At 34.4% G+C, this 230,046-nt stretch overlaps 27 protein-coding genes and 1 non-coding gene across 37 annotated transcripts; 13 read left to right on the top strand and 15 right to left on the bottom strand.

Annotated features, from left to right (window-relative positions):
- Positions 1-6,203: 6,203 nt before the first annotated feature.
- Positions 6,204-9,227, bottom strand: LOC145584467 (uncharacterized). The gene is made up of 2 exons (XM_081641305.1): positions 9,100-9,227; positions 6,204-8,712 (listed from the first exon to the last, which is right to left on the bottom strand). Exon 2 carries the CDS (start codon positions 8,703-8,705, stop codon positions 6,204-6,206), a length of 2,502 nt encoding a protein of 833 aa, XP_081497431.1. The 5' UTR covers positions 8,706-8,712; positions 9,100-9,227.
- Positions 9,228-11,376: 2,149 nt separating this feature from the next.
- LOC145585734 (syntaxin-71-like) lies at positions 11,377-17,052 on the top strand. Its single transcript, XM_081642445.1, has 8 exons — positions 11,377-11,910; positions 12,726-12,891; positions 13,140-13,225; positions 13,715-13,783; positions 13,861-13,905; positions 15,064-15,126; positions 15,292-15,368; positions 16,678-17,052. The coding sequence occupies exons 1-8, from the start codon at positions 11,629-11,631 to the stop codon at positions 16,688-16,690; spliced, it is 801 nt and encodes a 266-aa protein (XP_081498571.1). The 5' UTR covers positions 11,377-11,628; the 3' UTR covers positions 16,691-17,052.
- Positions 17,053-18,605: 1,553 nt separating this feature from the next.
- On the top strand, positions 18,606-25,979 carry LOC145586812 (uncharacterized). The gene is made up of 14 exons (XM_081643744.1): positions 18,606-18,887; positions 19,444-19,502; positions 19,946-20,054; positions 20,196-20,305; positions 20,409-20,477; positions 21,305-21,922; positions 22,460-22,992; positions 23,128-23,192; positions 23,675-23,754; positions 23,958-24,062; positions 24,605-24,744; positions 24,828-24,956; positions 25,093-25,245; positions 25,359-25,979. Exons 1-14 carry the CDS (start codon positions 18,728-18,730, stop codon positions 25,504-25,506), a joined length of 2,478 nt encoding a protein of 825 aa, XP_081499870.1. The 5' UTR covers positions 18,606-18,727; the 3' UTR covers positions 25,507-25,979.
- On the bottom strand, positions 25,921-28,543 carry LOC145586813 (calmodulin-binding receptor-like cytoplasmic kinase 2). Its single transcript, XM_081643746.1, has 6 exons — positions 28,125-28,543; positions 27,542-27,765; positions 27,270-27,438; positions 27,096-27,185; positions 26,653-26,954; positions 25,921-26,345 (listed from the first exon to the last, which is right to left on the bottom strand). Exons 1-6 carry the CDS (start codon positions 28,372-28,374, stop codon positions 26,067-26,069), a joined length of 1,314 nt encoding a protein of 437 aa, XP_081499872.1. The 5' UTR covers positions 28,375-28,543; the 3' UTR covers positions 25,921-26,066.
- Positions 28,544-33,052: 4,509 nt separating this feature from the next.
- On the bottom strand, positions 33,053-34,579 carry LOC145584466 (pentatricopeptide repeat-containing protein At2g46050, mitochondrial-like). Its single transcript, XM_081641304.1, has one exon. It carries the CDS (start codon positions 34,577-34,579, stop codon positions 33,053-33,055), a length of 1,527 nt encoding a protein of 508 aa, XP_081497430.1.
- A 2,701-nt stretch (positions 34,580-37,280) lies between these two features.
- LOC145585733 (putative E3 ubiquitin-protein ligase RHB1A) lies at positions 37,281-42,522 on the top strand. The gene is made up of 5 exons (XM_081642444.1): positions 37,281-37,436; positions 38,561-38,670; positions 39,772-40,201; positions 40,285-40,394; positions 41,477-42,522. Exons 2-5 carry the CDS (start codon positions 38,608-38,610, stop codon positions 41,510-41,512), a joined length of 639 nt encoding a protein of 212 aa, XP_081498570.1. The 5' UTR covers positions 37,281-37,436; positions 38,561-38,607; the 3' UTR covers positions 41,513-42,522.
- Positions 42,523-45,851: 3,329 nt separating this feature from the next.
- Positions 45,852-48,598, top strand: LOC145585732 (G-type lectin S-receptor-like serine/threonine-protein kinase SD2-2). Its single transcript, XM_081642443.1, has one exon. The coding sequence runs from the start codon at positions 45,887-45,889 to the stop codon at positions 48,449-48,451; it is 2,565 nt and encodes an 854-aa protein (XP_081498569.1). The 5' UTR covers positions 45,852-45,886; the 3' UTR covers positions 48,452-48,598.
- Positions 48,599-50,105: 1,507 nt separating this feature from the next.
- LOC145585731 (protein DETOXIFICATION 34-like) lies at positions 50,106-53,703 on the top strand. Its single transcript, XM_081642442.1, has 7 exons — positions 50,106-50,534; positions 51,523-52,148; positions 52,407-52,463; positions 52,580-52,818; positions 52,903-53,021; positions 53,194-53,280; positions 53,426-53,703. Exons 1-7 carry the CDS (start codon positions 50,208-50,210, stop codon positions 53,525-53,527), a joined length of 1,557 nt encoding a protein of 518 aa, XP_081498568.1. The 5' UTR covers positions 50,106-50,207; the 3' UTR covers positions 53,528-53,703.
- A 3,008-nt stretch (positions 53,704-56,711) lies between these two features.
- Positions 56,712-58,844, top strand: LOC145585729 (uncharacterized). The gene is made up of 4 exons (XM_081642441.1): positions 56,712-57,417; positions 57,583-57,672; positions 57,820-57,887; positions 58,534-58,844. The coding sequence occupies exons 1-4, from the start codon at positions 56,815-56,817 to the stop codon at positions 58,652-58,654; spliced, it is 882 nt and encodes a 293-aa protein (XP_081498567.1). The 5' UTR covers positions 56,712-56,814; the 3' UTR covers positions 58,655-58,844.
- Positions 58,845-66,647: 7,803 nt separating this feature from the next.
- Positions 66,648-66,754, bottom strand: LOC145587123 (small nucleolar RNA R71). Its single transcript, XR_014101153.1, has one exon. It is a non-coding gene; the product is annotated as a small nucleolar RNA R71 (small nucleolar RNA).
- A 9,905-nt stretch (positions 66,755-76,659) lies between these two features.
- LOC145585728 (AT-rich interactive domain-containing protein 1-like) lies at positions 76,660-81,795 on the top strand. Of its 2 annotated transcripts, none has more exons than XM_081642440.1 (3): positions 76,660-77,091; positions 77,507-78,645; positions 80,597-81,795. In XM_081642440.1, exons 2-3 carry the CDS (start codon positions 77,668-77,670, stop codon positions 81,338-81,340), a joined length of 1,722 nt encoding a protein of 573 aa, XP_081498566.1. In that variant the 5' UTR covers positions 76,660-77,091; positions 77,507-77,667; the 3' UTR covers positions 81,341-81,795. The 2 variants fall into 2 exon arrangements, with proteins under 2 accessions (XP_081498566.1, XP_081498565.1); XM_081642439.1 differs by having other exon boundaries at positions 77,481-78,645.
- Positions 81,796-89,930: 8,135 nt separating this feature from the next.
- LOC145586811 (ubiquitin-conjugating enzyme E2 4-like) lies at positions 89,931-94,251 on the top strand. Its single transcript, XM_081643743.1, has 6 exons — positions 89,931-90,091; positions 90,250-90,329; positions 91,261-91,375; positions 91,488-91,540; positions 91,647-91,775; positions 93,870-94,251. Exons 1-6 carry the CDS (start codon positions 90,048-90,050, stop codon positions 93,998-94,000), a joined length of 552 nt encoding a protein of 183 aa, XP_081499869.1. The 5' UTR covers positions 89,931-90,047; the 3' UTR covers positions 94,001-94,251.
- Positions 94,252-95,055: 804 nt separating this feature from the next.
- Positions 95,056-109,186, bottom strand: LOC145586810 (chromatin remodeling ATPase BRAHMA-like). Its single transcript, XM_081643742.1, has 15 exons — positions 108,727-109,186; positions 108,352-108,558; positions 105,641-106,972; positions 103,653-104,972; positions 103,337-103,449; positions 102,959-103,046; positions 102,791-102,877; positions 101,800-101,892; positions 101,625-101,708; positions 101,336-101,539; positions 100,671-100,913; positions 99,059-100,594; positions 98,376-98,921; positions 97,351-97,599; positions 95,056-96,044 (listed from the first exon to the last, which is right to left on the bottom strand). The coding sequence occupies exons 2-15, from the start codon at positions 108,544-108,546 to the stop codon at positions 95,388-95,390; spliced, it is 6,747 nt and encodes a 2,248-aa protein (XP_081499868.1). The 5' UTR covers positions 108,547-108,558; positions 108,727-109,186; the 3' UTR covers positions 95,056-95,387.
- A 3,061-nt stretch (positions 109,187-112,247) lies between these two features.
- On the bottom strand, positions 112,248-115,786 carry LOC145586808 (bifunctional L-3-cyanoalanine synthase/cysteine synthase, mitochondrial-like). The gene is made up of 10 exons (XM_081643741.1): positions 115,526-115,786; positions 114,087-114,196; positions 113,955-114,012; positions 113,609-113,872; positions 113,386-113,523; positions 113,245-113,296; positions 113,070-113,149; positions 112,934-112,993; positions 112,698-112,778; positions 112,248-112,538 (listed from the first exon to the last, which is right to left on the bottom strand). Exons 1-10 carry the CDS (start codon positions 115,691-115,693, stop codon positions 112,440-112,442), a joined length of 1,110 nt encoding a protein of 369 aa, XP_081499867.1. The 5' UTR covers positions 115,694-115,786; the 3' UTR covers positions 112,248-112,439.
- A 2,602-nt stretch (positions 115,787-118,388) lies between these two features.
- On the top strand, positions 118,389-119,997 carry LOC145585726 (uncharacterized). The gene is made up of 3 exons (XM_081642437.1): positions 118,389-118,914; positions 119,063-119,191; positions 119,588-119,997. Exons 1-3 carry the CDS (start codon positions 118,588-118,590, stop codon positions 119,744-119,746), a joined length of 615 nt encoding a protein of 204 aa, XP_081498563.1. The 5' UTR covers positions 118,389-118,587; the 3' UTR covers positions 119,747-119,997.
- Positions 119,970-121,886, bottom strand: LOC145585727 (uncharacterized). The gene is made up of 7 exons (XM_081642438.1): positions 121,807-121,886; positions 121,344-121,509; positions 121,073-121,142; positions 120,791-120,870; positions 120,610-120,672; positions 120,363-120,439; positions 119,970-120,257 (listed from the first exon to the last, which is right to left on the bottom strand). Exons 2-7 carry the CDS (start codon positions 121,388-121,390, stop codon positions 120,157-120,159), a joined length of 438 nt encoding a protein of 145 aa, XP_081498564.1. The 5' UTR covers positions 121,391-121,509; positions 121,807-121,886; the 3' UTR covers positions 119,970-120,156.
- A 2,477-nt stretch (positions 121,887-124,363) lies between these two features.
- Positions 124,364-128,627, top strand: LOC145586807 (ATG8-interacting protein 2-like). The gene is made up of 3 exons (XM_081643740.1): positions 124,364-124,591; positions 125,490-126,423; positions 128,017-128,627. The coding sequence occupies exons 2-3, from the start codon at positions 125,503-125,505 to the stop codon at positions 128,107-128,109; spliced, it is 1,014 nt and encodes a 337-aa protein (XP_081499866.1). The 5' UTR covers positions 124,364-124,591; positions 125,490-125,502; the 3' UTR covers positions 128,110-128,627.
- Positions 128,628-129,253: 626 nt separating this feature from the next.
- On the top strand, positions 129,254-132,134 carry LOC145585725 (origin of replication complex subunit 5-like). 2 transcript variants are annotated; one of them, XM_081642436.1, is made up of 5 exons: positions 129,254-129,360; positions 129,495-130,404; positions 130,516-130,944; positions 131,330-131,651; positions 131,743-132,134. In XM_081642436.1, exons 2-5 carry the CDS (start codon positions 129,566-129,568, stop codon positions 131,791-131,793), a joined length of 1,641 nt encoding a protein of 546 aa, XP_081498562.1. In that variant the 5' UTR covers positions 129,254-129,360; positions 129,495-129,565; the 3' UTR covers positions 131,794-132,134. The 2 variants fall into 2 exon arrangements, with proteins under 2 accessions (XP_081498562.1, XP_081498561.1); XM_081642435.1 differs by having other exon boundaries at positions 129,256-129,360; positions 129,435-130,404.
- A 3,771-nt stretch (positions 132,135-135,905) lies between these two features.
- LOC145585724 (cytochrome P450 86A8-like) lies at positions 135,906-138,352 on the top strand. Its single transcript, XM_081642434.1, has one exon. It carries the CDS (start codon positions 136,367-136,369, stop codon positions 137,936-137,938), a length of 1,572 nt encoding a protein of 523 aa, XP_081498560.1. The 5' UTR covers positions 135,906-136,366; the 3' UTR covers positions 137,939-138,352.
- A 543-nt stretch (positions 138,353-138,895) lies between these two features.
- LOC145586806 (ascorbate transporter, chloroplastic-like) lies at positions 138,896-146,917 on the bottom strand. The gene is made up of 11 exons (XM_081643739.1): positions 146,682-146,917; positions 144,891-145,498; positions 144,659-144,766; positions 143,653-143,808; positions 142,629-142,844; positions 141,545-141,754; positions 141,018-141,155; positions 140,050-140,151; positions 139,842-139,907; positions 139,521-139,605; positions 138,896-139,434 (listed from the first exon to the last, which is right to left on the bottom strand). Exons 1-11 carry the CDS (start codon positions 146,734-146,736, stop codon positions 139,337-139,339), a joined length of 1,842 nt encoding a protein of 613 aa, XP_081499865.1. The 5' UTR covers positions 146,737-146,917; the 3' UTR covers positions 138,896-139,336.
- Positions 146,918-148,731: 1,814 nt separating this feature from the next.
- Positions 148,732-153,479, bottom strand: LOC145586805 (glycerol-3-phosphate 2-O-acyltransferase 4-like). The gene is made up of 3 exons (XM_081643738.1): positions 152,680-153,479; positions 149,993-150,555; positions 148,732-149,369 (listed from the first exon to the last, which is right to left on the bottom strand). Exons 1-3 carry the CDS (start codon positions 153,298-153,300, stop codon positions 149,048-149,050), a joined length of 1,506 nt encoding a protein of 501 aa, XP_081499864.1. The 5' UTR covers positions 153,301-153,479; the 3' UTR covers positions 148,732-149,047.
- Positions 153,480-159,433: 5,954 nt separating this feature from the next.
- On the bottom strand, positions 159,434-163,710 carry LOC145586804 (putative aquaporin PIP1-4). The gene is made up of 4 exons (XM_081643737.1): positions 163,274-163,710; positions 162,279-162,574; positions 159,901-160,041; positions 159,434-159,679 (listed from the first exon to the last, which is right to left on the bottom strand). Exons 1-4 carry the CDS (start codon positions 163,596-163,598, stop codon positions 159,584-159,586), a joined length of 858 nt encoding a protein of 285 aa, XP_081499863.1. The 5' UTR covers positions 163,599-163,710; the 3' UTR covers positions 159,434-159,583.
- Positions 163,711-168,449: 4,739 nt separating this feature from the next.
- On the top strand, positions 168,450-170,639 carry LOC145586803 (photosystem II 10 kDa polypeptide, chloroplastic). The gene is made up of 5 exons (XM_081643736.1): positions 168,450-168,663; positions 169,516-169,574; positions 169,863-169,918; positions 170,174-170,226; positions 170,404-170,639. The coding sequence occupies exons 1-5, from the start codon at positions 168,504-168,506 to the stop codon at positions 170,496-170,498; spliced, it is 423 nt and encodes a 140-aa protein (XP_081499862.1). The 5' UTR covers positions 168,450-168,503; the 3' UTR covers positions 170,499-170,639.
- A 3,179-nt stretch (positions 170,640-173,818) lies between these two features.
- LOC145586802 (SKP1-like protein 21) lies at positions 173,819-184,565 on the bottom strand. 3 transcript variants are annotated; one of them, XM_081643733.1, is made up of 10 exons: positions 184,432-184,565; positions 182,727-182,821; positions 179,699-179,945; positions 179,258-179,449; positions 179,063-179,173; positions 178,884-178,962; positions 175,734-175,834; positions 175,479-175,633; positions 174,266-174,393; positions 173,819-174,163 (listed from the first exon to the last, which is right to left on the bottom strand). In XM_081643733.1, exons 2-9 carry the CDS (start codon positions 182,759-182,761, stop codon positions 174,291-174,293), a joined length of 1,023 nt encoding a protein of 340 aa, XP_081499859.1. In that variant the 5' UTR covers positions 182,762-182,821; positions 184,432-184,565; the 3' UTR covers positions 173,819-174,163; positions 174,266-174,290. The 3 variants fall into 3 exon arrangements, with proteins under 3 accessions (XP_081499859.1, XP_081499860.1, XP_081499861.1); XM_081643734.1 differs by lacking the exon at positions 184,432-184,565 and having other exon boundaries at positions 182,727-182,875; XM_081643735.1 differs by lacking the exon at positions 184,432-184,565 and having other exon boundaries at positions 179,699-179,920; positions 182,727-182,849.
- Positions 184,566-185,628: 1,063 nt separating this feature from the next.
- LOC145586801 (signal peptide peptidase-like 4) lies at positions 185,629-194,468 on the bottom strand. Its single transcript, XM_081643732.1, has 14 exons — positions 194,088-194,468; positions 193,162-193,320; positions 192,284-192,395; positions 191,072-191,188; positions 190,803-190,954; positions 190,526-190,708; positions 190,306-190,340; positions 189,920-190,082; positions 189,315-189,368; positions 188,105-188,197; positions 187,870-188,012; positions 187,315-187,385; positions 186,811-186,894; positions 185,629-186,287 (listed from the first exon to the last, which is right to left on the bottom strand). Exons 1-14 carry the CDS (start codon positions 194,220-194,222, stop codon positions 186,181-186,183), a joined length of 1,608 nt encoding a protein of 535 aa, XP_081499858.1. The 5' UTR covers positions 194,223-194,468; the 3' UTR covers positions 185,629-186,180.
- A 6,871-nt stretch (positions 194,469-201,339) lies between these two features.
- On the bottom strand, positions 201,340-206,855 carry LOC145586799 (U-box domain-containing protein 33-like). 2 transcript variants are annotated; one of them, XM_081643725.1, is made up of 8 exons: positions 206,462-206,855; positions 205,562-205,683; positions 205,291-205,412; positions 204,884-204,988; positions 203,916-204,216; positions 202,739-203,245; positions 201,932-202,639; positions 201,340-201,800 (listed from the first exon to the last, which is right to left on the bottom strand). In XM_081643725.1, the coding sequence occupies exons 1-8, from the start codon at positions 206,718-206,720 to the stop codon at positions 201,600-201,602; spliced, it is 2,325 nt and encodes a 774-aa protein (XP_081499851.1). In that variant the 5' UTR covers positions 206,721-206,855; the 3' UTR covers positions 201,340-201,599. The 2 variants fall into 2 exon arrangements, with proteins under 2 accessions (XP_081499851.1, XP_081499852.1); XM_081643726.1 differs by having other exon boundaries at positions 201,340-201,782.
- Positions 206,856-207,429: 574 nt separating this feature from the next.
- Positions 207,430-213,376, bottom strand: LOC145586800 (U-box domain-containing protein 33-like). Of its 5 annotated transcripts, none has more exons than XM_081643730.1 (10): positions 213,297-213,376; positions 211,853-211,974; positions 211,311-211,432; positions 211,011-211,115; positions 210,156-210,303; positions 209,710-209,847; positions 209,421-209,496; positions 209,047-209,255; positions 207,960-208,652; positions 207,430-207,879 (listed from the first exon to the last, which is right to left on the bottom strand). In XM_081643730.1, exons 2-10 carry the CDS (start codon positions 211,952-211,954, stop codon positions 207,688-207,690), a joined length of 1,785 nt encoding a protein of 594 aa, XP_081499856.1. In that variant the 5' UTR covers positions 211,955-211,974; positions 213,297-213,376; the 3' UTR covers positions 207,430-207,687. The 5 variants fall into 5 exon arrangements, with proteins under 5 accessions (XP_081499856.1, XP_081499857.1, XP_081499853.1 ...); XM_081643731.1 differs by having other exon boundaries at positions 211,901-211,974; XM_081643727.1 differs by lacking the exon at positions 213,297-213,376 and adding an exon at positions 212,075-212,408.
- Positions 213,377-217,905: 4,529 nt separating this feature from the next.
- Positions 217,906-224,364, bottom strand: LOC145586797 (U-box domain-containing protein 33-like). The gene is made up of 9 exons (XM_081643720.1): positions 223,561-224,364; positions 222,657-222,778; positions 222,414-222,535; positions 222,133-222,237; positions 221,278-221,611; positions 220,972-221,112; positions 220,140-220,670; positions 218,586-219,344; positions 217,906-218,477 (listed from the first exon to the last, which is right to left on the bottom strand). Exons 1-9 carry the CDS (start codon positions 223,751-223,753, stop codon positions 218,286-218,288), a joined length of 2,499 nt encoding a protein of 832 aa, XP_081499846.1. The 5' UTR covers positions 223,754-224,364; the 3' UTR covers positions 217,906-218,285.
- Between the last annotated feature and the right edge of the window lie 5,682 nt (positions 224,365-230,046).

Here is a 230,046-nt window from a genome sequence, read left to right as displayed (position 1 = left end):
AAAAAATTATGAACCCCAATTACAAACCACTGAACACCCTTCAAAAACATTTTAACCACCTTCAAAAACCTCTGAACACCAACCACAAACCACTGAACACCTTACCAAAACCTATGAACCCCCTATAAAAACTTTTGAACCCCAAACACAAACAACTGAACAACCTACAAAAACTTCTGAACCCCAACTACAAACCACTGAACACCCTACAAAAACCACTAAACCCCCTACAAACATTTTTGAGCCCCAACCACAAACCACTGAATACCTACAAAAACTTCTAAACCCCAACCACAAACCACTGAACACCCTATAAAAACTTCTGAACCCCAACCACAAACCACTGAACACCCTATAAAAACTTCTGAACCCCAACCACAAACCACTGAACACCCTATAAAAACTTCTGAACCCCAACCACAAACCACTGAACACCCTATAAAAACTTTTGAACCCCAACCACAAACTATTGAACACCATACAAAACCTCTAAACCCCCAATAAAAACTTTTGAATCCCAATCACAAACCACTGAACACCCTACAAAAACCTCCGAACCCCGTATAAAAACTTCTGAACCCCAACCATAAGCCATTGAATACCCTACAAAAATCTTTGAACCCTCCTACAAAAACTTTTGAACGCCAACCACAAACCACTGAACATCCTTCAAAAACTTCTACACGTGAAAACACTACTCAGAATGCTGCTCGGCCTTTAGACTTTCCTTATAAACAACTTCATATGTCATAACTGCAATAAACAAACACAATTCATAATAACTATTACTGGAGTTCAAAAATTAAACAATAAAGTTCAAATACAGGAAAAAAAATGTTCATAATTACGTTTACAATTATTTTCTAAAAAGCATATATACATACTCAAAGATTTGTGTAAAACGGAAAGGTTCATTAATGTAACCTAAATGTTCATAAAAATAGAAACAATGTTCATAATATGACACTGCTAATAACAATTTTGATAATATATACAATGGAAAGTGAGTTACTCGAATTATATGAACAAAATGTTCAAAAACATGATATGAACAAATTATATTCATAAAATACAAACTAAAACATCAATTCAACAATTAAAAAATAAATGAAACTGAAAATCATCCAAAAAAAAGCAATTAAAATCAACAATCAAATTCAACACACACTTTCAGTAGCTTAAATAACATTAGATCTCAAATTAATCAATAATTAATAAATATCAACTAAAATATATGATTATCTTTCAAATTGATCACATAAATTCTGCAGTAAGTAATCATATGAACCGAATTAATTATAAAATATGCAAAATTAATAAAACATGTATAATATCAATATTAATGGATGAAAAAGCAACAAAAACAGAAAAATTAAACTTATTATTATAAAGTATGAAAAAAAAGAGGAGAGAAAAAATAATACATATAATTCAAAACATATTAACAATTAATCAACATAATAAAATCAAATTTAATTGCAAAATCAACATCAATTAATCAAAACATAATATAATCAATTTCAGTTGCAAAATCAATCACAAGAGAAAATTTAAATATAAGAAGAACGAAATATAATTTAATTTCAAAGCAAAAATAATAAAACAAATCAATAATTTTAATCTGAAATATCAAGTTCATCATTTAATTCAATAATCTCCATTGATGATGACCGAAACAGAGTGAAAAAAATAAAAAACACAGAGAAGAGGAGAGAGAAAAAGAGGAGAGAGAAAATAGATGAAAGAGAAAAGGAGGAGAGAGAAATTAAGGAAATAATTTGATCAAAGAAGAAGGAAAAAAGGAGAGTGGAAATATCTCCTCCAAGAAATAGTATAGTGACGTTAAAAAAGAAATTAAAAACAGATGAAACACCGTCGTTTTGGGAGTGGTGCATGTATCTTCTATGCACAATGGTGCATCTTATAAATTGCGGTATCTTTGTTTTCTTAAATTTTAATCATGTGCCTCTTTATCTACAATAAGGTTTTTGAAAATTTATGATATATGAATTTATTTAGGTGTTTTTTTTTTTTTTTTTTTTTTTTTTTTGGGGGGGGGGGGGGGGGGGGTAGAAAGGTCTTTGATTTGATTAATTTGATTGTGAAGTTTTTATTTTTTTTTATTTTTTAAATAACTTAAACAATACATATCATAACGTGTTTCAAATACTTTTGCACGTATCATTTTATCAACATAGTTCGCAGCTTAGAGCCTGTTCACATTTACTTAATTTCAGTTCAGTTTTATTCAGCTCCAATCCGTTCACTTCAATTCAGCTCCTAATTTCCCTCTCTCATAAAATATTCATTTCAGCTCAGTTCAGTTCAGTTCAGCTCCAATCAGTTCAGTTCAATTCAATTCAGTTCAGTTCAGCTCCAATCAGTTCAGTTCAGTTCAGCTCAGCTCAGTTCAGTAAATGTGGACAGGCCCTAAGTGTAGGAAAAATCAATGCCACCCTAATACAACTCACAATGAAAATGTTTTTTATAAATCCAAAAAGTCTTCTAATAAGTACGTGATAATCAAGTGAATAGAATAAACTCTAAAATGTAGTCAACTATATAGACCTTGTCATAGATAATATTTGATAACATGCTGACGTAATGAGTACAATCTCAAATAATTAAGATATCATCAAATCACTATTAACAAGGAAACAAGTTATATATAAAACTTTTCATTGGAAAGCTTTAATGTGATATCTGCATTATTACATACCGTTTCACAGATAAAATTCAAAATTAGAATTTTGAAAATTTATTGTAATGCATCTCAACACAACTCTTTTTTTCAATTTTAATATATCGCTACAAATTTTTCAAGAAAAATGTAATATCCACAACAACATGTGTACTTGTATGTAACGCTTTATATTGTGTTTTTTTTTTTTCCCCAAAGATAGAGTCAGAAAATCACAATAAGATCTATTGACAAACTTGCAAATTATATTGGCATAGAAAGTTCTTGCCTCACCAAAAAAAAAAAAAAAAAAAAATCAATTTACTAATAAACAATGAATGGCATTATAGTAAATTCAAATACATTGGCAAGGGCATTATTGGATAAAACAAAAAAAGTGGAAGAGATATAAAAGACCATAATAGGTCCAGATTATAATTTCTTTCTATTTCAACATTTTTTATTTATTTATTTTTTTTTGTTATGGATTAATAGGATAAAAAAAATGCTTTTTTTTAAAAAAAAAAATAAATTATTTAATTATTTTTATAAAAACTGACTATAAAGCAGCGATCTATTTCTCTGATTTGGATGGAGTAATTGAAGACATTTTGTTTTTGAGTTGTAACTTTAACTCCTTTTCTTGGTCACATGTTAAAAGGGGAGGGAATTGGGTTGCTCACCACCTTGCTAGGGTGAGACCCTTTGGGGTAGAACAAGTATGGGTTAATCATTGTCCGTTGGAAATTACTCCCTATGTACTCTCGGACGCTTTGTCCCTTGATTAATTAATTTTGCTTGGTGCGTTTTCCCTCAAAAAAAAAATGTTACAATATCTAAAAGGAGAGTAATTTCTGCAAAAACAAAACAATAATGCAGAGCACAAGAAAACTCTAACACCAAATTTCTTCATTTCTTTCTTCATTTTCAATCAAATGCGACCTGTAAAAATAAACACAAAACCAATGAGAATCAGAAAAAACCAAGGAGGGTGGTTCCTGAAGGAACTCCATTAAGAACTTCATTTTTACTTTGTAAGCTTAATCAATCTCGTTGGGATGATGATGCCTTCGTTTCCAGGTAATTTCATTTCAACTGATATCTATTTATTCCATTTTTTGTTTATTTATTTATCATGAAATCTCACGTTTTCTCTAAGTTTTGCCATCATTTTTATGATAATTCTTGTGATGATAAATTAGGGTTTTTTTTAATCGCTCATTTTTCTGCTTCATCCAAAATTCCTAGGGTTAAGGTTGTTCAGAGTGTGGTTTAGATCGCACCAAACCACAATTTTATGGTTTGGTGCGGTTTGCGATTTGGAAATTGTGGTATGATTTTCAAAAATAACCAAACCGCACTTTTGCGGTTGTTGTGGTTTCCAAAACATTTTAGACCAAACCGAACCGTAAACCGCACTTTGAAGTGGTTTGCTGTTTAGATCGTCAAATTGCAAACCATAATACCAATTTTATACTATTTCAATTAAAAATATATAAAATAGCTTAAAAATATGATGTATTTTTTTATATTAGATAATTAAAAGTTTTAAAAGAGTTCTTTTTTAAAAAATTTTTTATAATTTTTTAAAAAATGTGGCTACACCGCAAATCGCACCGCACTAAATTGCATTTTTGCTGTGTGGTTTGGTTATAAGTGCGGTTTGGTGTGATTTTGCGGTTTGGTTCGATTTAGGATCAAAACTGCATTGCAAACACCCCTACCTAGGGTTCTTAGTAAATCATCACTCATTTTAACCTTATCATATGTAAAATTTGTAATTAGCTTCATGTTGACTTCATTTTTTGCTCTATATTATTGTTATGTTTCTCGGAGTTTTTTGTTTTCTAAATGTTGGGAGTTGATTTTTTTTTATTTTTAATTTTAATTTACGATCGATATCGATTATAGTTGTTTGAAGATGAGTCCGATGATGATATATTTTCGTTTACTAGAAGCTCGACCAATCCATCTCCTATTTCAGACAGGTATTTTTGTTTCTTAGATCTTAATCTATATATCTCTTGTGTTCAAAACAACCATTTGAAGGGCCATCAGTGGGAGCAAATTCGACACCACCCACCATTTATATCAACTTAACCTCTTCTCCGAGGCAACCTAGCAATGAAAATAATTACATGAAATATCTGCCACCATTACCATCATATGTCCCCTCTTCCTTGAAGAAGCATAGGTATGAGACAGTTATCATAATCGGAGGTGATGTTGTTATACATGAGAATAAAAAGAATGAGAATGCTTCGGTGGTGGTTGATAAACAAGTCATTTACATTAGCGATGATGATGACGATGACAACGACAACGACAACGGAGATGGACTCATTTACATTAGCGATGACGATGACAACGAAAACTGAGATGAACTCATTCGAAATAGTTGGACTATCACAACATACATGAGAGTAGCAGAACCAAGTTTGTAACTTTTGTTTTTTTTTCTTTAGATTGATACGTTGGGGTAACTTCAACAATATTATTTCAGAGTAATTTTTTTTGTTTTTCTTTATAATTAAGAGTTATGTTATTCGAATTAATATTATTTATTGAACTTCACGGTTAAAGTTATATTTGTTAAATGTAACAATTCGTATATATTGATTTCTTGGGGTGAAAGTAACAAGTATTTGGTTTAAATTTGGCTTTTAAAATTTATATTATTTGATCCTTTAAGATATACTTTTATTATTACTCCATATTCTTTACACAATACTACTCGCGTATAATTAAAATTATATTAAAAAAAATGTCCAAAAATGTTGTGATATAAATTTCATAAAATAAGAAATTTTAATTAAGTATATGCACAATAAGTTAAGTTCTGAGAATCGAGGCGGTTAACCGTTATTAATTAGTGACAATAATTAGAAACCTTGAATTTAACCTTTTGAAAGATAATGTGTTGATTGGTAAGACTTTAATTACCCTGTAGTAAAAGCAATGGTCTGTATTTAAACATGTTATGAAAATTGATTTTAAATATAATTGTAAAGAGTGAGCATAATAACTATGAGAATCAAGACTATTTAAATAAATCATAAATAAGTGTCCATAAAATGAAATATAAATCCTTTATGATTCTGATGGATAAAGAGTTGGTCAACAAGCTAAGCACTTGACTGTAAATTGTGATTTGATACTGTTAAAATGTATCAGAATAGATTATGAGAAGAAAAAAAAAATTATGTATATCTGAACCTATTATTAAATGGCCATGGAAGATACTATATATATGAACATTCATAGCTTGTGTCTATACATATTTATATCGTATAAAAAATCTATTACGCTTTATTTGTAATTGTGTATGCTTTTTAACAAAATCTCGTCATATTTATATATAGCAGTGGCGTATCCAGGATTTCCAAATAGTGGGTTCGGAATCAGAAAAAAAAAGGAACGCGAATACATTAATTAAATATTCAGTACATTAGTTCAAATTTCGGATTACAAATGGATTACACTTAGAAAAATGAAAAAAAAAATAATAAATTAAAAAAAAAACCTACAAAAGCATTCTTCGAGTTTTCATACTTTGGAAGCGTATCAATACATCATCATCACTAACTCTAGCAAATAAGTCTCTCTCAAGAAAAGTGACTAAACTATCATTCAATAATTGATCGCCCATACTATTCCGCAACTTATTTTTTACATAAGTCATTGATGAAAACACTCGTTCCACACTTGCAGTCGCCACCGGAAGGATCAATGCTAGTCGTATAAGCAAGCAAACCAATTTGTAAGAATTATGCTTATTTGTTTCAACAAGCACCATAGAAAGCTCATTAATATCCTTCAAGTCTCCAAACCTTGCATCTTTGCGCATATCATCAATAAAAAATCCAAGTTCATGACGAAGTGCAGTCATTGTCATATCATTAGTTGGAAATTCATTGGGATATAGCTCAGCAAGTCTCATCAACTTTTGCTTATCAAATGCCGCAAATGAATTGACCGGATTTAAGCATGATATACAAATAAGCAACTCCATATTTTCCTCATCAAATCTATTATTGAGCTCTTGGAGTTGTAAATCAATGACACTTATAAACATTTCTACCCGAAATCGGTGGAGATTAGAAACTTTGGCAAAGAAGCGTTTCGATCTTCCACGAGGAACATACATATCATCCATAGCAGGTACTTCCACATTATACTTATCACAAAAAGAAATTACAAGATGTAAAAAGTCTTCCCACCCATGGTCCCTCATATTTTGCAATCGCTCCTTAGTTAATGTTACAAATGCCATGGCATTAACAATATCTTGGTCCCCTCTTTGCAAAGCTTGGCACAGTTTATCAGTTTGGCCAAATATTTCAGACATCAAATGTATCATGAAAACAAATTCAAATGATTCAAATGTAGACATAATAGTGATAGCCTTCACACGATCATCCTTATAAATCTTATTTGATCCAACCTTCTCAAGAACTTTAACAATAGTAGAATACAATGAGGTAACATTTGAAACAGTTTTATAATGTGACCCCCACCTAGTATCACCAGGCCTACCTAAACCAAGTTCTTGGTTTAAACCTTGCCCACTTTCAATTTCTCCTAGATCTAATGCTTCCAGAACATGTTGAGATTGAATTTCTCTTATCATTTCCTTTCTCTTACAAGAAACACCAATAATATTCAACAAAATAGCAAGTTGATCAAATAACCAAATGCAATCATCATTATCCTTAGCAACAGCAACAAGGGTTAATTGAAGTTGGTGAGCAAAGCAATGAATATAATAAGCTTGTTTTGTTTCATTCATGATCAAAGTCTTGAGGCCATTTATCTCACCCCTCATATTACTAGCACCGTCATAACCTTGTCTACGAACTCTAGACAAACTCAAAGAATGCTCCATAAGCAAAGACTCAATTGCACTCTTTAGTGACAAAGCAGTGGTATCCTTTACATGTACAATTCCAAGAAACCTCTCAGTTATCTTCCCTTTTTTATTGACATAACGTAAACAAAGGGCCATTTGTTCCTTTTGAGATATATCACTAGATTCATCAGCTAGTATCCCAAAATAATCATCCCCAATATCATCAATGAGAAGTTTAGTGGTTTCTTTGGCACAAGAGTTAATGAGGTCCTTTTGAATTAAAGGAGAAGTCATTTGATTATTTCCAGGAGCATTACTAAGAACAACCTTTGCAACATCACTATTATTTTCTGCAAGCCATGTTAAGAGTGCAAGAAAATTACCCCTATTCCAAGATTCTTCACTTTCATCATGCCCACGACAAGCTAAACCTTGACTTAAAAGAAACTTAATGCATTTCAAAGAATAAGTCAATCGAGATTTGTATTGAAGTTTAGCTTCCGAGGAGTAAGTGCAAAAAGATTCAGCAACAGATGTCTTTGGGTTAGTGAAATTTTTATATTTCTCATTAGCTTCATTATGTAAACTACCAATACCACCTACATGAACATCAAATCTACCAATCTTATTCCATCCTCTAAACCCCCCTTTAACAAAGTTATCATTAACAGCCATATGAGTATCTTTATCCCTGAAGAGATAGCACACAAAACAGAAAGCTGCATCCTTCTCAACACTATATTCAAGCCAATCATATTTATCAAACCAAGCAACATTAAAGCGGCGCATACCTCCTATTTGTCTTCGAGGGAAATTATGTGTTCGTGGAGCACAACGTTTCATTGTAATATAACCTCTCCTCACAGCATCTTGATCATTAAGAGGATACTCCAAAATTGGAATTCTCTTCCCAGGGTCATGTGGAAGAAGATCAACATCATAAATGCGAGTATCATCAGTTTCAACATTAGCATTTGGATTGTTCTCCCTTTGACAAGTTTGAGGTGTGCTCTCAGGAGTCTCAGGGGTTGGAATGGAAGCAGCCACAGGAATTGCATCATCGTTCGGAGACTCAATATCATCTTCTTCTATAAGAGGATCCCTTGAACTAGGTGAAGAACAAGCAGATGATTTTTGTGACTTCCCCACACGTTTCCAAAAAGACTCTAAACTCATTTGCAAACTGAAATCAAACAACAATCATACAATAAATTAACTACATCAAACAATCATCAATTTATCAATTATAAACCCCACAAAGGCACAAATTATATTTATCAAACAATCATCAATTTATCAATTATAAACCCCACAAATTATATTTATCAAACAATCATCAATTTATCAATTATAAACCCCACAAATTATATTTATCAAACAATCATCAATTTATCAATTATAAACCCCAACAATCTAAGTATTCAATATTTCAATCAATAAATCAATTATAATTTATAAACACCACAAATTTACAATCTAATTAAATGAATTAACATTTAAGTATTGAACTATATAGAATTGTACTTGTAGAATACCTAAAAAAAAGTAGAATTGTAGAAATGTAGAATACCTTACTCAGTTGCCTCGCTGCCGTCGCTGGAGTCGCTGCCTCGCTGGGCTGTTGCCGACTTGCCGCCTGTTGGGAAGGTGGTGGAGCCGTGGGTGGAGGAGGAGGAGCCGTAAGTGGTGTCGGCGTGCTGGAGAGGAGTGGTGGAGCCGTGGAGGTGAGGAGACGAGGAGAGCTGGAGAGGCAGAGAGGTGAGTTAGGGTTTTCGAATTTGGGGGAAATAATTTGGGAGTGAATCAGTGAATGACTGAACTGCTGAATAAAAAAAAATTACAGAATAAAAAAAAAAAAGGGTTATGGCAGGGTTTGAACCCGTGCCTTCTTAATAAGAGGGGAAGTAAAGGCGCGCAAGGCAAAACACCACTAGGCTGCACATTGTTTTGTTGATATTTAGTGTAAAGATATTGTATTTAACCTTTTTTCGTTTTTTTTTTTTAAAAAAAAAAAACTTTTAATTTTTTTTCAAAAATTCAGTGGGTTCAATGAACCCACTTGAACCCAACCTGTATCCGCCCCTGATATATAGGTTATGGATGTAGAAATCTCTGCACATGCCCTTTAATTTACCACATAAATCTAGAAGACTCACAAACAAGCATTGAATCTAATATCATCAACAACGTAACTTTTGGCCAATTAGTCAACGTGCTAGAATTATCTAGAAACCCCAAGACCTAAAAAATTGAGTTTATACTCTTTATAGAACTACACTAGACCCAAAACATTTGATTTGATTACCTTGAAAAAAAATTTGAAGGTAGCTCAATCAGGTGTCTGAATTTTTTATTTATACAGATAAGATAACTAACTATGATATATATAGTCGATAATAGTGAATTAATTATATTAGTGTAAATTCAACAAATCGGGTAATTATGAGCTATGACTCTTATATCGAGAATACTGACAACGATTGTCATTCTTTTCATTGTTTTTATTTAATTATTGTTTCTAACATTTTTTATATCGAGCTAATTTAAAGGAAAATTTGACATTTGCTACCAGGAAAAGGACCCTACTTCACATTTACTACCGCTTTAATTTTTTATTTTACTTTGCTACCACCTAAATTAAAAATCACTATCCGATGTCTTACACCGTTACTATTTCCGTTAGTGGCGCCCAACCACTCTCCAGCCACCACTCCTTCCCTAGCCACCTTCAGCCACCACCCCTACCCACCTCAGCAGCAACCCCCTCCCCCATCCCCACCCTCGGCCAGTGCCCCAGACACTCTTAGACGCGCCGGCCGACCCACCTCATCCCATTCCTGCCACCCCTATTCTCTCCCTTCCCCGAAACCAACACCCAATCACCCGCAAATTAGCCACCAACCCTCACACCCACCAATCAGCCACAAATCGGCCACAAATCGACCACAAATCGGCGCGAAGGAGTTCTCCAGCCACCCAAAACCACCAATCAGCCACAAATTAAATCGCAAACCGCCGCGCGAAGGAGTTCCCTAGCCACCCAATCAGCCACCAACCCTCACGAGAAAACCAATCAGCCACAAATCGGCGCGAACGAGTTCTCCAGCCACCCAACACCACCAATTAAATCGCAATCCTGGGAAACCCGATCCCAGCCCCATTCCAACCGGTCTGGGTTTGGCGGTTTTGGTGGGTGGTGGTGGTCTAGGTTCGTGGGTTTCAGTGGGTTTGTGGGTGGTGGTGTTTTGGGTATAGGGCTTTCGGTGGTGGTGGTCTGGGTTTGGGGGTTAGGGTGGTGTCGTGGTGGTGGTATGGGGCGTCGTCGGGTTTGGGGTTTACGATGGTGTCGGTGGTGGTGGTCTAGGGGTTCAACAGCGTCAGGGGAACGTTTGGGCGCCGGCAGGGGGGGGGAAGGTGGCTGTTTGGTGGTTTCGGTGGCTATTTGGGGATTTTTGTTTTTTAATTGTTTTTTTTTAAAATAAACTAAATTATTATTTAATGAAATATTAGACCCCATTTAATGGAACTTTAACGGATTTCGTTAAGTGACAGTGATTTTTAACAAACTCTGATTTAGATGGTAGCAAAGTAAAATAAAAAAATTAAAGCGGTAGTAAATATGAAGTAGAGTCCTTTTATTGATAATAAATGTGAAAATTTCCTTTTATTAATTAATCTATAATGTTTAACATTCTAGGTTTCATTCATTCTAGGTTTCAATACATGTGAAAGTATGAGCAATATTTCAGTGATTAAAATTAGGATTAAATCGAGTACAATAAGCGCTTTATCTCTTATAAGAAACTACGCCGTTAACTAACCACTACCCAACTAACCCAAGTTCGATTGACAACATACAATAGTATGATGGAGTCCACGAGTATGGAGTATCATCATCAACACAACAAAACCGTCCCTTACCCCGACACTTGTTAAACTTTGCACTAATCAAAACAATTTATTACTAGGCTAAATATTCTCCTAATTTTTATTTACATTTTTTTTATTCTTACATAAATTCCATAAACATTTCTTTCTTTCATTCCTTCAAATTCTCTCTCTTCAAAATCCCAATTAAAACTGTAAAAACACGATTAAAATGAGTTTAGTAGACATAATTACAAGAGTAGACGCCATTTGCAACAAGTACGACAAGTACGACGTCGACAAACGCCGCGAATTCGAAGTTTCCGGCGAAGATGCTTTCGCTCGTTTTTACTCCGAATTTCAGTCAAACATCGACACTGCCGTCGGAAAATCCGACGCCGCTTCTTCCGAGAAAAATAGGGCTTCTGCTGTCGCTCTTTTTGCCGAAGTTAGACGAATTAAGGCTCGTTTGCTTGAGGAACTTCCCAAATTACACAAATTAGCTTATAAAAAGGTTAATTTTCTCTCTCCTTTGACCTAATTTTGACTACCCATGAATTCCGCAATCATTTCCTTATTCCTCTGTTTTTTTATTTTTATTTTTTTCATGATTGATTTGTTTTGTTCGTATTATTGTGCGATAGTTGCTTTCTATGATTTGTTTTTGATGTAATTTAAAGATAATTAGTTGTACTAAGAAAGGGCCAAATATTAAATTGAAGGAATTATACAAAGATACAAACTTTCGGGAAATTAAGCCTTTTTTAGAAACTATGTATCGAATTACAGAACAAGTTTAATTTTTTCAGTTAATCAAAGGGATGATCTGTTGTAAATTGATCGAATTATTGCAGTATGAGGTTTGGTTTGAGTTTACTGATTTTACCACAAAAAAAAAAAAAAAAAAAAAAAAAAAAAAAAAAAAAAAAAAAAAAATTACTAAGACTGAAGTTGGTTCAGATTATTTTGGAAGTAGTGGGTAATTGTGATTGGTGAGTGACAACTTGTTTTAAACAATTTAAGGTTGTTGCATTACTTTTCACGATTGAATTATGAGTTTGTTTTTGTTTATTGTTACTTCGAGTCAGGTACCTGTGTCCGACATAATTTGACTATTTTGTGCGATTAACATGGCTTATTATTTTGGTAATGTAAAATGAGTATACTTGTAGAGTTGTAGTAGATCTTAGTATGGAACTTGTGGAAAATACAAAAGTAAAGGCAATAATAGAGAGTATTTTGGAACTGATGAATCAGTGGGGTGGTTGCTATTTTTTTACTTATATTGTGTTAGGTTTTTTTTTCATTAGTTTAGATGATGATTTATAGGTGAAAGGACTTTCGAGGGAGGAGCTTGAAGCTCGTAATGATTTAGTGTCTGCTCTGAAAGAGAGGATTGAGTCAATACCGGATGGCACTCAAGGTGTACCCAAGCAAACTGGTGGATGGACCGCTTCGACTTCAATGACAGCTATTAAAATAGACACTCATTCAGGTAGTCATCTAATCATGTATGTAGCTGAAGCTGTTTTGCTAAAGATTACTACGGGGGTTGTTTCCTTTATGATCAGGAATAATAACTTCCAGGGTGCCCCTATAATAGTTTTATGATTTTTTTAAATTTTAAGTTTGTAAGCTTTAACTTTGAAGATAGAAATGGTGTGATACGACACTTAAATTATAACAGTAGATATTTCCAGTGTTATGATTGTGCTGAAGCTTTCTTTTGCTAAATTGGTGTAGAGGCTTGGACTCGTGCTGGGTATTTTGAACAGAGTGAGGAGTCTTCTAAGTTTCAGCAGGAGTATGAATTGCGGAAAATGAAGCAGGCAAGTCTTGCCTTCTGCTGATCTTTATTAAAGATACCATCGCATTCTCCCCATTCTTGATGATTCAAGTATCCGCTTCCAAACTTGTGCTCTTGTGTGTTAGAATCTATTGTTTGTATAGGGAGCCAGTGATATTATTTGGAACTGATGTGATATGATGTGGTTTCATGGGAAGGAACGAGGTCAGTAAGAAATGTGTGTGTGTGTGTGTCAGTGTGTGTGAGTGTGTGAGGGAGAGGGGGGGGGGGGAAGGGGGACAAATTATGGCTGTCTAGATATGTTTCTGATATATAGCTCAAACATTGTAGAATATAGTGCTGTGCTAATGGTAGGATGAAATATTGAAATATTTCCTGTGGATCACTATTTTTCAATACAGTATTACAGTTTGTAAATCTAATGTGGTTGTAGTTATGACTTTCCTGATGATTTGGCTAATGTACATTTATCCACAGATTCTTTGTTTGATAACTTTTCTAGTTTTTACAGGATGAAGGTTTAGATTATATTGCTGAAGGACTGGACACTCTGAAAGATATGGCCCAAGCTATGAATGAGGTTTGCTGGCGATATAATTCGTTGAGACCTTTAAAATAATCAGAAACTAGAAGTAAATTGAGTTATGTAATGTGCAGGAAATAGATAGACAAGAGCCACTTATGGATGAAATGGATAAGAAGGTAAATGTTTGATGCCTTCAGACTTCATTCTATCCTGCAATTCTTGTGAATCAGAATAGTTTCTTGTATTCTGATGTTCTTTATTAGGTTTACCAGGTTTACCACTGACCTAGTCTCTAGAAAAAAATAGCCAATTAACGTGATAGTTAGTATGCAGTTGATGCAGTGAATGGTGAATTATAACATCATACGTGCCTTGTGTAGTTATGCTATGTGTTCTCTAATAACGGGTAATTCCCAGTTTCTCTTCTTGAGAAACAAATTATGTATCTCATGGGGTTAATTTTGTACTTTCGCCTAGAAAATTAAGGGTAAAAGCGTCATTTTGAAAATTTGTCTAATTTCAACTTAACAGAAATTAACGACAAGTTGACGGAGTATGCTACCCTCCTTCACTCATTTACAGCTGCCCATAGTCTCATTTACTCCTGCCCATTTGAAGGGCATCTTCAATGGAGTTTCAAAAGCTCAAAGGCTACTTCAATGGAGGAAGATGATACCTTACCCTTAGGGGTTGATCTTGCCCCTTTTTTCTCTCCTTTATATTAGGGTTTTCATTTAATTCGGCGGCTTCGCCGCCGATAATGGCGGTGTTGGTGGGGGATGCGTGAGGATGAAAGCTCTAGCTCCATTAATGGAGCTTGGTTGAGAAAAAGAGGAAGAAGAAGAATAGCATGATTGTATTGTTAGGCTGCTGACCGTGGTGTTGTTTGAGCAAATATGCCGCCGACGAGGAAGGTTTGTAGTGTTGATTTGAAGACAGCTACGTTGTAACAGAGAACTTAGATCTGGAAAAAGGCCTTTCATTGTTGTTGAATTCGACACTTAACACCGTGACTAACTGTACACATAAGCTATTTTAGAAATATTACAGTCAGCAAATTTATGCATTAAATATTATTATTTATCAATTTCCAATGCAAAAAAATTTCAGAAATGCCATTAGAGATACAAACTTTGTTTCTCAAGAAGAGAAACTGGGGTGCCCCCTCTAATAACCTAACATCTTAGCCTGTTGCACCGCTTCTTGCTATAATTATGATCTCATTTTCAATTACCGTTGCAGTATATAGATGTTTGGACTTCTATGTTCTTTAGCTTTGCTCATGTTTCTCAATGTTATTATTAATTATGGTCCTGTTTTTGGCTTTATTCTAGGCTGACAGAGCAACATCTGACCTCAAAAATACCAATGTGAGACTCAAGGACACTCTGACCCAGGTATGTTGGGCATGTTGGCTGCCTATTGTGGACATAATTGGTGGGTTCAGTTGTTCTAGAAGTTAAACTATGTCTCGTGTCATCCTTAAATTTGATGAATAACAAGTGTACTTCTCTATAATTATGTATTTATTTATTTATTTATTTATTTATGATCATCATCAGCTGAGGTCCAGTCGCAACTTCTGCCTCGACATCATACTCTTGTGTATAATTTTGGGAATAGCAGCCTACTTGTATAAGTGAGTTCCTCTCTTATCTTGATTAGAACTTTGTTTGCTTATCATGCTGTCGGTTTCATAATTGTTCGAATTGTATTGTTTTTAAATATAGTCTGGTCAAGTTTTACTCCTGTACGAAACAGCCTTGGAAGGCTTAGTGCATAGTGCACATGGGAGAAGAGTGGAGTAGTGGGTAGGGAAAGGGAAGAATGGAATGGAATAGTTTACCTGATCGGTAAGAAGAAAAAATTTCGATATGCAATTAGACACTTTATTACTAGTGAATTTCACATTTTGCTGACAAAAGTTGTCCCTTGTTCTAATTTTGGATCCTTTGGAGTAATGATTCTGAGTATGACCAACTTCTAAATTTCTAATAATCTCTGTGATTAATATGAGTAACCACCTCTTCCTAAATCTTCTTTCAAGTGGTTGCTTTTGCTGTAGGGTGATAAGTCTTTGTTAGAGAATAAGGAGGGAAAACGAATATAGATGGCAGAATATGTTGTTCTAAAGGTGTTGGGGATGGATAAGTTTAGGTGTTGGCCTTTGCTTTGGTGGGGCTTATGATTGTCTTCTCTTTCAAATTTTCAATAAATTCCGTTGAAGTAACATTGTCTTTTTCCATGTCTCATCCCTTGTTTTTCTATGATGGATTTTGACAATTTGACATATATATGCACCAATTTTATAGGGAGGGGGTTTATTTTTTATTTTTTAAAAAGTGCTAATTTATGGGCTCTGATATCTTAATTTGAGGTATCCTTTTCTCTACGTCCGGGTTTGAGTTTTTTTTGGAATGATTTTCCCTTTACATCAATTGGCCCCCATTATGCATCATTGGGGTCTGGGCAATGCTCGGTGGACAGGATTATGCCTTGGTGACATAGAAGTGAAATCTCTTCCTCTTGTCACACGTATATTTTGTTGCAATTGCTAAATTTCCTACCCCACATTATTGGAAGCATAAGAGAATATTTTAAGTATGCGTGTCTGATTGGAGGTGACGTTAATGATATTAAATTCGAAGTATGTATGTAATTTGTATAAAATGTTCATGCCAATGTTCATGATTTTACTTTTCTTACCATAATATCTCCATTTCTTCGTAAATTTTCAATATCAAAAGAAAGATATGTGTTCAAACTTTTGGATGAAACTTGTTTTGTAAAATCAGAGGCAGAGTACCATGTTTATCCTTAGATTGCGACATGCAAACTTTAATGAACATATTCATTGGCTGGACTGGTTGATGAGATTGGTAGTATCTACAGATATTGTATGTTCTTTATATGTAGCTGTAGCTGACGAATCTGACATTTGAATGCAGTGCGCTGAAGTGAGTTTGATGCTATCAGATGTTCGTACTTGACTATTCATACCACCAGCTTTTCTATTATAGACAATGCATGTTGATGCCATGCACACAGTATATATCATCTCCTTTCTATTGTATAAAAATGCGCACACTTGTATATTCAGTATAGGTTTGAGTTTACTGGGAATCTGGGATTAAATACTGAGAATAAGTGAATAACTTCGTCTTAGCTTTAACTCATGTACATACTTCAGGAGTAGAGTATGGTTTACGTGAAAGTTCTTAGAATTAGGGTTTTTCTTAGTGATTTACGGGATGTGGTTGTAAACTTGTTTCGAGGTTGCTTTTTAAAATTTGCTTGCTCTTATGCTATGTTCTGTTTTCAGTTTCAAATTGGTTCGAATCTTGGCATTTCAATATGTTACTGCAGTTATATATAATCCATGAAGTAGTTCCAACCTATACCATGTCACCAGTGTTAGTCCCATACCTGTGAGGTGTGAACGTAGACAAAGATGACGTATTGATATCTCAGTTTCTCACAGTAGAATAATAGAAGTGATAATCCCTTGTCTATATTTTTTGGACCTCTTTACAATTTATTTCACTAAAAAGAATAAAAAATCATATATGGAGTAGAACATAAATTAATGTCAAAATTTTGTTCTTGTCATTATGAGATTATGAGAACCACATATCAAATTATCTTTTTTCCCAACAAGAGTTTGCTCTATTTGACATATTTGGTTAATTGGTTTTAACTTGAGGAGAGTAGACAAATTTTTTTTCCTTTAACTATTGGTTGACTTTTCCTCTATCCTGAATTACAAAAATTTATTTATAAGAAATTACAAAAATTCTTTGTCAAAAAAAGAAAAAAATGTACAAAAATTCATTTATAAGAAATTGCTGAATATGTGATTATGTCAAAACTTAATTTAAACTTTATTTGAATTATACTATCTAAAATTATTATGTATCAAATAAGTCGAATTTATAAGGATGAGTTAGAGCCCTTTCACTTCATCTTAATTTCAGTTCAGTTTAATTCAGTTCAACTCCAATCAGTTCAGTTCAGTTCAGTTCCTAATTTTCTTCTCTCATAAAATATTCATTTCAACTCTATTCAGTTCAATTCAAATATAATCAGTTTAGTTTAGTTCAGTTCAGCTCCAATCAGTTCAATTCAGCTCAGTTTATGTAAACAGGCCCTTAGTTGAGTTTTGTCAATGGTTCTACGACTCTATCCAAATACATTTTGTATCATAATCAAATTTTGTGCATCTTATTAGTGAGTATATCTCTCAAATTAACCTAATTTTTTTAAGGAAAAAGATTAGGGCTGCATATAAGAAGCTAAAAATGGAAAGAATTTACAATAAATAAACATTTATTACACCGATTTACTCGTAAATTGTTGGTAAATTCTCAAATTAATATTAGAAAAGGAAGTATATTAAATGCTTGTATGTAGCCCTAAGAACTGCATATAGCATTACCCATTTTTAACCTATTACTCTGTAATTTAGTTTTTATTTTTTTTTGCAAAAATTGAAGGTTTATTGTCACAATTTTCTAGGGTAAGTATTAAAGGTAAAGTCTAGAATCATTCAAAAAAAATCATAATTTTGGAATTACAGCCATAATACACCACTTTTTTCATCATCTCCAAACTCACATATTGTTACTACAAACTATGTTTAAAAAAAAAAAATTACTACTGACTATTTAAAATAAAAAAAAAAAATGTAAAAAAAAATTAATAAAAATCACAAAATGATGTTACCTTCCCAGGCGAAGCCGTTAACAATAGAAAAACCGGGTCAACCCACCTCATTTCTCTGTCGTCTTATTTTGGTCTCCTTTTTTCCGATAGAAAATTCAACCAACTCACAAAAATTTAAAGTAAAATAATAAGAAAAAGTGCTTTATTATACTCTCAACAAATTAACATCGATCACACTTTATTTATTTCATTAATTGATGAGCAACAAGCTCACTAAATACCCCTTTCTAAATCTCCCCAAAACCCTTTTGATTGTAGAGCAGAATTCAATGAAAAATGGAGAAAATTCATTGTATTCTGAATTTATGCTTTGTATTTTTTCTGGGTTTCTTTGATTATTCATCTGCGGACCAAATTCCGTACAATTCTTTCACTATTTCCAGCTTTAATTACCCACAAACTAAGCTTAAACCCTATGAATGGCGTTATATTAGAGGTTAGTTCTTCTGATTTTTGGATACCCTTTTTAAAGTTTAATCTTTTTCATGCAATTTGGTTGTTTAATTAATTATTGATTGTGTGAATTTAGAGCCATTATAGTTGTCATTTCTTTATTGGGTGCTGTTTGTTATGTTATATTTCATGTTTAATTATTGGTTAAGTTGTTATTTCTGTTGAGTGTTCTGTATTTTGTGAAGTATTCTTTATAGTATTCTTTCAAAAAAAAAAAGTATTCTTTATAGTATTGATTTGGGATTGTTAGGTAGAAATTTATGCTTTTTTAAAGGGAACGATGATTTTTATAATTTAAAGTGTTGGGATTGTAATTTAAATCAGAAACTTTATTGCTAATTGTTGATTCAATCAGCTTTCTGTATTAGAGGATTTTTGCTGAGGTTATTATGGTTCTGGATTATTTTTTATGCTTCTGTAAATGATCTCTCAGTTTGTAGAAGAAATTATTTTCTATTAGTAGAGTTCATTAAGTTGTGGATTATATTGCAGAAGTAAGCATCTAATATTCAGTAATTGAATTGTAATCGTTCTTGCAGTTGATTTGCCGCCATGGTTCTCTTCAGTGTCTATAGGACTAGAGTCAGATGTCAACCTTGTAAGTACAATTAGTAAGTCTGCTCTGACGCAAGCTCGCATTCTCGTCTCTAAGGGGATACCCTTTGGAAATTTTGCTTCAGATTACTGTCATAAGGAATTGATCCTTTTTGCTGTCCAAAAAAAAAAATAAATAAATAAAATAATGAATTGATCCTTTTGTTCATTAAATTTGAAATTGTTAATGCCGCTTCTATAGGTAGGCACATTACCTAGCATAAACTTCTAACTATGAGCAGTATGAGTGAGTAGGTATATGAGGCCATTTGTCTCCTCATATGCTCATCATCAAGAGCTCAAAATGAGCAAACAATTAGCCTTTGGTATACCTATACCAGGGTGTATGATAAATGTATTGGTTGGGTTATTATTTCGTGGAATTCAGTTGATCATTTTGGATTGTGCACTATATTTTACATTTCTTTGACTTAAATTCTGTACCAGGGTCGTGGAAGTGTGGAAAAAATTTCCAAAAGCACACTGCCACTCATTTGCTTCAGATCTGGAAGTCCCCCTCTACCCGATTCCTCAAAAAAGGCTTTGAATCATTTAGGTGATAGTCTTTATAGTCTGCTTGTCTGATTTCTTATTTTATATTTCGGTCATAAATGAGCTATTTATGCTTTTTTTTTTTTTATCTAACATTTATCATTTTCTTCATCCTTTTGAAAAGTGTGGTCTTTTTGTGGTGCAGTTTTAGGATCACTTTCTAATAGATCAGTTGGACTCATTGAAAGTGTACAAAATGTTGAGCTTTGCTACCCTTTGGAGAAGAGGATAGTTTTGAATTGGACAAATGAACAGGTCCCTAATATTTTTAGTGCTGATGTAAATTGGTAGCCGCCTTGTTCTGTGACACTGAAATATATATTTCTTTGATGGTCTGACCTTCAAGTGATTTTTGCAGATAACCCCTGGTGTCTGGTATGTTGGCCTTTTCAATGGTGTTGGAGCTATGAGGACACAATCAAAGATGGTAAACTATACATCAGTTGTGCTCTAAACCTTGTTTAATTTATCCTACGCTATTGCTGGAGCTTTTTTTTCACTGCTTTCTTGTAGGTCTTCTTTTAACTGTTGGACATAACTGGTTTTGGACTAATTGTAGATTTTCATTTTTGCAGGCTGTATCTTTAAAGATCTTTAGGTTAAAAAGTAAAATATCATTATTAAACTTATTGGGGTAACAATATGTATTAGCTTGCTATGTGTGTGGGTGGGGAGAGGGGGATGGATCTGGATCGTCTTTATTTCAGCTGATTTTGGCATGGCGAAACATGCTTGATTTCAGTGGCAGATTGCAATCCGGGATGGATCCGGATCGTCTTTATTTCAGCTGATTTTGGCATGGCAAAACATGCTTGATTTCAGTGGCAGATTGCAATCCTGCCAATTGAAAAAGGACTTTCCTTTGGGAGTAGGATATGAGCACATAACAGAGGCTTATCTTGCATAGTTCTCCTTAACTAATTAGTAAAGACTAGAATCACTGCTGAAATAGTGAAATTAGATTATGTTTAATGGCAATGAAGACTGGATTCTGGAGATGGATAGAAAATGTGGATTTTATTCTTAAACTACATACAATACATGGTTAGCCTGTAAAATGGACTGTGGAGACCTGTGTATTTTAAAATCTCAAATTATGCAACAATTGCTTGAGAATTTTGTCCCAATGGCAGTGTCATAGTTTTCTGTTTCTATCTTCTTATGTGATATTATGCTCATTGCAATTAATAACATAAGAAATAAAAACTCCTGGAAATCTATAGGTAATTCTCTGGTTTGGAATGTGCTGTGCAGATTAGTAGAGGAAGTTCATATTCCTTTTCTGCCAATGTGAGTGTGGAAGGATGTATAGCATCAAACTTGTGGGGCCAGTTCTGCAACCAGAGTATCAAAGCACTTTCATGCTCTCAAGCATATCCTGATTATGCTATGCCAAATGTATCTGCTGCTGACTTAAATGATGGGACTACAAAAGATGTGGTTTCCTGTAGAGATCCTGTTGGAAATTCTTGCCTTGGGGAAAATGAAACCAGAGTCTACTCCTTGGAAATTATTGGAATGGTAGAGAGCCTAACCATTTCAGCCACAGACGTCAAATTAAATAGAACATCATCATTCAACAATGCAGATAAAGCTGGGAAAGTTGCTATTATGTGTTATGCTCGCTATGGCACTATTGCTCTTGCAACCATGCATGATTTCTCTGGTGACATTAGTAAAGGCTCTTTAATTGTCCCATCACCAAAGGTAGGTCGCTGGTTCATTGCTATCGCCCTTGTTAATCTGACTAATGGATTAGATGCGGTTCAAGAGAGTGGCATGAGAGTTTGCTATTCCCTATCATGGGAGGTTTCTGAATGTCCTTTGGGAAAAGCTGGATTCAACTGTACTTCAGATATTTACACGCTTCAGGTTAGATTATGTTTGATCATTTTGTGCAGTATGCTCTATATGCCTTCTTTGTGAGAGTGAGGTGAACAAATGTGCTAGTGTGCAAAAGCTATTTGTGTCAACAGTAGTCCAAGACTCCAAGTTAGAAGACAACAGGCTGAGATGGGAAAAGTTTCCCTCACAACTGTTGTAAACAGTCATATGACTCTTAACTGGTTGTATTCTTGCTATTCCCACTTCATGGCTGGTTTTTAATTACATAGATGGAATTAATATTATTGTAATTCCATGTCCTCTTATAATAAGGTATGCTATTTTAATTTCAATAGCAGTGCTTTGCTTCAAAGGGCACCTTTTTTCTTTATATATAAAAGTTATTATACAGATGATGTGTATATAGTCATTATAGCTGCATATTCTCTTTATTTAGCTACTGTCTCATACTTGTTTCATACTGTGGCTCTGAGCTTTTTCTTGGTTACTTCTCCTGCTGACTTATGTAAGCAAGCTCACATGAAAGAATAACTTATTGATGCATCAAATTTGGGTTTGCTGCAGACAGTTCTGAGGAAGAATCCATCCGTTCCCTTTGAATCTTATTATGTACCCCTGAATGGTATCACGTCTTCTAATTCAGCCAACTTTCCTCTTGCACCCCTTCTCAGCAATTCGACACTGGGAAATATCACTTGGACATACTTTGTTCTTGACATTCCTGTTGGTGCAGCTGGATTAAATTTGCACTTCAGACTAACATCAGAAGAGAAAGCTGGTTATGAAATATATGTGAGATATGGGGGGCTTCCATCTGCTGATATATGGGATTTTTACTACATAAACCATATTAACAGCAGCGATGGTTCTATGTTTTTCCTTCTATATAATTCTAGCAAACAGTTGGTCGATTTCTATGTCTTATATGCTAGGGAAGGAACCTGGACTTTTGGCTTGAAGCGTCTAAATTCCATTAATAGTCCATCCTTAGAGAAGACGATGATTTCTGTTTCTCTTGAAAGATGTCCCAAGAAATGCTCTACCCCTCATGGAGCGTGTCAAAATTTTGTGGATGAAAGTGGCTTGACGGTATACAGGTGTAGTGTTTTAGTTGCCATTTCTGTTGGCTCAGCCACTCAATATCTTTACTTATATCTATGAAAGTTAATTTAGGCTCTCATTATGATGTTATCCATCATTGACTCTATTTATTGTATAATGTCATTCCTCAGCTACTGTGCTTGTGACCGGACCCATGGGGGCATTGATTGCAGTACAGAAATTATTTCTCGTCGAGGTATGTTTATTGATTATAAGTTTATAACATGTTTTACCTGCTGTCATTTTGCCTGCTAAGTATTTTGGTGCAACTACTTGACATGTACATTTTGTTTGCTTGTGTCTTATGAAACATGTAAGCTGAAGGTTTTCTTCATGCTCGTGAATCATGATGTTAAATTAGAAGGGAATCTAGTCTCGATTTATATGCATTGGCCTTCATATCAGCCACATATAGCATGCATAGAACATAGGGTAATTTTGTTGAGACAGTATCTAGTTCCTTTTGACATAATCGATCTAATTTGCTAACTAGCGACTGGATGCCTGCTTTGATTTTTTACTTCGTGTAGGAAAAACTTTATTCTTGCTTGTAATTCTTCTGTGATGAAAGTAACTGACAATGATACTTTATACTCTTCCTCCTTAAAAATTTTAGCTCTCACAGGACCACCTCTCATCGAAGGAAAATTTTAATGTATGCAATTAAAAGTGATGCAGGGCACATGTGGCAGTCAATTTCACTTGTTGCATCTAATGTTGCTGCTGTTCTTCCTGCATATTGGGCTCTTCGGAATAAGGTAAAAAACGAGTTTGATAAACATTTATTTATTTGAAACTGCAAACCTCTAAAGATACATAAACTGCTCCTTTTCAAAAGGTGGTTGCAGACCTTTCCTTTGTACTCTACATCATATTTTCATTGTGTACAAGTGTCATGCTAGATGTCGTCTGGGTCTCTGGGACTCTCTGGTCCTTATCCATTGGGAAATTTTTGGTGCAGGCTTATGCAGAGTGGGTTATTTATACATCGAGTGGAATTTCAAGTGGACTTTATCATGCTTGTGATGTGGGTACCTGGTGTGCACTGACATTTCGTGTGTTACAGGTATTGTTTATTCTCTATTTAGTGTAGCTGGCATCAACTTCTCATGTTGACATGAAGCACATCTGGGACGGCTTTGCAATAACTTATTAACTTGTGATATTGGGGCACTCATTTGATCTTTGTGGATGATCACATGAGATAAATTCTTGGGCCTGATTAAACGGTCTTGTCAGTGTTGGTAGAAATGATCTCTATGTAACTGATCCCATCCTTTCAGAATAAGTCTTTGGTTTTGTTGTCCTATTGGGGTCAATCATTATTTCCAACAATATTGGGCCCATTTGACATTTCTATTATTAAGGTGATTTCTTGCTTTTTCAAGGGGAGGCTTTTAAAGTCTCAATATATTATTCATTATACGGTCGCATTCTAAGACTTACCCTCTGTATAATTTGTCATTATGTACCAATCTTTTGCTATCTGGTCTAGTTGGTTTTAGCGTTAGTGGTGTGTGATCCTGCAGTTATGCACATAGTTGATGCATGTTTTTTAGTTTTATATTCCTAACTGTTTAAACTACTATTTCCTCATGCTATACGCAGTTCATGGATTTTTGGCTGTCTTTTATGGCGGTGGTGAACACATTTGTGTATTTGGCTGATATCACTGAAACTTCGAGAAGGACTATCCACGCTGTTGTCTCAATCCTTACAGCTTTAATGGCCATAACTGGGGCGACCAGGTAAATGTACAGTTTGACGCAAAACTTGAACTTTTGTTAAGTTTTTTTCCCCACTAACTGTGCTCAATTGATGATCCCTGCAGGTCTTCGAACTTGGTTCTGGTAATTGCCATTGGGGCCACTTGTTTGTTTATTGGTTGGCTCATTGAGCTATCCACTAAACTCAGATCAATTTCATTTCCTGCAGGATTTTGTTTGAGTGAATTTTACAGGTGAGAACTATACAACCATTGTTGCAAATTGATCAATTGTTGGACTGGGATATACATACAATGGTTGAACAGCATTTTTGCTGTGTCATGCAATATAGTATTTGACAAGTACAATCTAATGCCTTTTTCTTTTCAGTTGGCACGGCATAAAAACATCACTTCAGAATTTTGTCAAGATGCTCTTGAAGCGTTTTCATTGGGGTTTTTTGCTGGCTGGTTTTGTTGCACTGACAATGGCTGCTGTAAGCTGGAGCCTTGAAAACTATCAGAATTATTGGATTTGGCATAGGTAATCTTTATGATGCTATCAATCTCCATATGAGTCACTAAGAAGGCTAATGTGATTTCAACCCTTTTTGAAGGCAACTGATCTGATTTTTTTTTTTTTTTTTTTTTTTGCAGTTTATGGCATGTGAGCATATATACATCTTCTTTTCTCTTTCTTTGCTCAAAGGTTACACCTAGAGCAACCAATACTGAGAACCAGAGACCACAAATCGAAAACTACCAGTTGACACGACAGGAGTCAGGTTCCCGTGGAGCTGATTAGAGTATAGCTGTTAATTATGGTATCACAAGAAAGACTATCAGAGAGCTGAACAGATTGGGTGATATGCTCCATCTTTTCATGTAGATAGTAGATATCTGGCACATTAAAAGGAATAGAGGTCTCTACCGAGAAAAGGTTTCTACATTATCGTACCTGTTTCTTAGATAGATCTTCAGTATCAATGCGGATAGGCTATTTATGGAGTGCACTTATACATAATGTGGGATTAAATACAATATCATTGCTATAGTATATTGATCACACTGAAGGATGGAAACTCTATATTTATTCAAGGGAAAATCAAAGATCTTTCTCTTTGTAATGGTAGTTGTCTTTCTCAAGTTGCTGCTCATGTACATTTCTAGGTTGAAAAAAGAATGATATTTTATCCTTTGAATCTCATGTAACTAACACTTACATGGTGTAATTATCAATACAGCTCGTTTATGAAATTCATCTTTTCTGTTTATACACTGATGTATACATATCTTTCATAAACAACCAAAAATATCAGCAGGGGCAAAAATATGTGCTTAAAAATCTAAGAATAAAGTAGCTTGTCATGTTGTTGCAAGTATGACTTCTCCTACTGAGTCACTTCTGCGCATGCTGGGAGAGAGAGAGCAGGTGTCTGAAGCTGATAGCTCTCTGAAGTCCTTGCGTACGCTCCAGAGTATCTCTGCACATCTCAGCATAATTGGCCGATTCTTACGTTGTGGAGCTAGACATATTAAGGCCAGTTCAAGAATCTTTTCTACTGCAGTGATATTTGATGTGGTTGCTTCTAGTTTTGGATCAAGCGTTGATCTTGCATCTCCTTCTGTGAACTTCATTATGGCCTACACTCACACATTACCCGTCAAGGCGTCAACAGAGTAAATTACAGTCAAATTTTATAAAAACTGCATATCTTTGCTCCTCATTTAAAACTAAAGCAAGGGAAACCCAATGTGATATAATACTACAAGCATAATTGAAAGTTTCGTAGGTAAGGACTAGTAGAGAAAGCTTAAAAACTGAACAATTGCATTGCAGTTTTGCTCATTCAATCTTCAAAGCACGTAAATGTACTTATTTTTCCTTATTAAATGAAGTATTAAAGTCATGAAATCCAAACTAAAACAAGCAGAGGAGATCAAGGCATACCCATCTTGATGTAATCCGCTCTTTCATCATGCGTTTATTTTCAATAGGACGCCTTCCAGTCACCAGTTCCACCAACAATACACCAAAGGAATATACATCGCTCTTCTCAGTGAGTTGGTAGGTCTGAAGGTATTCTGGGTCTAAGTACCCAGCAGTGCCTTTAACTTGAGTAGACACGTGTGTGCAACCGGAGTCTCTGTCTGCTGCTATCCGGGCAAAGCCAAAGTCGGCCACCTTTGCTCTACAACGTTCTGTCAGAAGAATGTTTGAAGATTTGATATCCCTATGAATAATAGGATTATCTGCAACCAAATTTAAAGTTTTAACCAAGTAAACCAGATATTCACTCAAGAGCTACAAATACTTGCTCGTATAGTCGTATCATACTTTCCTTTTTCCTCTTTTTAGGAATAAAACAATAGGAATATTAGACTTATTAGTACCTGTGTACATGTGAAGATAAGTAATAGCATGAGCAACATCAATTGCAATGTCAAGTCTTGTAGCCATGCTTAAAACCTCACCGCGCATACCTGCATCAATATTGCAATACGCTAATGAATTCTGAATTTTTTTATGCTGAACGAAAAGTGCTCAAGTGGAAAAAGAGGACTCACAGTCCAAGTGTTCTCTGAGAGTTCCATTAGGAACATACTCAACAACAAGGATTCTCTCATTATTCTCCTCCAGATATCCATAACACCTCACCAAGTTCAAATGGTCCACCTGAGCTAGTGTTTGTATCTCAGTTTGGAATTCTGTTCCCAAATGTTTACCATGATCGTTCTGGGCAAACAGAAACATGTCAAGGAAAAAAAATGCAGACTCTAAGAACATGATTTACAACAATATAGATTGAACGAAATGATATTCTGATCTTCCTGCATACCCTTTTGGCACGTTTCACAGCAACGAGGGTGCCATCATCCAGTGTTCCTCTATAGACTGTCCCAAAACCTCCTTGACCAAGCCTAAGGGAAGGGGAGAAGTTCCTTGTTGCCTTGTATATTTGTGACAAGGTAAACTTTCCATTGCCAAGGTCACTCTCCATACTTAGACTGAATGATCGAATTGAACCATGTTTCTTCTCACTGTCACTCGTACCAGATGAAACTGAAAATCAAGCAACTTCATAGATCAGAATCTGACACAATCACTGTCAAATACCAATGCAAGCATTTTTATATTATGAGAATGAGTTCTACCATACCAGTATATTAAGTGTTTAGAGTTCAGAACAGAAAAATTGAATTTTCTACATAATCTTCAACTATAAACAATCAAGAGATACATTGAATCAACTACTAAACTTCAATCTCACTGTAATTTTTCGTATCTTCTCCATTGGTGTACAAAAAATAAAAACTTGACTCATTAATCAAAAGATTGATTCCAAATTCGCTAAATTAATCAAGACCCTCTTACTGTAAGGAAACTAGTGAGTAGCAAAAAAAGAAAAGGTTCAGAATTACCTGAAGATGACTTTAACTGCTGGAAACTACGCTGTTTTCGATAGTTAGAAGGATGTTCATTCTCTGGAGGCGTAAAACAATCAATAATAACTCCGGCAACGGCTTTGGCAGCATACTTAACAGGATTACCTGATTTCTGACGACTCTTGGAACAGACAATGGCGGTGTCGGAAACAGAGGGCCGAGACAGAGCCTCAGGTCTTATTGCCTTTTCAGAGCTCCTCTCCTTACTACTTCCAATTTTCTTCATACCTGAGAATTATTGTTGAATACCAAAGAAAGAAAAAGGGAGAGAAGAAATTGGGTTGGGGTAGATAATGCCGGGCCGTAGACAAGTACACATTGCTTCTTGTGAGGATTGAGTGAGACAGAGAAAAACAGAGAAAGGAAGACTTGGATATTTTAACGGTTTGGGTCCAGTGACTCACTTAATCTAGCATTTTTAAATTAATGAGACATTAACATTACAGTAAAGGATATACACCTATTTTCATGCACAACAAATGTATGGTCTAGAAAATTTTATTGTCAATTCTTAAATTTCAGAATCATAATATGATCCAAAGCTAAGAGTTTTTGTTTTTATTTTATATCAAGTATATATTTTGGTGCCTAGCTCAGAAGACTGGTATAATGCCACTCCGTATAAATTATAAGCCAAGGGAAACCATAATTTCCTATGTTTTTGATATACTAGATCGAATCAGCTGTATATACAAAGTATATATAAGTTTCACTCTAAAATCACTTAGGTGTAAGTCGCTAAGATTGCATATATCTTATCGTGTTAAGAATAAGACCACGTATATTTTACAATTTTATCTTATATTGTATCTTTTCATTTATTCGGATAAAAGCGGCATTACAGCCAATACATGAGGATAAAAAGTTAAGAACATTCAAAATTAAGATCTCAGTGTAAAATAATTTAGTACTTTTCATTTGCCACATTAAGCGAGTATTTCAATGTCAAAAATAATACGGAGTAATTGATGATATAAATGTCTCTATTGCAATTTGCAACCCTACTGGAACACTTCTAACCCTACTACTATTCCTGAAATAATTTTCTCACTTTTTTTTTTTTGGCAACATTACTAACCCTACTACTATTCCTGAAATATTCTTAGGATGTCCAACAGACTTTTTGAGATGCAACAGATTTTTAAAAAGTACTGTAATATATATTTTTGATTTTTCTTTCTAATAATAATAGAGATGAGTAATGATTTGATCTGATTACTAGACTAAAAAGATGACTAAAGAAAAAACATAAATGGACCACCAAGAAAGGGATTGTACTGAAACAATAATATAAGCTCTTTAAAAGAAAAAAACAAGTTTTCTTGCCTGTATACGGTAATTATTTTTAAAGTAATGTTTTAGCATCTCTATCAATATTCCGTACACGTTAAGTATATCATATAATGCACTTCAGATCCTTCTCAAAACTTCAAATTGTGCAGATAATTCATTGGCAAGCTGCTCATTTGTCAAATCCAACCCCCACCACCAACCCCTCATATTGGCCTTGTTTGATAATTGGCTGTTGGCTGCTGGCTGTTTAACTTGGTTTGTTTAACTGGCGATTAGTATTGGTTGTTTGTAGTGGCTGCTTGCCCATTTGTTATATATAAATATGTTTGGTAAATCAGCTGTTATCTATTAGGTATAACTATGCAAAATGACCTTAAAAGACATTATTATATGTTCTTATTAATTTATTATTAGTATTATTATTAATTACTTAATACTAGTTACTACGAGTCTACGAGTAATTTTTAATTATTAATTATAATTACAAAACACTAACTATTAATTATTAATTACTGATTATTAATTTTATATTACTAATTACTAAGTATTAATTATTAAGTACAAATACTAACTATTAATTACTAATTAGTGCTTGTGACTACTAGTTATTAAGTACTAGGCACTAAGTATTATTAAATACTGATTATTAATTATATATTACTAATTACTAATTGTTGATTACTAACTAGTAATTATTATGTAGTAACAATTAATAATTACTACTATAACTATTAATTATTAAGTACTAATAATAACTAATTATTAATTATTAACTACTAATTATTAACTATTAATTATCACCTATTAATTACTAATTATTAAATATTAATTGCTAAATATTAATTATTACGTATTAATTATTAACTCCTAATTATTAATAGAAATTAAATATTAATTAATAACTACTAATTATTAATTATTAACTATTAATTAATAATTATTAACTATTAATTATTAAAAATTAATTGTTAATTGTTACTCCCTCCGTCCCTTTTTTACATTCATGCTTTCCTTTTTGGGTATTTCAAAATTACATTCATATTTTCCTTTTTTAGTAAGTAAATTTTTACCAAATATCCCAAATTATCTCTATTTTTCTGTTTTGTAATTAATGCTTTCTCTATTTTCTCACTCTTATTTTCTAATTCTCACTATTATTTTCTCACTCTTATTTTCAGAATCCATGTGCATCAATTTAGATGAATATGATTGGTCCTTTTTTTCCACCAAAAAATGTTATTGGTCCTTTTTCTTTTCAAATGATTGATGACATGTGCAGCATTAAATATTATTCTATCTTTGTTTTACTCAAAGATATCAATTAATGTCTTGTAATTCCCATTGTACTTTGTTTTATTGTTTTTTGTTTTATTCCAAGTTACTTAATTCTCGTGTAATTTTACAAATAGGAATGTAAAAAAGAGACGGAGGGAGTAATTGTTAATTGTTAATTGTTAATTATTGATTATTGATTATTGATTATTGATTATTGATTATTAATTATTAATATATTTTTTGAGGAAAATTAATTATTAATTATAAATTACTAATCACTAATTATTAATTATTAATCAAGGATAAAAAAAGTAATTTGTTTAATAAAAAACCAAAAACCAAAACCAAAAAACTAGTAAGACTAGCTTTTTGTTTTTGGCGGAAAAGCCGGTTTTTCAGCTAGCTGAAAAGCCATTTACCAAACATATATTTTGACTGTTTGACCAAAAAAAAAAGCCAAAAGCCGATGAAAAAGCCAACCAATAGTCATTTACCAAACAAGGGCATTAATTAAGTACTCCATATGACAAGAACGCGCTAAAAAAGTATACTTAAGCAAGATTATGTCAAATTCCAAGGTTAGCATAGCAAAAATCTGCTACAGTTCCATTTTATAATGGTTTTGTACTGTTCCGTACATAGTTTGGTGCCATGTTCATTCACAGACAGTAGTTTATGAAGAAATAGTGGTCATTAATTTAAATGTGCAACATTATGCTACATAATACTTGTATTATTCGCATCCCAAAATAGGAAATATGTCGTGTACAATTATTTATATGACTATACGAAGGATTATTCGAGTATGTATTTAATATCAAAATCAGTTTTCATAATTTATAGTTACCTATCAGTAATTGGTCACGAACTCATACTAACAATCATGCTCATTATAACAATCAAGAATAAACTATAAAAAAAATTTAGAAGAACAATAACTTGTGTTTTACTAATACTATCACCCGTTTATTTTACTAATTAAACCATAGTAGCATCAACGACAAGTAAAGATACAGTAAAGAAAAGGGAGAGATATATACCATCAAGTTAGTTACCAGTTAAAAATCAGTGTTGGTTATGCAGGGTGACTCACAATCTACTCAAAAAGATAAAAAAAGTTTACATTTGTTGATTCATGGATCTTTCCATGGGTAATGTTTGGGTTGAGATAATTACTTTGATGTGATTACCCAGCAAACCTTGGCATTTAGTTCTGAGGTCCACATCATGTACACATTTATGACTCATGTCCTCTTTCTCATTAAATCATGTACAGAGGCAATCACAGACCGCAATAATAAGAAAAAGGCCAAAATAATATGAATAGGTCAATAGGATAGTATCAGGAAGCGGCTCCATCGACCAAAAAGAAGAGTAGCCCCCTCAAAAGGTAGTAAGAAATCTATTATGACAGAACATAGATCTCAGAAATGATGGTTTTTTAGAGTCCTGCTAAATGGCTAACTGATCATCACTTAGTGCTTCATAATAAAACTATGAAAACATTTTTCTTTCTTCCATGATCCAGCTTCAACTAATATTACACCTGTTCTAAGAATATTTGTAGTCAATTTGATAGTTGCATGCTAGATTGGGTGGCTAACATGTTAATTCATATTGGGTTTTGCATTTCGTAAATATTGTCATGTGAGGGAGGGATTTCAGAGAAGGCAGGCCTAAGTTTTTACCAATATACTGGACCTGCCTAATACCTTAACAGGCTTACTATATATTTGTATTTTTTGGCTTTGTATTTGTATAATAGCAGATGGTAATTCACAATTTTTCCACAAGTGCACAGCTGTTTAAAACCATACTCTATTTCCTTATGTGGTGATGAGAAAAACTAGGATGCTAGCCAATGTAAGAAGTCAAGCAACACTATGTAGAATTTATATTGGTCATGGACTCGTGATTCAGTCAGTAAAACTATCAATGACGTTAAGAGCTTGCATGTTTTAGGTATCTTGTGTATGTGTGTATGTATCATTCATTCCTTAGAAGATGTAAATAATCAAGATCAACATGAAATAAGATATAGAACAAATAAGGTTTTAAATTCTGATGAGTCCATACCTCAAACTACGTTAATGCACTTTGGTCACTTATTTAGAACTTGGAGAAGTTTCAGAGTCCAGACTTACAGCCCAAGCAAGAAATTACGATTGGTTTCTGCTTCCTGAACATTATATACACAGATGACTCCTGTCTCGTAAGTGCTGACCAACAATTGCATCATATTTCATTAGCCTGCTCGGCTGCTCCACATGGCAAGCATATAGACATAGTACACTTCATGTATCAACAGCAGAGATGTGAAAACCTTTCCTGCACTTTTAAATCCAACTACATCCAGGTAATTTAGGATTACATTTCTGCTTCATCATTTTGCGAACGCTGGCTGCATCATGCCACTGGCCAACAGATGCATACATGTTTGACATAAGAGTATAATTTACAGGGTTTCCAGGCTCGAGTTCAAAGAGCTTTCCAGCAGCCCATTCTGCTAATTTGAAATATCCATGAGCTTTAAAGGCTCGAACTAATGCTCCTAGTGCGTTTAACTCAAGGGAAAAAGTTCCAGTGCTCAAAATGCTGGAAGCCTCTTCTATGAGACCAGCACGCCCTAGGAGGTCGACAAGACAAGCATAATGCTCTGAGCTTGGTGTAATATTATAGTCAGTGGCCATTAATTTAAAGTAATCAAGTCCCTCTCTTATAAGACCACCATGGCAGCATGCTGTAAGTATCCCAAGAAAGGATATATTATCTGGCCTTAGACCACTTGATAGCATCATCTCAAAGATCACAACGCTTTGCTCAGCATGGCCGTGAAATGCATGAGCACTGATAATTGATGTCCAAGTAATTAAATCTGGTTCTGATATGGAAGTGAAACATAGAGAGGCACTTGGTAGGTTGCCACAGTTAGAGTATGCGACTATTAAAGAATTAGCAACTGATAAATAGCCATCAAACCCAAGACTCATAGCATAAGCATGAATTTGAGTGGTTTCACTAAAGGCTGCTAGATTGCCACATGAGCTAACGATGCTAGCTAAAGTAAGTTCATCTGGTTTAATATTTCTCCTGAACAGTTTTGCAAAAAGTTTCATAGCCTCCTCACCATAACCTTGCTGTCCATAACCTACAATCATCGTGTTCCAAGAAACAAGATTTCTGAATACCATCCCATCAAACAACTTTCTCGCATCCTTAACACAATCATTCTTCACATACATATCAACAAGAGCAGTAGCCACTTGCAGATCCAAATCAAATGATAATTTGATAACAAGTCCCTGAAGTTGTTTGCATAATTCACAACATCCACCCAAGTTACAAGCACTCAAAAGACTGGTGAAAGTAAACTCATCCCCTCGAATTCCATTTATCTGCATTGATCTAAAAACCCCGATTGCTCCCTCCACCAAACCATTCATTTTGCATGCAGAAACCAACACATTCCACGAAACCAAGTCCCTGACCTCCATCTCATCAAACACAAATCGCGCATCATTAACTAACCCGAATCTTCCATATAGATCAACAATGGCACTACCCACATAACAATCCAAACTCAACCCAACTTTCATAGCAAACCCGTGCAACTGTCTACCAATTGCAAGGTCACCCAATACAACATTTGAACGAATCAAGGCATTCATTGTTGTAGAATCCGGTCTCACCATTTCCAACAACATCCTTTTAAAGTAACAAAACCCCAATCCCACCCTGAAAACAGCCCCAACAATCATCGTATTCCACGACACAGCATTTCTCACAGGCATTTCATCGAACAGTTTGTCAGCATCACAAAACTCCCTACATTTCACATAACCATGTAAAATTTGATTTTGCATATACAACCCTTTATAAAGCCCTAACTTTATTACATGTGAATGAATCTGCTTCACTTCACAAAAATACCCATAAATTGCAGACAATTTAAGCGCCAAAGAACAAAAAGAACGGGTCAAATGAGCAAATTCATACCGAGTTGACTCATATTCAGGCATCAAAACTCCGAGTCTTGAAATCCTAGCATTAGAGAAAGATCGTACAAACGGTAAAATTAACGGAATTTTGAAATGAACGGTGTAGATTGAAGGGGGACGACACTTGGAAATCATAGATTAATCGTGATGAAAATGACAGTTAGAAAAAAAATGGCGGGAAATTAAGAAATTTTAACCGCCACGCCAAAGAATCTGTGGGTTGCTTTCTGAAAATGTAAAGGTATAAATCTTAAAATGGGTTTTGGAGTATCAAATTTGTCTATTTTTGAATTAAAGTATATTAAAAGGCAATCAAAGTATATAAAAATTATAATAGATATTTCTTAAAAAAATAAAAACATAATATGATAATTGTTATTATAAAGTTTAATGCAAGTAGTTCAAAGATTCCAAAGCAGTCAATAAATGTCGTTTTAATGAGCATCTGATGACAATTAAGTTTAGTAAATTAGGAAGGTATTAATGATTAACACGAAATGTATATCCAATTCCAAATGAACAAGCGATAAGGTAATATAATTAAATTATGTAATTTGATGATATATATTGGCAAAATATTGGTTGTTGAATTAGTAACGTGTTTGGGTTTGATAGGTTTCGTGTTTAGGGTTGACTGGTTTTAATTAATTGTTCATGGTAAGTAGCTATCAAGCTTGTGCAATGCACAAATTTGTGTGGATTTATATCATTAGCTTACATTACCTTTTGCGTACGAGGATTGTAAATGATTTATGCAACCCTATATTAATAGATTTGATAAAGCATAACAAGTTAACTGTGCAACGATCAGTGTTAAAAACGTGTAATTTATATTTAATAATTCCAACTCGTCATATGCAAATATGGTTTTAATGTACGTAAGATGAATTTATGAGAGTGTGCTGATTCAAATTATGTATTTGTGTGCTAAACTAACATGAATAGCTAATGACAATTGAATAGATTGTGTGAACTTGTAAATAAGATTGATAATTATATGAGAAAAATAAGGAGTTGGATTTCTTTAGGGCAGGGTTACCTTTAGGTTATTTCATCATTTCCACTTACAATTCTTAAACCATCTTTTATCCTTTCTCTACTCTTTTTATTATCTTTTTGATTTAGTGTTCACATGGTTATTTTTTTTATTTTATTTTATTTTTCTCTTTTGGCAATAATGTATATAAAAAATATCTAAGTGAAGATCTTGTTAAATTCGTGTCACTAATGAATATTAACTATAATTTTTACAAATATTTAACTATAAACATAAATGGTTAAAAAGTGTACATTAGAAACCATGTAGTTACAAATGGAGAGCTTTATATGAAATCATACCAAGGGTTTAACCTTATGACTTGGATGATGCTATGACTAATGAGTTAAATTTTCAATCATCTAGCGCTCCTTAAGAGTGGAGATTCTCCCAACTATCTACTAAGTCCTATTGAATTGGATGTGCGAAGTTGGACTTGTGAGATATGTCAATTTAATAGAGTCTTTTTTCTTAGTAAAATAAATAAATCACTAAATGAAATCATGGATTGAACAAAAAGCACACAAAAATATAGACAACAATTATCTTAGTAAGGTCAAATTTGCTGACTTGAACGCCCATGCATCATGCACTAATCCACTAACTAATTAACACCTATCATGCTATCAATTATCATGTATGATGATGCATAGTAAAGTAAAACTACAAAAATTAATAAAGCAAATTTACTTTACACTTCAATGATCACTTTTGTATAAACTTAACTATGTTGTCAAGAATTGCATTGGTAGCTTGGTACATTAATTGTATTATTTACAACTTACTCCAAATAGTAAACAAATAAACTCCAAAAACGTTTAGACAAACTCCATTGTTCGACTAAAGCTCTGTTCTTTTGAGGTTTTGGACAGAGCAGAGCAGAGCAGAGCAGATTTTAGTATAATAGAGCAGATTTCAGCAGAACATAATAGAACAAGTATTATTAAAGTAGAGCAACTCTAAAGAACAAGATCTAATTGTATTTTATTAAATCCACTCCGCCTTTTTAACCAATTTAGTGTTATGAGCAAATAAACATTCTAATCCGCCTTTTTAAATCTACTCCGCCTTTAGATCTACGGGTTAAATGTACTCCATCTTTTTAACCAGTGTATATTATACAGTAATACATTCTAATATCTATCGAATATAATGATTATGACAACGGAGTAAAGTAACATTATGAAAGGAAAAAAGAAAATATTTTGTTGATGAAAAAGACTAACAAACTTAGGTGTAAAATCACAACAAATCAAAATATAATTAGTGGAAAAAAGTAAACTACGTGTAAAAATTAAGCTCAAGAAAAACAAAAATAAAGGGAGGTTGTTATAGTTTTCGGCAAAAAAAGTGACATAAGATTCAATGACTTTCTGTGTCACTCCTACAACAAAATCGAAAGTTGTGACTAAGCAAAATTAATTTCAAAAAATAAATTTAAAAATAAAATTGGAGAGAAAAAAAAATAATATTAAAAATAAATAAATCAGGAGGAGTCCACATCTCCCCACTCCTTTTGAGAATACTCTTTTTAATTCTTCCCAAAAATATTCTAAATAATCAAAAATAAAAATAAAAATAAATTTCACTCTCAAAATCCTCAAAAATTTCTTAGTTCATCACTCTCATAACTTCTCTCTTTCTCTCTCCTCTTTTTCTCACTCTTTTCGTCTCTTCTCCCCTCAGGTAACTGTTTACACACAACACACCTTTTTTCTGCTTAATTTTTGTTTTACTTTACTTATTTTTGTTTTGATTTTAGGGTTTTGTGATGATTTTTGTTACTGGAAATTGTTACTTGTTTGTAATTTTGATTTTGTTTTTGGTTGATTTTTTCTGTTGTGAGGGGATTTTTCGATGTTTTTGTGCTGAATTGTTGAACTATTTTTTCATTTTATTTCTATTTTCGTACTCTGTAACCTCATAATTAGTGATAATTAAGTATCTAGAATCTGCTGTTTAGAGTAACGTATCTTTGATTTTTTATTTTTATTTTTACTTTTATTTTTACTATATGTTGAGAATTTAGATTTGTAAATGAAGATTGTAGATAATTTTGTGGTGATTTTCATGATTTTTGGTCATAGCTAAATTATGCAGGAAAAATTATGTTTGTTTGACATTTTCGAAGCGGTAGTTTTGTTGCTAGTATGAATTCAAGGGGTAAGGGAGGGGGATTGATGTGTGTGGAATCACTTTAGTTGTTTATGATTTGGTAGTCGACTCTAATACACAATCCCGAAAGAATCTGCTCGATTTTTCGTGTCGAATGTCGATAGGAGCGTATGAGAGGGTTTCCAGTGAATTCATTACCTCTTGGTGATTCTGTAGTTGCTGATTTTGGTGCAGTGAGTTGGATGAGCACAAATTTCATTCTATTTGTTTCAGATTATGGAATTAGGTAGGAGGTGAGGTATTTCTGCTGCTAAATGCTACGGAGTGGCCCAAAAAGGGGTATCTAGTTGATGTATAGTTGAAGCTATAGACATAAAAATCACCTCATGTGTTTTCTCATCGTATTTATGTGAAATGCTCTTGCTGTTTTTAAGCAGCTGGTTTATCGGAATTTTTAATTCTCTTTGCTACAATTTCAGACAGGCTTTCGATATAAATCAATGTTGTTTTGTTATTTTTTCCATCTCTTAGATCGAGTTTCCTTTTTGTGATTTTCTGCTGTTTGACACTAATATCATAGTACGAGTACTTTTGATATGAACACATCATGCCATCATGGAGTTGGAATCCATGTTAGTCTTATTGCTTGTGTAATACTTATGATTTTTCTTGTAATCTCTTATGATGTATGGCAGGGAGGATTTGTCATGAAGACCTAGATTTTGAAGTACAAAAACTGGCTATGGGTGGTTGCTGTTGCTCTTCCAGAAAGACTCAATTGCAAGGGACACCTGTGTATTACTATGTATGTTAACATAAAGTTATTTTTTGGTACATGTACTCAATAATCTAATTCGCCTTTTTTTGCTTCCTCGATGCCTATTATTTTGGGAAAGGAGATTGAGGCACTTTTGAGCTGAGCATAAGCCTATCAGGCTATCACACATACACATAACTTCTTCATATTTTTTTTTCCCTCTCTTTTGTTTTATGGAGTAGCATGTAATCCTCTCTCATTCTCTGATGCTTTTCGGGCAATTCTTAAGATTCTTAGTTCGGTGAAACTGTGAAAGGATGTTCAGCTGCCACGAAATATAAGTGTAGGAGTGACTGCAATGCACTAGGGATGTCATCACTGCTTTGAACTGTGAACCTGTGGTTGCCTTTGCATCTCCTGCAACTTTCTCTTTGGAAATGTTATTAGTGTCACTCCAGTATTTGACTCTCCATGATGCTGATCCAATATTTTTTTTTTATTTTTTTATATTATTGTGCTATACAATTACTTCAACTAGCAACTGAAGTGATAGAGTCAAGAAGGCATGATCTGACATCACTTTCAGCTGGCTTAAGGATCTTGCATTTTTTACTGTTGGTCTGTTCATCCTTTACTATAATGTTTTATACGGAATAGTTGACAAACTTGACATTCTTATGAGTGGATATGGGAGGAGAATCTTCTAGCTGCTTCAGACTCATTTCAACACACTATATAAATTTTTATGTAAAGAGTGGCATCTTATTCATGAAAAATGTGACCATGTGCCACATTATTTGTGTATTTATTTCAAATACGCAGCCTACAGTTGTCGCTCTGGGCCAGTAGCAGAATGATGTTCTTCATTAAATTTCTCATTTGCATGCAACTTTCTTTCAACATAGTATTAGAATTATGTTTTTTCTCTGGGTATCTTTCAAAGATCTCTTCTAAGTAAAAAAAATACTTTGTATTGTCTATGTGTATTAACTTGCTAATAGTTTCAACTAATTTGGTGTAAGATTGTCCTGAGTGTTGATTTCTATGTCCCTGCTACGGCTGCAAGAAGTGGCAACCGTTCATGTTGTGGTTGACACATTCCAATTGTATGGGAGCTTAATTTTTTTTTTTTTTTTTCCCTTCACGCAGTGCCCTCCATCTTTGGAAGAGCAGGATAACTTGAGAGCATACCGTGGGGCAGCCCCCGGGCTGTCAACAGGGCTTTTGGTTGGACTAAATCTGGACACATCGAGCCCTGATACTTTCAGACCCCCTCCAGCACCCATTCCTTTTAATGTGCTTTTTGGGCGTCCCCAGACTCCAATTCGTTCTCTAGGATGTCAAGGACCTAAGTGTGATGCAACGAAACAATCAAAACCCACATCTCTCGGAGAGATTGCTGCCATTGATAGATCTGAAAAATTGACACCTGGTGATCATGTTGGGAAATCAGAAGGAAAAACTCTTGCTGATATTTTGCTTGCCTCACCAACGAAGTCTGATGTTGAAATTACAAAGTCATCTGAGGCTTATGAGTTAGCCACTGAAGAAGAGGACGCCTGTCCTATCTGTCTTGAAGGTGAGGGTTTTTCCACTTTAAAATACTGCGTTGTGTTACTATCTGTTCCTGAATTTTATCTCATCAATGAATTTTATTTGCAGAATATGACACAGACAACCCTAAAATGGTTACGAATTGTGAGCATGATTTTCACCTGTCATGTCTCCTTGAGTGGATGGAAAGAAGTGATTCCTGTCCAGTTTGTGATAAGGTCTGTATCTAGTATCACTACAATTACTAATGAATATATTTAATTCATGCAGATGATGATCATTATGTTTTTCTTTCTTTTTTTGACCTTCCTGCTGGGTGACGGTCAGATTAAATATATCTACTGTATTTGTTGTAGACATTTGAAAACAATGCTTTGTCAGCAGCTCAGCACACTTAATACCTCTCTATGAACCCCATATAAACTTGGTTGCTCCACCCTCTTTCATAGTCCATCCAACCTTTACTCCTTTTTCAACTAGAAAGTTAATATATGGGTTTCTGCTGGAGGGCCAGCCCATTTTAGTGATGATTGGCCAAGCAAATCTTGGGCAGGGTTTTGACTGCAGTTACGGTTGCAATTCTAGCAACAGTCGCAGATTGAGAAGTGTATTATTTTGTGATGTCATGTAAATCATTGTGGTTGATGATGCAGTATGAACTTGCAATCTACATTAGTCATAAAGGCCGTTATTGGCTTCGACGACCGATTTAGACTTTGTATTGGACATCAGTCACATTGGCCAATTATTTTCAACTTGGGATGTCTGAGTGAGTGAGTGAGTTCAGCTAGGTGAATTAAACCTTGATCTGGAGGAGTGAGTGGGTTATATAGGCTGATGTGAGTTTTACAAAGTTACTAAATACCATAAAGTTAGCCTAATTCTCTTGCTTAGAACAGGATTAGCGGGGGATTTAGATGACACAGCCTTACTGGCGGGCACCCTGTTCCTACAGTCACTAATAAGTTGATAGCTGTAGCCTGTAAGTGACTTTTATCTGGTTGCTAACTGAACAAGTGATTTGCTACTACAATTTCGCAGCACATAATTAAACATAAGAGAAAAGTTGATTCTGCATTTAATTTAGTCCTTGAAATCTAAATTTGAAAATGTCCCTTAGAGGTTCTTTAAACTAGATTGGCCACAGGCAGTTGGCGAAGTTACTATCTCGGGTGTAATTTTCTTGTGATCTTTCATTTTATAATTTTTAAAAGATGCTTCAAGCTTTAATTGTTCAGATATGTGTTGCTGTTTCTATCAAGGGGCCAAATATAACATTTGTTTATTGTACATGGAACAGGAAATGATATTTGATCATCCTGATGGTCAGAACTGAAAATTTCCCTTGATGAGCAGATCTAGTTGCTTATTCCAAATGCTTGCTGATCAGTAAACCAAACATTAAGGGAGTTATATGCTTCAGTGAGGTCTCAGATTCTTTTTAGCTGACTCAACTTGTGGCTTATTAAGTTGTTCAACATCGTCATTCCATTTAAAGTCTGGTTTGCTGGAGTATCCTGGACTGATCTTTGATGTATGTATCAGTGACTGGAAAAAGTTGACTGGTTCTTGTCAAAGAATGTGTACAAGCTGCAGGTTAAGGACTGTGATATATTCACAAGCTGTTTGGAAGATTTCGAAAGGGATGCAATGGTTAGCACTCGCCTTTCGGTCTATATAATTGCAGCAAATGCCATTTTATGTACAGATTTTTATTTTGGTCCGTCACCCCTTCTTTTGGTGGTGCTGTTTTGTCTCGTCCTCCATTTATTTTGTCCTCCCTCATCCTCCATTTATTTTGTCCTCCCTCATCCTCCATTTATATTGTCCTCGCTTCCTCATCCTTACCCCATCTTTAGTAGGTTATGTTTTCCTTACCCATATTAGCTACACATTAAATTAGTGTATGTGCCTGTGTACTTTAGCTTGGTTTCACAATTTTTTCTTTTTTTCAGGAAAACATTTTTTTAGTAAAGTCAGTGCTCATTGTCACTGAATTCTGGTCACTATACAAAAATGTCAACAGTGAGTTTGTTCTATCTTCATACTCCTTTCTTGCTGAAGCATTTTTCAGGATTTCCTTTTCCGTCATTTCTGTTTGCATTTTAGAAAAGCTCTCTTCGCATAAAATAATTATTTTGACTACATGCCCTATGATCTTTTGCAATAGTTGATGCATTCATTTCATTATTGGTGATGTACTGATGTGGTCTATATATTCAGTAATCAATAAGCTACTTGATCAGCATGTGATACAGTTGCATGCTATGAGGTGTAGCACTTTGGTGCTATCCTCATCTCTCGTGGCATAGACCCAGGTTTAATACACACACCCCTCCCCTTCCTCCTTCCTCGCCTCCTCCCCCTCCCTGGGATATGGAGTTACGGCCAGCTCACCCAATATATAAATATGTGATGGCCACATTATTTCTGAAACCTCTCTATGACATTCGTTCGACGGTTCTACCTATTTTTCTGTGTAAAGTGTAATGACAATTGTTTATAACGTAATGAAGTTGTTTATGATGGCCGAGGGGGTGATGAAGAGGGAAAGAAGTGGAAGTACAAACCTTGTAGGGTAATAGAATATAATAGAATGGAAAGGAATGAATAAATGAATTTGAATGTTGTTGTAAACATTCTTAAAGAATGATAAATATTTTTGACTAATAAGAGTAGGTTGCTATATTTCCAACAATATTGGGCCCATTTGACATTGCTATCAAAGAATCCTATTTTTACCTTTTAATATTCACTTAAAATTCATGTTGTGTCGGTGATAGAATACAAAGTTTCTTAAAAACTGTAAATTTTCATATGGAGTACTCTATATAATACTTGTATACTATATAGTCACAAATATTAAGTGGATAATCTTTTGCGAATGAGAAAGTATGGATTTAAAAGTTAGAATCTAATCTTAGTTAGAAACATAGAAGGTGGGTAGGTGATACATGGTTATCAAGTGCCTTGACTTTTGCTTCATAATTTTATTTGGCTATTATTGGAAAATTACAAAATTCTGTTCATGGTGGGGGCTTCTGATGTCTTTTCCTCATAGTTGGTTGCGTTGCCTCTTTCTTAAGTTCAAGAGTTAAAAGAAGAAAATAGCATGTAAGAAAATACAAGTATATAAGAATGTAACCCAATCCAAACCCCATTTGTGTGGATGTCACAATCCATGCCAAACTATATATGGACTACATGTCTACATTCATTTTCATATTACTAGTCTTTGTATTTTTATGACTAAAGTTTCCCAGTTAGGAATAGAATAGTTAGCATCTTAGTTTTTAGACAAGAACGAGTTATTTTAGCTTTTAAGGTTTCGTATATGTTATCTCTTTATTATGAACACAACCTAAATGAAAGAATTGGAGGTACATTATAATAGTTAGCATCATTGTATTTCCTCTGGTGACAATATCTTATTACTTGCGCTTTGTCCAAAATTTGATTTTTTGATTGGACATACAAATGCTACATTTCTCGAGTTCTTCGCCTTTGTAGTCCTACAATGTGGAAGAACGTAGGAGAAACTTTTGTTGCACACTTGACTATTCTGAATTCTGATTATAAATTTAATACAGCAAAAATAAAAATAATGTTATATCTCAAATACAAATAGTGAAAATTAAGTAGATACGGAGTACATTTGTGTGATTGATAAATGTCAACTCATTATTACTAGTTACTCCGTACTTTGATAGTAACAATTAATTTCTCGAATATATGTTTGCTTAACCTTTAGGTTGCATATATCAAAACCGTAACAGGCCTCAAAATAATGTTATTGCTTAACTCGTAAAATACAGTAAATAAAAGATTATGATATTATAAGTTTATAACACTAATCCTAATGGAGTGGGAACCTAAAGATGAAGGGAATGACTTTTATGAGTCTGGGATTCTGGATTACATTTTGTTCAAAAGTAGTGCGAGTATCTTTCAGGAAATTAGATGAATATTATATTGCCCTTTTTCTCGTTTCCCTTCACGCGTGTGTCTGCTAGTATCCATATTCCAAACCATGTGATTATGAGTTCATGGCATAAAAATTCCAATTTCGATGTTTTTATAAAACCACTGTACTTTTTTATCATTACCTACTTTCTTTTTTTAGACTCTTTATATGTGATTAATATGAACAATTACATTTGGTTGATAAGTTCTTTCATTGTAAGCCTTTCAAGTTTCAATCTAGTAATCAAAGAGAATCCTCTAGTACATAGCGTAAAGAAAAATCAACCCTAGTGTTCGTAATGAGGTTTGATATCACAAACTCAAAGACCTAGAGTTGGACGAAGGGCAGACCGGGCAGATTGCTACAATGTTGCTTAGCAGGCCAATCTAATGGACAGGATTGATACATTTATTGGGCTGGGTCATGATATAATGGGCCTATAAGGCCCAATATGGACTTTGCTTGGCTTGTTGTGAATGAAATGAGTTAGTGGTGGACTAGTGGTGGGGGACATTAGTAGTGGGGAGGCAACCTATGAGTGTCGAGTAAAGGTGACCAAAAAGTTTAACTAACTGTTAGTGGAATAAAGATGAAAACTGATAAAGATTTATTCAAAAGTTGTAGTCTTATTTTATTTAGTGCGAGTAGATAACTTAGCATAGAGGACTAGAGGAGTGAATAATGACAACAAGAAATTACTATTTCTAGTAATGAATAGCTAGTGAATAGATTCAGACATCACAATAGGTTAAATTGGCCACACATCATCAAATCTACTTGTATTTCTCTTTTGAACTAAGAACCTTAATTAACAAGATTTTAAAATGGTATATTCTCTCTGTTTCCTTTTGTTTGTTACTTTTGTAATACCTTATCTCATCAACTAGTGTCTATCTAATCATTTGGAGCATAGCTTCATCTTAACTTCACATAGTCCAAGATGGATCAAAATTTCATTCAAAGTATAAAAATAAATTGAGTAGATAGTATTCCGTTCTTATCAATTTAATGTAATGTATATGACTTTTGGTTTCGAAATTAATTATTGATAATTATGAGGCTTTGAAAGTTGATTTTTCAAATAAGCATATAATGGTGCATTAACTGACCTTCCAAACTCCCTCAATAGATTCATTGTCACGAAAAAAAAATTACATGAAATCTAACATTTATTACATCTTGATTGTTTATTTGTAGTCTTAAGGGTAATCAAGAAATTAGTGAAGAAAGAAAATTAATGGATATAAATCAAGTGGAGTAATAAAACGATGGGAGTAAATAAAATTTGTAATCGTATCTAAAGCCATTGGCCTTTAACGGAATATGATCCATTGAATCATCCCTATTCACAAGCTCTTGTTCCTTTTGCACCAAACAAACCCAACAATCTCTTTGTTTCTTTCCTTCCCATTTTTAATTTTACAAATCATCTCTATTATTACTCTTTTTTAAATTTTATAAAAATAAATCTCATCAATTACCCGTATTTCCCTATTTTTATTTTTACTCTTATTGTTTTTATTTTTTTGGCTTGGAAAATTTTGGACTCCGACTAGACCCTTCATTACTCTGTCACACTCCACTAATTTCACTTCAGTGATTTCACTCCACTAGTCCACTTAAATATTTGACTTGACTTCTTCCCCAAACGCCGTCGTTTTACCCATCTTCTCCACCACCTTCAAAAATCAAACCCCCCAAATATTTTCATTCTTTAAAATTTCACAATTTTTTCAAAAAAAAAAAATGACTATAATTTTCTTCCTGTTAACTCTCTATTCTCTGAGTTCTCTCCCACAACTTAACTCGTCACCTGACTCAGTCACCATTCTCCGACCCAACTCAACCATTTTCAGCCCAAATCGAACGTTCGAACTCGGTTTCTTCACCCCTAACCCAGAACTCGGCAACCTCTACCTCGGAATCTGGTACTCTTCTCTCCCTACTCGAACCTACGTTTGGGTCGCAAACCGCCATACCCCTTTGAAAGACAATGCCTCTGCTTCACTTTCTCTCTCCTTTGACCAACTCACTCTCTTTGACTCCGTCAACTTCGTCGTTTGGCGCTCGGATAATCCCCTCCCTGGCTCCCACCTTCGTCTCCTTGATTCCGGTAACCTTGTTCTTCTCTCGAATTCGAACGACGTCGTTTGGCAGAGCTTCGACCACCCTTCTGACACTTGGCTACCTGGGATGAACCTTACTGTTACTGGGTCCATTGTTGCGTGGAAGTCGGAGTGGGACCCTTCTCCGGGGAGGTATTCTCTGCGGTTCAGACCACCGCTTTACGGTGAGATCGAGTTGGTGTATAATGATACGGTGTCGTATTGGAGTACTGGAAGATGGACTGGGAGTTCCTTCGCGAATGTTCCCGAGATGACGGTGGCGTACATTTACAGGTTTTACTTCAAGAATGAGTTTACTAAAATGGCGTCGTTTGGGTTCTCGGAGGTTCCGGCGGGGTCGGAGAGTGGGCCCCCTCCGTTGACGAGGTTCCAGGTCAGCCACACCGGGGATCTCCAGCAGTACACGTGGTCACCACAGACGGAGTACTGGAACTCGTTTTGGGCCCGGCCCGAATCGAGGTGTCGGGTTTATGGGCTTTGTGGGCCCAATGGGGTTTGCTACGGGGAGAATTTGAGGACTTGTGGGTGCCCGAATGGGTTCGGGCCGAAAGACGGGCTTGGGTGGGCCCGGGAGGATTACTCGGGTGGGTGTGTGAGGTTGGATGGTGGAGGTGAGGTTGGGGTTTGTGGGATGGATGATGGGTTTGTGGAGATGGGTAGTATGAGTTTCGACGAGGCGAAAACGGTGTCGTTTCGAGGTGTGGAGAGTAAGGGGGAGTGTGAGAAGAGTTGTTTAGGTAATTGTTCGTGTATTGGGATTAATTACAATGAGAAAATTAAGTTGTGCAAGAATTTGTTTGGTGTCCTTGTTAATTTGAGAAATTGGACTGCTGATAGTACAATGGGTGGTGATGATGATGTGTTGTATCTTAGAGAAGGAAAAAATGGGTTGAAAAACAAGGGTTTGAGTCATAGAATTGTTATTTTGATTAGTGTGATTTCTGGGTTAGTTGCAATTTCAGTGATTATGTGTTTGGTTTTGTGGGTTATTAGAAGGGAAGTTAGGAGGAGAAGGAATGAGGAGGAAGAGGCAGCTTTAGCTGCTACCCATTTGAGGGTTTTTTCATATAAGGAGCTCCACATGGCGACTCGTGGGTTCTCGGAGAAGCTTGGGCATGGCGGTTTTGGGACCGTGTTTCGTGGTACATTGTCGGATTCATCACATGTGGCGGTTAAACGCCTTGAACGGCCGGGTAGCGGTGGAGAGAAAGAGTTTCGAGCTGAGGTTTGTACTATTGGGAATGTCCAGCATGTGAATTTGGTTAGATTAAGGGGGTTTTGTTCTGAGAATTCTCATAGGTTGTTAGTTTATGAATACATGCATAATGGTCCTTTGAGTGGTTATTTGAAGAAAGATGGTCAAAATATGAGTTGGGATGTTAGATTTAGAGTATCAATTGGAACAGCCAAAGCCTTGGCTTATTTACATGAAGAATGTAGACAATGTATCATTCATTGTGATATTAAGCCTGAGAATATCCTTCTTGATTCAGATTACACTGCAAAAGTTTCGGATTTTGGGTTAGCAAAGTTAATAGGCCGCGATTTTAGTAGGGTGTTGGCGACGATGAGGGGAACTTGGGGGTATGTTGCCCCGGAGTGGATATCTGGAGTGGCAATTACTAACAAGGCAGATGTTTATAGCTATGGGATGACAATGTTGGAGCTTATTGGGGGTAGAAGGAATGTGGAAGCACCACCACCCTCACCACCTAATACATATGGGTGTGATGGGAATCAAGGAACCCATGGAAGCGGAGATACAGGTAGTGGCGATAAGTGGTTCTTCCCACCATGGGCAGCTCGGAAAATAATCGAGGGGAACATGGAAGAAGTGGTGGATTCAAGGCTTGGTGTGGCATATGATAGATTAGAGGCGGAGAGGCTAGGGATGGTGGCCGTGTGGTGCATACAAGACGAGGAAGGGGCAAGGCCTTCGATGGGATTAGTTGTAAAGATGTTAGAAGGGGTTGTAGAAGTAGGTGTTCCCCCACCTCCTAAACTTCTTCAAGCCTTAGTAGCTGGGGAGTCTTCGGTTGGGATAACTTCCGGAAATGTAGTTTCAAACACTGGCGGTTTTGGCTCTGACGATAATAACACCAGAGTTTCTGTAGATTCGGTATCACCTCATTCTCCCAGTAGTCCTAGTAATGCTCCTTCATTAGCTACAAATGTAAGTGTATGATACTTGTTACAGAATTCTGTTATCTAATGAGTTTACATAAGGCCATCAATTTTGAGTCCTCAAGATTGTGTGTTCCATTGCATTCTATTCTATATTTGCTACACTGTCTCTCCATTCATATGCCGATATGTGTATGGGTATGCCGGTATGTTTAGATGTATGCAGTTTTATCCCTACCTTAACCGACCACACACCCCCCCTCTCCCCGGTCTTTGTTGTTGCCGGATTGAATCCTTATACCCTGTGACGGGGACTTCGTGTGGGAAAGGGGGTTGTTGTGTACCTGGAAAGAAAAAAAGGTATAGTGCATCATTGCAAAAAGAATCAACAAACAGATGGGCAGTTTTAGAAATATTGATTCAGCAAATCCCTTTACACTCTTTTTCTCTTGACAGAACCTTAAGTTTTTAGGCATATAATGCACACTATCTGCATCATTAGTTTCACATTTGATATCAGGAAAACATCATTCTCTTGCTTTCTTTTATCATACTTGCTATAACCTTGTCACTAAATCCTTGATTTCGTAAGTGTCGACCGAAAACATCCTTAATCTTGACTTATATTTAATAATTGTACTGATGTTAGATCTGGACTTTGGCGTAGATTTGAGCATTGTGTTCTGTTTCTTTAATTTAAAAGGTCTCTACTGTCCTCTAGGCAACGACAATTTTGTGAGTCAAACTTGAAATTTTGATGGTTTCTATACTTTTATCTTTGCAATTGTTTACTTCATCATTAGTACGACATAATTTTACTTGTATATGAAATGTCTCATGTGAATGTCTATAATAATGCGTAATAATTTCTATATTATTCTATACTATATGAAATGTTCAAGGGTCAATTTGAAAATTCATCGCGCTCATTTATAATTTTCTGAAAGAGGAAAAAAGCACACACACATAAAAACAGTTTGTGCACATTTGAAGTACAATAAATTCCAAATTCTACACGAATGTTATGAGCCACAATTCAGAACGGTTTTCATAGATCTCTACTCCGTAGTGTTTATTTATACATACTATAAAGAATGAAATAAGTTTCAGCTAACACCTAAATGTCAGACATTTAAATCCCTAATCAATAAACTGTCTTTCCCTTTCCATTAAGCAAGAAAATAGTTTTCAACGTATGAATATGACAGTACGGCTTTTTTTTTTTTTTTTTTTTTTTTTCTTATTTGGTTTATATTTAATGCAAACCCTTCAAAAAAAAAAAAAAAAGAAGCTGAAATTCAGGAATCTAAGAAACTAGGGCATTCCTAAGTTTAAGGGGTCATTGTTAAATATGCTTCATTTCATCCAACTTACTATTGTTGGAATGCATGTATTAGCAATCTATCAACCATTCCTTTTTTCGTGATAAGAGTAGAACAAGGACAACATCATCAACAACAACTGAAAGATCAAGTAAAAAAATAACAAAAACAAAATTTGCAACTTAATTTATTTTTTTTGGGGAAATTGGTATTCATAACATAACATAAACTTATATTGTTGATTTTCTTCTTCTTTTCTGTGATTGATCTTCTTCCAAAATTTGGATAAGTTTTGAGTTTTTATATATTGTTTCCCCCTTTTAAAGAACAATTCTAAAGTTCTTTATTGTTTGAGAAAAAACAATAGAAAATTTCAATACAAAGATAGGCAAGATAGCTAAGGAATTAGAACTAGCGGGACAAAATGTTGGGAAGGTGGGCAATGGTAATGCCTCCCCTTCCCCTTCCGAGGACGAGGTGGAAAATACCGAGAAGATGGATATACCGTTGATTGGTGGGGACCGGTATGACAGCGAGCATGTGGCCGAGCTCCACTCAGCCCCGTCTGGGGTGCTAAAGGCGGAGGATGGGGAGGCTATAGGTGATTATTCTCCTATAAAGAGTTTTGCAGATGCTAAGCATGTATGGTGGATAGAATCGTCGAAGTTATGGGGCATTGCAGGTCCTATTGCTTTCAATATCCTTTGCAATTATGGTATTAATTCATTTACCAATATCTTTGTTGGACATATTGGAAATGTGGAGCTCTCAGCTGTGGCCGTTGCTCTTTCTGTTTTTGGAAGTTTTGTCTTTGGTTTCTTGGTGAGCTTTCTTATACTCCCTACTTTTATTCTTTGGTCATGTTCATATTGCATATTTTCCCACCTTTTTGTTTAATGATTTTGCTTCCTTTTTTCATCTTCTAATTGAGGTAGGGTACTTGGGTGTTGAAATGAGAGTTATGATGATAACTATGGGATAGAGACATGAAACTAATCATATAATCGAAATTATTTGCTCTGGTCCATTTTTCGTTTAAAATAAAGTCTGTTTTAATTATTGATCCTGTAATTATATGAAGAACATTTTTCCATCTCATTTCTTGTTAAAGTTGAGATGTGAATCTATCCTCACTACAATAGATATGTTTTAAAGTTGATCATGAGCCGGCGTGTTACCAACAAAGTAACTTGTGTATATGTTTGTTTGTTTTCTTTCATAATCTAGGGGGGAAAAAAAATCTAACTAGCAACCAACATTTTGCTCTCTAGTTCCTTTTCATAGCCCAGAAAATATGTTTAAACAATGACTGGATTTTGCTCATTGGGAAAATTATTATCTCCCAATTAAAATTCTGTTTGAAATTGAGATTTTTCTAAACTTCAACTAATTTGTAACTTGAGTACATACTGATATTGGGCCAGATCTGGCCGAAAAAAAAAACTCAGCCCATTTTAGCAGAATGCATGAGGCTGAAAACGTGTACCCATGCTTGGTACTTTGGTAGAATTGGGTTGGGCCTTTAATTGGGCCAGAAATATGCTGTCCAAACCCAGAAGGGCCAGAACCATGTTCAATCAGCTCTAAAATGGGTTTTCATTCATTTATGAAAGTATCTTTCAAGAACTAAGAGGAACATAGTTGTAAAGTTCAGGAACTTTTTTTAAAAGGCATAACTGGGAGTATGAGGAACAATTTTTGATCTTGAATTTTGACTGTTTGGCATATTTAATTTCTTATGAAGTACTGCAAAGTATGATATTTTAGCTTGAGATTAATTGATCTAGTTTCTGATGACAACAATCCACAGTTAGGCATGGGAAGTGCCTTAGAGACATTATGTGGGCAAGCATATGGAGCAGGGCAAATACACATGCTTGGAATCTACATGCAAAGATCTTGGCTTATCCTCTTCGGCGCTTGCTTGTTGCTTTTACCACTTTACTTATGTGCTACGCCAATCCTAATGCTCTTGGGTCAAGAACCTGATATAGCGGAGCTTGCAGGGAAGTTTGCCATACAATGTCTCCCACAGATGTTCTCGCTTGCTGTGAATTTTCCGACCCAGAAGTTCTTGCAGGCACAAAGTGATGTCGCAGTCATGGCATATGTTGGTTTTGTGGCCTTGATCGTCCATGTCATGATGCTTTACCTCTTCATCGAGGTGTTTGGGTGGGCTACCATGGGTGCTGCTTTAGCCTATAATATTTCTGGCTGGGGGATTGCGTTGGCTCAAGCATTTTACATCATAGGTTGGTGCAAGGATGCTTGGACTGGCTTCTCTTGGTTGGCTTTTCACGACCTTTGGCCTTTCGTTAAGCTCTCTGTTGCTTCTGCTGTTATGATTTGCTTGGAGATTTGGTACTTTATGAGCATCATTGTTCTCACAGGCCATCTTGAAGATCCTGTTATTGCAGTTGGTTCCCTTTCTATCTGGTATGCTAGCTTCCAACATTTAAAGGCTCAACATGCTAAATGACTCCTTTCGGTCACAATTTTTCAAAATCTATCGTGTACTGGGTGTACGGCGTAGCTAAAGAAAGGTGCACCAGGTTACATACTGGTAGATGTATAACACGGAGCCTGACATATGTACACCCAGATGTACCGTAGAAGTTCTGTTTTTCATGGTACATTCCCTTTGCACATTTATGCAAAAATGAGTTGACCTTACTCCCATGTTTTCTGATGCAGTATGAATTTAAATGGGTGGGAAGGCATGCTGTTTATAGGAATCAACGCAGCTATAGGGTAATGCCCTGTCTTTATATTGCTTTTTACATAAATTCCATTTACCAGTCAGCATGAAATTCCACAACCACTAGCATTCTTCTGCCTGTACTAACCTGTGACCAACAATATCTCAGCGTTCGAGTTTCCAACGAACTTGGATCAGGACACCCAAGGGCAGCCAAGTACTCCGTGATTGTCATCGTTGCTCAGTCAGTCTGCATAGGCATCCTCCTTATGTGCATGGTCATGCTCACTAGGAATCATTTTGCTGTAATCTTTACAGAAAGTAAAGATATGCAAAATGCTGTTGCTCATTTAGCTTATCTTCTGGGCATTACCATGGTGCTTAACAGTGTCCAGCCAGTCATATCAGGTATATTTTGATCAATCTTTAATTGCTCAACATCGAAATTATTGATCATGGTTTAACGAGGTTAATAACAATTTCATTGATCAGGTGTCGCGGTTGGAGGAGGGTGGCAGGCCTTAGTTGCTTACGTAAACCTGTTTTCATATTATGTTATTGGACTGCCTTTGGGATTTCTCCTTGGCTATAAGACTCGCTTAGGCGTGGAGGTAATCGTTAACTACTGTATTTCTCAGTCTAATTACATTTCTGTAATTGTATCATAGAATTTGTTTATGATTATCTAATGAAGCTTATGTTGATTTGATTTATAAAGTGACATAAATTTGTACGAATCCATTTGTATGGGCAATTGACAAGGTTTTGTGCTACACTATGCAGGGTATTTGGATAGGAATGATAATTGGGACAAGTCTTCAGACATTTATCCTAGTCTACATAGTTTACCAAACGAATTGGAATAAAGAGGTGAGTCACTATTTTTTTAAAAAAAAAATAACACCTCTTAAAACCACATGACAAATTGTCAACATGTGGAATTGTGAAGTAACCCTTTAGCCGGCCTTGGCCTTGTCAATTTAACTCTATATTCTTTTAAATGTTGGATTAACAGGTAGAGGATGCTTCAGAGAGACTGCGAATATGGGGTGGACAAGCAGAAGAGTCGCATGATGATGATAAAAAAAGTTCTTACAATGGTGCTTGTCCCAAATGATTCATTAATATAGGTTTTTATTTGTTTTACTCTTTAATCTACATTATATCCAAATTAAACAGATAGGTTTTTTTTTTTATTTTTATTTTTATTTTTATTTTTTTTTTAATTTCTCCTTGAAAATCTTTTGCTAGTTTTGAACCTAGTTAGGGTTAGGAGATTAAATTGATGGTAGGACATAGAATACAGGACTATAGCAAATCATAGTAATAGTTACGGTACTATCCTTCAGAACATTAAAGTTGGAACTGAGATATACGAATTCGTTTTTTACTTTCTATATTAAATACAATATGCCAAACTAATATGAAGTCGGTATAACATTTCTATTACTCGATGAGATAATGTAGATGACAACTCCTTGATTCCCAAATTATCTTGGTTCCCACTTGTAAGTTGTAATAAACACTTTGGTAAATGGTAATGGTGGTCAATATAAATGTCGTCTATAGAGCAATTTATTAATCCTAGTATCATACCTGTATCATTTGTGTTATTTCATCAATGTTGTACTAGCTAGTATTTCTTTTTAACTTATCGAAGTTGTACTGTTGTAATTCATCATATTATTAATAATTTAATACAACCATATATGCGACCTTTATATTTGGATAAAGACATGGCTAGTATAGGACAGTCGAGTAATAGACCACGTAGAGTAGATGGAGGGCACATAAATCTTGAAGTAGATGTATTAAAGAAGGTAGATCTAACCATAGCAGTCAACACTAAAAATATTTGAGCCGAGATGTTACCACCATCCCAGCTATTATTGAGTCAATTTTAATCTACATTGTGCGCCCAAGAGGGACCAAAAGGCCTAACCGTCTAAAGCTTGGCAACATTTATTTGGGGGAGATGTGCTATACTGTCATGTGTGCAATAGCTTTCTAAAATTAGGGCTTGTTTTGATTTACTGAAATGAGCTTAGCTAAACTGAATTGAACTGAAGTGATTGAAGTTGAACTGAACTGAACTGAATATTTTATAAGAGAAGAAATTAGGAAATTGAACTAAACTAAACTAAAATTAAGCTGAAGAGAACATACCCTTAGTCATGGTTTAACTTTAACCAATAACCATATAATGCTCATTACTCATTTCTTGGGTTGTAATCGAAAATTTTGAACTTTTTGTATACTCTAATGTCTTATCCACTTATTTTAGTCGCTAATTTTTGAAGGATATGGTGGATGAGATTTGAACTCACAACATTATTATCAAATTCGCCCAAATACCTTGTTAAATAATCAACTCAGCCAAATAGTTTTAAACTTATAGTTATAAACTCATAATATCAATAAAAATAATATTCATACTTCTGTGAGTCAGATAGTATAACCTTTAATCAACTACGAAAAGTGTAGTTTTTCAAACTTGTAATATAATACGCTCGTTGTAGCTCTATGGAAACCAGGACTAGTGGAGTACATAATGGCTCATCATAGTGCATGTCACACTATAATAATTGTAAAAATATACTTGTAGAAAAAACGAATTTGCAATACCTGAGTACAGGCCTAGGAAAAAAGCACACACATATTAAAGATTTCATTGTTTCACTCAAGATAAAAAAAAAAAAAAGAAAAGAAGAAGGACGTGCATGGGCGCATGGCTGCTGTGAAATTATGTACAATTACAAGTTGGAAGTGCAAATGTGCAATGTGATTGAATTCATCAACCATAAATAAATCATAAATGCACCTGTACAATTCTACAAGGCACCCATCATATATACTGCAACAGCTAGCTATTCAAGCAGTCATCTATCACGATAGTCCTAACATATCTAATTCAACCTTTAAGTCTCAATCTCTTAGATATCGTAATTGTACAGTTTCTCTCCGTCTCTTAATATAAAACCTCATTTCCTTTTTGGGTAAATCAAAATACAATGCTTCTTTCTATTTAAAGGTTGTATTTTTTTGACATTATTGCCCTTTTTAGTGAGTTGTCATCTTTTTTCCTTTACTTTTTTGTACTTTTAACATCAATTCCCAACACTTTCTCTCTCTATCTCTTCAATTATTCCCAACTACTTTTTCTTTCTCTCTATCTCTCTTTAACCTCACATGCATACATGTACTTTTAATCATTAGTTTTAAAGAATACAACTTTCTTAATTCCCGTGCAAAAATCAAAAGAGACTTTGTATTAAAGGACGGAGGGAGTAGTAGTTTTTTACTCTAATTCAGCCATCTATAAATGATTAGTATAACCTTTATATCAGGATAACTTATATATATTAGGTAACTTTCATTCATTATAGAGTAATGTACTTTTGATCATTTTAGGGTAACTTTAATTTGAAGCATCCGATTGTATTTTTTTTTTTTTTTTTTTTTGACTGTTTGTCTAGATGATTAGTGTATATAATATTTACTTCACTTACTTTGTTGTAAATCTAGATTAAGTCCCGTGTCACGCACGGGTTTAACTAAATATTATAATATATTGTAATATTAATTCAAAATCTTCCAAAAAATAATCCTCATATTTTTAAAATGAAATTGAAAAGGTTTGAATCTTAATTTATACTCGGAATTGAGCCTCAAATTCATATTATACCAAAGGTAGAACACCAAAAAACAAAGTAAAAGATGTAGAAAAATATTTGAATATTTGTTTAGGAATTGAATCACAATTATAGAAGTGAATCACAATTATATAAAGAAATGACTATTTTTTTTAGGAAGTGAAAAAAAACAAAGAAAAGAGTTTTAGAGGGATAAAAACAGCATCAAAAAGTGACACATTTTATTTTTAGTGTCTGTTTTAATATTATGTTATTGATTCTACACAACATATCTCTGGTTACTTTATTATGAATAGTGCGTGAAAACTCGGTCATTACAATTTCAGCTTCTGATGACGAGCGGACCTATCTTTTATTTGGCATGATGTGTCAATAATTAATAAAATTACTCTGATCCATAGTAAATATCTTTGGTTCGATCATTTTGGAGTTTTCCTTAAAAAAATAAAATCAAATTGAACTGCAAGTCTTGAACCCTATTTACCTATTTAACTATTTTCTTTGTGTTGTAGTAGTCTACGTAATTATTATCATATAATAATGACATGTCTGTCATTCTACTACTTGTATTTCATAAATTAATTTGGGACCGTCCTCCAGTTACAACTTAATAATATCTTCAAGTATTTTGGGGTCATATACATTGTACTCCTTAGTATATAACATGTAACAACCCTTTAAGCTACTACACACATACTAAGAGCTAATCTTAGAGAAAGAAAGAAAGATTGTGAACATAGTGAGTTGTTACATGTCTATGTTACACAAAATGATGAAGTTATTAGGAATGCAATCCATAGATGTCGAGATTAACCCAGGAACAACTATTCGTTTCTGGGTTAATACCTCGAACAAGAAGAATAATAAGGAAAAAAAACCACCGGTCATGCTTATCCATGGATTTGCTGGTGATGGTTTACTAACATGGCAATTTCAAATTTTAGCCCTAAGAAAAAAATACACCCTTTATGTTCCTGATCTTCTTTTCTTTGGTAGGTCCCACTCAACTAACAAAACTGAGAGATCTGCAAAGTTTCAAGCTGAGTGTCTTGTACTAGGGTTAAAGAAGTTGGGCGTTGAGGAAAAATGTGTTGTGGTTGGGTTTAGTTATGGTGGTTTTGTTGGGTTCCAAATGGCTCAACACTACCCTAACTTGGTGGGTTCATTGGTGGTTAGTGGCTCGGTTCCCGCCTTGACTGAGTCTATAAGTAGTGGTTGCTTGGAGAGAGTAGGGTTTGCTTCTTGGACTGACTTTTTGATGCCTGATAATGCTCAAGGTGCTAAGGTTCTTCTTGATGTTGGTTCTTATGACTTGCCTTGGATGCCTGATTTTTTCTACAAACACTATTGTCAGGTACGTAATCTTATTATATTTTCAAATTTTACATGTTCACGCACGTTAATGTTTGACTATTTATGTTTTTTATACGTGACATGTTCATAATTCATAAATAAAGTATATAATATTAATCTATGTGAGATCCTATTAGATTCACGTTGTTGTACATGGTGATCTCAGGTTATGTTTAGCAATAGAAAAGAGAGAGCTGAACTATTAGAGGCTATTGTGGTCAAAGATGAAGATGCCCATAACTATCAATTTCAACAGGTTTGCAGTAAAAATATTAATTACAAGCAACCTTTTTTTTAAATTAATCCTATCAAAATATTGATCAAATTGAAATCCTAAAATATATAATTAAGCAAAAAAGATGTGCTAATTGATTCTATTTTACATGTTTCTATTTTTTTACAGGGGATACACCTATTATGGGGCAGTGAGGACAAAGTATTCAACATGGAAGTGGTAAACAGCCTCAAAAAGTATGATCCCTCCACCTTTGTTCAATTCTTTAATTTGTACTCGTCTATTCATTATATGTCTGTTTCAAAACACTTATTTTCTCATAAACATTAAAAAAAAAAAAAAAAGCTTTTATCTACTTAATTCTACCCATATATGAGAGGTTGTTATATACACATGGGTGTATCGTACATCCATGAGTATTTGTCCTCCTTTTTTATCATTGTTTTTCATTTTATCATCAAATGAAGAGTAAAAATTAACCTTAAGAGAGTTGGGTGTATGGTACACGTGGGTGTATATAACAAATTCTACCCATGTAATTAATATCCGTACAATAACGTTACGTTATTTTTAGATTTAATAAACCTGAATTGAAAAGATGGATGTTTAATTGTTTATCGGAATATTTAAGGAGTATTATGACAACTTCGTAGGTGACAAAAGATCTACAATAAGTCAATAAGCTCTAATTGGGGGAATTAAGGGTCTACGTCGCTGAACAATTTAATTACGTAAAAGTACTCAACTTATAATACTCCGTACAAACTAATGTGTTTTGGTATGATAAAAAAAATTAGACCAAAATCGAGGTTATTTTACTCATTTTTGCCCTTAAGAAATTGTTTATATCTTTATGTTATAAATATATGATGAATGATGCAGAAAATTGGGATCAAAGACAGAGCTACAAGTTGTAAAGAATGCTGGTCACCTAGTTTTGTTGGAAAGGCCATTCGCCTTCAACAAATGTCTCGTCAAAATTCTAGCCTCCCTCACTAGCTAATTAATAATTAATGCGTTTCTAATTATACTTTCAGAATTATATGTATGATCTTTTTCTATTTCTTATGAGCACAAATATAATGCTTATATGGCTTGTATTTTTATAATTATGCATAAGCTAAGGTCGCAATAGCTACTCTATAAAAGTTATCCAACCTTATGTATCGTTTCCTTTTGAGTTACACACTTAATTTATATCTTACTCCGTATTTCAGTAATTATTTTACGCACTGTATTGATTTGCGTATCAATGCTGTGAGTTGTATTGATTTGCATATCAATGCTGTGAGTATTAATCGAATCAATCAACATTCGAATTAAAGGATTGTGTCAAACTACAAGCCATGTATATTGTATATACAGGATAAAATATCGTGATAGTTGAGAAATTAATTCTAAATGTCACTTGTCATAAAGTATTTTGTTATTGCCTTGGCCTTTGTGAATTGTCTTGTTGACAAAATGACAATATGCAATTAAGGCAAATAGTATGATTTCATCTGATCTCAACCACTTATTTCAGGAGTTGCAGTTGTTATTTTACTTGTTTTAGTTAATTAAATTATGGAAAATTACTTATAATTACCGTCGTAAATTAGATTGTGATTTTTAAAAAATAGGACTAAAACTATAATATCTTGCTGAAATTGAAGAATGCTACCATTCACTTGCATCAATGAGAAAATTTATTGGTGTGGACCATGTAGGTTGTAGGTGTGACAATTTTGGAGGTTTAAAATGAAGAAATTACATATTATAGTTTTTCAACCGTGTAAATTGTACAGGATGATAGATAATTTATAATTACCTGTGCATATGTCAGTTGGTACAAGGTACAACCCATCTTTTTTCAAAAATTAAAAAAATAAAAATAATAAAATTAATTCAACCCTTTTGAAAAGAAAAAATTGTAATTGTAATTTTCGTAATTATATACTAGTAAAATATGGTCAAAGATTGTGAATGTTAATCTTAAAAATATTTAAATTTAATGGAACTTTAAAACAAGGTCGATCTAGGTATAAAATGTTACCGATTACTTGTAATAATGAGTAGCAATGAAAATCTAAAAACAAAATCACTCGTCCACGTTTAGAGGAAAAAATACACATCAATTGCTAATGTTCTTATCACGTGGAAAAAACCAAAAATATATACAAGGGAGAAAAAAAAAAGTAGATCAAATAAAGAGAAATTACGCAATGCATAAAAGAGTATTAGAGTAGATGAAGCACTTGTTTATTGGAGGATGCAATACAAATGTATACATAAAGGAAAATATAGCATTGTTAGCATATCACTACTATAGAATTATGAAAAATAAAATCAATAATAATCAATGCTTATTACCTCCGTTTCTTATTAATTGTAAAATTTGCAATAAAAGAACTTTTTTTATGTCTCATAAAGAAGTAATATATATAATTTGTTAAATTAGGCAAAAAAAAATAAATAAATAAATAAATAAATTGATGCACTCTGCAATAGCTAAACATAAGCAACTATAAACAAATAGTGGGGATCATGTTCCACTGCCCTGTATTTCTATTAAACACGACTAATAACTCTAATTTGACTAAGTAAATATCATGCAACTAGTTTAATTACTTCTAACTTGCAATTAACTTTGTGCTACTACTTATTTGCTAATAAACTATGGAGTATTGAGTATAATACTTTTATACTTTCATAGGTAGTACAGAGTAGCTTTTTGATCGTTAAAATACTTTTAATTAAAAAAAAAATAATAATAAATAAAAAATAAATATGAGAAGAATAATTAGAGACGGAGAAAGTAATTATAAGAAATGTTTTGAATACTTTAAAGCATTATCTCAAGTATCAAAATACATGAGCAATTGTTGAAATTTATTTAGTGATTGTATTAATTCATTGGGTTCCTTTGTCAATTTTTGTTGGGTTTGATAATTACATTAAATCGAGCTAACTGAAAGAAAAAGGTTGGGTCATGGGTTAGGTGTAACAGCAGCCCAGAAGCCCAATTACACACAACCCAATTAAAAAGGGCCCTAAAACTAAAAAAACACGGTAACTACAATATATTCACTCACACCCAATACACCCACCCACACCCAATAAATGTAACGTCACTTTCAAACTCAAAACTCTTCTTCTATATGATTTTCTCTCTCCTCTTTTTCACTTTCTTTCTCCTCTATTTCATTTTCTCTCACTGAAAAACTGCAAAAACATCAATGGACATTAAAAAAGAGATGCAAAATCAAAATGATCTTCCCTAAAAAAGGCAATTTTATGTAAATTTCATTTAATTTTGTTTGAATTATATGATTATCACTTAATTTTGTTTGAAATTGTTCGAAACTCTATTGTTCGAAATTTTTTATTGGAATTGTAAAAAAAAAAAAATAGTGAAATCAAACGGATACTTATGTTCACATTTTGAAGTTCATATGTTCATATTTTGAATCCATTTATAAACTTTCTGAAATGCATACATTCACTTTCTAAATCCATATGTTCATATTTTTTATGTATATGTTCACCTTCTGAAATGCTTAATTATGTTCATACGCATTCAAAAATGAACCAATGCAAATGTTCATATTTTGAATGCATATGTTCATATTTTTTATGTATATGTTCACCTTCTGAAATGCTTATGTTCATGCGCATTCAAAAAATTGAACCAATAATGCATATGTTCATATATTGAATACGTATATTCATTTTCTAAAATGTGTATATTCATATTTTTGATGTATGTTCATATTTTTTTTAATACTTATAATATGTATCTTTCATAATCATTTTATTTTTTATTTCTTCAATTTTCTTGTGTTCATAGTTAAAGGTCGTAAATTCAATTCATATGAATTACATGTTCACAAACCTAATCGAATTGATCAAAATTCATTACAAAATCACCACATAATAAATCGAAATTCATACATAGATCAAATTGATATAAATTTAACAAAATACAATTGCAATTGAATAAAACATTTAAACAAACTAAATGAACACGTACAAAAATGAACATGATAAACAAAGTGATAAACAATTAGTATATTAAAATTGAACATGATTTTCATATTCAAATAGTTCAAATTCATTGTATATAATAAAAATGTTCATTTTTTGTAGTAAAATGTTCATGTTTACTGTACTAATGTTCATTTTGTAATAAATGTTCATTTTAAATTGTTACATGTTCATTTTTCTTACATAAATTATACAAATATTCGATTATAATTATTCCAACTCCAAAATTGATTATATATCTTAAATCTAATCTTGACTCATCATAGATAAAATAATTACTGATCTATGATTGATTAAGAATAAAAACAAAAAATATATATAAAAAAAGAAAAAAGAAAAAAGAAAAGGAGGAGAGAGAAAATAAAATAAAACCCACCTTCTTCTCCAATTCTTGTGTTTCATGTTGTTGCACCTACACTAGGTGCAGGAGGTTACACCTAAGAATATGCCCTGACATACATATCAATGGGCTGAAATTTTATGAGTTTGTTACATTTCTATGATAGACTTTTTTTTAAAAAAAAAAAAAAATAAATAAAGATGTAGACTTAGGACATATTCCAATTTATTGAAAATAATTGAAGTGGATTGAATTAAATTGAAGTGAACTGATTGGGGCTGAGCTGAACTAAATAGAGCTGGAATGAATTGTTTATGAAAAAAGAAAATTAGAAACTGAATTGAACTGAACTGAATTGATCTAAACTAAACTGATTGGAGTTGAATTGAACTAAAATTAAGCTGAACAGCACAATCCCTATATTACTTTATTGCAATGGTAGTACCATAAGCATAGTGGACTAGTTATCCTACTTTATTACAAGTTTAGGTAAAAAGATAAATTTGACTCAATGTATCCTGTCTATTTTTAAAATGTTGATCTTTAACAACAATCTTATAATTGTAACAACTAAAGATATCAATAATTGAAATAATATTTTCTCCGTAACATGTGTAAGAAAGGAGCGTGTCAACTAAAAAACACGAAAAATAAAAAGTAGATATATGTGATGAAGTATAAAGATAGCTTAAATTATTAATTACATTTACTTTAGTACTCATACTATTTAAAATATAATTTTTTTGAATCATTATTGAACATTACAATATATTATCCAATATCTAGTATCCTAAAATTATTAGTTTACTTTCGTTCTTCAATTGTTATAGGAAAAAAAATCTTCAAAAGTTCAATACATGTTTTGGATTACATATTTAAAATAGCAATAGCTATAGATTTTATGTATGATCAAATAAAAGAAAAAAGAGTATTTTTTGTTACTATAGATTGTTGTTAAATATACATGCTTATAAAATTAAACATTAAAATTTTCAAGTTTATAAATATAATTGACTTTTTTTTAACAAGACATTGTAGACATAAGGAAACAAGACATTATTCTGCTAGCTTTTGGCGCAAAAAATATGGTTTTATAGTTGGTGGGATAAATCTTATGCTTTGCCCACAAGTCAAATACCCTACATTGTGCTTGGCTAAACCTACTGTTACTTATTATACTTTGATAACCTTGCTAACGTAACAACAATAAAAAAAAGTTAGACCACGCTAATTGAAGATGTTTAACAAGAAAAGAATTAACTTAAGGAAACGAACAAATGAACACGGATTAAAGATACCAATGTCTTCCATTAAATAAGTGATAAAGTCAAGGCTACAACTTTATTACAATAGGGGAAAATTACCTCCATGGTCATGCAATTGAAAATCATCGAGCACATTCAAAACATTCTAACTACAACTACCTATCATTTAACTACTAAGTCATGAGAGAAACTAAGAAACCGCTAAAGAAAGTTTATAGAAAATAAATGCTTTTGTTGGATGATTTGACGATGCCTTTTGCCTTGTAAATCCTTACTATTATAGACAAATTCCCTTGGAAACATTGCCTCACTAATCCCACTAATGCCCGTTAATCGTTTTGCAGTGCATTGAGCCATTGACCACGTTCCTTAAAATAGTATGGGCCTCCTTATTGGGCTATTTCTCTCATGCCTGTTGGGTTGGTTCCTTTATCGCCAATGGGCTTATGTCGTTGAGCGTATTATGACTATTATCATTTAATTCGAGTCACACTATTCTACTAAGTCAAATTGAACCAATCTCTCTGAGGATGGTCAAAGTCAACAAAAATTTTAATTCCGGTGTAACAATAGCCAAGGAAAAAGCTAACTACTCCATACCAAACATGTATTTTGGTTGTATGATGACTATAATAGCACTAAAACTCTTAAACCACACAGATTAGTCAAGAAAAAAAAAGTCATTCATCAAACATGGCCTATATTTTTAAACATGAAAGTCAAGTTTATGATGTTCAATTCATCTAATTTAAGATTAGGTTTTGTTCAACTTATTTAAACAAGTACTTGTCAATATTGGTAATGATTTGCTTTTACTTTAGCTAAATATCTTTTAAACACCCATAATGGATAGCTTCATCCCATATAGCTTTGGGTTATCAGTTATCACATCATTATTCTCAAACTACATCAATTTAAGTTACAACCTTCACAATGACAAGCTACTACCTTTTGTAAAATAAAAAGGAGAAATAATTCACTAACAATTTATTCAATCAAAGTGGACAACACATGCTTTGGGTGTAGTCAAACTACATAGCTCTACAAAGCAAATTAGCTTTATACTGCCTTTACTCCAATCTAGTTTGGTTTGATCTAATCATCTAATATATGTATAAAATTAGTAAATATTTTCTTAAAAATAGATTCAATTATACACACTAAAGCCTCCTTATGTATGGTAAATGTAGGTAGAATTTAATAAAATTATATAACAAACTAGTTTTGTGCCCCGTGCGATGCTCAGGTTGTTTATGGACGTTTAAGATAAAATTATAATTCAATTTGTATATATGAAATATTGGTATTTTATTGAAATAAAACTCTAAATAACAATAAACCAAATTTGATTGAAAATAGAATTCTAAATTAACTTTTTATGCTACAAAGTCTATCTATATCTACTCAACGTGGTACGACGCTTAGCTTGACAAAAAGTTGAAACACTAAACGTTGTCTTGTGGCCTAATTATTAGTTTATTAGTTGGTATTTTACTGAAAATAAAACTCTAAACTAATCTTATTCTAAAATTCCATCCTAATTTGATTGAAAATGGAATTCTTAACTAACTTTTTTTATCTTATGAAGTTTATCTAAATATGTCCAAGGTGGCGCGACACTTGGCAAAAAATTGAAATGTCAAGTGTCGCTGTCTCATGACCTTGACCGAATCATACAAAAACAATCATCAACAATAAAATATATTCTAAATTGAAAATAAGAAATAATAGAATATTCTCATTTTAATTGTTTACAATTTTATTTTTTTTTTAAATTTTCCAAGATGATCAAGATATGTAGGGCATCACTACAAAAAAATGTCCATATAGAAACGGAATTTTAGCGACGGAATTTTATCCGTTTCTAAATTAGAGACGGAATCAAAAAATCCGTCTCTAAATTAATTTAGAGACGGAATTAAAAAAACCGTTTCTAAATTAGAAACGGAATTAAAAATTCCGTCGCTAACTTAGCAACGGAATTGAAAATCCGTCTCTAAATTAGAAACGGATTTTTTTTCCGTCGCTAAATTAGCAACGGATTTTTTTCCGTTGCTAAATTAGCAACGGATTTTTTTTTTCCGTTGCTGAATCTAGCAACGGATTTATTTTCCGTTGCTAAATTTAGAGACGGATTTTTTTTCTCCGTTGCTAAGTTAGAGACGGATTTTTTTTCCGTTGCTAATATGAGCGACGGATTTTTGATTCCGTCTCTAGATAATTTTTGAAAATAATTATGTAAAATATTACATTAGAGATGAATTATGTAAGTAAAATTCATCTCTTAACTAGAAACGGATTTTCAAATCCGTCTCTAATTTAGAGACGGATTTTCTAAACTAGAGACGGATTTTAAATTCCGTTTCTAAACTAGAGACGGATTTTAAATTCCGTCTCTAAAATTTCTTTCATTTATTATCATTTATGTGCGTAAAAGTAAACAAATAATATTTGGTATAGTTGGTAAGAGTTTCACTATGTGACATTGAGGTCACGGGTTCGACCCTTACCAATTGCAATTCTTGCGATTGGAGATTCAAGGAGCCCTACATGGAAAGCCGAGTCGGGTTGACCCGAGTGAGGTCGACCCAAATAGCAGCTCTTTTTAGATTCAAAATGTTTTTGACAGGGTAAAGTCGTCTCCCCTGTCAAAATTTTGGCGCCGTTGCCGGGAAAACGGTTTTATTTTTATTTCTAATTTTTTTTGTAGTTTAGATTATTTTTCTCTTTTGCCTCAAAGGACATTAGTTCTTTGAGGTAGTTCTAATATCTGTCTTTTTAGTTCTTTGTTTATGCCCAGGTGTTCCAGATCAGGTTACATTCCATTCGATCCTGAGATCGAACGCTCGTTTCATAGACAGAAGAATTTTTACAGGCAGATCCTAGCAGGTTCTGGGAGTAATAATATTCCTAGAAATCCATTACCTACTTCTAGTGATTCGGAGCATTCTTCTGATTCAGAACTAGAGATGGGTACACCACCACCACCTCCACCTCGCAAGCTTAGCGATTATTCGCAACCATCGCTGACGGATTTTCCACATCTTTCTCCTACGCCCGATCTCGAGGGAGTCCAGTTCGAGATCAAGCCCCAGTTCATAACGATGATAGAGAGAAAGCAATTCAGTGGAGCAAAGGGTGAAGATCCTAATCTTCACATTGCAGATTTCTGTCAATACTGCAATACTATTAGGCAGAATGGGGTAACGCAGGATCAAATCAGGGAGATTCTTTTTCCCTTTTCTTTATGTGGAAAAGCTAAATTATGGTTTAATGGTTTGAATAGAGCTGCACTTGGTATTACTAACTGGGAGACTCTTGCGTTGAATTTTTATAATAAATATTACCCTGCAGAGAAAACAGCTTTATTGAGAAGCGCTATCTAGAATTTTGCCCAAGAGACAGATGAAGCATTATATGAAGCTTGGGAAAGATTTAAGGATCTGCAGAGGGAGTGTCCCCACCACAATTTGGCGAAGTGGCAGTTGATTCAAGCTTTTTACAATGGTTTAGGAAATGCATCTAGGACAATTTTAGATTCCGCAGCTAGCGGTAGATTTATGAATTTAAATGTTGATGATGCAGGTCAGGTTATTGAAGATATGGCAATCCATAATTCTCAATATGGGAATGCTAGAGGTTATGCTAACAAGGGCAAGCATCATGTTGATTCAGTCACTTTATTGCAAGCCCAGCTTACTTCTATTTGTCAGAAACTAGATAATCTTACTACTAACAATCCTAATTCTGTTGCTAATGTTTCTACTGTTTCCAATAATGCTAATGATGCTTTCTGTGAAAATTGTGGAAGTGTAGGTCATTATGAACAAGATTGCAGGAGTTCAATGGAGCAAGTTAATGCTTTTCAAACCTATAAGCAAAATAACCTATACTCCAATTCCTATAATCCTGGCTACCGGAACCATCCCTACCTATCTTATCGTAGCACCAATGTTCAAAACCCTCCACCTCCACAACAACCACAACAAGCACCCCCTCCACAGCAGAAATACTACCATCCTCATGCTAACCAGAAACCCCCATCACAGCCCCCTACTACATCTTCTGACCCTGCTTTATCAGAAATTAGGGCAATGCTGACCAATATGCAAAAACATATGGAGAGTAGAGACCAACAGATTGACTCTATTATAGCCCATAATAAAGTCATGGACACCCAAATTGCCCAATTGTCCTCTACCCTTCAATCTCGTCAGCAGGGAGCTTTACCAGCGCAGGGAATTCAACCTACGGATCATGCAAATGCAATCACCCTAAGGAGTGGTTCACACTACGATGGGCCCCAAATGCCCAAAGAGGATGAACCTGATTTAATTAATATTGCTAATCCTGATTCCGTTGTACCAATTTCCCCTGCAGGGTAAAATTCCTGATACTAATATTTCTGATGTTTCATCGCAGGGTACAACCTCAGGGAAGGATGCACCCCAGGAGAAGAGTAGGGAAGCACCACCAGTTATCAAGCTACCTTTTCCCAACCGCCACTTGAAGACTAAGTTGGATAAGCAGTTTGGTAAGTTTTTGGAGGTAGTAAAAAATTTGCAGGTAACAGTTCCTTTCACAGAACTTATTACTCAGGTTCCTGCATATGCTAAATTTATGAAAGACATACTGACTAGGAAAAGGGCCTTTAATGAGGTAGAAACTGTAGCATTCACTGAGGAATGTAGTGCACTTTTACAAAATAAATCCCCTCCTAAATTAAAGGATCCCGGTAGTTTTTCTATCCCTTGTCATATTGGAAATGTTTTCATTGATAAAGCATTATGTGATCTAGGTGCTTCTGTTAGTGTAATGCCATCGTCTGTTTGTGCTAAATTAAATATGGGTGATTTAAAAGTTACTAATATAACATTGCAAATGGCAGACCGTTCTGTTAAATACCCCTTAGAGGTATTTTAGAGGATGTACCTGTTAGAGTTGGTAAATTTTTTATCCCTGTTGATTTTGTTGTTTTAGACATGGCTGAGGACACACAAATTCCCATTATATTAGGTAGACCTTTTCTCCATACTGCAGGAGCCATTATTGATGTAAAAAATGGTAAACTAACCCTTTCTGTTGGCGATGATAATATCACGTTTAATTTAGGGAAAGTTTTGAAAGGTCCAATGCTTGAAGAAAACTGTTATTTAATTGATGTGCTTGATGTAATGGATGATATTTGTGAGGAAAGCTTACCACAGGTTCTTGCAAGGGACCCCTTGGAGGAAATTCTTTGTGGAAATTTGTCTGCAGGTGACATGAGCGTATGGAGCAAGGAGGTGGATGATATAGAAAGAGCTCTTGCCACCGAGGAATTTGATCCTAATGATTGTGTGAAGGTAGTAAATTTGGTTCAGGAATCAAAACCTGTAGAGGTGAAGAAACCTGAACTAAAACCTCTCCCTTCTCATTTAAAATATGTTTTCCTTGATGGGCAGGAATTGTACCCTGTGATCATTAGTACTGCACTGGATGACCCACAAACTTCCCAACTTCTAGAGGTTCTCCGAACCCATAAAAGGGCAATAGGGTACAGTATTGATGATCTCAAGGGTATAAGCCCAGATTTTTGTATGCACAGGATACACCTAGAGGACAATTACAAACCCTGTATTCAACCCCAGAGGAGGTTGAATCCTAATATGCAAGAGGTAGTCAAGAAAGAGGTTATGAAATTACTTGATGCAGGTATTATCTATCCTATTTCTGACTCTAAATGGGTAAGTCCTGTACAGGTGGTTCCTAAGAAGGGTGGGATGACTGTTGTTAAAAATGATAAAAATGAATTAATTCCCACTAGAACTGTTACAGGGTGGCGTATGTGCATTGACTATCGTAGATTAAATATCGCCACTAAAAAGGACCATTTCCCTCTCCCCTTTATTGATCAAATGCTTGAGAGGTTAGCAAATCATAAGTTCTTTTGCTATTTGGATGGGTATTCGGGATTTTTCCAAATCCCGATCCACCCTGACGATCAGGAAAAGACTACATTTACATGTCCTTATGGCACTTTTGCATATCGTAGAATGCCTTTTGGTTTATGTAATGCACCTGCTACATTTCAACGTTGCATGATGAGTATCTTCTCTGAGTTCGTCGAGTCTATCATGGAAGTCTTTATGGATGATTTTAGTGTTTATGGTTCTTCATTTGATGCATGTCTAATTAACCTTGCTAAAATCCTGAAAAGATGTGAAGAATGCAATTTGGTCTTAAATTGGGAGAAATGTCACTTTATGGTGACGGAGGGAGTAGTCCTGGGTCACATTGTATCTGATAAGGGCATACAGGTAGACAAAGCTAAAATTCCAGTGATTGAGCAATTACCTCCCCCAGTTAATGTTAAGGGAGTTAGGAGTTTCTTGGGTCATGCGAGGTTTTATCGCCGTTTTATCAAAGATTTTTCTAAAATTGCTAAACCACTAACTCAGCTTTTGCTTAAGGATGCCCCTTTTGTTTTTACTGACGAGTGTCTTGAGGCTTTTGACAGGATTAAGCAGGCTTTGATATCGGCACCCATCATATGTGCTCCCGATTGGAACCTTCCATTCGAGATTATGTGTGATGCAAGTGACTATGCTCTAGGAGCCGTGCTTGGACAAAGGAAGGATAAAGTTTTGCACGCTATTTACTATGCAAGCAAAACTTTAGATGAGGCCCAAGTCAATTATGCCACCACAGAAAAGGAGTTTCTTGCTGTTATATATGCTTTAGAAAAATTTAGATCATATCTTGTTGGTTCTAAAGTCATTGTTTTTACTGACCATGCAGCTTTGAAATATCTAATAGCTAAGGCGGAATCCAAGCCAAGGCTACTCCGGTGGGTTCTTTTGCTCCAAGATTTCAATATAGAGATAAGAGATAAAAAGGGAGCAGAGAACGTAGTGGCAGATCACTTGTCACGTATCAGGTATGATGAGGGTAAGGATTTTCTTCCTATAGATGATTCGTTCCCCGATGACAACCTGTATGCAGTAGTAGAGAATCACCCTTGGTATGCGGATTTTGCTAATTATTTGGTGGGTGGTACTCTACCTCCTGACTTGTCCTACCAACAGAAAAAGAAATTCCTTTCTGATGTTAAACATTATTTTTGGGATGATCCTTTTTTGTTTCGTGAGTGTGCAGATGGATTATTTCGCAGGTGTGTTCCCGAATGGGAAGTTCACGGCGTCCTTACAAGTTGCCACACTTCACCCTATGGTGGACATCACGGCCCCTCTAAAACGATGGCTAAGATTAACGAGTCAGGCTTCTTTTGGCCTACCATGTTTAAAGACGCTAACACTTTTGTGCAGGCTTGTGACTCTTGCCAGAGGACTGGCAACATTTCGCGGAGGCATGAGATGCCCCAAACTGGGATTCTTGAAGTTGAAATATTTGACGTTTGGGGTATCGACTATATGGGGCCGTTCCCATCTTCCAATGGGAATTGTTACATACTTGTAGCCGTAGACTATGTGTCCAAATGGGTTGAAGCCATAGCATCACCAACAAATGACTCCAAGGTAGTCATCAAGCTATTCAAGAAGATCATATTTCCCAGGTTTGGTGTTCCACGAGCCATTATTAGTGATGGGGGTACCCACTTCCACGAGAGACAACTGGACAACTTACTTAGGAAGTATGGTGTGTATTATAGAACCGGGCTTAGTTACCATCCCCAAACTAGCGGTCAAGTTGAGGTCTCTAATAGGGAAATCAAGGCGATCTTAGAGAAGGTAGTAGCCAAGTCTAGGAAGGATTGGAGTATGAAGCTAGATGACACGCTTTGGGCATACCGAACAGCATTTAAGACACCGATTGGTACTTCACCTTATAGAGTAGTTTATGGTAAGGCATGTCATCTTCCCGTAGAATTGGAGTACAAAGCTTTTTGAGCAATCAAGGAGCTTAACATGGATTCTAAGGCCGCGGGTAAGAATAGACTTCTCCAACTCAATGAGTTGGATGAGTTTAGATTGTCAGCATATGACAGTGCACGCATCTACAAGGAGAAGACCAAGAAGTGGCATGACAAGAGGATCTTACCGAAAGAGTTTGCACCGGGCGATAAGGTTCTTCTCTTTAACTCTAGATTAAAGATTTTTCCAGGAAAGTTGAAATCTAGGTGGTCCGGTCCCTTCACTGTCACAAAGGTGAACAAGTTTGGTTCGGTGGAGTTGGTGAATGACAAGGGTGAAGAGTTCAAGGTGAATGGCTAAAGATTGAAAGTGTATCATGAAGGTGCTACTATTAGGGATGTGGAGGAGACTCTCCTAACTCCACTTCCTAAATGAGCTCAAAGGTGGTAAGAAGGTCATGCGGGACCTAGATAAACCAGCGCTTTGCGGGAGGCAACCCGTATTTCTTGCTTTCTAGGCTAGTTCCTTTTCTTTGTTTTTATTTTTATTATAGAGAGGTGAGAAGAGTGATAATTTTACCATCTACTAGTGTTGTTGTACAGGTATGAATTCGACAGGTAAAGGACTTAGAAAAAAATTTGAAGAAGAAAAGAATTCGGAGTCCAGGGCCAAGTACGGGCCCGATCGGGCGAGGCTCGCCCGATCGGGCGCGCAAAGGAGGCAAAAATCGGAGCAAAATTCGCCCGAACGGGCGAATACACCCGATCGGGCGCGCAAGCACACCTGATTTCGGAGACAATTTCGCCCGATCGGGCGCATTTTTGTGGAAAATCGAGTGAAGGAAAAGAAATGTCTGGCAAAGCTTGCCCGATCGGGCGAAAATTTTGGCGAAAAAAAGCCTCGAGTTCGCGCCCGATCGGGCGGAGTTCGCCCGATCGGGCGCGAAACTAAGGATCCAAAAATCTGGAGGTTTGCCCGATCGGGCGCGCCTCCAGGGCCGTCCCCCTTATTTCCCTTTCCTCTTCTTTCTTTCCTCACTTTTTCCTTATTTCACCTTCTTCATTCTACTTTCTCTCTCTAAAACCTCCATTTTCAAACCTTCAACTCCTACTTCAATCTTAGATCTTCTCAACTTCTTCCATCCAATCTCAAAAATTCTTACATTTTCCAACTCCTCTCATCTTCCTCTACAATCTACACTAAATTTTCAACACTTTCTCTCAATTTTCACTCAAACCCTAAGAGAGAGAAAGCTTCAATTCCCACTATTTATTAAAGATAATGGCATCAAAGAGGTCTAGGATGCAAAGGGGTGAGAGCTCAAGGCAACAAGCTCCAAGCATTGACCCGGAACTTCAAATTCCGGGGTAGGAGAGGGTGGTCATCACCACCCAAGAGCAAAGGGCTAGGATGCTCAACCTCATCGCGAGGCAGGTAATTCCTACCCGTTTTATTCATCACCCTACATTATCTAGACTAGGAATTGATAAATATGTTGAAAAAATTGTTTAAGGGAATAGGCATGAGTGGTTTATTCAAATTACATTATGATACATATGATTATTTGACCTTAGAATTTATTTCTAGTTTTAATGTCATAAAATCAAATGCTTTAATCTCTCATGTTCAATTTCGTTTGTTTAATAATGATATTAGATTGTCTTTGAAAGAATTTGGGAAATTGTTTGATTTGAAATCGGATAGACCGATTGAACCACCCCAAGACAACATCACCTTTGTCTACTATGCTTTAACGGGGAATCCTAATTTGAACCTCCAACATGCCAAGGGCACTTGGATTCAACATCCCGTGCCAAAACTTTGGCAACGGTTTGTTGGCCTCACCATCTTTGGGAGGCATGGACCCGCGAATATGAGGAGGGATGAACTAGAATTACTAGGGTCTTACATGATCCCTAGGAGTGACAAGTTAAACATAGTTCATAGGATGGCCCAACATTTCCAACGGGTGGCCAATGCGGCCGAGTCGGGTAGGTCTAGGGTCCCGATTTACTTTGGAGGGTTAGTAACCCACATAGCGGTTAAACACCTAGGTTGGACCCCTAGCGGTGATGGTAAGGTAGCCGGCCCAACCCTTATGGATGGAGTTTACTTAGGAGGCTCAACTGGATAAATGTGATAGGGGGTGACACTTGGTGGATTATTCATAGGGGAGACGACTTTACCCTGTCAAAATTTAGGCGCCGTTGCCGTTGACAGGGTAAAGTCGTCTCCCCTAATCAAAAGTAATACCTAAGTCCTCTAACTAAAGTAGATAGGGAAGTAGGGTCGAATCCACAGGGAAACTGGTCTTTCTACTCCTAATTAATTAATATAATCTAAATTATTAAAGTGACCAATTTATTGTTTGTAATGTGAAACTATGCTACGGAGATCAAGTTTAGGGAGAAAATCAATAATAAGAAGGCCTAGGGTCACAGGTTCACCAATAATTAATAATCCGGGATAAAACATAACAATCAATAATTAACATTGCACAAATAACATGATTAACAGGCTCTCGCAATTTATTAACCAACATAGATTTAACAGGCTCTCGCAATTTACTAGATCTAAGTTCCTATTGAAAATAGCCTTTAATATTAAATTAACATCTGCTCGATTCATCAATTCAATATTGCTAAACATTCACAATCAAATTACATCTGCTCGATTCATAATCTAATTGCAAAGAATTAAAACAATTCAATAAGAAGTCATCATGCAATATCAATAATCAACAACAGTAAATTATCCCTTCATATTAGTTATGGATCCCCATAAACCCTAGAAATAAACTACTCGGACATAATTAGATCTAAAACAAGCATAATAATAAAGTAAGCCATAAGGGAATTGAAAGGAAGAAATTACTGAAATTAATTGAGATAGAAATCGTACCAAGACGGCGAAATTACAAAGTAGTCGAGATCAAAAGTAAAGTAGAGAGAAAAGTCTAGAGAGAGAAAATATTAAGTAGAGAGAGAAAGTGAAAGGAAAAGTGTAAGTAAAAAATACAATCCTAAACGTACTTAAACGAAAATAATTAACAACTCCTAATTAGAACTAAGTGCCTTCGACAAAACAAAGCCACCCAGAAACACGCGCCCGATCGGGCGCGCCTTTTTGCTCGCATAGTCTTCTCCGCAGCGTCGCCCGATCGTGCTAAGCCTCGCATGATCGGGCGCGCCTTTGGCCACGCACCTCTTGTTGCTGCGCACCTTGCCCGATCGAGCTAAGCTTGCCCGATCGGGCCCTTGTGGCTCCTCGAGGTTTTGGACTTGTGATTGGGCTCGACTCCTCGGCCCAATCCGGATCTCCTCTTCGGGTCTTGAATGTTCGGTCCAAACCTCGGTATTCCAAATACCGAGCCCTTATTCACCGGCTTGATTACTCTAACCGATCTTGGGCTATGAAAGATGGTCGTGCTCCTCCAATGCTCGTAGTTGCTCCATAAAATCCCGGGAAAATGCTCCAAAGGTGCAATTCCCTACAAAACTCAACCAAAACTACGAAAACACTAGAAAACACATATTAGTAATAAAAGTGGCTCTAAGGAGCCAAAAACACTACTAATTATGACCAAGGGACGGGGGTAAAATACTATATAAAATGGACATATCAGTTTTTTTCCGTTGCTGAATCTAGCAACGGATTTTTTTTTTCCGTTGCTGAATCTAGCAACGGATTTATTTTTTCCGTTGCTGAATCTAGCAACGGATTTATTTTTTCCGTTGCTAAATCTAGCGACGGGTTTATTTTTTCCGTTGCTAAATCTAGCGACGGATTTTTTTTTTCCGTCTCTAAATTCATTTAGCGACAAGGTTTTTACCAACGGAGTAATTATGTCGATATATCCGTAGCTAGCTATGTCCAGCAACGGAATTTTAGCAATTAGCAACGGATTTTACCTGTTGCTATAAGGCCAAATTTTTGTAGTGCATTAGTCTAAGCCTAAAGAAAACTCTCTCTCCACCTCTCTTTTAGGGTTTTCTAATTTTTTTTTTTGGGTGTTTAGGCTGGAAATAAACTAATTTTAGCAGAAATTTGACTATTTTAGACTCTTTTTCCTTTATTTTCTTAGTTTTGCAATTTAAATTTCATTAAATTTATACGAGTAGTGTAGATGTTCGCCTGTCACCCTATGGTGGAGTTTGTTCGTTTAATTTAGGGCTTGTTTGACATCGTTTTTTGTTTTTAGTATTCGGTGTTTCCACTTTCCTGTTGTCAGTTTTCAAAATTACCATGAGTTTAATAAAATTGAATAATTTTTTATTCATTATATGACATATATCATATGATTTTGAAAAACAAAAAACCAAAAAACAGAAAACCATAGTGATGCCAAATGAACCCTTAATTGTTTGTTTTTGTTTATTTTTTATTATTATTATTATTATTATTATTATTATTATTATTATTATTATTATTATTATTATTAAAAAGGTAATCATCTTTTATCCTATTATCAGTTTGCTGGTAAAGAGTTGTCCGGAACCACAATGGCTGTCAAATCTTCAAAGACGTTTAAGTGAATCAGATGAAAATCATCTTTACCTACAACAAATTGTTAGACCGTCTCTCCGAAAAGGTTGTATATTTCAGCAATGTGTGCAAGAGAAGTACCACAATGCAAGTTCTATTAAACGATCGTAGCTTTAATGAAAGATCCTTATTTGATTCAATTTTATGTATTTGTTGATTTAGATTTCCATTGGTAGATGCTGTATGACTTTTGATTTATTAATTATTTATTTTAAAAAAAAATTGCTCGAGATATGCAATTCTATTGTTGTTAGCAAAAATTTCTTTCCATTGTTTTTATTATATTTATATCTAATGAGACCTTAATGACTATTTTTTTCTTTAAGGATAGATGATTAAATAGTCAAAATAAAGTATGTGAATTGTGAAAATAACAAATCGTCTCAACTTTAAAAAAGGGGGACAATATTTGATTATGAAATTTCTCTCTTGTATTGATTTCAAAATATATATAAAAAACAACTCGTGTATATTTCTTGCGTGTATGGTAAATATATGCAAAATTTTGAAAAATTCTACCCATAATTGATAGTGTATCCCATATTAAAATATTATTTTGAGATTTATGCATATCATGAATCTTTCCTTAAAAATAAATTGTCATATTATGAATCTGAAAACTCAAGTGATTTATATGCAAATGTGTAAATCGAATTAAAAAAATCATGTCGGATCTGAATCCACCTACCGATCTACCATCCCATGCTACCGTTCAAAAATCATAGTTAAGTCAACCATGGTTAATTACCAAAAATAGCATAAATATCAATCACAAACTTTGCCCATTGCACAGATCTAAATCCCATTTTTTTTTTTTTTAAAAAAAAGATCTAAATCCCATTTAATTCTAAAGTAGATCTCATAACAAAACGAACCTTAATTTGAACCTAACCTAACAAATCGAAAAGTAGATCTCATAAAAAAAAAAAAAGTGAAACTTATATTATACCTTAACTCACATCCTACCTTAAATCAACCAGACACCATAATTAACTTTAACCGTAGTTACCACTTTCCCAATACTTTATTTCTATAAATCAAACACCAAACCTCACAAAAAATCACCAAATTTTTTGCATCCCATAATTTTTTTTTTTTTTTTTTCTCTCTCCCCTCAACCCCCACTCTCACCCTACCTCCACCTCTTTCTCCTCCCATAAAACCCAAATAATATCCCTCTTTCTCTCCTATAAAATCCCTAATTCTTCTACCCCCAAACTTTCAATACACAAACCATATTAAATTTTTTCAATTTTCTCTCTCAAATTCCAATTCACCCAAATTGAAGGCCCTCAAAAAAATTAAAAAAAAATCACCAAAGAGGGCAAAAAGGGCCAAAGAAGAAAGAAGAAAGAAGAAAGGTCAAGGAAGTTTCACTTGAAATTCCAAAATTTCCCCTAATTTTTCTCTGGTACGTCTTTCTCTCTCTAACAATCTCTTTCTGTTTCTCTCTCTAACCCAACTCACATCACACTATTCAATTTTTTCGAGGACTTCTACTGTGGTGGGGTGGGGAAAACTGGGTTTCTATTGTTTCATCAAAATTTTCAAATCACCCGCTTTCTCCCTCCTTTTTCTTCCCCCCATTTTTTTTCATCTTTTCTTCTTCAATTTCGAGGTTAAGCAACAATTTTTGTAGATACCCAGAATTTAGATTGGGTTAAAACCCTAGTTATAATGTGGAAACACCATTTACATTGCTTGAATTTTTGTGATTTTTTGCTTGTTTATTTATGTTTTTTCAGTTGATTTGTTGGTGGGTTTGGATTTGTTTAAATATAATGTCATTTACTGGTTTAGGGTTTGAATTGGAAAGTCCATGGCAGGGTGGTCAAAATTAGGAGGTTGCAAGTCAGTTCAGACGCTTGAATCGTGTATTAAGGGTTTGAAAAGCGACGAAAATGAGCTCAGAATTTCATTTGTTGATTTGATTTCGGTTTTTTTAGAAGAGAGTTGTTCTACTGAATGTTTTCGGCCTTTACCTCCAATGCTTGGAAATGGGCATGCTGTAGATTTGCTTAAACTGTACTTCGTTGTGAAATTGAAGGGTGGATTTGAGGCGATTTCCAAGAAAAGGTTGTGGGATGAGGTGGGTTTACTCTATGGTTTGGGTCCTGGAATTGGGTCTGCTTTGAAGTTGATTTACTTGAAGTATTTGGATTCTTTAGAGAGCTGGTTAGGCAAGTTATCGAGTGTCGACAGCTCGAAGAACGAACGGTTTCGTAGTGGGGTGTGGTCGAAAGGGGTTATGATGGCGCTAGGGTCGGAGTATAGTAGTTTTGTGTCTAATATCATGGATGAGATGAGGAAGAGTGATGATACTTATAGCTTGAAAGAGAAAAGTGAGATTACTTACATTGACTTGACAGAAGATGGGGAGAATGAGAATGAGAATGAGAATGAGACTGAAGATGATAAATCGAATTGGAATAAGTTTGTTAGGAGTTTTGGAGATGATGGTGATTCAACTCCAGAGAATGAGGATACTAGCAAGTTTAAGCAGGATGTTGAGATGGGTTTTTCTGATGGTGTTGGTTTCACGGGAGAGAACAATGACAAGGAGAACTTTAAGGAAACGAAGAGTGAGATGAGTTATGCTGGAGTTTTTTCTTCGGATGGATCGGATGATGGTAGGTCTTCAGTTGACACTTTTGTGGTTGATAATGTGGTTAAGAGTTCTGAAAATTCGTGTGATTCTAAGAAAGGTTCGACTGATGATGAGGAATTGGTTATGGATTCGAGTGTGTTGAAGGAGGTTTCAAGTCTGAAAAGGAAGAGGGATTCTATGTCTGATATGCTCTGTTGGATAGCTAAAGTAGCCAAGCATCCTACTGATCCCGAGATTGGCACAATTCCTGAGAGCTCTAAGTGGGCATCGCATGGAAATGATAACAGTTGGAAGCAAGTTTTGTTGGCTCGTGAAGCTCTGTTCCTTAGAAGAAGTGCTGAGCAATCTGCTTTTCAGGTACTCAGCTATTTCATTTTCTTGATATTTGATAAATTATTGTAAGCCTAATTGAAATCTAATAACAATATTGCATAACATGGAACTACCTATCTCATATGCTTTGGGCAATAATTTTCGCATATGTGCATGAGATCATGTATGATGGATCATGTTTAATCTGGATAGCTTCTTGTTAAACTTGACTGTTAATAACACCACACAAATACCATGTCTCTGTGAATTGATGATGCTGGTAGTGGTTACCCTATCCTTCACTACAAGTGTTCAGTATCTGAAGTTTGTTAAGAGTTTTAGGAGGGGCAGTGTTTGTAAATCACATATCTTTGAGAATTTTTGGTTTACTTATGCAATGTACGTTTCCTTCTTAAGCTATGTATAGCTATCTGAATCTGATGTTGTCATAGGATCCATGATACCAAGTTTTTATATGGAATATGCATAGTATCTTATGTAGTATAATTGCGTGGTGTTACATGTAGCATAGGACTATCTATGAAGTAGTAAGGTATAATTGAAAAAAGCTGGATATCTTTGTGGATTTTGTTATCAAATGGAAGCTTTTCTTGTGCTGTATTGACCTAGAAAGATATAGTTGAACATGTATTAAATGATATGTTGTATCCGGCATTATTGAGATGTGAGGAAAGTCTTAGAAGCATGTGTCAGCCGTGAGGATCCTGGCTATGGCAAATATTATCCATAATCTTTTTATGGATACTAACTAAATAAAACCTGTTAAATAAACTTAAATTGTCTGCAGTTCTTATTTATGGTAGGCCCTTGTATTTTGGATTATGAGTAAATTGGCAACAATATCTCTGTGATCATGACTGATGTCAGTCAGGTTGCATATCTCCAACTCCCACAATCCCCAAGGTGGGAACCTCTTGGGAAGTTGTTGGGTAATGTTGATGATGATTTTTCGTGGATAGGAAATGACATTGACTGAAGCTTGCCTAAGTTACTCTATTAATTTAGGCTGGATCCCCTCGTTCCTGCTCACTGCACAAATCTATTATATAAGTTGCACCATCTAGAAGCTTTCATATACCAAGCAAAGCTTGGTCTAGTGGTAAGGTTTGTCACCTTGTGGGATCAAACCCCACTAGAGGCAATTGGGGGTGGGGATTCCCTTAACCCCCCCCCCCCCCCCCACTCCCAAATTGTCTAGCCCGCTAACCCGGGTCGGGTTGGACCTGTCAGAGGTTCCGGCTCGGTAGGGCCCTTCTCCTTACCTTTAAAAAAAAAAAATCTAGAAGCTTTCATATTTATATAAAAACTTTTAATAATCTGTAATACTTTCATTGATTTGTACATCTTAACTATCTTTCTATTCTTTATAGATTCCCCCCTTGTACTCTAATAGAATACCATGTTTTATTAAATGCCATGTTTTTATCAATGTGTATGCCTTACACCTGACCTTGCAGGAAGTCATATAAGTCCGAGTTATGACTTAAGAACCGCAGTCAAGTTTGCTAGTAGAACTAACAGATAAAATAGCTTGAAGAATAAATATTGTTTTGCCTTAAATTATAACATCTGAGAGTGATCTCTCATTGATCCCTTTTGGTTGTTAAGCACGATTTTTTTTTTAATTAATTCTAGTATGGCTCATTAGGTTTTCTTCTGAGGTGGTCTTGGCTATGCATGTATCTTCTCATGGGTGTTTCACTTTCTTATGTCCATCATTTAGCTGTCACCTTGCTAAATTGCTTTTTTCTATCTCTTGGTGTTGGTTGTTGAACTATAATTCAAATTGAATCAGATAATGAGTGTTGTCACCCATTGCTTCCTTAATTGATTGTTGGCCAATTTCAATGAATTTCTCTTTTTTGTTTCACACACTCTTTTCCGAGATTGTCTTGGTTCTGTTTTTTTTTTTTTTTTTTTTTTTTTCTTAGCTTGGACTTCTATCCATTATTGTACTGTTATTTCTGCTCTGCAGAAAAGGCAGAAAATGCATCCATCCATGTTTGATGATAATGAGGGACCAAGATTCAGTCCTAGACTCCTTCTACCAAACTCACCTCCCATTGCACCATCATCTACTAATCAAGGACGTCCAAGGCAACGGTTGGAGGCTCGTCTGGACATGAAACCAACTGCTTCAATCTACACAAGTCGTCCTCAGCAGAGAATTCCTCTTGGAGAAGAGTTTCAGGTAAAAGTACCAGAATGGACAGGAGTTGTTGGTGAGTGTGACTCTAAGTGGTTAGGTACTCGAGATTGGCCGTTGGAAAATAGAAGTAACAATGTCTCGATTGAAACATATCCTGTTGGGAAAGGAAGGTCAGATAATTGTGGCTGTCTGTTTCCTGGAACTGTTGAGTGTGTGAAGTTTCATGTTGCAAATAGGAGAATGGAAATGAAGTTTGAATTAGGTTCAGCATTCTATACTTGGAAATTTGATAAGATGGGTGAAGAGTGTAGCGTATCCTGGACTGCCGAAGAGGAGAAGAAATTTAAATATGTGGTGAAGGAGAATCCTCTATCGCATCAAAAGTGTTTTTGGAAACAAATGCTTGAGGTTTTACCCAAAAAGAGCTGGGTTGACCAGGTGAACTACTACTTCAATGTTTTTGTGCTTCGACGTAGAGCTTTCCAGAATAGAAGCACCCCCAAGAATATTGACAGCGATGATGATGAGTCAGAATATGTGCTAGCTAGAATGGCTGACACTGCTTCTTGAATATAGATCATACAATTGTGAGAAAGCACCTCATCATGAGATATGGGTGCAAATATATTATTTTTCAGGACATCAGGAATATGGCTGCCTCTCTGAATTTTGTTTGGATATTTTCCCTATTGATCAAGTAATCCTCCATTTCCATTGAGCTGTCTACGTCTGCACATACCACCACAATTTTGATACTGTGAAGACCCTTGTGAATTACTCTAGTTTATGTTGGCAGGTATACATTTTGATGATGCAAATTCATTAAGCCGTTGGTTTTTGGACCTGTTTTTAATTTCTATGAATTATAGAATTTCAGATCCTGAATTTCTTGTTGTACATAAACTCCTTCATGATTTTGTTGCCAAGTCATGATAGCAAATCTTTGGAAGCGAGGTTTCAGACAATCAGATTGCGCTTTTGCTTTCTGTTATTGCAATTGTTGCCTTGTTGGTTCTTGCATCAAATCATTGTTGCAGTTATTATCTGTTTGTAGCAAATGCCTAAATATCTGCATCCCTATTGAAGTTTGAAGTTTTTATTTTTTATTTTATGGTTTCATTTCTACTAGTGTTGTATTTTACATGTTATATGTTGCAATCTGCACTTGCACATCTTCAGGAAAACTTTGGTGCTCTTAACATCTTGATAGAAACTTGGCAAAAACACGAGTCGTGGAGAATCTGGTTTCTGTTCAATTAGGCACAATCCCTGTGAAGTTTTGTAGGTGTCACAAGTTCACAATGTCATCCAAAACCACAAGGATAGGGTAGGCGAGTTCCAAACCCCAGACCTTTAGGTTGGGAGGTGGGAGCTCTGCCAATTGGATTTACCTTGTTAAACTGCTACGGAGTAGTTAATACCTCTGGTTCACAGGTTCCATCCATTTAAAACTTTAAATGGAATGTCATCTCGTTGGCCATATCTTTTCCGTCATCTATTGTTGGCTGGGATGGCATGTGAGGTACATTAGTAAATACGAGTAGGGGCATAGTCAATAACTTTTGTATTATTAGTTTATTACTTGTTCTACATAGTATTAGTAATACACATGAACATAAATCCACACCATAAAGGCATAAACTCAAATTAATTATGCACACATCAACTCATATACTTGTTGCTTGTTATCTTGCGTTTGTACAAGAGTATTTGCAGTGCATCTTTGTTTTGGAATAACACCAGATAACTGGTTTCCAGAAAACTTAGTAAATTTGTAACGGACTTAGATGAGTCAGAAGTGATCCTTGCTTTGTTACCATGGATGTAAAGTTGTAAACCAACTCCAAATTATTAAGTGAAAGTGCCATAAAGGCAGCTGTTACTGAGGTTAAGGCCAATCACATGACTCATCTCCTTGTTGCACTTGACAATTTGACATCTTCTCTCCCAACAGCAATCATATGACTACTAGCGTTTAGGCTGTGCAAAAGCAGGACGAGACACAGTGCATGCAATGAGAAAGCTTTGCTTGAACTCAAGTATAGCTAACTTCTCTTGGTCATGGCACAGTGGTTGCCGCGGCTGCAACCCTGCTAGGAAGTGGGGGAGGAGAGAAAGCACTAAAAAAATTCGATAATAAGAGTAAATAGTGGAATCCAAAAGAGGATGCACTTTGTAGACGACCACTGCACACAAACTGTGATCTCTCATTTATCTGTCTTTATTTTGCTGGCAAGTCTGAACTTGTAATATGCAAGTGAAACATATTGGTTTGGAGTTTGGACAGGTATAAATTTATAGAAGCCAGTAGGTGGGAAGGGATGACAGAACATGATAAATCGATTTTATCGACTGGCTTCTCGATCTAGTCTACATACGTCAGAGGAGCCGCTGAGGAGGCGAGCAGGAGCAATGACTAGCAGAAAGAGACTATACTAAATTCGAGCTCACACACCTTATCAGGTTAGCCATGCAAAGTTTATGAAGAAATGTTGGCAAAAAGGAAACTTATATGGGGAATAATATTGTCATATACACTAATAAAACTTAGGCCTTGTTCACTTCACCTTAAAAAAATAATATTAAGTAAAAATAATTTTAATTCAGTAAAAATAAGTTTAGTTCAGTAAAAATAAGTTCAGTTCAGTAAAAATAATTTCAGTTCAATAAAAATAATTTTAATTCAGTAAAAATCAGTAAACCTAAAGAAAAAATATATAGAAAATCAGTAAAACTAATTTTAGTTCAGCAAAAATAATTTCAGTTTAGTAAAATTAATTTCACTTCAGCAAAAATAATTTTATTTCAGTAAAAATAATTTCAATTTAGCAAAAACAAGGTGAAGTGAATGGGGCCTTACTCATATCAGATTTCCTTATTAGCAATAAGAGAAAATCAAGTTCCCGTGTAGAAAATCCTTCTTTGTAGTTTGTAACTAGCTTAGACCCTGTGCCATGCACGGTAAGTGTAATTTTTCTGTAAAAAAATAATTATATATAACAAATAAAAGTGATGCTTTAAAGTAATTTCTCTAGTATCAATAATATGAATCAATTTTACTATGGAGTATTACTTTTTTAGCAAAATCTAATATTACTCCATTTATCAGATTATAAAAAAGGAGTTCAAATAATATTTTAGATAAATGTATTAAAAAGGAGTTGAATTAATATTTTAGGTAAATGTATGTGGAAGAATTATGAACACCAAATAAAAAGTAATATTTTTGTCATAAAGATAATATAAAAGAATTGTATTAAAAAAAAAAAATTGGTTAAAAAGGAATGGGGGATTTTTGAGGGAAAAAACAGTACCAAGATGTGACACGTGTCACTCCCAGTGTCTGTTTTAATATTAATTTATTCATTGATTGATTGATAGGAAAAAATCAAAATCCAGAGTTTGAGCTTTAGTTACAATATATTAGAAAAAACCAATTAGATGTTGGTGCAGTGGTGATTGGAACTGCATTTGGTAAGGAGGACCGCGTGTTTGATCTCCACAACAACAATTGCGAGGGGACTGGAATCTAACCACCCACAACAAAGCTCTGAATCCGAATTAACCTAAAAGGTGAATCGGGTGGAACACAAAAAAAAAACAATATATAAGAAAAAGGATTTTCTTTTGTTTAATTATTCATCTGAACTCGAAATATTGTTTACGGTGAGTGATGCTAGTATACTTTGAATTAGATGATGCAGAATAATGTTGTTGAACAATCCCAGGGGTTAATTAATTGTTCGGGGATATACTTTGTTTGTAGTATTGATTATTGAACTATTGATTACGCGGTTATGCCTTTAAAAAAAAAGAGTATTGAACTATTGATAGACAAGTTATCTCCTGGATGCACTAGAGGTTACTTGCACGCAAATTACATCAAGTTACGTTGTTCGCAATTTTTTTGCCCATTTAGCTATTTCATACATAAACCAAGTCTATATTTCACCAAGACAGCACTCGGTATTATAAATAAAGGGGGTTCAATTAGAATAGGGTGGTGGTACTACGCTTTCATATTAAGATATACTAGTGTTATTCCAACGCATATCTCAAGTTTTTGTCTCTCTTTTTATAATTATAACCATTAGTTATAATTAATCTTAATTAATTAATGGAAAAAAAGTATCCCTCTGTTTTTATTTAAGTGTCTCATCTTGACTTTTACACTATTTGGTATCCACATACAGTCCTTTGAGGCTTTGATTAATGTTTGTTTGTGTTTTATACCTAAAATTAACTGTAGTCGTCTAAGGTAATTGTTAAAAAAATTTCAAAGTATAGAGGGCAATGATATAGGTGGCCTTTAGGGCTGTATATAAGCATTAATGAATTTAAGTTAGGAATTCATGACAAAATCATGCGTAAATCATTGTAATTAATGTTAATCTATTCTCAATATTTTTTTTTTAGCTTCTTATATATGGCCCTAAGAGCTATGTTTATCAATTTTCTTTTCAAATATTAACTCTCTATAATTTATACTTATTACCGTAATAATTAAAAATACCATTACATTGTCAAATTTATAATTGTCAAATTTATCGGTCAAATAAAGACATTTAAATAAGCGTTATTAGGTCATATCTATTGAAGCATTTATTAATCAATGTAAGTTTGTTAAGCAAAAGTCCTAAAATGGTGCTAGTTGCATCATCATTCTTAGTATTTGGTCTACTATTTGGTCTGGGACCATCATGTAATTCAGAGATCTGGCCCCTTGTTTTCTCATCATTTTCTTCCTTTCAAAATTTTGTTGTCAATTTTTTTTTTCTTCACTAAAATTCATACGTTTTACTGTAATGTGCATTTAGTTAATAAGTTACTGTACGTAATAGTTAATAGACCAATGCGATACATAATTTATACAAGCAATTGTTTGCTATAAATTCTCAATGGCGTTGAAACACTAATATGGTGTCTTGGTCAAAATGTTAACCACTATCTCAGCTATCATCGAACAAGGTTTTATATCGACGGGCTAAAAACTTAGCTCCGGATATTTTTTTCATTTTTAAAAAATTAAATCGCTTTCATTGTGCAATTCTATTGTGAATGTAGACTGATTTTTTTGTTCTATACACTATTCAGGGAGAAGGTGTGATAGGTGTCCTACATAACATGATAACAGTTAATCTATGTAGATCTCTTCATCAGTACAATATTAAAGATGGTACCAAAATTGGAAGTACAAGATAATTTGGATATTGAAATTACATATCTACAATTCTCAGTACTTGGTATTTTCTTCAAATGCTTTTTAAGATCTGACTTATCCATACATATTATCAATAAAAAAAATACTTTAACTTATATGATACAAATTATATAAGAAATATTGTGGAATCGAGTACTCACTAATTTTCTTCAAAAAAAAAAGTACTCACTAATTTTAATAGATTAAAGCTTATATGTTGGACACTATCTATTGCAAACCAATAACATATTAACAATTATTAGCTTTTTAGTTTTTTTGTTCTTGTTAATAAACAATCTTAGAGGTGGTGAAAAGGACCTTAATTAGACCCTAATCACAAGTTTGTCATTAATGGGCGGATATAATGGTGTTATAGGTATCCCTAATACTCTAACAAGCATTAATTAGTTTAGTTGATAAAGTATTTTACGTTTTAGTCGAATTTATTTCCTATATACACCGTATATCCATCTATAATTGCACTAGTAGAGCATAAAATTAATAGGAATTGTAACAGAACATGCCATACTTGTGTAAAAAAGCAACTCCCTCCAATGACTTTAATTGGGGTGATAAAAATGAGTAGAAAAGATAGAAAGATGCATGTGTTCATCATTTTAGGTATCTTTCCACTCAAACAATGAATCCATCTCTCCAAAAATCGATGTAAAAAGAATTCCTAGTGAAGGTTAGGTTGATTGCTACTTTTGCCCTATTCTTTAAGCTATGTGACTTTGCATTTTTAGAGATTCTTTTCTTATCAATTGTTGGGAGCTTGAGACATTCATTACACCACCAAAAGAAAAAGGGACATCCCTTTGAATCTAAACATTGCACTTGACACCAAAATAGAAGAATGTGTATACCATTTTTCTCTTCACAATTACATGATTAGATTAAGAAAATTAATCAAAGACCCCGGGATGGCAAGTTGGTTATTATTGGAACCATATATTTTACTACCAATAATAATGCAACATGATTTCACAATAAAAACATTATTGAATCAAATAAAACTCATTCTTGAGACTTTATAGACATTTTTATAGGTGTCTTATGATTCCAAATCAACTTATATGATCCCAGGAATCTTCCTAGACATTTAGTACATTTTTTGAAAAAAAATTCAGAATTGGCTAAAATTGTGGATTATAGACTTCAATTTTGGAAAAAAATTGGACTTTTTTGGTGCCGACTTGTTTCTCGTAGACCCAATACTCCCACGGGAGTCCATTAAGGTGGGTGAAACCATATAGTTTGCCTTTGAACAACCAATTTACTTGATTACACAACTTACGCCGATTTCATTAAATGAAGGTCACCACAGACATTTATGACAATATATAATGATCATATATGGTTCCAAACGACATTATATGACCCCGGGATATATCCCCTAAAATTTCGAGATATTTCAACACCAAGTCTTGAAACGTCCAAAATTGGTCCGAAATCGTGGATTATAGCCTTAAATTTTGGACGATTTTGGACTTTTTTGGACCTAGGAAAAATTTTAGCCAAGATACTTCCCGTGGACACCAATACACCCCGCGAGTCCATTTGGGTGGGTGAAACCATATAGTTTCCCTTTGAACAGTCAATTTACCCGATTACACAACTTACGCCGATTTCATTAAATGAAGGTCACCACAGACATTTATGACAATATATAATGATCATATATGGTTTCAAAAGACATTATATGACCCCGGGATATATACCCTAAAATTTCGAGATTTTTCAACACAAGTCCTAAAACGTCCGAAATCGTGGATTATAGCCTTCACTTTTGGACGATTTTGGACTTTTTTGGGCCCTGGAAAAAACTTAGTCTAGATGCTTCCCGTGGACCCCAATACACCCCGGGAGTCCATTTGGGTGGGTGAAAGCATATAGTTTGCCTTTTAACAGTCAATTTACTCGATTACACAATAATGACTTACGCCGATTTCATTAAATGAAGGTCACCATAGACGTTTATGACAACATATAATGATCATATATGGTTCCAAATGACATTATATGACCCCGAGATATATTTGCAAAAATTTCAAGGCTTTTCAATACCAAGTTCTAAAACGTCCAAAATTGGTCCGAAATCATGGATTACAGCCTTTAATTTTGGACTTTTTTGGACCCATGAAAAAACTTATCCGAGATGCTTCTTGTGGACCCCTATACGCCCTGGGAGTCCATTTGGGTGGGTGAAACGTAGTTTTCCTTTGAACAATCAATTTACTAGATTACACAACTTACGCCGATTTCATTAAATGAAGGTCACCACAGATATTTATGACAACATATAATGATCATATATGGTTCAAACGACATTATATGACCTCCAGATATATCCCCTAAAATTTCGAGATTTTTCAACACCAAGTCCTGAAACGTCCGAAATTGGTATGAAATCGTGGATTATAGCCTTCAATTTTGGATAAATTATGAGTTTTTTAACTTGAAAAATAAAATTTGCCGAGATGTTTCCCATAGCTCCCAATACACCCCGGTGACCATTTGGGTGGGTGGAACCATCCACTTTGTCTTTAAATTGTCAATATGGATGTTTTCGTACAAGCCTCTTGTATTGACTAAAAACTTTAATAGGGTCGTTATGTAACCGATTACTGACCGTATATGGGCCTACCAACCTTATACGACCCCGAGATTTAATTCATATAATTCTATGAATTTTTTAGATTAGGTCTTAAAACCTTCTAAATTGCTCCGATTTCGTGTATTATAATAAGCCTTCAAATTTGTCTTTGGTAATTCCAAGGGCTCCCAAAGGGCCTTGAGAGTCCTACTTAGTGCTCAGAACCATCTCATTCATGCCTTTTCCAGCTTTCTCCTAACTGAACCCAATCATGCCATATTTGTAATCGTTTTTTCTTTCCTCCTTTTTTACAAAATATGACACTATATAAACGTTTTTTTAATCATGCCAAAGGGCCTTCAGAGTCCTACTTAATGACCGAAAGTATCTCATTTATTTACAAAAATGACACTAAATAAATATTTTTTTTGTTAAATAAACTTGTATTTTTTTGAAAATCATACAAAAGTAAAGGATAAAGGTTGTATAAAGACAATTCGGGTATATGTCAAAGTGATAAATAAAACGTTCTATCTTAAGTGGGCATACATTATTGTCTTATTCATAACATTTGTGCTTCATATTGTTTTGATGAATGAAAATTACTTTGTATTCTTCTCCTTAAAAAAAAAAAAAAAAAAAAAAAAAAAAAGCTAAACAAGCAGAGATAATATTAAGAAGGAAAGCAACATAACACCAAGCCTATAATTGCAACAACGATGATATCACTATGTCCACATGATGCTTAAATGACAAATTAAAAAAATCTTATGCATCCTTAATTCACCAAATTAATTGTTGGAAATTACTTAAACTAGTTGACATCCGCGTATCATAAATCTGTATAATAATTAATTACTAACATGAACTAAAATATTTAAATAAACCTTGCTCTAATTTAGTACTATGTGCTATGTCCATACAAAAGAAAATGTATTCGGTTGAAATAACGTGATTATTAATTCTAGACGGATGCGGTATTACAAAAAGTAGAGTAATCCCCATAAACAAGTGATACAGTAGTGAATAAATCCATTAACTCAATATCTAATTATAGTAATCATACAGATAAGATTCAGGATTAATACTAGTAATACCAATCTTGGAAAATTCTGTAGTTTAGTCAGAGAAAGAAACTCTGACAATAGTGATAGGTGTCGATTAATGAAAAGAGAGAATCTTCAAAATGCAAGCCATCTATTTTTTTTTAAGATTATTTTAACCAAAATATTAATCTAATTAATTAATTAAGTATAGTATGAGTAACAATTATCAATAATACTATTTGCATTAAAAAAAATAGGGCCCTCATTCGGTAATAGTCCTACTTTTCTTCTTTCTTGTATCTTCTTCAACCATTGTTGTTTGTTTGCAGACCTCCCATTCTTTGCTTCTATCTAACACCTCTCTTTCTCTCTCTAACTTCCTCTCTCTAAAACCCAGGAAACCCACAATTTGATTACTGCAAAAAAGGAGCAAACATGTCTTCCCCAAGTAAACGACGAGAGATGGACTTGATGAAACTGTGAATTTTCTAACTTTTTTTTTCCCCCCATTTTTTACCTTATTTTTCTTTATTATTATTAATTGTTTTTTTTGTTTTTATATTTGTTTCACTTTCTAAAGAATTTAGCTTTGATTTATTTGTATTTGGTGATTAATCGAACGATTTTGTGAAGTTAGGATGATGAGTGATTACAAAGTGGAGATGATTAATGATGGTATGCAAGAATTCTATGTGGAATTTCATGGGCCCACTGAAAGTAATTATCTGCACTTTTAATCTCTATTTTGTTTGGTATATTATTGATTTTTCTGTATTGGGTAATAATTTTATTTTATTTTATTTTATTTTATTTTTTTTTTTTTTTTGTTTTGTGTTTTTGGTATGTGAATAAATTGCTTGCTTTTTTGTTTGATTAATTTTTTTTGGGTATTTACTTATTACTTAATACTGATAGTTTTTATCACTTTGACCTTTTGAAGATCATTGGTATTTTGGGGAACTTCTTATAACAATTTAGCTATATTTAGAATGGTTCCTTTTTCTGGGTGGTTTTCTTGTTTATATTCACCTATGAATTTACAATTTTGGATATGATTCATTACATAAGTATATATTCAATTTATTATGTTTCAATGATTTATGTAAAGGATAATCTTGATTGATACTACCTTGGAGAAAATTCCTTTACAATTTATCTTGAAATCCCCTGCATTCATACTAGCTCACTAGCTCTTAGTTTAGGCTTGAATTTGGAGTAGGCCTATTAGTTTGTTGTTTATATGCCTTTATGTATAGGTCATACCGAGCTCAGTTTTCTTAGTTCATTCACTAATCATCATTCACTAATCAAATTTTATATATAATGCAATTTTTAAAAATTGGTTTTGATTATTAAAGATCTTAATTCTTATGGATGTGAGTGACATGTGACAATTGATTTACAATAAATAAGACTTTTGTTTACATCTCCAATGCAACCATTTATTCATTAATTAAGTCTCAGTTGTATTCAGGGGGGAATCTGTTTCAGTGGTTTGTGAATGAGCGTGGTGTATAGATACATGCGATTTAGCTATATAATTTGAGTATTCCTCTTCCTTCATATGAAAATTAAAGCATCATATATGTTGTTGGTATCTTGTAATCTGATTGGATTAGTTATGGTTTTTGAAATTGAATTATGATAGGTCCCTATCATGGAGGTGTGTGGAGGATTAGGGTTGAGCTCCCAGATGCTTACCCATACAAATCTCCATCTATAGGGTTTATAAACAAGATATACCATCCCAATGTTGACGAGATGTAAGTTTGTAGTATATTGTATATTGCTCTATTTTTGTATACTTAGTTACCCGGTGCTTTGTTGATTGAATAATCTATAGCTCACTGTTTTGTGGGTACTTTGTATATTCAGGTCGGGATCAGTCTGTCTTGATGTCATTAATCAGACTTGGAGTCCGATGTTTGGTAATGCAGATAACTCTTTTAGTGAATTTTATAATTGTTCAATGAGTTCATAATTTGTTGCTGGTTTAGGGAGTTGTTCTGACATGCTTATGTTCATGTTTCCCAGATTTGGTAAATGTTTTTGAGGTGTTCCTCCCACAGCTTCTGTTGTACCCAAATCCTTCAGACCCCCTTAATGGAGAGGCTGCTGCTCTGATGATGCGAGATCGAGCTGCATATGATCAAAGAGTTAAAGGTATCAACTGTCATGATGTATTTTTTTTTTTTAAATTTTGGTGGTTGAGATGGGTTCCCTTTGCTGGTTTTCATTTCCTTCTCTAATTCTTTGAAAAATTATGTATGGCTCTAGTCTTCATTCATGTTAAGCACACTATATTCATTTTCTGTCATGCTAAATACATTCCAAAGGTTTAAGAAAACTATATTCATCTGAAGTTATAATTATTTCTTTTTTGATCATGATTACTTGTCCAGTCTAGGATGGTTCAGGGTAAGGTTTTGCAGCTTCACAACATCTGATAACCTATTAGATTTTAGCAATTTTTCAAGTCTGCGTGAGATCTGGCTCTGCCAATAAGAGTGTAGGAGAAAAATGTCTACATTAAGGCCATTAACATTACCCAATACCTCTAAAAAGGCAGGGTAAATATAAAAATCGTAGGATGTACCCAGCTTTACCTTTGCGATTGCAGAGGATTTAGTCAAATTTTTAACCCCTGATCCGATATGCAATGAGTATCCTTGGATTTTAAAAACTAAAAGTGCATAATTACTGTAGAAATGTAAGGGTTAGATTTCAAGCATTCAAGGAATCAAGGAGAGGCTGGTTGGTAAGTTAGTATGCATACAGTGTAGGACATCTAGGTTCTTGGAATTTTCTGTCATGATCCTTCTCAACTTTCATCTATTTAAAGACAAGTGCAAAGCAACTTTGTCACTTGCTAACAAGTAACAACAGACTTGCAGTGCTGTCTTTTAATGCTTCAGCCCTCCTTCATTAAGCTACTTAGCCAGTATCATTCATAATTATTGAGATAAATGTCGATTCCATTGTCTAGGTAGATTTTCTCCCTTGGCAGGGTTTATCATCCATAATATCGTCTCATTTTACCTTGCTCCTTAGGTTACTATCCTAGTAGTTTTAGGAATCTGATTAATGAGGAGGCCTCTAGGAAGCTATATGGATGGAAGAGAGCTAATTATTCTTTGGGGTTGGGAGGTGGGGCTTATGAAGCTTACTCGAACTTGGCATTCTAATATTTTCCTGTACTTCATTAAATGGGTTAGCTAAGAGGTGGAAGAGAGTAGTAAAGTTCACTTGTAAGTCGGGGGAAGAGACCTGTCATAGACTGGATAGAAATGAACAAAACAGGTATTTGGGTGAAGAAAAATAAATGACTGTATTAGCAATGCAATTGAATCATCATCAAGAGGATTACAAGCCCAGTTATTTGAGTGGCTGGACACTTCGAAATGTCAATCTAAAACAAAGCAGAATAACTTCTCAACTCACCGATTATTCCTCACTGGTCTCTATATATTCAGTTATTTGGTTGTGGATTACTTAGGGTGTTGAGGTGAAAGTCCATGAATATGCTTCACTATTTGTATTTTTATCTTTTTCATTATACTGCAATGTAGTTTTCTATGAATTTTTAGTGAGGATATTATTAATATTAGCATGGGAAAACTTGGGAGTTAACTAAATCTATAAAGTGGCCTATAATTTTTAGAAAGTTTGTTATAGAAATTTGGCTTTATATATAGTCAATTTGGATACAAATAAATTATTAATTCTGTTTTTAGTTGAAGAATGTATCGGCTGCATGTATAGTGTAAAAGGTTTTCATGGAAGACTATCACAAGATCAGTATGGATTATACCTTTCATATCTTAAAAATGTTACTTGCTATTATAAGAAAGTTCTCTCCTTTCCCTGTCACTATTATTGCCACTGAAACTTTCAAACAAGCAAGGTTTTTATTTTTTATTTGTACCACTCGAATAATAACATAATATGTGCCATATTTTCTTATCTCCTTGTTTTCAAGCTTGTTACCTGTTTAAACTCATGGGTGACAGTATTCTACAGTCTTTTTGGGAGCTTAGAAAATCTACTAGAAAGATATAATGACATTTTTAATGGTTTTGAAGTGTTTGTACTTATTGTGTGATTGTTGAGACTATCAAATTGAGTATCTTAAGTATTCAGAAAAGAGAAGAATGTCATTCAGAAAGTTAGTAGATCCCTAAACTGCTAAATAATCCCAGTCCTGATTATATTTTTAGATCATGATGGATCTTGCGTGGTATGTATGACATTATACAGAATACTGTGAGAAGTATGCAAAGCCAGAAGATGCAGGAGCTGCTCCTGAAGAAAAGAGTAGCGATGAGGAACTGAGCGAGGATGAATATGCTTCGAGTGATGAAGCAATGGTGGGTGAAGCAGATCCTTAGTTGTGTGCACTCATCATCTCATCAAATTTACTGTATCTGTACATTATCTATCATGTAGGTCTGGTTGAATCAATCCCCAACACTAATGTAAAGACTTTAGTCTGTTGGGAATTATTTGTTGGGGGGAAGTGACTGTCCCCAAGTTCCTTTAATTTGTTCAACCTGTCTTTGTAAATAAATGTATGCTGCCTATTTAATATTCATGCACAATTGTTTAGATTTTTAATTGTACGAGGTCCGATTTGCTGGTAGTGTACTTGTTTAGGGTATCGCTCCCTCATATTTCTATGGTTAAGGTATCAAATCTCATAGAGCTCATTTGAGGGATTTTCTTAATCTCTCCACTTCAAGTGGGTTACCTTTACCTAAAAGGCTAAAATAAATAAATTCTGTGCTTTCATTTTTTTTAAATTACAAACCAGACAGCTAATCATCTTCCATTGTTTTCAAAATTTTCATTTTCCGCATATTTGTTTTGTTTTACTAAATAAACAAACAAGATCAATTTTAAAAATCAACCAAAAAAAAGTCACTTGTCTAAAATTAGTTTGAAATCTAAAAATTATCCGTTGTAGTCCAACTAAAAAATATCACGGTGCCAATTTGTATGTCTAAAATGATTACGACTACGCAATAGTGGATTTCAAGTTAAACTAGTGATAACTCCCGATTATATGGTTTTGTGACAAAATAAATTCTAAGGTGTTATATACTTGTATTACAAAATTTTAGATTTTCTAAGAATTACTTGTAAATATTGTTTGACTACTTGTTAGTAAAATTCTTTTTCTTCCTATATAATTTTTTTAAATTTATTTATCACGAGTAGCATGTCCAACCATGTATCAAATTATGGAGTGAAATTTTCAGATCATTCTAACATCCAAGTGAAAGTTCTTAAAAAATAAAAGCATTAAACAATTTAGCAGTCATGTTCACCCAAAAAAAAAAAAAAAAAAAAAACCAATTTGGCAGTCATGCGGATTGCAGACTCAAAAATAAGGTGTGCTCAATTACTCCGTATATCAAAAGGGATACAGCATTGGCGACTGATAAGTAATGTGCGCCACAACGCAAACTAAATAACATTAACAGAGAGCCAAAGAGGAGACTATAGTGCTATGAGAACAAAACATTCACAGGACAGAGCACCAGATATACAATGGCGGCAGTGATGCTCGAATTATATATGACAACGAAAAGGAAGTATATGCTTGGCAAAAGGAGGAAAAACACTAAAAAAAAAATTAGAGGGAGCGGGGGTAAAGCCTAAAAGCCTAACTGTACTTGTACAGATCTACTAGTTACCCTATACCTGCTTACACATTAAGGGCAAAGGAATTTTCTTTAAACATCATCATACTTCAAATGTAATATAATGTTTCAATCACATAATGCTCGGTCTCCTCTTTCCTGCATCTGTCCTCAATCTCTTTACAGGGTTGGCCCATCCAATCGTTCCACCACTACTACCGCTGCCATTAACCTGTTGGACCGACTGATTGGACCACATCTGCTGCTGCCCCCCTGCTCGACTATCCCTTGGGGTTGACACTGACCCAGGGCTCCTTATACTACTTCGTCCCATGCTTGGAGGAGAGACAGGCCCTGTGGACCCAGATCTTGTATTCACAGCCGCAGGCTTTTCCCTGTCCTTCCTCTTTTTCTTGCAAACCACCAAGTCTCCTGGGTGAGTCAGCAGGGGAGAGTCATCTTGGTCTCGACTGCTATTGCTGCCGAGCCTTGATTCTTTTACAGGCAAATTGGATCTCGTCATCCTTGAGTCTTCGTTAGCCATTATAGGACCTCGCAATGACTGCCTTGGCAATGGGTTCACATCAACTCGTTCAACATCATTCATCAATCTATGCTTTCTATTACTACCTTGTGATGCAGATGTGGATCTCAAACCAACAGAAGCTGCAGTTGATGGTGGACCAGAGAAAGACACAGTATTTTTGGCCTCCTGGAAATCAACATCTGGGAAAGAACCCTTCAATATGTCGAAAAATAGATCATGAACTTTCCTTGCTTCACATCTCACCTGCCCATACAAACAATAGGCAGTGTTAAAATCTGTGGAGTACTAGTTAAAATTAGGACATAGGCAGCTAAATATCTTGTTCTAAATACTATCTACTAGGAAACATGCACTGGCTCAAAAGTTTTCCTTATTTTGAGAGTGGCATGTGGATAAAAGCTTGACCCTTTATCTCCAATACTAGGAAACATGCAGAGCTCAAAATTAGAGGATTAAACCCACACATTTCTTTCGAACAGAATCCTCTGTCTTATCGACGATGAGGACAAGCTCACTCTTCAATTACCACTACAAAATACATAATTTAACTCCGTCCTACCAACTAGCTATCTAAAAAGTCGAACACAACTCTTCAATGAGGAAGATAATTATTTTGATATACTTTGAAACAAACAAACAACAGTCTACATCTCACATAAACAAATGATGTAGCCATTGCTCTGTATTATCTGTATATAAAGGTTAACTTGCTACACATGCTGAAAGCAACTAGAAAACTATAAGATCAGCATGCAAAATGCCATCTTTCCCCCTTTTTTCTTCAGAGAGGGAGTAATAGGAGGGTGAACTATATTTATTTTACAGAGACTAAAAAGTCTCTTGTAATGCAAATTTTTAAAATACAACTGTTCTGCAAATTGAACTTCAGAGTTTTTTAGGAAATTGTTCTTCATACAAGGAGACAAGTTAATGCAACAAGCCCATAGCAAGAAAATTTTTTATGATTAAACAAAGGGACAACAGAGCAATTGTTGACCCAGGTGACAGAATGCTCTACTGCTCTTGAAGCTCGTTCCCTGGGTAAGCTAATGTCATTTGTACCAATTCTTCATAGATGCTAAACATTTGTCAACAATAAAATAAAAATCAACAGATTTAATGAACTGGAACTGCACCAGAGTTCCTTCATGCAATAAGAGATGGAATGATGGATAGAGATTTAGATACATAGATGCATTCATATTAGCTTACTACCATTAGAGCTCAGCCAAAGACAGTTCAGTAGGAGAGGATTACTTACAAACAAGAATTAACCTTACAAACAAGGATTTATCAGACTTTTTACAGCCCTTTATAGTCCAACTTCTATCAACGGGTAATATTCTTTTATATCCACAATGATAATTATTAGTCAAGCGCACAAACAACGCTAGACAGAAAATCCTAGGGGAGCATTAGAGAGCACAGCAATTGTATAGCTAAATCACTTTAGTTATTGTAATTAAACATAAATACAGCTTATTTGTGTCGTAAAGATTAAACTTCTGAAGTGCATGATTAATATTGATAACAAACAAGGAAGACATACCTCATGTGAAAAACCATAATACTGCACTGCACTTTTCAACATCAATTGCACATCATTAACAACTTCCATCACTCCACTATACTGTAGTCTGTCAATTCGATGGTCTATTTTACGTAAATCCAATAGTTTGTTTCCTGGTCCATTTGTATAGCCCGAACTTTCAGTTTTCTTCCACAAATCTATCAGGAGAGGAACAACATGGCCTTCCTTGTCTATCCTCCTCTGGACCCTGCCGATCACATTCTTGCACTACAGATGGACAAAAGATTGAATCATGCTTTTGCACAAACTTCAAAAAATCAATCTTAACCACCAAAAGGGGAAAAAAATTTAAAAAAAAAAAAAAATCACCAAAAACCAACTTCCACGTATCTAAATCAATATATTCTTAGAAGAGGTAATGCAATTGTCAATTACAATACTATGGTCCTCTCCATATTACAAGTTCAGAGCAGATTATGGGCATGATACAGTGTCAAGGATAAACAATTCTGAAATATATGACAAATCCAAGTATAAAGTGAACGATCTACACAACAGCTGTGCTTCAGATGACCGTGTGACATAAACAAAAAATAAAACTTGGAGAAAACGGTTCAGTTTAGGATTGAGACATGGAACAAAAAAAAAAAAACCACAATCTTAAAGCCCCTAGACCTAGAGAGCATACCAACAACTACTGCATGATTAAAAAATTTAAAATTAATAGCCAACTCTGGTTACTTATACGGAGTAATAAAGATAAGTCACCTAAATACACTTGTACTATAGAAAAATATCACACGAAGCCTTCACATGCCTGCTAGGAATTTAACAAGGACAAGCAATTTAAAGTATATAAAATTTAGCATGTTTAAATATATTTTTCGGCTGTCTGCTATATAATTTTGCAATAATATGGGGAGGGAAGAGGGTGGGGGTGGGGGGGGGGGGGGGGGGGGGGGGGGGGGGACTAAGAGTGGAAACAGCCGAATTCGAATTTATGTAAGCACGTTTATCTTTAAAGTGGACCAATTAAAACATACCCTTCTCTGAATGATGTCTGACATCTTAGCACTAAAGCTTAAATTTCCAGATGTGTTCACATCTTTGTTACCATCAAAACTGTCCTTGGAATTCTCGAATGCTTCTTCAGTGGGATTAGACAAGCTATTTAATCTACCAGATTTAGTAGAGGCATGCAGCTTTGATGTACTTCCAGTTCTCCTTGAAGGTAAGCTCCTACGAGTTTTTGAAGACATGTCACACTGATCTTGCTTCAAAGCAGAAGAATCTCCAAATGTTTTGGACTCTGGATCAATCCTCAATTGACTTCCAAACTTTTGATCTGGTAAACATTGAGATTGTGATGGATCTACACGTTGAAGAGACATCTTTTCACTGTACCTCTCTTCTGGTCTATCAATAGTATGCCTTGGCCGAAGTCTTATGCTACGCTTTCTTTTGATTTTGGGCTGAACCACCTGTTCATCTTCTCCTTCTTCACGCTCATGATTCCAGCTGCCTGACTGCTGTATATCTAAATGTGAATCTCCAGAAACAACAATCTCCCCCTCCTCGAGCTCATCAAGCTGAACATTAACAAAAGATGAATTGGTATATATATATATATATATATATATATATATATATATATATATATATATATATATATATATTTTGAAAAAAAAAGAACATAAATGATTGTAGGAACAGGAGGAATATATACCAGTTTTTTGGAGCCAGAACTAGGCCTGGCATCTATAGCTGATAGAGTTGCGAATTTCTGAGAAGATACAGAGGGTGAGACTGCCCGTGTCATCCTACGACTGTCAGATGATGATCCAGGGGATCCAGGTTCATCTACCATATGACCAGCTCTGGTACTTTCACTAGCTCGAGGATAATCAAACCCATCATTAACAGGAACGTCCTCCTCAGACTGGTCTTTATTGTCTGCAGCAGCAGCATCCTCCTCATCTTCATATTCTCCAACTTCACCATCCTCTTCAGGAGCAGAATATTCATTTCTGTCTTCAGAACTAGCGTCAGAGGAGTCTCCAATGTCATCATCCAACTCAGTGTACACAGGAACTTTCTTCCCCTTATATCGCCCCCTTCTTTTCTCAGTTTCACCTGGTTCCACTTCCGCATTGCCGCTAAATATGTCCTTTGACGGCTTCTTGGACAAAGCTGAAATGGCTGAATTAACTTCCTTGGTACTGGCACGAAGCCACTCAGGTACCTGATCATACCTCGTCATCTCCTCAATCCAATCCAGTTCTTCATCCATTTGATCAAAGAGCTCAACTTCTTCTTCACTCCTTGCAATCAATCGATTTACCTCTTGCAGAGAGGGAACGTCATGAACAGTCTCTTGATACCTCTCTTCATCATGCAATAGCGTTTCTAATGTCATTCGTCTCTCCTCGTGAGTTGTTCTTTGATCAAAACGTCCAGCATTGATTACTTCATCAGCCATGTCAATCTTATATTGTTGAATATTATTTCTTATTAGGCTCTCAATCGAACCCACATATCGATCCTTTCCCACAAGATCATCTTCTAAGTCTACCATCCCTCCAGTTCTGAACTCATCCTCCTTTATATGGCTAGGTATTTTATCAACAACTGCTTCCATGTAGATGACTTTGACTTCCCTCTTTTGTCCAATGCGATGAGCTCTGGCAACTGCCTGTTCCTCGTTTTTGGGGTTCGGATCAGGATCATAAATGATGACTGTATCAGCAGTTTGTAAATTTAAACCTCGTCCAGCAGCACGGATACTCAGCAAAAAGATAAAGCACTCAGTCTGCGGGTCATTAAAGTCCACGATTGCAGATTCCCGGTCTTCCAAGCTAGTAGTTCCATCAATTCGCCTATACAATAGTCGCCTCCACTGTAAATATTCCTCCAAGATGTCAAGAAGCTTGGTCATGGTACTAAAGAGAAGCACCCGGTGTCCAGTTCTGTGAAGTTTAATAAGAATTCTGTCCAAGATCCATAATTTCCCACATGACTTCACAAGAAAATCTTTTGAAAAGTCATTAAAAAATGGGTAGCTAAGCAATGGATGATTACAAAGTTTCCGGAGCTCCATACACCTATTATTTAAAGTTCTGTAAGCTCTAGCCTGGTAATACGGACTTTTTTGGACCTTAAGCTTCTCATCCTCAGGATCCACACGAAGAGTCCCAGTAGTTTTAACCCAATCATATATAGAACTCTGGATGGCAGACATCTTACATTTTAAAACAAATGACACCTGCAACCAAGTTGGATGTCAAAAAGACAAGAGAAGGAAATTAGATTTATAATCAAAGAAGTAGATAGATACATACCTTAGCAGGAAGGGAGCCTTCTACATCTTCAACACGGCGTCTGAGCATAAATGGCTCCAAAATCTGGTGAAGTCGATGGATAATGATAACCTTCTTTTCTGTCTCAAGCCAATCATCCTCAGCATTATGGGTAGGACCTTCTTTTTGGAATGGTTGAGAAAACCAGTCATGGAATGCTTTGCGATTATCAAATACTTCAGGTAGAAGTAAATTTAATAGAGACCACAGTTCCTTCAAATCATTCTACAAGATCGAAAAATCCATCATGAGAGAAAACGCACACATACAAAACACCTGTCATTAATATCGTCTCAACCATTTTATGTTCTGCAGCAGGTGCTTTCTATCTCTTATTTTAGATACATCCTAAAAATTCCAATCCAAGATAGTATTGCAAACACACTTCAAATGAGCAGACACCCATATGCAAACTAAAAGAAGCCAGACAACTACTAGCTTGCAGGAGTCTGAAGAGGCCCAGCTCAATCATTGAAAACCCCAACCAATCAATAAAAAGAACATTGAGCATGTGAATATTAGCAAAGTATTATTATGCTGATCTTAGTATCACTAAGACACCAACACAGGACAATAAATATCACAACTCGAGCATTTGAGCAGCACAAATGATAGAATACAAGATCCAGTAATAATTTCTAACAAACCTGCAAAGGAGTCCCTGTCAAAAGAAGACGCCTCTGGCAACGATATCTGTCCAAGTCACGTGCTAGAACTGATTCTCGGTCCTTCATTCGCTGTGCTTCATCTATCACGATATACTTCCAATCAATTTTAGAGAGCTTTGAACGATCATACATAATGAACTCATAGGTTGTGACAAGAACATTAAATTTCATGGCACAAACTTCCTGGGAAATAAAGAAAGAGGACGTTAAGCCATAGAGCGTTTATCACATTGGTACATCCATCGGAACCAAAGATAACAACCCTTACTTGAGAAAATAATTTGGCTCTTTGGTCCTTCGCACCAACATAGTAAATGCAGGATACAGACGGCAGCCAGGTATGCAACTCACTCTGTTAAAAAAAATAAATGCAGTTAGCAAAAACCAAGAAACATGTGGAGTACATGGATTACTTAGCTGACTAGGGAACTGTAGCCACAGACCTTCCAATTCACCAAAACAGCATTTGGAACTATGATTAGATGGGGTCCATAATTCCCTTTGAATTCCATCAAGTAAGCAATCAATGCCATCACCTGAAAAACAGAATACGCATATATATTTCAAAAAGAAAAAAGTGTTTCTCTAAAGTTTCAACACTGTCAAGTATACTATGGGTTGTTTGGTTCATTAAAGAAAATAAATCAGCAAAGGAGATGAATGGAAATGGATCAAGAAACGCATTTTAATTACTTTAGTTAATATAAAAAAAAAATTAAGTAAATAAATAAAAACAGAATATCATAAGTCTACACAAAGTTTGAGTCCCAAAACTAAAACAAAAAACAGCACACTTCTTTGTCTTAGTTTTCCACCATCTCTTCCTTCTCTGGAGGGTGTATACTGTGGTGGTTGCAAAAGGACAAATTGTTGGGAGGGGTTTTTCAGGATAAAAGGGGTGGATATGTCTGCTTGAACGAGCCTCCGTTGCTTCTTTTCAGTTGAGAAATGGGTTAGTTTCAGAAGATTTCATATGCAGTGGGGCAAAGGGCAGCGATTTTAGGTGACTAATGAGGGTATGGATTGTTTTTTTTGGGGGGGGGGGGGGAGCAAAGATGGTGGTGGTGTTGTGGGAGGCTATGAAAGTGGGTGCTGGTGGCTTTGAGCTGCAACTGGTGGTGGAACAGATCAAAATGCTAGAAAGGAAGTTAGGGAGACTGAGATAGAAGTTGGGGGGATAAAAAAGACAGCATTTGGGGTGACCCCATGCATCTGAAGTAGAGGAAAGAAACATATAAAAAGAAAGCACTACCACATGAAAAAAATGGGAGTTTCCTTTCCCTTTTGCTAAAACCACTTCTTATCTTCCATTTTGCTCACTCCAATCAAAAAATGTTTCTCATTCCAATTAAAAAATGTTCAAAAAAAAATTGCAGCAGCCCATACATGGAACAATTTCTATTGGTGAAGGGGATTAGAAAGGGTGCAAGTTACCTGTACAGTTTTTCCAAGACCCATTTCATCTGCCAAAATTCCATTCAACTTGTTGTTATACAAAGAAAGCATCCACTGTAGACCAACCTACCAATTGTGACCAAAGGGTAAGAAGACCATGAATATACACTAAAACTGAATTTCACTAATCAAAGGAATGCAACTTACTAGCTGATAATCTCGCAGAGTCCCAGCTCTCAGCATGGAAGGCTGTCTCACAACCCTCTCATTTATAGCATGAGCAAGACTGTAATACCTGTTGGCAGTTTTATGTTAAATAATTTCTAGAAGGTTATTAAAGATGGTTGCTTATGATAGATACACAATTCATAAACTAAAGTCATCAATATAGAAAGTAAAAGATCCAAATAATTGGACTTTTATCAAACCAGCATAGAGCCACAGATTAGTTTAGAGGAATAACCAGATAGCATGACAGGTTTAGCACAAACTGGCAGCGATATAGGCATCCAATGTAACTAATTTGACCATAAAAAAGTCAACCATAACATATTTACTAATGCGAAAAGAAAACGATTAGCATACTTGTTCACTGATGAACTATCCTTAGGAGCATTCATTTCGGAAAACTGATTTCTGATCATGACTTCCTCACCAGCACAAGCGGCAGCAGCTCTCACTTCTTCTTCTGATAAGCCCTTTATCCCAAGACACCATAAGGCAAAAAAATTGGAAAAAAAAAAAAAACACACACACACACACACACACACACAGTAAATAAAATGAAATAATAAAGGCATAAAAGATACAAAACGAACAAGTGAACAGGATCGAGGAATTTCTAGGCCCATATTGGTTTTTCAAACACTAGACTCTGCCAGCTAGAGTTCGGTCATCATACCTGAGATCGAGCAGCAGCCGCAGCAACAGCAGCAGCCTCTTGAACCTCTTGCTGACTTTTTGTGGCAGTTATTTTGCTCCCCAATTTGTGAAGATATTCTTCAGTTTGGGTCAAAAATGTCGAAAGAACATTATATCTCTCTGCAGCATCACCTGAAATGCTAGTCTGCTGCTCTAGAAGCATTTCCCGATACCTTTCCACATCATTATTCTTCAATGCCTCCATCCTTTTATTTCTATCATCATCCTTTCTCTTTGAGAACTCTCTAAGCATCCTCTCATGATATTTTGCAACACCTCGGTTGCGAGTTGTCCGGGCATCACGGATGGCCCAATGTGCCTCAAGAAGCTTCTTGCGCCATTGAAAAATAGCTTTGAGCTGCTTTTCTCTCATAGCTTTTTGTGATGCCTGAACTTGCCTTGAGAGCTCCAACCGTTGTCGCTCGCAAATACGGACAAACTTCCTATATTCCCTATCAGTCATTGCCATAATCTCCTGCTGCTCATGATCTACTTGGTCCCTTACACGTGCTTGAAGGTTCAAAAGTTTAAGCTTCTTTTCTTCAATCTGCAGTCGCACAACAAGATCTGGCCTGATCCTCTTCCTCTCTAAGTTGACTGCTAGTAACTCACCAATCTTCCTCAAGTTCTCTGCCCTTTTATTATTAATTACTTCCATACCTTCCCCAGAAAGAAGATCTTTGATATTGTACGCCAAAGACAAATTGTTATTACCCATAACTGCAGACCCAAGAGAATCTTGCTTTCTAGTAAAACACGGAAAATCAAATAAAGGACCATGATACTTTCTACTTGAGCTGACATCTTTTGGCTGGGACAATGAAGTTGTTTGCAGGGGTTTCTTAGCCTGTGCACTTTCACCAACAGATACTGGCACAATAGCCTTACCCCTATCCGTAACAACATCATTTCTTATAGGAGTTTTTTGTATATTGCGTTCAACATCTTGTTCAGCTTTAATAACAACAGGAGCAGCTTGCTGATCCTCCTTCTCAGGAGATAATACTGAAGAAGTCTCTCTAGTTACAGATGTTGCACCTGCCATATTAGTTGAGATTGCTGCCTTTTCATCAATCGTAGAAATCTCTTCTTTGAGGGAATTTTTTGCAAGAGCAGGCGGGGGAGCTTGGGGAGCCTTCTCACCAGAGTCCGCATGCTTTGGACTTTCATCAGCATTTCTAACAGTAGACTTATCCTGATTAATAGAACCAGCAGGGACAACAGACTGCAGTGGTTGTGATTCAAGAGGAGGGGGAGAAATAGCTCGGAGCAATTCTTGGGGAAGAGTGCTTTCCCCTTTCTGAACAGAAACCAAGATGAGCAAGAAATGAGTTTCAGAAATGGACACATTTTTTATATAGGGAAAACAATTAATGAAATAGAAATGGACATATCACATCTTTAATTGTATCCTAACACGTTTAAGTGAGCACAACACAATCGTTGACATGCAAAACAAGTATAACACATTAATTTTCAGTCCTTCAAGGAAATTTCAAAGTTTTAAAAGTTCAATGATGAAATCACTAATTTTGTTCATATACGATCGGATAGATATTGGATTTTCAGTCTGCAATTCTGTTCCAACCAACACATTCCCTACAAGTACAGCACTCAAAATTCCATAAAAAAAAAATTATGACAAAATCTAAGGTCTCTCAAGAATTTTTGGCAATTAATTTTGTAGTGGACAAATATTATGGGTTATTTGTAAATCCAAAAACGACAGAAAACTTTAGTGTCATATACCAAGTAACCATGGTTTTAATCCTACACACTTCAACATATTGCAATGATTGCCTTCGGAATGTAAGCAAACAAGGAGAGGGCACAAAGTATGAGAGTGAGAACTAGGAGGTGATAGCAGAGCAACAAAAATCAAGCTTGAAACGGGTCCAACAGAATGTACAACGAATACTGAAAATCAAGCAGATAGTAAAAAAGGAAGTAAATGGAAAGATTTAAGACCTTCAGGCGTCTAAAGGCAAGTATTTGCGCCTTAAGAACATGAAGTTGCTGTTTAGTGAATCCAGATTGCTGCTGAGAGATCTGGGATGGCGGCTGAGCTGCGAGAGGAAGATTATTTCCTGATCCTCCATCATTAGGTGCACTTGTTGGTCGAGGCGATGGCTGGTTCAACTGTCTGGGATACTGCATTTGCAATGCTTCCTGACCATTTCCTGCATTCTTAACATTCATAGAATGTTCTGAACCTTGGTTCAAGTTCATAGAAGGGCGGGATGCCTGGACAGAAGCCATTCCATTTCCCACCATTGCTGATTGCATTGAAGGTGCCTGGTTATCTCTACTGTGTACAGAGAACTGTGCAGGCATATTGTTAGTACTGTTACCTATACCAGCATTTGAAGCTGAACCAAATGGACCAGGTGGAACTGTTTGCCTAGCTCTAGAAGCACCTGACTGCCCAGAAACCTCACTTGAAGAGTTTGCACGGGGCGAACTTTCACTAGTAGCAGGTGGGGAAGTAACCTGCTGCCTTTGCATAGGGACAGGAGAAGGCTGTGAATTACTTTCATTTGTCTTTTGCTGAGAAATCATCCTAGACTGCATTAATGGCATCAGCTGCGCTACCAAATTGGCATTTGCAGGTTGTGACAAATCAATATTGCGTTCCCGTGCCCATGCCTGTAACTGAGCCGCAACAGCCATTTGATTATTTCCCATGTTTTGAATCCCTGCCTGAGCCTGTGGATTTTGTACAGGCCTCATCATATTAGCCGAAGTAGGATGCCCCATAGTAGTCTGCATCATAGGGGGCTTTGGCTCATTCCTCTGATCAGAGCCCCCCTGCTGACCTTGTTCTATCTGCTTCTCGACACGACCAAAAGGCTCAGATGACTTCTTTGATGCAGCTGCCTGGGCCTGGTTAGTTGCCTGCATTGAAGCAAGCTCCTGCATTCTCATATTTGCCATACGCATGTCCTGGTCTTTTGAAGATGAAGGGCTTCCCATTCCCATGTTGGCTTGCCCTTGAGGTTGCATGCCCATAACAGATTTTTGCTTTGCAGCCTGCATAGCATATTGCATATAAGCTTGATGGACTGGATTTAAACCTTGTTGCTCATGAGCAGGATTCTTATTTTGACCTTCTTCACGTAAATGAGGAGATCCATGTTGCTGAGCCATATCAATGTATTTTCTTTGCTGCTGTGCAAATTGCAATGAGCTCGGAGATCCCATGAAATTAGCCCCACCCATAACACCCTGCAAACCAGCAGCTTGGAAAGCTAGGATGGCTTCATTTCCTTCAGGTTTTCGTAGCAGTTGTTGTTGTAGTGACTACAAAAGGTAATTATGCAAGGTTAGAGCTCAGAATATCCTACCAAATTCCAAAAACATCATACAGTGTTGTCCAAATCAAAGAAAAACCAGACACCTCATACCAAATACAAAAGCAGCTCAATTTAAGAGTACACAATTACATCAAAAGCCAATATACCTAACACATCAAAATCTTTATAACAGATTGTGACTAAGTAAACACCAGAGTTATAAGGGCTGGGTATCAAACCAGGAACACAAATACAACAGACATGGGCGAGTTAATGTTCTTTTATTTGAACATGAGCAGTGGCAAGCAGAAACAATATGGGCTCTAACCACATACAGATGAAACCAAACAATTGAACCTTTAGGTGATCCTAAAACTTTTTAGAAGAAAGAAAAACTAGATTCGAGATATACATTTCAGTGCAGCAACTCAAAAACTACAAAAGACAATCTCCCTCTCCAAAGTCATACGGATTCTAAACCAAACTTCAGAGATAAATAATAAATTATAAATCAGACAGGCGCACAAGTCATAATACACATATCAATAACCATGAAAGCTTGAGCAAAAAATTAGCAACATTCACTGATTAAATCTTGCTCATAAAACAGTAAGAAAACAAATAAATTTTCAGCTACAGAAAAAAAAAATAAAGAATAAACACCTAAGAGAATCTGCAGTCAGAAAGAGACAACTTCAAACTACCAGTACCAGTACTTAAGTAGCTCAAACTTCGAAGTAATAACTCTCACCCAACCGCCACTTCTAATTCTTAGTAAAGTAAGATACCCACAATTGACTAAAGAAGAGTGGCCAGGCAAGGAAAAGTATAAAGCAACACAGGAAAGCACCTGGCCAAACCTTTGTTTATTTCATTTAAAACCTCGTACTGCATTAAAATTGACATTTTCAGGTTAATCCACAAACTACAAAATTAATAATTATAATATCCACTTCTACACCACATGTTATAAAACGTCAGCCCAGAACAAACAACCAGCTTAACATTCAAAATACACCAAATCAACATCACTATATTCAAGTGATATTCTTCAAAGTCAAGCAAGAAACATCTCTTAAAAAACCAAAATTAAGCATAACCCATTTTAGAAATCTCTAATATTAACACCATAAATCACAAAATTGAGCAAAACCCATTTGAAATTTGACTAAAATCACTCAAACTATCAAACCCAGAAACCAAAAATCAGCTCAAAAACCAAAATTGAAAACACCCCATTTAAGGCAATTCTAATATTAGGTCGAAAATTGGCAAATCAACCCCATTAATCTCACAAATTGAGTGAAAAAATCAAAAACACCACCAATCTAGAAACAGCGCAAAATCCAGAATTACAACATAACAAGCTAAGCATTAAACCCTAACCTGTCTGTGCTGTTGCTGTTGTTGCTGCTGCTGAATTGAATCAAAATGTTGTTGTTGTTGTTGCTGCTGCTGTTGCTGCTGTTGCTGTTGCTGCGAAGCCGCCGATGACGACGACGATGGCGATGCGGCGGTAGACGCCGGACTCCGTCCATGCCCGCCGGCACCGGCGTGCTGGGACCCACCGCCAGATTGCATAGAATTAAACCCCTAAAACAACCCCAAAAAACAAGAAAAATCAAAAATTGGGAAAATTCCCAGAAATCCTAATCAACAAAATGACAAAACCCTCATTTCAAATTTTGCCCCCACTTGTGAAAATTCAAGTGTCAATTTCTTTAAATAAAAATACCCAATACCCCACTTTTTTTCACTCACTTTTTTCCCCCTTTTTCAGTCTATAAATTTCAACATTAATAGGAAAATTGGAAGGTGTGATGATAATAATCAATGAGGTGAGAAATCAAAAAAAGAAAAGTATATTTTGGCGGCAAATTTGTGGGTCCAAATTCACAGATCGGAAGAAAGAAGAAGATGTGGGTTTTGGCTCAACAGTCCGAACTCGTCGGAATCTGCTGATTTGTGCTTTTTTTAATTTTTCTTTTTTATATTTTTTTTTTCTTTTTCTTGATGCCTCTTTCTCTCTCTTCTTTGGATGAATTTACTTTTTTTTCACGCGATTTTCTGGGTTTTTATCAGTCAAACCCTAACTCTTTCTTTGATTTTGCCTTTTTTTTTTTTAATATTATTATTCTCTCTCTTTTTTTCTAACTGTGGTTAAGGGGATAAATAAAAGAAAAAGAAAAAGGGAAAAAAAAGTGGTTAGAGTTTTGTGTCTCCAAGTAAAGCTATTTGTTCGATTAACTTTGGACCTTTCAAGATTTTTTTATATTACTATACTGGTATACTCCGTATCATGTTAGTAAATACGAAGTAATCAATTTTTAATTATTCACAATTTTAATAATCAAATATTTATCAGCGTGTTTTATGTAAGGCTGATGTTTATGACATAACAAAAAAAATTAGAAATTTATAAAATATACAATTAGGTGAATTCAAGTATGAAATTATATATATACAATATAATATTAGAGTAAAAAATTTGTTAGAGTAAAGATCAGATCAGATCAGAAAAAATAAGGTGAACCAAACAAGATCCCACTTGATATATTAGGCTATTCTTTACAATTTTTTATCGCTAAATATCTTTAATTTCGTAATAAAAAAATTATGAAAATCACATATTAATAAAATGCACATTATTACAAATCTAACAAGATCTCACTTGATATATTTTTCCTTATATATTATTGTACACTTAAGGTTAAAGTTTGGTCAAATCAGACAATCAAATCAGACCAGAAACCATACAAGGCCTTAGTCACACAGCTTACACCAAAAGTTCATGACCTTGTCTAAATAAATTTCATATGAATCTACCTTATTTTGAATGAAAAGAAGAAAGTCTTACTCTCTATATATAATTTTATTTTATTTTTATTTTTTTGTGTGTTTTGGAAAGAAAAATAAAAAATTAACTACTCTATTTCATTAAATAAAACATTAATAACACCGATTCTTATGTGATTTTGTCATTAATGTTGATTTTTATATTACTACAATTGATATGATTTTTTTTAGTCATCTCATTAATTTTCAATTGGATGCATATGACAACACTATCTATAAATATATATAGATATGAATGGGATCTTGCTAACGAGCGCCCCAGGGCGTTAGTTAAGGAATAATTTTATTGGTTGAAAAAGTATTAAGTTAGGAATGCATGACAAAATCACGCGTCGTTCGGTGTAATTAATGTTAGTTTTACTCTAATATTTTCACTTTTAATTCTCTTATCTAACGCCCCGGGGGCGCTTATTAGCTTTTGCCATATGAATTATACATAGCAATATAGCATCTATCTATACAATACCTTATGGACTATAAAGTGGATATCTACAAATTTAAATAGGATTGCAATTATATTGGTAAGATAGTAACTCATCTTCAATAATAAACTCACATCACATGTGATCAATTAAACACATGCATGCATGTAAGATGTAACCTTTCAAAGTAAAAATTACAATGTTTAAAAAAATACATAAATAAAAATAAAAAATAAAAAAAATTGTCACATATAAAACACAAGCTTAAAAAAAAAATTGCCACACTTTATGGTGAAATCAATATCCTTGCTCATAAGCCTTTTTTTTTAAGGAGCTTACACACATAATATATCTTAAGCATAAATTCAAAACATATAAAAACCAGTATAGTCTATTATTTGCTATTATTTTCATCAACAAATTTAAATTATAAAAAAAAAATGTAAGTTTTACGGCTATGGTGCTATGAATATATAATTCATGTAATTTCATTACTCCGTATTATTTATAATTTTGTATCTTTATTTTTCAGCTATGTAAGATATGTAACTTACTATACCATTGCAAATTATACTATTAAAATATCATATATAAAAAAGAAAAAATAACAATAATACGTATTTAAGAAATCTTAAATGAGTCTAAGTTGAATCTTAAGGAGTCTCAACAATTGAGAAGCTAAACGACGCCCTTATTTTACAAGGTAATGCCCACATTTAAATATGAATAGATAGACATATCCTCGCGTGTATTCCATGTTCTAAATCAATCTAACATCCTCTCCTCCCAACAAACCACCACCAACTAAGAGCAAGGTCATCAGACACATCGCCGGAATTATTTTTTTATTTTATTTTTATTTTTTTTGTGGAGGGGGAAAACGCTTAAGTTTTTTCAAAACTCTAGAGGAAAAACGCCTAGAATTTTCAAAATACCCTAAGAGATTTGAAAATTCTAGGCGTTTTACCCCGTAGAATTTTTCAGTTTTTTTTGCATTTTTTATTTTTAACATAACTTTTGATTCCAAATTTGGATTAAGGCAAATAATATATCGTTGGAAAGCTCTGGAAGTCTACTTTCCAATCTATTTGGAAACAAGTTAATATCATTTCTAGATCTTATTATATGATCAAAATAGTGCAAGGGTATTGATTTTGGAACAAACTTAGTATTTTAGTCATATCTTAAGATCTAGAAATGATATTGATCTGATTCCAATTGGGTTAGAAATTAGACTTTTAGAGCTTTCCAACGATATATTATTTGTCTTAATCCAATTTCTAGATTAAAAGTTATGATAAAAACAAAAAACGCAAAAAAATTGGAAAATTCTATGGGTGGAAACGCCTAGAATTTTCGAATCTCCTAGGGACTTTTGAAAATTCTAGGCGTTTCTCCTCTAGAGTTTTGAAAAAAATTAGGCTTTTTCCCCCTCCAAAAAAAAAACGATTATAATTCTTGTGATGTATCGATGGTGGTGGTTTGTTGGGAGGAGTGATTGTTATTAGATTGAGTTAGAGGCCAAAGAAGAGAAACATGGAATACATGCAAGGGTATGTTTGTCCATTCACATTTAAATGCGGGCGTTACCTGGTAAAATAAGGGCACCATTTAACAATCTCTATAAAATAATAAACATTATTAAAATATTATACGGCATGGGAAAAAAAAAATCTTAATACAAGACAAGGCTAATCTTGCTCTAAAGTATTAAGATGAGTCTTAAGTTGGGTCTTGAATTTTCAAGACTTTGTTAAGACTTTGCTTCATAAATTTTGTGAAGTCTTGTTTAAGACAATTTAAAAACTATTTGCTGATGTCATGTATAACTTTAAGACGTAGGGTTAATCTTGCTCTAATACCCTATTATAGTAATTTAAATTCTCATTAAAAAAAAATTGAACAAGTCTATACGCCTTCGGGTATTTGACCCACGTATTTAGCAATGCGATTGCCTATCGTTTTGTAATAAATATCAAATATGACAAATTGACAATTACTTCATCGATGAAATTTTATTCCTAAAGCTTTATTGAACATAAATACACAATAGACTTGCAATGATACAATTTTTTTTTTTATTTTTTTATTTTTTTTTTTGACATATGCTCATTAAACAAATATTAAAGTATTACAACTTATAGTAATGACAAAACATTCATAATTCTTTAATTAGCAAACAGCTATATCCCTGAATTATTCAACTGGGACTGGTTGCATTTTCTCAGCCTCTTCCCTCAGCTCCTTAAACAGGGCAGACGACAGATATCGCTCTCCAAAACTCGGGTGGATGGTCTATGATCAGGAAAGAAAACACAATTTTTTAAGTCAGATAGTCACATAAGTGTAATTTAAACAAGTGATGTGACTACAAACTAAATCTAGATGAAGATAAAGTTTCATACGAAGTAATAAAACTTCATACTTAGATTATATAAAGATAACTTTTCATACCACAATTAGTTTTCCCTTGTTTTCTGGCCTCTTAGCAAGTTCAAGGGCAGCAATTGTGTTAGCTCCAGATGATATTCCAACCTACATATTTACATAAACATTAGCTAAGACAGTAATCGATAATTATTAATCTACTAAATGACATGAACTCGTAATAATCTCCCAAACTAGCAAAGATGATAAGAAGTATCAGAAACCAGCATAATCGATCTGTTCTTAGTTCTTAGACATCTTACCATAAGTCCTTCCTTCAATGCCAACTGCCTGGCCATCTTTACAGCATCATCACTTTTTACCTGTTAAAAAGTGCACAAAATCTGAGCACAGATAGAAATCTTTAACAATACTCGAGCTAAACCACTTGAATTTTACCTCAAGAACCGATTCCATTACATCCATGTCTAAAATCTCTGGTTTAAACCCAACCCCATTTCCGGTTATAAGGTGAGGACCTATTTACATTGCCAAAAAATAAAAATCAAGATGAGTATATTTATTCAACTAGCATAACTAAAGAAGCTGGAAACTTGTCAGAATGAAGCAAAACCTGGTTTGCCTCCATTGAGTATGTTGCTTTCAGCTGGTTCAACTCCATAAATCTATAACATCAGTAAAAAAAAAATGAATCACATTAATCCGTATATGCACAATTCAAAGCAGTCTTACTTAGAACAGACCATGTATATACCTTAACATTAGGATTTTGAGATTTGAGATAGCGTCCAACACCAGACACAGTGCCTCCACTTCCGATTCCCATGACAAAGATGTCCACTTTCCCTTGAGTGTCCTCCCATATTTCAGGACCCGTTGTCTCAAAATGAACCTGTTTTTTCAGCCACTAGTCAGCCAATTTTCTCCAAGAGTGGGACTAATAGTATTGTAACATATAATTAATTAGCTGATCAGACCTGAGTATTAGCAGGATTATTAAATTGTTGAAGCATAAAACCATCAGGGGTGGAGTCCAGAAGCTGGTTAGCCTTTTTGACAGTTCCCCCCATTCCTTTGTCAGGGTCAGTGAGAATAAGCTCAGCACCAAAAGCCCTCATGGTCACCCTTCTCTCCATGCTTGTGTATGATGGCATAGTCAACACCATTTTGTATCCCTTCATCGCCGCCATGAAGGCCATGCTTATTCCCATGTTTCCTGATGTAGGCTCGATCAACACAGTCTGATCATCGACCCAGCATAACAGTTAACAAAAATATTTCTCTGTAACACTAGCTTGACAGTAACTAACTGTTTTAGATTACCTTTCCTGGAGAAATTAATCCTTTTTTCTCTGCATCTTCTAACATTGCCAGTGCAGGTCTACAATAGTTAGTAGATAATATAGTTAGCACATAGTGTCACATATTACTGCCTATAGTTGGTTTATAACATACCTGTCTTTGACACTAGCAGTAGGCTGCATCATCTCCTGCTTAACGGCGATGTATGCTCCAGATCCTTCACTAATTTTACTTAGATAAACTAAGGGAGTTCTCCCAATAAGCTGCAATGTATTGTATATAAATCAATTCAAAACATTTTACAGTAGTTTCATGCAATTCTATCAAGGTATGAAGGAATTCTAGCAAAAAGGCTTTTACTATGGTAATTAACTTGCAAAATCTAAAAAACAATTTTTTTACATCAGCAGTCAGCAATCTCAGCACAAAGCTATCAGTGGAACATCATGGACCCAATCTAACAAGCTTTAATCAATTGTCCTGTCATCCTGTGTGTGATAGTGTCACATCTTTCTGATTTTGACACAGCCAACAATCTAATTTTACTGATGAATAATCATAGATAATGCGGCACAAATCAAGATGATTGGACATAAGATGAGACACAAAATGGGATACATAAAATCTACTGACAATGGAAATATCTCATTCAACCGAGCCATTTTAAACTAAAAAAAAAGAAAAAAACAGGGTACACTTGACCATATGAACCATTAACAAGGCCTGAATTTTAAACATTAAGCTAAGGTATCATTATCAAAGAAAATTTAGACCACTAGACCACTTGAGCTAAGATAAAAATTGCAAATGATCAAGACATTTGGTCCCTAGTAAAGTTGTAACTGAAATCCAAATTCATTCTTAGACGGGCCCACTCGGCCCCAGGATAGAAAGGGCAATAAGGCTCAATGTAGCTACTGGAGTTAAGTGAAAGCTGCCCTTATCTAGAAACAGAAAGTACCCAAATAAGTTGGGACACTAATGAGCAATCTCCACCTCATAATGTAAGATTATAAGCTACCTTGTCTTACTCTTTGCTAAATTTCTCTATCTAAATTAAATTGAACCATCAACAAGAATAATTCAGAATTTAGAAACAATCTCCCTAATTCATCAAGTAATGATATAAACATTCATCAGCAAATTAAATTTAACAACTATCATGAAACCATGATTGGTATATAAACATATGTACCTAATCAGAAGATATATACCTTTGGACAATATTATTATTAAATCTGATAGAGTATAAAACATATTCCTAGGCCTCAATCATCGGTTTAATCTTTTGGTTGAGTTGGTCCACTAACGTGGTATCGGAGTCAGCATGACACAAAGGTTACGGGTTTGAATCTTATCCACCCCCACTTTCAAGTGGAATATTTCGCGCATGGTATGCGAGGGCCCATGTTGCATCCACATTTCAAGCCTAATGGACTCTTATATTTCAAGCCTAAAGGGCTCTCACGTGAGGGGGCGTGATAGGCCTCAACCATCAGTTTAAGCTTTTAGTTGACTTGGTCCACTGACAAAATCAAATCAAGTTCCTCCTAGGCAAGAATATATATAGAAGATTCAATGAATGTACTGACCTGGGAAACATTGGCTTTGATGTTAGTCCCAGCAAAAGGAAAAGGAGAAGAACCAGAATCAGCAACAGGTTCTGCAACAGAAGAAAAAGAACTGCTACTAAAACATCTGATTGTTGTTTTAAGAAAGTTTGAGGTTGATCTTGATCTTCTTATCAAAACAGTTGCCATAGTTTCTTCAGTTTTACAGCTAGAAAGATAAAATTTTTAGAGAGAGAAAAAAGAATGAGTAGAATAGCTACTGCAATAGCAAGAAATCTATTGTTTTTATAAGCATTAGTGCACTGTTATATTTGTTTTTATATGGTTAGTTGGTGAAAAAGAAAGAACTGTTAAATGTGGTACAACATTTTAATGGTATAGTTTATTTTAGAAAGTTGAGGGGTTGGTTAGTTTATTATTGTGTCATTATTTTTGCAGAGCATGTGGATTATTGTGGAGGGGTATGGTCTTGACTATTTGTCGTCATGAATATCGTCAAGTAAATTCAAAAGGAGTTGATTAGATACCTTGCACTTAATCGCGGCTGTTTTGGTGAGTGATGATGTACCTTAAAATGATTAGAGATTGAGTGCTAGGTACAATGGAACTAGCCTTAGTTCCTAAAAGCATAGTTTTGAGCGGAGGCGCACTGGAGTGGACAAACGGGTTTTGGTTTTGGGTGACTTTGTTAGAGTCATATTCGAGTGATGAATCATACTTTCTTAACCCCTTTTTATTTATACTATGGTTTTAATTTTTATGAGAGTTTTCTGAGTCAAATGGTGCAAATAATAAGGGATGGAGGGAGTATTGTATATACTAATACTATGTAATCTAACTTTAGGATGATAGGAATCTATTCAAAAATCGACCACATTTTACATTATTGTTAATTAGTTTGTTGAGATAAAATCAACATAGTAATATAATGAGTTAATGACACTATGCTTTCAACTTGGTTTTGGGACTATGGCTCTATTCAAAGATTGATCATGTATACACAAGAATATTATGAATTAGTTGTTGAAATGAAATCAACGGATTATATATAACGGCACTATACTATGCTTGGGACTTTTATAAGGAAGATTTTTTTCATAATTTTCGTAAGACTTTTATAAGGAAAACTTTGAACATGTTTTCTATAATTAAGCTTCAATCAATCAATAACTATATACTAAAAGGACACACCAGCAATGACTTGGCGGTTCAATCAATCAATAACTAAACCTTGGCGGATCTTGACCTTCTTTAATTTATTCCATGGTCGGTTTCTTTAAAAAAAAAAATACTAAAAGACACACCAGCAATGACACGTGTTATTTTCTGGCGTGTCCCTTATTTTTTTAAAAAAATTGTTCTTAAAAATTCCATATATAAAATTAATTGTATGCATAAATAAAATATTTGATATGCCTTTTATGTATAACCTGCCAACTAAAAAGTAAAGTATAAAATAAATTTCTTATTAACTTAAATAAAAGATTTAATGTATCCTTGTATAATATTATATAGGAAAATTTGTTAGAAACAACCTTTTAAAGTGTTCACTTTATTAAAAACAACCTTTTAAATATTTTTTTACAAATTCAGACCACATTATATTTTTTTTTTATCAAAGACAACCTAATGCTAGTTTTCGGCATTGACTCTATTTTTCCGATGTTGACAACGAGTGTATGAGGCATGTGACCTCATATATTGCTAATTACACCCCTTTCCCTTCAATTCACTCGTACTAAATCCCCTCCTCTCTCAAAGTAATTTGTCACTTTGAAGGGTTTTAATATGAGTTAATTGGAGGGGAAAGGGGTATAATTAGCAATATATGAAGTCACGTGCTTCACACACTCGTGGTCAACATCAGAAAAATAGAGTCAACGCCGAAAACTAGCATTAGGTTGTCTTTGGTAAAAAAAAAAATTTTAATGTGGTCTGAAGTTGCAAAAAAAAATTTTAAATGTTGTTTTTGATAAAATAGACACTTTAAAAGGTTGTTTTTGACAAATTTTCCTATTATATATGAAGTATATAGTAAAATGCGTATTTAAAAATATTCATTTGAAAAATAAGTTTTTATTTTATTTTATTTTATTTATTTATAATAAATTCATTATAATATTAGTAAATTTTCTTATACAGTGTTAATTAAAATATAATTATTAAAAAATTTCGTGTTTGGTACGGGATCTAACTTAGTTATAAAGAGTCTTACCAAACTTTTTACTCAAAATTATTTAATTATATAAGCTTATAAATTTAGTTAATGAAGAAGAGTCTTGCCAAACTTTCCACTCAAATTATGTAAGCTCGTGAAAATCACGTCCACAAAACTTGGAAATAGCTCCCAATTTGGAAAAGTATTAGAAAGGGGTGGAATTTTCATAACATATTCAAATGAAGAAATCGAATCATACCATAATCCAATCAAGTGAGCTGAACACAACCTTAGTAAATAATTATTGTTCAAATTGTAATACAAGTAATTTTTAACTCTTACATCATAATTCAATCAAGTGACCGTAAAAAATCAAATAGGGCAAAAAAAATAAGGACAGCGGAATAGGGCAAAAAAATAGAGACAGCGGGAGTACAAGTTTAATACTTCATATATGTCGAGTTCTTATCCATCAAAATAAAATATTTTAACATATCAAACAATATATGAGCCTTAAACCGATCCGACTAACCTACTGTGTGTGGGCAGTGTGGCAGCTCAACGCGATCTATGAGTTAGCTCAAATTCCAATACACCGCCACAATGAGGAGATGAGCCACTTCATCTTATTGCAGTTAATTGGCACTGCACACGGCACACCCGTGCAACAGCAATCATCCTGCAATCTTCAACATTACAGATTACCTGATATTACAGTACAATTCACAGAAACCAGCAAATAAACAATCAATCAGAATTCAGAAATCAAGTACAGTATAACTATAGACCTGAATGACCTAACCCAGTAACCCCTATACCTATAACACTACTCTACTACTGATATTTTCACAGAAATCAATCAATCAGAAAGTCAAAACCTATAAATACGCCCAAAATTTAACTTTTTCTTCACTTGTAAATAACCATGACTTACCAAATCACACTCTCTCTTTCTACTTTCCTCTTCCTCACCATATTCCTCACTCATCACACCACCACCCTTTTCCCCAGATTGACCAATGCCGGCAAAATCCACATTACCGACGACCTCGACGACGTAATCGATGATGAAGAAGAATATGACTGGAAAAACTGGGGCAAAAAAACACCCACCCCATCACCCCAATTTGACTTAAATCCTTCTGATTTGGATAAAATGGACCCTTCCCAGATCCAAGCTGAGATGATCAAGCATCACACCGGTCCCCTTTTCGGGTTTATCAAGCTCAGATTAGGCGTTCGTCGAACCCCGGTATAATAATTTCTACACTGATTTCCCATTTCTAGGTGAATTGTAGATTTGCATTTTTAGGTGAATTGTGGATTTTACAGGTAATCCTATAAAATCAATTAGTAGAATATGTACTGATCTGTTGATTTTCTGCAATGGGGATTATCAGGATGAGGTTTCAGAGATAGCCATGAAATGGAGCAAAGTTTCGAAAACGGGAGGTTTGGAGGTGAAATTCATGGGGGTGGATCTTAGCACTGTCATGTTTACCATGGAGGCAGGCCAAGACAGGGACGAGGTATGTTCCCGTAAAATAAATTTTGACTTTTGATACTATTTACGAAGATTGTTAAAAGAAACTACATTGGTATGGCGGATATGTAAAAGTTTGAATGGCGAAATATGTAATTGAAATGTTATAATGAAGTACGATTTGTACGAGAAATTTAAATGTTTGTGCCAAAACTCGACTCCTAATCTCCTTTTGGATTTATTTGAATACATTGTTAAGGTGCCCTTGAATTAGATTGTCCCTAACTGCTAAGCAGTAAAAGAAAGCCTGTAGTTTGGGTACTAAACACACGACTGCAAAGGTTTATTGTGTCATTGTTCATTACCTTAGGCGTGGTTACGGATGTCAACTGTAGATATTGTTGACTAGAAGGTTATCATGACTCTACCTTGTTTTTTCCAGCTCAAGGAATTCATATTGGAGCAGCCAGATGCATATGAAGTCAAGATTGGAGACGTTGTTTACCGTAGACCTGGAGATCCTCCACTGGAGGAGGTTATTGAGATGCTACGGAGAGAGACAGGCAACAGTTTCGAGGGGCATGAGAAGGATGAGCTATAGCCGCAAAGGTTCACTACACAATAGTACTGTCTGGTGCGTCTCCTCAGTCCTCAGCTTGGCTCCGCTCCTAACAAAGAATCCTTAACACCTAGCAGTAGATAATGAGCTCCTAGCTTGTAATTTTTCAATTTTTGGGCTTGTAATGCATAGATGACTATTTTAACTATCTATTATGAATAGTTTATTTTGTCAAGAGTAAAACCAGGGTATTTTCTATAAAGAGTGAGAGAACAAAGAAAGTGTCATCAGAACTCCAGATATAATCAATTGTTACAGTGTGTAAAATATCACAGCCAGCTCTGTGATAGGAATTACAGCAAAAGAAGGTAATTGATGAATTGAAATGTAATGTTGTGCAATAATTGCAGTGAGCAGGACAACGGATAATTACATTAAAACAGATTGTGAATCTATTTTAGCTTCGTACTGAATTCGGACAGCTCAAGCATATGAATTCTTGGGATACTCCTTGCTTCTTCCCTTTCTTTTTGGGTGTTATAGCCCCAGTCAACTGATTATAGGTTTATGATACACATATAAAGAAATAATTAGATGTGATTTTGTTCAAGCAAAGGAAGACAAGAAACACATGAGCAGATGAACATGACTGCTTTACCTAGATACAAGTTCCAGCCGTCCAACTCTGGCTCTTTTATGACATTTTTTAGTGTAGCAAGTCGGTCCTCTACAAAGCTGTATATCATTTGGATATAATGTTAGACCAAATTTGTCCATAGATCTGATTGTAGGGTCGTAAAAACCACAATTCATTAACAGAATGTTGACTTGGAGTCATTATAGTGTTTACCAAGCACACATATGACTAATTACGCCAACTAAAGAGCCAAGGATAAAGATCTTACTGAAGAGCAAGTCCCCGATGTTCTGGCTGCTTCTGAAGCATCTTGAGCACTTTCACCTTTGGGCTGAGTTAAGTATAATATGAGAATGATGTATTAGAAATCCTACGGGGTCATATCTAGAAAATTTCATCAGCAAGGTCTGCATTGACAATTGACATAGTTCCAGACAAGACATACTTACCCAGTCCCAAGTCCATATATCCTTTCGGGAGGTATAGTCACACCAGCAAGCTCTCGCAGCAGAGCAACTGCAAATCGGCTCTGATTTGGGACATAAAGCACATAGAAAGAACTTGATTAGTTTATAGGCAGAAAGACACAATATCTTCAATGGGAAATGTGAAGCAGAAGTTATACTAGAATTTCACAACATTTTCTTCACTGTGTTCCATCATTCTCTTTCAATAAATTGCAACTTCAACCTTTTCTTTTATGTTTATTTATTGACAGGGATAGGAAGTACCTGTTTTGTGGTAACTATGTATATCTTTGAGCTTGCAAATCTTAGAGCATCGGCAACACCAGGATACAGTCTGCAGATAGATAGCATACAAATTCAGAAAATTTTAAGGGTTGCACACGAGATCCCTAAGATTCAATTAATGTTACTGTGTATCAATCATTCGCATAACATTCTCAGAGTAGTCTTGGAAATCCCAGCTTGCCTCAAGCAAGTGAGTTTCCACATGTGGGTTCAGTAGCAACAAAAGATTATGATGTCAGAAAATCCTTACAAAGATTCAACTTTTGTCATCACTAAACCTTGCCTAAGCTTCTCCATTTACTCTTTTAAGTGTATATAGTGCTGAATCTGTTGTGCGGATATATGCATTGTGCTTCAGAAATCATTTAATTCAAATCCGCATACCCAGTTGAATTTAGGTAAAACAACAACTCTACCTACAAAAGGTAAAAAAAGCTGAAGCATTTGTGTAAAGTTTTAAATAGATGAACGGTAAGCAGAAAACAATGGAGATATATTAGAAAAGAGGAAAGGTTTCCACAAGACTACATTTCTCTTTTTTACCATCTTATGCAGATCCTATAAAGCAGTCCATTTTACCTCTTGAGCGAGAGTCGGGATTAAATGCTAGAGGGATTGAATTATTGAAACATGTTCCATTATGTGAGTATTATTAGTGATTTTATTATGTACATCACATATATGCATACTGATCATGGTGGAAAAAGAGTAACCTATTTGCACCAATCCAGGTAGCCAGATCCTTCTCCATCCATTCATCTCTTACTTTCCCAAAAAGATCAATTAAGGCCTCCATTAGTTCATTTTTGTATAACAAACATCCATATTATTAGTACATGACTTCATAGTTAGGTACCTACGTTGCTTGCATAATCCTTAGTAAAAAAAACACACACACAAATAACATTAGAACTTTTTTTTTTTTTTTGAAAAAAAAAAAAATCATAGTTATCAGTTACCTAAAGGGTTTAAGTTCAATATCAATTGTTTTTATCAACCAATATATATATATATATATATATATATAGTGACATAGTCAAAAGATTGAAATGAAAAAAAATAATAATAAAAAAATAAAAATAAAAAAAAACCTAAAAATATATGACATCATAAGTACATTTGGCGGGATTTTTTTTTATGAGAGAGCGACACATATACAGTTTGGAAAGAGGATGATGTCAACAATTTTCTGTTTTAGCAATAGTTAATAGAATAGATTTTGTAAATACTTTTTTTTTTAATAACATATTATGTATATATTTGGTTATCCTATTATAAATAAAAGTTTAAAAAAAATATATAAATAAAAGTTATTTAAGGTCTATGATTAAAAAAATATCCTAAATTCAACAAAAGTTATCTCTATGTACAGTAATTTTGTATATCGGATGTATACAAAAGGTTTTCCTTTAGAGGCACGAACCCAACAAAAAATAAAACACAATAATTCATATATATCAAAAATACTCCTACCTCGCGCACCAAAAAAAAAAAAAAAAAAAAAAAAAAAAAAAAAAAAAAAAAAAAAAAAAAACTCCTAGCTCAATAAATCGCCCAAAGTCAATGAAGCTTAAGGAGACGAAGATGAAGGTATGAATTTCCCATTAATTATTTAATTTAATAAGAATGATCATACTCTACTTATTTTGAGTTAATCGAAAGATTGACTTATTTTAAGCTCAGGACCGTTCCTGACATTTTATGGGCCCTAGGCAAAATCATAATCAAGGGCCCTTAGAAAAAAAAAATCATTCTAAAATAATATAACATATACTTTGTATCTAGTACAGAGTACAAAATATACAATATACTGCATACTCCATGTACGTGTACTACAGAGTAAATAAGAACAATGTTTCATTGTAACTTTATAGTATGATCTACCGCTGTACTACGTAGTATATTTTAAGAGTATCAACAACCCAAATATTCTTCAATTACAAAGATTTAAAATAAAGTTGAACACTTGATCATAAAGTTTGTTAATTTAAAAGTTAAAACTAGAGTATCTAAATTTAATCAGTAATCCCAATATTTATCCATGGATAAAAACAGAGAAAGGAGAGAGAAACTTTACCTGAATGTGAAAGAGAATAAACACAATTAGTGGACACAAATACACGCAAAAAAACTCGATGAGATGATTAAATCAATGATTTTGTTATTTTCATTCATAGTAGGATAATTAAAATGTACTCTATACTGTACTACATACGAGACTTACGAATATCAATAGTTTTAAGGATATGTTACATGCTTATAACATTTTCATAATTTCATTTACAGTATCAAAATATTTGGGGAATTATAAGAGTGAAAGGCAAGAACCCATTAATTTACTTGGTGGGAAATGAAGTTTTTTACTTGTATTTAATGCTCAGGGAATTGGAAAACGGGAATTGCAACAATTTTATAGTGAAGCAAAGCATATAAAGAATTAAAGGGTGTTGTCAATTTGTCATGCATTAGAGTTTTCCTTTTTTTTTTTTTTAATTTTAAGAAAACTGGAGTAATATATTTTTTTGGGCCCCTCACTGGCCATGGGCCCTAGGCCACGGCACTCCCCGCCTACCCTCAGGGCCGGGGCTGTTTAAGCTAACCACGCAAAGATTGGCTTATTCTTGACAAATTTTCCTTTTGAAAATTAGGTGCAATATTAGTTTATACTTGGTATGTAAATATATAGGTTGCTATCATTCATATTGTCATTTTTTAAACACTCGGGGCTATTATTACTTGTATTATTATTCCTATTATATCACCCACCCTAACTTGTTTTTTTTTTTTTTTTTTCAACACTCAAATTTCTAAAAGTTTTATTTTTCAGTTTCTTAAAAGTTGTGCATTCCCCGTGTTAATACAATGGTTAGATATAATGTACTTATACTAAGCTTGTTAACTATAATCTCTATGCGTTATTAGTTCAAGTCTAATTTTAAAGTTTGGACGCTTCTTATGACTTCTACTTTGATTATCTTTTTTGATTTACAATTATGATAAACATGACCATGAAGAAACTTTGGATTTTGTTAAAACTGTCTCAATATATATTAGTTGCTATTTTATTAGAAAGTTTTTAATGTCACAAGTACAAATATTAATATATTAGTATATTACCCGAATTGCAGTTAATATGTAACGGAGTTAAGAAGTAGTATTTCGAGTGTAGTTTTGTTATGGTGCATCGTACAGTGTTATCTCTCTTTGCACGCAAACACCATTGTATAACAATCCCTGACTCCCAATACTAGGTCACCTCTCTGATTACGTATTAACGTGACAAACACTCACCGACGAAAGCCGGTACACAAAAACTCCAAACCAACCTGTCACCGGTTCTACCGGTTTTCCTTTATCTCATCTCATCCTTATTACTGTATTTATTATTATTGTTTTTTTAATTTAATTAACTCATTTATAATTTTCGCATTTCCCAAAGTCAGTTTCTATCTCCTACTCATCTTCCCCTTTTCTACGGCGATCACCTTCGATTTCTATGTATGTTTTCATTTTCTCTCTCCTCTCTAATTTCTTCAATCATCTGATTATTACATATTTTACTCACTCAATTGTTGTTTGATTCAATTATTTCTATTATTGGCATCAGTTTTGTTGTTTGGATTATTTGATTTGATTTGATTTGGTTTTCATCTATTAGGGTTTCGTTTTTTCGGATTCATTTGATTTTTCCTTTGCCAATTTTTGATAATTTTAGGACGTTTATTGAATTTGTGAATACCTTATTGAATTGAATGATGTGAAGTATGTTTTAGTGAATTTGTGATTTGTTGAAAGCATGGATGTTGATGTTCGTTTTTGTGAGCTTGAAGTTCGAATTGCTGTTGTCGCTTTCAATTGATATGCAGATTTTTGTTTGGATTTTGCTGATTTATATTAGCTTTGATTGATAGCTTTTATGAACAAAATTGATGGTAATTGATATTTGAAAAGTTTATCATTTGAATGCATATAAATTTGGTAATTGAGTGCATCTGAATTACGGATGAATATTTGAGCATTACTTGATGTTGCACCTTTGATTCTTTTTACATGATTGTAAATTTATAATCATGTTGTGGCCTTTTGATAATCATTGTTGCTTGGTGAATGAGAAATGTTGCACAATATGACACTTTTAGTTTTCTTTGAAGCCGTGTAGTGTTGATCTTGTTCGTCAGTTGGAGCTGTGGTTTGTTGTTTTGATGTCCTAGAATATAGTAAACTCACTGGTTGAAGGGTTTTTTTTTTTTTTTTTTTTTTTTTTTTTTTTTTTTTTTTGGGGCTTTGCGGCTTAATGGCTTAATGACATCTGCAATTGTGTTGTATAAGGTGAAATTATAAAGTGCTATTTTCAATTATCTAACATAACTTTACGGATCCTTGAATGATCTGATAGTTTGATAAATAAGATGGTTAATAATGAGGATGGAGAGGAGACCACCTCTCGAGGAAATGAACGGAATGTTTACAAGGCTGCTGAAAGTGAAGAGGGAGAGGAAGCCATGCCACGTGGAAATGAATGGGAAGTTGTGTCACTAACAGCTTCTGCTTACGCTGCTGCTCCTGGGCCAAGAGGGGATGAATCAATTCACGAGGAGAAGGATCCTACATTAGGTGAAGATTATGAAGCAGAAACTTCTAGAGCTCTTTTTATGTCTGGTCACTTTGTTTTTCCACCAAGTCAGCATGAAAATTTACCCATAGAATCTGAAAGCCTTAAAAATTCCAAAGGAGTTAAAGAGGATGATGCTGGTGACCTGAATGTGGCTAAAGAGAGTAAAGCTGAGCAGAAGGAAGAGGAAAACTGGAGTATAGAAGGATTGAATGTTCCTGAGGAGTTTCTTGGTATTCCATTTCTTGAAGAGAAAAGCAGTAGGCTGCTATCAGTTCATGGTTCAGGATTAGATGATTCGACAACTCTACATCGACTGGCTGTTGATGACAAAGAACAAAATGTGTACGAGGCTGCTACATTTAGCTCATTAAACAGCGGAACAGAGATTGGTGGATCAGCCGCTTATGGTGAAAGTTTAGTTGAGAGTGATTTTGATGAGCCATCTGACCATGGCTTAGATCCTTCATCTTTTATATCGAGGCCACCCAAGTCTGGAGAAGAAGAGTTTGGAGAAATCGATGACTCTGGGCTCCCTTGTGGGGCTTGGTGGAAAAGAAGTGTTGCCTCTTTATGTGCTCAAGTTAAAGATACAAATGCATTTTGGTCTGTTTTCGTTGCTGCTGCTGTGATGGGTCTTGTCATACTTGGGCAACGATGGCAACAAGAGAGGTGGGAGGTTTTGCAACAAAGGTGGCAGCTCAGTGTTGGCAATGAGGTATTGTTTGTTTGTTTTTTTGTTACTTTTAAGTTAAGATATGATTGATGATTATTTAATTCTTAATTCAGCTGTAGAAATGAAATTACAATTGTAGCTGTCCTTAAATAACAGCCTAGATTGCTATTGGAGAACCTGTGTGACCATATGTATTTATTTTATTCTCCCATGTTAGATAAGGAAAACTTTTTCTACTGAAAGGTGAAACAGTTTATAGGTCCTCTGCTGAAAATTAAGTAGATACAAAACAGTAGTTGTAGATAGTAAGTCCAAAAGATAGTTACTTGCCAAGAAACGTTAGAATTTAGAATATATGCTTGCAGATTCATGGTACAGTATTATTCCTTTCCAGCCATATTCTCGTACATTTTCTCTGTTACACTTCCCAAGGGTCGAATTACAAGTTTGCGGGTGCTCCAGTTCTTCAATTACTCTAATCTACTTATGAAATTCCTTATAAAGACTGCAATTGTTGAGGTGATGGGTCCACACTCCACATTAAAGAAGCTAGTTTGTAGAGAAACAAGTGATAGGACATTTGGTGCCAGGAGATTATTCTTAGCTCTTTGTCATATTTGAAGTTGTATTCTGGTTTTTGGCATGGAAGTTGTCTTGTTGGAGTTAGCAATTTAAACAGAAGTGGAACTTATAAGGGGGTAATTAACTAACTATAGGTGTAAATTAAGTGGGGTACTAAAAAAGTAAGAAGAGTTACTAATCTCCTGTCTTATTTATGAGAGCAAAATTCAAGTGCTATTAACTGATTTAAAAACTGCCTAGGGGTTATCTATGAAGCACGAGGTCTTGCTAACTTATTGTAGTTACACCTTGGAAGGCTGCTCCCTGATAGCTGCGAGAGTTAGTCAGGTTTCAGTGAGAATGTGAGATACACACACCGACATTTACCCAAGAGAGAGTTACCATAAACTTGACCTGCGAGTATCTAGCTTATAGGCATGATGCACTGCATAAAGGTAACTTCTCTTCTGCTTCCCATGAGACTTCTTATTCTCTCTTCCAGCTACTACAACTGTGCCATAAATGAAAGTAAGAGGAGAAGACAATGGTGCAGATTCCCATGTAAAACTGAACTCTTCCTCTTCCTCTTCCATCCTTGTTGCAATTCTCTTTGAATCAGGCTCCCAATAAGCACTTCTCTGAGGAGAATTCTGAGACAAGTCAAAGTAAGATGCCGAAAACTGTATTCGTCAAAGGGTGACCACCAAGAAAAATTCTGCTAACGTGCACATTAATGTGTGTGGGTGAACTATATAATCTCTATCCCTGAACCAACCAAAATATCTTAAGAAAAATTTAGGGCAATTTTATTTCGTTCTGAATCAGGTGAATAAATTGATTATTCATTTAGTGTAAAATTACTGTTTTCTCTCAACTGAGAGAGAGAGAGAGAGAGAGAGGATGATTTGATCCTGAACTAATGTCCCTTTTTAATGCCAATATTACTTTTTGCCAGTGACCACAGCTGCTGCTTAGTTGCATGAGTTTAATACACACTTGTATAGGAATGGAAATAATGTAAGTATTAATCTATGTGATGGCTCATGGTTAACATATGTGAATTTATCTTGACAGAAATCAGGAAGGATATTATCACGCCTGAAAGATGTGATTGTCGGAGGAAGTCGCCGAAGTACATATATCACTGCTGCCCCAGCTGACCATTGAGATGATGACGACAATTGATGATTGTGAGAGAAACGTGAGATACAACAGACCATGGGAGATTGATGCTGGAGTGTGATGATTCAGATGATATTCTCACGGAGCTAAAATAGGTTTTAATACTTTTGCTTGATTTACGTTGCTGTATTATATTAATAGCGGGATTATAGCTTATGGTTCCTGAAAAATGGCCTTGCTTAATGGAGATGGGAGTGGTCTGAACTTAGCTTAATTGCAAAAAGGTCTAATTACTTGGTAAAAATTCTGCACATGATGGTTTAAGCTGTACAGTAATTTTGTGTTGGCATTTGTACAATTGTCATTGTGAAATATGCGGGCATTTTCTGCCTAAGATCTCATTTGGGGTTTCAAATTTGCAAATACAAAGTAGACCATTTGAACAAGTTTGTTGGATAATTTTTAAATAAATTGTATGTATTTATAACCTAAGAGCTTTGCACAAATTTTTATTTTGTACGATAAACATGAATTGTGTGTAATTTTTTACTTTTTCTTTGTCGTACCATTAATCCATTATTGCCTAATGAATGTAATTATTGCATGGTTGTTGAGCACTCACTCACAATATATTCCTTCTGTCACCAATTGTTTGGTGTGTGAGACATTTTGGGATGTGTTCAGCAAACGACATTGTCAAACACACTGCATTTCATGTGTTCGACACGAAACTCACGACCTATGCAGCATCAATGTAACCTAAATAAAATAGAGCTACACAGCCTTAGGTCATGTTAGAGGTGATCAAAAATTGGTATGAGTCGGACTTTAACATTAATTTCATGCTCAAAGACTCAAACCCGCTAAAAGTGGCAGGCATGTCGGGACAATTAGTTTTTTAGGCTTTTATATATAAAATAAAATAAAAAATCACAAAATTTCATATGTGGCTGGCCACACCATGTGGACGAGGTTACTTATTCTGGAGTTTACTTGGTCAAGTAATACTTACTCAATCGAGCAGAGATTACCCGCATAATATTTTGAAGTATACCACATAAAAAACACACCGAATAAAACCCGTCTTTTTTTGGGCCGGGCTAGGAAGCCAGACTGCAGTGAGATCATTTATGGCATATACAAAGAAAAAAAAAAGAGGGAAAATATCCCGCTTTCATTTATTTTAATCTTCGAGGCTTTCTAGGGCTCCAATTTGAGGAACAAATAAGCAGGATTCCGGCCAAATTCAAACTCTTCCAACGAGAAATCAACTTCAAAATCCCTGTTTCTCTAAAGGTAGGTTCGTCTTACATTGATTCATTGCTTAATTTCCTCACTCACATACTCACTCTCTTCCTGTGGCGTCGCAGCTTTGAATTAGGGTTTTTTTTGAGTGAATTTGAAACTGAACGATTGATGTTTAAATATAGGATTATCTTTTAATTGAGGATTTGGGTATCGGATCATCGTATGAATTTGTTAATTTAGCAGTGGAATTCAAATGGGTAATGAAGAAACTCCACAATCTAGTAGAAGAACAACAAGATCTTTGGCTTCTGCTGATAATTGTTCAGAAAAACCCAGAAAGAGTATTTCTTATAAACCAACAGTTTATGATTTTATATACAGTTCTAGAAATGGTGATGATAAAAATTTAAGCTTGGATGATCTTATTTCTAGCTTCCCTGGTAGAACTACTCAGATTACTGAGGTTTTAGGTCATTTGGGTCCCTTGAATTCTCCTATGCTTCCTTTATTCATTTACGGTGGTACTTCAACCGGGAAAACTAGCATCATCCTTGAGATTTTTCGATATCTTAAGCGGCCATTCGTGTATTCGAGCTGTATTTCGTGTTATAGTCCTAGGATTTTGTTTGAGTCTATCTTGAATCAGTTGGCATTTCATAAAAGGAGTGAGGAAAATGGTTACTTGAGTGTTAAGAAGTGTGATAAGCCCTCTGATTTTGCCAACTTTGTTAGAGAAGCATTGATTAGTGTTTTGGATATATTGAAGGGGAAATCTGCGAAATTGAGTTCGAAGAAAAGGTCTACAGATGATTTAGGGAATATGATTTACTTAATTTTCGACGATTTTGAGCTTGTTCGAGAGAGGGATAAAAGCTCTACTGTTTTGCCTTTTCTGTTTGGTCTCTATCGTATGCTGGGTTTGCCTGAAGTTGGTATAATCTTCTTAAGTAAAGTGTCTCCTGATGTTTACTACACAAATTCTGGTCATTTTGAGCCTGTCTCTCTATATTTCCCTGGATATACGGAGAAGGATCTTCGTCAAATTTTCATGCTGAAAAGAGAAAAACCGGAGCTTAATTCCTGTTTCCTAGAGTAAGTTTCCCTTATACTACATAAAATTTTGTTAAGTTCTTCTAATTATTGAACTTAATGATTGGTAATGAGGGTATGTTTGTGCTCATGTGATTGTGTTCTTGCTTACAGTATTGTTCTGAAGCCTTTCTCTAGAGTCACAAGGCAAGTTGATGAATTATCTGTCTCTTTCCATCCACTTTATGAGAAATACTGTGAGCCCTTGAATGATCCAGGATCTAACTTTAGCTGGGAAACCAAACAAAAAAGAGAAGATGCAAAGCGAAGACTTTTTAGTCACCTTGTGCCACATATTCGCCCTTCTCTTAATGAAGTTTTTAAAATTTCATCACTTGATGTTGAAGCTAAAACAAATGTAGTGAAGGGAAAGGCAAGTGCAAAGAAATTGGGAGCTCAGGATGAAGAGTTGGATTTCCACATGTCTGTTTCAGCAAAGTATCTTCTTATTTCAGCATTTCTTGCTTCAAGAAATCCTGCTACTCTTGATGCTTCATTTTTTGATTCAACCGGAGGTCAATCTAATGGCAGAAAGAAGAGAAAGTAAGTTTTTTCCAAGCTTTCAATAAGCAGTGCATCATTAGTTTTGTCATTCTCAGTTAGGTCTGTCAATTCAAATGGCTGTCGTTTTTATGATGAGGGTTGGCTAGTGGCTATATCTTAAATATTGAGACATACTTAATATAACAATATTGCCTGCTAGTGTGTATGTCGTTTCATGTATGGGGACGTCTTCCCAAGATGCTAACATTCTAGAGTTTGTCCGTCTTTTTGATGATTTTTAGCCACCCATAGTTTTCGACAGACCTGCAATATTGGCAATATATCTGTCTTGCTTTGGTTCCAACTTCTAAGCAAAGCTGTATCTTCTTAAAAAGGCGTATGTGTGCGTGCATGCGTTGGTTTTTCTCATATAATGGCTCTGCAGGTGTTCTGAGAAGTCAACGGAGCAGAAGGAAATGGCAGAGCAGGAATTACTTTTGAAGGGCCCTGGGACTTTTCCATTGGAAAGGTTATTAGCTATCTTCCAGTGCATCACATATGGGATAGATGAGTCTGTTGACGAAGAAGTGCATGATGATGATGATGGCTCCCTGGGAAACCAAGGAGCTCAGAATGACCTCACTTCTAATGTTCTTTTGCAAGTGTCCAGTCTCTGTAATGCTAATTTTTTAAGTAAGGGAAGCAGTTGTCCACTGGAGGGCTCAACTCGTTACAAGTCTACTGTTTCCGAAGAATTGGCTGTGAAGGTAACTTTCTGATATGGTTGATATTGAACAGAGTTCCTTTCTTACAAATTTATATCATTATATATGTTTCTTACCTTTTAAATCTGCTCAGATTGCAAGAAGTCTCAAGTTTCCCATTTCAAGATACCTGTATAGACGATGACCTGGCTTTCTTATACTGATCCACACCAGCAAAATGCTGCATCTCGCGATGGCCATTGGAAAAATTGACATACGAATATACGATGGCACTTTTTTGTTTAGACACTTTCACGAATTTGGAAGGTTGTTTGGCCTCAACTCTTTGCGGTAGTTTGGGAGGAAGTCTTGCATAGTTTAAATATAAGATTCACAGGCACAGGCAAAGGGTGGTATGCACAAGCTTATCTACAGGTATATGTTCCAGCTGCTGTTAGACTCATGTAAATGATTGATTGCACTTGCCTTCTTAGCTACTTGTTACTTGTATATTTTCTTTTCTGTGTTGGTTTTAGTTTCCTAAAACTTAGACTGTAACTGTAATCCTTCATTTCAAACCTCGCGAATCTGCTATGTAGGGCTGGCAATCGGATCAGGTCGGGTCGGGTTCGTGTTCGGGTCAGTTGATTTCGGGTCAGCTACCCCCTGACCTGAACCTGATCCATTTAACATTTCGGGTTGAAAACCTCAACCTGAACCTGGTTTTTTCGGGTTCGGGTCAACCCGAAAATGACCTGATTTGACCCAAAACTTTTTTAAGAACTTAAAAAAGGTTGATTTTATTTGGGTTGGGTCACCCAGCCAATCTGATTTTTATTCATTCAAAAGGTTTTTTTTTTTTTTTTTTTTTTTTTTTTGCAGTTCATTCAATTGCATTTTAAATTCTCAAGCAAAACAGCTATTCAAACCCAAACAAAATTGTCTAACAAAACTACTTAATAGATTACAAACCAAGTAGTCTACTTAACAAATTACAAATTGAATTTCAAAAGCTATAGCGATTTAAATAAAATCTTCAATTCTCTTGATTATGCCCACCCTCCCTAGTGGAATGAATCTTCTCCTCTCTGAAAGAAAGATGGATTTGAGTGGCCGCAACTCGCTGCCATTAAAAATAACACAAACAATAATTAAGAACAAAATTTCAGTTTGTAAAACCGTATAAACACAACAACTATTAATATTAATTAGCATGATAAATTCGTATAAAAACATGCAAAACAACAATTAACAACAGAAATCATAACAAATCAACAACAATTTAACAGAAAATAACAACTATTATTAGCATATAAAACTATACTTTAGCATGACCAAACCGTATTTCTCATAAAACAAATACATATAAAACAAAAAATACCTTGGAATGATGAAGTAGATGTTGAGAAGAAGGTGAAGTGTTTAGCAGGAAACATAGATTGATGAAAATCCAAGGATTAGAGAGGAATTTAGGGGTTGAAAAAGATTAGAGAGGAGTTTAGGGATTAAAGAGAGAGAAATTTTAAGAGGGGGGAAATTTTAAAAGAGAGAAATGGTGAGAAGCGACTGAGTGAAGGAAAAAAGAAAGGAGGAGTTTAGGGTTTTTGGTTTTATTAGGATGGCTCATTTTGATTTGGGTTGGGCTAAAGGTTTTCTTTGGGGTTTTTTTTTTTTTTTTGGTTATTTTTTTTAATAATGATCTGTTTTCGGGTTATATGGGTCAATTTCGGGTTAGGATTTCCAACCTTAACCTAACCCATTTAAATTTCAGGTCGGGTTCGTGTCGACCCATTTAAGTTTTCGGGTCGAAAACCTCAACCCTAACCCGCTATTTTCAGGTCGGGTTCGGGTCGTGTTTTCGGGTCGGGTCAGCTTTTGCCAGCCCTACTGCTATGTGCACCCTCACTTGTGCAAATTATGCATATGTAACATCTATTTGGAAAGAGTAATTTTGGAGAGATTGTGCAATTTGAATGATTTTAAATTAATGCTTAATATTTTTTTTTTTGGTGCAATAAATTAATGCTTAATGACTTATTGTAATACTGCTTATTGTTCTTTACATGCTATATGGTTTTATTAAATAATGCAATCGGATACAAATGGGCTAAACAAAAGCTCAATGCAAGCAAACCCAAATGTAAAAAGAGGCCTATTTTGATATCTCTGTCTCCCTTAGCTCAATAGTTGAAGGAAAGATCACTTGAACATCCACAGCGTAGGATTACTTGGCCAAATTACCCACTAATTATTTTATAAAGAACTTATATTTTTTTATCCTGCTTCAAAAAAAAAAAAAAAAAAAAAAAAAAAAAAAACATATTTTTTATCCTGAAAGGAAACAACCTTTGTCTCCATTTGTTCTTCTGATTCTGAATTTTTTGAGAGGTAAAAAAAAGGAAATTGGAAGAACAAATAAAGACGGAGGGAATACTTACATGTTCCATGTATTAAGTGTTGTACTGTTGTTAAGTATGGAATTGGTATTAATCAAAGCTGATGCATAATATCATACTCGGTAATCTCATATCATATACACAAAATCATGTAAAGTTTGGTGGCGCTCATAGAAAAGTCTCAATTTCATATTGTTTAGGGATCATTGAATTTTCGACGATGATACTTGTTATTACTCATATATCTCTTAATGATTAGACGACGATTAATTTGTCTTTTTTTGGGGTTGGGTATTGAAGTTAAGATGAAAATATGACTAAATATGTCATATAGGTCAATTAGATCAGTTTTAGATACCATATAATACAAGTAGTTTTGAGCTTGAATTTGTTCATATTCGGTCGATTTCCAAGACAAATTCAAAGCAGTTTTTAGCTAACTTTTTCAAACTTACATTTAAAAACCTTGTTTTGGACTCTAAAACATTGCACATCCAATAAAAAACACTAGTCAACAAACATCATTCAAATACTTGATTAACTAAGCATACTATACTTTAGGTAGGGTGTTAGACAGCTACATATTAAACAGGCAACCTATAAATGTGTATGTTTTTCCACTAATCTGGTATAGATGGTAAACCCAACTTAGTTTTCATGAATATAAAAACTTTGGGTTAAATTTAATTTGTTACCATGCATTTGGACTGTACCTCTATATAATTCATCACAATCATTTATATTCATCAAGAAGAAGGCGTTGACTGTTAAAGAGTTATGACACTCTTTTGTTGCAAAAGTAAAGGATAGCTAGATTGGAATCTCTTACATAAAAATCTTACACGAAACTTTAAATTGTGGTTGGGTTGCTCACCCAACCCTGACCTATCTTCTCATCTCTTCTTAAATTCATCTTCCACCTTAATTTCTTTTCCATAATCACCACAAAATTACTTGATTAAGTACTCCCTCAAAACCCGATTACAAATCAACCCCATTTCTTAATCCGTATTAAGTTTCTTTCTTCTTTGGTAAACTATATCGAATTGTGATATTGTGATCTTGAAGGAACTATTAATTGTTGTTATCAAGCAACTAATCTAGTCATAAGCTTTGTTAAACCTTAAATTGTGTGTGTTAAATATTACACTTCTTTTGTCTATCTCTTTTATCTTACTAGTTCCTTAAATATTTGGAATCAAACATAATAGAGTGTGGGCTAGTTTCTCAACTAATCACAATAAATATCTCTCTTTCTCTCTCTCTCTCTCTCTCTCTCTCTCTCTCTCTCTCTCTCTCTCTCTCTCTCTCTCTCTCTCTCTCCCCATTGAATGCATCAACTTAAAAGCCCTGCTAAAGTTAGGTGGAAAAGGCATTGATAAAGAAGACAAAGAGGGTTCATGTTATGTTTTTGAGCCTTTGAGGTATGATGCTTCACTCTTTCCCTTTTTAATTGATTTTCCACCTAGTGAGTAGAACTACATGTTAAACATGTAAAACATATAATAATAATAGACATTTTACCCTTAATAAACTAGACACGTTAATAAGGTAGAAAAAATGACATATCCTTTTTAAATTCTTTTTTAACCCTTACCATGTTAGGTGGCTAATAATTAACAAGATAGTCTTATTACTCGTTCGTGCAGTTTAATTTATCTCTACCCGTGTTTTTCTTTACCGCTATAATAATTGTCGCTACTAGCTTTTGTGTGACACCATTATTTCAACACCTCCACCACCCTCCCTCTCCCCCTCTTGTTGGCACTTTTCCATAAATAGGGGTGCAGAAAAATGGTTACTAGTTACAACTTAAACACATCAAGTTCTCTTGTGTGAGACATAATAAGAGAAGGAAGGAAGAAAGTGGGTGAATTTAATTTAAGAACTACAACTGGCCTTAGTAATTGCTCTGTCTTTTTTATTTATTACCTACACTTTTCTTATATATTTTCTTTCTCTTATTCTCCCTCTCTTATCTCACAATAATCTATCTCTTTCTAGCTCTCTGTTTTTCCGCTGTTTTTCTCTTTATTACCTTCTTTTCTTCCCATTTTTTCCTCATTTTCTTGCATTTTTTTGTTTTTGTTTTGTTTTTTTTTTCCTTGTTTATTTTCAGGACTCTAGCAAGCTAAGAAGTAAGAAAGTGACTTGCATGCCAAAATTGATGATGTTATTTGAAGATTAAACCAAGAAAAGAAAATTATTGAGCATTTTGATGCTTAAGAGAAGCAGCCAAAATTATAGGATTTCTTTAAAAGTAATGTTTTGTTTAATTGTAATGGGAAAATAATCTCTTCAAGTAAACCTACATTTTCTGTTTTCTTATACATTTGGTTTACCTCTTAGGCTAGTTATACAAGAAATCTTTTACTAAAAAAAATGGATATTTATGTAGCCTTGCTATTGTTTACTGCCATTACATCTTACCTGCTATGGTTCACCTTCATATCACGGTCACTACGGGGTCCACGTGTCTGGCCATTATTGGGCAGCCTCCCCGGCTTGATCGAGAATTTTGAGAGGATGCATGATTGGATGGCTGATAATCTCCGCGCGTGTGGTGGCACGTACCAAACTTGCATCTGTGCCGTACCTTTCTTGGCTCGGAAGCAAGGTCTTGTTACAGTTACTTGTGATCCAAGGAATTTAGAGCATATACTCAAGACCCGGTTTGATAACTACCCAAAGGGTCCAACTTGGCAAGCTGTGTTTCATGATTTACTTGGGTTTGGAATTTTTAACTCGGATGGTGATACATGGCTATTCCAAAGGAAGACGGCCGCGCTCGAGTTCACCACTCGAACCCTCCGCCAAGCCATGGCTAGGTGGGTCAACCGAGCCATCCATGGACGGTTGTGCCCCATCCTTGAGACGGCTCAAAGTGAAGCTAAACCAGTTGATATGCAGGACCTCATGCTTCGGCTTACTTTCGACAACATTTGTGGTTTGGCTTTTGGCGGGGACCCTCACACCCTTGTGCCAGGGCTACCGGAAAATGGATTTGCTAACGCTTTTGACCGGGCCACGGAAGCATGCCTCCAACGGTTCGTGTTTCCGGAGATCATATGGAGGCTCAAGAAGTGGCTCCGGCTCGGGCTAGAAGTTAGCCTGAGCCGAAGCCTTGTTAAGATAGACAATTACTTGTCTGAAGTCATTGATAAGCGTAAGGAAGAGTTGATGAACAGGCAAAAGGACTATGATGATCTGCTCTCTAGGTTCATGAAGAGGAAGGAATACTCATCCTACTCGGATAAGTTCCTGCAACACGTGGCATTAAACTTCATCCTAGCTGGACGTGACACGTCCTCCGTGGCGCTGAGCTGGTTCTTCTGGCTGGTCATACAGAATCCCAGAGTTGAAGACAAGGTCTTGCTTGAGATATGCACTGTCCTGACGGAAACACGTGGCGCTGACACGGCAAAATGGGTGGATGAGCCGTTGGATTTCGAAGAGGTGGACCGTCTGGTGTACCTTAAGGCAGCATTGTCAGAGACCCTACGATTATACCCATCAGTCCCGGAGGACTCGAAGCATGTAGTGGCTGACGACGTGCTGCCTGATGGCACATTCGTGCCAGCAGGCTCGTCAATATCGTATTCGATATACTCTGCAGGGAGGATGCAGAGCACATGGGGAGAGGACTGCTTAGAGTTCAAGCCAGAAAGGTGGTTATCCCCTGATGGTACAAAGTTCATCATGCATGATCATTTCAAGTTTGTGGCTTTCAATGCAGGGCCAAGAATTTGCCTAGGGAAGGATTTGGCTTACCTACAGATGAAATCGGTGGCGGCCTCAGTTTTGCTCCGCCACCGTTTGGCCGTGGCGCCGGGGCATAAGGTGGAGCAAAAGATGTCAATGACATTGTTCATGAAGCATGGGCTTAAGGTGGATGTGCATCAAAGGGACTTAACCCAAGTAATTGCAAATATGAAGCAGGAGACAGAAATTTAACTGTCAGATAACAGAAGAATTCAGGGTTTTTACTGCAGTAAATGAAATTATGGCTCAATTTGAAGGGGAGAGTATGGGAAGATAGAAAGGTACGTTGCAATTAATATGTTAGCAGCGGATGAATCACACACAACATGGGTTTGAATAATTACTGAGGAATTAAAGGGGCTCGCTTTGATACAGCTGTTTGGTGTTGTAATTCATGGAAAACTTGTAATTTTGTATTCAGATTTCAGAGGGCATTTATAGTCCTGTGTATTTTGGGCCAACCACCCTACAATCGTAGGGCACCCCTTAGAAACATTTGTTCAGGCAATTCTTTTTCAATTTTGGTTTAATTTGTTTATTGACATTTTGTAATTACAGTATAATATTTGAAGCAATAATAAAGTCTAATTTTCATTCTTCATGACATTTACACTTTTCTGTCTTCTTTTAGATTATGTATTATAATAACAGTTTCTGGTTAATGGCGTGGGGATATTCTTGTTGGCTTCCCACTTCTTAGGGGACAATTACTAGTATGAAAGTTTCAATCCTAAAATTAAAGAAAAAGCATCAGAAGGTGAGGCAGGAAAAATGAATTGCATAACTAAATTCTTGCCCGCGTACATAAACTTGGGTCAGACGATCTGACCAGGCGATTCTGATCAGACCGTCTAATACTCTAATCCGAGATCTTATGTTCAGTATGCAACTCTGTTACTCAGACATTGAGACAGATGGATGTGAGAATGAGTACGAAAGTGAATCAAAGGTTAGATTTTCCCCTTTCTTTAGGTGGAGTTTGGTTCGGGTTAGCGAAAGAGGATTGATCTCCTCATTTCCCTTCAAAATAACATAGTAAAAGTAAGCATGAATAACAAACAGGATGCAGAGATTCCTCACAAAAAAAGAAAAAAAAAAAATAAAAACAAAAACAAACAGGATGCAGAGAAAATGGAGGGAACACAAGCAGAAGAAGAAAGAACTACATTCATATATTGTACGTTTATAACAGGCATTTTTCTCTAAGCAATTACATGTTGGACTTCTAACAATTTTCTCCTTTCATCTAATATAGGGACTTTATGCTAATACAGAAAAAGGACTTCAATATTTTGATTTTTATCAAAGTTCCATGAGGCATCATCTTCCTCAAAATTTTTCTTAAACTAAGAAGGCTGAAATATAACAAAAATAGAAATCACAGTAATCCATGCCGACTCTTGCTCCAGTCTTAAGAAGGGTCAAAGAGTACCTATTTTTGCCAAATCAACGTACACTTTCCTCGATCACAATATCCTTATCTATAGTGCGGTGATCGTCTGTTTCATCATTTCCGGAATAGATAACAAGTACCGTGGAAGACTGTAGATTCAGAAGAGGCCTATCCTTCTTGTATACCTTTACTGCCTTTCAGTCCAGGATTTTCTCTCCAGTCGCAAATAAATTCCATACTAAAGTCCCAACAAGGTATAATGCTATTGACACCTTAAACACATCATCCCAGGAGCCTATCAACCAGATTCATCAATAATTGTCAGTCTGAGGAAGTTCAAAAGTTTAGTATACAAAATAGAGTACAGGAGAATGTACATACCTCGTTGGAGAATGAATCCAGTGGCAGCTGTACCTAGGACTCCAGCAAGAACACCTGCTGTGTTCGACAACCCCAGCAATACACCCTACAATTTTAAATTGGGATTTTTAATTAACAAAATAGCATAGTTCAGGATTATTGAGGGTTGAACTTGGCAAAGAGATATAAGAGGGATAAGAAAACAAGACAAATATAAGGACTTAAGAAGTTCAGAATGACAGTAGCAGCATGTTTGCTTGAGACCAAGTTTACATTGTACCAACTTTCTACAGACCAAGGGTGACATTCTTGTCAAGGAAGGACCAGAATAAATAAACTTACAGAATATCGAGGCCCAATGTCTTGGTGATTGGAATACAGTCCAGATTGAGAGAATGCGTCTGATCCCTGTCATCCATCACAAGTGTGTAACGTTATTTTCATTTTCATATTCTTGCAAAACCAACAAATAGATACTACAAACTGACAAATTGAAGACAGGGACTCTGCCAATAATAGTTCCTGTAAGTCTTTTGGAGAAAGCATATACCTGACTGCATGCCATGCAGAGTACAGCTAAAGCAGGGGTCCTGACTTGACTTAGTACTGAAAGAGAGATAGCTGGGCCAATAAATCCAATAGTTTGCATGATCTGCAAAGAGATGCTAACAGCCTTAGAGAAGACCAATCCAACATGAAGCATAAAGTTCAGTTGTTCACATGCTATATCCTCGATGCCTATAGATGTATCATAATAGCATAAAAAAAATAAAAAAATAAAAAAATTGTTCCAACAAGAATATAGCCATGAAATACCAACTCTGCTAAAAAATGAAATAAAGGAAAAAAGAAACTGCTCCCAATGTATAAACAGGCATGTATCAAGACACCTTTGTCATCTTCACAATTCAGTACAGGTGGGTTCTTCAAATTATACTGAGTACAAAATTAGAGTAATACAATTTAAAAAGCTGCTCTGGTCATCACACCCTAAACTCTATGGATACTTTTATCCAGGCTAGAGCGACAAAGATGAATGAGCAGAAACATAAAAATCCAATCAGAGAATTGTATAATTTGATCTTGCTTGTTCAATTTCCGTGTAGTTGAAAGGACCACCAGTGGACAAATAGTCAAGAAGCAATGACCATTTTACAAGTACATCTTAACTGTCTTCTCAAATGGGTATGGATACTTGCAAGTGATCCTAAAGAGCTATCCATATCCAAGTCAGATAATTCAAAGTTCAAACAAGGTATGAGGAGTCCAAAGCATCCGAGTAACATAGGCTATGAATATCAACTGCCAATCCAAGTTGTCGATGCGACATGCAGAACCTTATAGTACGAGCATGATAAGGTTTCTAAGGTACAGTAAAAACTAAGGTATATACATATACTTGCTAAACAGCTAATTATTATACTCTATTTTCAGATTCTACCACTCAAAGAGTCCAACTATAACAAAGACAGAAAACATATATAAATATAGCATCTATCATGCAAGTATTATGCACACCTTACGAACGGAAGTAACAGTGAGGCCTCTGCTGATAAGTGTATCAGCAATCCAGCCTCCTATATTTGCAAACACGGCCATAGTCAACCATGGAAGTACACAGAACAGCCCAGATTCCATAAGGTTGAACTTCAACACCTGACATAAGTAGCTGAGTCAGATCATGAAAGCCCTTGAACATGTCAATACACTAGGATTCTGACTTTTTGAGATAAAAAAAGATATAAAGATAAAATTTTCAGTCTTAATTCCTAAGAGCTGTCATATGAATGGATCACAAAAACATCAGAATTATTCCCCGATAAACAAGCAGGAACCCAAACGATAGACAGTTTCACAGGGCACAGAAATGAACATTTTATTGCAAGTACTGAATTTTCAAAGACTTTCACATGAGGCATCATCCTGAGATCCTTAATTCCTTATACTGGTCTATTCTAACCCTTGGACAAGAGTATATATATATATATATATGTATGCCACCACAACTGCAAACTTACATATTTACTATAAGGAAAGACCAATACCTGATTATAATAAGTTGGCATCCATGTCAAAAGAATGAATGTACCCCAATTGTGGCAAAAGTGAGAAACTATAAGAGCCCAGACTGCAGGTTTTGATAAGATCAGTTTCCAGGGAATGACAGTAACAGGCTCCTCGGCTATGCTACCTTCCATGATAAACCTTTTCTCCTGAAGACTAAGTTCTGGATCATCTGCTGGTGTGCTACGTGCCTGGGAAAAGCCAGAGAAAAATGTAATTTATTTAATTACACAGAATTCTGAAGTTCATTACACCACACCTTTTAGGTAATTTCATTTTCAGTGACACGTGACAAAATAGAAGGGAAAGGAAAAATGTAATTAAACCAAAATGGCTTCATAAATTTTTTCACGCACTTTTTTCCACGAAGTTGCAATAAATAAGGGAATGATGAAAATAACTCTCGGGCTGATTACATTTTACCTCACTCACCCTGTGTAGGTGGGGGCCTCATTCAAGGCTTTGGGGAAGTGGTCATGAGTATGAGTTTGAGCATTTTACATGTGTTTTGCTAAATGCAATATTAAGGCCATGTGCATTTAAGAATCACATGCCTCACAAGATGAACCTTTGTTTCTCGGGCACTTAGTTCATACACTGATGGGTGACATGCCTAGGAAAACCCAAACACATATGAAACATTTTCAATGTAATTCAGCAGTGCACAATTCATCTCACTTGTTCAATAAATACAATTTAAGCAACATGCAAACATGACTATGGAAGAGAAAAGGGAATCAATGGTGATTATAAAAGATATTCAACTAAGTTCTGAAGTTTATTTTCATCTCACCTATATGGTATCAACAGTGACAAGAATAATAAAAAAGACTACAGCAGGATATTGATATTCAAATTATAACTAAATCATGGTACAAAGGGTAGGCATTGAACCTGTGATGTAAAGCATATTCACAGGGCATAAATCGCTATAGATAGTGATGGTAGCAGTTATAGCATGAAAATCATTTTGTCTTTTGCAAATCTACATGATATTCATGCAACTAAAAGTCATATGAATCCAATATAGAGGTAATTAATGTAACAAGAAAAAAGTGTGTTTACCTTGGCAAACCATAATGCAAACCAGATGCTTCCAAGTGAGCCAAAGGAGTAAAACACGGAAGGCCAGCCAAACTTGTGGATCAAAATTGGTGAAAAGGCCAATCCTGTCACAGACCCTAGATACATGCCACTGTATACCAAGGATAGTGCTCTGCTTCGCTCAGATACTGGAATCCATTTTGAGATCATGTTATTCATAGCAGGCATAGCAACACCCTGGAACATGAAACAATGTCTTGATCGACAGATATACAGAGTAAGGAGGCAGAGAGTTCATTTAAATAGGAATTGAAGATTAAAAAAAGAAGAGGAATGTGCAAAAGTGGCGCAACCAATTTTCCTCTCATGCTTTTAGCATTAGGAAGGATAAAATTGGGCTTTGTTGATGGTGTCTAGAGTTAATATATCAAAAAAGTGTTCAGAAAATGAATCAGTTATTCTATCTGCATCAACTTTGACAAAGAAAATGTTTTCAGCTCCCTATTGAAGATCCATAGGAAAACTTGGCAAGTAGGAAACATGAGGATCCATAGGCTGAAAACTTGCTCAAGACCTGTATTACATGGAATCATTGCAGAAAGTTGCTTTTTTTGGGGGGCAGAATTATATACATCTGTATATCGTCTATTTATACTAGCTATGAAACAGCCACATATAGCCAAATACCATTCCAAGGTTAAAGCTTACATTTGCTCATAGACCTAAAGTACAAGTTCTTACTGCCAAACCATAGGTAGTACTCCATAAATATTATAGCAAAGACGCAAAGTATTTCTCAAATTCCAGTCATGACTAAGATCCATTTAAACCAAATACCATATCATCATTATCCAATTTCAAGAAAGACTAGTGGTATTCCCTGTATAACCTATGAAGGTTGTGATGTTGCCCAAGGCATAAAGCTAAGAATCTGCAACTTAGCATGCATTGTACAACAGATACACAGATACTAGCACTATCTAAATTATAATTTAGATGCATTGAATCTTCATTGCACAAATATTTGTAAGAGATATAGGCCAACCTCACCAATCCCCATAAACGCGCGCATGATGAGTAAGCAAGGCAGGCTTATTTTTGCAGCAATAGGAGTCAATACTGTGGCAATAGACCACCAAATTACTCCAAAACCCAAAACAAGCTTCCCACCCACCTTATCTGCCCATATACCACCAGCAATCTGGGAATCCGGAAACACAAAGAATATGTTAGAAAGGAGATAACAGCTTATGATATTGATTGCTTGATTAAACTTGTTTATGCATGGGCAATTACCAACCTAATGAATTCAATGAACATGGTAAAGTGGAAAAATAAACATAATTAATTCATCAAATACCCCAATTTTCCAATCATATTATAATCTGAATTTAATACCATGGACATGAATAATCAAATGTCAACCCAATGGGGACAATATTCAAGTTATGAGAATGAAAATGTGCCATTAGTATTCAGCAACTCCATAGGTATTAATTGTCCAGTTAAAAGAATTTTATTGGATAAAATTTCCCTGAAAATACTGTCCAAGCTGGCATAATCGACTGCTTTCTGTTTCTAGCTTACTTCTTTAGGTACATTATCTGCTTAAACCAAGGAACAGGACAAATAACCTAGAAAGCAAGGCATCAGAACTGAAAGACATGTTGCCAATATGTTAATCCTTCTAGATACACTGGAAAAGTAATTGGACTGTTGATATAATATTCTAAACCATAATGGCATTTTCCTATGATGGAACACATTCCCTTATAAATGTGAATTTCCTATATGAGAGCATCAATAGTGGACAAAAATTTCACTTAAATCTGTGTGCCTTACCATCAATATCAAAGAGGGGGGAGGGGGGGAGAGGGGAACATTTCGCTTAAATCTTTGTGCCTTACCATCAAAATCAAGGGGGAGGGGGAAATCAACATCACAATTTGCTTGATGTTAAGGAAGGTGGATGCATAACATACCAAGCCTAGATAGTTTGCCATAATGACACATTAAACAGAATGTTGATTTATTGAGCACCAGAGCTAAACCTGAGTAAGAAGATATCCCCAAAAGAAGGATGATTGAATCAGACCAACAGTTGTGCTATTCCAACCGAACTCCTTGGACATTGGAAGAATTGCAATACTCATATTTACCTGCAGAAGCCATTTTAAATTAGGCTAAAGCTTAATTTTACATCATATATAGCTGGATACTGTGGGTTACATAGGCAATATCCAGGCAGACAACTACAGCAAGATGAATAGGAGAACAACTCACACGATCCATGTTGCATAATAGAAATGCTGCAAAACAAAGCAACACAACAACCCAGCGCTTTGGTAACTGAGCTGTCTTCGGTGCACTTTTGTCTGGTAAGACAACTTCACCTGCTCCCTCAGGTGGCCTCAGTGAATCAAAGGCCCCTTCAGTTATGTCAAATTCCTCAGACTTGTAATAAGCACGGACCCCACTGTCTCCCACACAATTAGACATTGGCAACTTACTGTTATCTACAAGAAACTTATCCACTGGTCCTGAAGGCACCAATGTACCACTTTTACAGCAGGATTTAGAAGAGATAGGGCTTCTAGATACTCTTCTAACCCTTTTGATAGAGCTTGGAGCATGAAAGTGCTCATGTGCATGATGAAAGTGAGAAAACAAATTATTATCATAAGTTATCCTGGCCTGCTTAGAATTCCTGGAGTCCGAAGCATTTATAATACAAACAAGCGAGCAATGCGAACATTTAGAAGTAAGACAGTTCTTAGTCAGGCGGTGAGATGTTTTGTTCAGCAATCTCCCCTGTCCACATAGCCCAATGGAGGAACCAAAATCCTCTTTCTTGAGATGTGCTACATCATTTCTTTTCTGACATACATTACCTGCAAAATAAAAAAGACTATGAAGGATTTGTATAACAAAAGCTATCAAAAACATTGTTAACAGCTCAATTCCTTAACAAGCTAAACCACTCTTAACAACAGATACATTACATTCATACATCTATAACAATGCTCCAATACAAACCCAATCTAACCATTTTGTAGTGCACTAAGAACTTGGTAAGTTTAATGTAGGGTGCTAAGTCAATCATAAAGCATATTGCAGCTCCACAAAGCTCAATCGAAAGACATAAAGATTGTAATTATATAAAACCCAACTCTTCAGAGTTCAGACATCATCCAACCATCAAACAAGCTACATAATCCCTTAGCAGATTATGCTAATGCACCTATGCTATATGTGTAATGTTTGGACTTCGGATAATCCAATAAGTGCCTTAGTTTACTAAATATTGCCAAAATAGAAACCTTAGACCATTTTCTCGTCAGCTTTTTCACCATAATTAAACATTTCATATTTGGAGTAAATAAAAGCATGAGTCAACACTATCATACTTTTGCTAATTCTTTTCCTTCAACCCAGCACAAAACTCACTACTTGCACCAAGTCTATGCTTGTGGTTCAGGCGTTCAAATGTACACAACCTTAGTCTAACCAATCGTTATTCGAGCACTAGTTCCAGAACTTAATCAAATCTTAACTAATTAACCGAAATCATCAACAACCACCCAACATGTATTCCACCATCAAACTTACCCGCAATTTGCGGATATCAGAAAGGAAACAACTCAAAATTTAAAAATAATTTAGCATAAACAACCTCAATTCAACAATACCAATGCATGTCATAACTCTGCAACTGAACATAATGACATTATCTTGACCTCGAAAATTCCGCCCTTCTAGATTCTTCATCAGGTCATTAACTCATTACTCATTGTTGCAGATAACTAATTGTATAAGGTCATATTCGGTTCACCTTATTTCCACTCATTACACTAAAAATAAGTTCGGATAAGTTCAGATAATAAGAGCGCACCGCAATTAACCACCGGTCTCAATCATATGACAAAATTAAGCAAAAATCCATTTCCAGAAAACTGAAATTAGTAATAATACAAATATACAAACTACTCCTTATCCAAATTGAATCAACAAATAAAATTACATCAAAATAAAAAATTGAAATTGACGAAAAATTGATGAAATTGGAAAAATTACCAGGTGAGAGAAAAGAAGTGAAGGAGCGATTGGAGATAACGCCGCCGATTGCCATAGTTGCCGGCAAAAAATTGCAGAATTGAAAAGGTTGAAAGTTCGAAAATGTCAAATCATCCTAAAATTGCAGGCGAAGTATAAATTGTGGTGTGTTGAAGTTTCTCTCTCCTCAGTGAGACGAAGGAAACGAACACTTGGTAGACGATAAGCTGGTGGGAATATCTCATGGAATTTTCCCGCTTCCGTTAATTATTTCATCCTGGTAGTACTAGTGTGGAACTACGACACAGGGTTCTTATCTTGACACGTGGCTCTTTACCTTACCTATAAACCTCCTAATTTCTCATCATTTTCCCTTTCATTACGATAATAATCATAAACTATGGTGTAATTTACATAATCTTATATCACTACTCGTTACAGTATTTCCTAAAAAAAAAAATCACTACTCGGTTATAAGAGTGTCTTCTAATCACTTGGTTTTTATTTATCTGAATTTATTCTATATCTAAATTTATTAGACATTATTATAATTCATTATAATTGTAATCCAAGGGCTTGTTCTGATTTATTGAACTGAATTGTTTATGAGATAAGGAAATTAGAAACTGAATTGAAAACTTATCAAAACTTATTTTTCTTGAATTGTATTTATCTTAATTTATATATTAAGGAAAATAGAACATACCCTAATTAAAACTTTGTTTTCTTTACTTTATTCTGGTTAAAATCATATTAGAGTCATAAGACACACATTTTTAAAAAATATATGTTGAGATGAATCTAACAAGATTGCACTTGATAATGCTTTATTCTTATACATTGACGTACAACTAAAATCAAATTAAACAATTACTTTTGAAATTTTAAACTAGGTCAAATCAAAACACCTTATTTAGGTGAGGAGAACAAAGCCCGAATCATATTCCAAGATTCCATAAGGTTTGGCACTTTCCATAATTTATACTTCGTGGATGCAACATCAACTTATTCGCTAGTCAGCTAACGTAGCCCACCAAAGCACCTTAGAAATGTCAATTTAATATTGCATTCATTCATCATTCATGTACAAGTATGAAGTACTAGTATATATATCTATCGTCATTTTTTCTAGCCGCTAGGAATGTACGGACTACATAGTTAACCATTCATCCCGTCATGTCAATGGATTCTTGGTGTAGATTGGAGGGAAAAAAAACAAAGTAATCGGTGTGTAATTCAAAAATTCATGTCCCTCAAATTCTTATTATTTGCAATAAAAAGGGGTATTATTTGTGAAACATAACATATTTCTTTGTTGTACGTAATAAGAAACGAAAATAGTAGTATTTTTAATTTTTTCTAAGAGAAAACAATTTAGACCATTAGTTGATGTTCTATAGAAATACCACTTATTTGTTGATAAATTGAAGAAAACTGTTTTTAATAACATAATAGTCATAGCTTACTTGACTTATCTAGTTATCTCCAATTAAGATAGTAGTAATATGACGTACATTTGAAAGGTTTTTTTATAGGCAAAATAAACTATCATACTGACATACATAGCATAACTAAGCTAACACACAATGTAGAAACATACCTAATTATAAAACTTTAAAAGTGAGACTACAGTTTTTATTTATGATTTTGTGCATTAGTATAATTACACTCTAGTATCATAATAGGAAAACAGCACAACATGCTAATTAATTTAACAAACCCAATACCCTACTACGGTACTACCCCATAAACATGAAAATAAATTAATCACCCACCATTTTGAAGGGCCAATCTCTACACATTATTGCACTTAAATACATTATGCTAGCCAATTGCTAAGTCCCAATTTTGAGTTCATTATGAAGTTGGTGTGTGTTGATCAGGTTTTAGCTAGATGAGTGTGGGATTATTTAGAATCGAGTTAATTTTTAACAATTTATTGAACAATGATATCAAATTAAACTTATTATACATAACTACACAAGTTATAAAATAAGCAATTAATGCGATCCTACAGATAAGCAGCATACCACACTTACTCTACAAAATACATACAATAATACATCGCATATACTCTAACAAAATAAAATTGATAATTAGAGTTTTAAAAGGATACAAATAAAATTGAGTAGTAGTTACTAACTTACTACTAATGCACCCTTAAAGACCTTAATCACAATTATTTGGGTACAAAATTCAAATAGCCAATTCAAAAGAAAACTACAACAATCAATAACATTAACAATCTTTTTTTATAAACGATGATTGACTAAACAATACTATCAAACTGTACTTCCAATTTCCAATTTCACCAATAATTAAACCAAAAAAACATGACTAAAACATGATTAAATTTTGTAATCTTTTAACAAGCCTTTATTAAAAATCTAAATAGATTTTTTAGCAGCATGGATAGACTCAACCTTGCCATCGTTGCCACCAAGCAGCATGTACTTATCCTTCCTAGTGAACTGAGTGCACTCGAACCCTAGCACCCCGGCCAACATCTTCTGCACGTGGTTCGCCACCTCGATTGGTGTCTTTCCGCCTCCCTGACACGTCATCTCCGGCGGCAACTTGTCTAGGAAGGTCATTTCGTATGTTGGTCTTGGGTTCATGAAGAAGAAATAAGGGTCCCAAAATTTAACCCCTCTTACTGTTGTCCCATAGAACATGTTTTGCCTGCAGTTTATTGCTACTGGAACAATTCTGTACGTTCCAAACCCAATAATACAATTGTTAGCTTAATAAAAACTTCTTTTTAACATTAAACTTCGGTCATTTAAAGATAAACAATAATTTTTTATTTGTTACTGCATAATTGCACCATTTGCTTTTTTATAAGTCTTCTATGCACTAATTTAGCCATAGATATCACTAATCGTGCATTTTATCTAGGTAAAAAAAAAATACGAATAAGTATACAAGTATATATCGAAAATTACACTATAATTACTCCTAGTTTAGTTGCCATTTTAACTAATCAGAATTGATCGTGATTCCATATATTATATGTAATCCGTACATTATATTCTAGCCTGATTCTTCAAAAACTTTGGGCGGGCTGGGGAAATCGTTTTAATGCAAATTTAGTTGTTTTGGTTAGCCTGGCACAAAATTGACCCAAAAAGTCCATATGGCCCGATCAATTTGGGCCGGGTTTGGGCATGAACTTTTCAGCCTGAAGTTTGGCCCATCATGGCCCACCCAATGATCACCTCTAACTTTTACGCTTGATGAATAAATAATTACTTTAAAAAACGAGGTTGAAAAGTAAGGGACGAAAATAGTAAAATAAAAAGAGACGAAGGGAGTAACAACTAGAAAAATACCTGTCACTCAATTCAGCAAAGAGAGCGCTAAAGCGAAGCAAGTAAGGCTCACGGCAAGTAGTTCCTTCAGGACAAATGACCAAATCACCCTTCTCAAGCAAAGCTTTAATCATATTAGCATCAGCCACACGATCTCTAGTCAAAGCAACGGCTGGGATTGGAGATATAAATCTAGAAAATTTGGACACACTATACGTAACAGTCGCAGGCTTCCTCTTAAGTGCAATAGCAATTTCAATAGGGTCAAGGGCAGTCCGATGATTACACACGTATAAGTTTCCGGGTTTCCCTGGTGACGGAGGCGGTGGCGGATCTCCTCGAATCACGAGCTTAATCCCCATCATAGCGTATGTATATCGTACGATGCGCTCGGGTAGTGGCAGGTTGAAGTATACTCTACATATAGCTAGGATGAACCCGAATGGTATCCATATGAATGTGATCAACGCGTTTATTGGGTCTGGACGTTGTACTAGCCTTCCGTCGTGGAAGATGATCCTTGATTTTAATTGATCTTGTGCTACTGCCTTTGCTGATTTGTCTTTGTGCACCATGTACCCTTCCTGTACAACAGGGTTTTACTTTAATTAGATTTTGCGAAAAACGTAACAAACATAAAACCATGCAAGTAGTGTAATACAGTAGTCCACTCGTGATTTTATCATAAATAGTTATACTTCTAGTTAGTTACTCGGTACATTTGTACATATTGATGAACAACTTTAGGGGTTTGTCATCAAAATGGTTTATTATATCAAAATAGTTATTATAAAGTATACATTTAATTTTTGTATAATTAAATATGGTTGGAGATGATATTAAATTTGAAAGGTGAAGCTGTATACGATTGTGATGGGCTAAATCTAATTGCATAAGTGTTGATTGGTTGTGGGTGGACTTTGGACCATAAAAATAAAGGATATTAAACTTTTGGCAACATTGAACTACTTGAAAGAATTTCTATAATTGTGGGCCTTAATTTTATATGGTTGCCTACTTGCCTTTTAGCTCGACTAATTTCCAACCCCATTTAACTATACTTCATCTTTTTATTGAAAATATGTAGCTAGGTATACCTTGATTACCTTCTTGAAGCATTAGAATTATTTGATCCTAAAACATCAGACAAAATTATTCTCATTCTTGATTTAAACTAAAAGTATTCTTTTTCAACACCTTTTTTTATTAAAAACCAAAAGTGATAAGATAAGTTTGAGATCAATTCGATCTATATATCCCAAAACATCAACAAGAAATATACCTTTTCACCTCATTCAAGGAAGCAAAAATGAATTAATGTACTCCGTATATTGTATTCATTCTCTTCCATTGGTTATGTTAACATTGGACATATATGTGCAAGCTAGTTTGATACATAGTACTTCGTATGTTCTACACGTTTATTTTACAAAATTATGCACTTGGCACATACAATTATAGTATCAACTATCAAACACTATTTTGAGTATACTTTTAATTAATTGTCTATCACAAGCTCATAGATTATCAAACACTATTTTGAGTATATTTTTAATTAATTGTCTATCACAAGCTCATAGATTATTATTAGTCAAAATACCTCATATAGCAAGACAAGTTAATCTAATACTTAATGATTATTAAGAAATTAAAACTAATGCGTGATTTTTTCCAAGTATGTGTCCACTTGCTAAAGAGTCTATTAGTTTGATGATCAGATTCCAATTAGTTCACCTACCAACAAACTTATCAACTAAGTGCAAGCAAAATCCAATTTCCACGACTAAGAAAAGAGTTTGATTAATTGACTTTCAAGTTTTCCCTTCATTCCTTGGATTATTATCAATTTGACTCGTGCATATACATCGTTTACTTGTATTAAATCAACGAAAACTACTACTATTAATATCTCACTCTTTTTTATTAATTAATAGTTTTATATAACATGATTTTCCAGTGATGTATGTACAAAGTAGTTGAGTAGGATCATGCCTCATTTATTTTCCAGCTCAAAACATTCATATCTCAGTACTAAGGCAACCAACTGAAAAATAAAATTCTGCTATTATTCTCAGTATAATTATTAATCATATTTATTGTATTTTCTGAATAATACTGTAATATTTGTCATATTACGTATATCTATCTATAACTTTTACTACTACGATGGAGTACACAGGATATCAACACACTTATAATCGATGTAACATGGAATAAATACACACATTATGTAGTATCTATCTAACTTTATGAACTAGAAAATTAGAAAAATTAAGGAAATTCATCATACTTAATTATGTAGGTCCAAGTTTTTTTATTTTCGATTATGCATATTAAATGTGTATAATTAATGTTGTTTACGCGAAAATCCAAAGCTTAGATACTTGATGTGACCCTTGTCTTTTGAAGAAAGTAGTTGATTCATTTTGGTTTGGTTGTACTTGTTACATTTGCTAGCCCATGTGACGGTACTCACTCGTCGCCGCTAACACATAATTCACATATAACATCATCTAATTTTCATTAATTCCAAGACCTGTAAAAGTCCTACGTAACCATACCACACAACACGACTCAAAGTAGCGCACAATATATGTGACCCTAACAAACAACAAACGGCTAATATTATTGGTACATACTATAACATCTGACGACTAATAGATAATATAAAATTATTATTATGAGACAGAAGGAGTAATAATACGTACCTTACAGAGAGACATGAACTCGTGATCAGAAACACGATCACCAAGTCCAAGATCAGGCAAATGATCACCAAATTCCTCCAAAACGACCTCTTTTTTCTTCTCCCAAACCAAAACACCTCTACCCTTAACAAAACCAGTAGCCTTCTTAGTCTTAGGATTAACCTCAATCTGAGTCCCTAACACCTTATCAGCACCCAAATACTCCTTGACAAAGGTTTCAACCATAATAGTCGGGTTCGCGGTCACAACAACTTTTTTACCTTCACACTTATCAAACACCTCCCAACTATCCTTCCTTACATCCGCAGCGTAGAACCTCGGGAGCACGGCCCGTGCCGCGAGCTCGATCTCGCGGACCTTAAGCCCGGCAAAGGAAATGAAGATCATAGTCTGAATGGCTAACGATTCTGAGACGAATAAATAGGAGAAAATAATGAAAGGAAGTGATAAAAGAAGGAAAAACCCTCGTAAAAGACTTCCTGCTTCAACAGCTACTAACATGAAGTAAGGAAAAGATGAAGATTTTAATAAAAGTGTTCCATCTAAATCAGCTGCAACACTTTTGTATGATTTTTTTTCTGTGTTACATTCAGAAATTGGAGGGAATTTCAACTTACCCATGTTTTTTTTTTGGGGGGGGTGGATTATTATTATGAATGAAGAAAAAGGGTGAAATGGGGGGATATATATGGAGGATAATTGAGTTTGAGGAGAGAGAAAATGGAGGGTGTGGGTTGGCCAACGGTTGGGAAAGAAGAGGTGGTAATATCAAGTTTGTTTTTTTCAGTGAATTGAATTGAAGAAAAGATGTGAAGGAAAAAGGAAGATTGAAAAGAAGAAGAAGAAAGGAGAAAAAAGAGTGGGTTGGAAGTTGAAGGTGTATTAAATGGGTTTTATTTATTGCTCCTACTATTTGGTGTATTAGCGTGTTGTGGGAACTTTAAGATATGTTTCTATGATTTGGGATAATTAATTAGCTTACTATTTACCCCTACTATGGAGCGTTAATGATGTTTAATTCGACACAACTTTAGTTACCAGTTAGCTTATTCAGTAATACTGTAATAAAGTTTAAAGAGGTAATCTAAATTTAGTGTTAATGATACTAATTTAACTTTAGCATAGTTTTACTAATTAGTTAGTTTAGTTGGTAAAGTTTTAAAAAAGGTACGTAAAACAACTTGAAATAATATACATTTCCGTCATATGTGAATTTAGTAATATTATATGATAATGTAATAAAGCGTATTGTCATAATGTTTATGGAGTTATGGATATGTTTTTAAGCTAAGCTGTGATGAACGTTAGTTAATACAGCTAATTAAATTAGTAAGTTATACGAAGTATATTTTACATATGATCTGCTAGATTAAAGGACGAAGAGTGTTTACAACTTGAAACAAAATATGAATATCATGAATTTACTTCACATGGTACTTGGTGGTATATATGACTACTTCAATGTGATTATACATATGTACTGTGTGAAAACTACAACTACTATATATAGTTGTAACAGTTGCAATGATATTTAAATTATGATAAAGCAAGCACTCATTTCTTTCATCTACATTGACTTTCATTTACTTTAATTTTCACAAATTGTCTTTTACCTTTTTATATTGTATCTTTGATCCATATAGAGAAGGAGTACTTTTTAATAGTAACCAATTATAAATAGAGGTAAAAGAATTAAGGTTAGCCTGATGTTTCCATTACTCTTTACTATATATATATATCTAACAAGGCAAATTATGATTAGCATATAGTATTACTACTAATATAGCTTAGATTTCTTTTAAATCAATATATTCGTTACCGATCAACGTCATGATATATTATGGTTAGAAAAACTGAAGTTTGAAAAAAGCATGAATCATAATAATAGATAAGCATTAGAATAATGATAGAGATTATACCCTAAATGAATTAGTCATATAATAAGATAAAGCTACTAGAAGTAGTTTGTTCGGACCAACAAATTTAGAGGAAGAACAAAAACAAAGAAAGAAGGTAAAATCTCCAAGTTTCCAACTAACACATCTACTTGATTCAGAAAGTATATTCAATGTTATCTCCCTCGCCCCCCTTTTTTGGTCCCTTTTGTTAACTGTTACTAGTTCAAAACATAAGTTACACCTTTCTTTTGGAATAAAAGGGTTTTATGATCAATGCTAAATGGTGGCCCGTGTTTCGTGTTTGGGTCCAACATGGGTGTCGAGTAGGACGGGTTGTCCGGAGAGAGGAGTAAGAGTTGAGGAGCCTTGGACTTAAGATCAGGAATGTGAAAGGCATACGTCTTACCACTAATAAGTTAATTGTCATAGACGAGCCTTTCTTAAAAAAAATAATTTTCTATATATAGAATAACGATGATTGCTAGAGTAGTGTAGTAACTTTCTTATAGATCAAATCTGTAGCATTACCATATCGAATTTGTTCCTTAATGTTTTTAACACTTAATTAGGTCTTTCGTACTTTTTTTTTTTTTGGTGCGAATGAGAGGCTAAGCCTCGAGAAGGTCCTCCGTACTTAATTGCATGAGAATTAAGGGCACTAAACAAGAAAGTGTAATGTGATGTAGTGCAACAATTGGAGATATCAAATCATGACTAGGTTATTAACCAACCTACCCTCGAATAATTAAGGGTGTTTGATTTTAATTAATACTTGTAATTTGTTTCAACTTATGTAACCTAATCTTATTTTATTTGATATTTGCTGAACTTTTTAATACGTTTAACCTTAGGTCATATTGTTTGATCTTAGCTTATTTAATTTAAACTTAATTACTTTGTCTAAAACATGGCAATACAAGTACGTCAAACAGAAAATAATCTCATATGCAATAGTATGTACCCCGTAAGTCACAAACGGTACATTACCAATTCCTTTTTAGATGACAATGGCTATTAATTTCAAACAAATAAATCAAAGTACATCGTTGTTACTATAGTAACAAAAGCTTTTTTCGACCTTGGATAAATAAAAGCTAAGATAAGAGTACTCTTCAATGAAGTAGGATTATTAATGCTTATGACTGTGATGTAACTTTTGGATGTACCAAATTCATGAAATTTTGGTGCATTCATATTCTATCTCATGCTAAGTTTATCATGCCGACCATGCAATTCATAATAATAAGTCGTGCTTTCTTTTTTATTTTAAGCTTACAAAAAGCTAGTTAATAAGAATTTTCATCAAGCTAGGAATAAATAGATTGCTTTAAATTTAAAAACCGCAAATTTAGATGGAGAAAATTATCAAAGTAAAGACTGCTCCATTTTAACATCTAGTTGCTAGCCTTGTACTAGTACTAGTATTAATAATATGCCCTGCTGAATAATTAATGTCCACATGTGAAGAATTGAAAGAATAATAAAACAGAAATTGCTGTAATTTGTAGGTAAGAATTAATTGAGGGTAGGTAGGTTAGGACTTAAGGGATATTAGACAACCTTATAAAGTATGTACAAATTCTTAGTTGTTCTCGATTATACTTAGATCGAGCTAAGTGTATTCATATTATTTTTTTATTTTTTTTTTCTCAATTTATAATTTATTTATTTAACTAGGTTACCCCGTGCGATGCACTTTTAGAATTAATCTTTTTTGTAATTTATGTTCTGTTGCATGACATTATATATGAATTTTATTTTATTTTTTTATTTTTTTTATTTTTTGACGAGAGACATTATATATGAATATTAGACTTAGATATAAAAATAATCACAAAGTGTTGGGAAAGTAAAAAAAAAAAAAATTGAACCCATTAGGAGAGAAACTTGGTTAATTGAATTTTATATAGACAATTATGCATTGAAGTCAAAAGTGTAGATTGGAAATAAAAATTAAAAAATCCTTAATAATTAATGTGATGACATCACACATAGAATTTGAGGGAAATCAATACTTCAATCAATATCAATACTGTATATTAAAGTAATCACCAGGATTATTGTAATAGCACACGTGTTGCATTCCCAATAAAAATTATCCCGCCAGATTTTTTTTTTCTTTTTCCTTTAAAAATAATAAGATAATTGATTAAAAAAAAAGAGAGAGAGAATATGCAGCCTAAAAATTAGAACAATAACAACTTTAAATAAATAAATAAATAATTAAATTGTTAATCTATAAAATGTATATTCTCTTCAATCTTTAATTTTTAATCAATAAAATGTATTTTTTTCGTTTCCTACTAAAGAAGGATTTTAACTAAATTTTAAATTCATAACTTGTAAGCAAACTAGTGAACTACAAATAGAAATACTCTACATTAACGTATCATATCTTTAATAATTTGATAGCATAATTAAATATTTTAATGTATACACAATCTATTAACAAATACAAAGTACAAACTTCGAGTAATTTGAAAAAAATAATTTTTTTCATGTGAATATCCGAGGGTTGCTCGGGCAAAAAACTAATTTTTTAATATAAGAATGACATGTACGATAATTTGAAGGTCGATGATATCAGCAATGTTTTATTTTTGTAATATGGAGTAGTTAATAGATGTTCTCCAAATAGCCAAAATTGATATAGTGATATATAAAAATAAAATTAAAGTCTTGTAAAAAAAATAATAATAAAATTAAAGTAACATTGTCCACATTTAACTTTGGGGGTACTCGTGAACAAAATAGAGCGAGAGTTGAGCAGTATATGTACAATTGTAGAAGTATGTGTACAGTTGTAGAAGGGTATATACAGTTGTTAGTTAACATGTTTGTCTAGGAAATGTTAATTCATAGAGCTGAGTACCATAATTATCAACAAGCACACTTTATAGTATAACAGCGACAGTAGTTTAATGCCTTCAACTGTATTTACGGCCTACCATTATATGCTAATGCTGCTGCACAGTGTCCATAAGACCATAAACTTGAGTTATACTCTTAAATGTTCCACAATGGCTAAACCAAAATTTCAAATATGGCCTAGCTCGACTCGACTCGAATAGGCTTAATTGGTGCCACTGATTGTACTTTTGGCTTACTATATTGGCTAGTTCAATATCAGTTGAATGTATATGACTCAACCCCCAAATACAACTTGGATCGAATTTGATCCTTATATGTTATATCCCACTTGTCAACTTTATAGACTAAAGAGGTTGGTCGTTGCTCACTCTGTTAAACCGTAATAATGGGCATATGTCAGTTATATCTCATTATAAAAAAAGACAAAGGTGTTCTCAAATGTAAGTTTTCCATTTTCAAATAGTTTTAGAATGAAACTTCATTGTAAACTTATAAGTTACAAATAAACCATATATCCAAGCTTATTTATCACGATCTGCTCTCATATTAATTTATCTTGTTCAAGTTCTCCCAATAAGACATTTTTTTTTATTGTTGTCTATTGTCAATTATGATCCAAATGGCATTTATGAACATAAACCCATCCTAGAAAGCTAATTGGATGTAAAAACTCTCAATTTTTTAAAGTGACATTTGAATATGAATCCATAAAACTAGTAATAATGGGGTCAGTCAAACACTCAAACATGACATACATAGTGTTTGGCAACGAATAGTATTGAGGAAAAGAGGGGTCTACCATCATTTGTTGTCGTAGACAATGAACACAGCCCTAACAAGTTTCTGTATAAAAGCTAAATGTTCTGTTGAGCCCATGAACAACCCACATGTGACTATTCTTCTTGTCCCACACTAAACACTAAAGGGGGAGTGTAGTGGTTATGAAATCCCACATTGAAAGAATTCAAGAGTTACCACCACAATATAAGGCTAAGGGGCTACTCCCCTCATTGCCATATGGTTTTGAGGTGGAACCTCCTTGGTCTTGTAAAGTGGTGGACTTGCACTCTCCCGTGACGGGTGTGGCCCAGACCCGTATTTAACATGTTCAGTTTTCTTCTGGCCCCAATTAATCAATTATGGGTTTGCTTGTCGTACTTCACCCATATACCCTTAAAATGGGCCTCTTTTGTATGTTTAGTGTCATTTATTGTCTAAATGGATCTTGAATGTAAATTAAACCAATGAACTACGAAATATATTAGAAAGTATGACCCTTTAAATGGGCTCTAATGACAGTGTGTGGGCTCTAGTAACAGTGTGTAGACCTATCTGGATGTTTTGTCAAAATAAAATGGTTAAGCGTGTTGGTTTCGAGTTAATTTTCCAAATATAAGCCCTTAATCCATTTAAGTTCGGATCGGTTGGTGACTCTTAGTTAACTAATCGGGACAAGAATCCTTGACTCAAACCAACTTGTTTTAATTTGTGTTGGAGTTCTCTTGGTTACACAATATCAATAGCCAGTTAGCAACACGACGTAGAACTGCTCCTGAAGTTGCCATGGTTAAAAATGACATCAGATTTCATATATGATAGACTTCATAAATCATTATGTTGCATAATCCAAGGTACATTATAGAACATCTTTGGCTTATCGGTACTCAGCAGGGTAATTACTATTAAGGCTCTAAGTCGCAATCAAGATGAATGTTAGTTATACAAGAATCTTTGACATTTGGATGCAGCAGAATCGGATATATAAAGCGTTAGTTTAAAACTGATTTCGGAGTTACAGGATGGTTATATTCTCTTAGTAGATAGAACAATGTTGCAACTCCGATACTGTAGTTAATTGATGATTGTAATGGAGGATTAGGATAGCCTGAAGTTATCAAAAGTCGTAAAACGATAAAACCACATAGCAGATTCGGGGGGCTTATAACTTGCAAGTTACTTAAAACATTGAAAAACAATTTAGAAGCTGTCATAAAATTAAGCATAATAAATCAAGTTAAGATATTCACATCCTCATACAACAACTTCATTACAAAAACATGGTAACAAAAAATAGATAAGAAGTCCTTGAACAAACAAGCACAAACAGCATCAGACAATTCAAGAAACATCCTTTTTTAAGATCCAGACTTGAATGGAATAGCCCTGATCACCACCTGGTGGTACAATGCAGCCAAAGCAGCTCCGACGAAGGGTCCAACCCAGAAAACCCACTGCACATACACAAGGAGAAAAAGGGTCATTAGAGTCGAGTATACAAAAGAACACGGCAATAGGGTCACATTAGTACGTAGGGAAATTGGGCTGCTGCTCATTGGCTCCATATGAATTTATGGTTTTGCAACAAATGACTCATTAATGCTTAATATGTTTTGCTAATAAGAAATAAGAACATAATACGATAGGAAGTAGCAGGTAGGTCGAGTAGACATACATGATGATCCCAAGCATGGTCCTTGTTGTAGATGATGGCAGCACCGAGACTCCTGGCAGGGTTGATGCCGGTACCTGTGATGGGGATGGTGGCCAAGTGAACCAAGAACACGGCAAATCCAATAGGCAGTGGTGCCAAAATCTGCATTTATTTAGCAACAGGAGTACTATAAGTTACCATCATTATATATATGTTGCAGGTATAGAGGAGTACTATAAGTTACCATCACCGATAGAGGTGTGGAGGTGTTTGGGTAAGATTGGTATTGATTGGTTAACAAACCTTTTCAACAAGATATGGACGGCTACAAGGATCCCACAAGATTGGAGGAAGAGCACCTTGGTCCCGGTTTATAAAAACAAAGGAGACGCTCAAGATTGTTCTAACTATCGAGGAATTAAGCTTATGAGCCATACTATGAAGTTGTGGGAAAGGGTGATTGAACAAAGGTTGAGGGCATGCACAAGCATTTCAGATAACCAATTTGGTTTTATGCCTGGGAGATCTACTATGGAGGCAATCCATTTGATAAGACAAATGATGGAGTTTTATAGGGTAAAGAAGAAAGATCTTCATATGGTCTTTATTGATTTAGAGAAGGCATATGACAAGGTGCCAAGAGAGATACTTTGGTGGGCAATGTTGAAGAAAGGTATCCCACGAAGGTATGTAGACCTAGTTAAGGATATGTATCGGGATGTGTCAACAAATGTGAGGACATGCGGAGGGTTGACAAAAGATTTCCCTATTACAATCGGATTGCATCAAGGGTCTGCATTAAGCCCTTTTCTTTTTGCAACGGTTCTAGACGAATTAACTAGACCAATTCAAGATGAGGTTCCATGGTGTATGCTGTTCGCAGATGATATCGTTTTGGTGGATGAGACTAAGGATGGGGTTAATGTCAAGTTGGAGCAATGGAGGCAAAGGTTGGAATCTAGAGGGTTTAAGCTAAGTCGGAGTAAGACTGAATATTTGGTATGTCGTTTTGGCACTCAGAGGGGGACAAGCAATGAAGTGGTGAGTTTGGATGGAAAGGATTTGACCATGAGTGAATGTTTTAAGTACCTAGGGTCGATCATCCAGAAGAATGGTGACATTGATCAAGACGTGACCCACAGGATTAAGTCAGGGTGGCTTAAATGGAGAGCGGCCACGGGAGTGCTATGCGACCGCAGCATTCCCTTAAAGTTGAAGGGAAAATTCTACAGGACTGCCATAAGACCAGTGTTGCTCTATGGTACAGAATGTTGGGCTCCTAAGAAAGAGCATATTAAAAAGATGGAGGTTACGGAAATGCGCATGTTAAGGTGGATGTGTGGAAACACTTTAAGAGATAGAATCAGAAATGAGGTTATTCGCAAGAAAGTAGGTGTGGCGGGCATTGTAGATAAATTAAGGGAAAATCGTCTGCGTTGGTTTGGACATGTAAGACGGAGACCCGAGGGTGCACCGGTGCGAAGAGTGGAAGAGTGGGACCATGGAGGGATTAAACGAGGAAGAGGGAGACCAAAGATGACTTGGTTGGAAGGAGTGAGGAAGGATATGAAGTGCATGGATTTACGTGAGGATGAAGTTTTGGATCGTAAGGGATGGAGGAGAAAGATTTATGTTGATGACTACACGGAATAATCAAATTTGGTTCATGTTAGCCGACCCCACTTTTGGGATTAAGGCTTTGATTGATTGATTGATTGATTGATTGATTATATATATGTTGCAGTAGTAAAAAGAACAAGTCATTTACAATCTTAGACCCTGATGTTAACATTCCACCACCCTGATATAAATTCAGGTGGTACAACAAATCAAGATAGCCAATTAATATCACTGCAATCTCAGATAGTACTGTGTTAAGCAACATTTATAGCTTGCTTATCAGTTAAGGGGTGTTTATGTGCAAATTTAAGAATCTTTTCAGTTAACACATCAATTTTCCCCCAGATATACTCATGTATGCTTATTGCTTCAGCCATCACAATATATCACATATATAATCCTCTAATCCAAATTTTTGTCTAAAATTTAGCCAAATTAACCTCATTATAGACACTAAGCTAATGACTTATGAGGAACAATTCAGAGTAATCTAGAAGTAATTAGAGCTCCCAAATCAGGTGTTTGGGTCAAGTTTGAGCAAACTAAAGTAATATTGGGTCAATTATACTTGGATTGCTTACAAAAATGAACTAACGATGCATGAAATTTATGCAATACATATCTACTCCCTGCTCCCTCCATCCTTTGATTAAATGGTCATTTATTTTTCATTTTTCACGGGAATTAAGGATTACAAAAACAAACACTTCATACTGGGACGAAGGGAGTAACACTTAGAGATAAAAAGGAGTTAGAGAAGAGTGAAAGTAAAGGCTTACAGGAACATGGGAATCCCTAGCACTCCTCTTAGCATCAGTGGCAGAGAAAACAGTGTAGACAAGAACAAAAGTGCCAACAATCTCAGCACCAAGACCATCACCTTTGGTGTAACCATGGTTAACCACATTGGCTCCACCTCCCTGCATTTCATAGATGTTTGGCTGGAAACCCTTAACCACACCAGCACCACAGATGGCTCCTAAACATTGCATTATCATGTAAAATACAGCCCTTGTTAAGGACAGTTTCCTTGCCAATAGCAGACCAAATGTCACAGCTGGGTTTATGTGACCACCTGTCCAATATATACACTATCTTTGTTCAGTTTAACCTTATTAACCAAAAATTTTAACATTTATCTATTATTAACCACTGCAATTAATTACATTTAACAGAGAGAAAAAATAACACTTTCCTTATCCTTCTGTCTTAATTACTGTAATTTTTTTAAAACTTGAAGGTTTTTTTTAAACATCTAAGTTCCCAAATTTTACCCCAAAAAGCTGATAATTTTCTTAAAATAAAACATTATTAACCCAAAAAATAGAACATGAATACTTAATTAACCATTTCAATTAGTTACATTTACCAGGAAAAGGTAAAAATTGACACTTTCTTTGTCCTTTCATCCTAAGCTCTCTACCTTTAAAGCTCAAAACTATATTATTTTTAAGCATAAAACAGAAGCTAAAATTTAAAACTAAACTGAAAAAGGAATAAACAAGCTTAAGAATGTTATTTAAACCAGAAAATTCAAAACCTAAAAACAATAAATGAAAGATAACCCAGAATTAGCTTTCATCTAACACACATTTATATACAAAAGCTCAAGTTCTACACATAAACCAAAAACATAATTTTAAAAAGCATAAAATAAATCCAAGAAAAACCCAGAAGCAATTACAAGATCTAATTAACTAAGAACACAAAATCAACCCAAAAAGTTCAAATCTTTAGCAAAAATTTAAATAATAACAAGAGTTAAGAAACAGACCTGAAATACCAGCAGTGCAGTAAACAAGAGCAAAGATCATACCACCAAAAGCCCAAGCAATACCCTGAATACCAACAGAAGCACACATATTGGGAGCTCTTTTAACACCCATGACAGTTAATACAGTTATGTAAAGGAACAAGAATGTTGCCATAAACTCAGCAATTCCAGCCCTCCAAAAAGACCATGATTGAAGCTCCCCTGGCTCAAACAATGGTGCTGGTGGTGGCTCTTTGTAGTCCTTTGATTGTGCTGATGTTCCCAATGGTTGCCTTTCTGAGTACTTGTTTGCTCCTAATCTTACATCTTCTTCTTTCCCCTCCATTTTCTTCTTTCTCTCTCTAGCTTATTACTTTCTCTCTCTAGAATTGTCTAGAAGTTGATGGAATAAATGAATGATAAATTGGAGTGAGAGAAAAGAGTAAAAAGAGTGTGTTTTTATAGGGAAAGATGATTGCTTTATGGAAGGGAGTGTGTGAGTACTGGCTAGTAAGTTCTTGAGTTTTGATAACAACAAAACAAAACAAAAACAGGGGATTCTTTTTAGTTTAATTAATTGCATTTTTAAGAATAGTTTAATTATGAAAAAGGTTGTTGCTTTATCTCATATACAAGTATGACAACTATGGCCTCTGAGTTGTTAGCAACGGTCGATGGCCAAAACGGATAATAGACAAAATTAATGTAAGCAATAAAATATGAAATACTCACAAATTTATAAGTTTTAGAAGTAAGATAATACGCTCAAAATATTGATGTATAGTGTGAATACCTTGTGTAAAGTAGTTTGAGGGTCTGTTTTGTTCTACTTAATTTCAGTTCAGTTCAGTTTCTAATTTCCTTCGCTTATAAACAATTCATTTCAGCTATATTTAGTACAATTCAGTCCCAATTAATTCAGTCTGGTTATTTTCAATGAATCAGAACGGGCCCTGAGTCGTTATAGAATTGACTTCTTTGTAATATGTTCGGTAAAAAAGAATAAAATAAACATGTTTAAGAGGTTGTAGAGGATATACGAGGGCCGATGACAATGGCAAGTTAGCAACTCATAAAACTATACAAGGACTAATAATGATATTCAATTATTCATAGTAAAATGAGTATACCATCACCAAATACAAAACACCAAATATTACCAAATTTAGCTAATAGAAAGAATTTACTAAGATTAGTAAAGTAAAGAAAGAAGAATATTAGGAGGGTATTAAAAATGGGATTAGTGAAGATGTTTCCAGAAAATGGCAGAATACATACAGACATGTCTCTGTCACGAAGCTGCCCTAATTGTTATTCCACCAAACCTCCCCACTCACTGTCTGTTTTTTTACTCTTTGTTGGATTGGATTTTACACCACTTTTTTTTTTACTGCTAAGGTTAATAAGAATTAAAAAATGGCAAATGAAAAATGACAAAATAGAAATGAAGAGAGAAAGTGGGACAGAAAATTCAAAATAGGTCCTGGAAGAAAGTGGGACGGTCTAGACTACCCGTTGGGCGGTGGGTCAAGGAACAACCCAACTACCACTCTCCAACTCACCTTTTTTTTTTTTTTTTTAATTTTTTTGCTAATTACTTTTTATACTACTTCCGTTTCATATTATCTGCAACGATTTGACATAAAATAGAGTGGAAAAATGTCTAATCGTTGCAAATAATATGAAACAGAGGTAGTAATTTTAAACCGAAAGATTATGAAAAAAATACTCCCTTTGTTTTATACTAGTATAACACCCGTGTAATAGCACAGTTTTGATAGTTCAAATATTATATCTCACAAGATCGAAAACAAAGTTAGCTTAATGCATAATAGTGATATTTTTTTACTTTATTTAATTATTCATTTACAATAATGTGTATCATGATATTGCATATAATAATTTTAATTTAATGTTGAAATTTAAATTTAGAGATATAAAAGGGTTTATGACCTTAACATATTTTACCTTTAAATAAGAATGGCTCATACAATTCATGCCCATTTATATATGTCATCATATATTACCTAGGGATGACAATGGATTTAGGAACCGACCTAGCCCCGGTTAGACCCGACCCATATTTTAGGGTATGAGTCTTAATGGACTATGGGTAAAATCTGAATCTAAGTGCATTGGGTCCGGTTCTGAAAGGTGTAAACCCAACACCCGGCTCATTTTCAACCTATAGACTTGTAGATATTTTTTTTATATAAAAAATTACATAAATCATAAGTTATCTAATTTAAGAATCAGATAAAGAAAAACCTTATGAACATAACTCCAAACTATAGCCGCCTCTTCTCCAAGGGCTCTAAGTCAAACGGCCCCTAGCTCTTACTCTCATCAAGTCGATTTGTCGTATGTTTAGTAGTATGTTTTTACATGTACTTTTTTATTTATATGAATTTTTTTTTGATATGCACTATGCAGCAAAATTGTTTAACATATTTGTATGTATAGTCACACAAGTAATATGATGGTTATAATATATATATATATATATATATATATATATATATATATATATATATATATATATATATATATATATATAAGTGATTGAAAAAATCAATATTAGAACCATTTTAAGCCCGTTTTAGGCTTGACACTTGCTAAACCCAACATATCTTTGTTTGGGGCTAATTTTATTTAGACCTAGTGGATCCAAGTCACATCTGGAAGAACCTCCAAGAATCTGGGTCTGGATCTTGTCAAAGCCAGCCCAGATTTGACACATTGTCATTTCTAATATTATCCGACCCCCATATATACTTTTGGTTTAATCAACATAAAAAAAAAAATAATAATAAAAAAAAAAAAAAATTCTCTTTTCGTCCCATAACGTGGTTACAAAATTTTAAATCAGGTACTTAAGAAGCTTGGAGAGTATAATTAGAGGATAAATTTGTAGACTTAGGGCCTTTTCAGATTTACTGAGCTGAGCTGAAATGAACTGATTGGAGTTGAACTGAATGGAGCTGAACTAAACTGAACTGAATATTTTATGAGAGAGAGAAATTAGGAGCTGAATTGAACTGAACTGATTGGAGCTAAACTGAACTGAAATTAAGTAAATGTGAACAGACCCTTAGAGGCTACACTATAATATGAGCGATTATAATGCTTCTATTTATCATTTTTTAAAATAAAACTTTAATCTTAAAGTTAGTAGCTCTTTTGTTTATTATTTCGTAGGACTTATTTATCTACTACTTCGTAATATTAAGACTCATATAATCTACCTTGGTTAGATGAAATTTTTTACATTAACATATGTATTATTTTCATGTTTATTGTTACTATTAAATTCAAATCTAAAATTGGCAAAATAAAATATTAGACAAATCAAATAATGAATACTCTGTAAACTTTTACTAAAATCAAAAGTCATTAAAATACCCATAATGATACTTGTTTACATGTAGCATATATATTATTTACTATTAATTTAATATTAATAAGATCACTATTCCGAATCTGTATAATTTATTTATAGCTTAAATGCCATATTTTGTTAACTAAACTATATGATATAATTTTATATGATATAAAATATATTTATTGTTTATAATACCATATTTAGTTATATAAGATAGCCTATATATTATTAAGTATCAATTGATGAGTGATTATTAGTAACAAAAAAGATTCTTTTAAATTGCATATTAAAATACTGCAATAAACTTTAGAATTATCGTAAGTACTTCGTAGTATAATATAATTAGGCGGGAAACTTTTCATTGTAAGAGCGATATGTGTCAGTTTTAGATTGAGCATCTTTTGTTTTAGTATAATTATAGATAGATTCATTTTATTTTTTACGGAATACGTAATATTTATAGATGTTATGAAATGATCCAAATCACTTTCTTTGTCTACTTAAATTTTTCATAAACTTTGTGCCTCTTTTCATGTGTACAATTCTTGCATTTCGTAAAGAAATTCAAAATTGATCCCAAAATCTCCTAAAATCGGAAAAGAAGATCTAATACGAGTAGCTAACTGGAGTATTGGATTGGACTGGCATTCCCTGTTCGAAACTGGGACCCACTATAACAGCTATAAACTGTATATAGTTGGGGCCGCCCTTAGCCAATGATAGCCAAAGGAAATATCACAAAATTACTCACAATTAAATAGTGTCACGCAACAAATTAATACGAGGGGATTCAATAATGTATTAACATTAAAATTTGTTCTTTAAAACAAAATTCTAAGATTATTATGAATTCCTTGATCTCATCAACAACTGCTGAATTTTTTTTTTAAAAAAAAGAAAAAAAAAATCGTAACAAGATCCCCGTTCACTTCACTTTATTTTGGCCGCACTAAAATTATATTTGCTAAACTTTAATTTTTTTTTTTTATTGATTCTTCATACCTATATTCCGCGAACTAAACACCCCCTAAAAGGTGGAATTTGTTATATACACTCGGATATATCGTACACCCAACTAATCCAAAGTTAGTTTTTGTTTTTCACTTGATGATAAAAGGAAAAACAATCATAGTTACTCACGAGTGTACGGTACACCCAGGTGTATATAACAATCGCCTCCTTAAAGATGGGATTATTTTGAGCCAAAATGCCAAAGATGGAATTATTATATTTTTAAATAAGACGAACTTTCATTAATTTATTATAAGCAAATTAAAGTTAGAATTTTATCCATAAAAAACATTTATAATGTACTTCTTATTATATTATTCATAATGTTAGCTTTTAGATATAACATGATCCATTTAAAATACAAATTAAAATTCAATCAAACTCACTATAAACAAAAAATTACCCTCAAATAGGTTAAAGTTAACATGAAAATTGTTTAAGATATCCTGAGACCGATCATCTTTAAAAAAAAATTAATGAAAATTCGCCTAATTTAAAAATACAAATAAAATCATACTTCGTAATAAATAAACTCTTTTAGACCTCAACATAAATACAAGTGATACATTTTTTATTTTATTTTTTTAAAAAAACAAAGAAATAAAAATATCGGAAAATACAATGATAAATGATGAGGAATAAACGGCTAAGAAGTTAGATTTTAGATAATGTTGGCAATATCATATCTTATTATCTTAAAGACATCCACATATTCCATGCCACGTGTATAAACCACAATCACCATTTTTGTAATTGGTAACATTGAGTAGCATTAATAATAGTTCTTGTATACTCAATTGAAGCTACAATAAACATTAGTATAGGAGAAATCATAGTAATTAAGGAAGAAAAAAAACAATGGCAACCTCAGTGATGTCTTCATTGAGCTTGAAGCCTTCTTCATTTGGTGTTGAAAGTAAGGCAGCAATCAAAGGTTTGCCTTCTCTTTCAAGATCTTCCGCCTCTTTCACTGTTCGTGCCAGTGGTGTCAAGAAGATCAAGACTGACAAACCCTTCGGTATGTATTCCATTATTCATATCTACTCGTAGTAGATGAATAACATATACACGTGCTTTAAATATTTTTAGGATAACTTTAACCCGTCTTACAATAATAACTTAATAAAAGTCCGTCTTAATTAAGAATTTGTCTTAATTGTAACTTGTGTAGATAAAGAAAATCAGTTGCATATTTTTGGATGGATGATAAACTATTAGAAACTTTTAGAGTGATGAGAAATAATTTTGGATGGAAAAAAAGTTTTGGTTATGAGATAGATGATTAAATTTAATTAATTATTTATTTATTTATTTTAATATAGATAATTAATTATAAATTGTGTAAATAAAGAAAAGCAGTTGCATATTTTGTAGGACTAAGAGGGTAGTATAATAATTATTGTGTACTACGTAGCATATTTCCATTAATAAACACTTAGAAGTGATAAGAAATGGTTTTAGACGAAAAAATTTCAAAAAAATTATGTTGTAGTATATACAAACTTGTATGTTAGGACTTAGGACCTAATCTCTTCAGCTTAATTTTAGATCAGTTCAGTTTAATTCCTAATTTTATTCTCTCATAAACAATTCATTTCATTTCAGTGGAGCCCAATCAAATCAGTTTAGCTTAGTTCAGTAAATCAGAACAGGCTCATAGTATATTAAAATAAATCCTTAAAAGTCTAGAAATATTTAACTTAAATGATCATGATAATAAATAAATAAATAAATAAATAATGATTAAATTCTTATTCAAATTAATGAATCTATGGAAAAAAAATAGGTAAAGCTTAAGAGAGGAAATTCCCCCTCTATAAAAACTCCAATTTAATCTACTCATACAAAATATTATTGCTAATTTATGTAGGAATTGGCGGAGGCATGGAGTTGAGGGATGGTGTTGATTCGTCTGGAAGGAAGGGAAGGGTAGGTGTTTCGTCCATGACAAAATTCTTATTTCCTTCATATTTTATTTGATGCATTACTTTCTCTTCCACTTAATATTTCTTATTTTCTAGATACGCATACTTAAAATTAAATTTTAGTAATGCGTATTTATTCTTTTTTGTTTTTCTATATTTTTCATTTTGGTTTAACTTATTAGAATTAATTTTAATAAAATTGTGAAGAGTTGAGGGTTACGGAGTATATTGATTGATTTATTTATCTTTTTAATTTTTTATATATTGATGTTCTATTTGGGAATGAATGCAGGGCAAAGGTGTTTACCAATTTGTTGACAAATATGGTGCCAATGTTGATGGTTACAGGTTAGGGAGTCCCCTATTTTGATTTTCTATTCAAGATTAGTTACAGATATTTCTCATGTACATCTACATAATTTCATCAAAATGTTCTTAAGTAAATAAGTATTGTATGTTTTTTTTTCTTCATTAAAATCATCTCAATTTTAACTTTTCACAATTTAATACTACTGTTAATTGAATTTATCATTGGTCTAATATAGAAAGATATTGATTTACGAGTATTTTCCAATTTCTTACTTTTACCCTAATTATGTGCAGTCCGATCTACAACGAAGAGGAGTGGTCACCTAGCGGTGACGTGTACGCTGGCGGTATGCTTCATTTTAAACGCTATTGCAGAATTATATTGGAAATTTTTCCTTTGAAATTTATATAATGGCTTCAACATCAAACAATATTTCGTCAAAAAAATAAATAAAAATCATTTAATGTAGTTTATAGTAAAATTATGGTAAAACTAACTTATTTTATATTGGATAAACTTGTAGGTACCACTGGCCTATTAATATGGGCTGTGACTCTAGCCGGACTCCTTGCTGGTGGTGCATTGCTTGTTTACAACACAAGTGCTTTGGCTCAATAAACCCAATTTTATGTTATTTTTGTGTATTAAGTTTATTGATTAGCCAATTATAAACTACTGGTATAAAAATGACATGTAAAATACTTTGTGCAATCATGGATCATATTTAGTAATTGATTATGTGAAATATCTTATTGTGTACTACTTGCATTTACGAGCAAAACTAATTGTTCTACAGTTCTAGTTCATAGTATAAGGATTTTCGTTGAAAAAGTTTATTCTTTCGACAAAAGTTACTTCTCTGTCTCTTTATTAGATGCCTATTTATAATATTTATTACCCACATAATAAAGAGAAATAGGCATCTAATTAAGGGACAGTGGGAGTACAAATTATTCTTGCTTTTGAGCTAAACACATTTCAGCAGATAAAACAAATTTTAGATAATCACTAGTTAACACACATTTTACAGTAATTTAAGTTTCGCCTCAAAAAAAAAAAAATAGTAATTCAAGTTTGACAAGATAAATTGAAAGAATATTTATAGTTATACAACTAAGTATATTATTCTAAATTTAAAAGCTAAACTTGAGTTTTATGGTACTATTTCATCTCATTTTATCCATTTTCTTAGTCTTTGTATGTTTATTCAACAGAAAGTGGCAAGTAAATATTAAACGTTTGACTTTATTTTCTTTGTAAACCAAGGAAGCTTTTACGGCTCTTCATACATAAATAATTTAACATGTACACATATCTTAATTGTAGTATCAACCTCTCTCTCTCTCTCTCTCTCTCTCTCTCTCTCTCTCTCTCTCTCTCTCTCTTTTTTTTTTTTTTTTTTTTTTTTTTTTTTTTTTTGAGGGATTGTAGTATCCATCTATTATGTAAAATAGTTTGAGTAATTACAACTTTTATTTTATCTTGAGCTGTTGAGCATGTTCGAAAACACAGCTTGACACATACTCATGATTACTAAAAGAGGTAATTAGCCACTCACACAAGGACTAACACCATTATTAAACTAATAATCATAGTAATAGTAAGATGAGTGTACCATAACCAAATATGGAACACTTTAATTTACCAAATTTAGCTAAAAGAAGGAATTTACTAAGATTAGTAAACAAAGAAGAACATTAGAAGGCATAAAAAACGGGATAAGTGAAGATTGAGAGAAAAGGTGCCAAATGAAATACTACCTCCGTTTCTTGTTTTTTGCAACTATAAAATATTTTATTTCTCAAAAATAATACCCTTTCTTTCAAAAACAAAAATAATATTTTAAAGTTGTAAAAAATATTAAACAGAGGTAATAAAATATTAAACAGAGATAATAGAAGTATAGAACAAGATAAAAATGGAGAGAAGGTGGGACGGAAAATTTATCCTGGAATAAAGTGGACGGTTTAAGACTCTATCATCCGTTGGGCGGTGGGTCAAGCAACAGACCAACCACCACTCTCCAACTCAGCTATTACATTTTTTAAAAATCTAATTAGAAATTCAAGGATTAGGGGTAAAATATCAATAAAACTGTTTTATCCTCAATTTTGACACTAACAAAAACCACTAAAATTTATCTTACAAATGAAAAAAAAAATTTACAGAAAAAAAACAAAAAAAACAAAGAAGTAATAGACATGTAAAACTGTAAATTATACTCGTATAACCTTTTTTTTTTTTTTTTTTTTTTTGACGAGATACTCGTATAAGTTAAAACATGAAATATTGTACTAGATAAGTTATGATAAATTTGAGAAAAAGAAGTTTAGGGCTTGTTTTAATTTATTGAGCCGAGCTGAGTTTAGCTGAAATGAGTTGAACTGAATTGTTTATGAGAGAAGGAAATTATAAACTGAACTGAAATTAAGCTGAAGAGAACAGGTCCTTAGTTATATGCAATCGGAAGCACAATATCCGAGATATTATTTTGCTTACTTTAATGATTAAAAGGTGATTATGACAAGTTTGAGATGATTTTTAAAATTTTTGTTATGATATGAGAATTTTTATTTATTTAACTGGTACCATATGCTTAAAAGTAAAAAATAAAAAATCACATCCTTTAAACTTCCAAAATCTATACAAGTCCCTAATAAAACCAAAGCATCCATATCCATAAATAAATTAAAAAAAAAACGAAAAAGAAAAAAGTTATACAAAAATCATGATAATAAAAAAAATACAGAGTACTGTATATATATATAAAAAAAAATGGACAAGTTATCAGAGCGTAGGCATATGGACAACAGCCAATTGGACTCCATTCCCTGTTCGAAACTGGGACCCCATCCTCCCCTAACAGTCATATACACAGTTATATACTCAGTATTGGCGCAAAGCCCCTATATGTTTCAGAAACATATAGGATGGTAAAATGTACCACTACAACATAATAGATGATAGGAATTTTAAGAGAAATTAATCAACAACAAAGTATAATAAAAAATACCACTACATGCATAATAGTACACAAAAAGTACCACTAAGACAACTTATGCTTTAATGGTTCATTATACATGCATTATTTACACTAATCAACTAGTGATGCCCCATATGATTGAGGTTCGATTCCTCATAGCCCCCATTCCTATGATAGGAGTAGGGAACCCTCCTCGTAATTTACCGTTTTAAAAAGAATAAAAAAATTAAACAAGAAGAAAGTAAAGGAGTTACGACAAATTTGGACCGACAAGGGCTATGAGTATGGAGTGCTTGGCCCGTGTGACTATCATCACTTGGACGGATGTTAGCAAAATCTTACGAGACATGTCACAAGTGGCACCCATTTAATGTAATCATGTACTCGTACACCAAAAGCCGCATGTACCAGTATATGATAAACTCCATCCGTTCCAACTCGTGATGAATAAAGTAAGAGAGAGAGAGAAATTAATTAAGTAAAAAAAACGTAAAATTAAAAAACGGGTTAAGAGAATAATATAACGAAGGTGATTTACCAGATAAAGAACAAAATCGAATTGTCAACATTCTATCTTACAGGGCCTGCCGTAAATGCCAACCCGACTGGAAGCCCTGCTTGTTGCAACTTAGGCACTTAGCCGACTCATGATGAGTTCTACTACCATTACAACTATCCAAGAATGGTAGGAGAAGGCCACCAAGGGTCAAAGATATCACAAGATTCACAACATATTTTTGCTTATTTTTACACCATTCGAAATTGAATTATTCAATGAACTAAGAAAATACCAACGGAAACATACACAAGTAAAAATTACAAAATGCAACATTCTAATTATTTTTGTGGCAAAAAGGGGAATGAATGATAATGTGGCTTCAGACAACCCAGTCTATGGTATCACACACTGGATTTTCTTCCAAGTGAGTAAATCGCAAGGGATTAAAAAACAAAAGAACTCAAATAATCCTGTTCTTTTATTAAGTTCGCTAAAATTACAACAAATTTTACTCAGACAAAATTTGCAACTTTACCAACTATAAAAGAATGGAAAAAACAGTGGAGAAAAATTTAAGGTAAAGGAGAGTTAAAAAAAGGACAAACCCATTGGTGTTGCCCTGCGGCCAACTTATTGCTTGTGTTCGTGCAGCAAGAATCATCGGTATCCAGCATTATTACCCGCCTCATTTATGCAGCAAGAATCATCAGCTTAATGTACACAGGACATATTCATCCTATCATCCATCTTAAGAAAGGCATTTCTTCCGTTTCCACGGAGTTTGCCATCCTTGTTCCCTTCCTGTACAATAAAAAATAGCTCAGAAGCGGACAAAAGATAAATAAGACAAAAATAGGAAATAAAACAACAATTCAGACAAAAAATTGACGGCATTTAACTTACATATCTCCCAGTGGGATCACTGTAATTAATGAATGAAGCTACTGACTTCCTTTCTAGATCCATATAGAACCTCATTCATTCTCTCAGACCAGTTCAAATTCAGCCTCCGAGTAAAATCCTCTACCTCCCTGAATAAACATGTGAATACTTTAAATATAACACCAGCAAAAATAGAGCATTGTTCTTTTATCAATGTAGTTAATTATCAGGAAAAGTCATTATATATATGGTGGTTGTCAATTGATACATGAAGAAAATTGCAAACAAAAGTGAAGATATGCCTGGGAAGAATTTCATGAAGGTGTAAAAATGGGAGAAATAACCCAGCCTAATCATAGATTGATGTCAGAATGACATAATCATTCAAGAATGTATCAATACTTTTTCCCGATGTATTCACAAAACACATACGAAGTAATATTTGAACAGAACAGTTTAGCTTTCCAAAAAGAAAAAGAAAAAGGAAAAAAAAAAAAAACTATTTTCAGTTTGAGAGCTTCATAGTCAGAAAATTGTGTACTTTCTGCTTTCTCTATCATTTTAAAAATTTCATAGATAGTGCTCTCAAATTCATGCAGTGTTGGTGAGTAATCATGGAAAATATTCAAGATAGGTAACCAATAAAGTTATACATCAAAATTACATACAATAGACAAAACCAGCTGCTTGACTTAGCTACTATCAACGTCAAGATTATTGAGCAACGGAGTTAATCTACCATTGTTTCAAGCATGTAGGAATTATAAGGAGCACAGCTGACAAAGAAAATATTTTGTGTTGTGAATCTCATTTAAATCACCCCAAAAAAAGAATGGATAACCATCAAAATCTGCCAAAGTGCCAAACCATGGAGCACATTATCAATAACCAGAATCACACATGCTTTCCTCTCACTGTAGTAACACTTTGAGGGATCCCAGCGACCAGTTTCCTTAAATTCATGGCAGCACCTGAACTATTCCTCCATTAAGGGACTCATATTCCTTCTTTAAATCTTGTGAGAACCTCCAGTTAACCACTCATCCAACACAGCCAAGATTTCAACATAAACATGGGCTGGGCCAAGGTATAACCTAACACACTCAGGACACATGTTTGTACCACAATAAAGCAGAAATCTAGAACTATCAGGTAACCTTGCAAGTGACAAGATGGAAGCCTCATTTCTTTCTTTTCATTCATAATTCATAGAGGTTGGAATTCAAAGACAAACCTATCAATTTGTTCTTTTATTGCAGGATCAATGTCATCCTCACCATCGTCCAAGTTTTCCTCACCATCAAAGCAATAATCTAAATTGGACAACTCTTTTTTCGCACTGGGGCTAGCCCCATTGGTAGAGACTTGAGAACAATTGTCCATGGTCTCCTACAGTATATGAAAACATTCATGAAATTTCATTTCTGATATCTCACTCAGGTGATTTATAAATAAATAAAAGAAGAAAAAAAAAATCAGCCTAACAAACCTTGTGGTTCTCAACGCCGTTAATTAAAGGAGAACTTTTTGACTGGTCCTTTTTTCTTCGGTGTTTTTTCTTGCTTTTAGATGTTTTCACAGCTTTATTATCTGGGAAGCAAAAATATAGTGAGTGAACAACAACAAAAACAATCGTCGTGAAGAACCGTATATAGTTGAATTATATAGGGTTTAAAAAAAAAAAGCAAAAGCTTAAGCAAGCTTTAATTGTCATAAAATATACATTTCATATGCTAACAGCATGATGTAAAGTCAAAACATCAAAAAGAACATGTGACCCTGTAATTCCAGAAGAGTTCTATTCACTGACAAATTGACAATGATACTTGAAACAAGCAAATACTAGAAACCTCACAAATTTTAACGAGACGCTCTGAATTTTTTTTTGGACCCACCACTGGCTCAAATTTATTAAATACAGAAACTAGTGACAAATTAGAAAATATTAAAACTTCCAAAAAAAGACAGTACAGTTAATACCTAATAGTGAGCATCATAAAAGGATGCGTCCTCCAGTCTTGGTCTAGCTCCTAAAAATAATGACTGAAAATAGTTCCAGAAAATGTGACAACCTACCTTTTTGAAATGGAGGTAGAGCTGTATTTCAGTCTGGGTAGAGAAAACCTCATAGACATGTGAAAGGAGAAGGATTTCTTGACTGTATATAACCAGCAGATCAGAGAAACACAGGGAAACATGTCTGTATCAATTTTTGTTTAAAGATAAAAGAAAGATCGTAATTCATTCTTAAGATGCATGTTTTAAGAACACGGGATTGACAGTAAAGGAAGATGTTCCCAGCAAAAAGCTTGAGACTGATTTAGACCTCTTAGGGAAAAGATGAGTATTACATAATACATAGCCTATGATGATGTTCTTCTCTAAAGTTAAAGGAAAAATATGATAAAGCAATATTCTTTTCCCAACTTGTTCACCAGTGCATAGAAATTGTATATGATAATGTAGATCTCTAAAATTGTACCCACCAAAGAGATCACCTTAAAGAAGGATGGAAGGTCATATCACCTCTGATTCATGGAAATGAGAATTTAGTTGGACAAATCGATTTCTAAAATCTTTCGCCATATGAGAAAATGCATACAAGAACATTTTGAAACATAGGGATATGTATCATATAGAAAGAGAGGAAAGACATGGCATGGACACAAATTTCTAAACTAATATAACAATCATCCTTAATTTCCATAGTCCAGATCACGGGCAAGTCAGTACCTTGTTCAAACATGCATCTATGATCAACAATTGCTGTGATGCATTAGGGGTGAATCGTGAGCGCTCCCCAAAAACCGACACTTGCTAACAAAGACCACAACTGAAAACCAATTTTCTCTGAGGTTGCCTATCCGATCACATACTATCAAATTCAAGGTTCTTTTTTCATCAATTCTCTATTTTCTCTATTAGTGCCTAATGGGTTTCTTCCATTCCTAATTCTGTTTTTCTCTCTCTACTACTCTGTTCTACCCTCAACCTTTTTCTTTCTTTCTTTTTTTAATGGTGACTGAATAGTTTGGGACTTTGTGTATTGATTGATTACTTGCTATGGCTACTCTTGAATCTAATAGTGCAGAAATTACCAATGAAGAAGTATATTAAAAGGTCTCCTTTGGATATTTGCTTCCAAATTTTGTAAGGGGGCTGGGGTGCTATTTTTCTCCAGAGAGGCCAACAACCTACAATGCTAGCCACTCTATCATCAGCTGCATTCTACCGGCGAGAAAACAATAAAAGAGTTATAATATGGTCTCTTCAACTCTTCAACAGCAGAAAAGGCAAAACAATGCATAGCGGAATAGTAATCTTAATGGTGGTTTTTATCAAGCAACATATAAAAGGTTTAGGAGCCACATGCTTGGAAATCAGAATTAAGGGATAAAGGAAATGAGAAGGGTCCAAAAGACTACTAATAGATATGGACATAAGATGGAGAAAGCTCTTGGACAAACTTCCTCCTCATGTTTTAAAAGCTATTGGAGTGCATTTTCTTTAATTCACTCACTTGAAACTTCAAAAGAAATAAATTGACTCCAAAATAAGATTAAGATCTGGTTTATTAACACAATGATGAGAAAACAAGAATGTGAGAGGTAAGTGGTAATAGATTTGATGCCATGAAGGATAGCAAGCTTTCTCTTGACAAACTGAAAATATGTGTTTATGAAGTGAAACTACTAGCCATAATTAGACAACTGTTACTTTTATATCATTTGGGCATTATATACTATATTTATTGCTGAATGGAACTTTGTTCTGTGTTTATAGCTATTATAAAACATTGTTTCAATTTTAAGTCTCTGTATCCATTAATCTTTTTTGTGCAGCATTGCCAGCGTAGCATTCCATCCCTAAAAGTTATATAACATAATACAAAACCCTAGGTGGTAAATAACACAACAAGAAGCATATCATTATCAGCATACGATGTCTTCTGGAACCCAAAATAAACATGATTTCAGTCAATAAAATATTATTCTATCACAAGCAATGATTTTGATTTCGTAAGCAAGGAGGCAAACAGATATAGAGCTACAGGTTTTTCTGAAAAAAAGATATAATAGCAAGAATCTTAGAGAACATCGCTCTAAAAGCTGATCTGGAATTATTCTAGTGAAAACAAACTCCAGAATATGAATAAAGAACTGTTCACAATTTGAACTGATAGATGGGGCTCAACATCCAAACTAAATTTAGGGTTTCTAAAATTCAACTGTGTGCATATTTGAACTAATGAGTGGGTGAACTGCAGCATGATTAAAACAATTATATAAAATTTGCAAGCCAATCTCTATAATTCTTCAGTGAATGAATACAGGTACTCTGTGGCATATTATATAGCTAATACGCCTACCAGCAGGATTATACACAGGCCATGATATATCCATCATTTCATACAAAAATGGCAGACTAAATTAGATCATCTTTATAAAAGACCAATACCATTGTATGGCAAGGTTAGGGTAGAAAAAGAGGGGAAGGGGAAGGGGGAGGGCGGGGGTGTGGGGTGGGGGGGGGGTCTGTCAAGTATGAATGCAGCCTTCTACAATTACCAGTATAATTGCAATATACTTTTAGCCATAACCCTGAACTAAAAAGTAAAAGCTATACAAAATCAAATTACCTTCATCACCTCCATTTATATATGACAACAAATCATCAACAGATCGGTTATCTACATGCATTTCTTCAGCTTCAGCAGTCTGAAAAAAAGAAAGCCAAATTGCCATCATAATAATGTAAACAAGAAAATTTGAATTGTGGTTTAATGAAAGCATGCACGGAAAGTCCCAACGTGGATACCTTCAATTTCTCTTTCTCCCTAAGCTCTTTCCTCCTTTTTGCATACAGCCGATTCAAAAGTCTGATTCGAGGATCATCAGTCATGTTTCGCAAAGGCTCCAACTTCTCCTCCTAAAACAATCAAATCTGCATTAACATAATAGACAAGATAAAGAGGACATGTCAAGCACACACAACACTGTAAGCATCAGAAACCTCTGTAAGATCATCAGGCAAACAGAATATCTCACGTATCTCCTCCGGAGTTTTGCCTTCAATCATTCGTGCAAGTGCACGGCTTGTAAGTTCAACCAGGGGCTTCAATTGCAGGCTATCAGCAGCAGATGCCAACTCGCAGAGCCTTTTTGTATCCATTCGAATGAACTTTTCATCAAAGGATTTCCGTTCCTACGGAAATAAAGACGGATGTCAGGCTATGCATTTGCTTATATCTAAGAAAATAATAAGCCTAAAAAGGTAAATTCTTCATTTTAAAAAAAATAAAATAATAGATAATAAAAAAAAAAGGTCACTCTTTACATCAAAGTGTCTATCATAATAACCACTTGTTTTCCAATATAAATTGCAAGAAACAGCTCAAAGCAAATATTATTAAGAGCAGGAAAAGGCCACGACAGTTTAAGTAGTAGAGAAAACCTTGTTAGAATGTCCTGGAACTTGATGGAAGCGGCAATAATCAAGAATCAGACTCAACATGGCAGGATTGACTCTTTGAGGAAGACAAATAGCATGATTTTTGGATGTGCCCTTTCCTGCATGAATTTCATGACATATGACCGGGCAAAACATAGCTACCTCTTGTTCAACTTGTTGAATGGAACCATCAGCTGTCTGAAGCCAAATGTAAGTCTTCATCATCTGAGCATATATTGGAGCAGGTAAACTGTCAAAATTTCCATGAAATTCATCATGTTGAAAAACAGGAATGTCAGTGGAAGACTAGCACAAAGTAAGAAACGATTCTATGTTTCAGTGGGGCAAAAAATTCAAATAAGCACATTTCATTTTAAGAAAATTAAACCAGCATCACACAGCCTAGGCATTGTTCTTGAAATACTCAACCATCATAAAAGGTAGGATTTACAATATTTTTGTAAGAAAAGAAAATCAAGCCAATTGAATCTCCTAAGTTCCGTGAACAAATTACAATGAATTCAAGACAATAGAAATAAGAGTGGAGAGTGGAGACTACAATGACACTGTCAAGACGAACCACCAGGGCAAAGAACACTTCTCTTTTAAGAGGAAAGGAAAATACTAGCTCTGCCCTTGTATCTGAAGAATAGGCTATAAACAAATATCTCAAATCAGCAAGATGATGACCATTATATCTAAGTAATAGGCTATAAAAAAAATTCTCAAAATGGCAAGACGATGAGCATTGTATCAAAGCAAAAGGCTATAAAGATGGATACCAAGAAAAAAAACCAGGATCTCACAAGAAGGGGCTATGTGATAAGATCAAGGGCCTTTTTTTTTTTTCCTTATTTTATGGGAGGGGGTGAGGCTAGGATTTCTAGAGAGAAGGAAGATCCTGATGATTTTTATTTGAAGGAAGGACATTCATCCTCTTCACAGCCATTAATATTTACCCATCTCTTACATGCATCATTAATAATTAACAATTCAGCTACTGTGGAATATTAGAAATGGACAAAAGAACTCACCAAATCACCCAAATTTCTAAATTATACAACCACTAATAGCTATGTATTTAAGACAGAAAAGAAACATTTGTGAGAAGATTAGCATTTGTGTTTATAGATGAAGGATCACTACCACATAAAGAAATCATTGAAGAGCTGACCCAAAATACATTAGTAAAATAATGGTTTCAGCTAAAGGGGAAATCCAGAAATAATGCTAAATCTCACAATACTTTCAACACCCGCAAAATTGAAACTTTTCTTTGCCTAAATAAAGTTGCAATTTTAACTAATTTTACCAACCAATTACCCAATTATACTACTTCCTCCAATCTTTTTTTTTACTAGACCCATTACACCATTCATATCTCCTCCTTTGACCGTCTTTTGTGACTTATATGTAAGGAAATTCATATTCATATGGGAACTTATTAGTATCATCTTAAAAAAATACTACTCCCTCCGTTTTTGAATACTTGCTCCATCTCTCCATGCGCGGAGTTGTAGGAGAAATTGAAGAAAGTAATAAAATATGGAGATAGTGGGGTTGGTGGAAGAATAAAAAATTGTAAAAAACAAAACTAGTAGAGATAATTAGAGGAGAGAGAATATGAAATTAATAAAATATGATTTATATTGGGTCCACTAGGTGAGAGAAATGAATTAAATATTGTAAAAACTTTCCAAATAAGGAAATGGAGCAAGTATTTAAAAACGGCCGAAAAAGGAAAGTGGAGCAAGTATTTAAAAACGGAGGGAGTATCATAATATTTAGTTTTTATAATATTTTTTAACTTGTTGAAAATTTAAGTTATTAATGGTTAAAGCTATGCATTGGCAAGTGTGATAAACAATACATGTCAAGTAAAAAAGAACGGAAGAAGTATTTTTCCATCCACTCCCTCCTAATTCTATTTTATTACCAACTTACCTTATAAGTGTTAACCCTTCCCTTCCCCAAGTTCATGGCTACACCAACAGATCTTGAATAACCACCCATCACCATTCCCACCTCAGGTGTCACCACCCTCACTGAAACAAACAGCACCCCACCACTGTCACAAAAAAAAGCACCCCCCCCCCCCCAAATTCTTACAGAAAACAATTTGCAGCCCTTCTACTCTAAGCATCCCCACTCACACCAAAATCCACCAGCTTTCCCACCCACTCATCAAAACCACCATACCCAAACATAAAAACCTTTAAATTCCAGTCACCATCACCACCCCTTCAAATCTCTGACCCTTAACATTGAAACTATCCTCTTCTCAAAATCACCACACCAACATCTTCAAAAGTCCAAAATCACCATTCCCCACCCAGGCAACCTTACCATTATCAAACCATAACTCACTATCTCTCCTCCCAATCTTTTATTATCCCCAATATAAATTGACGGGAAAGGTGATGGGTACTTTTCTCTTGATATTTCTCCCTCCTAGCTGTTCTTTGTTTAATATTGAGGAAGGGTGGTGATGGCTCCATAGTGGCGGTGATTGGGATGAGGAGGGAAAGAATATGGGATCATGGTGTTGTAGTGAATGGTTGTTCATCTACTTCCTCTATTCTGCTTCATTTCAATCAATTATAGGGTTTATTAATTTGTTAAATTTATGTGCTTCCCCCCCACCCCCCTCTTATAAGTTCACATTAGCTGTCTAAGATGTGGTCTTTATTCTGATTTGTTTTCCCCAAAGTTTAAGTTACTATGGCAGCAGACCAGCAGTGGTGGAAGCGGCAGTGAGTTCTGGAGGAGGTGCAGTGGGTTGCTTTGGTAAATGACAGGCATAATGTTATGGGATGAAGTGGTTAATTAGATATACAAATCAAAGTAATTAACTCCATGCATGGACCAGCCTTTGAGACTTTGACACTCTCTGTCTCTCCTCTCCACTTTCTTAATTTCTTTGCAAAAGGGTATGTTGCAACTATAAATAGATAAAGTAAATAATTTGGCATAATGACTTGTCCCAAAACGACCTATGAATCCAACTTACTGCTTTGAGTACAGAACATACCTTGGTTTAGATTCCACCACGTCCAAATCAGACATTTGCAGCTTCCTTCAGACAACAGATGAAGATCTACACCCTGACTTAATTGTCAGCTCCAACTTAAATAGTAAATAAATTAGTTTCTTCCTCTAGTTGGTGTACCCAATTACAGAGCAACAGAAAATAAAAAAAATAAAAAAAAACTTTGTAACAAAAATGTTAGTGCACAAAGTTCATCCATGTATACTATTAAAAAATTCAACAGCAAAATTACTGCAATTTAATTTATGGGAAAAACTAGGGATGAAAAAAATTCATCAAAAGTCAACATCTAACTGATCAAAGGCAAACAGAAAAGCAAGTTGTGCTACTTGTCAAAAATGGATGTCAAGTTGGACAATTCTTTCTCTTTTGGGGGCCTTCTTCATCTACACACTCAATAGAAATAGCCACTTTTACTTGAGTTATTGGAAAGTGTGATGGAGTAAAATCATCTGTCGATTCGCGTTTGAAAGAGTTGATTTTCAAACAAATCCATTTTTGATTAATTTTAGCATGAAATTTCAGGTTCCAAAGTTGTGTTCAAAAGCTATTAATTTTCAGGAGGGTTCAAGAGGGTTTTAGGTCATGCCCATTTATGCCAGGTTGTGTAAGCACCTAAGCAAGCAAACTAGATAGCAAGTTGTGACTTATGAAGCAGTCTGCAATTCTGAGTTTCCAACTAAGCTCTCTGTTCAGAGTTTAAGAGTTCAGACAATCTCTCTGCTCTATTATTCCGACTATAGATTCAGACATCTATTCATAATGATCTCTGTGACTCAGACCCACAAGCCATGGCTCTATAGTTATAGCTATGAAACAATCCTACTTACATCCTAAACATATGATTGATACCATTCATATAATCCAGAATAAAATTGCATCAAGTATACCAAATTATCAATCACGCATCTTCTTCCAAACATATTCACGAGCAAAAATTCCCGTATCCAGTTACACATGTTCCATTTCAATACAGATTCATTGCATTAAAAAACCCATTTTGGCTCAGCCAGAGTAGACAGACCCTGTGCTTCCAAAAATTAGGATGACATCTACAGTCACAGTAAATTTCAACTGTTTTCACATTTTGATGCCAAAGCTATGTTTTTTTGACAAGGAAAGAAATTAACCTAAAATTCTAATCTTGGGGATTCTCACAATAATTACAATAAAAAAATATATAATACAGAAAACAGAAATCCAATAATAACATAGAATCCAATTCAATAAAATGAAACACATAAACTTATAAAAAAGAGCTTCAACATGATTTTAATTTGCTCAAAAGTATTAAAAAATAAATAAATAAATAAATAAAAAAAAAAACAAGATCAGCTTCAAGAATAATCTCAAAGATTGCAACTTCCAAATTACAAAACCTAAAACCTTGTCCTAAAAATGAACATAAAAATAAAAAAATATGAAAAAGTCATTTTGCTAATAAAATAAAAATATGAACATTAAATAAAAAAATAAAAAAAAAAAACCCAGAAATGATAAAATAAAAATCATCGAGCTCCACAATAACACCTGAAGAAATCATATTCACACAGAAATGAAAATGAAAAAAATAAACAAAAAAATCGACCAAAACAAAAGAGTGCAACAAATCAAACAAAAACAACATAATAACAATCCAATCAAATCATAACAGCAGCAATAAAAATAACATCGAAATGGAAGATACCTGAGAGGCGGCGGAAATGGAGGAGAGAGAAAATAAATGGCGGAACGCCGGCGAGAGGAAGACGAAGAAGAAGAAGAAGAAGAAGAAGAAGAGGAGGAGAAAGGTGAGGTAAAGAAGATGAGATACATACAAAAATACCACCACCAATTATACGGCTGCTTTCGTTCGTTCGTTCGTTCGTCGTCAGGGTTTTTTTTTTTTTTTGGGTAAATTTTCTCTCTCCTCTCTGCTCTTCCTTCTTCTTTTCTTCAACTCTGTAAATTTTTTTTTGGGGGGTCAAATTTTGTTGTAATTTTTTTAGGGAGATGGTTTTGATTTTTACTACGGGGTGTTTGATTAGGTTAGGATGTTTATAGGTTGCAGGAAAATAGACACGAGTATAGGTGTGGTAGTAATGATTTTTTATTTATATTAATGTTGAAGATTATAAAAGTTGTATAAATACGGTTAAATTTGTCATTACTTACATATTTGTGAGGATATATAGAATTATAGATACTATAGTCGGTATTAAAGATTTAGGCTCTGTTCACTTCACCTTAAGAAAATAATATTAAGTAAAAATAATTTCGGTTCAGTAAAAATAATTTCAGTTCAGTAAAATTCAGTTTTCTTAAAGAAGAATTATAATAGAAAATCAGTGAAAATAATTTCAGTTCAGCAAAAATAATTTCAGTTCAGTAAAATTAATTTAAGTTCAGTAAAAATAATTTAAGTTCAGCAAACACAATTTTGTTTCAGTAAAAATAATTTCAGTTCATCAAAAATAAGGTGAAGTAAACGGTGTCTTAATCTTGAATTCTTGATTAGTAGATCACCTTTCTACTAATAACACCTCAAACATCATAAAATCTTTCACCTTATCAATTTCTGATCTCAGGGTTTTATTGAAAATAGGGAATCATTTATTATTTTTATAATATTTGTGAAAACTGGAGTATATTACATTTCTTCTCTACTATTTGTCCCCATAATCCAAATGGGATGAGGGAAATAAAAGGGAAGAAATACAATAATGGATGTAATTTTATAAGTAACTAGCGAGTGTCTCAATTTTAAAATTATTTGTGTAGTGAGGTGAGAAAACATTGACATCGCGAATTTTGATTTATGTAATCTATACTTGTACGACTTTCAATTATATAGTTGAAGAACCACATAGTAGAGATGAACTCATAAAATTTTACCAAGTTGGCATTATCAACACAAAAAGTAATCTTTACTTCACTTTCACCATCATTTGTTGAACAAGTTGTAGACAACAACATGAGATGCTTATGACTAACTAGCTAAAGAATGAGAAAACCAACTGATCAATACAATGGACAACGCGTTTCTCAAACATCAACTCACGCAGGTGCTCGCATTACATAGTTTCCAAGGAGCATGGGACAAAATACCAGGAAAGAATCAAAACATATGAAGGAACTTCTATCTGCACCCCAGAAAAGTCTTCTTCTACTCCGGCATATAAGAGCATTGTGTCGAATATCTGCACTTACAGATGGGAGTGCATGAAGGCTTTGGAGGCGTGCAGATAGCATCACCCATGAATAAACATAACTAAAAAAAAATGTTAAGAGGGGAAAAGATAATTCTCTACTATATCTGGGTAACTACATAACCCTGGGGCAATGGTAAAGTATCAAAACTATACCAAACATTATGTTACATCTCCTACAACTTACACAGGGATTTTATCCCCTCTAACAGTCCTGATAGTTGATGTTACACCCTAAGTAATACCCGCTATTGAGATGAATGGAGCCGGACATGCGGACAAGGTCTATTGGGTTCTCCCCTTGTCCATAGATTCTTAAGATCACCTCTTTTTTTAGCAAGTGTCAAGAATGTGCCTGCACAGATTACAGATCAATAAATAAAAAGGCACAATCAGTGGTCAAACTAATGCCCAAAACTCCTCTTTTTCACCCACTACTACGAGTAAGAAATGAGAAGTACATAAAGATGGCTAAAGTTCACCGAAATGAAAACACAAAAGTTCACTGAAAGGGAAACAATGAAGGTCTTTGGACCTTGCTGGTGCTGACAAGACCACATCACAGCTGGTGTCTACAGAATGGCCAGTGGCTTTGACACGAAGGAGAGAAGAATTGGTGGCTGCATAACTGAGATGGAAAATTGTCTGTGTTGCGGGCCAGGGTAGAAGAGCGAATGTGGGATAATAACTTGATGTGTTATTTTCTAGTCAGTATTTCATCATGTGGATGAATCTTTTAACCCGATTCGATTTGTACAGTGATACATGGAAATTACCAAAAATTCCACTAAAAGAAGTCCGACTTACCAGTGGTTATCAGTGCTCAGAAAATATGATACTTACAATGGTTATCAGTGCTCAGAAAATATGATACTTACCAAGCGTAAAAGGAACTATGTAGAGGAGAGCTGGCTGGCCATGTCCGTCCATCAAGTTCAAAGCAACATACGTTACTAGGAGACCTGCAACAGAAATTTATAAGAACTTGAGAGGTCATCTTTAAACTCCAGCCAGGAAATCTAAAACAAACTAGCCAGCATATCATAGATCAGATGTCATGGAGACATTACTGCTTTCAAAGTTTCAAACATATATGATGTAGATCCTATGTGGAATAAAAATTGTTTCAGAAACAAGAAAAGTAGTGATGAACCTTGCTATGCCCCGGAGGAAGGGGACGTTAAACGACTAGAACAAGCGAAAAACACATAAATTTCTATAAAAAAAAAAAATGGGGTGGGGAAGATGAAAGAATTGATAAAGGCAATGCTACAGATTTCATATTTAAATAAGATAAAGAGAATAATAACCCTATCCAACACAATAATGTTATTTCAATACTATATATGTCCGAGTCCACAAGTTTCATATTTTTTTCATACCTAAACCATAAGCAGTCATTCCCCACAAAAAGTATCCAGCTCGAATTCTCTTGTTCCCCAGCCAGTCATATCTGCATAGTCAACCACTCAACCCATTAACTTAATCCAAGCAGAAACATCACGAAGCAAATGCAATTGTGTGACAATGGAGTAAATACTCTAATTAGAAAATACATTAATATTTTAGCACTGCCCTCGAATTTAGTGCAGAAATCACAAGTCCTTCCAAAACCACAACTCAAAAGCATTCCTGTATGCTACAGGATGGACAATGCTAGTACATTGGATTCCAACATTCAACATAATGCCATTCAAATATTCAATACTCAATAGAATAAAGAAGTAGCAACTCGCTAAAATGCCAATCAAATTCATTTGCTTTTCAAGTGTCAGACTGCCATTCAAGAAAAGAAAATGAAGTATTGGAGTAGCATAGGTGTACAATCTATTTTCCAAATCAGAGCATAGGTCTACAATCTATTTTTCAAATCATGTAGCTGACCCCACTTATGGGATTAAGGCGTTCAAGCAAGCAAGCAAAGCAGATTTGTTCACCTTAATGAAAAGGCTATTACTAATCCTGGCAAGATGATGTCCCCAAATCCAATGACACTGTAACCGCCCCACGGGTCAAACATCCTTGGTATCTTCAACAGCATTGGAATTCCATCTTCCCCACTATTATCACCACGAGCAACCTGTATAGAGATCAGAAAACAACTTATGTATCTTGTACATTGAGAGACAGCTACATACGTTGAATCAGCAGGAAGAGAATAAAATGACTCACCACAATCATAACACTCTCATGGAAGAACCACTTGGAAGCAAAGACCCAAAATATGTCATAAAAGAACGCACAACTGAGAAGAACTGTGCCAACCTGTCAGAATTAAGGAGAAATATAAAGTTACATACAGCTAGCAAATGGGCAACAACACAATTCTTACTCCAGCCTAACTCAAAGGTGAAAGGCCTATACAATAGTTACAGGAAGTAAACTTCAAATTCTTCTTGCTCTCTTAAATAATTTCAGGTTGAGCCACACAAGCACATAATTGACCTTTAGGTGTCATACTAGTTGGAAGACTCAAAATCAATGATAAGCTAACATGTTCAAAACTGCCACAAAGCTAATAGTCACGACGATGACTTGAGATTGCTACACTAATTTTGTCCCTTTTTTAAAACAGCAGAATATTAATGCTTAAAGTGCTGGAAACATCAAAATGGGTGGAATTTAGCTATTAATGAAAAGGACCTTTATTATTCAATGGTTTTGAATCTATAAAAAGGTATGGGAGAAGGCCTAGAAAGAAAGGAACTTCTTTATCATTGAGGTAACGAAAAACTGAAAGCTAGCCATTTATTAGCAAAAGCTTATCCCCAGAGAGCTCATATTGCTTGTCAAATCTCAATATCTATTTAAAAATTCCTGGAGTTAGAATTTCCAAAATTTTAACTAAATAAAATACGTACTTTGTAAAATGTGACCTGATTAATGAAGCCAAATCTCATCCCTGGTAAAATAACTTTCACATCCCACTTGTTAATAGGTTCATATTGCTTGTCAAATCTCAATATCTATTTAAAAATTCCTAGAGTTAGAATTTCCAAATTTTTAACTAAATAAAATACGTACATTGTAAAATGTGACCTGATTAATGAAGCCAAATCTCATCCCTGGTAAAATAACTTTCACATCCCACTTGTTAATAGGTTCTCTTCCTCGAGTACTGTAAAGTCAGAAAGGTGTAGCCTGGGTTGTCTGGAAGGATTTGGTCAATAATCAAGAATTCAAAAGGAACTATATCTAGTTTTTCATGAATATTTTATAGTGGGGATGCCAGATTTTTTTTGGTTTTTGGATCAGGGGTGACATGGGGGGTATTTAGAAGGCAATTTGTATAGGTCACTTCATGTAGTACATGCAATATAAACCATACACCACACAGATATCAAAGGAACTAAGGAAGAAATTGAGAGAAGTAAGGTTTTACCTTGAGATTTGGTACACGCACAATCTGAAGTACAGTGAGAATTAACGCAATACCCTACCAAAGCAAAAAGTTAGTTAGCAGTTTTAGATTTTCAGCAAGCACCTATAACAAGAAGAAACATTTTAAACCATCCCCGTATGTCTTTCCCTGGAAATTGGGAAAAATAAAGCATGCTGGGTGGATGCAAAAATTTTAAGATATCTAACGTTTCTCCTCCTTTTAATCCCACCCAGACTCCGGTTAAAAGTTCAAATCTTAGGTAAAAGAACATTTAATGCTAACTTTCCCCAGCAGAGCATGACAAAAAGAATATTCCACCATAAGTACAAACTACAACAGTGGTCTGAGCACAATTCTTTTTTCTCTTTTATTGAAAATGAAGTATGTTATTCCAAGTCTTCAGTCTCCCCTACCAGAACTAGTCCTAAGCTCAGTCTTTCTTTGAATTTGACCCAATTATCTAAAGCCTATTCCAGGACTCAGCCTGTTATTAAACCAAAAATAATGCATGACGCAGCAAAGACTGTAATCAACGCAATGTTCATAAGTGGTAAAATAGGTAGAAGCCGTAGAACTAAGGAAAATGGATAAAGATAAATTCATACAAGAATATCTTGACCAATCCATGCAAAGGGCTCCCGGCGGTAAACACCCCAAAGAACAGCACATACTATGCAGAACGGAGAAACAGCCATAGCCAGATATGAGACTGCTCCAAAGATGGGCACTTTAATAAATGTTCCGGCAGCATGTTTAAAGCACCTGAAACTATATTTGCAAGCATGTCAGTTTATTCTGCACTTTACCCAAATTTATTTGCACAATATCACATAGACTTAGCCAACACATCATAGGATTGGATCTCATGTCACCAGACAGTACAACATGCACTTAGCTGAGAAAAGCATCAAATTGTTGCAGATTATTTATTTATTTAGATAGAGTTTAGAAATATGGCATAACAAGAACTTCAAGCAATATGTAAGCGTACCTTGATAGCAACGCTACCAAGCACGTTTGCAAACCCTGTACAAGATCATAGAGCTTAGATCAGTACAGATTTTAACAGTGAAAAACAAACATTTTAGGTAAATACTTATGGTTGAGATGCCTCTCTGATCATACATAAATGTAAAGGATAATCAGGATCTGTTCTGCCAAAAGAAAAACTGAATTAAACTGCAGTTGTGCAACTTATGAGCTGCGCTTACCTCTGCTCCACCAATGCAAAACAGAACCACCAGAACATCGATAAACCAGAGTGACATAAGTTTGTACAGCATAACCAAAAACAATGAAGCAACCACAACGAAAAGAAATGCTGATCTGGTACTAATATCTACAAATGCAGATGAACCAGTTTCTTCAGAAACTGCAACCTCCTCTGATGCATCCTGCAGAACAAAATCAAATAATTTGATTTTATCATCCATTTTCACCTTTTCAAACAAGAAAATACACAAGCATCCAAAAATTGCATGGCAGAACCTTTAACATCTTATCATGTTCAATAGCTGCCTCCCTTGCATTCCATGCGGACCAATAAGACGCACATAAAATAGTGCCGACAGCCATGAGCCACAGAAAAACTTCTGCCACATCAACTTCTGGGCGCTTTGGAGAGTACAGCTGCACATAAACTGAAGAAAGGGAATCCTGTAAATAGTCATAGGAAATGAAAACCCATGCCAAAAACAATGGCTGTTCAAGCCATACATGGTTACCAATACGTGTCAATCAAAGCAATTATATCTTACCCCTAGAATTGTTGTACAATAAATCTTCCAAGGTTTCACCAGCATATATTGGTAACATGACAGCAGGAATGCGGATATTTGTATCAGCATCCTCCTCACAGACCATTTTAAAGAGTTCTGTATGAAAGATCCAATGAATAGTTATGCTCTCTAGCTGTAATAGAGAGATTTCACACAACAGACATCAGTTGTGGTTCTCTGTTTGCACAAAAAGCCATACCTCAAGCCATAAAGAATCTATCCCACAAGGAAAAATAGTAAATTTCTACCAAAAGAGCAATTAACCATTGTCTCATCACCATTTTACCAAGACTTCTATAAAATCAAGGTCAGGGGAACATAGGAGTGTACAATGGACATGTATTATGGGGTCTATAGAGCAGAGAAATCCTGAGACCAGACACATACATACAGATATGCTGATTTCCGACAATTTTCAGATTTGGCATCAATAGCAGATCTGATTGGACAAACATCACATATGTGTGCCAAAACATGTAATCACTTTAAATTTGGGGTCCTATGAAAAAGCTTCACACTATTAACCAATAAACAAAACCACCACTGCAGGCCTGCAGCTGTATTCCTAAGTTGTGATCTTGCAGTCACAGAATGTGATGGTTTGCAGCAGTTGGGATATGGAAGTTCGGCCAAGATTTAATACTTTGATTTCTTGTCTCTTGCAGATTGCAGTAACAACACACTGACCTTCTCTAGCCAGAAAAAAGTCGTAAAGCCTTCAAACAAATTATCAATTGAATTTTTTTAATAGATAGTCCATTGTGGAGAACTGGAGATAAGCCCAGATTTTTTAAAAAAAAAAAAAAAAAACACATTCAAGGCCATTGTGGAGCAACCAATATATAGGCTTCTTTGAGAAGGTAAAATGATGCGGCCATGACTTGACTAAAAATCCAATAACACTAGGCCTTCACCAAACTTAAGTTAGCATGATAAAGCAAGAAAGAGAGAGCGTGAGGACCAGAGGCCAGAAGGATTTGTGCCAACGGATAAATCTTCCTTGTGCAAAATTAAGGACACTACATTAGCAAACAAAACATGTTTGAAGAATAATTAAAACATGTGTTAGAGCACCGCTGCCACCATAAACTAGGCAAAATAAAATAAACACTTCGCCTGAAACTTTTAAAAGGGCACATCAAAGCATACGAAGTAGCAGAATCCATAACAGAGAAGAGATAGAGCAAATACCTGTGCTATTGTTTACAATAAGGATAGCTGAAGCACCAGCATCTTCTGCAATGTTTGTCTTTGTAGTAAAACTGCAATTACCACGGTATACTAGTATAGCTTCACCAGTAAGCTACACATAAAATGAAAGAAAAGGCATAACTATTAAAGGAGGAATAAACAGATAAACGCTTGATAAACGAAAAACTTTTCAAGGAAAAAAAAAGGGCACAATTACCTAATTGATAAAATATTCAGGTTGCAAACCTCATGTGGAATTCAACTCAATGATGAATTTCTAAACACTTTCTTGAGCATAACAATCCATTACATATTACTGTATACTACATGGGCTAAATATAACTTATCTAACTTCACTAAGGAATGAAATATTACTCAAACATACGTCTTGCGGGCAAACAATTGGAAGGGGGCAAATTTTTGCCCTTCCTATTTCAGCTGATGCTTTACGTGTTAGCTCATGGATCTTTTTTATCAGAACCAGAACTTGCAGATAGCAGTAGCATCTCCAAGGTGTAGTATTTTCCATTTTTATAATTAAAACATACATGTCCGAGGCAATGAAAGGGGTATGCTACTTGGAGAGTATCAATTATGTAATCAGGAGTTCTGGGACTTAAGGAATCCCAAATTACTTCGAAGTACATGAAACTAGATAGATGATAATAATAATATAGTATACTAGATAATAGACAAATTAGGTAACCCATAATAGCCATGGGAAGTCAAACAAAAATTGTTAGATTTACTACTGTAATCACAGTACCACCTTTGTAGGATATTCTGTTAAAAGACAGGCAAAATTTATCTTAGATTTTTAGGAGTATATTATGTAAAATATAATATTGGAGAACATAGCTGAAAACAAAGATATGAACCTTATTTCTGGGAGGACTGCAACAGTCCGGAGGGTCTGCCAGAGCGAGTCTTGTTTGGTTGGCATGCTTTTCCTTCGACTCCAGTGTTGGCCCAAATCGAGCACCGAGTCCCACATACTCATTATCCTCAAATCCATCAACCCATGTTGGCACCTTAACCTATTATGATAATAACGATCACAATGTTTTAACATTCCTAGATCACTTGAGGAAAAATCTACATAATTCAGCCATAGGCCTTAAGCTCTACTTGATCAAAACCCTTATTAAAAAATCCAAATGTTCTGTACAGCAATATATCAAAAGCACAAGATATTAGCTTGAAGCTGAAATGACTACATATAATTCCATCACAACTTCACAAGATATATGTAAAAACCAAATTAGGAACAACATCAAAACAAGATTATAAACTAATACCAAGTAGTAATTATTATTATAGATATCATTATCATTAATTTTAAAAAAAACCAAATATCAAGGTTTCGATGTTAGGGTACTTCACCCGGTAATTCAAAGCATAGTAGACTCTGACTAATCCAGATTTGAGCGTACTCAAGCCCCAACTGGGAAGGAAACTCTCCCAACAAATGATCAAACAAAAAGTCACCACTCTAGATTTGTAGTGACTAGTGAGCATAGCTCTACTATACCCAACCCCACATCTCTCAATCAAAAATCAAAATAAAAAAATTTTACCATTTTATTGAATTGAAAAATTATACATAAATCATCCCAAGAAAAAAAAAAAGTCAAAGGCCCAAAAAAACAAGACTTTAACCAAAAGAACACCCACAAAAATCAAAACGACACCCATTTCAGCTCTAATTTCAGAAATTGATCAAATCAAATCAAATTAAGCAACTAATCATAAATCATATGCATCTCAAAAATACTTAAAATTACTGAAAATAAAACAAAATTACCAGGACAAAATTGTTTTCACAGCCAGGCTTCTTGGGAGCTTTATTATCTTCATGAACTATGTCACCGCCATAAACCCCACTTGAAAACCACCCAACAAAAAAACAACAAATTCCCAAAAATCTCCAAAAAATCATAGAATTTCTTCAACTATTTTCCCCTTAAAAATCAAATCTTTCTCTCTTTTTTATAGGGTTTTTTTCTTCAAACTTATGGGTTTCTTGTACTACCATCAAATTAATATAAAAAAAGAGTTTAATTTACATTAATTTTTAATTCAAACAAAATAGTGAAAAACACAACAGAAGCTAGAAAGAAGGTGGGAGTTAGAGGAGAGAGAAGAAGAAAATGTTAAGGAGGTTAAGTCATCAAACAAATGTTTTTTAAAAAAAAAAAAACTTAATTTGAGTGTACTTTTTATTTATAGCCATTGATTTTTAAACAGGGATGATCGTACGCCACGTGTTGATTTAGCGCGTGAATTAAACGAACCAATAAAAGCGCCGGAGATTGGGGCACGTGGCGTCCGTACAAAAAGGGAGTTTAGTGCTTCGACGGTGATGTTAACTGGTTACCGGTTGAACCGGTAATTTATCTGAAGAAAGAGAAAGAGATAAATGTAGTTCCGTATTGAACCGTACAGATAAGACAATAAAAAGGAGGGAGAGAGTAAATTGGAGACAGTGATTTTTATAATAATTTACTTTATAGAAGTTGTATAAAATGTCAACAAAAAAAAGTCAACAAAAGAAAAAGGAAAATTAAAAAAAAAGGTGAAAGGTGAGTGGACTGACATTTCATATTTATGGTTTTCAGGTTAGTTTTTGTTGTTAGAAAAAGGATATTTGAGAACTTTAAGATAAATAGTCAACTTATTTGATGAGGATATTTTTGACTTGTGCTATTTGATTCTTTGATTTCTGGCTAAGAAATGTAGTCCATATTAATATACATCAGGTGAAAGCTTATGTGATACACGATTTTATTTGTATTTTTTAAAAAATATTTATAATATTTTAAATAGCAAGTTGTTATACTTATATCAAAATCACCATTAATGTGATATAAAAACTTTTTTTTTTTTAAAAAAAACACATAAAAGTTTGTTAATTCCATTTTGATGTGTGTGTATATATAATGTTTTTTTTAAAAAGTAAAATATTACACAATTGATAAATAAAAACTCATACGGAGTATATTCTATTTGTTCATTTTTTGTTTGTCTCATTTAAAATTTACAATTAACTGTAGAAAAAACATTAACTATGAGAATATTTGATGAATTTAGGAAAAACATGTTTAATTGGAATCCAATTAGATAGATTTATTTTGATGTGTAGCTTTAAATAGCAAGTTACTTTCATTTTAATTATTATAGTGCATGGTCAAGTATATAGATGTTCAAATTTGTGCATTAGAAACTGTATAAAAGGCAAATAGAAATGAATGGAGAGGGTAATTTTTTTTATTTTTTTTTTGAAAAAAGTTAATTCATTAATTAAAAGTCATACAACATATACGATAAAAATAAAAAACAACCAGAGAGACATCAATATATTTTACTTTGACAAAACTTAGATCACTATAAGAGAAATCTGCTAGCACAATCGCTCCTCTTTCACATCGCGCTGCTTCTTCCTACAGCTTTTCGCGAGGGGTTCTATTGATCTGCAATAGTTTTGAAGTAGATTTTGATTCGATTCTCTTGAATGTCGTAGACATACAAAAATTTGTTGTGATCCTGCACAAAGCTCCATCAACAAATTAATTTCCAACGAAAAACAAACACACTTGACCCAAGAAGATCTCACAAAGGAGATTAATAAATCCGATAAAACGGAATGATAGATCTAATAAGGCCTTATTGTAAGCAAAATAAACAGAAATAATAATATGTAGGAAAGGGAAAAGAAGAGATAAACTAATTCAAATGCTTTCCAAAGTTAAAAAAAAAAATTATTATTATAAATTTTACTGTAATTTGTATTCTCTCTTTTTTTATCATGCTCTTTTTTAAAGGGAAAAAAAAAGTGGCGGGATTTTTTAATTTTTTTTTATTGTAAATGCAACTGTGTACTGTTAGGATAACTCTATTGAATAATTTAGTATAAAGTAAATATAGATGTTCTTTATTTGCTTGGTTATTTTTTTGAATGGGTTAGAGCGCAATTAAATTATTTCAACTCTATTAACTAACGTAGAAAATGGGTAAACTACTCTTAATATTTTACTTTTTTTCAATGGAGTACTCATTTATTGACTTGTAAAAGTACAAAATAGGAATTAATGTTTAATTTTGAAATTTGCACTCTGTGATGTAGTGAGAATACCACCTCCATATGTTAAGATAAGATAGTGTCTTTAGGGAATATACTTTATATATCCATGTGATTATATTGTATTATCTTTATGTAGAATAGAATTTTCCCTAAACTAGATTAATTAGAATCCTTCGTTGATTAGGTTTCTATGTGATTGTATAAATAGTTGATTGATGATGAATGAGAAGATCAAGACTTTGTGATTAATTTGACATGGTATCATGAGCTAGGTTAAAGAAACCCTATTTTTTTTACTGTAAGAGTTGAGTGAAAAAAAAAGTAGAAAATCTTGAAAAAGATGGGTGATAAAGTGGCAGGAAGCATGCACACCCAGAGGTCTTTGACCACTACAAATGATGCATCAAGTTTAATTGGTGTTTCAGCAGAACAAATTCAACAAATTATGGATGTTTTACATTCGAAAAATAAGCAATTGCAAGGGAAGACAAATTTGATACCTTGGATTGTGGATACGAGTGCATCAAATCATGCTTACTTGTGATTTTATGGTGCTAAAAAATGTGAAGAGAATATAAAATTGTCCCGTTGGTTTGCCAGATGGGCAATCGGCTAATGCGGATCAATTGGGAATGGTGATATTGCCAGGAAGATTAAAACTTGATAATGTGCTATATGTGCCACAGTTAACTTGCAATTTAATTTTTGTGACTCAATTAAGTGATGAATCCAGATGTACAATGCAATTTAATAACAAATATGTTTGATATAGGACCCGCAGACGAGGAAGGTGATTGGTGTAGGTGAACGTGAAGATGGACTGTATTTTTTCCACGGTGTTCCTCAAGTGAAGGTTCTAGTAGTGGATGGAGCATCATCGTTTGACCTATGGCATCAACGGATGGGACATCCCTCGGAATCGGTGTTGCGAATGATTCCAACCGTGAGTAATTCTTTTCAGAGACATAATAAAGCATGTGATATTTGTCCTCGGGCAAAACAATCTAGGTGTAGTTTTCTGATTAGTGAAAATAAAGCCATTCGCATATTTGAACTTGTTCATATAGATTTGTGGGGTTCATATAAAACACCTTCTTCGTGTGGGGCTCATTATTTTTTAACAATAGTTGTCGATTTTTCTAGAGGTGTTTGGATTTATTTATTGCAGAATAAAACGGATGTTGAATTAATGTTTTTGAATTTTGTTGCTATGATTAAATGCCAGTTTGATCAAGTAATAAAAATTGTTAGAAGTGACAATGGGACAAAATTTAATTCCTTGAGAGATTATTTTTTGACAAATGACATTTTATTTGAAACATCTTGTGTGGGAACATCTCAACAAAATGAGAGAGTTGAGAGAAAATATCAACATATTTTAAATGTGGCAAGGGCTTTGAGATTCCAAGGAAATTTGCCTTTGAAATTTTGGGGGGAGTGTGTTCTAGCGGCATGTCATTTGATTAATAGGATCCCGACCCCATTGCTTGACAATAAGACACCATTTGACGTATTATTCAACAGACCTCCGTCATATGAGTATATTCGGGTATTTGGTTGTTTATGTTATGCTCATAATCAAAGAAGTAAGAGAGATAAGTTTACGAGTCAGAATAGAAAGTGTGTGTTTTTGGGATACCCATTTGGGAAGAAAGAATGGAGAGTATTTGATTTGGAGACCAAAAATCCCGTGATGTACGATTTTTTGAAGTTAATTTGACACGTTGATGTCTACTAACATTTGAGAAATGCTAAACGATTGATTAATTAAAAAGTTATCTACCTTGTACCCTGTCATTACTCTTTCTTTATTACTCCATAATTAGCTAAAAAAAAAACCTATTCTAATTAATGAATGGAGGAGTCCGTACTAGTTAATCATATATGGTTCATGGGGACCTTATTCATGTCTAATCTACGAGCTAATCAATCAACATCCTACCAATCCACCTTCTCCGACTATTTTATCGTACTATAATATTATTTGCGCGTACTATGTACTTATTTATGAATTGATGACCCTTAATCAAGATTAAGGGTATGTTTAAAATATCAATATTCAATGTACTCCACACTAGTAGTGAGGAGTAAGTATTACCCACTACCAGGTATGGGTAATACTATCCAATACCACAATATATTTTTTATTATTTTTCTTTTCCCTTTTTTTTTTCCCTTTCCTCTTCATCTTCTTCCTCCCTTAAACCCTTTCCCCACCTTCATGGATAGCTCCCATTGCCGGCCAAACCTCCGCCCACCACACCTTCACCTCCAACAGCAAGAAACCCACCCCACTAGCTACTACCTTAGTTGAAAATCCAAAAACACGCAACTATCTCCGTTAAAAATCACTGAAAACCACCCAAAAAAACATAACCCAAAAACGAGAGGCACAAACTTATGGCTCTAGCCATTAAAATCGGTGAGTTCTATGCTGGAAATCATTGAGTTCGGTCGAAATTGACGATGGTACTTGTTTGTCGGTGCTCAGTTATTATTAATTTATTACTGTTATTATTGGTTTGTGTATTGTTATTCTTAGTTTGTATACTGTTATTCTTAATTTATATACTGTTATTAAGAGGAGAGAGACTACATTTTTACAACATGGGTAAATAATTCGTGAAATTACATTTTTGCCCCTGGCATGGGCCCAACGAGCCCATACCTGGTAGTGGTCTATCACTACTCAGTAGTGAGTAGTACTACACTACTATGGGTAGTTTTAGGGTACTATTATTTTTTTATTTTATTTTATTTTTAAGGTAAGGAGGATTCCTTTGTAAGTTAGGGGGAAATAAGGGATCCAATTTACTTGAGGTGAGAATCAAATCCTTCTTACAGGGGTGGAAGGAGGGCCTCCAACTAGTAGGCCAACCTTGATTCTCTTTAGGGTACTATTATTGGGTTAGTTAATTAGCTTTACTATTTCAAAGGTACATGGGACACACATTCACCATGACACAATAGTTGAGCAAAATCGAGAGTTGTTACACCATCTAACAATAATTCAATTACTTGTATTAATTAATACAACAATTAATTTTAGCAAACATATCCAAATAAAAAACGTATTTTATCTGTGTACTCCAATCATATGTAGTACACGTTCGAGCATACCTAAATTAGCACTGCATATGGCCCATACTTCCATAGCACTCATCTTATGCATGCAGCTGTATGTACTGTCTAATTGTCCATGTACTCTGAATACTCTAGAGCTTAATGTAGGAGTAAGTGGTACTTTATTATGAGCCACTTGTGAAATTAAGCGGCTCGTCTATCAAAATCAGATCATTCATAATTCATCTTTGAAAAAACTTGATTAGAGATTTATTTTATAGACGACTTGAAATTACATACAAATATACAATGTATTAAAATTATGCGATAAGTCTTTTGCGTAACCAATTACATGTTGTGCTCCTATTTGTTTATAAGAATAACCCTATAAGGATATAATAATCATATTTATTCATAAAAGTAACCTTATTTTATCCAGAAGAAAAACTCCACTAATTATAGTAATAACTACAATTAATAATAAATAAAAAAAGTAATTTCATTAGTTCATTCGAGTAACCTATTATCTTGTTTTGACTATTTACAAAGTAAATGAATAACTCTAGTTGTTTATAAAAGTGTCCATTAGCTAGGATAATTTATTTGATCATCGTCGAACTCCATTACTCAATAATCTTATATGAATACTTCGAATTTGAAGTGGTTACATCATCAACTAAATGCGTCTTATTACAATTTAACACAAAATTATTACTGTATTTATTGTAATCATCTTATATTCTCATCTTATAAGCATTTAATTTCTTTTTCTTTGATAAATAAGGCGTCAAGATAATAATGAAAATTATTGAGCAACTATTTGCATGCTTTCAATGAAAAAAAAAATAAAAAATAAAAAATAAATAAAACGGACCCACTAATAAAAGAGTGCACGGGCTGAGGGGTCCTTTCAATGTACGGAATGAATATCCTACATCAACAAGACAATAAGCTATTCCATACGGATTATTAATTTATTGACATTATCTTCCAATTTTGAGAACGACTATATACCAAATTACTTGTATTATCGTTATCTTTGATTTGAGATTCCATGTCATTTTTATGAAATTGTGGTTGATACTTGATGTTATGTATGGAGTATTATTTTTCAAATATACTTTGTACTAAAATCTTGATGATAAAATTTAAAAATTTATAATTTTGAGCACCATCTCTCAATACTTTAATCAATTAAATTAATTAGCATTCATAAATTTGAAAATGTGTATTAACTCAATATTTTTATTGAATATTTAGGTGTGATTGGAGTGTGGGAGTTTGTGTCAATTGCCAAAGGTCTTAGGTCGTCCAAGTCTTTTTTTTTTTTTTTTTTTATTTTTTTTATTTTTTGGAAAAAGATATTTGCACTCTTAAGGGTTACATATAAGAAGCTAAAAGTGAAAAGAATAGACAATAAATAAACATTTATTACACTGATTTACTTGTGAATTGTCGATAAATTCTCAACTTAATACTAAAAAAAAAGTATATTTTATATTACAGCTCTTAGAGCAACTCCAATGGTTATAGCTATGAACTTGCTTGCAATTTTCAAAGGTCTCTAATTACTAACTTGACCATTGGAGCTAAAAAATACAATTAGCTTGGCCAAGCAAATTAGTTTGTTTGACAAAGGTCTAAACTAATTTGCTTGACAAAAAAGTTTCCAAAATTATTGGAGATTAATATATTAAAATAATTAAATTTTTAGGGCTAATTGAGAAAGTCAAGCTTATTTAATTAGCAAGCTACTCCATAGTAGCTACCTATTGGGACACAAAATAATTAACATAGCTTGAAATCATATGTGGCATGATAAGCTAATTTAACAATTAGCTTAGGGCTGCATATAGCATTACCTTATATATATATATATATATATATATATATATATATTTTTTTTTTATTTCTGACGGAGAAATTTTGGACTTTATTTCTTATCATATATACAAATACTGAAAGATTTTAATATATTGTTTCAAAAAAAAAAAAAAAACTTTAATACATCTACAAAATCTCCATTTTTAGATTTCCACCCCACACTCTTAGCAATTAACAAACTTACAAGATCACTCAAGAATAGAAAAAAGAAGAATAAATTCATCACTGCTATTTTTTTTTTTGTGGTTTGCAAGGAAGGCAATTTGAGTGTTGCAGAGAGCCAGAGAGTCAATGCCGCTGCCTCCACTCTTGGATGGCAGAACGAAGGGCATGATTGGGGACGAGATTGCAGTGTTCGAGTCGTAGATTAGTCATGGGGGACGTATCATGGTCACTATCAAGCCACCCTTGCAATGCTTCCGCCTCATAAGTGTAGCCATCCGCTGCAACGTGTGGATCTTTCATGACTTCCTGAGAGTAGCACCGCAACTTTTGTCCATAAGACATGTAACCAAATCTATATCTTAATATTAAAGGGAATTGTAAATAACAAAAACAGAACCCTGATACATATTTTGATGTAATTGAGTGTCTATGAAGGTATGTAAAATTAGATATACCTGGAAAATAGGACAAATGAAATAAGATGGAGCTTGACGATGTTCATCTCCAAGATGGTATGACGTTGAACCCCCACAGGAAGTTCTCATTGGCTCCAGGATCCTCCATACATCAGGCTCCAAGTCTGGCCGATCACTTGCATTCTCCTCGCAACATCTCAATGCTAGCCGAGCCAATTGCTCAGCTTGCACAAATGGCCAGTCTCCTGCTGAAGAATCCAAGAGGGTATCAAAACTGTTTTCATTCAAAGAGTCTTCCAATTCATATGTTATATCAGAAGCTGGTTTTCCAGTCAGCAATTCCAGCAGTATCAATCCAAAAGAGTAAACATCCATGGCAGGTGTAGCCACTCCTGTCATTATATACTCAGGATCAGTATACGAGGAACTGTTAGACAACTCAGTTCCGAAGTCACTGATCTTGCATGTGAAGTTCGAGTCAAGGAAAATGGAGGTGGGGTTTAGAGCACCGTGAGCCACTCTTTCAGGTCCATGGCAATGAAGAAAGATTAGAGCACAACATAGTTCAGTGGCGATCCTTATTCGAGTTTGCCATGAAAGAGGAATATTATCCGTATCCCCTGTAGAGTTTAATCTTTCTTGAAGACTTCCATTGGGGAGAAACTCATAGACAATAGCCCAAGCTTCAGGGCAAACTCCCATAAGAGTTACCACATTTGGATGTCTAAACTTGCTCAATATTTCAACCTAGTACATAACAGTGTAAGAGGATTTCAATAAATAAACAAATGGCATGGCTTAAGATCCAAAAGTGTTCAAAATATGATAATAAAACTAGTAAAATACCTCCCGATGAAACTCTTGGGGACCTTGCAGGCCCTCAGGACGCCACATCTTTATAGTTACTTGTGTGTGGGAGATAACTCCTTTATAAATGCTTCCATTCTCGCCTTCCCATAGTTGAAATGATGGGTCAAAGTCATTAGTCGCTCTTTCAATCTCTGCAAAAGTAAATGTGGTGAAGAACCTGAGGTCATCAGATTTGGATGCTGCTTCAGCCGACTGATTCAACAATTCTTCAGCTGTCTTGAGGACACTGTCACGTTCAATCTTCAAGTCATCGCGATCTTTCTCACAAACCTGCAGCAGTTCTACATTAGAAATAAACCCTTCCTCTAATTCCTTCAGTACTTGATCGTAGTTTGCAACTTTGCCTTCCAACACTAAATTCTGATCCATTGCATCCTGGTATTTTTCCCTAAGCTTGTCTCGATCATTCTTCAACTTTTCAAGTTCTTCCTCAAGTTCTTTACATTTTCTCTCTGCCTCTGCATATGCTCCTGATGATATATCCTGTAAAATCAGCAGCCAGGTGACTGGTGAATGGTGCAAGGTGTAGAGAAGTTCAAGCTTTAGCACTAGTGACAAACAATTAGTCATCTCAAATGTTAGATATTTAAGCAAGCAAATCAATGATAAACAGATGGTAAAACTTCAAAAAAACTTTAAGCACGGCTATTTAAAGCTAGAGCTTTCTGCTGGAGGAAATTAACGAAAAGTGATAAAGCACCATGCAAAGCAAAAATTGAAATCACTTTCAAACCTTCTATCAAGCATCATCACAATCAAGGACCAAAGAGACCTCATGTCAGCATGTTGAAGTTATACGACACCATATTATGGTCCAAAAGAACCGTATATTAAACAAAATAAATGTCACTACAACATATCAAAACAGAAACAAATCTGCTAATTTCAGCGCAGTGGCAGTTGATACAGCAAATGGCTGCCTTAAATTTTCTGTCTTAAGCACGGTTTACTTCAAAACTGCTTGTTAATGGTTCAGACCAATTCCCAGCAACTGTCATAAAACCCACAGCTAGCAGATTATTTGATAAAAGAACAAAAGTCCCATAGGCAAGATTATCACTTTGTGATGGCCAAAAGCATCCCTAATAAGTGTCCCGGCCAAACAAACCACATGACACATAACAAAAATTGAACATTAGACTGTTGTACATACCTGTGCATCTGAATGAAAAAAAGATAAATGACGATGATGATTCTGTTCTAAAAATTCACCCCAGTCGTAGCAATTAGCTTCTAGATCAAATTCAGGCAAAGAACCATGAGTTTTGATGTTGTCCATAGAGGAAAAATCAGTGAATCTCCCATTACTTATATCAAATTGAGATGATCCTTCACCAAAAATTAACTCTTTACTCTCGATTATAGATTTATTGCTTTGACCATTCACTGAAAGGAAATTTGAGTTTATGGACCTCTCGTTCTGAGCATGAATTCTCTCTTCTGAACTAAACTTCCTGAGGAAAGTAAATGCTTCAGATCATTACCCCAACAGCTGATAAATTCAGGTACAACATCAGAAACAATTACAACAGCCATTGGGGAAAAAATATTAATTAATGCCAACCTGCTTTCATGCTAAGCTCCTATAAAATTCTAAGCATCCCAAAAGTTAAGCAAACACTATACAATGGTCAAGTCCATTTGAACTCTCCTAGATTCATCACCTCGTCGGGGTTCACTATACAGCTTAAATCAGAATTTTTTTTATGGGTTAGGAGGCCTACAACTTTAAGCATACAGAAAGCCAAGGGCTCAATCACAAGTTTGGGTGCAAAAAAAACAAGGGCCAATTATGTCAACAATTCTGAGATAATCAGACACCCAAAAGCATAAAGATCTGCAATCCCAAAGCAGGACGCTTCCTGTTGAAAGGAAAAACTATTAGCTATCCTTTTCACCCTAAGAAAAATCATATTCAAGAAGGGTTTATCCTAAAAAATCTAGCCAAGCAAACATTCCCAATTGTGAAGCTTTTGAAAAAATTTCTCTGAAAGCAGTGTTATATATAAACAATAGTACTTATCTAGATAGTAAATATTGAGGTCTTGCAGCTGATGCTACAGCTTATAGATCTAGAAAGTCCAACGTTTTAGAGAAAAGAATATCATGTATGGTGTATACCTTTGATGGATCAGATGTCCCTTGCAGATAAACCAGATGTGACACTTTGCAGGTGCATGCAGCTGCACATAAATTGCTTTCTTTGACACCGGCTCCATCATTTTCCTACAGATTTTAAGGCAATATAATTAGAATCACAAATAACGGTCTTGTTCGCAAGTAATGCAAGTTTGACCAGATACAATTGAAGTGATTGTTTGGCTTTATACACATGGTATGTCTAATAACCCAATATTTACACATTAAGGTTATAAACTTGTATTGCCTGTTAATTAGCAAAATGCTATACATGAAAATTGTTACAGTAACAAATTGATTACGAGAATTCTCCCTCACCAGTCAAGAATTTACACACAGTTGGCAATAACATGAAACCAAACAAAACCAAATTAACCTCCTACACATACATCTGATAGCAGTCATCTTGCGCAGCACCCATCACAAGCTTTTCAATATTGTGTTCAGCAATAAGCTGCAAGATCCCCTGCTCAACTGAATCCATCTCAACATGGAGCTTCTCTGCTTGCACCTACAACACAAATAAAACACAAAATTGAAGCCAAAAAGTCAATAAATAAAGTTGCAATCCTATTTATTCTAGAAATCAATAGTTTGCAGAACAGCAGCAGGAGTGAAGTATGTAGGACCTAACAAATCATCAAGTAAGAAAATGATTACCCCAAACTGGTGACAGATGTGAAGATACTCATCTAAAGTTTTAAGCATAAATTGTCTCTCAATTCTTCGATATGCCCTGACTTCCTGCTCTTTCAAGGAGCTCCAGTGGAACTTTTCACCCACTACAAGTAAACATAAATGAAGAAATTTCATTAGTAAATAAACATAAATGGCCTCTTAATAAGATCATATCTAATGTTACAAGCTACTCCATTCAAGAAGAACCTATTCTCCGAAACACAAAAAAGATGCATTCTTCATCAGGAATTTTATCCTAAACACACTATTGTAATAATTTCTAAATAATTGGTCCAACGCTGTATTCTACATTTATAAGATAATTATAGGATGAACCCATAAGCCAAGAGCTCTTCCTTAAAACTATAGCAGTATGTAGATTGGTAGACTAAACTAGAAAAAATGATCATATTACAGGCTAAAAAGATGACACAATTCTCAAATTCCTTATTATTTTTGGGTTTAAAAAACCCATATAAGTTTCACAGGTCTATAAAACATGACATGAGTGCTCATTCCTAGTTGCAACTTACAAGCACCAAATTCAAAAATTTAAACTTTACTCAACTTCAAGTTACAGCCTTTTAGGCCACCTCTATGTAATTATATAAACAGCCAATTACAAGGCACGACACGACATGATGCAACACCTCAACCCACTATATCAAAAACATTTCAATTCCTATCTCCAGTTCAACTTGAACAAACAATTGATCAAAAGAAAAAAACAGTAACCAAACTCAGAACTCTCATATAATAAATAATCCATATAAAAGTACTTATATATAGTGCAGGGAAACCCACCAAAATTTATCAATAACAATAATATAATCCATATTATAAGAAATAAATAATAAAAATGATGGGAAATGAAGAAATTACAAATAGGGATGAAATTATCAGGCTGATGAACATGAAGAATGGAAATTGTGCGACCACCGGAATTCTGGATAGCCCAAGATAAAAGGGATTCGTTTTGTTTCACCTCTTTTCCAACTGCAACGTAAAGCTTCTCTTCTTCTTTCATGGAGGTTATGGGTTTTGAATAACTGCCATGATCATCTTCAACAAGTATCAAATCCATGGTTTTTTTTTTTTTTTTTTTTTTTTTTTGGGAAATTAATTCAACCCTTTTAATCATAAGAAAATTTAATCAAAACCCAAATTAATTCTAAGCGAAATTGAGAAGAATATATATTATTGGGAAAGAATCATTAGACAAGGTCAAGTTATTGGTATTTCTTTCTTTTCCAATATTCTTTGCCAACTCAGTCAACTGAAGTCTGAAAGTTTAGACAATAAAATAACTGTAGTGTAGTGCGAAGGTGTTGGTACCATGGTATGGTATTGAAATGGGCTCGCTAGTTTCCTGGCTAGTTTTATTTATTTATTTGAATTCGAATAGAGTTGTCAAAAGATGATCTGACTCAAGAAATCAACTGAAGTTTGGCCCAACTCACCCAAGTGTATTTGAGAAAGTGAATTCTCAATCTGAATTTGAATCAATCTGATATTTACCATTCGTATTAAAATGTGAAAGATTTGAATAATTTACAGCCAACTTAAGGAAACTCGACACATAATTTGGATTTGATTATTTAAACCAAACCAAACCTACACAAGCCAAATCAAACCCACATCCGACATGATAACAATTGCATTAGTGTAATTGACCCAATCAAGTAAACTCGAGTTTAAGTGAAGTGTATGGGGAAATAGAGAGGTCTGCTTATTTTATGCTCATATATAATGTAAATAATACGATGAATATTAAATTTGAGTTGTATGCTCCTTGAACCATATGTTTAGCCTTATAAACCCGTAACTATCATGGTTATGTTTGATTCCTTTTGAATTATTTGGATAAATTATAACAAGTACTCTGTAATTGCAAATTTGAGCTGGGCCGGCAATACACGAGTCAAAACTTGACCCTAATCCAATAAACCCTCAAACCCAAAATAAATCGATAGAAATCCATCCAAAACCCAAAATAAATCGAATCCAAGATTGGATTAAACCGAAATTACTTGAAGCAAATCCAACCAGAACCCAAAATGATGGGATTTCATAAACCTTTTGGTGTACATACAACATATGAACATGAATTACTCAAGTTGGTGCTTCTGCTGCCATTCTTGAATTGCTGATCGTAGGGCGCGGTTAGGAGTAAGGTTAAGACTATCAAGTTTAAGATTAGTCATTGGTGAAGTATCATGGCCACCCTCAAACCACCCTCTAATAGCATCTGCTTCATATGTAAATCCATCAGCAGCAACCTGTGGATCCCGCATTATTTCCTACACAAGTACATTATCAACGTAAATATATTTGTGACAGTTTGATTGAAATATGTCTGGAATCTATGAAGTTAACAAACCTGAAAAATGGGACAAATGAAATAGGAAGGCACTTGGTCTCCACTGACAAGCTGAAGAGGGCTTGATAAGCTATTAGTAGGATTCATCACTGGTTTAAGCACCTTCCATACTTCTGAACAAAGGTCTGGTCGGTCTTTTGCTTTGACATCACAGCACTTCAATGCTATTTGAACTAGATGCATTGCTCGTACAACCGGCCAGTCACCAGCAGAAGGATCCAATATCCTATAGAAATTATCCTCCTGTAGAGCACGCTGAACCTTTTTCACTATATTCAAGGCAGGTTTTCCAGTTAACAGGCGCAATAATATGATGCCGAATGAATATACATCATATTTAGGGGAAAGATGTTCTTCTGTGGGGGTCTTCTTGTTGTTTGCAATAATATGGCAAGAACCAAGTCCACTTAGCTTGCAGCTGAAATTGGCATCAAGCAGTACATTTTTTGGGTTTAAATCACCGTGTATGATGCTGCAAGGTTGGATGGAATGAAGAAAATTAAGGACTGAGCACAGTTCAGTGACTATACGGATTCTTGTTTGCCAGGATAACGAGTGGGTACTGTCCTTGCAAATCAGTCGGTCTTCAAGACTTCCGTTGGGAAGATACTCATAGATGAGAGCCAAGGGGTCTGGGCTTGCACCAATGAGAGTCAACAGGTTTGGATGACGCAGCTTGCTTAATACATCAACCTGAAAGAAAAGTACAACTTATGTATAGATTATTCATAGTTCCAAATTGTTCAACCAAGTACAATTTATGCAGAGGTAAGTCAAAATTCCAGTCATTTGATTTATTGGAAGAGGAGATATCGATGGTTTTCTCATCCTCTACCTTATATGGACTTGAACCCATGTTCTATGCATCTTACCTTCTTAAGGATCATGTTCCTATTTCTACACAAGGAGCAATATTGCAAAATTCCCAAACTTTATTTTTGTAATACATGTTTACTTCTGATATTGTTTAACGTTCCAAAGAATTGAAGAAATGATTACACTGTTACTTATCATCAAAACCAAACTTTCTATTAAACAATGCACAGATGAAGCATGACAAATATAGAGAGTAATTATATAATGTTACCTCTAGTTTATAATTTGCGATACCCTGCAAGCTATCAGGTTTAAGTATCTTTATCGCCACTTCAGTGTTATGCAGAAAACCTTTATATACACTGTCATAATCTCCTTCCTGAATTCTCAATGATGGATCAAAGAAAATTGTAGCTTCCTTGATATCTAACTCGGAAAACTTAGGAACATTTGAACATAACACTTCAGCAGCATTATTATCTGCAGATAGATACAAACATCATTAGTATCATCATATTCCATTTGCACTTTATGGCACTGCTTCTTTTACTTTAGCACTTTCTCTACAAAGAGCATTTTCTCTTCTATTTCCTCCCCCTCAAGAACACAGACCTCAAATAAGTCTTTCAAGGGATGAGAACTCACCAGCTGCTTGGGAAAACATCTTCAAAACCTTAATTATCTTGAACTGCATAGCCAGCTCATCTTCAGCTGCTTTCAACTGCATATATAAAAGATGTTAAAAACAAAACTGTGATGCACTTTAAGGAAAGTAAATTTTTAAAACGTTTCTCCAAACTTCTTTACAGGCAACGGGATATTTTTCAAGCTAAATGTCTTCATCAGAGAGATTGATTTGGTACAAATTTGTACATGTCTAGACAAAAAAATCCTGACTGTTAGTGCCCTCTGTAGAATTTTGTTTAAAAGTTACCTTGTAAAGTGCCTTAACGGCTTCTTCCTCAGCTTGCTTTCGTCTCTTGTATTCTTCGTGTACTTTATGTCTTGCTAGTTCAACTTCTGCTAAGGCTTGCCGGAGTTGATCACCAGGATTATTGTTTATGATATTTGGCTACAAAATTAGAAAAAAGGGTCAGGAGCTCCAAAGAATTTTAATAAAACTATTACTTCTGTTACTAACAAGTTACTACTTTGCTGAGAGATTTGGCACAAGTTACTTGGGACTGTGTCAAAAAAGGTCTATTCCTTTATTCCCCAACCCACCAAAATTAAGGTCCTCAACAGTTGACAGCCCAATCTACCAAATCAAACTCAGAAGTGATAACAAGGTAGAAAGATGCCTATCATAAAGTTTTGGTAGACTTAAGGTTTTTTACTATAATAATTTAGGATGCATAAAAACAGGGGCCAAATGCCTACCAGAGTAGGTGATGAAACATGCTGCGTGTTTTGAGATGGTGGTGATGACTCTGATGAGCTACGAGCTGAAGGTGAATCAATTGATGTGTAACTCAATCTGTTTGACTCGTTTCCTTTCAGATGTTGATTTAGTTGCTTCACACCTTCCCTATATCCCCCCATGTTGCAAAAATTAGTATCTGTATTCAAAGATTGTATTTGCATGCCACTAGAACCAATCACATTAATCAGAGGTAAAAGCATGCTGTTGCTACTGCTGGAAACCTTTCTCATGATTTCTTGGCATCTTTGACCAAATTTTTTGCAAGTCTACTAATCTACAACCAAAGCTTATGGTGCAAATAAAATCTTAGCTTTTATATAGCACATACACGAACAGGCATTAATGATATATACTCACTCCATCAGTATTAATAGTCAAATATGCCCGTTCAGGATATTTGTAAAAATCAAAAGCAAATCTTAAATCAAGAAATGGGGTATTGGCTATTCAAAAAAATATGACACATTCATTAAAATAGGGAGATTTTCTACATTCATCTCATTCATTAATTATGAAAGATTAAGACAAAGTAACAATTGATTCTGAACAGAGGAAATATAGTGTTATGCTTCTTTGAGATACAACTTCATTCAAGCAAATAATCCACAACCTATCTGCAAGAGAATACCTAATCTATCACCCAAAGAATCCCTCCTCGATATCAATCTTGTAGCCAGTAACTATATTTGTGATATCATACAAACAAGTCAATTCAAGAGATTTGAAGCTAGTAGACATGGTGATTTTAAATGAAACCAGGTCTATAAGGTGATGAACAGATTGTAAGACTATTTTCTAATTAGTGCGTATACCTTGTATAGATTAGACGAGCCTCAGATACAAAGAAGATATGACAGAAATCAGGAGCATGTTGAAGTACGTACTTAGACTTTCGTGAGGCGGGTTTTGTTAAACTCCTGCAATAGATATCAGGGCATTTGTCTCAAAACACGTACAATATGTTACAGAGCATCTGTCTTTGCTCAGAGCATACTGCATAGAATTAGGTCACTAATATCATAAGATGTCACACTTAATCAAAAACTGTAAAATAACAGACACAAAATATGAAAGTGCATATAAATGTACAATTTCAAAAAATGTATTTGTACCCCACAAATCTGCTGTTAGGTCCAGCACCCATAACCAATTTCTGTATTCCTAACTGAGATATGAGCTCCAAAATTCCATCAACTACAGACTCCTTTTCGATATAGATTTTTTCAGACGGAACCTGCAAAAAGGGGCACATAAATGACAACTAGAGAAATCAGGAACAAAGAGAAGATGGGAGAAAACAAATAAACACAACAGCATAAGGTAGATGGAAAGAGCCATTCACACAACAATGTAGTAGGTTTAGTCAGTTTTCTGGACAATTTTTTGGTTGCTAACTTATTCTTAATGCATCTATTAACAGAATCACATATTTAAGACTTTAAGGTATGTTAAAATAATTACACTAGTTTAATAAAATCTAGTGCATCTTCTTTACTTCAAAACTTTTTACACCACAACACATACAAGAATCACAAAAAAAATTCCAGTCACTCGTCCAATGAAGCAAGCAACAACAACCCGTGACATCGCCCGAGTCCCGAGACATAATAAAATAGTTTATCATCAGGGAACTAAAGAATCATACGATTCATACCTGAAAACTTTTAATTATCTGAACATATTTATCTAACATTTTTTCTACCTCTTGTCTTTCCAATTCTTTATACAATTTGTCCTCGACTTCTCTGATTGCCATAACAGAAGCTGGAAAATCCTCTACAATAAAATCAACAGCAAAATTCAAATTCTGGTAAATATGCGAATTTGATATGAACAAAAAAAAAAAAAAAAAAAAAGGTTAGATAATCATAATTACTTCTAGGAGAACATCTTTGGGTAGGAACATGAACATGAATAAAACAAATCGTATGATTTGTCTTCCCTTTTAAAAAATTATTATAAGCCCAAAATAAGGTTGATCGTATTTCATTGTTTTTCCCAATTGCTATGTATACTTTATTCTCCATAATTTCTCTAATGCATGCTCTGTAATCTTGTAATTAATTCTGAGACGAAACAATTCAGCAGAAATACTGAAGAATTAGGTTTAGAGTTTGTGAATCTAAAGACAGAAATTTGGTAAAATTTAACTGAATTGAACTCCAAAGATGATCAATTGAGTTTCCGAATTCGCAGTAAATTAGGGTTTATATTTCGTGATGATATAAAAGTTACTATTACAAGGTGAACAGAGTATTTGTTATAAAAAGGGTCAACAGAGTAATATTTTTTTTTGAAAATATGCCAATTACTACCATGATTAAAGTTATTTTAAAAATTATTTCATGAAATAAAAAACTTGTGATTTACTATCACAAAATTTTTTAAAAGTTTTATTTTACTACCAAGCTCCACTTTAACTCAATTATGACGTCACTAACTCAAGTTTAACCCCTAATTAAGCAATTTAACCACCAAAATAAAAAGAAAATAAAATTAATCTAACCCATGGTTACCCCCGTTAACCCAACCCAAATTTTTTCTCTCTCTCTCTTTCCTATACTCTGACTTTGAACTCCATTGATGAACAGTCTGCAAGTGACAATTACTCTGCAAAAAAAAAAAAAAATATTTTCTTTGCTAAATTGAACAGACAGTGATACGATCAATGAAGGAGAGAATAGGGACCATTGAAGGAGGAGGACCCAAAAAGAATGATGTTATAGTAGAGTGTCTCTTTGTATTGTTTTCCACATCAAAATCCGGACAAGTTATAAACCTTCTTCCTGGATTTTCTTTGGTCTAGGACTTTATAATTGAAGCCTTCAACCCACACATACATTTCCAACCCATTGACCTTGTCCCTCTAAATATCTTCATGTCACAAGTATAAAGTACAAAAAAATCAAACTTGCATCACATATTACGTTTAATTCATAGTTTAATTCAAAGAAAAATACAATAGCGCTACGTTAATCAACCAAAATCGCAATAAAAAAACCCTGAGTTGCAAAATCCCTAAAAAACGTCAAACCCTAGAATCGAAAACAATAAAAGTTTAATTTTTGATAGGAAAATTAAACAAATTCAACATTTACCTGGATCGATTAGAGGATAGATGGGAAGAATTAGTGGTCAATTTAGAGAAACAACTTTAATTTGAGGGATTTTACAATTGGTGAAGGAGGAGAAAGAATGAAAAAGGGGAGGTTTAATTAGTTAAGTTAGTTTATAGGGGTAACCATGGATTAGCTAGATGTTTATTTTTTTTTATTTTTTATTTTTTATTTTTATGTGGTTTAATTGCTTAATCAGGGGTCAGACGTGAGTTAGTGACGTCATAATTGAGTTAAAGTGGAGCTTGGTAGTAAAATAAAATTTTTAAAAGTTTTTGTGATAGTAAGTCACAAGTTTTTTATTTCGCGGTAGTAATTTTCAAAATGGCTTTAATACGCGGTAGTAATTGGCAAATTTTCCTATTTTTTTACTTAGGATTCTTTTTTACAGTTTGAATACTACTCCGTATTTTTTGTTTTTTAATTTAATTAAATTTAATATACTACCTTCGTTACAGGTTATGTGCAACGATTTGACATAAAGCAGAGAAGGAAAATGTCTAATCGTTGCACATAACCTGTAACGGAGGTAGTAGAAAGAAAATAGTACTCCGTACTCCGTATTAATGTGGTATTGTATATACTCGATCTACGAACTCTGCTGGCAGTATCATCTTTGCAGCTACTAGACGGGTAAGGGTGTGGTGGCAAGCAGAGGTGAGAGGCCAAAGCAATTGAGGTTGGGGCGAAGATATGGCTGTGCCTGTGATCGAGCTATTATAGAATCAGATTGCCAGGTTGCTATTAATCGATTGACGAAAGGAGCTACACACCTAAACCGAGCTGGATGCCATTCTCACTGATGCGATTTAATAATTTACAAGTTTGTATTCCTCATCATATTTCTCACTACTAGGGTAGCTAACGCGCGCGATGCGCGCACATAGCTAGTCAAATCTAGAGACTCTTTCGGCTTGGTGTTAAAATCATAAATTTAGTTGTTGACAGATTTAATGGAAAAAAAAATATGTAAACACTATGTTTATGAGTATATAAATGTCCAAGACAACTAACATTAAAGCATAGAGCAAATAAGTACATAATTAAATATTTTAGAGGGTATAATTGTCCAAACACTATTCATTAAAAAAACTTGTATACATTAATGAGGGTATATATGTAAATACACATTTTAAAGGGTATACTTGGCATTACACTATTCATAAGAGTAACTTTCTACTTTTTATAAGGTAGGGATGTACCAATGGATTATCTTGCTATTTAATGAATATTTATCTAATTTTAAATACGAGTAACTTTTTAGAGGATAACTTTAAACTTGATACTCCATTTTAGTGTAATAATTTGTCATGGGATAAGTTTTATCTAATCGATTTGTTTATTTAATTATACACTGCCACAAATCAATCAATAACATAATATTAAAACTGACACTAGGAATGACACTTGTCATTTTCTGATACGGTTATTTTTCCTCCAAAACCATCCTTTCTCTTCTCCTTCCAAAAACGTTTAAGAAAATATTTATATAATATGATTTGTAATTGGTTTTATTATATCTTCTATATATACACAATTAAACAAAAATTTTATTCTAAATATATTATAATTCGTAATCTTTTCTTGCTAAAATCTTTTAAAAGAATATTTGTATAATATGATTTCTTATTTGGTCATATTTTTTTTTTTATTAATCATGCTTTTTATTTAACGAGATGGATTTTATATTGGGTTGGGAAAAATAAACTAATGTAACTATTTTCTTTTCCCCCTAGAATTACAAGATTGCTTTGACTATCAGCTAAACTACCTTTCCTCTATGTAATCTCATCTTATCATATCACATCCTATTTTGTTTGGAAGAGTGGGACCATGGAGGGATTAAACGAGGAAGAGGGAGACCAAAGATGACTTGGTTGGAAGGAGTGAGGAAGGATATGAAGTGCATGGATTTACGTGAGGATGAAGTTTTGGATCGTAAGGGATGGAGGAGAAAGATTTATGTTGATGACTACACGGAATAATCAAATTTGGTTCATGTTAGCCGACCCCACTTTTGGGATTAAGGCTTTGATTGATTGATTGATTGATTGATTTTCTTTTCCACTTCCTACAAATATTGTTATTATTTTTGTACGTATTGATTTTAAAACTATTTTAATACTATATAGCTTAAATTTACGCAAAATTAATTTTTTTAATTTGGTTAAATTCGTGCATTGCACGGGCACTAACCTAATTAGTAATTATTTTTAACATAATTAATACAGGTAATTTTATTCTTTTTAATGAAATGTAATCAATCCAAATTTAACCTTGATTTAAACGATTACAAAAGGAGGAAGACCAAATTTATAACATAGATACCCACAAAACTATGGTACCAATTATGCTTTTTTTTTTTTTTGGAGGAAAACCAATTATGCATTTGGTCATTCTACTTGCTATAAGGATAAACTCAGGGGCAGAACCAGGATATAAACAAGGCGGGGACCAAAGAAGACCAAATACTAATAATACCGAAATCATATTATAATTACAACCAATATTCTCAAAAAGTTTCCACACTTAAACTTCTAAGAAATTATAGCAAAATTAAAGGAATATACTTAACAATAAACTTTTGAAAAATTCCGCATATAAACATACCTTTATAAACTTCATTTGAGCTGTGCTTGCCTCTCTTTCATCATGTAAAAGGTATCAATGATGGAATCTTCACTAAGTGTCTCTGCGATCTCCTTTTCAATATACACCACCAAGTAGTCCCTTAAAAAAGTGTCTTCCATTTTACTTCGAAGGTTTGTTTTCACAATCTTCATTGCTGAAAAAGCTCTCTCAGTTGTTGCGGTGGATGCAGGGAGAGTTAATACAAGGCGAATTAACCTATCAACAAGAGGATACAATTTATATTTCTCAGTAGTCACCAATCCTCTACACAAATCACCAAGAGTGGATGTTTTTCGGGACCAGAGTATGGGTACTTAGCAAGTTTAGGTTGATATGGCCCAAAATCAATGTATGCTCTCCTAATTAAATCCTTTTCATCAGAATCATAAGTTTCAATTTGTTTACGCAAACCAGGATCACGCATTAAAAAATCAACTCCAACACCCTCTTCACTAGGTGGTTGTTCATTAGCAGTGCAATCAACATTAGGTTCAACAATTGGCTCATCTTTATCACTAACCTCAATTGGTTCAGCATTGTCTGAATCTTCAACAATTCTCTCTCTTTTTTTGGGAGCAAAATAAGATGTAATAGTCCTCTTTGTTACCATTCTTCAAATCTAAATGAAAGAAAATTACAATAATTCAGTAAATAAGCGAAATCAAATTTCTTGCAATTTTTAATAAAAATTAAAACCTAGAATTTCAACTCTTAAAATTAACATAACCTCAATATATATGATTATAATTGTGCAATTAACATTAAATTCAACATCAGAAATAAGGGGAAAAAAAAAGTTCACAATCAATTTACCTGAAATAGCTTGAATAATGTTGAAATTGAACAATTGAAGAGAAGAGGAAGAGTCGCCGCAAGTAGATGAACTGATGAAGGCCTAACTGAAACTTTTGGGTTTTTTTGTTTTACATTAGAAAAGCGATTTCTGTTTTCCACCCTTTGTTTTGTTTTTTTTTTTTTAATTATTATTATGTTTAGCTTATACAAGAAGCTACTTGTAGTTGGATATCTCGTATAATGAGATTAGGAAAGGTAGTAGTCAACTTTCTTTATTTTTATTATTTTATTTTATTAATTTTATTAATAGGACAACAAAAGGCCCCACTACATTTCATATACAAGTAGTAGTACACGGTGTCTTTTAGGAAACTTTAGTTTAATTAATTTTTTTTTAAATTGTTGAGGGAGACCAGACATACATATCCTACTATAATATACAGTACTTTCTAATGTGTAGCATTATAGTTGAGGGGGACCACACATACATATCCTACTATAATATACTGTACTTTCTAATGTGTAGCATTATAGTTGAGGGGGACCAAGGCCCCCTTTGGCCCCCATGATGTTCCGCCATTGGATAAACTCCATAGTCCGTACGAGTACTATTCTATATACTCCCAACAAAATATTTGAAGACGTCGCTTGTTAAGGTCCTGTTCTCTTCACCTTAAAAAAATAATATTAAGTAAAAATAATTTCAGTTCAGTAAAAATAAGTTCATTTCAGTAAAATTCAGTTTTCTTAAAGAAGAATTATAACAGAAAATCAGTAAAAAAAAATTCAGTTCAGCAAAAATAATTTCATTTTAGTAAATTTAATTTAAGTTCAGTAAAAATAATTTAAGTTCAGCAAATATAATTTTGTTTCAGTAAAAATAATTTCAGTTCAGCAAAAATAAGGTGAAGAGAACAGGGCCTAATTGTTATTTCCTCAGTCACTACTACGGGTCTACGAATAACTTTGAAAATTACTATGCCTTTGACATATTCTGATAGGCTGCTAGCAGCGTGCTAAGCTTAAATGGAGGTCTGGAGGTACAAAGAATGAGACCCTGACTCCACCGAGCATAGAGTCATTCGAAGCTCATCGTGTACCTTACCGAAAAAGAATGTTCGTCGCTTATATTTGCAAAAGTGGCACGGACCTTTGAACACAGAAGTTATGATAAACGAGAAGCTGATGTGTGCAATACAAAGCACTATTACAGGATTCAAAATGAAAGTGCAACAGAGTGATCGTGTACCTCAAATTCATGGTATGCCCATTCTTGAATATATCTATTTTCATAAACTTCGTAAGTAATATATCTAAGACAACAAAAGGGAGAATGCTAGCATAATTCTAGACCTCAATTGCTGCAACACACAGCACAAAATCAACTTTATGTATGTACACCTACTAAAAGCTACTGTTGCATATACCATTGAATCCTATACAATTAATCTAAATTAAACATAACCAAAGCTGTAAGTTGTGAGTAATAAGAATCCTGAAAGAAGTGTGAGATTTTCTCTAAACACCTGTACTGACGGAAAGGATTTACACACTGCGGCGACTTTGTATCCATTCCTGAATAGCAGACCGAAGAGCATGATTAGGAATAAAATCATGTTTTGCAAGTTTTGCATTAGTCATAGGTGAAGTGTCATGGCCACTATCTAGCCAGCCTCTGATAGCCTCCGCTTCATATGTAAAGCCATCTGAAGCAATTTGTGGATCCTCCATAATTTCCTGCAAACCCAAAAACAAACTGATAACTATAAGTATGAACCAAGGAAGAGGGGGTACAAAATATGAAGATGTGATAAGAAACTTCCTCAGAGTCAGAACCTGACTAACCTGAAAAATGGGGCATATGAAATAATGAGGTGCTCGATCATCAGAAGCCAGCCAAGGCATAGATAAGCTTCGAGATGAAGCTTTCATGGGTTCCAGAACCCTCCATACATCCGATTCAAGATCAGGGCGATTCCTTCCATTCATTTCACAGCACCTCAAAGCCATGCGAGCTAACTGCTCGGCCTGGACAAATGGCCAATCTCCAGCTGAAGGGTCTAATAAGAAATTGAGATTACCATTATTCAAAGCATATTCAACTTCCTTTGTTATCCCCATGGCTGGTCTACCAGTCAATAAGCGCAACAATATAATCCCAAAAGAATATATGTCGCACTTTGGGGTAAGTTCTCCGGTTGTGAGGAATTCTGGGTCCATGTATGAGAAAGTGCCTTTTGGTTGAGAGGTACAAAACCTTGTAGTTTGTTCCATCGATGTTTCTGTATGTGAGATTACACAACATATACCAAAATCACTGAGCTTGCACACAAAATTTTCATCTAGTAGTATATTTGAAGGCTTTATATCTCCATGTATAATGCTGGTAGGTCGGCTTGAATGAAGGAAGATGAGAACAACACATAAATCCGTGGCTATTTGAATTCTTGTTTGCCAGGGAAGTGGAGGAGTGTTGTCTTTGCAGATGAGTCTATCCTCAAGACTTCCGCCAGAAAGATACTCATACACAAGAGCCCAAGATTCATGGCAGGCACCAATGAGAGTTACTAGGTTTGGATGCCGAAGCTTACTTAAAACATCCACCTAAAGAAAAGACCAGCTCAGGTAAGAAAAATAGAAATACTTTTATACATATTATAACTGATGCATATCAAATGAAGAGAGATAAGACAGACAGAATCCTTCAGCAACAGCCATAAAGTTCACAATAAGATAAATTTTAAAAGGAAATCTTGAGTTCTCAATGTTTCAAGTGATTCTATTAGTTTAAAAAATCTTGAGCCATGAATAAAGGCAAGTAAAATCCTAGCAAAACAACCAACCAAAATTAGGGAAAGAGGGCAAAACTCTTACAATCCTAAGGAAAATTCATCAGAATCTATAGAGATTAATACTCATAAAATTGTTGTTGGGCTATTATCTCAAGACAAAGTTACACACAGCCACAAAGTTGCCCAATCATCACGCTTATACAATTATACTCGAAAAGCTTTGCATTAGAAATCATATTTTAACTTCAGTGAAAAGTTCTGGATCGTGGCTCATTTAAGCATAATAAAATCTACCAAACATGATAACATAAAAGACAATATATTCAATATCTTCAAATTGGGCTAAGGGTCTGTACTGATTGACTGAACTGAGCTGAGCTAAACTGAATTGAATATTTTATGAGAGAAGGAAATTAAAAACTGAACTGAACTGAACTTATTGGAGCTGAGCTGAACTGAACTGAAAATAATCTGTAGAGAACAGGCCCTAAAATTATCAAAGTCAGCTGAAACTTAAATTCAATACCTTCCTAATGAATGAAAACACAGTAAGAGACTAGAGTTCTATTTTCTTATGAAAAACAAAAGGCTAGAAAAGATTGACTACCTCTTGTTCAAACTCTCGAGGACCCTGCATGCTGTTCGGATTGAGTATCTTAATTGCCACTTGAGTTTGACGTAGAAAGCCTTTATATATGCTCCCGTATCCTCCTTCCCCAATTTTCAAGGATGGGTCAAAGTTGTTAGTAGCTTTCTCCAGATCTGAGAAAGAGAATTCAGAGAAGAAAAAAGGAACATGAGAGCTTGATGATTCCTGATCTAATTGTTTCCGCAATATTTCAGCTTCTCGGAGAGCATGATCCCTTTCTACTTGCAATTCATCACGTTCAGTCTTATACTTCTGCAACAAGCCCACTGCAGAAAACATTTTCTCCTCCATCTCCTTTTCTGTGATCTTGGATTTCTCATACTGGTTTTCAAGTGACAACCTCCGATCCGATGCCTCTTGGAGTTCCTTCAAAACCTTTTCTAACTGGCTTTTCATGAATTCAAGTTCCTTTTTCCGCTTAGCCAGCTCTTCCTCTTGCTCTTTCCTTTGTCTGAATTCCTCAAAATACAAACTTTCAGCAGATTTTGCCTGAATAGCCACACAATTTGAAGTAAAGACATGAATATAAAAGGCAAAGGGTCATATCCTAACCACTCAAAGAGGAAAAGAACACTTGTTTGCTGATAATCATACAATTTAAGTAGCGACAAAGCCAAATTTGTAATATCAACAAAATATAATCCAAAATTAGCTTTGCAGGCCCTTAGTCATAGACATGATGACATCAGGTTTAAGAAAAAAGGGAAGCTACAATAAAAAGTTCTTCTACAATGACTCGGGTGAAAAAAAAAAATCAAGATTAGCAGAAAGTTCTTAGACAATAGTCTACCTTGCGAATTGCATTTATAGCCTCTTTCTCAGCTTTCCGACGCCTCATTGATTCTTCGAAAGCTTCTCTCTTTGAATTGTCAGCCTCTTCCATGGCTTGCACAAGCTGATCATACAGATCATCATTCATACTGCTTTCCTGCTGAACCAAATAAAAGTTCAGGAACTTGAAAAGTTATTAAACAGTGGCAACATCAGCTAAACAAAGCCTGCTATATTGCTGCTCAGAACCTCAGGTTATAGTGGATGTGGATCTATATAATCATAAATGTTAGAGCACGTAGATTGCAGTGACAAATTTACTGACCAATACACTTGGAGGTGATGATCTCTGATGCTCAATCTTTGTCCGAGGAAGAACTAACAGTTCCAGACTAGATTCTGGGGCTCCTTCTCTTGAGAATGATGAGCAAGGGGAACTAAAAGCTGATTTGGGTCCTGGCAATCGGATTGAGGACTCAGAAAAACAGGGTCTTAGTGTTTGAATAAATCTATCAGAACTGCCTTCAGATCCATCATCATTTGAAATTCTTAGACTAGAATGTAATTTTTGACTTAGAATGCCCGAATCAATTTGAACATTCTCTAAGGATTTTGATGATCTCTCTTCAACGTTCAAACTTGGTTGCTTCACACCTTCCCTACACTCAGACAGTGCTAAAGTATTATCAATAAACTCAAACAGCATCAAAAATCAAAGATACTGTCATATACAACCACTAGACCAACTACAAGTGGCTCAATAGCAGCTAGTTGATCAGCATATCAAATTTTGCATCTTATAAATCTCTCTACATTTGAATTTAAAAAAAAAAAAAAAAAAAAAAAAAACCCAACAAATTACAATCAAAATGCAAAATGCAAAATAACATATCTTCCAGCTGGAGTAATAAGAAGAGCTTATCATAATATCTATCAGCTCAAACAGATAACTGAATCGAGGAGCTTTCAGATCAACCAAAGGTATCAAAATTTGATAAAATCATATCTGGATCTACAAAGATCAGCAGCATGTGATACCATACATATTTTATAAAAGATCACTTAGGAAGCTTCATAATCACATTTAAAAAATTAATAATGAAATGTTAAACCAGATACTTCAGGATTCTAAGTACAGCTGGTTTCTCAGTAAGAAATTAAGAGAAAATGGAAGGCATACCTCGTACAGATTAAACGGCCTTTGCATATAAATCTGATGTGACAGAAATCAGGTGCATGTTGACGCACATAGTTGGCCTTTTTCGATTTAGGCTCCACCATTTTCCTTCAAGACAATAGCACAGGAAAATGTCATTCTTTGAGGTTTTCATTGATATGACTTTTCTCAAAGTATATGACCTAGAAATTAGTCAAATCTAAATATCAAACATTCACAATTGGGGTCTATGAGCTCCTACAAACATCATTAGGGATTTGCACAACAAAATCCATTATGGACACCTTGAATATCTACTATCTGCTGCTGCTCCCATGACGAGTCTCCCTATCTTTTGTTGAGATATGATTTCCACAATTCCCTCCTCTATGGAGTCCCTTTCAATATGTAATTTCTCGGCATGCGCCTATCAAATTTCAATGTGTATACTAACATCAAAAAAGACTCAGATGGAAAAACAGTGCTAATAAGCAGTAAAATACAATAACATCTTGTTTTTTTCCTATCAGTTTAAAAAGAGATCGTACCCCAACTTTGGCACAAATTTGTAGATAATCATCTAAAATTTTATGCATCTCTCTATTTTCCTGCTCTCGGAACGCCTTAAGTTCTTTTTCTCCCACTTGACTAGCTGGAAATTTCCCACCCACTGCAATTTTAAAAATTGTAGAACACAAATAAAAGACTGTTGCTTATGCATAATCAGACAGCAGAAACACCACAATGAGCCATCATCATAAGTAAGAAAGCAAAACTATCATCCCGGTATGTATCTAAGCAACCTACACCCTCCCAAATCAAGAGGTAATTTCAAAGTGATCTATCTGAAACTCATGATACAAATTCTAAAACTGTCTTTTAAGAAGATATATCACTAACAAATTACAAAGGTAGGCATAACTCGGTGAAGTGCCGCCCTGCCAGTCCAAAATAATGTCTCATCACATCTTCAACCAGTGGTTTCATGAATTCTTTATACCTAAGAATGATTTCCTAGAAAGTGATTGAATAAAACACATTACCTACATAAACTAGAAAGCCAATTCAAATAAAACAGCATTATAAGTAAAACTTGTAATTCTATATACGTCTTCCATTAAACCTACTACTGGAACCAATCTAACATTGCTAAATCAATGAGTATACCTAAATCACTAAACCACCCCCCCCCCCCCGGTGAACTGCACTCTAAAACACCAAAATTGGTAAAATTACCTAACGTGTAGGTAGCTAGTTGTGTTCCTAAACCCCATTCACATACCGCGAATTAGGTAACACTACACCAAACACAAGATCTAGTAGGTATAAACATAACAAAATCCAGCAATCACTCCCAATAAATGAAACTAACATTAAAGTACATAAAATATGAATGACATACTGCTAATAATACATTAAAAGAATAGAATCAATTAAAATTAATATAATTACTTGGCATGGGAATCATTTTGGCAGGAACATGAACATAAATTATACAAATCTTCTTCTCCCCATTAGAATTCTGCAAAGCCCATTGCAGTGTAGTTTTGCTTTCCTTTAACTCCTTGCTTACTGCCACAAATACCTTGTCATCAATTACCACCCCTTTTCTTGCTTCCCCTAAAAGATCTTTGCTTGATCCCATTTCTGGGTTTTTCAATAATTTACCCAAAACAAATAAAAAAATTCACCCCCACAATTTAATTGATTTAGCAGATTACATAAACACCGGCCCCACCACCGCCAAGCCGTAGCTCTGGAACAATGGGGTCGGCTACATGAACCAAGATTTAATCTCCGTGCTCGTATCCTATTTCTAATTACTAACCATATAAAACCCCCAAAATTCGACTTAAAATTAGCTTCTTTCTTTACAAAATTACGCTTAAAGTACAAATAATTATAATGGGGAAAACGGAAAACAAAATTAGATGAAAAAAACAAATAAAGCTGAAATTTTTAGAATTTCAACGTAGATTCAACCAACTTAAGAATTAAAAAGGTATAGAAAAGATTAAAAGAAAGAAAGAAAGATAGGATTTAGAGAAAAAAAAAAGGGGTTTTAGTGAGAGAAAAAGCCGAAGTGAAAAAGGAAAATTCACCACTTTTTTGGACAAAAAAAAGGGTTGCTTTAGCTTGTCATCAACCCAGAAAAATCGGGTAGAAATTGCAAAATTAAGAATAAAAAAATACTATAGTGAAGAGAGAAATTAGTGAACAAACATAGTACTCAACTCTAAAAACAGCAAAATTGAGTGTGTGATGAAAAATGAATTATAAATTGATGATGATGTTGTTTTAATGCTGACTGTTTTTGTTGACAAGTCTTTAAAAAAAGGGTAATGCTATACATAGCCCTTAGGGCTATATATAAGCATTGAATTTACTCTTGAAAAATGTATAAAGTTGGGAATTCATGACAAAAACACGCGCAAATCGGTGTAATTAGTGTGTTTTTGTCATGATTTTCTAAATTTAAACAATTTTCAAGAGTAAAATAAATGCTTATATGTAGCCCTTAGGGCTATGTATAGCATTTTCCTTAAAAAAATATAATTTTGTTATTATTATTATATTGATAAGTCAATGAGACGACTAATTAAGGGGGCCACATTGACAGGGCAGTTTCATAGCAAAATGCCTGGTTATTTCACTTTGTACATCCATTAGTTGCAATGAAGCTTCTATAACAGGGATGGATATTCATTATTGGATAGTTAAGCTGGGGCCTGGGGGTGGTAGGGCTTCCTGCAATCCCATCCTTTGTATCTTGTTCAGTGTGTTCACACTTTGATATTTAAACTTGTATGTGGCGGCGTGGCATATTATACACATGTTTTCAATCTCTTTATTTATTAAAAAGAAAAGATGATCTTACATGTAGCATAAAGTAGGAATGATTCGTTCAGGAGTTTTATAGCAAAAAAAAAAAAAATGTATGGATTTTCACCATACAATCGACTATTGATGCTATTTTAGTATGTGCTCACGAGGTATGTCCAAGCACATTGGCATGAAATAGCCTAAATTGTACGAATTACCATGCAATTGATAGTTTGATACAAACGAGCTTGTTTACACAAATTTCAAGTCTAAATAAATAAAGACGGGAAATAAAATAACAAATGAATTTATATTAATATTTGATTTTTGGGTACAATCTCTTTATAAAAGTTTATAATAAAATAAACTAAGTCCTCTGATTCCGTTCCGCAACTTGACGATGACGCGTGTGTGACACCTGTAGGGTGACGTTTGATGACGTCAACTTGAGTTTGAATGCAGGGTGACATTTGATGATGTCAACCTGTATTCAGGGGTTTTGTTTGAATACACCTGAACGAGGGCTTATGAAGCTTAATCCCGTTCAAATGTATTTGAGTGTATCTGAACAAGTCGGCACGAGTTTGATGTGCTTGTTGACTTACTTCAGAGAGAATTCCGTTTGAGTTTTATGAGCTCTTAGAATAATGATTTTTGGATCCCTTCAACTGATAGAAGAATGGTGTATTTATAGGAGATGAAACCCCTTGAGTGGACTTAGTAGGTTTGGGCCTGGCCCATTTTATGACTTAGAAGTCTTTTAACCTGGTCCGTTTAATTTATTTTATAACCCGAATTGTATTTGATTAATTCAGATTATTTATTTGGGTGGGCCCAAAAATAATTAAAATGGAACATTAACATGATTTAACCCAAATTAATTTAATTAATTTAATGTATGACACTTATAAAATTTCCGTGTCTACAAATTGCCCCCTTGAGACTGTGTCACATACACGATTTGAAGTGTTTGGCGTGACAAGGTCTTGACCCTTTTATTTGACTTGGAAGTCACTAGTAATTTTTATTTATTTATTTTTTTTTTTAAGTATTGGGTTTGATTTATGGGAATTCTTGAACACCAAGATTAGACTCCCAATTACACTAGGTTTTAATCTCTTAAAAGATAATTGTCAACCGAAACCTATAAAAATAAGGAATTTGACCCCTCTATATCACATTATTACAGACTTACGGTAGACATACTTTTGACGAACAAGATAGCCGATTTCCCCTGCAACCGCTTGTTATTTGTTCTTCTTGAACTTGCAACCGCAACGGTAAGCATCACCGCACTTGAACTTCCTTTGACAAGTTAATTCATGCTAATATTATTTAACCATTACTCAATTATTGCGACTTTCGAATTTGTTTGCAGTCTTTAAGAATTTCCCCTAACACTTTCGATTGTGGTCGCAAGAGAGATTTGGTGATTTGTGTATTGCAGCAAATCAAGAAATTAAAGGTAATGGATACCTAACTTTGCTTTTCCTATGTTAATTAATCAATTCCCACCAATATGGGTCAACCATAAATAATACTCTATGAATTTTCAGAAATAAAAGCAGAGGATTTGGAGTACTCTGACTTTGGAGTGACCATTTTTTTTTTTTTTTTTTCAAGAAATCCTCAAGAAACTACGTATACTCGTCCAGTAAGTATTCTCAATTGACTTTTTCCAAATTTTTTTTATTTTTTTTATTTTTAAAGAAGCAATTTTGTCTTAAGCTGGCCGTTTATGATCATCAATTATCAATTGAATACCGCATGATTTCAATTCTTTTTGCATCACGAATTCACGATTGTCGACTAATACCCACTTTCTTAAGAATAAACTGTCATGTCACTGCCTGTGTATAACATACACTTTTTTTTTTTTTTTTTTTTTTTTGCATGTATGGTATACTTGTTCTTTGTACTGTTGTGCATATGACAGATTCGCAAAGTATACGTTGCCGCCCATGTCGCGATGGGTCAGGACTCTTTGTTATGAACCCATCGGGGATGTCAAGTCATGTATGCTAGTCGTTATGAACTTGACATCTTAAAACTGACCGGATAACTTGAAGATTTGAAGTCGCCCTTGTCGCGATGAGTCAGAACCCTTTGTTATGAAATCATCGGAGACGTCAAGTCATGTATGCTAGTCGTTATGATCTTGACGTCTTTAAGACAGGTCTGTTAACTTGAAGATTTGAAGTCGCCCTTGTCGCGATTAGGGCTATGCATCGGTCCAAAACCGGACCGGACCGACTCGGACCAGACCGAAGACCGAATTTTAGGAAAGCTGGGGCCGAAGACCGGACCAGTCAAATTCGATCCAAGACCGGACCGGACCGATTGGTCCGGGTTAAACCCCGGACCGGACCGATTGGTCCGGGTTAAACCCCGGACCGGACCGATAATCGATGATCCTGAATAGTTTTCTAATGTGGACCTTATTGTTATGGCCTTTAAGCCTTTAATTCTTTAAGTATTGTACATTGTAAACATATTAATCATTACTGCTTGCCTAATGCCTATTTACACATATATTTATTATTATTAATCAAGTCATTAAGTCATATAGTACCCATTTATAACTCAAAAGTCAAATCACAAATCCACAATTCCAAAAGTATACGTTAAATATACTACAATTCGTATTAAAGCCAAAACATCAATAAGGACAATAAAAATGAAATTATGAAATTGCTCCAACTCCTCCAAGAATCTTGAACATCATCATATCATTAGTATCAATCTGCAAAAGAAAACGAAAACACATATAAATTAAAAAATTCCAAAGAGATAATATATGTATTGAAGTATTAGTAATAATATAGTAGTATTACCTTTTTTAATTATCAAACAAAAACTACATCAGATTCACCATCATTTAAAGTAGAGCTCTCCAAATCTATACAAAAAAATATATCAAATTAGCTACTATAAAAGAAAAAAAAATTGTAATGATGTATTAGAAAATACCTTTCTCAAGTTGCTCAATTTCTTCTAATTTTTCCTCAACTCCTCTTAGGAAAACTACTAGCCCTTCAACCACCTTCCAATCACTCTCAAGGGGAGCTCCAGAATTTCTCAAATCATCTTCTCCAATACCACCACTCTGATTATCATCATATCCGTCATGGGTTTCACTAATCGTATCTTGATCTAATTGAGGATTAGTTGGAATATCCATCCTCCAAAAAATATCTCGAAACTTCAATGCTTTTTCTAGCATATCAAAAGTGGAGTTCCATCTAGTTGGAACATCTAAAGACAGTGAAGAATGGTTTGGAGCATACCTTGCAGCTATGTCTTTAAAAAGTTTCAATCTAGATGGAGAACTCTTAACAAACCTCACAACATATCTAACCTTATTGATGGATTTTTTATTCTTCTTCAACCCATCCACACTATAAGGTTAATAATGTGTGCAACACATCTCATATGCATATAATCACCATTACCAATACAAGACAATTTACTTTGCATCATTTTTCTTAATTCAGAACATGCAACATCATTAGAACTTGCATTATCAACAGTAATAGTGAATAATTTTTCATCCACACCCCAAGAAGTCAAACATTCTTCCACCCCCTTAGCAATAGCTTTACCCTTGTGGTTATAAATAGGACAAAAGTTCAAGATCATTTTATGCAACTTCCACTCAATATCAATGAAATGACCCGTAAGACACATGTAATTGATTCTTTGGATACTTGTCCATGTATCAGTAGTGACAGAAATCCGTTGACATTTCATTCTTAGTAGTTCCTTTAATTGTGTCCTTTCTTTTGCATGAAGTTGTAAACAATCACGTGGAATAGTAGTGCGTGATGGTATGTGAAACCTAGGACAAACTACAGACATAAAATGCCTAAAACCAGGTTTTTCTACATGACGAAAAGGTAGTTCATCCACAATAATCATGTAAGCAAGAGCATCTCTAACATCATCAATATTTAAAGCCCAAACTTTCATTTTATCTTGTCCAACCTCAACATCATGGTCAAAAGCTATCTCAGTTTGTTTTCCTCTAGTTTTATTTTTAGGATTAGCTGGACAACTCTGCCAATGATTTTTTACGTTTTTTGACCCATTGATATTAACATCACAAGCAAATGTTTTATTCTCACAATACATACACTCAGCTCTAAGCTTACCATTTTCCTTGTACTCCCAAAAATGCACCCAATATTCTGCTCTTCTTCCTTTTGCCTTTGGAACATAATTTCTTCCTTCCAACTTTTTCCTAGGTGGTAGTAGTGTTGTCACATTTTGCTCCTCTTTATCAACATTATCAGAAACATCATCCTCATTAAAAGTTGCATCATTTGCCTCTGAATCTTCAAACTCAGAGAATGGCCACTTATTTGTTGATTTGGAGCTTGACATCTACAAGGAAATGTAAATTATAAAGCATTTCTTATGCATAAAATATATTATTTATTAAATGCAATTAACTATTGACATATTCGTTGGATGTAAATTATGCGCTTGATAATAGTGCTATAAGCTTAGCTTGTATAGTAATATTACTAATATATCTAGTGGGCTAGTAGCATACTAGCATGTATATAATATAGTAGTTTTTTAGTGCTATATAATATATCTAACTTTTGGAGAATATAATATAGTAGGTTGTTTTAGTGCTATAATCTATCTAACTTTTGGAGAATATATTATATTACTTTGTAGGTTGTTTTAGTGATATAATCCATCTTTAACTTTTGAAGAATATAATATAGTAGTTTTTAATTGCAATGCATATATAATCTATGTTTTTAGTATGATATATTGTTATTAAAGATGCAACTCGTGACCTCATGCAAGATTAGTATATAAATATAATATAGTAGTTTTGTAATCATGTTAAACAATTAAACAATTGTATACAACTATACACTATACATGCAAGAGGCAACTGTCAAATAAAAGACTCAAGTTATCAAGTACTCAAGTGCATATTACAATTATTTCATGCAGAATAAACACAAATCTCAAATTTCAAGAAGAAATTCCACTACATGAAACTATGAAAGCATACAATAAATTTAAAATACTCAAGATTTTTACCTTTGTCGGTGCAAATAAGGAAACAATACTACTCCACTTGGCCTTAATTGA

This window comes from Chenopodium album, chromosome 16 (genome assembly GCF_948465745.1).
Source record: "Chenopodium album chromosome 16, dcCheAlbu1.1, whole genome shotgun sequence".
Lineage (NCBI taxonomy): Eukaryota > Viridiplantae > Streptophyta > Magnoliopsida > Caryophyllales > Amaranthaceae > Chenopodium > Chenopodium album.
This window is presented reverse-complemented; position numbering and strand designations above follow the sequence as displayed.

Bases quoted from the DNA above. Each gene is read 5' to 3' on its own strand.
- LOC145586802 (XM_081643733.1), bottom strand. From the start codon at position 182,761: ATGTCTGATTTGGACGTGGTGGAATCTAAACCAAG. The intron at 179,946-182,726 runs GTATGTTCTGTA...AAATTTTGACAG, and splicing joins GTGGTGGAATCTAAACCAAG to TTTACCTGCTCCAATATATG. The intron at 179,174-179,257 runs GTTTCTGATGCT...TGATTGTTTTAG, and splicing joins TGCCTGATGATCTTACAGAG to GAGGAGAAGTTGGAGCCTTT.
- LOC145586797 (XM_081643720.1), bottom strand. From the start codon at position 223,753: ATGGGATCAAGCAAAGATCTTTTAGGGGAAGCAAGAAAAGGGGTGGTA. The intron at 222,238-222,413 runs GTGTCCATAATG...ATTGTCTTGAAG, and splicing joins GCAGATAGTAGATATTCAAG to GAAAATGGTGGAGCCTAAAT. The intron at 221,612-222,132 runs GTATGCCTTCCA...GTCTGAGTGTAG, and splicing joins GGCCGTTTAATCTGTACGAG to GGAAGGTGTGAAGCAACCAA.
- LOC145585732 (XM_081642443.1), top strand. From the start codon at position 45,887: ATGACTATAATTTTCTTCCTGTTAACTCTCTATTCTCTGAGTTCTCTC.
- LOC145586811 (XM_081643743.1), top strand. From the start codon at position 90,048: ATGTCTTCCCCAAGTAAACGACGAGAGATGGACTTGATGAAACT. The intron at 91,376-91,487 runs GTAAGTTTGTAG...TTGTATATTCAG, and splicing joins CATCCCAATGTTGACGAGAT to GTCGGGATCAGTCTGTCTTG. The intron at 91,776-93,869 runs GTATCAACTGTC...GACATTATACAG, and splicing joins ATATGATCAAAGAGTTAAAG to AATACTGTGAGAAGTATGCA.
- LOC145585734 (XM_081642445.1), top strand. From the start codon at position 11,629: ATGAGTTTAGTAGACATAATTACAAGAGTAGACGCCATTTGCAACAAG. The intron at 13,784-13,860 runs GTTTGCTGGCGA...TGTAATGTGCAG, and splicing joins TGGCCCAAGCTATGAATGAG to GAAATAGATAGACAAGAGCC. The intron at 13,906-15,063 runs GTAAATGTTTGA...GCTTTATTCTAG, and splicing joins TGGATGAAATGGATAAGAAG to GCTGACAGAGCAACATCTGA.
- LOC145586812 (XM_081643744.1), top strand. From the start codon at position 18,728: ATGGAGAAAATTCATTGTATTCTGAATTTATGCTTTGTATTTTTTCTG. The intron at 24,957-25,092 runs GTGAGAACTATA...TTTTCTTTTCAG, and splicing joins TGTTTGAGTGAATTTTACAG to TTGGCACGGCATAAAAACAT. The intron at 25,246-25,358 runs GTAATCTTTATG...TTTTTTTTGCAG, and splicing joins AATTATTGGATTTGGCATAG to TTTATGGCATGTGAGCATAT.
- LOC145586803 (XM_081643736.1), top strand. From the start codon at position 168,504: ATGGCAACCTCAGTGATGTCTTCATTGAGCTTGAAGCCTTCTTCATTT. The intron at 168,664-169,515 runs GTATGTATTCCA...TAATTTATGTAG, and splicing joins CAAGACTGACAAACCCTTCG to GAATTGGCGGAGGCATGGAG. The intron at 169,575-169,862 runs GTAGGTGTTTCG...GAATGAATGCAG, and splicing joins CGTCTGGAAGGAAGGGAAGG to GGCAAAGGTGTTTACCAATT.
- LOC145585726 (XM_081642437.1), top strand. From the start codon at position 118,588: ATGACTTACCAAATCACACTCTCTCTTTCTACTTTCCTCTTCCTCACC. The intron at 118,915-119,062 runs GTATAATAATTT...GGGGATTATCAG, and splicing joins TAGGCGTTCGTCGAACCCCG to GATGAGGTTTCAGAGATAGC. The intron at 119,192-119,587 runs GTATGTTCCCGT...TGTTTTTTCCAG, and splicing joins CAGGCCAAGACAGGGACGAG to CTCAAGGAATTCATATTGGA.
- LOC145585728 (XM_081642439.1), top strand. From the start codon at position 77,500: ATGGCAGGGTGGTCAAAATTAGGAGGTTGCAAGTCAGTTCAGACGCTT. The intron at 78,646-80,596 runs GTACTCAGCTAT...TCTGCTCTGCAG, and splicing joins CTGAGCAATCTGCTTTTCAG to AAAAGGCAGAAAATGCATCC.
- LOC145586807 (XM_081643740.1), top strand. From the start codon at position 125,503: ATGGTTAATAATGAGGATGGAGAGGAGACCACCTCTCGAGGAAATGAA. The intron at 126,424-128,016 runs GTATTGTTTGTT...TTATCTTGACAG, and splicing joins AGCTCAGTGTTGGCAATGAG to AAATCAGGAAGGATATTATC.
- LOC145586799 (XM_081643725.1), bottom strand. From the start codon at position 206,720: ATGATTAAAAGGGTTGAATTAATTTCCCAAAAAAAAAAAAAAAAAAAA. The intron at 205,413-205,561 runs GTAATCATTTTC...TTTGTGTTGTAG, and splicing joins ACATCTGTCACCAGTTTGGG to GTGCAAGCAGAGAAGCTCCA. The intron at 204,989-205,290 runs GTATGTGTAGGA...TAAAATCTGTAG, and splicing joins CAAGATGACTGCTATCAGAT to GAAAATGATGGAGCCGGTGT.
- LOC145585729 (XM_081642441.1), top strand. From the start codon at position 56,815: ATGTCTATGTTACACAAAATGATGAAGTTATTAGGAATGCAATCCATA. The intron at 57,418-57,582 runs GTACGTAATCTT...TGGTGATCTCAG, and splicing joins TCTACAAACACTATTGTCAG to GTTATGTTTAGCAATAGAAA. The intron at 57,888-58,533 runs GTATGATCCCTC...TGAATGATGCAG, and splicing joins GTGGTAAACAGCCTCAAAAA to AAAATTGGGATCAAAGACAG.
- LOC145586805 (XM_081643738.1), bottom strand. From the start codon at position 153,300: ATGGGTAAGTTGAAATTCCCTCCAATTTCTGAATGTAACACAGAAAAA. The intron at 150,556-152,679 runs GTACGTATTATT...CCTGTTGTACAG, and splicing joins AGTTCATGTCTCTCTGTAAG to GAAGGGTACATGGTGCACAA. The intron at 149,370-149,992 runs GTATTTTTCTAG...TGGAACGTACAG, and splicing joins TTTGCTGAATTGAGTGACAG to AATTGTTCCAGTAGCAATAA.
- LOC145585731 (XM_081642442.1), top strand. From the start codon at position 50,208: ATGGATATACCGTTGATTGGTGGGGACCGGTATGACAGCGAGCATGTG. The intron at 52,149-52,406 runs GTATGCTAGCTT...TTTCTGATGCAG, and splicing joins GTTGGTTCCCTTTCTATCTG to TATGAATTTAAATGGGTGGG. The intron at 52,464-52,579 runs GTAATGCCCTGT...ACAATATCTCAG, and splicing joins GGAATCAACGCAGCTATAGG to CGTTCGAGTTTCCAACGAAC.
- LOC145586801 (XM_081643732.1), bottom strand. From the start codon at position 194,222: ATGATTTTTTGGAGATTTTTGGGAATTTGTTGTTTTTTTGTTGGGTGG. The intron at 190,709-190,802 runs GTTCTGCCATGC...TTTGTTCTGCAG, and splicing joins AACATGATAAGATGTTAAAG to GATGCATCAGAGGAGGTTGC. The intron at 189,369-189,919 runs GTATGAATTTAT...TTGCTTTGGTAG, and splicing joins GGATTGGTCAAGATATTCTT to GGTATTGCGTTAATTCTCAC.
- LOC145585733 (XM_081642444.1), top strand. From the start codon at position 38,608: ATGGGTGGTTGCTGTTGCTCTTCCAGAAAGACTCAATTGCAAGGGACA. The intron at 38,671-39,771 runs GTATGTTAACAT...CCCTTCACGCAG, and splicing joins GGACACCTGTGTATTACTAT to TGCCCTCCATCTTTGGAAGA. The intron at 40,395-41,476 runs GTCTGTATCTAG...TACATGGAACAG, and splicing joins CCTGTCCAGTTTGTGATAAG to GAAATGATATTTGATCATCC.
- LOC145586808 (XM_081643741.1), bottom strand. From the start codon at position 115,693: ATGGCAACTGTTTTGATAAGAAGATCAAGATCAACCTCAAACTTTCTT. The intron at 114,197-115,525 runs GTCAGTACATTC...AATACATTGCAG, and splicing joins TCAAAGCCAATGTTTCCCAG to CTTATTGGGAGAACTCCCTT. The intron at 112,779-112,933 runs GTAAGATGTCTA...GTAAATATGTAG, and splicing joins CATTGAAGGAAGGACTTATG to GTTGGAATATCATCTGGAGC.
- LOC145586804 (XM_081643737.1), bottom strand. From the start codon at position 163,598: ATGGAGGGGAAAGAAGAAGATGTAAGATTAGGAGCAAACAAGTACTCA. The intron at 160,042-162,278 runs GTAAGCCTTTAC...AAATAAATGCAG, and splicing joins CTAGGGATTCCCATGTTCCT to ATTTTGGCACCACTGCCTAT. The intron at 159,680-159,900 runs GTATGTCTACTC...GTGTATGTGCAG, and splicing joins ACCATGCTTGGGATCATCAT to TGGGTTTTCTGGGTTGGACC.
- LOC145586806 (XM_081643739.1), bottom strand. From the start codon at position 146,736: ATGGCAATCGGCGGCGTTATCTCCAATCGCTCCTTCACTTCTTTTCTC. The intron at 141,755-142,628 runs GTAAACACACTT...GGCTTTTCCCAG, and splicing joins TTGCATTATGGTTTGCCAAG to GCACGTAGCACACCAGCAGA. The intron at 141,156-141,544 runs GTATTGGTCTTT...TACTTATGTCAG, and splicing joins TGCCAACTTATTATAATCAG to GTGTTGAAGTTCAACCTTAT.
- LOC145586800 (XM_081643727.1), bottom strand. From the start codon at position 212,225: ATGGAGAATAAAGTATACATAGCAATTGGGAAAAACAATGAAATACGA. The intron at 211,116-211,310 runs GTACAAATACAT...TATCTATTGCAG, and splicing joins CCTAACAGCAGATTTGTGGG to GAGTTTAACAAAACCCGCCT. The intron at 209,497-209,709 runs GTAACTTTTAAA...TTATATATGCAG, and splicing joins CCGTTAAGGCACTTTACAAG to TTGAAAGCAGCTGAAGATGA.
- LOC145585727 (XM_081642438.1), bottom strand. From the start codon at position 121,390: ATGGAGAAGCTTAGGCAAGGTTTAGTGATGACAAAAGTTGAATCTTT. The intron at 121,143-121,343 runs GTAAGGATTTTC...ATCTATCTGCAG, and splicing joins ATGACAAAAGTTGAATCTTT to ACTGTATCCTGGTGTTGCCG. The intron at 120,871-121,072 runs GTACTTCCTATC...GTCCCAAATCAG, and splicing joins ACATAGTTACCACAAAACAG to AGCCGATTTGCAGTTGCTCT.
- LOC145586813 (XM_081643746.1), bottom strand. From the start codon at position 28,374: ATGAAGAAAATTGGAAGTAGTAAGGAGAGGAGCTCTGAAAAGGCAATA. The intron at 27,439-27,541 runs GTATGCAGGAAG...CTGTTTGCCCAG, and splicing joins CTGTGAAACGTGCCAAAAGG to AACGATCATGGTAAACATTT. The intron at 26,346-26,652 runs GTATGCCTTGAT...GTGTGAGTGTAG, and splicing joins AGCGGATTACATCAAGATGG to GCCATAATGAAGTTCACAGA.
- LOC145584466 (XM_081641304.1), bottom strand. From the start codon at position 34,579: ATGCAAAATCAAATTTTACATGGTTATGTGAAATGTAGGGAGTTTTGT.
- LOC145586810 (XM_081643742.1), bottom strand. From the start codon at position 108,546: ATGCAATCTGGCGGTGGGTCCCAGCACGCCGGTGCCGGCGGGCATGGA. The intron at 102,878-102,958 runs GTAAGTTGCATT...CACAATTGGTAG, and splicing joins CTCTGCGAGATTATCAGCTA to GTTGGTCTACAGTGGATGCT. The intron at 100,595-100,670 runs GTATGTATCTAT...ACTTGGTTGCAG, and splicing joins AAGGCTCCCTTCCTGCTAAG to GTGTCATTTGTTTTAAAATG.
- LOC145585724 (XM_081642434.1), top strand. From the start codon at position 136,367: ATGGATATTTATGTAGCCTTGCTATTGTTTACTGCCATTACATCTTAC.
- LOC145584467 (XM_081641305.1), bottom strand. From the start codon at position 8,705: ATGAGTTTAGAGTCTTTTTGGAAACGTGTGGGGAAGTCACAAAAATCA.
- LOC145585725 (XM_081642436.1), top strand. From the start codon at position 129,566: ATGGGTAATGAAGAAACTCCACAATCTAGTAGAAGAACAACAAGATCT. The intron at 130,405-130,515 runs GTAAGTTTCCCT...TCTTGCTTACAG, and splicing joins CTTAATTCCTGTTTCCTAGA to TATTGTTCTGAAGCCTTTCT. The intron at 130,945-131,329 runs GTAAGTTTTTTC...ATGGCTCTGCAG, and splicing joins AATGGCAGAAAGAAGAGAAA to GTGTTCTGAGAAGTCAACGG.